Source organism: Pseudophryne corroboree, chromosome 8 (assembly GCF_028390025.1).
Source record: "Pseudophryne corroboree isolate aPseCor3 chromosome 8, aPseCor3.hap2, whole genome shotgun sequence".
NCBI lineage: Eukaryota > Metazoa > Chordata > Amphibia > Anura > Myobatrachidae > Pseudophryne > Pseudophryne corroboree.
Window position 1 is genome coordinate 333,883,913 of NC_086451.1, and position 243,793 is coordinate 334,127,705.

At 46.3% G+C, this 243,793-nt stretch overlaps 2 long non-coding RNA genes and 1 pseudogene across 3 annotated transcripts; all 3 read right to left on the bottom strand.

Moving 5' to 3' along the window:
* Positions 1-17,935: 17,935 nt before the first annotated feature.
* On the bottom strand, positions 17,936-232,767 carry LOC134947770 (uncharacterized). Of its 2 annotated transcripts, none has more exons than XR_010182763.1 (3): positions 232,493-232,767; positions 172,183-172,292; positions 17,936-18,383 (listed from the first exon to the last, which is right to left on the bottom strand). It is a non-coding gene; the product is annotated as an uncharacterized LOC134947770 (long non-coding RNA). The 2 variants fall into 2 exon arrangements; XR_010182762.1 differs by lacking the exon at positions 17,936-18,383 and adding an exon at positions 159,373-159,491.
* LOC134950091 (5S ribosomal RNA) lies at positions 48,180-48,299 on the bottom strand (annotated as a pseudogene).
* LOC134947769 (uncharacterized) lies at positions 199,739-200,590 on the bottom strand. The gene is made up of 3 exons (XR_010182761.1): positions 200,497-200,590; positions 199,933-200,029; positions 199,739-199,837 (listed from the first exon to the last, which is right to left on the bottom strand). It is a non-coding gene; the product is annotated as an uncharacterized LOC134947769 (long non-coding RNA).
* Positions 232,768-243,793: the final 11,026 nt, after the last annotated feature.

Consider the following 243,793-nt stretch of genomic DNA (forward strand, 5'->3'; position numbering starts at 1 on the left):
CCTGTCCGGCTGCAGTACTAGTGATATTATATAATTATATATATATATATATATTGATTTCATCTCATTATCATCCAGTCTATATTATCAGCAGACACAGTACGTTAGTCCACGGCTGTAGCTACCTCTGTGTCGGCACTCGGCAGTCCATCCATAATTGTATACCACCTACCCGTGGTTTTTTTTTTTCTTTCTTCTTTATACATACTACTATAGTAGCTTACTGTAGCAGTCTGCGGTGCTGCTGAGCTGACAGTGTCCAGCAGGTCCGTCATCAGTCATTACATAATAAATATATATACCTGTCCGGCTGCAGTACTAGTGATATTATATATACATATATATTGATTTCATCTCATTATCATCCAGTCTATATTATCAGCAGACACAGTACGTTAGTCCACGGCTGTAGCTACCTCTGTGTCGGCACTCGGCAGTCCATCCATAATTGTATACCACCTACCCGTGATTTTTTCTTTTTCTTTCTTCTTTATACATACTACTATAGTAGCTTACTGTAGCAGTCTGCGGTGCTGCTGAGCTGACAATGTCCAGCAGGTCCGTCATCAGTCATTACATAATAAATATATATACCTGTCCGGCTGCAGTACTAGTGATATTATATATACATATATATTGATTTCATCTCATTATCATCCAGTCTATATTATCAGCAGACACAGTACGGTAGTCCACGGCTGTAGCTACCTCTGTGTCGGCACTCGGCAGTCCATCCATAATTGTATACCACCTACCCGTGGTTTTTTTTTTTTCTTTCTTCTTTATACATACTACTATAGTAGCTTACTGTAGCAGTCTGCGGTGCTGCTGAGCTGACAGTGTCCAGCAGGTCCGTCATCAGTCATTACATAATAAATATATATACCTGTCCGGCTGCAGTACTAGTGATATTATATAATTATATATATATATATATATATTGATTTCATCTCATTATCATCCAGTCTATATTATCAGCAGACACAGTACGTTAGTCCACGGCTGTAGCTACCTCTGTGTCGGCACTCGGCAGTCCATCCATAATTGTATACCACCTACCCGTGGTTTTTTTTTTTCTTTCTTCTTTATACATACTACTATAGTAGCTTACTGTAGCAGTCTGCGGTGCTGCTGAGCTGACAGTGTCCAGCAGGTCCGTCATCAGTCATTACATAATAAATATATATACCTGTCCGGCTGCAGTACTAGTGATATTATATATACATATATATTGATTTCATCTCATTATCATCCAGTCTATATTATCAGCAGACACAGTACGTTAGTCCACGGCTGTAGCTACCTCTGTGTCGGCACTCGGCAGTCCATCCATAATTGTATACCACCTACCCGTGATTTTTTCTTTTTCTTTCTTCTTTATACATACTACTATAGTAGCTTACTGTAGCAGTCTGCGGTGCTGCTGAGCTGACAATGTCCAGCAGGTCCGTCATCAGTCATTACATAATAAATATATATACCTGTCCGGCTGCAGTACTAGTGATATTATATATACATATATATTGATTTCATCTCATTATCATCCAGTCTATATTATCAGCAGACACAGTACGGTAGTCCACGGCTGTAGCTACCTCTGTGTCGGCACTCGGCAGTCCATCCATAATTGTATACCACCTACCCGTGGTTTTTTTTTTTTCTTTCTTCTTTATACATACTACTATAGTAGCTTACTGTAGCAGTCTGCGGTGCTGCTGAGCTGACAGTGTCCAGCAGGTCCGTCATCAGTCATTACATAATAAATATATATACCTGTCCGGCTGCAGTACTAGTGATATTATATATACATATATATTGATTTCATCTCATTATCATCCAGTCTATATTAGCAGCAGACACAGTACGGTAGTCCACGGCTGTAGCTACCTCTGTGTCGGCACTCGGCAGTCCATCCATAATTGTATACCACCTACCCGTGGTTTTTTTTTTCTTTCTTCTTTATACATACTACTATAGTAGCTTACTGTAGCAGTCTGCGGTGCTGCTGAGCTGACAGTGTCCAGCAGGTCCGTCATCAGTCATTACATAATAAATATATATACCTGTCCGGCTGCAGTACTAGTGATATTATATATACATATATATTGATTTCATCTCATTATCATCCAGTCTATATTATCAGCAGACACAGTATGGTAGTCCACGGCTGTAGCTACCTCTGTGTCGGCACTCGGCAGTCCATCCATAAGTATACTAGTATCCATCCATCTCCATTGTTTACCTGAGGTGCCTTTTAGTTGTGCCTATTAAAATAAGGAGAACAAAAATGTTGAGGTTCCAAAATTAGGGAAAGATCAAGATCCACTTCCACCTCGTGCTGAAGCTGCTGCCACTAGTCATGGCCGAGACGATGAAATGCCAGCAACGTCGTCTGCCAAGGCCGATGCCCAATGTCATAGTACAGAGCATGTAAAATCCAAAACACCAAATATCAGTAAAAAAAGGACTCCAAAATCGAAAATAAAATTGTCGGAGGAGAAGCGTAAACTTGCCAATATGCCATTTACCACACGGAGTGGCAAGGAACGGCTGAGGCCCTGGCCTATGTTCATGGCTAGTGGTTCAGCTTCACATGAGGATGGAAGCACTCAGCCTCTTGCTAGAAAAATGAAAAGACTCAAGCTGGCAAAAGCACCGCAAAGAACTGTGCGTTCTTCGAAATCCCAAATCCACAAGGAGAGTCCAATTGTGTCGGTTGCGATGCCTGACCTTCCCAACACTGGACGTGAAGAGCATGCGCCTTCCACCATTTGCACGCCCCCTGCAAGTGCTGGAAGGAGCACCCGCAGTCCAGTTCCTGATAGTCAGATTGAAGATGTCAGTGTTGAAGTACACCAGTATGAGGAGGATATGGGTGTTGCTGGCGCTGGGGAGGAAATTGACAAGGAGGATTCTGATGGTGAGGTGGTTTGTTTAAGTCAGGCACCCGGGGAGACACCTGTTGTCCGTGGGAGGAATATGGCCGTTGACATGCCTGGTGAAAATACCAAAAAAATCAGCTCTTCGGTGTGGAAGTATTTCAACAGAAATGCGGACAACATTTGTCAAGCCGTGTGTTGCCTTTGTCAAGCTGTAATAAGTAGGGGTAAGGACGTTAACCACCTCGGAACATCCTCCCTTATATGTCACCTGCAGCGCATTCATAATAAGTCAGTGACAAGTTCAAAAACTTTGGGCGACAGCGGAAGCAGTCCACTGACCAGTAAATCCCTTCCTCTTGTAACCAAGCTCACGCAAACCACCCCACCAACTCCCTCAGTGTCAATTTCCTCCTTCCCCAGGAATGCATATAGTCCTGCAGGCCATGTCACTGGCAATTCTGACAAGTCCTCTCCTGCCTGGGATTCCTCCGATGCATCCATGCGTGTAACGCCTACTGCTGCTGGCGCTGCTGTTGTTGCTGCTGGGAGTCGATGGTCATCCCAGAGGGGAAGTCGTACTCGTAAGCCCACTTTTACTACTTCCACCAAGCAATTGACTGTCCAACAGTCCTTTGCGAGGAAGATGAAATATCACAGCAGTCATCCTGCTGCAAAGCGGATAACTGAGGCCTTGGCATCCTGGGTGGTGAGAAACGTGGTTCCGGTATCCATCATTACTGCAGAGCCAACTAGAGACTTGTTGGAGGTACTGTGTCCCTGGTACCAAATACCATCTAGGTTCCATTTCTCTAGGCAGGCGATACCGAAAATGTACACAGACCTCAGAAAAAGAGTCACCAGTGTCCTAAAAAATGCAGCTGTACCCAATGTCCACTTAACCACGGACATGTGGACAAGTGGAGCAGGGCAGGGTCAGGACTATATGACTGTGACAGCCCACTGGGTAGATGTATGGACTCCCGCCGCAAGAACAGCAGCGGCGGCACCAGTAGCAGCATCTCGCAAACGCCAACTCTTTCCTAGGCAGGCTACGCTTTGTATCACCGGTTTCCAGAATACGCACACAGCTGAAAACCTCTTATGGCAACTGAGGAAGATCATCGCGGAATGGCTTACCCCAATTGGACTCTCCTGTGGATTTGTGGCATCGGACAACGCCAGCAATATTGTGTGCGCATTAAATCTGGGCAAATTCCAGCACGTCCCATGTTTTGCACATACCTTGAATTTGGTGGTGCAGAATTTTTTAAAAAACGACAGGGGCGTGCAAGAGATGCTGTCGGTGGCCAGAAGAATTGCGGGACACTTTCGGCGTACAGGCACCACGTACAGAAGACTGGAGCAACACCAAAAACGCCTGAACCTGGCCTGCCATCATCTGAAGCAAGAAGTGGTAACGAGGTGGAATTCAACCCTATATATGCTTCAGAGGTTGGAGGAGCAGCAAAAGGCCATTCAAGCCTATACAATTCAGCACGATATAGGAGGTGGAATGCACCTGTCTCAAGCGCAGTGGAGAATGATTTCAACGTTGTGCAAGGTTCTGCTGCCCTTTGAACTTGCCACACGTGAAGTCAGTTCAGACACTGCCAGCCTGAGTCAGGTCATTCCCCTCATCAGGCTTTTGCAGAAGAAGCTGGAGACATTGAAGGAGGAGCTAACACGGAGCGATTCCGCTAGGCATGTGGGACTTGTGGATGGAGCCCTTAATTCGCTTAACAAGGATTCACGGGTGGTCAATCTGTTGAAATCAGAGCACTACATTTTGGCCACCGTGCTCGATCCTAGATTTAAAACCTACCTTGGATCTCTCTTTCCGGCAGACACAAGTCTGCTGGGGTTCAAAGACCTGCTGGTGAGAAAATTGTCAAGTCAAGCGGAACGCGACCTGTCAACATCTCCTCCTTCACATTCTCCCGCAACTGGGGGTGCGAGGAAAAGGCTCAGAATTCCGAGCCCACCCGCTGGCGGTGATGCAGGGCAGTCTGGAGCGACTGCTGATGCTGACATCTGGTCCGGACTGAAGGACCTGTCAACGATTACGGACATGTCGTCTACTGTCACTGCATATGATTCTCTCCCCATTGAAAGAATGGTGGAGGATTATATGAGTGACCGCATCCAAGTAGGCACGTCACACAGTCCGTACTTATACTGGCAGGAAAAAGAGGCAATTTGGAGGCCCTTGCACAAACTGGCTTTATTCTACCTAAGTTGCCCTCCCACAAGTGTGTACTCCGAAAGAGTGTTTAGTGCCGCCACTCACCTTGTCAGCAATCGGCGTACGAGGTTACTTCCAGAAAATGTGGAGAAGATGATGTTCATTAAAATGAATTATAATCAATTCCTCCGTGGAGACATTGACCAGCAGCAATTGCCTCCACAAAGTACACAGGGAGCTGAGATGGCGGATTCCAGTGGGGACGAATTGATAATCTGTGAGGAGGGGGATGTACACGGTGATATATCGGAGGATGATGATGAGGTGGACATCTTGCCTCTGTAGAGCCAGTTTGTGCAAGGAGAGATTAATTGCTTCTTTTTTGGTGGGGGTCCAAACCAACCCGTCATTTCAGTCACAGTCGTGTGGCAGACCCTGTCACTGAAATGATGGGTTGGTTAAAGTGTGCATGTCCTGTTTATACAACATAAGGGTGGGTGGGAGGGCCCAAGGACAATTCCATCTTGCACCTCTTTTTTCTTTAATTTTTCTTTGCGTCATGTGCTGTTTGGGGAGTGTTTTTTGGAAGGGCCATCCTGCGTGACACTGCAGTGCCACTCCTAGATGGGCCCGGTGTTTGTGTCGGCCACTAGGGTCGCTTATCTTACTCACACAGCTACCTCATTGCGCCTCTTTTTTTCTTTGCGTCATGTGCTGTTTGGGGAGTGTTTTTTGGAAGGGCCATCCTGCGTGACACTGCAGTGCCACTCCTAGATGGGCCCGGTGTTTGTGTCGGCCACTAGGGTCGCTTATCTTACTCACACAGCTACCTCATTGCGCCTCTTTTTTTCTTTGCGTCATGTGCTGTTTGGGGAGTGTTTTTTGGAAGGGCCATCCTGCGTGACACTGCAGTGCCACTCCTAGATGGGCCCGGTGTTTGTGTCGGCCACTAGGGTCGCTTATCTTACTCACACAGCTACCTCATTGCGCCTCTTTTTTTCTTTGCGTCATGTGCTGTTTGGGGAGTGTTTTTTGGAAGGGCCATCCTGCGTGACACTGCAGTGCCACTCCTAGATGGGCCAGGTGTTTGTGTCGGCCACTAGGGTCGCTTAGCTTAGTCATCCAGCGACCTCGGTGCAAATTTTAGGACTAAAAATAATATTGTGAGGTGTGAGGTATTCAGAATAGACTGAAAATGAGTGGAAATTATGGTTTTTGAGGTTAATAATACTTTGGGATCAAAATGACCCCCAAATTCTATGATTTAAGCTGTTTTTTAGTGTTTTTTGAAAAAAACACCCGAAACCAAAACACACCCGAATCCGACAAAAAAAATTCGGTGAGGTTTTGCCAAAACGCGGTCGAACCCAAAACACGGCCGCGGAACCGAGCCCAAAACCAAAACACAAAACCCGAAAAATTTCAAGTGCACATCTCTACAAAATATGAGCATATACGTACCAAATATAGGATGATATGCTCTCTTACTAATGACCAATAACCAGGAGCGGTCCTTGGTGCGGGCAAGCAGTGCCTGCGCCCGGGGCACTGCGGCCTGGGGGCGCAGCCACAGTCACCCCGCAGGCACCACCGCCTACCCGCACCCCGCTCCCCAGCTTCTGCAGACGCCGTGGGCTGTGTGGGCGTCCGCTGCAGCCGGCTCCAGTGACAGACACTAGAGGTCAGGATTGACCTCTAGTGTCTGTGCGGCGCTGCTATGGGAGAGATGTCATGACGTCTCTCCCATAGAGAGGAGCCGGCGGCCAGACGGAGCGGCAACAGCGGTAGCAGCGTCAGGAAGCAGGAGCGGGGTAGTGGTAAGTATTGTTTTTTTTTATTTTTGTGTGGGTGTGTTAACAGGGGGCACAGCAGCAGAGGGCACAACTATCGGGGGCACAGCAACAGGGGGCACAGCAGCAGAGGGCACAACAGGGAGCACAGCAGCAGAGGACACAACTATCGGGGGCACAGCAACAGGGGGCACAGCAGCAGAGGGCACAGCTATTGGGGGCACAGCAACAGGGGGCACAGCAGCAGAGGGCACAACAGGGGCCACAGCAGCAGAGAGCACAACTATTGGGGGTATAGCAACAGGGGGCATAGTAGCAGAGGGCACAACTATTGGGGGCACAGCTACAGGGGGCACAACAGGGGGCACAGCAGCAGAGGGCACAACTACTGGGGACACAGCAACAGGGGTCACAGCAACAGAGGGCACAGCTACAGGCGGCAAATCTACTGGGGGCAAATCAACTGGAGGGCACAACCACTTGGGGCAAATCTGGGGGCATAACTGTGGCCGCGCCCCTCCCCTATGAAGCCACACCCCTACTTTTTGAAACGCAGGGGGGGGCGCCAGTGGAAACTTTCGCACTGGGCGCCACAAGGTGTAGAACCGGCCCTGCCAATAACGACAGTAAAATAGTGAAATAAAATGCTTGCACCATAAAAAAAAAATAACAAAGATGATTTTTGTCGCTTTACAGAAAGTTTCCGTTATACATCAAATTACTGCTCATGATTCATATTTGATATCGTTAAGCTTAAATTACCTATGCACAATATTGATTACTGAATAACATTGGCCAGATGTACAGTATAGTTAACAATAATCTGTACAACTTTCATTATGCTGGAGCACACTAACATTCTTTCCATTTTACTAGAAAGTGTCAAGACAAAATACAGAAATATGAACGTATAAATATAAAAACAGACCAAGACTATGGTTTAATTGCAAACAAGTTGGACAAGTCCATAATACTTATAGGGCCAAATGTAATGATTTGGTAAGGTTTTGCAGGTTTTTTTTAAAAGTGGCAATCATTTGCACAGCAAGATCAACCTGGTTTTGCAGTGTAAATGATTGCCACTTTAAAAAACACTAAAAAACCTTACCAAATCTCTCACTTTCTGAAACTCTCACTCTATTACATTTGGCCCATAGACTCCAATGTGTGCATGTGCTGAGGTCACCAGTCAGACTAAAATGACTGGGATACCCTCCCAGGTTTAAAGGGTATGGGACTCAGGGTCGACATCCATTGGTTGACAGTGGCTAGATCGACACTAGAAATATGCCGACACAGTCATTAGGTCGACATAAACAAAGTCGACATGAAAACAGTTTGACGTGAGTTTTTTATGTTTTTGTGTGTCGTTTTCTCCGTCAAGTGACCTAGAACCCCAATTAGTGCACCGTGTCCCCTTGCATGGCGCGCTTCACTTGCCATGTTGTGGGCAAGCTGCCTCGCTCTGCTGCCGCTGCACTCGGCACAGGTTACTGTTACAAATCGTAGTCCACATGGATCGTAAAGTATGAAAAAGTCCCCCCCAAAAAAGTGAAAAACTCGTGTCGACCTTTTTTTATGTCGTCCTTGTTTATGGCGTCCTAATGGCCGTGTCGACCTATTTCTAGTGTCGACCTAGCCACTGTCGGCCAATGGGTGTCGACCTAATTGGTGTCGACCCAGAGTCCTGATACCGGTTTAAATACCCTTCTGGATGTGACATCACATCCTGAATCTCAGAAGAGTAATATATATAAAAAGATCCCCCCCAAAAATGATGATAATCCCTGGGAGGCACCTAGACTACCGTAACATTTGATTGGCAACGTATCAGTGACGTGCGGTGACGTCAATGGCTGGGGAGGCACTGGCAGTATTACCGCACCCAAGGGGGTGGGGAAATAATGCTGCGATCCGCGATTGTCAGAAATGAATACCGTACATATATGTATGTATTAAGGAAATTTAGTAATTTTGTAGTGTAAGAGGTGTCATACTGGGCTCTAAGTAAATACTGTAAATAATCATCCAGCGCTCCCTTAAGTTAATCAAGCAAATTCCAATCTAATTTGATAGACTACTATATAATAGAAGCAAGGGGCTAATTGTATGTAACGGTAATATAATAGTACAAGAACTTATGTTAAATGCAGTAATACTTTAAATTGCCAGACCTTCATGCACTGATAAAATGGTATAAAACCAAATAACATGTACATGCACAAACAAGCACACACAGGCATACTAAAAATATACAGTATAATGTAAATACAGTAGTTCCCTTTAGATGGAGTGCATGCGCCTCACAGTCACTGAGGGAAGATGGAATAGAGAACTCTTCCACGCTGTGAGTTTCTGCACAGCTCTAAAACACTGTTGGGACACCTCAGAAGATCTGTGGGAGCACCACGTCTAGACACCGACTCTGCATGTTAGAGAAAGTTAGGGTGAGTTGCGGAAGTCTTGGGGCCCATGGAGCCGCTCGTCAATACAACTCCACGGAGCAGCAGGTGGGGAGTGGAGGGGGTAAGGGTCAGATACAGAGAACACTAGAGATCACCGCCAGCGCCGAGTCACCAGAGCCCACTGCAGAAGGCTTTCAGAATCACGCGACTGTCGGACAGGCAGTATCATAGACCCTCATTCCGAGTTGATCGCTCGCTAGCTGCTTTTAGCAGCAGTGCAAATGCTAAGCCGCCACCCTCTGGGAGAGTATCTTTGCTTAGCAGAAGTGCGAACGAAAGGCTCGCAGTGCTGCTAAAAAAAAAAATTGTGCAGTTTCCGAGTAGCTGCAGACCTACTCCTAGCTTGCGATCACTACAGACTATTTAGTTCCTGTTTTGACGTCACAAACACGCCCTGCGTTCGGCCAGCCACTCCCCCGTTTCTCCAGCCACTCCTGCGTTTTTATCTGACATGCCTGCGTTTTTTCACACACTCCCCGAAAACGGTCAGTTACCACCCAGAAACACCCACTTCCTGTCAATCACTCAACGATCAGCAGTGCGACTGAAAAGCGCCGCTAGACCTTGTGTGAAACTGCATAGGCATTTGTGAAAGTATGTCGCGCGTGCGCAGTGCGCACCGTACGCATGCGCAGAAGTGCCGATTTTTCCCTGATCGCTGCGCTGCGAACAACGGCAGCTAGCGATCAACTAGGAATGACCCCCATAGTCCGAAAGCTCCACAGGGGTGCATGTAACCCCTGGAGCTGTACTAAGGGGAGATATTAGCTGAGCTCTAATGATGCATAGGGGCTGGTCCTGCCGGAGAACGAGGGGAGAATAGTGAGAGTCAGTGTAGCCAGGAATCCTTTGTCAGTTATCCAATCAGCAAAGACAGGAAGCGGTATGTTACACCCCTGGGTCCGTCTATGTTAATTATCAGCTATTACATCTTCCTGAGAGGGGTGTGCCTTGATGTGGACTCAAGGCACAGCCCTGTGATGAGGCAGATGTACAGCTGCCTTAACTCCAATGTTTTCTCAATGCACTTTTCCTGCCCGCAGCTGTGGCCCCGTCCCCCGCTTCAGATAGTTTGTAATTGTCTGCTGGAGGCAGCGCTCTCGCTGCCTCACATAAACATTTAGCTAGGTTTTCAGTAAAAAAATGAACAGATTAATACAAAAAAGTCAATATAACACAGAATCTGTGTTATAAATCTCTTCTTTGTATTATTCTAATTATCAGGCCAGAAAATGACAGGGGAGGCTCTGCCTCCCTTGACTGCACGTCTCTGCAATGTATATGACTTCAACGCTACCAACTGTGATTCTATAGTGTGATAAATGGTAAATTGGGTATTCTACACATAATTCACTAGGAATACTATCAAAGCACTTCCTTAATGCATTCCACCAGATCGGTGGAACGCACATGGATGTATGGGGGGTGTCACCCGCTTTACATTCCTCAGGTGCCTGCTATATCTACGGCCACTGGGTAATCCATTTACGCTGACTCGTATCTGCTTCCTACAGTGGGTCTCAGTGTGACTCCTCCATCACTTCCTGTATGTGTTCCCCTTGCTCTGCTGTGGAACACAAACCCGGAAGTGTGGTGTCCTTCACCGCTCTCAATGCGGGGTTGATGCTAGATTCAAGTGGGCTAAGGGACCTTTTCCTTCAGGGGGAGGAGTCACGACACAAGGGGGAGGAGCTTGGCCAGCGGGATAGTTCCTCTACTATCCACGCCACCAACTATTACCTTTAGTAATCAGGCGGCGAGCGAAGCGTGGAGAGCGAAGCGAACCCGCAATGGTACTTTTCGGGTACCTTGTTCGGCCGTAGCTCCTCCCCCTGGTGACGTGTCTCCTCCCCTAGGTACGCCAAAAGGTCCCTTCTTCCACTCCGATATAGAATCAACCCTCAATGCAGCGTGACGCTTATAGGTTGTGCTCCATTGTTATCTTTAAGGGGCACAATCACAGGGAAGCCAGTGTCCTTCTCAATATTGGCGCTATCTCTAAGGGAACTGATATTCCTATATGTATATTTATTAAAGTGAATGTAACATTTTAAATAGGATAAGGTTTTTGTATTCATGTATATATATATAAATATATATATATGTGCCTAGTGTATGAATTATCTATGGGATCTAATCAAATGTGTATGCATGAACTACTTAAGTGCCGTAATTGGGAATATACTTTCAGTCTTGTTACATGAATCAGTGGTGTAACTACAGTCCACACAGCCACTACGGAGGCTTGGAGGCGCAGGGCTGCGGGGGCGCCGCCACTGATTGCTGCAGTCTCAGATGCTGAGTCTGGTAAGGAGCCGGAGGGCACAGCGCGCGCCTCTCCTGTGTCCCTTTTGGCGGCGTGTCTGTTAAATGAAGTGCCGGTTCGTGAGCCAATCAGAGCTCGCGGTCCGGCAGCCACTCAGAAGCCACAGCTGTCGGTCCGCGAGCTCTGATTGGCTCACGAACCGGCACTTCGTTTGACAGACATGCCACCGGAGACACAGCAGAGGCTCGCGCTGTGCCCCCCCGGATCCTTCACGGACTGTACCACTATGCGGGGGGAGGGTATGTAGCTGGCAATGGGGGGCGGGCATATTTGGCACTGGGGGCATATGTGTAGCTGGCACTGGGGGAGCATATGGGCCACTGGGGGCATATGTGTATCTGCACTGGGGGGGCATATGTGGCACTGGGGGCATATGTGTTTCTGGAACTATGGGGGCATATTTTTATCTCACACTGTGGGGGGAATATCTGGCACTCGGGGCATATGTGGCACTGGGGGCACAGCCCTAGCAACAAACATTACCCCCTGGTAACAATCACGACACCCAGCTCATGAAATCCCTGGCAACAAGCATTACCCCCTAGCAACGAGCATGACACCCAGTGCATGAAACCCCTGGCAATGAATATTACCCCCTGGCAATGAGCTTGACACCCCGCACATGATACCCGTGGCAACAAGCATAACACCTAGCACATGAAACCCCTGGCAACGAGCATGACACCCTGAGCATGAAAACCCCTGGCACCGTGTATGGAACCAAGAGCATGCCCCTGGCACTGTGCATGGAACCAAGAGCATGAAACCCCAGCTTTAGTGATAGCTTCTTTGATTTTGTCCTGTTCATAACCTCTTGCTACGATAGTCTATCGTAGAGCTGTGAGTCTTAAACGTAAATTTTAAATTGAATTAATTTGTATGAATATGATCAATGAATTGATTGATACTCAAATCGTCACCACACCAAATAAGAATTAAATCATCAATATACCTGCGGTAAAACTGGATATGTTCCAATTCTTAAGGGGTACCGTAAATTAATTGAATTTCCCATTCCCCCATCAGTAGGTTCACATATGATGGGGCAAATTTTGTCCCCATCGCAGTCCCCTGCTGCTGGAGGAAAAAGGCGCCATCAAACTGAAAATAATTATGTTGTAAAATGTTTTGAATGCTACTGATAATGAAAGAAGTTTTGGGAGCGGACATATCGGAGTAAAGGACAACACTTTATGAACAGCCTTCAATCCATACTTATGAGGTATGGAAGAATAGAGTAGCTGGACATCTATTGCTAACCATTTTATCATCCATGGATCACACATAGTCTTGTAATTCCACTAACAGGCTTGATGAATCTCTCAAATAAGAACGTTGTTTTGATACATAAGGTTGAAGTTTTAAATCAATGTATACAGAGAGAGAGAATATATAGCATACTCCAGGGTTAACACTGATGAAAATTACATATAATTGAAACATCTATCTATCTATCTATCTATCTATCTATCTATCTATCTATCTATCAATCTATCAATCTATCTATCTATCTATCATATCTGTCTACATATATACAAAGTGGTGCTTGAAAATTTGTGAACCCTTCAGAATATTCTAGAAAACCATGATCACAAACCATGATACCACCACCACTGTGTTTCACAGATTGGTATTTATAAAGAATAAATTTGGAGCCAATGAGATGCCTCCCTGATGGTATTGCATGATTGGTAAGTACCTGCCCGTTTTCCCAGTATTTAGCACAAAGAAATGGGCAATATTGAGTACCATAGAGCAGTGGGCGGTCAAGGAAACTTAGTGCATCAGATAAAATACACATCATGCTTACTTCCCTTCAAAATCAGAAGATGTCAAGCAGTGCCGTCAGTTCAGAATGGTAGAAACCAGTGGGACCCAGGTACATCCATCTACTGTTCAGAGAAGTCTGGTCAGAAGTGGTCTTAGTGGAAGAACTGCGGTCAAAAAGCCATATGTCAGGTCTGTAACTGTGTCTGTACCTGGAGGGGGAACTAGTGGGTCAGTGGTGGTGTGGTGGAGGAAACGAGGAGGCTGTAGAAGATTCCTGCGCATGTGCGCAATGATATTTATTTAGCACACAGAGGTATGAACAGTCACTGAAGCAAAATAACAATACTGATGGTTTGAGTAAAGAAGCTGACAGGTATAACAACAGTCACAGGTGATGATCTGTAAACCAGTGAAATTAATAACAGTGATGACCGGCCTGGAAGCCGATGGCAAACATCGATGGTCAACTTAGAAGTCGATGGTAACAGGATCCAATATGCAGACGATAGTAATGCAGCTGATAACAGTGAACACAGGCAAAAGTAACTCCGGAGATTGGTCTGGAAACCAACAGCAATAGAGTCACACAGTCTGTATATATGCACAAGTCCACAGAGCCAAGCAAGGCCAAAGCAAGAGACAGTTTGTAAATTGCAAGCTGGTTGTTTTAAGTGCCAGATGGAATAGCACAGTGCTGAACGCAGATAAACAACACACAGGTGAGAATGGTAAGTAGCACTTGGAGAGAGTCTCTTACTGTATGCAGCAGTGGAATGCTGACCGTGGAAGGAGTTGTAGCAGAGCAGGATGGCTGGAGCCTGTAGTTTCATGGAGACACTGGAGCAAGGAAATCACTGGAGCCAGGAGACGCTGTACACTGGATGTGACACGTTGTGACTGAGCCGATGTTCTGGATTTATACCCCCTGGTCAGCAAGCATTGGATGCTTGAATCATGTATGCAGACACAGCGCGGGATTGGGTGTTTGCAGGTCAGATGACCGCAAGTGTCATGGCGGCACCCATGCTGCACAGATGGTGGGTACACACTAGATGGACTTCATGGGTACATAATGACAATGGGCAACGTGTCCGCGGACAGAGCATTCATGCAGCCGCAGACTGGGGCCATGACCTCCAGAGGCCTGCACACCAGTGGGCAGGTTAGTGAGATGCCACTGAACGCTGACTCCTGACACCATCCCTTCAATGTTGAAACAAGGTCAAGCGTTTCAACTATGCACAAAAATATAGGTACTGGGGTGCAGAAAAATGGCAGGAACTGATGAGTCAAAATGTGAAATATTTGGCTGTAACAGAAGGCAGTATGTTCACCTAAGGGCTGTAGAGTGGCACAATAATGAGTGTCTACAGGTAACAGTGAAGCATGGTGGAGGTTCCTACAAGTTTGGGGCTACAGTTCAGCAAATGGGGTCGCCCGTCCGTCCGTCCGTCCGTCCGTCCATCTAGCAGTGAGGTGGATGGCACTCCAGTAACAATCAACCATAGAAAAGGACCTTCTTTTCTATGGTTGATTGTTACTGGAGTGCCATCCAACTTACTGCTACACATCCTAAGTATTATAAATGCACACATAAATTCTTGAGAGGTATGCAAACCTTTTTTTACAATTAAAAAACAGACTGATCTGGTATTTTCTTTTTTTATCTTATGAAGTAAAACACCTAAGCAATGGCACTTCAGACTGTTTTAAAGCTTTAAAACATCTCCAAACAATAACATCTTTCAAGGTTATTGCAAGTTTTTATACGAAACTCTTGTTTTGAGGACTGCATCTCAGTAACACAGATATATGTATAATCTGGGAAGCTATCTATCCTTCTGTGCAGACATTCTGTATGAAACCTGTCAACACCTTCAACATTCACTTACGCATCACAACCCTCTAGGGTTCTTTCTGAAGGTTATGGGGACTGGAGAGCAAATGTCTCCTTTATAATATGAGAGTCAATTTAAGTAGAATAATTATAATATAATGCGTTCCAGTTGTCTGTATATCCCAAATGATACAGTTTTTCCAATAACATAGCAGTCGGATTTTAATTAAAAAAAATCCCAAAACTTGGAAAAATAATTTGAGGTGCAGCTCTTAAATAAGCTGTTACTTGAAGAATCTGAAGTATTTTTATGTAAATTTTACAGTATTACATTACTTAAACTACCAGAAAGGGAGTATTTAAAATGTACGTACTCACTTTCTTATTAACCCTATTTTATGATGTTTCTTGATTAGATTTTCAAATTTCTTTATCTTGTCTGTTGGATTCCCCTTTGATAGCATACAGGTCTTTGTATCTTTAAGTAATTTAAAAACTTGATGTTTATCATGCATAATGACTACAGTTCTGCCTGTACAATGATGTATTTTAAAGATTTGGAAATCTCTTGGTGGAAAACTTAAACATTACTGCACATCACCTTCACGTAATATTACGTTATGTTATCAATCATGTAAAATTAAATGGGCCCATTTGAGTGTGAATCACTCTGTTGTGTGCCTACTGTGAGGTTATGGATACAGTCCTGTTAACACTCCATTGGGGAGATGTATCAAACCTTAGAGAAAGATAAAGTGGAGAGAGGTAAGGTTCCAGCCAGTCAGATTCTATCTGCCATAGTACAGGCTGTGTTTGAAAAATGAGAGTTATGTACTATAGAGAAACAGTTCCTCTCTGGTTTGGATTTAGTTTGTTTCTTGCATATGCCTAAACACGATATTCTGTTGCCCTTACTAGACAATCCACTTTTGATGTCAACATGGTCTACATGGTACTCTGGGGGTAATTCTGAGTTGATCGCAGCAGCAAGTTTGTTAGCAATTGGGCAAAACCATGGCCCTCATTCCGAGTTGATCGGTCGCAAGGCGAATTTAGCAGAGTTACACACGCTAAGCCTACGCCTACTGGGAGTGTATCTTAGCTTCTTAAAATTGCGACCGATGTATTCGCAATATTGCGATTACACACTACTTTGCAGTTTCTGAGTAACTTCAACCTTACTCTGCCTGTGCGATCAGTTCAGTGCTTGTCGTTCCTGGTTTGACATCACAAACACACCCTGCGTTCGCTCAGACACTCCCCCGTTTCTCCAGCCACTCCTGCGTTTTTTCCGGAAACGGTAGCGTTTTCATCCACACGCCCATAAAACGCCGTGTTTCCGCCCAGTAACACCCATTTCCTGTCAATCACATTACGATCGCCGGAGCGATGAAAAAGCCGTGAGTAAAAATACTATCTTCATTGTTAAATTACTTGGCGCAGTCGCAGTGCGAATATTGCGCATGCGTACTAAGCGGATTTTCATTGCGATGCGATGAAAAATACCGAGCGAACGACTCGGAATGAGGGCCCATGTGCACTGCAGGGGGGGCAGATATAACATTTGCAGAGAAAGTTAGATTTGGGTTGGTTATTTTGTTTCTGCGCAGGGTAAATACTGGCTGCTTTATTTTTACACTGCAATTTAGATTTCAGTTTGAATACACCCCACCCAAATCTAACTCTCTCTGCACATGTTATATCTGTCTCCCCTGCAGTGCACATGGTTTTGCCCAACTGCTAACAAATTTGCTGCTGCGATCAACTCAGAATTAGGCCCTCTATGTACTCGTTACTTTGCTGGATAATAACTTCCAAAATGGATTGGCTACTAATCCTTTTCGAGCGTGGGAATCTTTGTATAATTAAACACTTTACTAATTCCTCGCTTAAACGTCCCTTAACATTTGAACAGGCACACACACAATATGACTTCCTACAATCCTGTGATTTAGGCACAACATTATACCAGTAAGGTCTTGACTTTTCTGTCTCCCAGAGATTGGGAGAATCAGTTGGATGCTGCTTTCGTATCAGAGGGATATGAATATAGGGCCATTGCACTTTTCCATCAAATACTAAGAAATCCCTACTTTTCAGGTTCATTCACTATAGGTATTAATAAATGTGCACTCTTTAATATTCTTTACAAACACTTACTGCCTCCACTTATAGAAAAAATCTTTTACAGATTTTCTCTCCCCCAACTAATTCCATCTTGTGGGCTTAACAGATTCCTCAGCATGTCCAGAATTTGCCCAGACAGAAGCCTCTCTATACCACTGTCTGTGGGACTGTAATGTTATTAAAAACATTTCTGGATTGAAGTCAAGAGTTTTGCATTAATGAATCTTGTTAATTACCTTCCACTGACTCCTGAATGGGCAATATTGGGATGTCTCCCGGGAGTACTAGCATTCTAAAAGGTGTAAGAAATTATTACTGATTCATTCAGCTGTGGCTAAAAATGTTTTTCTTCAACAGTGGATTCACCCCAATCCCCCTTCGTTAGCTTTGTTTAAAGAAAAAATATTTTAGATTTTCAAAATGGATTGGGTAGAATCTTCCCTTTATAAAGGAAAAAATAAAAAAAATTCTAAATTTGGGAAAGTTTTATTGATATCCAAAACATTGAAATCAAAAGACAAAAACAACACTGTTTCAAATTTACACAATGGTACGAAACTAGAATGCTTTTACAAGACCCTCCAATTGTTTGTTCTTGAGAAGGTGGAGGTGCTGTGCATAGGTGCACATGGCTTCTCTTTCCCTCCCCCCTTTTTCCCCTTCCCTCCGTCATTCTTTTTCCTTTTTCCTTCCTTTGTGTAACTTCTGACTCATCTTTTATTCTTATTCTTGAAGCCGATTTATATTTTATTGATATACTGGGTGGAAACCTCGAAAACGAGGGATGCAGATTTTGTTTGAATACCACACAGTACAGTTACAGTTGCACTATACGATGACTTTCACAGACTATGATGAAAGAAAGTTCTATGCATTCACCATTTATTATTTCTTGAAAGTATGATTGTATCTCTTTGCCTTCTACATAGTTCATAGACTTGTAACCCTTCTGCATCTGTATTGTACTTTTGTTATTCTTCCTCTTGACTTCAGTTAAAACATTTCTGAAAAAAAGGACAAATGACAGTTATGAGCTTATTGGTTAGTACTTAGGGGGTCATTCCGACCCGATCGCAGCGTGCTTTCATTCGCACAGCTGCAACCGGATTACTACTGCGCATGCGCGGGGGCTGTAATGCGCATGCGCGTCATTGTCTGGCGACAGCCGTTGCCGGGCAACGACACTGACAGCGGAAAAAGCGGTCGCAGCGGCGATCGCAAGAAGATTGACTGCAGGAAGGCATTCCGGGGCGTCAACTGACCACTGGAGACCGTTTTCGGGGAGTGGTAAGAAAAAATGCAGGCGTGTCCAGGCGAACGGAGGGAGGATGTCTGACGTCAAAGCCAAGCCCATCATCGCTGGATCCATCGCACAAGGTAAGTATGTCCAGGTCTGGTCTTGTTTTACAGGAAACGTTTTTAGCATAGCAGGGCTGTACAAGCGATCGCAGACCTGCTATGCTAAAATACACTCCCCCATAGGTGGAGATTAGTTGATCGTACCAGCAGCAAAAAGTTGCATGCTGTGATCAACTCGGAATGAGGGCCTTTATCTCTCTCTAACATTTGAGAAACTTTGAGCTGTCTCAGTTGTCACAATTCTGTATTTTTTCCTGGAAGAATTTCCAACAGATTTCCAAATCACAGCGAGATAGATTTCATGATTTGTATTCTTTGGAAAGCCAGTGGTTGTGGAACCTAAAGCCCTGTGGAAAATTTGGTGGTTTATAAATCACCAGAAAATCTCTGGAAAAAACAGTGGCTTAATGAAATCCCTTGAGGCTGTATAAATCTCTCTGCACATGTTACATGTTTAGGGATACATGTATAAAATGTTTAGAGCAAGCGTTCCATGAAGGACAGAAAGTGGACCTTGGAATGTTACACAATCTATTTAGACATTCTATTCTGTCCTCTATATTCTAAACACTGTATTTTGAGCGTTGCATGATTGATGAAACAGATTAAGGAGATCTGAATCTGCTCTGTATAATGAATGGAAAGAAAACTTTTCTGTTTGTGATTAGTTTATGAGCGGCATACCACAAGAGCATTGCTCTTATCTAGTGCATTAATTATCATTCACAGTTTAAGAACCGGTTCAGCCAGCCATCCTAAGTTCATGTTTCAATACAGAGTCTTTCCTCCAGAAGTCGTCTGCTATCACAAAACACACACACTGTTTATCCTCATCATTTTCAGCATTCATATTATAGTAAATGGCAAACCTACTCTCAGCTGAATATAATTTTGTATATGTTGTGGCTCTAAAGACCTTTTTCCCCCTTATTCTAAGTCTTGGTATTTTCATCTGAAAAAATAAAGCAGAAAGTTGACTTCTTTAGCGTATCTTTTTTCTTTTCCTGTTGATTTGGTTTAATTGGGATTTTACATTTTGAGGAATGAAAAAAGGCTGTGTTTTACAATATATACCCCCTTACTCATGAGTCACAAGAGGAGCCAATTAGTAGATAAAAAGGGTTGGTTGTGCGTGACCGGCAGTCTCAGCATACCTTTGCCGGTATCCCGGCAGCAGAATGCCGGCTGGGTGGGGGCGAGCGCAATAAGCACCTTGTGGGATCGGTGGTGACCTGTGGTTGCCACAGGTTCTATTCCCACTCTATGGGTGTCCGGGACACCTACAAGTGGGAATAGTCCCTGCTAGTCGGCATGCCAGCTGTCAGGATTCTCAGGGGGCGGGATGTAGGGGGAGGTGTTGTGACCAGCGGTCTCCTGACCGCCGGTCACATAACTACATCCCGATAAAAATGTTTAATGGACAGTCCATTATTTACTGTCATACAGTCATGGGCGGATTGGGATGTCGGGCACGAGCCCTCTCGGCCGGTCCCGTTGTTCCCTCAGCGGCCATCCATCACCCACCCTCCGTGTCAGCAGCCACCATCGGAGCTCAGCTCTAATCGGCCAGCGTCAACTGACAGCCAAATAAAAATGGCCACCAGGGGAGCTATTTGGCCTCTAGTGGCTTGCATTGCGGTATGTGGAATGCATGCCGCTGCTCATACGCTGGTTGCCGCATTTCCTCAGGCACATCTTTATGGTGCAGTACATGGAAGCTTCCTCCAATAAGCTGTTCAGATGCAGTTACACACATGCAGATAAAACAATGGGCCCAATTCAGACCTGATCGCTCCTCTGCAAATTTGCAGAGGTTTGCGATCATATAGTTGCTGCCCAAACAGAGTGAACACTCGCCCCGTGCAAGTCTGCGTACGCCTTATGAAAAGCTCTGCATACGCCGGTGAGCTGCAAATCTGTTTGCAACTCACTCACCATCTAATGTTTCTTCCAGTCTGTGCAGTCTGTGCGTCGCCAAGGACCTACTCCTACAGTGCAATAGAAACAGGCTGTTCGGTGCCGGAGCTGACGTCACACACCCTCCCATAAAACGCTTGGGAACGCCTGCATTTTTCCTGACACACCCAGAAAATGGCCAGTTACCAGCCCCAAATATCCTCTTCCTGTCAATCAACTTGCATACGCCTTGTGATCAAAAAGACGCTGGATTGTTTTGCAGTTTGGCCTCGCGCGTGCACATTATGATCCGTACGCATGCACAGACGATCGATAATCGGCCACCCTGTGAAAATGCACAACAGCGATCAGGTCTGAATCGGACCCAGTAGCAGCAATGGAAGCAGGGACCGTCTGAGGGGTCTCTAGGGTGCCTGCCTTCTGCAGGTAAGCTAAGCTGCTATTACTACAGCGTGGGGTTAGATAACACTAACTTTTCATTTTTGCAATTTATAAGATAACTTCTAATTGGTTGCTAAGATTAACCCCTGCATCCTGAGCAAACACATTCTGGGGGATCTGCAAGTTGCTATTGCGAGAAGGACTCCAGTTTATGGATAGATGAAGGTAGGGTGGTTTAAAACAGGGCAGCGTATGGAAGGGTGGTATAAGACAGGGCAGCATAGGGCAGGGTGGCATAAGACACTGCAGCATATGAGACAGAGCAGTGTAGGGTAGGGCTGTATAAGACAGGGCAGCGTAGGGCAGAGGGGTATAAGACAGGGCAGTGCAGAGGTAAAAGAAGTGTGAATAAAAGATACAGTACTGTGCAAAAGTTTTAACACCTAATTCAGATCTGATCGCAGCAGCAAATTTGTTAGCTAATGGACAAAACCATGTGCACTGCAGGGGGGGGCAGATGTAACATGTGCAGAGAGAGTTAGATTAGCTAACAAATTTGCTGCTGCGATCAGATCTGAATTAGGCAGGTGTTAGGGGCGTAGTCAGAACTTTGTGGGCCCCATAGCAACATTTTGAAGGGGCCCCTGTTGCAATACCTTTCTGCAGCAGTTGTTACTTGCATGCCCCATAATATCACCCTAGTTTATTTTCTGAACCATAGTAGTGCCTTGGTTAAAGTTATGCCCCATAGTAAAGCCCTAGTTCATATTTTGTCACATTGTAGGGCTGCCAGTACACATTATGCAACACAGTACTCCCAATTCACATTATGACATACAGTGTCCCCACTTCATATTGTGCCACATTACAGTGCCCCAGTTAATAACATATAATGTAGCATTATAATGCTAAGCAGTTAATTTTATATCACATTACAATGAGCAGGTCCAGGGGCATACCTAGATGTTTTGTAGACCACACGGCAAAGGTTTGTAAGGGTCCCTATGTACCACTCAATGAGGAAAATGTATATAACACACAGTTTTGCCAGGGAAGGTATGCTCCTCTCAGCTCTGGGCCCCATAGCAACTGCACCCCTGCACCTATGGAAGTTATGCCCTTGGCAGGTGTGGATGAAATGCTGCAAAGAATGAATGCTTTCAAAAATAGATATGTTAATAGTTTATTTTTTATCAATTAACAAAATGCTAAGTTAAGGAACAGAAAATAAATGTAAAACAAATTTGGTGTGAACACCCTTTGCCTTCAAAGCAGCATCAATTCTTCTAGGTACACTTACACTTTGAAGGAACTCGTCAAGAAGTTTGTTCCAAACATCTTGGAGAACCACCCACAGATGTTCTTTTGTTGTAGGTTTGCTCAAATCCTTGTGTCTCTTCACAATCAGAATCAGAATCAGTTTATTGGCAAGTATATCAGTACATAATACACAAGGAATTTGTTTCTGATAGCTGCCGCTCCCAGACAGTATATAACATACAACAAAAAAACATACAGGAAAGAAGAGCACATGACGGATAGCTTGAGTACATAGCTTGAGTACATGGGTTGAGTCTCCTAGACAGACTTGATAATATTGAGATCATTGCTCTGTGGGAGCCATATCATTGTTGCTCTTCTTTGCGCTGAATATTGTTTTTAGAGACATTGGATAGTTTTTAATGACATATATATGAAACAAAGTGGCGGCACTCATGGATTTCATCATTTCAAGTAAGGGTCAGCAGACCAACTTAGCAATTATTATAGGAGTTAAAATGTTTTGCTCCAGAACTTTCTAAACTATATCTGTACTCTTCTTTTACAGTATGTCTTTTTACGTTATTCCTGGAGAAGGATTGTTTGTTAGTAGGTTGCCTGGTTACGTTATCCCGAGGTCTGACGTCCCTTCTGCATCCATGTTCGTTGGAGTTGACACTGGCTACAGACAGGACACCAGGGACGTGCAGTCAGGGGAGGCAGGGGAGGCAGTGCCTCCCCTGTGATTAATTATTAAAATCATACAAAGAAGATACTTATGACACATAGTCTGTGTCATAAGTAACTTCTTTATTTAATTCTAAAAATTTGATGCATTTAAATGACTTTGGGAGGCACTGATAGCAGTGCCTCCCGTGGATAATGGGAACGGGGCAGAGCGGGGGGCGGGGCCAAACACTGGGCTGTAAAAGCCCATTGAAACAAAGCAGGAAAGCGGCACTGAAACAAGTGCCTCGCTGACAGGGACACCACCCCCATATCAGCGAGGCACCTGTGATTGGGCAGCGGATCCAGTGCTGGATCCGCTGTACAATCACCAACACGACGCTGGAGGGGTAAGAGGCGGCGGGACCCGGCGGCTGTGACTGGCGTTGGAGCGACGAGCCTGAAGCAGGAGTGAGGGGTGAGTTCTATGTTTGTATGTTTGTGTTGTCTTGTCCCCGTAGTGCTCACCTCTCCTCCTGGCCCTCCGCCTCCAGCCGCTGCCGCCTCCTTCCTGCCTGCGGCACTGTGACTTGTGTTGCCAGGCGCGTCCCGTTGCTAAGCAACGGGCCGGGAGCTGACCGGGACTTCTCTCTCTCTCTCTCTCTCTCTCTCTCTCTCCTGTAAGTATTTATTTCTATTCTTGTTCCAGGTGCCTGGTTCCAATATGGATTCTACTGGACAAGTGGACGTGACCGGCGTGGGATGTAGGTAAGTAATCTCTCTCTTATTTTTACAGGAACCACCTATTGGATTCTACTGGACAAGTGGACGTGACCGGCGTGGGATGTAGGTAAGTATGTGTGAGTGTGTAAGTGTGTTTTTAATAAACTTTTACTGTCACGGTGTGCGAGTTGTGTTTTTATTTGGGTATTTTTGTTGTTGTAGAACTACAGGTACCAGCTGGCCCGTTATTTCCCCGCATGCTGGTACTTGAGGTTCTCCAAGTACCAGCAAGCGGGGGAGGCTTGCTGGGCCTTGTAGTTCCACAACAAAAAACAATACTCTTTTTTTTACACACTTATGGCTATCAGCCTGGCACCCACCGCCTAGGGGTGCTGCGGACAGCCTCGGGCTTCACCCCTGGCCGTTGGGTGCCTGGAGGGGGGGACCCCTTCATTTAAGGGGTCCCCACACCTCCAGGGAACCCCGGCCAGGGGTGACTAATTGGGGGGGTAATGCCACGGCCGCAGGGACCTACGTAAATGTGTCCCCTGGCTGTGGCATTATGTCCCTGGCTAGTGGAGCCCGGTGCTGGTTTCAAAAATACGGGGGACCCCTACGTCTTTTGTCCCCCGTATTTTTTGGAACCAGGACCGGACTAAGAGCCCGGTGCTGGTTGTCTAAATACGGGGAACCCCTGTCCAATTTTTCCCCAGTATTTAAACAACCAGGACCGGCTCAAAGAGCCCGAGGCTGGTTACACTTAGGAGGGGGGACCTCACGCATTTTTTTTTTAACCCATTCAGACCCTTTTCCATTAAGTTATTGGAAGCCCTGGACAACAAAATTGCATTCATGTCCTCCTCCCACTCCCTTCCCAGTCCCAAACACTATTTTTTTTTCTATAAAAATGTACAATATATCACAAGTATGATGAGCAGGCAGGCAGCGGGCATTGGCGGCATCGGACTGAGATGCAAATTAGTGGCGGAGGGCTGGGTCAGTTGATGGTGGGTGAGTTTGTAAGCCATTGGCGGTGGCACAGGGCATCGACTCAGGGTCAGTAGCGGGCATTTACTCGGCGGTGGTAGGGGTCATCGGCAGATTCGGTGGACATTATGGCTGTAGTGCCTCACCAGCCACTGACCTCACCGCACGCCACTGCAGGACACACTAGTCTTTGGTTAGATTTGAGGAATGGTTGTTATATAAGGTAAGCTATTGTTTTATGTCTTTTGTTCCTGACGAAGGTTGCATTAAACCGAAACTGAAAAGTTGGTCTGCTGACCCTTGTTTGAAGTCCGTGAGTGGCACCACCTGTTCCTTATATATATAACATAGTAACATAGTTTTTTAGGTTGAAAAAAGACAAATTGTCCTTTGACTTCAACCTGTTAGCCTTAAAAATATTACAGTAGGAGATCACTAATTGTAACTTTGGTGAATGTTTAACCAGTATGTCGATTCCTCTTATTGAATTATTTTTTATTTTATTATTATTATTTTATTTTATTAGTGTAGTGCATGATTTACCCAACATAACCCTATATATTCTTATCCATTAGGAATTTATCTAGCCCATTCTTAAAAGTAATAACCGAGTCCACCGTTACTACTGTCTCAGGCAAGGAATTCCAAGTACGTATACAATTAGCAGCATATGTTCATAGAAAAAATATTTTCACAGCTGATAAACATGATACTTATTACATCCACACAGGGGGGCTTGATGTAGAACCATAACCCCCATTAGCCCAACAGCCTTTTTGGTGGCTCCCACCTTCCTCAAGGACATCCATAACACAATGCATCTTGCTACTGTATAAATGGTATAGTGGGAGTTCCTTATGTCAACAAACAAACTCACCTCCAAGAAAGAGCACTCCACTACTACTTTGAAATCGCTGTAGTGCACTTAGCAAGTAATAAACAGTTATCCACAGAGAAGCCACTCATTGGACTTCACAAAGGACAAACACAATATTTCATGACAGATCAAAATTAATCTAAAATGCTGGAAAAGCAGAATTGCTTGTGTTTATCTTTTATGAAGTCAGATGACCGTTTCTGTAGATAACTTTTGCTATTAGAGATGAGCGGGTTCGGTTTTACTCGGATTTACTTGGGTATTTCGCGTTTTGCTTATTGGCTATCCAAAACGCGTGACATCCGTGATCCAATAAGATGCCGTTTCGAGCCCTGAGTAAATCCGAGTAAAACCGAACCCGCACAACTCTAGTTGCTATATATGATGTGTATTGTGCACTACCACAATGTGGGCATAATGTGTAAGTGGCGCTACTGCTGTGTGGGCATAACTTGTAAGGGGCACTACTACTGTGTGGGCATAATGTGTTAGGGGCACTACTGATGTGTGGCATAATGTGCAAGGGGCACTACTAATGTGTGGCATAATGTGTAAGGAGCACTACTAATGTGTGGCATAATGTGTATAAGGGGTAATACTGTGTAGTGTAATGTAAATAGGGGGCTCTAGTGTGTGGTGTTACAAGTTTAAGGGATACTACTGTGTGGGAATAATGTGTAAGGGGCACTACTACTGTGTGAGCATATGTTACGACTCTGTGGGCATAATGTGTAAGGAGCACTACTTATGTATGGCGTAATGTGTAAGGAGCAATATAATGTAATGTGCCAGTTTACAGCAGTCATTGATTTGGCGTGTATCGCATCATCGGACCCCCCACCAGACAGCGCCAAATGCAGGGGACTTCCTGGGACTCATGTTGGGGGGGTCCATCCGGGAGACTTGCCCACTTTTCTGGAAGAGTAGGCAAGTATGCGGCTGTAAATTCAAAGAAAATGTACAGCCCTCATGTGTCTTCTTGGGGGGGGGGGGGTTACTGCCTCTGCCTCTCTCCCCAGTGCAGCCCACAATTAGCGTGTGTGCTGGCCAGGAGAGAGGGGCTACTGCAGAAGCTGTCACTCCTCTCTATCACCGCACCCAAGCACCGTGCAGGTGCTTTCTACAATGGTGGTGGGCAGCAGGATGAGAATCTGGACACGTGCCCTCCCTGGTCCCTCCAACAGGCCTTTATAAAGTACCTCGTGGGCCGGTTTTCACTCCCTCCCTCCCTCTCTCCCTCTCTCCCCTATGAAAGTCACTGGCGCCAGCTATGGGGCATTTCCTGAGCACCATTAACATTGTGGAAGAGGAAACTGGGTCAGAGAAGCCAACTGTGGAGGAGGCAGGTAGTAGCAGGCAGCTAAAAGTGATGGACACACCATTATAGCCCCCTACCCAGATCCAGGGCCCCTGCACCACCCCAGCCATCATACCCACACAGCTGCGGTTCTCAGACCCTGCCCTGGTGAACAGCTCCAACCGGGATCCCAGCAGCGGAGAAAGTTTGCTGAAAGTTGTTGGGAGCCAGCATTTGACAGGAGGCTTTCAGCATCTGGACTGCCCTACACTCAGCCAGCACCCAGCAGTAAAGACCCACGGCTAAATCACCCAGCCCCTACACCATGCAGCCAGCGGAGACTCCCATGCCCCAGAGAATTCAGCCTCCTGTGCTGCTGCTCACCCTGCTCCTGCTGCTGGTGGATGCCACCCGGGTGGCAATGGACAAGTTCACGGCAAATGGGTGGCAGCAGCGCTGCATGCCCGAGTTCATAAACGCTGCCATCAACGTGACCGTGGTATGCACAACACCTGCGGCTTCACCCCAGAAGAGTACTGCATGCAGACCGGCATCACCAAGTTGTTCCCCACCTGCAACATGACACGAGTGCCTCACTAACTACAACAATCAGGCGGACACCACCTAGTAGAGATGGCTACTGAGTTGCTGTCTCAACAAAATGACTCGAACCATTTAGAAGTTCGAATGATTCAAGTCACTCACAATTTGGTGTGTAGAGACAGCCCCCCGTAGCCCCTATCACTCAGTCACAGTGATTGGGTGGCAGCACTCCTGGGTGACACCCACTGGGAGGGAGCAGTGTGATGGTGCTCAGTGTCAGGGCTGCTGCTGTGCCTGACTTCCTGTGAGACTGAGTTGAGACAGTGCACAGTCAGTGGAGACGGATCAGATTCATAAATTATTCAGTGCAGCTGAATAGCTGACCTACTCCCAGATGTCTGAGTCAGGTGTGGATCAATGGATCAACCCTGTCTAGGTCAACAGTCACTAGGTTGACCACTGAAGGTCGACAGTGAGTAGGTCAACACTGACTGAAGGTCAACACATGACTAGGTCGACAGGTATGCAAGGTTGACATGGTCATTAGGTCGATGCAGTTTTGGGGAGAGTTTTGGGGGTTTCTTGACCCAAATTTCCATCTGGGACCACCGACAGTTGAAATGCATTCGCTCACCACGCTTCAGGCACAGTGGCTCACTACGTTCGCCACCTATTGACCATGTCGACCTTGCATACCTGTCGACCTAGTCATGTGTCGACCTTCAGTCGGTGTCGACATTCAGTGATCGACCTAATTACTGTCGACCTAGAAAGGGTAGGCCTAAAGACCGGACACCATCTGAGTCCCAGCACTGCCAGCAGTCTCTGCACTCACTGCATGTGCACAGTCTGCAATTCATTACAAAAGAGTCATGTACGAGACACTGTCTCGAGACACTCCACTGAGTTGAGTCATGTGTCTCACCTCAGTTCAAGGTATCTCTTTGCCCATGCCTACCACCTAGTGGCAGAGCCAGAACATGCTGACTTTGATCCAGTACCCGCATTCCATCAACCTGACCCTGCACCTGGGTGAGTGCCAACTCCTGTGCCCAGTGCATGCACACCCTCTCCTCCTCTGCACCCCGCTGTGTGTGGTCAGCAGGGTCTGCATGGCACTAGGTGGTTGTGGTGGTTTCACACTGAGCCTGGGCACACTTCCTTGTCCTGTCCCTGGGAGATGTAATCAGCTTTGTCCATAGTCTGTGGCTGTGTGACTCTGTGTTGTGACACCAGACAAAACACAGCACCTTCGTCCATGTAGAAAGTGCTTTACAGTTTTTTCAATCTACCTTTTATTTATTTTACCTTATACTTGTATTTCCTGTTATTCCCAGCAAGAAATAATGGCAGTGGACATGTTGGATACGCACAGGCACACCCTAATTTAGAGAGCCACACTTATACAGGTGAGTACGCTTACCAGTGAACGGAGAGGGGAGAGGGGTTGGTGCTGAGAGACACAGGGCCTAATTCAGAGTTGATCGCAGGAGCAAATTTGTTAGCAGTTGGGCAAAACCATGTGCACTGCAGGGGGGACAGATATAACATGTGCAGAGAGAGTTAGATTTGGGTGGGATGTATTCAAACTGAAATCTAAATTGCAGTGTAAAAATAAAGCAGCCAGTATGTACCCCACACAGAAACTAAATAACCCACCCAAATCTAACTCTCTCTGCAAATGTTATATCTGCCACACCTGCAATGTAACATGGTTTTGCCCAAATTCTAACAAATTTGCCGCTGTGATCAACTCTGAATTACCCCCACAGAACGAAGGGAGCTGAAAGACTTAGAGTGAATGGGGAGGCTGTGAGACAAGGGAGGTGAATGCTGAGAGACACAGAGGGAAGGGGCACAGGCCAAGAGGCACAGAGTGAAGGGTGTAAAACATGATACGATTAAGTGCGCTGTCAGCAGCAGCTGGTATAGGGGTTGGTCAACTCCCCCAATATTATATATAAAAAGAGAAACTCCTATTAGCAGCAATAATAATACCCCGGCTAGGACTCTTCTCTGGAATCATATCCACATTGGGTCATCAGAGGCCATTTGTATAGACCGATTGAGTCTTATTTTGTCCCCAGTCTTCAGCACAGCAGTCCGACGTAGCAATAAATGTAGAGGTGGCTCTTGTTCCTGTGTATATAGCAGCAAGTCCAAAGAAGATGTGCAGTACAATTATATACCAGGGCAGAAAAGTAGTGGGAGTCCAAATGACAATAGCTGTGTCATCCAAACTCAACGCGTTTCGCTGGTACAAGCAACTCAGCTCCAAATGACCTCTGACGACCCAATGTGGATATGATTTCAGAGAAAAGTCCTAGCCGGGATGTGATTATTGCTGCTAATAGGAGTCAAATGAATGCGTCATTTATATAATGAGTCCGTTTTGACAATAGCACTGTGACATCTTTTTATTTAATAGTTTTTATGTATTATATTGATTCCGTTTATTAAATCTATTTTATTACCAATTTTGTAACCAACCGTCCTAGAAATTATTTATTAATTTTCTAATATAATAATTTTACTATACATCCAGCACTGGTACACATCTTTTTCACAGAGTGAAGGGTTCCTGCTGAGAGACACAGAGTGAAGCGGGGGCAAGCTGAGAGACACAGAGTCAAGGGTGGGAGGCTAAGAGGCACAGAATGAAGAGGGAGCAGGCTGAGAGACACAGAATGAAGGAGTCCAGGCTGAGAAACACAGAGTGAAGGGTTGGAAGCTGAGAGACAGAGTGAAGGGTGGGAGGCCAAGAGCCACAGAGTGAAGGGGGAGCAGGTTGAGAGACACAGAGTGAAGGAGGAGCAGGCTGAGAGGCACAGAGTGAAGGAGGAGCAGGCTGTGAGGCACAGAGTGAACAGGGGGATACTGAGAGGACAGAGTGAAGGTGGAGACTGAGAGGCACAGAGTGAAGGGGGAGGCTGAGAGGCACAGGGTGAAGAGTGGAGGCTTAGAGACACAAAGTGAGAGGGATGGTAAGAGGTGCAGATGGGAGAGGATGGCGTGGATGAGAGACAACGCAGGTGGAAGATGATGGTGTGAATGAGAGAATGCAGGTAGGAGATGATGGTGTGGCTGAGAGATGCGGGAAGAGATGATGGTGTGGATGAGAGATGCAGGGGTGAAATGATGGTGTGGATTAGAGACGCAGGGGGAGATGATGGCATGGCTGAGTGACGCAGGCGGATGATGATGGTGTGACTGAGAGACGTGGGGAGGAAATGATGGTGTGGCTGAGAGATGCGGTGGGGAGATGATGGTGTGGATGAGAGACACAGGGGGTGTCACAGCCCTGACTAAATTTCTTATGTTTTATGTATTACCTCTGCCATCACTCCTGCAGTTCAACACAAAAGCTGCAGTCTGTGTTTCCTGCTGCTACCTCTTGATTAGTCACCTGCATGAGAATTCCTCTGTGAGAGTAATTTGCAGGATTCTGTGTTCAGCAGCTGGTCTCTCTGCTCATTGTGCTTAGTTCTCAATGAAGTCAATACATGCTGCCTTTGTTCAGCGCTCTCAGTTTTCCGTGTGTAATCCTCAGTGTGATAATCTATAGTGCCTCGCTTCCTGGTGTTTAGGCCTAAACCAAAGTTCCCCCCAAAGTCATGGTCATGGACGTTGCTATCTTAGTTCCAGTCAGCTGACTCACTTCTGTCCAATCCTGTCCAGGTTGATGTTTAGCTGACACTTCCAGCCAATCCAGAATAACCCAGGGGTATAAAGCTTTCTGCTTTTTCTGGGCAAAGGTTGCCAGATCCATAAGTCACACTGCTCAGTGTGTGAGCCTTGTAACTGCGTTCTCCAGTGTTCACAGGTATTGCCTTAGAGAACCTGTATCTCTGTACCTATCTACTCCAGTCCAGTTCTATTCCAGTTCAGAACCAGGTTATGCAAGAAGTGTCATCATTCCGCTGACCATCTGGTCAGCACCCCAGTCTGGTTCCAGTCCGGTTCTACTCCAGTAACTTCCAGTTCATCCTCATTGTTGATAAATCAAAGAAAGAATATTGTCTTGTATAATATATATTGCATTAGTACAAATGTTTACAAGTTACTTGTGTACTGGATCATTTCAGATGCTACCTCAAAAATAATTAGACGCTGCTCTGAAAGAAGTATGTAACTAATTAGGTGGTTCAGTACAGAGGCGTCACTCACCTCCTTAACACCCAGTGCGGCGGCGGAAAAAGGGGTGGGACTTCATGGGAATGGGCGGTGCTTAGAGGGCCTGGGCGTCACGGGTGGCACCTGTTTTTAGCCCATTGAGGGGCGGGGCTTTGTGGGAAGGGGCGGGGCTTCACGTCCCGACACCCAATTTTTTTGTCACTTGGGGGGTGTGGGAGGTGAGGTCTGACTCCCGGGGAGTGCTGTCCCTGCAGTGCTGGCTCCTACACAGTGACAGGAGCCGAGTGCTGCACATAATATAATAGTGCAGCATTCGGCTCCTGTCACTGTTCAGGAGCCAGCATTTTGGTGTCACCCCTCGGCGGGTGACACCCGGGAGCGGCCCGCACCCCCCTTGTGATGCCACTGGTTCAGTAACAGAAGAAACGTATGTGTAAGATCTTCCTGGCAATGCCACAAATGCTTGAGAGAGATTTTACAATACTGTACCTTCTCTTGTATTATGCATTTAAGAAGGGATTTACTTTTATGTACATATTAACCTGTTACATAGCGTACAACATTTACTTGTGTAAATATACCAAGATAATGATTCTCTCAAATTATGTCCTAACTCTTCAATGCTATGCCAGTATTCAATAACATTTTCATTACTCTTCAGACATATCACAGTACCATACCTGCTTGTCAAACTCAACGTTCAGTTTATGGATCTCTGTCATCTCACACCTCCTCATTAATTGCTTTCCAGAACACTCCTGTCAGTCTTATTCATATGTAATAATGCTATCACATTAGTATGATTATGCTATTAATGGGACAGGACTTGACAGCAAAAGGTCCAAAGATAGAACAAAGAACAAGCAACAAGGTGGCAGAAACAATACTATATGTTTTATAAAGGAATAACATAAAACTATGTATAAAACATACTCCTCCAATTAATAGGCACAATGGGGCAATTCAAATGTTTTAATGGGAGCCATCGGAGCAATTCAGTTACTGCTCCGATCAGGTTCCCATAACTTTAACCGTGCCCAAATAGACAGGGTTTAGCTGAGAATAGTGGCTAAACCATCTAAAGTCTGGTTAGGGCATTCAAACTTTTCACACATTTCAGCTCACCCACCTCAGGGGGCTGCAAGCTAAAATGTTGTTGCCGGCTGCATGCACAATTGTAGTTCTTCGCTGGGCGCCATCAAGTGGTAGCCGGAGGGAAGGGGCAACGACAATGTAATTTAATTTGTTTCCCCCTGGCTGCCAATAGACAGTGCCCCAATATGTTAATAAGAATGGGTTGGGTTTGAATGCCTGGCAGTCAAAATACCGATCCCGACCGGATCCCATAAGAACTGTTATTTTATTTATTATTTATTACCAGTTATTTATATAGCGCACACATATTCTGCAGCGCTTTACAGAGACTCTTTTGGCCATTTACATCAGTCCTTGCCCCAGTTGAGCATGCAGTCTAAAAACCCTACCACATGCAAACTTATACACTAGGGTTAATTTTGTTGGGAGCCAATAAACCTATCAGTTAAAGCCAGACTGCCCATCTGGCCTCCGGCTCTCTGGTTTGACTGCCCCCTGTATTTCCAAGAAAATGGGGTTGGCATGCAGGTCTTTGTGCAGGGCTGTTTCTAGACAAATTGGGTCCCTGTGCGAGCACAAAAAAATCTGCGCCCCCCCCCCCCATAATAATGGGAGGTGTGGTCTAGCAGAAAATGGGCTTGGCCTTGCTGCAATTGGCGTGGTCTTGCAAGAAATTACTACCTTAAACCATATCATAGCTCAATGCACCTAGCACCGTATTATGCCCCACACAGTAATGCCCATAGCACCAAATTGTGCCCCACACAGCAATACCCCTTGCACCTTATTATGCACCATACAGTACTACCCTTAGCATCACATTATGCCCCACACAGTAATGCCCCTTGCACCATATTAAGCCCCACACAATAATGCCTCTTGCACCTTATTATGCCCCACACAGTAATACCCCTAGCACCATATTATGCTCCCACACAGTAATGCCTCTTGCACCTTATTATGCCCCACACAGTAATGTCCTTTGTTATGCCCCACACAGTATGCCCCTTGCACCATGCCTAACTTAATAATAATTCCCCTTAAAATTGGCACTGTACCTGCTCGTTGTCAGGGGTTGTTTCATGCTACTGCTAGCCTGCTCCCTCCGCTGCTGCTGCCAACTGCTGTGCTGCTATCTGCCTCCTCCCTGCAGGCTGTCTATTAAGTGTCCCTCCCAAAATGTCCGCCACCTCCTCTAGCATCCTTCAAAACTGTCCTCTCTTATGCGGAGACCATTTTAGGTGGGAAGTTTTCACAGTATTCTATGCGGCCGGCCAGACCGCATTGAATGCTGCACAGTATGCACACAATGGCCGCGGGACCAGCACCCCGTGTTATTGCATGGCTGGCGCGGCCCTAGAAACTTTCCTGATTTTGTGGTTAGCTTCTTTCCAAGAAGCATCACCAGGTGTCTGACATTCAGCAAGAGCTTTAGTGATTTTTAGCTAACTTGAGTCAATCCAAAAAACGCAATTTTAGATAATCTGAGAAATTCTAGAAGTTGTGACGTATAAGATAGGAACTATTTTCTTAGCCAATAAACTTGCAGCTTATCTCAGGAAATTACCTTATGATATGTAAACCAGAGTGCTTTATAACGGGCTGTAAGTGAAAATAAAGTCTCTTCTCTCACGTCTCATACTTTTTACATAGGGGTGATTTGAACACAGGTGCTGTCTCGTGTCAGTTTCATTCATCACAGCTGTGAATGTTTGTAAGCCTCAATGACTGATTGTGCATCGTGAACATAGGACCTGGGGGGTCCTCTGAAGCCTCCTGTAGGCTCTATAAGTAATGGTCCCATCCTTTCAATGGTGTGACTTTTGTACCTGTCACAGGTTTCTACTTCAAGACCAACTTACCACATTAGAAATTAGAAAGCCCACTGATAAAACATATATTCACCTATATGATTATCTGTTTTTGCAGCATACTTATATCATAAATTTGCAGCATGCTCACTGTAACTTTGAAACATGCTTCAAGCTACCCACAGTCAGCTATATATGATGGCGTGATTACCACTTCTATTTAAGATGGCTTCTGGCAAGCTAACATGGTACAACTGAGCCCAGCTCCTCTGTTCCTGGTTTCCTGTTCTTGATTCATGGCTTCTGATCTAAGTCCCGGATGTGACCCTGGCCTATTGCCTATAGGTATGATTTGTATAGAATACAGGTCTCTCTTTTGCCCTTTTTTCCTGTTCCATGACGATATCTTTGGGCTTTCCTTCCTTTCATATATTCCCTGCTACTATTACGCACTGTAGCCACTGCAATCCATCTTGCGTGATGCTTTCAGGAAAGTCACTAATATATAACTCTTAGGTGGTCAATACAATTAGCCACAAGGGGGGAGAGTTTCCACTGCAGTGGCAAAAACAGAACCGCAATGACACCTCATCTCACCCAATCACGATCTTGCCCAGACTTGCTTGCCCAGATCTTGCACACCAATAACCAGGTCAGACCCAGGTTATTTGTGCACAAGGGGTATAATTGATCCCCAATCAAAAACTGTAGTTGCTGTACAGTAAGTGTGGCATACAACTGCACTTATTCTCTGGAGCAAGAAAATTGTGATGATTCCTGAGGGGGAAGTGTATCTTTCTAAACAGTGGAGAACTGGACAAGTGGAGAAGTTGCCTATTGTAAGTAACCAATCCTAGCAACCAATCAGCTTATAGTTAGTATTTACCATGTACAGTCTATAGAATGATAGGCAGAAGCCGATTTGATTTATCTCGCCCGTGCTAGTATAAATAAATCTTATTTGTGTACAAGCCCAAGCGGCAACAGCATCTGTTGATCATAGCTTGATTTAAATTCCTGTCCCATTGTTTGCCCACACTCATAAACATTTAAGACCTATAGTGATATAAAAGTCTAAATTACAAGGGTGTCGATCTGAAGGGGTAGTACAAATGACTGATGTATCTTTCAGTGGGAGACTTCAATTCATCCCTAAAAGTTTGTAGGTGAGTACGTTTTCATACCTCCCAACATCTTGTCCCCATAAAGAAGGACTCTTCCATGCGCTGTAGGCACGCGCATCTGAAAAATGGGCGTGGCCTCGGGAAAAGGGTGTGGCTTCGCAGGAATGCTGCGATCAAAAACCATGCCCCCGTTTTAATCACTGTGGCAGCATGGCCAGTGCCTGTTGTCCATGCCTCCTGTCCCTCTCTCGGAAAAAGGGTGTGTGGCTTCACAAGAATGCAGCGATCGCGTGCCCCGCCCCCGTTTTCAGCACTGCGGGAGCATGGGCAGTGCCTGCTGTCCCTCTCTCTCGGTGAATAGATGCATGCACACAGCGTCTATCCACTGCTGCTCTGCTAAGCAGAGCAGCAAGTGAGAGTTGGTCTCCCAACTGACAACCCACACCCACCCCCAACGTGGGACACTGTGGCATGCACAAAAATTGGGACAGTTGGGAGGTATGCGTTATTTATCATTATGTTATTAAAACTTTTCATTGCACTAAGAGCCTAATTCATGTTTGTAGGGAAAGCAAAAAAAACAAGTAACTTTGTATCTGGAACAAACCATGGACCTAATTCAGACCAGTTCGCAGCAGCAAATTTGTTCTCTAATGGGCAAAACCATGGGCCTAATGCAGACCTGATAGTAGAGATGAGCGCCTGAAATTTTTCGGGTTTTGTGTTTTGGTTTTGGGTTCGGTTCCGCGGCCGTGTTTTGGGTTCGAACGCGTTTTGGCAAAACCTCACCGAATTTTTTTTGTCGGATTTGGGTGTGTTTTGGATTCGGGTGTTTTTTTCAAAAAACACTAAAAAACAGCTTAAATCATAGAATTTGGGGGTCATTTTGATCCCAAAGTATTATTAACCTCAAAAACCATAATTTACACTCATTTTCAGTCTATTCTGAATACCTCACACCTCACAATATTATTTTTAGTCCTAAAATTTGCACCGAGGTCGCTGTGTGAGTAAGATAAGCGACCCTAGTGGCCGACACAAACACCGGGCCCATCTAGGAGTGGCACTGCAGTGTCACGCAGGATGTCCCTTCCAAAAAACCCTCCCCAAACAGCACATGACGCAAAGAAAAAAAGAGGCGCAATGAGGTAGCTGTGTGAGTAAGATTAGCGACCCTAGTGGCCGACACAAACACCGGGCCCATCTAGGAGTGGCACTGCAGTGTCACGCAGGATGGCCCTTCCAAAAAACCCTCCCCAAACAGCACATGACGCAAAGAAAAAAAGAGGCGCAATGAGGTAGCTGTGTGAGTAAGATTAGCGACCCTAGTGGCCGACACAAACACCGGGCCCATCTAGGAGTGGCACTGCAGTGTCACGCAGGATGTCCCTTCCAAAAAACCCTCCCCAAACAGCACATGACGCAAAGAAAAAAAGAGGCGCAATGAGGTAGCTGTGTGAGTAAGATTAGCGACCCTAGTGGCCGACACAAACACCGGGCCCATCTAGGAGTGGCACTGCAGTGTCACGCAGGATGTCCCTTCCAAAAAACCCTCCCCAAACAGCACATGACGCAAAGAAAAAAAGAGGCGCAATGAGGTAGCTGACTGTGTGAGTAAGATTAGCGACCCTAGTGGCCGACACAAACACCGGGCCCATCTAGGAGTGGCACTGCAGTGTCACGCAGGATGTCCCTTCCAAAAAACCCTCCCCAATCAGCACATGATGCAAAGAAAAAGAAAAGAAAAAAGAGGTGCAAGATGGAATTGTCCTTGGGCCCTCCCACCCACCCTTATGTTGTATAAACAAAACAGGACATGCACACTTTAACCAACCCATCATTTCAGTGACAGGGTCTGCCACACGACTGTGACTGATATGACGGGTTGGTTTGGACCCCCCCCAAAAAAGAAGCAATTAATCTCTCCTTGCACAAACTGGCTCTACAGAGGCAAGATGTCCACCTCATCTTCACCCTCCGATATATCACCGTGTACATCCCCCTCCTCACAGATTATCAATTCGTCCCCACTGGAATCCACCATCTCAGCTCCCTGTGTACTTTGTGGAGGCAATTGCTGCTGGTCAATGTCTCCGCGGAGGAATTGATTATAATTCATTTTAATGAACATCATCTTCTCCACATTTTCTGGATGTAACCTCGTACGCCGATTGCTGACAAGGTGAGCGGCGGCACTAAACACTCTTTCGGAGTACACACTTGTGGGAGGGAAACTTAGGTAGAATAAAGCCAGTTTGTGCAAGGGCCTCCAAATTGCCTCTTTTTCCTGCCAGTATAAGTACGGACTGTGTGACGTGCCTACTTGGATGCGGTCACTCATATAATCCTCCACCATTCTATCAATGTTGAGAGAATCATATGCAGTGACAGTAGACGACATGTCCGTAATCGTTGTCAGGTCCTTCAGTCCGGACCAGATGTCAGCATCAGCAGTCGCTCCAGACTGCCCTGCATCACCGCCAGCGGGTGGGCTCGGAATTCTGAGCCTTTTCCTCGCACCCCCAGTTGCGGGAGAATGTGAAGGAGGAGATGTTGACAGGTCGCGTTCCGCTTGACTTGACAAATTTGTCACCAGCAGGTCTTTCAACCCCAGCAGACTTGTGTCTGCCGGAAAGAGAGATCCAAGGTAGGCTTTAAATCTAGGATCGAGCACGGTGGCCAAAATGTAGTGCTCTGATTTCAACAGATTGACCACCCGTGAATCCTTGTTAAGCGAATTAAGGGCTGCATCCACAAGTCCCACATGCCTAGCGGAATCGCTCCCTTTTAGCTCCTTCTTCAATGCCTCCAGCTTCTTCTGCAAAAGCCTGATGAGGGGAATGACCTGACTCAGGCTGGCAGTGTCTGAACTGACTTCACGTGTGGCAAGTTCAAAGGGCATCAGAACCTTGCACAACGTTGAAATCATTCTCCACTGCACTTGAGACAGGTGCATTCCACCTCCTATATCGTGCTCAATTGTATAGGCTTGAATGGCCTTTTGCTGCTCCTCCAACCTCTGAAGCATATAGAGGGTTGAATTCCACCTCGTTACCACTTCTTGCTTCAGATGATGGCAGGGCAGGTTCAGTAGTTTTTGGTGGTGCTCCAGTCTTCTGTACGTGGTGCCTGTACGCCGAAAGTGTCCCGCAATTCTTCTGGCCACCGACAGCATCTCTTGCACGCCCCTGTCGTTTTTTAAAAAATTCTGCACCACCAAATTCAAGGTATGTGCAAAACATGGGACGTGCTGGAATTTGCCCATATTTAATGCACACACAATATTGCTGGCGTTGTCCGATGCCACAAATCCACAGGAGAGTCCAATTGGGGTAAGCCATTCCGCGATGATCTTCCTCAGTTGCCGTAAGAGGTTTTCAGCTGTGTGCGTATTCTGGAAAGCGGTGATACAAAGCGTAGCCTGCCTAGGAAAGAGTTGGCGTTTGCGAGATGCTGCTACTGGTGCCGCCGCTGCTGTTCTTGCGGCGGGAGTCCATACATCTACCCAGTGGGCTGTCACAGTCATATAGTCCTGACCCTGCCCTGCTCCACTTGTCCACATGTCCGTGGTTAAGTGGACATTGGGTTCAACTGCATTTTTTAGGACACTGGTGAGTCTTTTTCTGACGTCCGTGTACATTCTCGGTATCGCCTGCCTAGAGAAGTGGAACCTAGATGGTATTTGGTAACGGGGGCACACTGCCTCAATAAATTGTCTAGTTCCCTGTGAACTAACGGCGGATACCGGACGCACGTCTAACACCAACATAGTTGTCAAGGCCTCAGTTATCCGCTTTGCAGTAGGATGACTGCTGTGATATTTCATCTTCCTCGCAAAGGACTGTTGAACAGTCAATTGCTTACTGGAAGTAGTACAAGTGGGCTTACGACTTCCCCTCTGGGATGACCATCGACTCCCAGCGGCAACAACAGCAGCGCCAGCAGCAGTAGGCGTTACACGCAAGGATGCATCGGAGGAATCCCAGGCAGGAGAGGACTCGTCAGAATTGCCAGTGACATGGCCTGCAGGACTATTGGCATTCCTGGGGAAGGAGGAAATTGACACTGAGGGAGTTGGTGGGGTGGTTTGCGTGAGCTTGGTTACAAGAGGAAGGGATTTACTGGTCAGTGGACTGCTTCCGCTGTCACCCAAAGTTTTTGAACTTGTCACTGACTTATTATGAATGCGCTGCAGGTGACGTATAAGGGAGGATGTTCCGAGGTGGTTAACGTCCTTACCCCTACTTATTACAGCTTGACAAAGGGAACACACGGCTTGACACCTGTTGTCCGCATTTCTGGTGAAATACCTCCACACCGAAGAGCTGATTTTTTTGGTATTTTCACCTGGCATGTCAACGGCCATATTCCTCCCACGGACAACAGGTGTCTCCCCGGGTGCCTGACTTAAACAAACCACCTCACCATCAGAATCCTCCTGGTCAATTTCCTCCCCAGCGCCAGCAACACCCATATCCTCCTCATCCTGGTGTACTTCAACACTGACATCTTCAATCTGACTATCAGGAACTGGACTGCGGGTGCTCCTTCCAGCACTTGCAGGGGGCGTGCAAATGGTGGAAGGCGCATGCTCTTCACGTCCAGTGTTGGGAAGGTCAGGCATCGCAACCGACACAATTGGACTCTCCTTGTGGATTTGGGATTTCGAAGAATGCACAGTTCTTTGCTGTGCTGCTTTTGCCAGCTTGAGTCTTTTCATTTTTCTAGCGAGAGGCTGAGTGCTTCCATCCTCATGTGAAGCTGAACCACTAGCCATGAACATAGGCCAGGGCCTCAGCCGTTCCTTGCCACTCCGTGTGGTAAATGGCATATTGGCAAGTTTACGCTTCTCCTCCGACAATTTTATTTTAGGTTTTGGAGTCCTTTTTTTTCTGATATTTGGTGTTTTGGATTTGACATGCTCTGTACTATGACATTGGGCATCGGCCTTGGCAGACGACGTTGCTGGCATTTCATCGTCTCGGCCATGACTAGTGGCAGCAGCTTCAGCACGAGGTGGAAGTGGATCTTGATCTTTCCCTAATTTTGGAACCTCAACATTTTTGTTCTCCATATTTTAATAGGCACAACTAAAAGGCACCTCAGGTAAACAATGGAGATGGATACTAGTATACAATTATGGACTGCCTGCCGACTGCAGACACAGAGGTAGCCACAGCCGTGAACTACCGTACTGTACTGTGTCTGCAGCTAATATAGACTGGTTGATAAAGAGAAGATGTCTATGTAACTATGTATGTATAAAGAAGACTGAAAAAAATCCACGGTTAGGTGGTATACAATTATGGACGGACTGCCTTCCGAGTGCAGACACAGAGGTAGCCACAGCCGTGAACTACCGTACTGTACTGTGTCTGCAGCTAATATAGACTGGTTGATAAAGAGAAGATGTCTATGTAACTATGTATGTATAAAGAAGAATGAAAAAAAACCACGGTTAGGTGGTATACAATTATGGACGGACTGCCTGCCGAGTGCAGACACAGAGGTAGCCACAGCCGTGAACTACCGTACTGTACTGTGTCTGCAGCTAATATAGACTGGTTGATAAAGAGAAGATGTCTATGTAACTATGTATGTATAAAGAAGAATGAAAAAAATCCACGGTTAGGTGGTATTACAATTATGGACGGACTGCCTGCCGAGTGCAGAGACACAGAGGTAGCCACAGCCGTGAACTACCGTACTGTGTCTGCTGCGACTGGATGATAAATGATATAAAAAATATATATATATCACTACTGCAGCCGGACAGGTATATATTATATATTATATAATGACGGACCTGCTGGACACTGTCTGTCAGCAGAATGAGTTTTATTTTTATAGAATAAAAAAAAACAAAACACACAAGTGAAGTCACACGACGAGTGTTTAACTTTTTCAGGCAATCACAATATAAGTATACTACTAACTATACTGGTGGTCAGTGTGGTCAGGTCACTGGTCAGTCACACTGGCAGTGGCACTCCTGCAGCAAAAGTGTGCACTGTTTAATTTTAATATAATATGTACTCCTTGCTCCTGCTATAACCTATAACTGGCACTGCAGTAGTGCTCCCCAGTCTCCCCCACAATTATAAGCTGTGTGAGCTGAGCAGTCAGACAGATATATAATATATATAGATGATGCAGCACACTGGCCTGAGCCTGAGCAGTGCACACAGATATGGTATGTGACTGACTGAGTCACTGTGTGTATCGCTTTTTTCAGGCAGAGAACGGATATATTAAATAAACTGCACTGTGTGTCTGGTGGTCACTCACTATATAATATATTATGTACTCCTGGCTCCTGCTATAACCTATAACTGGCACTGCAGTAGTGCTCCCCAGTCTCCCCCACAATTATAAGCTGTGTGAGCTGAGCAGTCAGACAGATATATAATATATATAGATGATGCAGCACACTGGCCTGAGCCTGAGCAGTGCACACAGATATGGTATGTGACTGACTGAGTCACTGTGTGTATCGCTTTTTTCAGGCAGAGAACGGATATATTAAATAAACTGCACTGTGTGTCTGGTGGTCACTCACTATATAATATATTATGTACTCCTGGCTCCTGCTATAACCTATAACTGGCACTGCAGTAGTGCTCCCCAGTCTCCCCCACAATTATAAGCTGTGTGAGCTGAGCAGTCAGACAGATATATAATATATATAGATGATGCAGCACACTGGCCTGAGCCTGAGCAGTGCACACAGATATGGTATGTGACTGACTGAGTCACTGTGTGTATCGCTTTTTTCAGGCAGAGAACGGATATATTAAATAAACTGCACTGTGTGTCTGGTGGTCACTCACTATATAATATATTATGTACTCCTGGCTCCTGCTATAACCTATAACTGGCACTGCAGTAGTGCTCCCCAGTCTCCCCCACAATTATAAGCTGTGTGAGCTGAGCAGTCAGACAGATATATATAATATTATATATAGATAATAGATGATGCAGCACACTGGCCTGAGCCTGAGCAGTGCACACAGATATGGTATGTGACTGAGTCACTGTGTGCTGTGTATCGCTTTTTTCAGGCAGAGAACGGATTATAAAGTAAACTGCACTGTCCTCACTAGTAAACTCTCTCCACTCAGTCTCTACACTTCTACAGTAACAGTACTCCTCCTAGTCAGCTCCAGTAAATCTCTCTCAGTCTCTTATAATCTAAATGGAGAGGACGCCAGCCACGTCCTCTCCCTATCAATCTCAATGCACGTGTGAAAATGGCGGCGACGCGCGGCTCCTTATATAGAATCCGAGTCTCGCGATAGAATCCGAGCCTCGCGAGAATCCGACAGCGTCATGATGACGTTCGGGCGCGCTCGGGTTAACCGAGCAAGGCGGGAAGATCCGAGTCGCTCGGACCCGTGAAAAAAAACATGAAGTTCTGGCGGGTTCGGATTCAGAGAAACCGAACCCGCTCATCTCTACCTGATAGTAGATGTGCTAAGTTTAGCACATCTACGATCAGCTTCCCTGACATCAGGGGGGACGCCCAGCACAGGGCTAGTCCGCCCCGCATGTCATCCCCTACACCAGCCGCACAGGTACAAAAGCATGGTACGGCAGCAATGCTTCTGTACTTGAAGAGTAGCTCCCCACCAGCGCAACTCCAGCGCACTGGCAGGGAGCTATCCGTCGATGTGAGGGTCGCAGCCCCCGCTGCCCGCCCTCCGCACGGTCTGGGCACGCCTGCGTTTCCCAGACCACGCCTCTAAAATGGCGGCCAGTCGCAGTCGGCCCGCTCAGCAAAAGCCTCTGCCTGTCATGCGCAGTTCAGACCTGATCGCTACTGTGCGAAAACGCACAGCAGCGATAAGGTCTGAATTAAGCCCCATGTGCACTGCAGGGGGGCAGATATAACATGTGCAGAGAGAGTTAGATTTTGGTGGGTTATATTGTTTCTGTGCAGGGTAAATACTGGAGTTTAAATTTCAGTTTGAACACACCCCACCCAAATCTAACTCTCTCTGCACATGTTATATCTGCTTTTAGCAGCTTTGCACACGCTAAGCCGCCGCCTACTGGGAGTGAATCTTAGCTTCTTAAAATTGCGAACAAAAGATTTGCAATATTGCGATAAGACATCTCTGTGCAGTTTCTGAGTAACTCGAGACTTACTCGGCATCTGCGATCAGTTCAGTGCTTGTCGTTCCTGGTTTGACGTCACAAACACACCCAGCGTTCGCCCAGACACTCCTCCGTTTCTCCAGCCACTCCCGCGTTTTTCCCAGAAACGGTAGCGTTTTTTCACACACACCCATAAAACGGCCAGTTTCCGCCCAGAAACACCCACTTCCTGTCAATCACATTACGATCACCAGAACGAGGAAAAAACCGTGAGTAAAATTCCTAACTGCATAGCAAATTTACTTGGCGCAGTCGCAGTGCGGACATTGCGCATGCGCACTAAGCGGAAAATCGCTGCGATGCGAAGAAATTTACAGAGCGAACAACTCGGAATGACCCCCATGGTTTTGCCCATTAGAGAACAAATTTGCTGCTGCGATCAGGTCTGAATTAGGCCCTGTGTTGCAATGCAAGGGGAGCAAATACATTTGTTTTTTTTCTGTGCAGGGCAAATACTGGCTGCTTTTGCATGTAGCCCGCAAAAGCTGTATTTTTACACTGCAGTTTAGATTTCATTTTGAACACACCCCTCCCAAATCTAAATCTGAATGTGCCTCACTTGCTCAGTTGCTTGCTTTTTTGCTTTACTTACAAACATGAATCAGGTCCTAATTTGGAGTCCAGAGGAAACACCTACTAGTCTCAGGGCCGTCTTTTCGTATGGGCTCAATGGGCTCTTGCCCAAGGGCCCCAGGAGTATAAGGGCACTAGGCTGATAGCTGAGGGTCCCCTTTTTCCAGGGGTACCAGATTTTTTAAAATCGGTCCTAGGGAACCAGAGATATCCGACTTCAAAGCAGTGGTCCCCATCCAAGCCTGTTAATTGCTCTTCCCAGCCAGATATCTCGGGCTCTGTATGATTTAGAGGTTTTCTGAAAGTACATTTCAAAAGCTGGGATTCTCCACGTTCGATGGACACTAGCAGCTTGTCTCTACTATGCCCAGATCCAGAGATATCAGCCTTCAAGCAGTTGGTCCCTGCTCAAGCTCCACATGCCTAATATGCAGTTTTATATATTTGTTGGTGGATTGCTCTGGCTCCTGAACTCTGATCCCCAAGTCCCCAGTACCTTCTGAAGGTGAGACACTCTAATTTTTTATCCCATTCAAAGCTAAGAAATCTTGTCTCTACTATGCCCAGCCAGAACCAGAGATATCCGCCTTCAAGCAGCTGGTCCCTGCTCAAGCTCCACATGCCTAATATGCAGTTTTATATATTTGTTGGTGGATTGCTCTGGCTCCTGAAGTCTGATCCCCAAGTCCTCAGTACCTCCTGAAGGTGAGACACTCTAATTTTTTATCCCATTCAAAGCTAAGAAATCTTTTTGCAGGAACTTGAGATATCTGCAGTCAAGCAAGCTGCTCTGTCACCAGAAAATTATGAAAATTAAGCCCACTCCACTATCGGCCCCTCCCTTACGTATTAAACACCCTATACCACCCTGAAAGTCATGTACTGGGGCCCTTCATTCAGCCAAATGCCACCTTTTACAGTTAGTGTTCTCTCTCCCTGTGAAGTAAAGGAGTAATTAGCAGAAATTACTGCTCCAGGTCCTACATGCTGAGCGGAAGATAGAACACTCCTATCGCCTGTGGGACATCAAAGCTGCCGCTGATAGCACCCCCACTCATGGAGGATGGGTAGGGGCCCCAGTGTATTGCTGTGCCCAAGGGCCCACACTGCTGTTAAGACAGCCCTGACTAGTCTATGGGCCTAATTCAGACCTGATCGCTGCTGTGCGTTTTCGCACAGCAGCCGATCAGGTCTGAACTGCGCATAGGGGACGGGCCGGCGGTGTTTGGTAGCCATTTTAGGGGCGCGGTCTGGTCAATGCAGGCGTGCCCGGACCGTGCGGGGGGTGGGCCGCGGCAGCTGTGTGACGTCACACGCAGCCGCTGCGACCCGGACAGCGACGAGTAGCTCCCTGCCACCGCGCAGGAGCTGCGCTGGTAGGGAGTTACTCGTCAAGTACAAAAGCATCGCCACTGTGTGATGCTTTTGTACTTGTGCAGCGGGGCAGTGCCAGACATGCGGGGCGGACGCCGTTCCCCCACATGTCTGAGTAACTGATCGTAGCCGTGCAAAATTTTGCATGGCTACGTTCAAGTCTGAATTAGGCCCTATTTTTTTTTAGGTGGTTTTGAAGTCACATGTAGAGATTGTGACCTCCAAGCTGCAGGATTTTCTTTGCAGTGGTTTGCAGGGTAAAATTCTAAAAATAATAAATAGGGTGGACCCATCAAATAAAGAAATACTTAAATAAATAAATAATATTGACACTGCAGTACATTTTCTGTAGTGTAGCCAGATTATAATATACTTATCTGGAATCTTCTTCTGTTCGTTGACAGACATCATTCATATGGCTAAATGATCCTACTTGAAATGGGTTAAAGACCGTTAAGCCAGCCTACTTAATAGGCAGACACCCATTCAGGAGCAGTCTCTCATCTGTCTCATCATTAAAATCAAGTGGCTTTTGTGGTGCTGAGGATAAAAAAGTAAATAGTAAAATGAATTGCAAATGTAATTTGCGAAAATGTGGCATACTTTACAGTAATACATTGCAATTGCAATGGTATTTCCAGTTGTGGATCTTGTGAGTAGTGGGCCCAGGTGCAAAAATATAATTTGGGCCCCTTCTCCACCCCAACACAAGTTCATAAATTGCCACACAGCAGTGGGTGACAGAGAGAGGCAGAGGGCGACAGTGTACAGCAGGAGGAAGCAGAGGTTGACATAGAGAGTCATAGGGTAACATCAGAGGGCAAGGGGATGCAGACGGTGACAGTGGTAGGCAGGGGGAGGTAGAGGATGACGGGGGAGACAATGGGTGACAGGGATAGGCAGTGGGTGACAGGTTTACAAACACAATATCCTGCGCGGTGCGCAGAGGCAGAACTCTGGGAGGCAACGGAGTCATCTGCCGCCGGGCTCCTGCTCTGAAGGGGGGCACCTATCCTCCCATTCTGTGACACCACTGAATTAAGTTAATTGATAGCTTCCGCTATCTTTTCAGTGGCCAACTTCCTCACTGGTCCCTGCACCTTACAAATTCCACTCTTTTTATTACACTGTAGATACACAGTTTACAAGTATCACACCCAGGATTAGAAACCACAACCTATTACACTGGAAGCTGATACCTTACTGAGGAAGCTGTTTGCTCCTGTATAGGAAATATGAGAATTTTAACTATATGAAGATACTACTCTGACAATTACACGTAACTTCATATAGTTAAAATTATCATGCTTCTTGTACAGGAGCAAATAACTCCATCAGTAAAGTGTCTGCTGTTAGTGTAACAGGTCTTGGGTTCTAATCCTGGGTATGACTGCTAAGAAATGTGTGATTTAAAATAAACAAAACAATTAAATGTATAAATACAGTATATAATTTTTTTCAGAACACTCCACACACACACACACACACACACACACACACACACACACACACACACACACACACACACACACACATACACACGCACACATGCATACATATATTTATCTTAATATAGGAAATAGGGGGGCACCAATATTTATCTTGCCTCCGGGCAACTGTGATGAACTTACGCCACTGGTGGTGCGGAGAACAGGGGCAATGTACCTTGGTGGGGCCAGAAAAACAGCGCCTTTGGTCTGTCTGTGACATGGACCCCCACCCCTTGTGCTTTCCTCAGTTTGGTACAGTACCAGTTACACTGGTTGTAAGCTGCTGTTAATTGACAGACAGCAGTGAATCAGAAAAACATGTACAGCATCTGTTATTTAGAGGCAGTATGTGACTGTGATCATCAGCGCTGATAGGTGGTAGGACTCCTGTATCAATCTGGCATGCATAAGGTCAGCCCTGCCTACCTAATGTAAGGAAAAAAGAGAGGGTTTTTGATCCTGCACCAACCTTGGATTCAAAATACGTTATTAATCACATAGTAGCCAGAAATGGACATAGTTTGTGGAAATTCCTATCTGTCCGTATGGCGGTGCGCCCAGAGTCAAAAAAAGGAGACAATTGTATATGCACAAGAAAAGAAGTATGACTCTTGTTTGGGCGCACTCTTGTATTAGTATCTAAATGTTAATAGGTAACTGATAACCAAAAAATAGGAAGGTAGTCTTTGTTTCTGCTCTTAGGGATACAAAGGGACTCGGTATGCCCTATAGGACATATGTATGAAAAAATAATGAAATGTTCAGATCTTAGTTATGCCTGGATAACCGCATATTGGAAGGTAGCTACATATTAAACTGCTTCCGTCTGCCAAAGATCTGTACAAACTGTGTTTGTATTAATGCACCCTTTGTTGGGTTGTGTGAGTGGGTGGGAAAACCCACAGTATAAGAAAAAACTGATAGTCAACCACTGTTATAGATAGTTCATGACGATTGAGGATACAAAGGTATAGAAATAAAGTATAAGTGGTGATGCTGCTGTTGGTGTTCTTCTAACAAGGAAGAAAAAACCTCCTACTCCACTGGGTATTCCCTAGAGGTCGCCCATCTAGGTACTGACCCAGCCCGCCTTCGTTTAGCTTCCAAGATCGGACGAGATCGGGCGTGAGCGCATGGGGTATGGTCGTAGAAAGATTTGACCCTGTGCCACCAATGAGAGTGCACCGAAACGGAAGGATAACGTACTCTTCAGAAAAGAGTTAGGGATAAGATTGGGTGGTAGCTGCATTATTTTTTCATACATATGTCCTATAGGGCATACCGAGTCCCTTTGTATCCCTAAGAGCAGAAACAAAGACTACCTTCCTATTTTTTGGTTATCAGTTACCTATTAACATTTAGATACTAATACAAGAGTGCGCCCAAACAAGAGTCATACTTCTTTTCTTGTGCATATACAATTACCTAATGCAGGCCTGGCCAACCTGTGGCTCTCCAGATGTTGTGAAACTACACATCCCAGCATGCCCTGCCACAGTTTTAGCCTTCCCTAATAGCAAAACTGTAGCAAAGCATGATGGGACTTGTAGTTTTACAACAGCTGGAGAGCCACAGGTTGGCCAGGCCTGACCTAATGTAAGGGCCAGGTTCCTCAGCAGTGGGGCCCACAAAGCTCTCTGCACTGGGCCATTCATCTGACATTGCTCAAAATGGTCTGTAGGGGGAACCAGGAGATAACTCATTGCTGGTCTGGGCATCAGTGGGCCCCTTAGTCTCAGGGGCCTCAATACAGTGCACCTGCTACACCAATGGTAGTTCCGCCCCTGGGTATTTCTAATGAAATAAGGTACAGGACCTTTACGACCATGCAGGACCCACTCTACTTATAAATAAACAATATTAAAAGCATTCTAATGATCACAAAATATATCACACAGCCCACTTATGACCTTTACATGTGATACTGAGCCAACTGGTGACCACTAGACAACGCAGCTGCCTATGTGATCACTATATAATCACTATATAAAATAAACCTTATGCTTTGGATACCACTATACAATGGCCCTCATTCCGAGTTGATCGCTAAGTTTTTCGGTCGCACAACATATTCGCAAAGTTGCGTTAATGTAGTAAATATGCGAACCTCCGCCCCCAACGTATTTTTGCACATTCGTACGCAGTATTACACAAAGTGGGCGTACGCCAAATGACATCGCAGTAATGCGAAACCATCGCAGCATTGTGAAATCATCGCAATAACACATACTTAATCGTAAAAATACTAAGTTTGAGTATATTTACAAAGTTTTGCGTAAAAGTGCACACTTTTAAGGTAAAACGCACAAAAATGTTTTTTTGGCCTATTAAGTGCAATGACACCTTTCCTTTTAAAGACCACAAGCCCTTTTCAATTACGAACCCAATTAGTGTAATGATTGATAATGTTCCAAAACAATTAAGTGTGAGAATAAAAAAAAATTAACACTTTGTTGCCATAATTGGCCATCAACATGTCAAAGTGTAAATTTTTTTTTTTTTTTTTTCACTTTTTTAATTTTTAAAGGTGTTGTTTGTGAATGAAGGTGTTTACATGTTTCTTAACACAATAATCTCCTTTTTTTTTTGGTAAAAATGTAACGTTAGATGTGTGTAATTTTTTGAACAAAACAAATTCTGCCTGCCAATCTGCTGATCCTTTTTTGCATTAATAAACACAACACCCGGTTAACTTTAATCAACTTTTTTATTTTTGTATTTGTTAATATTTTTTTTTTTTTACAAATCAAATAATACAAGTCAAGCAAATTTTTGCAAATGGTCCACACAATCCATCATTCCTTGCAGGTGTTGGCGCATGGTGTAAAGTATCCCTGAAAAGCTTGTGGGATCTCCAACTGCAACATCTGAAATTAAGATGCAACACAAACATTAATAACTTAATTACATTACTTATTAGCCAAGCAAGGCGCAAAGCACACTTAAATGCTGGCATGTCCAAGCTGCTGGACTCCAGCTGTTGTGAAACTACATATACCAGCATGCCTTTACACAGTTTTGTGGTCAGGGAATGGCAAAGCTGTGTCAGGGCATGCTGGGATGTGTAGTTTCTCAACAGTTGGAGTGCCGCAGTTTGGACAGGCCTGCTTTAATGGCAAAGTTACTACATCCTGCCTGTTTTATGGTACAATCATTAGCAGAACACACAAGCCTGCTCAGCCTTTTTATCAGATTTTAAAGTGTTCCAGACCATGTGTTACATTTACTACTATGTGAGTTATATTTAAGATGGAACGTTGCCCATAGCAATCAAGCAAAAATATGATTATTATATTGTAGAAGTGGATCCCAATTTTTTAAGTATAATCTTATTGATTGCTATGTCCGAGATCCCATGTTAAAGATAACTACCATCTTCGTCAGTGTGACACCATGTTGGCATTCATTCCCATTTGTTGTTTTATTTGTTTTGTATTTTTAGTGGGTTGGTCCTGCATCATCACACTGCATATCCACATCTTCAGAAGGCCAACATATCATAGCATTCCCACACTCCATGAAAGCTGCCCTTACTAAATAAGTGCAAACATGTTTGACTTGAACACTTATTAATTTTGAGAATGTAACTTTCACACAAAAAAACAGTGTGTCATTCGGCTGCATAACAAAGTGAAGCATGTGATTTTTAAGTGTAAATATTCAGACTACACAGGCCCAAGTGTAAAAGGCAAACATACTAAACTCCACTCAGGTCTAACTGTTTCCCAGAAAAAGTAACACATATAAACCCTGTTCTCCTGGCAACCCTGGCTACCTAATGAGTGTCAACCTAGAGTGGACACACAAAACATTGCACACATACACACTGTACATATAATGACACTCACAAATATGTAAAGGCAACATGTACACCATGATTAAATTTTTATATATTTTTCCAGGGTCCAAGAATTCAAACAGTACAACACTGCATGTTTTGGCATTGTAAGTGTAAGTGGGTAATCATTTTTAAAAAAAATTAAAATATACTTACTTTCCACGGCAACATCCAGACTCCCGGAACGTTCGGCAGGGGCTTCCTCTGCCCATTCACTTGGTGGGGATGTTGGCTGGATGGGGGAAGGCGGCTGGATGGGGGAAGGAGGAGGGATTGGGGAAGGAGGAGGGATTGGGGAAGGAGGAGGGATTGGGGAAGGAGGCTGGATGGGGGAAGGAGGCTGGATTTGGTCCGCAATTTCAGAGGGGGGGTCTGATTGAGAGGGCGAGGGGGGCGGAGAAAAAGTTAAAGCAATAGAGGGTGAGGGTGGTTCAGATTGTGATGTTGATTTTGAAGGAGAAGGGGTATGGGAAGGAGAAGGGGTCCCAGAAAGAGATGGAGAGGTGTGGTGAGAAGGGGAATGTAAAGTGGAGTGGGCCAGGGAAGCTGATGGGGCCTGGGAAGATGAGGGGGACTGGGAAGCTGAGGGGGAGTGAGAAGGGGAGGGGGAGTGAGAAGGGGAGGGGGAGTGAGAAGGGGAGGGGGAGTGAGAAGGGGAGGGGGTGTGAGAAGGGGAGGGGGAGTGAGAAGGGGAAGGGGGTGGGGAGTTTTGCCGTTGTTGTTGTCCTAGAATGATAATATTGTTCAAATTGTTCAAACATGATAAATTACATAGTAATCAATTTGTTTTATCAATGTTCTGTTCATTGTTAAATTATTTGTTTTGTTCCAAAGAAAAGCAAACATGTTAAGATCCTCTTCATGTTGGCCACAGCAAACAAAATGAGTCTAAAATTTAACTTTGAAGCTCATTCCTTAATCTAGGCAATTGAGTCATAGTGATTGGTCTCAGCAACATCACCAGATTACTATTCAAGGCACCTTATTATATAGCCTGCACTGATCAAGTATTGTGGATTAATTTCCTGCCTGCTTCTTATTTTTTGTAAACATGCACTTGTTTGGTGTTACTTTGCTACAGTCAGTACTGTTTTACCTAACCACACACAGTGTCCTAATTTCCATAAAAGGGCATTGCAGGTTGCAATTAGCCTACCACTTACTGTAAAATGTCTGCAAATCCAAGGGGTTTACAGCAGGTATTGAGTAGGCAATTGGCCAAAAGCATGTGCAGTGCAGGGGTGGCAGATATAACATGTCCCGAGAGAGTGTGTTTTTTTAAAAAAATTTAAAATTATGGCCAGGGTAAATACATGCAGCTTTATTTTAGCCTTGCAAATTTTTGCACCTGATTTAACACACCCCAACCAAAACTTACTCTCTCTGCACATGTTACATATGCTTCCCCTGCAGTGCTCATTGTATTTAACAATTGTTACTTAAATTACGGAAGGCCAAAAATTGGAAAATAACACATTAGCACAATTTAGTGCAAAAAACTTATGTAAGGTAACTTACTTCGTGTATGCAGCGCACGGATTTGATGGCGGATCTCCGCCAACAAATCTGGAGTCCGCCTACGGAGATCACTCCACCTCCTTTCGAGCTGGATGATTGTCCGCCTGCTGCGGACTCGCGTCCGCAGCAGGCGGCGGACCTCCGCGTAGGCCTCGCGCTTCACCCGATTGGGGATGAAGCGCCCAACGCGGCCTACGCGGCGGTCCATCACCGCAACCAGCACGCGGAGCTCCCGCCTGGTGAACGGTGCTGCACGCATCATGGCAATGGCGTTTTCCTTATTTGGGCATATATTTATAGTGTCTGTTAGCATGTGATTGGTCAAAAATCTATGTTGTCATTTCTATTAACTTTATTGATCTTTGCAATGCTGTGAAAAGCAGAGTGTTATTTGGCACGAGCGTAAAAACGCAATAGCAGAAGCGAAAATGTTTGGTACACAAATTTAAGCAAACAAAACACACACAGAGACACAGACTTTAGTTACAAATACTAAACATATCTGTGTACTCACCACAGTTCGTGTGATAATTCAGCTGGACAGTCACAAAGTGTGAAACATTGAGTATCATTTGTTTGTGTGTTTGGTTACATAATCAGGATTTGATGATATAAAACAAATAAGGACACTATTTAGCAACATTACAGTATTTAAATTTCAAAATAAACATTGTAAGCTTAACGTGTTTTTGTATTTTGAACCAAAAACAATTACACATTCCAACACCACAAAATCCGTACCCAATCACTTTACAAGATCATACAAATTGAAATCATGGTTTATAAAACAGAAGCATACTGTGTTGTATTATTTTGGCAAATATAAAATATATAAACACTATACCTGAAATATTCTGCTACAATTCTTGCCCTCACTTGGCTCCCCCTCCGTGTCACACTCCCCCCACCGAAGCGTGGCACAACCCCTGGCTCCTCATCAGGCAATTCCTCTGCCTGAGGAAGCTCTACACTACTCCTTACCGCGATATTATGGAGTATTGCGCACAGGACCACTATTTTACTTGCCATCTCCGGCGAATACATGATGTCGCCACCAGTGCGGTGGAGAACACGAAACCGCCCTTTCAGGACACCAATTGTGCGCTCCACCAGCTGCCTAGTGGCAGTAAGCGCGGAGTTAAATGCCATCTGTGGTCCTGGCCTGGGATTACGGTAAGGAGTCATGAGCCAGGGGGTGCAAGGATATCCACGGTCTCCTGTTGGAATAAAAGCAAAAATTTAGATATAAAAAATTTAATTTTTATTTTTTTTTTATTCAAAAAAATTTGAGCAACAACTCACCCAATAACCACATGTCTGGTGGTTGACTTGATCTTAATCTCTGCCATATCCCTGATTGTCTAATGACATACGCATCATGGGAACTTCCAGTAAACTTTGCGTTCAGGGAAAGGATCTGGAGGGATGGCCCACAAACAACCATTACATTCAGAGAATGAAACAGTTTCCTGTTTCTAAAAATTTCTTCATTATGTTTTGGTGGCTGAATAGCTACATGTGTGCCATCCACAACCCCAATAACATGTGGGAAGCGACTACCACCTTCCGCAAATTGCCGCTTCACCACATCTAGGGCACCAACATCCAAAGGCATAGCAATAAATTGCTTAACACGCTTGAGGAAAGCCTGGCAGACACGTCGCAGGACCTTACTGAACTGGCCCTGCGACATGCCAACCAGGTCTCCAACCACATGCTGGAATGATCCTGTGGCCAAAAAATGTAACACTGCAAGGAATTGTGTCAATGGTGGTATTGCTGTAGGATACCGAATTTCAGACTCCAGATCACTCTCTATTATGGAGAGAGTGTCTAGGATTAGATGTGGTGGCAGCCGGTATCTACGCACCACCACATCATCTGGCATCCCAAAAAGTCTGACACGGGTTCTGAAAATTGGTGGCCTAGCACGCCTCCGTTGCCTTGGTTGATGAGGAGCCGGCTGTGGTTGTGGGGCTGGCGGTTGGGGTGGGAGTGCTGGCGTGGGTTGGGGAGGTAGGGCTTCTGCCGCAATATGTATTGACATCACACACTTTTTGGAGAGAATGTTAAGAAATGTAAAAAAAAAATAATTCAAAGTTTTCCAAAATTTTACACAATAACTGTTTTTACAATTGTGGTGTCAACTTACTGCAGGAGCGTACATTTTTTCTGTGTTGAATTCATGTCCAAAATGCAAAAATAAAAAGCAAATAAAACTAAATTTAATATTTGGATATAAAAAACATATATTAATGCAAAAAAACTTTATTAAAAAAAAATACCAAAAAAATAAGAAATTTAGTACCTAGTCCAGGAAAGACAAACACTACTTTGCAGATTAATCCTGGAAAACCCAAACACTTTGTTTAGCAAACTTTAAAAAACAAATAAAAAAAAAAATTAACAAACACAAACAAGCACCAACACAGGCCAAGGACACTTACCTGCTCCTAAAGAAATAAAGTCTTGTTTTTGTGGACCACACCCAAAAATGAATACAAAATTGGTTTTTCTCACCAAAAAATAAACTCCTACAAGAGAACACAAATGACAGTCAAAAACAGCATACAGACACTTCCAACAAACAAGCTCCAACACAGGCCAAGGACACTTACCTGCTCCTAAAGAAATAAAGTCTTGTTTTTGTGGACCACACCCAAAAATGAATACAAAATTGGTTTTTCTCACCAAAAAATAAACTCCTACAAGAGAACACAAATGACAGTCAAAAACAGCATACAGACACTTCCAACAAACAAGCTCCAACACAGGCCAAGGACACTTACCTGCTCCTAAAGAAATAAAGTCTTGTTTTTGTGGACCACACCCAAAAATGAATACAAAATTGGTTTTTATCACCAAAAAATAAACTCCTACAAGAGAACACAAATGACAGTCAAAAACAGCATACAGACACTTCCAACAAACAAGCTCCAACACAGGCCAACGACACTTACCTGCTCCTAAAGAAATAAAGTCTTGTTTTTGTGGACCACACCCAAAATTGAAAAAAAATTTGCTTTTTCTCAACAAAAAGTAAATTCCTACAAGAGAACACTAATGACAGTCAAAACAAAGAAGCACGGGAATATTTTCACAAATGGACTTGCAAAATATATATGTGTTATAAAAATTAAAATATTAAAATGTATTAAAAAAACTTGCCAACACAAAAAAAAACAATACTCACAAACGAAAATACCCACAAAAAATGCCACTGTCTATATTCAAAACGCAAAGAAAAGGACAAAGGTATGCTTGACAATTACTCACTCTGCCAATTCCACTATCACCTTCCCGCACAAGCCAACAACTCAAACGCCAAACTACCAACACTTACAGCATGCACAGTAGGCCCTTAAATAAGCAGTGCAATCATTCAACAGAATAACAGTGTACACCTGTGTGAATTAACGAGTCGCACGTAGGTATATAAGCGCACACACCTCGGCGTACACACGTCATCACAAACATGGCTTCTCGTGAGCAAATCGCAGCAGAGATAGACCGCATTGCAGAGCAGCAGATGGCATTGCAGAAACAACGGATAGAGTGTCAAAGGCGCTTGTTAGAATACGCCTCTGCGGAGGTTAATGCAGGACCTAGTACTCTGCAAATTTCTGCTTCTGAACCTCAACAATTGAGTGTGGATACCCTGCCACACACACATAGTGAGCAAACTGAGGGAGAATTGACTTTAGCCACACAAACACAGCAGACAGAAGCTGCTAGTGAGGAGGAAGATGGAGATGACCAACCTGAAGAAACCTCACAGGCTACCTCCAGACGGAAAAAAAGACAGCCTGCATTCACTAAGAGGGAGTTGCGTGTCTTGGTCACGCAGGCCATGTCCAAAATACATAGGGGCCCCAAAAACATGGGGGCTGCTTCCAAAGAACGCATCTGGAGAGACATCACAAAATCTGTGAATGAAGTTGGCTCTGTCGTCAGAACATCACAGGAAGTGAGACGACGGTAAGTGCATCTTGACAATCCTTTTTCTGTGCTAAGTTGCATAAAAAATGTAGTTACATGTCATGTTATGTCTAGCAAACACAAGCAGAACATGTGTGCTATATATTTACTTTGAACAATAAGAAGACTCAACTTTTTCCCTCTTTCACAATATTTATGTAGGTGGGCCGACTTCAAATCCCGCCTGAAGGCAAAGAGGGCTGCGGAGTGGAATGCCTCAAGGGCAACAGGGGGGGGACCACCTGTCGCTGTGGAGTTTACTGACTTGGAGGAGATGGCGATGGCCTGTGTGAGTTATGAGGAGGGCCAAGGGGTGTCTCATATGGACACGGACCTGCCTGAGATTCTGACGGGACATGACTTGGAAGGTAAGTTTACACATGTATTTGTCTGAAATTTGAACTGTATTAATAATCTTAAACTAATTTTGACTCCAACTTTTCCCCCACACATTCTTCTATTTGCTTGCCACAAAACACAGCACAGGGGGGTGAACAGTTTGAGTCACAGGCCGGTTATGTGGTTGAGGCTGAGGTGGAGGGACCTAGTGGGTCTGCCAGTGTGGGCCAACAAAACCCACCTATGCAGGTTCCTACTGGCCCCCCCACCCAACCCTCTGCTATCCCGGAGATCCTGCTTGAAATTGCTAGGTATGGTGAGAGCCTAAACACATTTCAAGACGGGGTCATCCGGGAGGTAAGCCAGATAACTGTCCGGCTCACTGAGATCCGAACCTGTGTTGAGCAAGGTGTTGCTCAACTCTGCCAAAGTCTGGCAGAGATCAGGCAGGCCCAAGAACAACTGGCCTCCTCAAACCAAAGCCTTGCAACTAACATCTTGCAAGGGCTCCAGGCCATCGCTGTCTCCCTTGCCCACAGTGGCAGAGAGCCAACCACATCGGCTCCCTCCCCTGCCCCTGCCCAGGAAGAACAGGTCACTGGGCAGGCCCAACGAAGGTCACTCCGCAGACCAAGCAAAGAAGATCAGCCTCAGGCGGGGCGAAAAAGAAGAAAGTGATGTCTCTCCAGATGGGCAGCACCCATGTTTTTGTAGTTGCCTCTATGTTATTTTGGACTTGGCTTGTGTGGCCAGAATGGATCACTCCCTCTTAGTGAAATGACTTTTTTCTGTTTGGAGGAATTGTAGCCTGTGAGTTTCTTTTAAAAAACAACAGAGCCATCTTCCTCTCACTAGTGTGCTGTGTATTGTTGTGTTTGTGTGGTGGATACTAATTATTTCTCAGTTTGTGTCACATTTTTGTGTGGCAGGGTGTGAAATATGTTGAATTTATGAATTTATAAGATACTTTTGTCAGAAGCAGAAATTTGCAGAGTACTGAGTTCTGCAATATAATTTTTGTCAGTGCCATCTGCTTGGTGCTTGGTCTATCTCTGCCTGTGAGACTCATGTGGAGCCATGTTTAAATGTTGGATAATATTATTACTGTAATAAAAATAAAAATTAAAAAATGTGTGCAATTTCTTGAAGGTAATGCATTAGCAAAATCTTAGTTACCAAAAGATTAGGTCAACATATAGACACTTGGTGACCAATCTGCTAATTCTCCTTAAAATTAAACAAAAATGATAAAAAAGGTATGTTTTGCACCACACTTTAATGTCCATATTAATAAAACAGACACGACAACTTGATAAAATATCTTTGGACAACATGACATCATTGAAAACATTGACAGATGTTAAAAACATATATTATTGTGACTTTTAAAAATAAAACATAGTGTATGCGGCATTATGTGGGTGTTGGTTAATTAATCAGAATGTTGCAGAATTATATAACTTTAAATAAAAATGTAACTTGTTTGTATTTAGTAGTCTAACACACATTAAAACATTTCGTCACAATGCTTACACACCAAGTTAAACACAAATAACAACCTTATTTCACAGTGTGTGCGATTAATATGTGAGTAGAATAAACATGTAATGTGTGTTCAGTCAATTGCTGGTTGGTAACTTTCATGTGCTCAGTAATTAACAAGTAATTGAACATCAGATGAATGTGCTCTCCAATTAACTGCTAATTACTGCATACACACTTGTACCAGTACTTCGCAAATGTAGAGTAACTGCAGACCTACTCTGCTGCTGCGTGAATGTTGCTACGGTTTCCTATGTTAGTTTTAACAGCGACAAAGTTTATTTGCGAAAAACACGCCCATTGCAAGTTGCATACTCCCACACAGTACGCCCACTTTCACGCCCATGTCGGAGCATTGCGAAGTCTCGCCTCCGCCACGCCCACGCCACTCCTCGTTTTCGTTTGGCAGTTACGGCTTTTTTTTCCCAAAGTAATTTTGCACAGTTGTCGTACGTATGTCTTCGCGCATGCGTAATCACGCATTTGCGCATGCGCAGATACTTACATTTCGGACATTTGCGATGCGATGACTCTTAGCGATCAACTCGGAATGAGGGCCAATGTAAGGATGCAGTGTCACCTCCTTACACCGCCCACTCCCGAAGTACTTCCGTTACCACTTACCTGTCCAGGATTGTTTCATAATGGCTCACACATGTGACGCAGCCTGGCAACAGCTGCCTTTATTTCCATTATACCAGTAAGGCACAGATTGGCCTGATATATACCTATCTATTGTTGTCACCAAAACAACTGTGGGGCACATTCACCTGATTTAAAACTGAAAAAGTGCTCAATTTGGGGAGCTTGTGTTTCCATACCAGAGAATGGTGTTTAATATATTTATATAGGGTTGAATGTCCTGTAGATGTATGCAGTATGGTGGAAATTGCATCCCTGTCATGTCCTTGTTATAAAGGAAGTGTTTGTTACAGGAAGTGCTTCTGCTGCATAGTTTTTTGCATGATTGCACTGAGTAAAGATACACTTATGCAGTTCTCCAGAGTTATGTTGTGATTTCCATACATGTCTTATGTCCAATACACAGCAAAAAATGTTTATAGATTTGTATAGCTACAAAATGTGCAAATACTGTAATGTGTCCTGTGCTGTGTCCTCCTACCTTGCAGTTGTCCAGTGATCCCTAAACAGATTGGTGTTTTATAGTAAATGTAACAGCCCCTTCTTTTTACACCACTTGCTGAAATTATTGTCTATATGTGTAAAATGCATAAGTACAAGTCAGGCACTTGTAACTTGTACAAAGCAAATCTAATTGTTAATAGCCACTGTGGTTCAAATTTGCACCAAAATGCAGTGTCAGCAAATGAGCCGGTTTGTTCTCACTATCTTTCTGCTGCATAAAATAAGATTTTAAACCTACCGGTAAATCTTTTTCTCCTAGTCCGCAGAGGATGCTGGGGACTCCGTAAGGACCATGGGGTATAGACGGGCTCCGCAGGAGACATGGGCACTATAAAGAACTTTTAGTATGGGTGTGCACTGGCTCCTCCCTCTATGCCCCTCCTCCAGACCTCAGTTAGAGAACTGTGCCCAGAGGAGATGGACAATATGAGGAAAGGATTTTGTTAATCTAAGGCAGGGGTGGGCAATTATTTCAGCTGAGGGGCCACTTGACACTTTCTTGTCACTATCCATGGGCCACGCATAAAATAGAAGCCCCCCCACGTGCCAAAAATATAGGAACGTGGCTTCGTGCGGAAGGGGCATGGCCAAAAAATAATACAGATTCATATTAGGCTGCTCCATTATTCAAATTGCGCCACACAGTAGCGCCACTTACACACATTACACCAGGTAGAGCCCCTTTTACACACATTATGGCAGGTAGAGCCCCTTTTACACACATTATGGCAGGTAGAGCTCCCTTATACACAGTATGGATGGTAGAGCCCCCTTTTACACATTACAGCAGGTAGAGCCCCCTTTTACACATTAACATTTTATTTGGGATAATCATTGCGCAGCAAGCAAATTATCCAGTGTCTTATGGCCCCTGGGGAAAGGTGTGACACAGTGATAGAACTCGGGGGGTGACACAGTGACAGAACACGGGGGGGTGACACAGTGACAGAACACGGGGGGGAGGGGGGGTGACAGTGACAGAACACGGTGGGGGTGACAGTGACAGAACACGGTGGGGGTGACACGGTGACAGAACACTGGGGTGACACAGTGACAGAACACGGGGGTGTGACACAGTGACAGAACACGGGGGTGTGACACAGTGACAGAACACGGGGGTGTGACACAATGACAGAACACTGGGGTGACACGGTGACAGAACACGGTGGGGGTGACACAGTGACCGAACACGGGGGGTGACAGAACACTGGGGTGTGACACAGTGACAGAACACGGGGGTGTGACACAATGACAGAACACTGGGGTGACACAGTGACAGAACACGGTGGGGGTGACACAGTGACCGAACACGGGGGGTGACAGAACACTGGGGTGTGACACAGTGACAGAACACGGGGGTGTGACACAATGACAGAACACTGGGGTGTGACACAGTGACAGAACACTGGGGTGTGACACAGTGACAGAACACGGTGGGGGTGACACAGTGACAGAACACGGGCGGTGACAGAACACGGGGGGTGACACGGTGACAGAACACTGGGGTGACAGTGACAGAACACGGGGGGTGTCACTGTGACAGAACATGGGGGGGTGACATGGTGACAGAACACGGGAGGGGTTGGTACAGTGAGAGCTAAAGACCTCTACCCCCAACCTAAAAACAGTCTGACGCCACTGCCCGCACACACAAATATACGCACACTAACACACACACTTTATTTCTTTCACTCACTTTTTCCAGTAACTCACCGATCTGGCTGGTAGTGGCAGGAAGGATTGATCTGTAGTAGTCTGCTCTTGTCCCGTGTAGCCCCGCCCCCATTAGGCCCCGTGTGACCACGCCCCCTCGTCGGCCCGTAGCTCCGCCCCTTTTTCGGCTGAACACAGCCGTTGTCACTGGGGACTCTGAAGGCGCCGTGCAGCAGCAGCAGGGGAGACTGCTTTAAGGTACTGCAGAGCAATGACAAGCAGTCGGGCCGCTTGTCATTGCTCGCTGGTGGGAGGCAGTGGGCCGGGCAGGATCGGTTTGCGGGCCGCATCCGGCCCGCGGGCCGTATTTTGCCCACCCCTAATCTAAGGGCAAGATTCTTACCATATAACCTGGAATATACGCAACCAGTTAACAGTATGAACAAAAAACAGTATCAGTCAAAGACCGATTCCAACTGTAACATAACCCTTATGAAAGCAACAACTATATACAAGTCTTGCAGATGTAGTCTGCACTGGGATGGGCGCCCAGCATCCTCTACGGACTAGGAGAAAAAGATTTACCAGTAGGTTTAAAATCTTATTTTCTCTTACGTCCTAGAGGATGCTGGGGACTCCGTAAGGACCATGGGCTTTATACCAAAGCTCCCAACCGGGCGGGAGAGTGCGGATGACTCTGCAGCACCGACTGAGCAAATGCGAGGTCCTCATCAGCCAGGGTATCAAACTTGTAGAATTTTGCAAAAGTGTTTGAACCCGACCAAGTAGCTGCTCAGCAAAGCTGTAATGCCGAGACGCCTCGGGCAGCCGCCCAAGAAGAGCCCACCTTCCTAGTGGAATGGGCCTTTACCGAATTTGGTAACGTCAATCCAGCCATCGAATGAGCCTGCTGAATCGTGTTACAGATCCAGCGAGCAATAGTCTGCTTAGAAGCAGGAGCGCCAACTTTGTTGGCTGCATACAGGACAAACAGAGGCTCTGTTTTCCTAACCCTAGCCGTCCTGGCTACATAAATATTTAAGGCCCTGACTACATCCAGGGACTTGGAGTCCTCCCAGTCCCCCGTAGCCACAGGCACCACAATAGGTTGGTTCATATGAAATGAAGAAACCCACCTTAGGCAAAAATTGGGGAACGTGTCCTCAACTCTGCTCTATCCACATGGAAAATCAAATAGGGGCTCTTGTGGGACAAGGCTGCCAATTCGGACACCCGCCTTGCAGATGCCAAGGCCAATAACATGACCACCTTCCACGTGAGAAATTTTAATTCCACTGATTGAAGAGGTTCAAACCAGTGAGATTTCAGGAAACTTAACACCACGTTAAGGTCCCACGGTGCCACTGGGGGAACAAAGGGGGGCTGGATGTGCAGCACTCCCTTCACAAACGTCTGGACTTCTGGGAGAGAAGCCAATTCCCTCTGAAAGAATATAGACAGGGCCGAAATCTGTACCTTAATGGAGCCTAACTTCAGGCCCATATCCACTCCTGTCTGTAGAAAGTGGAGAAACTGGCCCAGATGGAAATCTTCCGTAGGAGCATTCTTGGCTTCACACCAAGATACATACTTCCTCCAGATACGGTGATAATGCTTTGCCGTCACCTCCTTCCTAGCCTTTATCAGAGTAGGGATAACTTCCTCCGGAATACCTTTCCAAGCTAGGATTCGGTGTTCAACTGCCATGCCGTCAAACGTAACCGCGGTAAGTCTTGGAACACACATGGCCCCTGCTGTAACAGGTCCTCCCTGAGAGGAAGAGGCCACGGATCTCCTGTGAGCATTTCCTGAAGATCTGAGTACCAGGCCCTTCGAGGCCAATCTGGGACAATGAGTATTGTCTCCACTCTTCTTTGTCTTATGATTCTCAATATTTTTGAGATGAGAGGAAGAGGAGGAAATACATAGACCGACTGAAACACCCATGGTGTCACTAGGGCGTCTACTGCTACTGCCTGAGGGTCCCGAGACCAGGCACAATACCTCCGAAGCTTTTTGTTGAGGCATGACGCCATCATGTCTATTTGAGGAATTCCCCAAAGACTTGTTATCTCTGCAAAAACTTCTTGATGAAGTCCCCACTCTCCCGGATGGAGATCGTGTCTGCTGAGGAAGTCTGCTTCCCAGTTGTCCAGTCCCGGAATGAAGACAGCTGACAGAGCGCTTACGTGATTTTCCGCCCAGCAAAGAATCCTGGCGGCTTCCGCCATCGCCACTCTGCTCCTTGTCCCGCCTTGGCGGTTTACATGAGCCACGGCTGTGATGTTGTCTGATTGAATCAGCACCGGTAGGTCGCGAAGAAGATTCTCCGCTAGTCGTAGGCCGTTGTATATGGCCCTCAATTCCAGTATGTTGATGTGTAGACAAGCCTCCTGGCTTGACCATAGCCCCTGAAAATGTCTTGCTTGTGTGACTGCTCCCCATCCTCGGAGGCTCGCGTCCGTGGTCACCAGAACCCAGTCTTGAATGCCGAACCTGCGACCCTCTAGAAGGTGAGCACTCTGCAGCCACCACAGGAGAGACACCCTGGCCCTGGGGACAGGGCTATTTTCTGATGTATTTGTAGATGGGACCCGGACCACTTGTCCACTGAAAAGTCCTCGCATGAAACCTGTCGAAGGGGATGGCCTCGTAGGCTGCCACCATTTTCCACAGAACTCGAGTGCATTGATGAACAGACACTCTTTTTGGTTTTAGCAGGTCTCTGACCATGTTCTGGAGATCCTGGGCTTTTTCCAATGGGAGAAAAACCCTCTTTTGTTCCGTGTCCAGAATCATGCCTAGGAATGATAGCCGAGTTGTTGGAACCAATTGTGACTTTGGCAGATTGAGAATCCAACCGTGCTGTTGCAGCACTTTCAGGGAGAGCGACACGCTCTTCAGCAATTGGTCTCTCGATCTCGCCTTTATCAGGAGATCGTCCAAGTATGGGATAATTGTGACTCCCTGCCTGCGCAGAAGCACCATCATCTCCGCCAATACCTTGGTGAAAATCCTCGGGGCCGTGGAAAGCCCAAACGGCAACGTCTGAAACTGGTAATGACAGTCCTGTACAGCGAATCTCAGGTACTCCTTATGAGGGAGGTATATGGGGACATGAAGGTATGCATCCTTTATGTCCAGTGACACCATCAAATCCCCCCCTTCCAGGCTGGATATTACAGCTTGGAGCGATTCCATCTTGAATTTGAACTTTTTCAAGTACAGGTTTAGGGATTTTAGATTTAAAATGGGTCTGACCGAACCATCCGGCTTCGGGACCACAAACAGGGTTGAATAATACCCTTTTCCCTGTTGGACCAGGTGAACCTTGACCACCACTTGCTGTGGACACAGCTTTTGAATTGCAGCTAACACTACTTCCCTCTCCGGGGACGAAGCTGGCAAGGCCGACTTGAAAAATCGGCGAGGGGGCACCTCTTCGAATTCCAGCTTGTAGCCTTGGGAAACAATTTCCCTCACCCAAGGATCCACGTCTGAAAGAATCCAGATCTGGCTGAAAAGTCGAAGGCGCGCCCCCACTGGTGCGGACTCCCTTAGGGGAGCCCCAGCGTCATGCGGTGGATTTTGTAGAAGCCGGGGAGGACTTCTGCTCCTGGGAACTAGCCGAAGCAGGTGTTCTCTTTCCTCTACCCTTACCTCTGGCAAGGAAGGAGGAGCCCCGACCTCTTCTGGATTTATGCGACCGAAAGGACTGCATCTGATACTGTGGAGTTTTCTTTTGCTGTTGGGGAACAAAAGGTAAAAAGGTAGATTTACCCGCGGTAGCTGTGGCAACCAGGTCCGCGAGCCCCTCCCCAAACAACACTTCACCCTTATAAGGTAAAACCTCCATATGCTTCTTTGAGTCTGCATCACCCGTCCATTGGCGGGTCCATAGAGCTCGTCTCGCAGAAATAGCCATGGCATTGGCTCTGGAACCCAGCAGCCCAACGTCTCTTTGTGCGTCCCTCATATATTAGACTGCATCTTTAATGTGGGCCAAGGTTAATAAAATGGTATCTGACAAGGTATCTGTCCATGCTGCAACTGCGCTACATACCCATGCCGATACTATTGCCAGTCTGAGCAAAGCACCCGTATGCACATAAATAGACTTTAAAGTAGTCTCCTGTCTGCGATCAAAAGGATCCTTGAGGGCTGCCGTGTCCGGAAACGGCAGTGCCACCTTCTTGGACAGGCGCGTTAAAGCCTTGTCCACTCTGGGAGAGGATTCCCAACGTACCCTGTCCTGTGCAGGGAAAGGATACGCCATAAGAACCCTTTTGGGAATCTGCAGTTTTTTATCTGGAGTTTCCCAAGCTTTTTCAAATAACTCGTTAAGCTCATGAGATGGGGGAAAGGTTACCTCAGGTTTCTTTTCCTTATACATGCGCACCCTCGTATCAGGGACAGAGGGGTCATCAGTGATATGCAAAACATCTTTTATTGCAATAATCATACACTGAATACTTTTTGCCACCCTTGGGTGTAATTTTGCATCATCGTAGTCGACACTGGAGTCAGAATCCGTGTCGGTACCAGTGTCCACTATTTGGGATAGGGGACGTTTTTGAGACCCAGAAGGGCCCTGTGACCCAGTCCAATCCGTGGATTGACTCCCTGCTTTCTCCCTGGACTCTGCTTTGTCCAGTCTCTTATGCAATGAGGCCACACTCGCAGTTAACATATGCCACATGTCCATCCAATCATGAGTCGGCATTGCCGACGGAGATACACCACACATCTGCTCCACCTCCTCCTTGGACGTGCCTCTTGCTTCAGACATGCCGACATGCACATACCGACACCCCCACACACAGGGATATATCTATAAGGGGACAATTCCCCAACAAGTCCCTTTGGGGAGACAGAGAGAGAGTATGCCAGCACACACCCAGCGCCAAACTGACACTGGAATAAAACCCAGATAGCGCTTTTTATATATATAATCAATGTTATACATTCACTGCGCCTTAAACATGCCACCCCCCCCTCTTTTCAGCCCTCTGTTACCGAGTTCAGCAGGGGAGAGTCCGGGGAGCCAGCTTCTCTGCAGCGTTCTGTGGAGAAAATGGCGCTGTTAGTGCTGAGGGATCAAGCTCCGCCCCCTCCAGCGGCGGGCTTCGGTCCCTCTTCAATATTCAAAAAATGGCGGGGGATCTCTTCATTTACTGCCTCCGCAGCCTAATATACCCTTATATGCCAGACCAGAGGTTTATTGCTGCCCAGGGTGCCCCCCCTGCGCCCTGCACCCATCAGTGCCCGTTCTGTGTGTGTAGCGTGTGGGAACAATGGCGCGCAGCGTTACCGCTGCGCGCTTACCTCAGTGAAGCTCTGAAGTCTTCTGCCGCCTTGAAGTCTTCTTTTCTTCTTATACTCACCCTGCTTCTATCTTCCGGCTCTGCGAGGAGGACGGCGGCGCGGCTCTGGGACGAACAGCAGGGTGAGACCTGCGTTCCGACTCCCTCTGGAGCTAATGGTGTCCAGTAGCCTAAGAAGCAGAGCCTATCATTTAAGTAGGTCTGCTTCTCTCTCCTCAGTCCCACGATGCAGGGAGCCTGTTGCCAGCAGTGCTCCCTGAAAATAAAAAACCTGACAAAATTATTTTTCAGAAAAACTCTGGAGAGCTCCCCTGTGATGCACCCTATCTCCTCTGGGCACAAAATCTAACTGAGGTCTGGAGGAGGGGCATAGAGGGAGGAGCCAGTGCACACCCATACTAAAAGTTCTTTATAGTGCCTATGTCTCCTGCGGAGCCCGTCTATACCCCATGGTCCTTACGGAGTCCCCAGCATCCTCTAAGACGTAAGAGAAAATACAATACGTTGACTTATGCAAGGTAACAAGTAGCTGACATTGGCAGCAAGTCTAAATGAGTTTAAATGATTTCTCCAATATTGTCTGTATGCCAAGACCCTCTAGCTGAGTAACACTTCAATATATTATAAAGGCAATGGACAAATAAGAAAAGAAAAACCACATAAATAAATAGTGAGTGAGTGACAGACGACATTATTATTCCTAAAAGGATATTGGACACTTTTATTAAAAAAAAAATCATAATAATGTTTAATTGCAAGCGGAAATTTGATAGTTTGTGGTGATGCAGTAAGACAAATGTTATTTAATTTTAGAATCTTTTCAAATTAATTTACAAGCTTCTTATATTCATTCCACGGAAATACCTAGGGAATCCCACTCAAGTACAGCAAATCGATATGTTCTCTCTGAGCTTTATAAGCTAAGAACAAATGCCAGCTGTAGAGAAAAGATTTGCACAGTTAAATTAACCTCTGCTAACCACACAAGGCATTTACTATATCAGAACAGAAAACTTAGGCAATCTTAGCCATTTATCCATGATTATAAATCCCCCGCAAATTGCATTGAGATTACCAACAAGCTTCTGCATTTAAGACAGTAAATAACTGTTAACTGAAGATATATAATATGACCCCCATTTTTGAGTTTCCCACTCTAGCTGCTTTGCTTGTCAGTGTAGGTCACTGTAATGTAAGTGAAGGCATATAAGTGAGTAGGGACTTAATTTAAGATGATAAAGACCAAAAGCAGAAAAAGTAGCATAGACTAACCAGAGGGCCACATTGAGGCTTCTTGCTAACCTCATTGCCTGAAGAAGCATACTGCAATATTCGAAATGCGTTGCTTTTGGACATCACACAGTAAATTATTATTGATTTTAAATATTATTTTTTTAACTTATTTTTTTGTTTTAAATCTATGACGGTGTAGCTAGACTACACAGACTTTGTTTTAAGTCAATGAGGGTGTGGCTACACTGCACAAACATAATAAGGCCTGTGCTGACTTGGCGGTTCTCGTGCCCTGGACTTGTATCTTAGTGTAGGGACCCACCTGATGATGAGGTCACCTGGACATAGCGGGTTGGCCCATATATTTTTGGCCAAAATGTATGCAAAGCACCTCATTTTTGCAGGACTTAATATTACTATTATTATTATTATTATTTTCTTCTTCAGAGCTTGGTGCCTATGGTGTGCATCTGCAATTTTTCTTCTTTCTGTTTTAAGTCTATGTTATCTTATTATTTAATTGCTATTTTTATTATTTTACTGTGAAGTTTTTAGTTTATGCTCTTTTGAAATCCTGATACTGATTATTTTCACTCTGAGTCCATTATAGGATTGCTCTACTCCAGGATTCACCAGTGTGCATATTTTACTATTTGTTCATTTTAAGCACAGTAGTTGTTACTGATACAATCTGTCCATAGTATATGGGGGTCATTCCGAGTTGATCGCTCGCTAGCTGTTTTTAGCAGCCGTGCAAATGCGCAGTCACCGCCCACAGGGGAGTGTATTTTAGCTGTGCAAGTGTGCAAACGCCTGTGCAGCCGAGCACTACAAAAACAGTTTGTGCAGTTTCTGAGTAGGTCTGAACTTACTCAGCCGCTGCTATCACTTCAGCCTGTCCGGTCCCGGAATTGACGTCAGACACCCGCCCTGCAAATGCTTGGACACGCCTGCGTTTTTCCAAACACTCCCAGAAATCGGTCAGTTGACACCCGTCAACGCCTTCTTCCTTGCAATCTCCTTGCCATCGGCTGTGCTGAATGGATTCTTCGTACAATCCATCGCCCAGCAACGATCCGCTTTGTACCCATGCAACGCGCCTGCATACGCATGTGCAGTAGTGACCTGATTACTGCACTGCGAAAAAAGGCAACGTGCGATCAGGTCGGAATGACCCCCTAAGCACTAAAGAACAAAGGATACTAAAATTTTACTCATTCAATAATTAACCTTTCAGCCATTACTTGCAATATTAAACAATTTTTTTTGCTATAGTTCATGATATTATGTGAGTAATATGATATTCCAGAGTTGGTTTGATATTTGCCATTTATTACCATTTTAGTCAGCTCCAGAAAAATGTATTTGCATATTCTTTTAGGTGTTATTCTGAGTGCTCCTTCTCTCCCTAAAGTCTGTAGCCTTATTTACACACATGTACCCTTAAGGCACAACCATATATTATGTGATCACAAGTGAAATAAGGACCCAAATCTGGTATGTGACAAAAAAAAAGAAAATTGCAAATTACATGCAAATTAACACACTGGTCCTGATTCTGAGTCAGACACAGTTGTGATCATCTTCGTGTCTTATGCCGCAGTCAAGCCTAAGACTTTATGGCTAATGCCATGACAAAACATTTCCCTGCTGTACAGCCATGCATCCAAATATACAAAGACTGAGACAGCCACTTGCAGTGTCTATAGACGCTGCATTACCGTCTACTGCATCTTTATATGCACCATCGGCCTCCCCATTGAAACTTGCATCAGCCATATGCAGGTGCAGTTTCTCCATCTGAGCATGGCCTGCTATGTGAGGGGCTGTGCGACACGTCCGTAAGATGCACATTTTAGTCACCCCCAACAAATACCTCCCAGTCACCGTCCAAGTATAGCCCTTACATTTCCACTATCGTGCATTTGCTCTGCAATGCATGCATGGTGCGACTCAGATGCATATGTAGGTGTAAAACATTGTTCCTCTCTATCTGACATTACCGCTGTATCCGACTCGGGTCCACTATAGCCACAGTGGAAACACACACCGAGCTTCAAATAATGCTGCTAATAAAAGGTAAACTGTAAATGAGCACTAACTAAATGCTAATAAAGTTAAACAAGTGAAAACTTTGCATGTTTTTTTTTTCATTGATTTATCTTTGTACTTTTTAAAGTTGTATCTATATATGTATCCTTAATTGGGTGGGTGAGAGTTTCAAACACACAATGATCCCCCTTATGCCTCCTTTTCCTGCATCTACCCATGACTCACTTTCTGCTGCCACTCATTGTCTTCTTCTGTCCCTCAGGTGTGAACCGGGGCTGAGTTTGCCCTCATTCCCCCACCCTGGTCCTGCATTGATAATTTCAGCTTTCATGCTCATTATTCTTAGGCCAACAGTGGGAGAACAGACGAACCAGCGGGCCACCCTGAGACCTCCAGACTGGTATTGTTGCAAAAATAGTCATAGCTTTTTTCAAAAATCAAGACTAAACACAGGAGGAAACAGTACAAAAGAATATTACACTGCAAGTAAGTGTGTTCATCCACCCTTGTAACGACTCCCCAGAACTTACGCTTGGCATGTATACACAATCCACTGCACGTGCCACTCCACCCGTGGAGGCACACTTCCTTGCTACAGTAAAACACTCTTCCTTGCTAAAACTTACACACAGTCTTCACCAACCTCAAAATCCTTCCAGAAGGACTGAAGCCCCACCCACTGCAACTATCAAAACTGCCATCTCCATCACGTCCTGTAGTGCATGGTTAGACAAGTCTAGCATGACATCAGACAGGTACAGTTCATTACTTGATAATAACTTTGTATTTAACACTAATATCACTATGCCATATACTATTTTGACCATTGGAACAAATTAAGTTGCTAAAGGTTAATTTTACTCCCTTTTGCAACCTAACCAATCCAAACTCACTCACTCACCACCAAGACAACAGTGAGATACAGTATTAATCAACCACACTAAGGAAATGGAGCTCTCTCATTCAGGTTACGTCGTACTGGATGCTCATCACTAAATACATTATAAATAATCTTTTCCAAAGCCATTCCACCCAGTGTTCCTTCCAACCACATTGGACTGGACTTACCTTCTTTCTGCTTATGAAAATTCTACACTTACCATACCCAGCCAAGTCACCTGCTACTCCACCTGGGGTATACCTAAGTGCAGCCCAGCTGCACTTCCCAATAGCTATAAGAATGATGATCTACACATGCTCCCATCCTTGTCTGACTGTGAAGAATAATCACAAGTATGAGCAACATGACAATTTGTTTTGTGGAGTTGTGTGTTAAGAATAGAAGGTGCCCAACTTGCCTCTCTCCAACATTACCAATTGCATTTGTTTCTTCAAGGCTACACTATAGGTTCTTCATATCTTTGCCACCAACTCACCTAGGATGCTTTGGCTCTCTAACAATGATTGGAGAGACATGTTAGGTCTATACTTGTGTGGTGCAGCTGCTCTAAACATCCCACTTCTATTATGAGAATGTGTCAGCTGTCCCATATGTATTCATCTGGGTGGTCTATTGCCCTGAAAATAAGGTTGTTGCACAGGCAACTAGCTTCCAATCCTTTTAACAATCTGATGACTTAAGGAGATGATGTTGGCCGATTGTTAATTTCCATTCCTTGGTTATCGCACCAATACCTGTTATGCTTGTTGTCCTGTGCCCCCCTCCCACCCCCCCTTCCCCACCATTGCCCAGATCTCCACTGCCACATTCATTCTGAGGAACTTCAAGATGGCTAGATTTCCATCCCCACTCTTTTATATGCATCTATGCCCAGAAACCCCTGCTGCTTTGTTGAAAACCCTCAACACTCATTTGACAGCTCTGCACTGGGCCATAGATGCATGCCATTGAATCGCTGGAGAAAATGATCCCACGTCAGTAGGTCATCTCAAAGCTCCCTTCTGATGCATACATATAACATGTTGATGCATTTCATCTCAATGTGCCTCTTAACCATTAACATAATTGACTAATATTTTTTCCAAAAATCGTCTAAAAATGATCGATTTTTTTATGATTGAATTCATATAAGAACATATATTTAAAACATATCTAACAGGATTTTATAAAAAACAACAACAATTTTTATTAGAAGCATCGGTGCAAACATTGGTGGCCAATATATCGGTCTACCAATGATTGAAACATTGCGACCATTGAGACTTTACATTTTCTTAGCAGTTGCTTCTCTTTGCAGTCACTGGATGTACCCAGGGAAGGTAAGGACTGCTTGGTTTACACCCCCCCAGCGGCTGCTAATCTTTGCAACCACGGGGTGGCTGGTGCCGCTGGGCTGCTGATCAGCAGGCACTGGGGAAGGAAACAGGATTGTAAACTGCCGGAAGATTATCTTCCAGCAGCCACACAGTGGGCGTTTCTTACTGGTCACATCAGATGTCAGAGAAAGCTCAGGCTGATGCGGTAGCACCTGATGTGACCACGCCAGGTAAGTTGGTTATACATCCATGTTATTGGAATTACTTAGCAGGCAAAAATCAACAACAATAAGCACTGATCACAACTGCAACTTGAGCACTGCCAACAAACTACTACACTGCATTTAATGTGCTGGGCCTGACAGCAGACACATTGACCAAGTAGTGAGCTACCTATTTAATACTGATACAGATCTTTAAGCCCCATCTCAGAAAAGAGAAAAATTCCACCAAATATTCCCCGGATATTGGACGAACCATGGGCACAAACTAGAGATGAGCGGGTTCGGTTTCTCTGAATCCGAACCCGCACGAACTTCATGTTTTTTTTCACGGGTCCGAGCGACTCGGATCTTCCCGCCTTGCTCGGTTAACCCGAGCGCGCCCGAACGTCATCATGACGCTGTCGGATTCTCGCGAGACTCGGATTCTATATAAGGAGCCGCGCGTCGCCGCCATTTTCACACGTGCATTGAGATTGATAGGGAGAGGACGTGGCTGGCGTCCTCTCCATTTAGATTAGGAGAGAGAGAGAGAGATTGACCTGAGGCTGATACTGTAGAAGAGAGTGCAGAGTTTAGTGACTGACCACAGTGACCACCAGCAGTGCAGTTGTTTTATTTAATATATCCGTTCTCTGCCTGAAAAAAACGGTACACACAGTGACTCAGTCACATACCATATCTGTGTGCACTGCTCAGCCCAGTGTGCTGCATGCCTGCATCATCTATGTATATATTATATATCTGACTGTGCTCAGCTCACACAGCTTATAATTGTGGGGGAGACTGGGGAGCACTGCAGTGCCAGTTATAGGTTATAGCAGGAGCCAGGAGTACAAGACAGTCACATACCATATCTGTGTGCACTGCTCAGCCCAGTGTGCTGCATCATCTATGTATATATTATATATCTGACTGTGCTCAGCTCACACAGCTTATAATTGTGGGGGAGACTGGGGAGCACTGCAGTGCCAGTTATAGGTTATAGCAGGAGCCAGGAGTACATATTATATTAAAATTAAACAGTGCACACTTTTGCTGCAGGAGTGCCACTGCCAGTGTGACTGACCAGTGACCTGACCACACTGACCACCAGTATAGTTAGTAGTATACTATATTGTGATTGCCTGAAAAAGTTAAACACTCGTCGTGTGACTTCACTTGTGTGGTGTTTTTTTTTTTATTCTATAAAAAACTCATTCTGCTGACAGACAGTGTCCAGCAGGTCCGTCATTATATAATATATATACCTGTCCGGCTGCAGTAGTGATATATATATATTTTTTATATCATTATTTATCATCCAGTCGCAGCAGACACAGTACGGTAGTTCACGGCTGTAGCTACCTCTGTGTCGGCACTCGGCAGTCCATCCATAATTGTATACCACCTACCCGTGTTTTTTTTTTCTTTCTTCTTTATACATACATACTACTACATCTCTTTATCAACCAGTCTATATTAGCAGCAGACACAGTACAGTACGGTAGTTCACGGCTGTGGCTACCTCTGTGTCGGCACTCGGCAGTCCGTCCATAATTGTATACCACCTAACCGTGTTTTTTTTTTCTTTCTTCTTTATACATACATACTACGACATCTCTTTATCAACCAGTCTATATTAGCAGCAGACACAGTACAGTACGGTAGTTCACGGCTGTGGCTACCTCTGTGTCGGCACTCGGCAGTCCGTCCATAATTGTATACCACCTAACCGTGGTTTTTTTTTCTTTCTTCTTCATACATACATACTACGACATCTCTTTATCAACCAGTCTATATTAGCAGCAGACACAGTACAGTACGGTAGTTCACGGCTGTGGCTACCTCTGTGTCGGCACTCAGCAGTCCGTCCATAATTGTATACCACCTAACCGTGGTTTTTTTTTCTTTCTTCTTCTTTATACATACATACTACGACATCTCTTTATCAACCAGTCTATATTAGCAGCAGACACAGTACAGTACGGTAGTTCACGGCTGTGGCTACCTCTGTGTCGGCACTCGGCAGTCCGTCCATAATTGTATACCACCTAACCGTGGTTTTTTTTCTTTCTTCTTCATACATACATACTACGACATCTCTTTATCAACCAGTCTGTATTAGCAGCAGACACAGTACAGTACGGTAGTTCACGGCTGTGGCTACCTCTGTGTCGGCACTCGGCAGTCCGTCCATAATTGTATACCACCTACCCGTGGTTTTTTTTTCTTTCTTCTTTATACATACATACTACTACATCTCTTTATCAACCAGTCTATATTAGCAGCAGACACAGTACAGTACGGTAGTTCACGGCTGTGGCTACCTCTGTGTCGGCACTCGGCAGTCCGTCCATAATTGTATACCACCTACCCGTGGTTTTTTTTTCTTTCTTCTTTATACATACATACTACTACATCTCTTTATCAACCAGTCTATATTAGCAGCAGACACAGTACAGTACGGTAGTTCACGGCTGTGGCTACCTCTGTGTCGGCACTCGGCAGTCCGTCCATAATTGTATACCACCTACCCGTGGTTTTTTTTTCTTTCTTCTTCATACATACATACTACGACATCTCTTTATCAACCAGTCTATATTAGCAGCAGACACAGTACAGTACGGTAGTTCACGGCTGTGGCTACCTCTGTGTCGGCACTCGGCAGTCCGTCCATAATTGTATACCACCTAACCGTGGTTTTTTTTTCTTTCTTCTTCATACATACATACTACGACATCTCTTTATCAACCAGTCTATATTAGCAGCAGACACAGTACGGTAGTTCACGGCTGTAGCTACCTCTGTGTCGGCACTCGGCAGTCCGTCCATAATTGTATACTAGTATCCATCCATCTCCATTGTTTACCTGAGGTGCCTTTTAGTTGTGCCTATTAAAATATGGAGAACAAAAATGTTGAGGTTCCAAAATTAGGGAAAGATCAAGATCCACTTCCACCTCGTGCTGAAGCTGCTGCCACTAGTCATGGCCGAGACGATGAAATGCCAGCAACGTCGTCTGCCAAGGCCGATGCCCAATGTCATAGTACAGAGCATGTCAAATCCAAAACACCAAATATCAGTAAAAAAAGGACTCCAAAACCTAAAATAAAATTGTCGGAGGAGAAGCGTAAACTTGCCAATATGCCATTTACCACACGGAGTGGCAAGGAACGGCTGAGGCCCTGGCCTATGTTCATGGCTAGTGGTTCAGCTTCACATGAGGATGGAGGCACTCAGCCTCTCGCTAGAAAAATGAAAAGACTCAAGCTGGCAAAAGCAGTAGCACCGCAAAGAACTGTGCGTTCTTCGAAATCCCAAATCCACAAGGAGAGTCCAATTGTGTCGGTTGCGATGCCTGACCTTCCCAACACTGGACGTGAAGAGCATGCACCTTCCACCATTTGCACGCCCCCTGCAAGTGCTGGAAGGAGCACCCGCAGTCCAGTTCCTGATAGTCAGATTGAAGATGTCAGTGTTGAAGTACACCAGGATGAGGAGGATATGGGTGTTGCTGGCGCTGGGGAGGAAATTGACCAGGAGGATTCTGATGGTGAGGTGGTTTGTTTAAGTCAGGCACCCGGGGAGACACCTGTTGTCCGTGGGAGGAATATGGCCGTTGACATGCCTGGTGAAAATACCAAAAAAATCAGCTCTTCGGTGTGGAACTATTTCAACAGAAATGCGGACAACAGGTGTCAAGCCGTGTGTTCCCTTTGTCAAGCTGTAATAAGTAGGGGTAAGGACGTTAACCACCTCGGAACATCCTCCCTTATACGTCACCTGCAGCGCATTCATAATAAGTCAGTGACAAGTTCAAAAACTTTGGGTGACAGCGGAAGCAGTCCACTGACCAGTAAATCCCTTCCTCTTGTAACCAAGCTCACGCAAACCACCCCACCAACTCCCTCAGTGTCAATTTCCTCCTTCCCCAGGAATGCCAATAGTCCTGCAGGCAATGTCACTGGCAATTCTGACGAGTCCTCTCCTGCCTGGGATTCCTCCGATGCATCCTTGCGTGTAACGCCTACTGCTGCTGGCGCTGCTGTTGTTGCTGCTGGGAGTCGATGGTCATCCCAGAGGGGAAGTCGTAAGCCCACTTGTACTACTTCCAGTAAGCAATTGACTGTTCAACAGTCCTTTGCGAGGAAGATGAAATATCACAGCAGTCATCCTGCTGCAAAGCGGATAACTGAGGCCTTGACAACTATGTTGGTGTTAGACGTGCGTCCGGTATCCGCCGTTAGTTCACAGGGAACTAGACAATTTATTGAGGCAGTGTGCCCCCGTTACCAAATACCATCTAGGTTCCACTTCTCTAGGCAGGCGATACCGAGAATGTACACGGACGTCAGAAAAAGACTCACCAGTGTCCTAAAAAATGCAGTTGTACCCAATGTCCACTTAACCACGGACATGTGGACAAGTGGAGCAGGGCAGGGTCAGGACTATATGACTGTGACAGCCCACTGGGTAGATGTATGGACTCCCGCCGCAAGAACAGCAGCGGCGGCACCAGTAGCAGCATCTCGCAAACGCCAACTCTTTCCTAGGCAGGCTACGCTTTGTATCACCGGTTTCCAGAATACGCACACAGCTGAAAACCTCTTACGGCAACTGAGGAAGATCATCGCGGAATGGCTTACCCCAATTGGACTCTCCTGTGGATTTGTGGCATCGGACAACGCCAGCAATATTGTGTGTGCATTAAATATGGGCAAATTCCAGCACGTCCCATGTTTTGCACATACCTTGAATTTGGTGGTGCAGAATTATTTAAAAAACGACAGGGGCGTGCAAGAGATGCTGTCGGTGGCCAGAAAAATTGCGGGACACTTTCGGCGTACAGGCACCACGTACAGAAGACTGGAGCACCACCAAAAACTACTGAACCTGCCCTGCCATCATCTGAAGCAAGAAGTGGTAACGAGGTGGAATTCAACCCTCTATATGCTTCAGAGGTTGGAGGAGCAGCAAAAGGCCATTCAAGCCTATACAATTGAGCACGATATAGGAGGTGGAATGCACCTGTCTCAAGCGCAGTGGAGAATGATTTCAACGTTGTGCAAGGTTCTGATGCCCTTTGAACTTGCCACACGTGAAGTCAGTTCAGACACTGCCAGCCTGAGTCAGGTCATTCCCCTCATCAGGCTTTTGCAGAAGAAGCTGGAGACATTGAAGGAGGAGCTAACACGGAGCGATTCCGCTAGGCATGTGGGACTTGTGGATGGAGCCCTTAATTCGCTTAACAAGGATTCACGGGTGGTCAATCTGTTGAAATCAGAGCACTACATTTTGGCCACCGTGCTCGATCCTAGATTTAAAGCCTACCTTGGATCTCTCTTTCCGGCAGACACAAGTCTGCTGGGGTTGAAAGACCTGCTGGTGAGAAAATTGTCAAGTCAAGCGGAACGCGACCTGTCAACATCTCCTCCTTCACATTCTCCCGCAACTGGGGGTGCGAGGAAAAGGCTCAGAATTCCGAGCCCACCCGCTGGCGGTGATGCAGGGCAGTCTGGAGCGACTGCTGATGCTGACATCTGGTCCGGACTGAAGGACCTGACAACGATTATGGACATGTCGTCTACTGTCACTGCATATGATTCTCTCACCATTGAAAGAATGGTGGAGGATTATATGAGTGACCGCATCCAAGTAGGCACGTCACACAGTCCATACTTATACTGGCAGGAAAAAGAGGCAATTTGGAGGCCATTGCACAAACTGGCTTTATTCTACCTAAGTTGCCCTCCCACAAGTGTGTACTCCGAAAGAGTGTTTAGTGCCGCCGCTCACCTTGTCAGCAATCGGCGTACGAGGTTACATCCAGAAAATGTGGAGAAGATGATGTTCATTAAAATGAATTATAATCAATTCCTCCGCGGAGACATTGACCAGCAGCAATTGCCTCCACAAAGTACACAGGGAGCTGAGATGGTGGATTCCAGTGGGGACGAATTGATAATCTGTGAGGAGGGGGATGTACACGGTGATATATCGGAGGGTGATGATGAGGTGGACATCTTGCCTCTGTAGAGCCAGTTTGTGCAAGGAGAGATTAATTGCTTCTTTTTTGGGGGGGGTCCAAACCAACCCGTCATATCAGTCACAGTCGTGTGGCAGACCCTGTCACTGAAATGATGGGTTGGTTAAAGTGTGCATGTCCTGTTTTGTTTATACAACATAAGGGTGGGTGGGAGGGCCCAAGGACAATTCCATCTTGCACCTCTTTTTTCTTTTCTTTTTCTTTGCGTCATGTGCTGTTTGGGGAGGGTTTTTTGGAAGGGACATCCTGCGTGACACTGCAGTGCCACTCCTAAATGGGCCCGGTGTTTGTGTCGGCCACTAGGGTCGCTAATCTTACTCACACAGTCAGCTACCTCATTGCGCCTCTTTTTTTCTTTGCGTCATGTGCTGATTGGGGAGGGTTTTTTGGAAGGGACATCCTGCGTGACACTGCAGTGCCACTCCTAAATGGGCCCGGTGTTTGTGTCGGCCACTAGGGTCGCTAATCTTACTCACACAGTCAGCTACATCATTGCGCCTCTTTTTTTCTTTGCGCCATGTGCTGATTGGGGAGGGTTTTTTGGAAGGGACATCCTGCGTGACACTGCAGTGCCACTCCTAAATGGGCCCGGTGTTTGTGTCGGCCTCTAGGGTCGCTAATCTTACTCACACAGTCAGCTACCTCATTGCGCCTCTTTTTTTCTTTGCGTCATGTGCTGATTGGGGAGGGTTTTTTGGAAGGGACATCCTGCGTGACACTGCAGTGCCACTCCTAAATGGGCCCGGTGTTTGTGTCGGCCACTAGGGTCGCTAATCTTACTCACACAGTCAGCTACCTCATTGCGCCTCTTTTTTTCTTTGCGTCATGTGCTGATTGGGGAGGGTTTTTTGGAAGGGACATCCTGCGTGACACTGCAGTGCCACTCCTAAATGGGCCCGGTGTTTGTGTCGGCCACTAGGGTCGCTAATCTTACTCACACAGTCAGCTACCAGATTGCGCCTCTTTTTTTCTTTGCGTCATGTGCTGATTGGGGAGGGTTTTTTGGAAGGGACATCCTGCGTGACACTGCAGTGCCACTCCTAAATGGGCCCGGTGTTTGTGTCGGCCACTAGGGTCGCTAATCTTACTCACACAGTCAGCTACCTCATTGCGCCTCTTTTTTTCTTTGCGTCATGTGCTGATTGGGGAGGGTTTTTTGGAAGGGACATCCTGCGTGACACTGCAGTGCCACTCCTAAATGGGCCCGGTGTTTGTGTCGGCCACTAGGGTCGCTTATCTTACTCACACAGTCAGCTACCTCATTGCGCCTCTTTTTTTCTTTGCGTCATGTGCTGATTGGGGAGGGTTTTTTGGAAGGGACATCCTGCGTGACACTGCAGTGCCACTCCTAGATGGGCCAGGTGTTTGTGTCGGCCACTAGTGTCGCTTAGCTTAGTCATCCAGCGACCTTGGTGCAAATTTTAGGACTAAAAATAATATTGTGAGGTGTGAGGTATTCAGAATAGACTGAAAATGAGTGGAAATTATGGTTTTTGAGGTTAATAATAATATGGGATCAAAATGACCCCAAAATTCTATGATTTAAGCTGTTTTTTAGTGTTTTTTTTAAAAAACACCCGAATCCAAAACACACCCGAATCCGACAAAAAAAATTCGGTGAGGTTTTGCCAAAACGCGGTCGAACCCAAAACACGGCCGCGGAACCGAACCCAAAACCAAAACACAAAACCCGAAAAATTTCAGGCGCTCATCTCTAGCACAAACTTATCAATGACAAATTCTAAAGTAATGTTGCAGCTGCAAATGCCAGAAGTCTGGCTCAATATCCAAGTTTACCATAAGGGCCTCTTTGTCATGCCTCTATTCATCCTACTCATAGTGTCAAATGACTGATACTGGACAAAACACTGCTCCTGCTAGGTTTATCACTAACTGATGCACTAAAGGACAGATGTTGAATTACTGTGAGATTTTTGGGAACCTACGTGGGCACATCAGGGGTAATTCAGACCTGATCTCTGCTGTGCATTTTCGCACAGCAGGTGACCAGGTCTGTACTGCGCATGCATATGCACCGCAATGCACCGGCGCGTCGGACGACTGCACTAGGTATCGGTGTATATCCGAAGGGATGGTACAAAAAAAGTGATCGCACGTGCGATCGCAAGGTGACTGACAAGAAGATGCCGTTTGTGGGTGGCAACTGGCTATTTTGTAGGAGTGTTCGGAAAAACGCAGGAGGGACCAGGCATTTGGAGGGAGGGTGTCTTACGTCAGCTCCAGCCCCGATCATTGCAGCAGCTGAGTAAGTCCTGGGCTGAGCAGAGACTGCACAAACTCATGTTTGTGCAGCTCTCCAACAAATGAGATTGCACACCTGCACCCAGCAAATACCCTCCCCCTGTAGGCGGCGACTACCTGATCGCAGGGAGGCAAAAAACGCACCCTAGCGATCAGGTCTGAATTACCCCCATAGTCCATGAGGAACACTACCAAATCCATTGTAGGGCCAGTGATTCTGTCCAACATCATGTTCATGATGATTTATTCCACCCACTTCATTTTGCTGCGCATTCATGGCTTTATAATATGCATTGCACTGGAGTGTGACAATACCTAGCCATTTGGTATCCGGACTCTGGGTCGATAGTGTCTAGGTCGACAGACATTAGGTCGACACCAATAGGTTGACAGTGAGTACTGTAGGTTGACATGGCCATTATGGCCGACATGAACAAGGTTGACATGGAAAAAGGTCGACACGAGTTTCTCACTTTTTTTGAACTTTTTCATGCTTTACGATCCACGTGGACTACAATTGGGAACGATAACCTGCCTGAAGCATGGCGAGTGAAGCGAGCCATGAGAGGGGACACGGTGAACTAATTGGGGTTCCCGGTCACTTTACGAAGAAAACGACACCAAAGAAACATAAAAACCTCATGTCAACCTTTTTCCGTATCGACCTTCATGTTGACCTAATGGCCGTGTCAACATATTTCCTGGTTTAACCTACTCACTGTCGACCTAATGTGTGTCGACCTAGACACTGTCGACCCTGAGTCCCAGATCCAGCCATTTACAACCTGGCCGGGTACAGTACGCTGGGCTTATTGCTGTTGCTATAAACACTCAATAAAGATTATGTAGTGCAGTATGGCTGCTCAGCTACTCTTCCACTCTAAGTGGGTGTAGTATGGTATGCTGGCAGCCGGGTTCCTGGCGGCATACCGACAGCTGGGCGAGCCCAGAATACCGACAGCTGGGCGAGCCCAAATGAGCCCCTTGCAGGCTCACTGCACTCGCTATGCACGCCACACTATTTATTCTCCCTCCAGGCGGGTTGTGGACCCCCAAGAGGGAGAATAGTTGTTGGTATGCCGGGTGTCAGGATTCCGGCGCCGGTATACCGAGCGCCGGGATCCCAACAGCCGGCACACTGAATGCCACCCCTCTGAGCATTCTGGTTTCCACCCCAGAATGTGCAGGCATGCCTGGACTTGCACTGCACTCTTTGAAGCCCAGCATTTAAGCTTTTCTTGTCTACAGTATGTGTGCAATCACCCTCTGCTCTCCATATGTTCCCTGTGATACCGCTATCAAACAAATGTCTATGTCCCTTTCCCAAAAATGAATAGGTCTTCACCTTCTGACTTTAACCTCAATGCCTCATTGTACCACCTCCAAAAGCACCCAGCATCCTTATGCCCTGAGGGGCTAATGCAGAGTTGTTAGCAAAATAACAAAATGGAATGGAAAAAATAAGAATTTACTTACCGATAATTCTATTTCTCGTAGTCCGTAGTGGATGCTGGGGACTCCGTAAGGACCATGGGGAATAGCGGCTCCGCAGGAGACTGGGCACAAAAGTAAAAGCTTTAGGACTACCTGGTGTGCACTGGCTCCTCCCCCTATGACCCTCCTCCAAGCCTCAGTTAGGATACTGTGCCCGGACGAGCGTACACAATAAGGAAGGATTTTGAATCCCGGGTAAGACTCATACCAGCCACACCAATCATACCGTACAACCTGTGATCTGAACCCAGTTAACAGCATGATAACAGAGGAGCCTCTGAAAAGATGGCTCACAACAATAATAACCCGATTTTTTTGGTAACAATAACTATGTACCAGTATTGCAGACAATCCGCACTTGGGATGGGCGCCCAGCATCCACTACGGACTACGAGAAATAGAATTATCGGTAAGTAAATTCTTATTTTCTCTAACGTCCTAAGTGGATGCTGGGGACTCCGTAAGGACCATGGGGATTATACCAAAGCTCCCAAACGGGCGGGAGAGTGCGGATGACTCTGCAGCACCAAATGAGAGAACTCCAGGTCCTCCTCAGCCAGGGTATCAAATTTGTAGAATTTTACAAACGTATTTGCTCCTGACCAAGTAGCTGCTCGGCAAAGTTGTAAAGCCGAGACCCCTCGGGCAGCCGCCCAAGATGAGCCCACCTTCCTTGTGGAATGGGCTTTTACAGATTTTGGCTGTGGCAGGCCTGCCACAGAATGTGCAAGCTGAATTGTACTACAAATTCAACGAGCAATAGTCTGCTTAGAAGCAGGAGCACCCAGCTTGTTGGGTGCATACAGAATAAACAACGAGTCAGATTTTCTGACTCCAGCCGTCCTGGAAACCTATATTTCCAGGGCTCTGACAACGTCCAGCAACTTGGAGTCCTCCAAGTCCCTAGTAGCCGCAGGCACCACAATAGGTTGATTCAGGTGAAACGCTGAAAACCACCTTAGGGAGAAACTGAGGACAAGTCCTCAATTCCGCCCTGTCCGAATGGAAAATCAGATGAGGGCTTTTACAGGATAAAGCCGCCAATTCTGACACGCACCTGGCCCAGGCCAGGGCCAACAGCATGACCACTTTCCATGTGAGATATTTTAACTCCACATATTTAAGTGGTTCAAACCAATGTGACTTTTGGAACCCCAAAACTACATTTAGATCCCAAGGTGCCACTGGAGGCACAAAAGGAGGCTGTATATACAGTACCCCTTTCACAAACGTCTGAACTTCAGGGACTGAAGCTAGTTCTTATTGGAAGAAAATTGACAGGGCCGAAATTTGAACCTTAATGGACCCCCATTTCAGGCCCATAGACACTCCTGTTTGCAGGAAATGTAGGAATCGACCTAGTTGAAAATTCCTACGTCGGGGCCTTACTGGCCTCGCACCACGCAACATATTTTCGCCAAATGCGGTGATAATGTTTTGCGGTTATATCTTTCCTGGCTTTGATCAGGATAGGGATGACTTCATCCGGAATGCCTTTTTCCTTCAGGATCCGGCGTTCAACCGCCCTGCCGTTAAACGCAGCCGCGGTAAGTCTTGGAACAGACAGGGTCCTTGCTGGAGCAGGTCCCTTCTTAGAGGTAGAGGCCACGGATCCTCCGTGAGCATCTCTTGAAGTTCTGGTTACCAAGTCCTTCTTGGCCAATCCGGAGCCACGAATATAGTGCTTACTCCTCTCCATCTTATAATTCTCAGTACCTTGGTTATGAGAGGCAGAGGAGGGAACACATACACTGACTGGTACACCCCCTGTGTTACCAGAGCGTCCACAGCTATTGGCTGCGGGTCCCTTGACCTGGCGCAATACTTGTCGAGTTTTATAAACATGTGGAAGACTTCTGAGTGAAGTCCCCACTCTCCCGGGTGGAGGTCGTCCACTCCCGGAATGAATACTGCTGACAGTGCTATCACATGATTTTCCGCCCAGCGAAGAATCCTTGCAGCTTCTGCCATTGCCCTTCTGCTTCTTGTGTCACCCTGTCTGTTTACGTGGGTGACTGCCGTGATGTTGTCCGAATGGATCAACTCCGGGTGACCTTGAAGCAGAGGTCTTGCTGAGCTTAGAGCATTGTAAATGGCCCTTAGCTTCAGGATATTTATGTGAAGTGATGTCTCCAGGCTTGACCATAAGCTCTGGAAATTCCTTCCCTGTGTGACTGCTCCCCAGCCTCGCAGGCTGGCATCCGTGGTCACCAGGAACCAGTCCTGAATGTGCGGCCCTCTAGAAGATGAGCACTCCGCAACCACCACAGGAGAGACACCCTTGTGCTTGGTGACAGGGTTATCCGCTGATGCATCTGAAGATGCGACCCGGACCATTTGTCCAGCAGGTCCCACTGGAAAGTTCTTGCGTGGAATCTGCCGCATGGGATTGCTTCATAGGAAGCCACCATTTTTCCCAGAACCATCTCATTGATGTACCGAGACTTAGCTCGGTTATAGGAGGTTCCCGACTAGCTCGGATAACTCCCTGACTTTCTCCTCCGGGAGAAACACCTTTTTCTGAACTGTGTCCAGGATCATCCCTAAGAACAGAAGACGAGTCGTCGGAATCAGCTGCGATTTTGGAATATTGAGAATTCAATCGTGCTGCCGCAACACTACCTGAGATAGTGCTACACCGACCTCCAATTGTTCCCTGGATCTTACCCTTATCAGGGAATCGTCCAAGTAAGGGATAACTAAAATTCCCTTCCTTCGAAGGAGTATCATCATTTCGGCCATTACCTTGGTAAAGACCCGGGGTGCCGTGGACCATCCATACGGCAGCGTCTGAAACTGATAGTGACAGTTCTGTACCATAAACCTGAGGTACCCTTGGCGAGAAGGGTAAATTTGGACATGAAGGTAAGCATCCTTGATGTCCCGAGACATCATGTAGTCCTCTTCTTCCAGGTTCGCAATCACTGCTCTGAGTGACTCATTCTTGAATTTGAACCTCTGTATGTAAGTGTTCAAAGATTTTAGATTTAGAATCGGTCTCACCGAGCCGTCCGGCTTCGGTACCACAACAGTGTGTAATAATACCCCGTTCCCTGTTGCAGGAGGGGTACCTTGATTATCACCTGCTGGGAATACAACTTGTGAATGGCTTCCAAAACTGTCTCCCTGTCAGAAGGAGACATCGGTAAAGCCGACTTTAGGAAACGGCGAGGGGGAGACGTCTCGAATTCCAATTTGTACCCCTGAGATATCACCTGAAGGATCCAGGGGTCTACTTGCGAGTGAGCCCACTGCGCGCTGAAATTCATTGAGACGGGCCCCCACCGTGCCTGATTCTGCTTGTAAAGCCCCAGCGTCATACTGAGGGCTTGGCAGAGGCGGGAGAGGGTTTCTGTTCCTGGGAACTGGCTGATTTCTGCAGCCTTTTTCCTCTCCCTCTGTCACGGGGCAGAAATGAGGAACCTTTTGCCCGCTTGCCCACGAAAAGACTGCGCCTGATAATACGGCGTCTTCTCATGTTGAGAGGCGACCTGGGGTACAAACGTGGATTTCCCAGCTGTTGCCGTGGCCACCAGGTCTGAAAGACCGACCCCAAATAACTCCTCCCCTTAATAAGGCAATACTTCCAAATGCCGTTTGGAATCCGCATCACCTGACCACTGTCGTGTCCATAACCCTCTACTGGTAGAAATGGACAACGTACTTAGATTTGATGCCAGTCGGCAAATATTCCGCTGTGCATCACGCATATATAGAAATGCATCTTTTAAATGCTCTATAGGCAATAATATACTGTCCCTATCTAGGGTATCAATATTTTCAGTCAGGGAATCCGACCACGCCAACCCAGCACTGCACATCCAGGCTGAGGCGATTGCTGGTCGCAGTATAACACCAGTATGTGTGTAAATACCTTTTAGGATGCCCTCCTGCTTTCTATCAGCAGGATCCTTAAGGGCGGCCATCTCAGGAGAGGGTAGAGCCCTTGTTCTTACAAGCGTGTGAGCGCTTTATCCACCCTAGGGGGTGTTTCCCAACGCACCCTAACCTCTGGCGGGAAAGGATATAATGCCAATAACATTTTAGAAATTATCAGTTGTTATCGGGGGAAAACCACGCATCATCACACACCTCATTTAATTTCTCAGATTCAGGAAAACTACAGGTAGTTTTTCCTCACCGAACATAATACCCCTTTTTGGTGGTACTCGTATTATCAGAAATGTGTAAAACATTTTTCATTGCCTCAATCATGTAACGTGTGGCCCTACTGGAAGTCACATTTGTCTCTTCACCGTCGACACTGGAGTCAGTATCCGTGTCGGCGTCTATATCTTTAGAGCCCCTGATGGCCTATGAGACGTCTGGACAGGCACAAGCTGAGTAGCCGGCTGTCTCATGTCAACCACTGTCTTTTATACAGAGCTGACACTGTTACGTAATTCCTTCCAACAGTTCATCCACTCAGGTGTCGACCCCCTAGGGGGTGACATCACTATTACAGGCAATCTGCTCCGTCTCCACATCATTTTTCTCCTCATACATGTCGACACAAACGTACCGACATACAGCACACACACAGGGAATGCTCTGATAGAGGACAGGACCCCACTAGCCCTTTGGGGAGACAGAGGGAGAGTTTGCCAGCACACACCAGAGCGCTATATATATAGGGATAACCTTATATAAGTGTTTTTCCCCTTATAGCTGCTGTATCTTTAATACTGCGCGTAATTAGTGCCCCCCCCTCTCTTTTTTAACCCTTTCTGTAGTGTAGTGACTGCAGGGGAGAGCCAGGGAGCTTCCCTCCAACGGAGCTGTGAGGGAAAATGGCGCCAGTGTGCTGAGGAGATAGGCTCCGCCCCCTTATCGGCGGCCTTATCTCCCGTTTTTCTATGTATTCTGGCAGGGGTTAAATTCATCCATATAGCCCAGGAGCTATATGTGATGCATTTTTTTGCCATCCAAGGTGTTTTATTGCGTCTCAGGGCGCCCCCCCCCAGCGCCCTGCACCCTCAGTGACCGGAGTGTGAAGTGTGCTGAGAGCAATGGCGCACAGCTGCAGTGCTGTGCGCTACCTTGTTGAAGACAGGACGTCTTCTGCCGCCGATTTTCCGGACCTCTTCTGTCTTCTGGCTCTGTAAGGGGGCCGGCGGCGCGGCTCTGGGACCCATCCATGGCTGGGCCTGTGATCGTCCCTCTGGAGCTAATGTCCAGTAGCCTAAGAAGCCCAATCCACTCTGCACGCAGGTGAGTTCGCTTCTTCTCCCCTTAGTCCCTCGATGCAGTGAGCCTGTTGCCAGCAGGTCTCACTGAAAATAAAAAACCTAAAACTAACTTTTCACTAAGCAGCTCAGGAGAGCCACCTAGTGTGCACCCTTCTCGTTCGGGCACAAAAATCTAAGTGAGGCTTGGAGGAGGGTCATAGGGGGAGGAGCCAGTGCACACCAGGTTGTCCTAAAGCTTTTACTTTTGTGCCCAGTCTCCTGCGGAGCCGCTATTCCCCATGGTCCTTACGGAGTCCCCAGCATCCACTTAGGACGTTAGAGAAAGAGTGGCTTCTTGTAAATAAGCCGAGTTGTACAAATCTTAATATACATACACTTCTGCATTGGCATTATATGCGCCTCGTATATGACAAGTCATCATCTTCGGTGTGTACTTGCACCTGCTCTGTAGATTGTCTTTTCCCAACACATTCTGCCTCTTTTTATAAGGTTTGATAGATGAAAAGTGCTAGCAGGTCTCCATAGGCACATAATGTAGCTGCTTACATTCACGTTCTTGCATTAGTACAGTATATCATAGTAAATAAAGGTTCCATGACTCCAAGCTAAAACAGTCACTTTGTCTGACACAATATCTGTATCTATCCGAAAGTATTTTGTTATTGTTGCTGCCTTCTATTAAATGATCTAAGGCTTCCTTATTGCTTCTGGATGATTTTTTTCCTCCTCATTTAGCAATATTTCTAGGATTTTTTTATTTTACAAGAATACAATATGTTACCAGTTTACTAAATTACACATCATCTGTACTTGCAATCTGTCTCTTTCCACCTTGGCTGGTTATAGGGATTGCTAACTGTTTTGCTGTTTTGTTATTTAACACCAATATTCCGGTGAGATGGTGAAACATAAGGATGCTAAAATGAATATATTTTAATCTGGCTTGACTGTATCCATTTAGAAAAATAGCAGAGGGGGATGACTGACTTGAAAGGGTCAATTCAATTAGATGTGACTTTGCAAAAGCAAAAGAGGATTTTAAACATACAGCATGTTGCAATTAATATAATATATGCATCAATGAAGAAATTACCGATCAGCTTCAACAGGGAATCTAATCAACCAATGAGAAGTGGCTAGCAGTAGCTAGTACTGGTCATCATCATCATCAGCAGGCATTTTCACCAGCCTTCAGGCACCCACAAGTTATGCATGCATTTTGGTGTACTTCTGCCTTAGTTACACAAACAACCCTTACTCAACTCAGGTTGTGATTTTGCATCCATCCTTCTCCCATGCCACCTGTCCATATGCAAGGAGGCGGTAGTACCTGTTGAAAGTGGAATGCCCTACTGCTCAGACTCCATGCTGCTACTCCTCCAGGAAAGCTTAATTCCCTGTAACAAGAATGCCACCAAGGCTACAATTGAGCATGCACAGCATCTTGAGGCTCTATGAGGCCATGGGAGACAGTAGTCTTCCACTTAGCTCCAGTATGACTGTACTTGATTTATTTTAATAAAACCCCTCCACTGGTTAAGTAACTGGGCTATGGGGGTAATTCCAAGTTGATCGCAGCAGGACATTTTTTAGCAGTTGGGCAAAACCATGTGCACTGCAGGGGGGGCAGATATAACATTTGCAGAGAGAGTTATATTTGGGTGGGTTATTTTGTTTCTGTGCAGGGTAAATATTGGCTGCTTTATTTTTACACTGCAATTTAGATTGCAGATTGAACACACCACACCCAAATCTATCTCTCTCTGCACATGTTATATCTGCCTCCCCTGCAGTGCACATGGTTTTGCCCAAATGCTAAAAAATTTCCTGCTGCGATCAACTTGGAATTACCCCCTATATGTACTTATAAGGCATCCACTGCTGTGTACAGAAACTTTGCTACATCCTCAAGCCTGCACACACATATTGCCAATAGTAACAAATCAGCCTTTGGACTTGTTTTTTTTTACGATAAGTCCCTCTAAATGCAATGACTTGTTACCCCATTGCTGGTATAGAACTCATCATCAAGGTCTAAAACAGACTGACTACTGTAATCTATGAGCAGTCTGTCTATTTACCACTGGTGGATTAGTGAAAGTGTGTTGTGTCAGTGTGTATCGCAGTGATACAGAATGCAGTTTGTCTCATATCTATCAATATGGGCCTCCTCTTCTCCATCTATCTATCCATCTATCTATCTATCTATGTAAAATAGTTTGTTTGTATGTACGGGGTAAACTTGGCCACCGCTGAACCGATTTTTGATGGGGTTTTCACTGAAATGTTCCTTGAGATCCTCAAAGTAACATAGGCTATAAATCATCTTGCTATCAATTTAATTGTCTGGTTACAGATGTGTCCTCTTAATCCTGGCTGCAGTCACGCTGAACAGCCCTTGAAGTCACGCTATGCCGTGGCAGGACTCAGTAGCGCCAAATGTCTTTTTTTGCATTTTTTTTTCTTTTTGGACACAAGGGGGTAAATTTACTAAAGTGGGAGATTTTTAGAACTGGTGATGTTGCCCATGGCAACCAATCACATTCTACCTACCATTTATCTAGCTGCTTCTAGCAGAAAATAGGTATAATCTGATTGGTTGCTATGGGCAACATCACCAGTTCTAAAAATCTCCCACCTTAGTAAATTTACCCCAAGATGTCCTCACACAGTTTATTTTTTTTTAAATTTTGTTTGCTACAGATGTGCCTATATTCTGCGTGTAATAGCAGCTCTACCTGCATCCAAAATGCCTTGTTACAGTGTTTTCCATGAATAGAATTTTGTATGTAAATACAGTCACAGCTACCCACAGAATAGCTGTTGTTGAACTACACATACCAGCATGCCTTGCTACAGTTTTGCTATTTGGCCATACTAAACCTGTTGCAGGGCATGCTGGGATGTGTAGTTCAACAACAGCTGGAGGGCCAAAGGTTCCCCATCCCTGAAGTAAGAGGACACATCTCTAGCAAACAAAATAAAAATAAAAATAAACTGTGTGAGGACATTTTGTGTCCAAAAAGTGTAATGCGATTAGGCTACAAATTAGCAACTGAGCGTTTTAATCAGCCACAGAACCTATGTAATTCATGAGTTTCCTAGTTTAAAGGGATAGTATGGTAAGCCTTCATACATACATACATACATACATGCACACACAAACCACGTACACACAATACACATATATAAATTATACACACGCGCACACACACACACACACACACACACACACACACACACACACACACACACACACACACACACACACCCTTTCTCCTCATAAGGATGCCATTACAGAGACAATTTACTGGGCTCCTGCAAGCAGCAGCTCCTTGTGTAATCTGGGGGGTGGATCTTGTGAATGACAGGCTCCGAAGAACCCCCGTGCAATGAGGCAATTTCATGAAATATTGATACAGCAAGCAAGAATGTGTGGATACAATGGTAAACATTGACAAAATTGTTCACTATCCAATCAAGTTCCTAATCTCACTTTAACTGTTAGGATTACCACCACCTGAATTGAATTTGAAAATTGCCATTCCAATAATAGTGTTAAAAAAATTTGAAGCCGTTCCTTTGCAATGGCACACACTTACAGATTACTGTAGATGTCTGTAGCCTAATGTCCTTGAGGTAATCATCTTGACACGGCCCATTGGGTGATACATAGAGGCGCTTACAAACTTTTGCCTTGAAGCCTACAATAAAAAAGTTTTGCCACCTGCAGGGCCAGTTCTAGACCCTGTGACGCCCGGGGTGAAAGTTTCCTTGGACACCCCCACCACCCGACAGGTAAAACAGGGTTAAAACGGGGGCGCATCACAAAATAGGGGTGTGGCTTGATGAGGAAGGGGCGTGGTCACAGTTATGCCCCATGTAGCTGTGCCCCCTGTAGAGGTGTGCAGAAGGCTGTGCCTCCAGTAGTTTTGCCCCCTGTAGCTGTGCCCCCAGTAGATTTGCCCCCAGTACTGGGCCCTCAGTAGTTGTGCCCCCTGTAGCTGTGCCCCCAGTAGTTGTGTCCCCTGTAGCTGTACCCCCAGTAGTTGTGCCTCCAGTAGTTTTGCCCCCAGTACTGTGTCCTTAGTAGTTGTGCCCCCAGTACTATTGCCCCAGTACTGTGCCCCCTGTAGCTGTGCCCACAGTAGTTGTGCCCCCTGTAGCTGTAACCCCAGTATTAATGCCCCTAGTAGCGCCACTTACCAAAACAAATAAATACTCACCAGCCCCACTCCTGCTTCCCAACCGCTGCTGTGCTCTGTCTCTGGCCGCCTGCACCGCTCCTCGGATCTATGGTAGAGACATCATCCCATAGCACCGCACAGACACTAGAGGTCAATTAGGACCTCTAGCATCTAAAGCCGCTCCCACAATGCCGTGCGGTGTGCCTGACGTCATCGCCCACCGAGCAACGCCAGTAGCGGATTTTGCCACAGCGGCGGCGGCGCCCCGGGCAAAAAGCCTGCTTGCCCGTGGCAAGATCCGCTACTGGCCACCTGATTATTGTGATGTGGTATAAAATAAACTGGATGGCACTATACTGTTACATAGTATGAAATTGGGCACAGTAATGCTGTTAGGCACGGCGGCTCGCGCCAGCGCCCGGCCGTTGCTAAGCAACGGTCCCGGCGCGTCACGTCTACCACGCCTTCTCCTGCTCCCCGCTCGGCGCCTGGCAACGGGGACGCCACAGGCGGACCGCATTCCCCGTTGCCATATAACTAATTGCACCTGTCAGTTTGGAGTCATGCAGCAGGTCAGCTGCATGACATAATTAATTAGGGTCTCTGTTGTGATTGGAGGAATTCCTTGTTATATTCTCCCTCACTACCTGACACAGACACCGGTGATAGCTTCTGTCTAGCTGCTTCCTGCCTTGAAGCGTTCCTGTCCAGGAGTCCTGTGGCTTTGCCTGTTCCTGATCCAGTATCCTGTTTCTTGGTGTCCACTGGTTTGTCATCGGAATTCTGCCTGTCCTCCGGTCCTGAAAGCCTGTGTCTGCTACTTTGGGGGTTCCTGTCCTTTTGCCAGTATTCATACCAGGTTTCGTGAGTAGCGGCTTTGCTGCGTCCCTCGGCCTAGGCTGTAGCTACTTGTTGTATTTGCTTTAGATTTTCTACAGAGGGTTCTGCGTATGCTGTCCTAGCCGGTACACAACGGTGTTGTGTCGGCGTGTGAACAGCACTGCCTTTGTTGTAGTTTTTATCTTTGCGGCTGCGCCGCACATACTTTATTTAAGTTCTGTAGCACCCCTAACTAGGTACTTCCTTCTTTAGTTAGAGGTTCCCCTTGTCATCGCCCCATCTCAGTTTACGCCTTGTCTCCAACTAAGACCGGGGGGCATCGGAGTTGGGCAGACAAAATCCGCCCTTCAAACGCGGCTGCCGTGGGCCCAAGAAACCGGAGTCACGCAGGCGTAGGCTGACAACGAGGGTGAGACAACGGAGTTATGGCTCCTTGGGGGTGCTGTCGAGCTCCGTTTATATTGCAGCTTGCGTTCCAGTGCTTGGGGCTTGTCCACCTTGAGTACCGAGTACTGCGAACGTAACATTATCACCGCCCCCCCCCCCCAAAAAAAAAAATATATCTAAATCTGATATTTTAACCAGGGTGGCCTTGAAATTCTGTCCTCGTGAATCCAGCAGTATTAGGACAGAATCCCAGTCAGCTTTTGGCCAATCAGATTCAGGAACTCACTCAGATGGTGCAGGATCTTACCCTTCGGGTAAGGTCGCAGGGAGATCTTTTGCGAGCCTCCCCGGGTATGATTCCTGAACCAAAAATGCACCTTCCTGACCGCTTTTCGGGTAACCAAAAAGATTTCTTTAATTCTAAGGAAGCCTGTAAACTTTACTTTCGTTTAAGGCCCCGGTCCTCAGGTACAGAGTCTCAGCGGGTGGGCATTGTGATTGGAAAAATAAGATTTTACTCACCGGTAAATCTATTTCTCGTAGTCCGTAGTGGATGCTGGGACTCCGTAAGGACCATGGGGAATAGCGGCTCCGCAGGAGACTGGGCACAACTAAGAAAGCTTTAGGACTAACTGGTGTGCACTGGCTCCTCCCACTATGACCCTCCTCCAGACCTCAGTTAGGATACTGTGCCCGGAAGAGCTGACACAATAAGGAAGGATTTTGAATCCCGGGTAAGACTCATACCAGCCACACCAATCACACCGTATAACTCGTGATATTATACCCAGTTAACAGTATGAACATAACAGAGCCTCTCAACAGATGGCTCAACAATAACCCTTTAGTTAACAATAACTATATACAAGCATTGCAGACAGTCCGCACTTGGGACGGGCGCCCAGCATCCACTACGGACTACGAGAAATAGATTTACCGGTGAGTAAAATCTTATTTTCTCTAACGTCCTAAGTGGATGCTGGGACTCCGTAAGGACCATGGGGATTATACCAAAGCTCCCAAACGGGCGGGAGAGTGCGGATGACTCTGCAGCACCGAATGAGAGAACTCAAGGTCCTCCTCAGCCAGGGTATCAAATTTGTAGAATTTTGCAAACGTGTTTGTCCCTGACCAAGTAGCAGCTCGGCAAAGTTGTAAAGCCGAGACCCCTCGGGCAGCCGCCCAAGAAGAGCCCACCTTCCTCGTGGAATGGGCTTTTACAGATTTAGGCTGCGGCAGGCCAGCCGCAGAATGCGCAAGCTGAATTGTGCTACAAATCCAGCGAGCAATAGTCTGCTTCGAAGCAGGAGCACCCAGTTTGTTGGGTGCATACAGGATAAATAGCGAGTCAGTCTTCCTGACTCCAGCCGTCCTGGAAACATAAATTTTCAAGGCCCTGACTACGTCCAGTAACTTGGAGTCCTCCAAGTCCCTAGTAGCCGCAGGCACAACAATAGGTTGGTTCAAGTGAAAAGCTGATACCACCTTAGGGAGAAACTGGGGACGAGTCCTCAATTCTGCCCTATCCATATGGAAAATCAGATAAGGGCTTTTATATGACAAAGCCGCCAATTCTGATACACGCCTGGCCGAAGCCAAGGCCAACAACATGACCACTTTCCACGTGAGATATTTCAAATCCACGGTCTTAAGTGGCTCAAACCAATGTGACTTTAGGAAATCCAACACCACGTTGAGATCCCAAGGTGCCACTGGAGGCACAAAAGGGGGCTGAATATGCAGCACTCCCTTAACAAAAGTTTGAACTTCAGGTAGTGAAGCCAGTTCTTTCTGGAAGAAAATCGATAGAGCCGAAATCTGGACCTTAATGGAACCCAATTTTAGGCCCATAGTCACCCCTGACTGTAGAAAGTGCAGGAAACGACCCAGCTGAAATTCTTCCATTGGGGCCTTCCTGGCCTCACACCACGCAACATATTTTCGCCATATGCGGTGATAATGGTTTGCGGTTACTTCTTTCCTAGCTTTAATCAGCGTAGGAATGACTTCCTCCGGAATGCCCTTTTCCTTCAGGATCCGGTGTTCAACCGCCATGCCGTCAAACGCAGCCGCGGTAAGTCTTGGAACAGACAGGGCCCCTGCTGCAGCAGGTCCTGTCTGAGCGGCAGAGGCCATGGGTCCTCTGAGATCATTTCTTGAAGTTCCGGGTACCAAGCTCTTCTTGGCCAATCCGGAACAATGAGTATAGTTCTTACTTCTCTTCTCCTTATTATCCTCAGTACCTTTGGTATGAGAGGAAGAGGAGGGAACACATAAACCGACCGGTACACCTACGGTGTCACTAGAGCGTCCACAGCTATCGCCTGCGGGTCTCTTGACCTGGCGCAAATCTTTTCTAGCTTTTTGTTTAGGCGGGACGCCATCATGTCCACCTGTGGCCTTTCCCAACGGTTTACAATCATTTGGAAGACTTCTGGATGAAGTCCCCACTCTCCCGGGTGGAGGTCGTGCCTGCTGAGGAAGTCTGCTTCCCAGTTGTCCACTCCCGGAATGAACACTGCTGACAGTGCTAACACATGATTTTCCGCCCATCGGAGAATCCTTGTGGCTTCTGCCATCGCCGTCCTGCTTCTCGTGCCACCCTGTCGGTTTACATGGGCGACCGCCGTGATGTTGTCTGACTGGATCAGTACCGGCTGGTTTTGAAGCAGGGGTTTTGCCTGACTTAGGGCATTGTAAATTGCCCTTAGTTCCAGAACATTTATGTGTAGGGAAGTCTCCTGACTTGACCATAGTCCTTGGAAGTTTCTTCCCTGTGTGACTGCCCCCCAGCCTCGAAGGCTGGCATCCGTGGTCACCAGGACCCAGTCCTGTATGCCGAATCTGCGGCCCTCTCTGAGATGAGCACTCTGCAGCCACCACAGCAGAGACACCCTGGTCCGTGGAGACAGGGTTATCAGCCGATGCATTTGAAGATGCAATCCGGACCATTGGTCCAACAGGTCCCACGGAAAGGTTCTGGCATGGAACCTGCCGAATGGAATTGCTTCGTAGGAAGCTACCATCTTTCCCAGGACTCGCGTGCAGTGATGCACCGACACCTGTTTTGGTTTCAGGAGGCCTCTGACTAGAGATGACAGCTCCTTGGCTTTTTCCTCTGGGAGAAACACTTTTTTCTGGACTGTGTCCAGAATCATCCCCAGGAACAGTAGACGTGTCGCAGGAACCAGCTGTGACTTTGGAATATTTAGAATCCAACCGTGCTGGTGTAGCACCTCCTGAGATAGTGCTACGCCGACCAACAACTGCTCCCTGGACCTCGCCTTTATAAGGTGATCGTCCAAGTATGGGATAATTAAAACTCCCTTTTTTCGAAGGAGTATCATCATTTCGGCCATTACCTTGGTAAATACCCTCGGTGCCGTGGACAGGCCGAACGGCAACGTCTGGAATTGGTAATGACATTCCTGTACCACAAATCTGAGGTACTCCTGGTGAGGATGGTAAATGGGGACATGCAGGTAAGCATCCTTGATGTCCAGTGATACCATGTAATCCCCCTCTTCCAGGCTTGCAATAACCGCCCTGAGCGATTCCATCTTGAACTTGAATTTTTTTTATATATGTGTTCAAGGATTTCAAATTTAAAATGGGTCTCACCGAACCGTCCGGTTTCGGTACCACAAACATTGTGGAATAGTAACCCCGTCCTTGTTGAAGTAGGGGCACCTTGACTATCACCTGCTGGGAATACAGCTTGTGAATTGCCTCTATCACAGCCTCCCTGCCTGAGGGAGTTGTTGGCAAGGCAGATTTGAGGAAACGGCGGGGGGGAAATGTGTCGAATTCCAGCCTGTACCCCTGAGATACCACTTGAAGGATCCAGGGATCTACTTGTGAGCGAGCCCACTGATTGCTGAAGATTTTGAGACGGGCCCCCACCGTACCTGGCTCCGCCTTTTGAGCCCCAGCGTCATGCGGCGGACTTAGGAGAAGAAGCGGGGGAGGACTTTTGTTCCTGGGAACTGGCTGTATGCTGCAGCTTTTTTCCCCTACCTCTGCCTCTGGGCAGAAAGGATGCGCCTCTACCCCGCCTGCTCTTTTGGGGACGAAAGGACTGTACCTGATAATACGGTACTTTCTTTGGTTGTGAGGGGACATGTGGTAAAAATGCTGACTTCCCAGCCGTTGCTGTGGACACTAGGTCTGAAAGACCATCCCCGAACAACTCCTCACCCTTATAAGGCAAAACTTCCATGTGCCTTTTAGAATCTGCATCACCTGTCCACTGCCGAGTCCATAACCCTCTCCTGGCAGAAATGGACAGTGCACTTATTTTAGATGCCAGCCGGCAAATATCCCTCTGTGCATCTCTCATGTATAAGACAGCGTCTTTAATATGCTCTATGTTTAGCAATATAGTGTCCCTGTCTAGGGTGTCAATGTTTTCTGACAGGGAATCTGACCACGCAGCTGCAGCACTGCACATCCATTCTGAAGCAATAGCTGGTCTCAGTTAGAGATGAGCGGGTTCGGTTCCTCGGAATCCGAACCCGCCCGAACTTCAGCTTTTTTTACACGGATCCGAGCGACTCGGATCTTCCCGCCTTGCTCGGTTAACCTGAGCGCGCCCGAACGTCATCATGACGCTGTCGGATTCTCGCGAGGCTCGGATTCTATCGCGAGACTCGGATTCTATATAAGGAGCCGCGCGTCGCCGCCATTTTACACGTGCATTGAGATTGATAGTGAGAGGACGTGGCTGGCGTCCTCTCCGTTTAGAGAAGAAATAGATAGGAGAGTGAGAGTGAGACAGTGACACTTCATTTACTGGAGCTTAGGAGGAGTACTCAGACAGAGAGTGCAGAATTTTGCTGATAGTATTAGTTAGTTATACTAGTGACAGAGTGAGACAGTGACACTTCATTTACTGGAGCTTAGGAGGAGTACTCAGACAGAGAGTGCAGAATTTTGCTGATAGTATTAGTTAGTTATACTAGTGACTGACCAGTGACCACCAGTGCAGTTTTATATTATTTAATATAATCCGTTCTCTGCCTGAAAAAACGATACACAGTGACTCAGTCACATACCATATCTGTGCTCAGCCCAGTGTGCTGCTGCATTATCTATGTATAATATCTGACTGTGCTCACACAGCTTAATTGTGGGGGAGACTGGGGAGCAGTTAGGTTATAGCAGGAGCCAGGAGTACATATTAAAATTAAACAGTGCACACTTTTTTTCTGCAGGAGTGCCACTGCCAGTGTGACTGACCAGTGACCTGACCACCAGTATATAGTATACTATATTGTATTGTGAAAGAATGTCTGCCTGTAAAAGTTAAACACACGTCGTGTGACTTGTGTGGTGTTTTTTTAATTCTATAAAATAAAAAACTCATTCTGCTGACAGACAGTGTCCAGCAGGTCCGTCATTATATAATATATACCTGTCCGGCTGCAGTAGTGATTTATATATATTTTTTATATCATTATTTATCATCCAGTCGCAGCAGACACAGTACGGTAGTTCACGGCTGTAGCTACCTCTGTGTCGGCACTCGGCAGTCCATCCATAATTGTATACCACCTACCCGTGGTTTTTTTTTTCTTTCTTCTTTATACATACTACATCTCATTATCATCCAGTCTATATTAGCAGCAGACACAGTACAGTACGGTAGTCCACGGCTGTAGCTACCTCTGTGTCGGCACTCGGCAGTCCGTCCATAATTGTATACCACCTACCCGTGGTTTTTTTTTTCTTTCTTCTTTATACATACTACATCTCATTATCAACCAGTCTATATTATCAGCAGACACAGTACGGTAGTCCATGGCTGTAGCTACCTCTGTGTCGGCACTCGGCAGTCCATCCATAATTGTATACCACCTACCCGTGGTTTTTTTTTCTTTCTTCTTTATACATACATACTACATCTCATTATCATCCAGTCTATATTAGCAGCAGACACAGTACAGTACGGTAGTCCACGGCTGTAGCTACCTCTGTGTCGGCACTCGGCAGTCCGTCCATAATTGTATACCACCTACCCGTGGTTTTTTTTTCTTTCTTCTTTATACATACTACATCTCATTATCAACCAGTCTATATTAGCAGCAGACACAGTACGGTAGTCCACGGCTGTAGCTACCTCTGTGTCGGCACTCGGCAGTCGACTCCTAGATGGGCCCGGTGTTTGTGTCGGCCACTAGGGTCGCTTATCTTACTCACACAGTCAGCTACCTCATTGCGCCTCTTTTTTTCTTTGCGTCATGTGCTATTTGGGGAGGGTTTTTTGGAAGGGCCATCCTGCGTGACACTGCAGTGCCACTCCTAGATGGGCCCGGTGTTTGTGTCGGCCACTAGGGTCGCTTATCTTACTCACACAGTCAGCTACCTCATTGCGCCTCTTTTTTTCTTTGCGTCATGTGCTGTTTGGGGAGGGTTTTTTGGAAGGGCCATCCTGCGTGACACTGCAGTGCCACTCCTAGATGGGCCCGGTGTTTGTGTCGGCCACTAGGGTCGCTTATCTTACTCACACAGTCAGCTACCTCATTGCGCCTCTTTTTTTCTTTGCGTCATGTGCTGTTTGGGGAGGGTTTTTTGGAAGGGCCATCCTGCGTGACACTGCAGTGCCACTCCTAGATGGGCCCGGTGTTTGTGTCGGCCACTAGGGTCGCTTATCTTACTCACACAGTCAGCTACCTCATTGCGCCTCTTTTTTTCTTTGCGTCATGTGCTGTTTGGGGAGGGTTTTTTGGAAGGGCCATCCTGCGTGACACTGCAGTGCCACTCCTAGATGGGCCCGGTGTTTGTGTCGGCCACTAGGGTCGCTTATCTTACTCACACAGTCAGCTACCTCATTGCGCCTCTTTTTTTCTTTGCGTCATGTGCTGTTTTGGGAGGGTTTTTTGGAAGGGACATCCTGCGTGACACTGCAGTGCCACTCCTAGATGGGCCCGGTGTTTGTGTCGGCCACTAGGGTCGCTTATCTTACTCACACAGCTACCTCGGTGCAAATTTTAGGACTAAAAATAATATTGTGAGGTGTGAGGTATTCAGAATAGACTGAAAATGAGTGTAAATTATGGTTTTTGAGGTTAATAATACTTTGGGATCAAAATGACCCCCAAATTCTATGATTTAAGCTGTTTTTTAGGGTTTTTTGAAAAAAACACCCGAATCCAAAACACACCCGAATCCGACAAAAAAAATTCGGTGAGGTTTTGCCAAAACGCGGTCGAACCCAAAACACGGCCGCGGAACCGAACCCAAAACCAAAACACAAAACCCGAAAAATTTCCGGCGCTCATCTCTAGTCTCAGTATAATACCAGTGTGTGTATATATAGCCTTCAGGAGAGCCTCCTGCTTTCTATCAGCAGGTTCCTTTAGGGCGGCCGTATCCGGAGACGGTAGTGCCACCTTTTTTGATAAGCGTGTAAGCGCTTTATCCACCTTAGGGGGTTTTCCCAACGTGACCTATACTCTGGCGGGAAAGGGTACGCCATTAGTAACTTTTTAGAAATTACCAATTTTTTATCTGGGCAAGCCCACGCTACTTCACACACTTCATTTAATTCTTCAGAAGGGGGAAAAACTACTGGGAGTTTTTTTCTCTCCAAACATAATACCCTTTTTTGTGGTACCTGGGGTCACATCAGAAATGTGTAAAACATTTTTCATTGCCTCAATCATGTAACGAGTGGCCCTATTGGACATTACATTAGTCTCTTCGTCGTCGACACTGGTATCAGTATCCGTGTCGACATCTGTGTCTGCCATCTGAGGTAGCGGGCGTTTTAGAGCCCCTGATGGCCTTTGAGACGTCTGGGCAGGCACGAGCTGAGAAGCCGGCTGTCCCGCATTTGGCATGTCATCAAATTTTTTATGTAAGGAGTCGACACTTTCACGTAATTCCTTCCACAAGTCCATCCACTCAGGTATCTGCCCCGCAGGGGGTGACAACACATTTACAGGCATTTGCTCCGCCTCCACATAAGCCTCCTCATCAAACATGTCGACACAGCCGTACCGACACACCGCACACACACAGGGAATGCTCTGACAGGAGACAGGACCCCACAAAGCCCTTTGGGGAGACAGAGAGAGAGTATGCCAGCACACACCAGAGCGCTATATAATACAGGGATTAACTAAATGATATCCCCTTATAGCTGCTATATATGCATATTGCGCCTAAATTTAGTGCCCCCCCCTCTCTTTTTTACCCTTCTGTAGTGTAGACTGCAGGGAAGAGCCAGGGAGCTTCCTTCCAGCGGAGCTGTGAGGGAGAAATGGCGCCAGTGTGCTGAGGGAGATAGCTCCGCCCCTTTTTCGGCTGACTTTTCTCCCGCTTTTTTATGGATTCTGGCAGGGTTATTTATCACATATATAGCCTCTGGGGCTATATATTGTGATGATTTTGCCAGGCAAGGTGTTTATATTGCTGCCCAGGGCGCCCCCCCTCCCCAGCGCCCTGCACCCATCAGTGACCGCAGTGTGAGGTGTGCAAGAGGAGCAATGGCGCACAGCTGCAGTGCTGTGCGCTACTTTGTTGAAGACAGGAGTCTTCTGCCGCCGATTTTCCGGATCACTTCTTGCTTCTGGCTCTGTAAGGGGGCCGGCGGCGCGGCTCCGGGACCGAACATCAATGGCCGGTTCCATGCGGTCGATCCCTCTGGAGCTAATGGTGTCCAGTAGCCTAAGAAGCCCAAGCTACCACCAGTTAGGTAGGTTCGCTTCTTCTCCCCTTAGTCCCTCGCTGCAGTGAGTCTGTTGCCAGCAGATCTCACTGTAAAATAAAAAACCTAAAATATACTTTCTCTCTAGGAGCTCAGGAGAGCCCCTAGTGTGCATCCAGCTCAGCCGGGCACAAGATTCTAACTGAGGTCTGGAGGAGGGTCATAGTGGGAGGAGCCAGTGCACACCAGTTAGTCCTAAAACTTTCTTAGTTGTGCCCAGTCTCCTGCGGAGCCGCTATTCCCCATGGTCCTTACGGAGTCCCAGCATCCACTTAGGACGTTAGAGAAAAAGATTTTTGTGGGAAGGGCGTGTCAAAGTGGCGCAAAGCAGCTCAGGTATTTAGGTTCAAAAAAATAAATGTCACCACATTTATATCAACAGTATAGACAGAACAATTATTGAACCTATATAACACACAGTGCGCTTAAAAGAAGAAAATAATTGTGATGTCTTTGCTCCAAGGCGTTCCACAAACCTGGGCTTTTGGGTTAAAATCCGATGATGCAGCCTTGCTAACAGTGGATGCCTTCTTTAAGTCATTAGGCCTTTTGTATGATGACCTAGATAGTGAAGCCACCTACGTGCACTTAAACAGGGAAAAAATCCTGCAGAGGTATATTGTTCAGAATTTCGCCGTTGGTCGAACGACTGTGGCTGGAATGATCCTGCCCTGCGCAGTCAGTTTCGTCTCGGTCTGTCTGAAGTAATCAAGGATAGTCTCCTTCAGTATCCAGCTCCGGAGACTTTAGATAAGCTCATGGAGCTCGCTATCAAGATAGACTGCCGTCTCCGAGAGCGGAGGGCTGAAAGAGGCGCTAGTTTCAGGGCTGGTCCATGTGTGTATGCTCTCCCTGAGGACGTCGAGGAGCCTAAGCAAGTGGGTCTTTCTTGATTATCTCCAGAAGAGAGAGCCATAAGGCTAAACTTTGGACTCTGTTTATATTGTAGTGGCAAGGGACATGTTGCACGCAGTTGCCCAAATAAACAGGGAAACGCTCTGACCAAGTGAATTGTGAGGGGGTTCACTTAGGTCAGCAGTTAGTCTCCTCACATGATTCTTTGCTAGTACCTGTTGAAATTTCTTCGGGGAGCCTTAGTTCTTTTGTGTCAGCCTTCATTGATAGTGGAGCTGCTGTGAATTTTATGGATCTAGCTTGGGCTCAGGCTCTGGGGGTTCCACAGCTTCAACTTGATAGACCAATTACTATGCACGGGATAGATGGCGGTCCGCTCTCTAATGGGGTAATTACCCATCGGACCCCACCAGTACAATTAACAGTGGGAGTGTTACATTCTGAAAAAAAATTAGTTTCTTCTCACTCGTTGTCCGGCCGTGCCTGTGGTATTAGGTCACCCCTGGCTCATCCTCCATAATCCAACCATTGATTGGCAGTCTGGGGAGATTTCTCGGTGGGGTTCTTTTTGTACCAAGGGATGTATGTCTTATCCGGTCCGGGTCGCTGTCGCCACTCCGGAACTCTTACCGTTGGTATATCAGGATTTTGCTGATGTTTTCTCTAAAGGTAATGCTAATGTGAAGGGGCTTGCCCCCTCCTCCCGTGCATCGCGGCGGGCGGCGGAGCGACGGGCTTTGGCGCGGCGGGCAGGCCCTAGCCTGGAGGGGCTTGCATCCGAAAGGATTCAAACCCCTCCAATCACGACGTCTTATTTTCAACGGCGCGCCAAGCACGAGCCAATCAGGGCTCGCGCCATGGCTGCCAATCAGGGCCCGCCGCGGCGAGCCAATCGGAGCTCGCCGCGTCATAGCTCCGCCCGCTCCCAGCGTCATATAAGAGACGCTGCGGAGCGGGAACGGGCAGTCGAGCGCCGGAAGAAGACTGAAGAGGATCTCCCACAGAAGAAAGAAGACCCTTCGCCGAAGACGGAAGATCGGGCGGCGGCGGCGGCAGCGGAGTCCACGGAGCCGGCGGCAAGGAGGAAGACGTCGGCGGAGGACGGCGGCCACCACCCGAGGTCCGGCGGAGAGTGCTGCAGCGCGTGGAGAGCAAAAGAGCTAACGAAGCTCCCCGCTGCAGCCTCTCCCACCGAGACAGGTAGGCGGCCTTGGGCCACCTCCACATATATATAGTCCACCCTAGGGCACCAGGGACAGGCACTAGGCCTGCGGGAAGAATCAGGCCCTGTCGGCCTGTGCACACAGTAGGCAGGCCTCCTGCATGTGCCCCAGATACCAGGCCTCCTGCCTGTGCCCCAGATACCAGGTCTCTGGCCTGCGCCCCAGCTACCAGGCCTCCTGCCTGCGCCCCAGCTACCAGGCCTCCTGCCTGCACCCCAGCTACCAGGCCTCCTGCCTGCGCCCCAGCTACCAGGCCTCCGGCCTGCGCCCCAGCTACCAGGCCTCCTGCCTGCACCCCAGCTACCAGGCCTCCTGCCTGCACCCCAGCTACCAGGCCTCCGGCCTGCACCCCAGCTACCAGGCCTCCTGCCTGCACCCCAGCTACCAGGCCTCCGGCCTGTGCCTAATAAACCAGGCCTCCTGCCTGTGCCCCAGATACCAGGCCTCCGGCCTGTGCCCATACCAGGCCCCTCGGCCTGTGCCTAATAAACCAGGTCTCCGGCCTGTGCCCAATCCAGGCTTCCGGCCTGTGCCCAGGGCCATTGCAGCATACGGGACCAGGGGCGACTTTGTGCGGGCCGGTCCGGATTGGCGGGAAGTGGGCTGTGCGGCAGCTTCCACGGGATCCGTGACCGGCGCTAGGAGCCGACCGGCCCCACGCGGTGTAGACTCCAGGGGAGTTGGTAGTGTGGAGTAACGTTCCCGTCCCACACGTCGCAAGATCCCGATCGTCTGGAGTGGTAGCCGCCTGCTCTGGACCCCCGTCCCGCCCCTGTTAAGAACGGAAGGCAGTGACCAGCATCTGGAAGGTAGGACTGGTTATTCAGGGTTAATCTGTTGGGCCGGGGAATTATTCCACTGACTTGCTGGGTAGTGAATGTGTTTAATTAGTCCGGTCTCCGCTTGTTTGTAATAGAACCAGTAGCCTCAGTTGTTTAAAGCAGTTTGCTTAGGCAGGCGTAGTTGGCTGTAATTGTTGTTAGCCGTAGTGTAGCCTGCAAGTAGGGAGGCTGCTCTTCTTGCCCCAACAGGAGCGGAGAGGTGCGACAATCAAGGTGACCCGCAAGTTGGAAGTGAGTATTACCCTGTGTCTGTCTGTCATCGCCCCTGTATACCGGTCGGGGGTTTGCTCACGGACGTGAGGACCCCCCTCACCACACAATGTGCGAGTGTGTGAGAACTGGGTAGCTGAGGCCTATTGGCCAGTGATGACCTTCTGCCCAGCCGGTGAAGGTCGCGGCTATCCCTGACGTGCCCCGTACTCCGGACGGAGGTCGAGGCGTACGTCTCACCCGGTATATTCCTTCCTTCCAGATTCCTCTTCGACCGCTGTGAGGTGGTATTGGCGCTGGTGAGTGGTCCGGAGAGCGGAGTCCCTGACGCCTCTGGGTATCGTCCGTGGCGGGAGTTGTACAGGTGGGTGGAGTGACGACACCTGCACGGCAGCAGGCATTACATCATTGTTTAGGCCTGTTACACTTGGCGTAGTCGGCAGGATGGACGAAGATCAGTCACTACCCGCAGCCGAGAAGGCGTGGGGAGATGAGCCAAAACGATCCGCTCGGAAAGGCTCGGACGCCAGTTCCACTCAGGTGGCCCGGAGGGGATCGGACGACGAGCGACGAAGGTCATCACGTCGACTCAACGTCGGATCAGCCCTCGCCCACCTACCCCGTTACGACGGGCGTAATATGACCTTAGAAGACTGGAAGGCCCGATTAGAGGCGACTATCCTCATCTACCGGGTGCCCGACGACCTGCAGGTGCCCCTCGCCCTGAATTCCCTGGAAGGCGAGGCTCGTCGGACGATCCTTTTATGACCCGAAGATGAACGCGAGGAACTGGAGGAGATCTACACTATCCTGGGAGATATCTACGGGGACACCTCCTCGGCTGGGACCCTCCGGCAGCGTCTGTTCGGCCGGTTCCAGAGGGAGGACGAGTCCATACCCCAGTACGCCAACGCACTCCAGGAGATGATGGGAGAAGTGCGTCGAAAGGATCCCGATGGGTTTGGGGCACTCACCAACACTAGTCAGATATTGCGGGATCAGTTCGCCATGGGACTCAGGAATGTGCCCCTGAGGCAGGTTATGCTGGATAAGATATCCCAGGATGACACCCTGACCTTCCATCAGGTGGAAATTGACGCCGTAGCCAGGGACCGCAATGCCAATTACGGACCCCACGCTGTATTTCCCCAATGGGTGCAACCGGTCTCCGCGCCAGTGGCTAGCAAGGAGACCAACCCATTGGAGACCTGTGTGCAAGATCTGAAAGAAATCTTCCTCCGGGAGACCAAGGAGATGAGGGAAGAGGTCGCCCAGCTGAGGGATGAGGTGTACCGGCGTGACCAACAGGGTACGGAGTCCCGGTCCCGAGAGAGGGACACCAGACGGCCCTGTGAACGAAGCACGGGACCCGATAGCTGTCCTGGAGAGGGCCGGGGCCCTCGTTGTTACCGCTGCCATCGGTACGGGCATATTGCCCGATCCTGTACCGAAGCGATCCCGGAGGCACAGTTAAACTGACCTCCCTCACGGTAACGGGACCACCCATGGGGGAGAGCGATGAGGGGAAGTCAGCCATTAACGAACAGGCTGAATTGGTAGGAGAGTGTCCCGTAGTAGTCAGCCGCCTTGGTGGGAAAGATCAGTCCTGCCTGTTGGATACCGGCTCTCAGGTATCCACCATTTCCGAGGCCTGTTTTTTTGAGCATTACGCTCATCTCAAGAGTGAGGTGTCCGAGAGCTTCATTACCCTCACGGCGGCTAATAACTTGCCCATCCCCGTGGTGGGGGTGGTGTGGATGGAAATGGTAGTTTGTGGCCAAGACCTGGGTAGGAAGGGGCTGCTGGTAGTCAGCAGCCCGGGGCTGAGCCATGGCCCGGTGATCCTCGGGATGAACGTACTCCGACATCTCTACCAGCTCTTGTTCCAGGAAAATGGACCATGATATTGGAAGAGTCTGGGAGTCCGGCGTCCTGTTCAGCAGGCTCTCCAACAGGTGGGACGACAGGGGGCCAGGGCCCTAGGGGCTATCGGTGAGAACCTGGGTCTTTTGAAGATTGGTCACCACCAGCGCCTGGAGTTGCCCCCTCGCCAAGAGGTCCTTATCCCTCTAGAGGTACGGACTCATCAGAGCCTAAATGGCATGGAGGTGATGGTGGAACCAACTGATGTGCTGGGGGTAGGGTCTGGAGTGATGGTGGCTCGCACCGTGTCGGTGGTGACCGGGGGGAAGGTCTCCGTCCGTCTTTGTAATCTCACCGACCAGCTTTGTCGAGTCCCGGCCGGGACAGTCATTGCTCAGGTGGTGGCGATTCACGAGGGTAGCATTCAGGGGATGCGAAAACTCTCCCTGCAGCCGGAGGCTTCCGAAGCATGGGCGTTGTCTGTTCGAGTGGAGGAGCAGGAGGGGGCCAGCCCCGAGTGGAACGGTACGATTATCCGAACACAGATGGACGTGTCGCTGGAAGAGTGCGCGGCCGGGGACATAGCCAAGCTGGACCAGATGCTCTGGAATCGGCAGAAAGTGTTCTCACGGGCATGAGGAAGATTTCGGATACACGGAGGACCTGCAGCATGAGATCCGCACCGGAGACGCCCCCCCTGTTCGAGAACGGTATCGGCCGATACCGCCCCGGTTGTATCAAGAAGTAAAGAACATGCTGCGTCAGATGCTGGACAACCACGTGATCCAGGAGAGTAAAAGTCCATGGGCTGCACCCATAGTCCTAGTCCGGAAGAAGGATGGAACCATCCGTTTCTGTGTGGACTATCGGAAGTTGAATAGTTGCACCGTCCGGGATGCTTACCCTCTCCCTAGGATTGAGGAGTCACTAGCCGCATTGGGCAATGCAAAATTCTTTTCGACCTTAGACCTGGCCAGTGGATACTGGCAAGTACCGGTGGCCCCACAGGATAGGGAGAAGACCGCGTTTGTTACTCCCATGGGATTGTTCGAATTTTGTCGCATGCCATTTGGGTTGAACAATGCGCCCGCCACGTTCCAGCGGATGATGGAAAGGTGTTTGGGAGATTTGAATTTTGAGGCCTTGCTGATTTACCTGGACGACATCATCGTGTTCGCCGCGACCTTGGAGGAGCACTTTGCTCGACTCGACATGGTTCTCCAGCGGTTGGAGGAGTATGGCCTGAAGCTCAAGCCACGGAAGTGCCATCTGTTGAAATCCAGTTTGGAGTACCTCGGGCATGTGGTGTCCCGCGATGGGGTGTACCCAACCCCCAGCAAGGTGGCGGCAGTTCAGGAGTGGAAGGTGCCCACCACTGTCACGGAACTGCGGGCATTCCTGGGTTTGGTGGGGTATTACCGACGCTTCATCAAAGATTTTGCCCGGATCGCGGAACCCCTACATGCCTTGCTTCGAGGGATTGCGACCACGAAGAAAGCTACCCTGGAGACTTGGGGAGAAGCGCAGAGCCTGGCCTTTAACCGACTGAAGGAAAGTCTCACGGAAGCTCCGGTGTTGGGGTACGCAGATTTTGAGAAGCCCTTCGTTTTATACACGGATGGAAGTCTGCAGGGGTTGGGCGCGGTCTTGGCTCAGGTTCAGGATGGGCAGGAGCGGGTGATTGCTTACGGCAGTCGTAGCCTGTGAGAGACCGAGAGGAACCCAGACAACTACAGTTCCTTCAAGCTGGAATTGCTGGCAGTGGTGGGGGCCGTAACCGAGAAATTTGCGGAATACTTGACCGCCGCTCACGTGGACATTTTTACGGACAACAACCCCTTGGCGTACCTGGAGACTGCCAAGTTGGGTGCCTTAGAGCAACGGTGGGTGGCCAGGTTGGCCAAGTTCTCCTACAAGATTCGTTATCATTCAGGGAAGAGTAATACCAACGCGGATGCCCTGTCTCGCTTCCCAGTGGAAACCCCAGAGCCTGGTGAGGAAGAAGACGTCTGTGGAGAAGAAATGCCGGATCTAACTCGTGTGCGGCAGCCCGTGGGCGGAGAGTTGTGTCGGCAGAACGCCCAGACTGCCTTACTCAGGTACACGGAAACGGACTGGGCACAGGAACAACAGGCTGACGAAGGTTTGGACCTCATTCGACAGTGGATACAGAGGGGTCATCTGCCATCTCGACGGGAGCAGGATGGGCTGACCGGATTCTGCAGGAAGGTGGTGCGTCGTTGGGACCAATTGCGGGTCTGCGCTGGTACCCTGCGGAGGCAATGCTATTTGGAGCAGGAAATGCGTACTGTTGAGCAGGTGGTGGTGCCGGAAGTCCGGGTGCGGTCATTGGTGGAAGAGGCGCACGAGCAGGGGGCCCATTTGGGACCCCATAAAACATACCATTGGTTGAGACGCCAATATTTCGTCCCCCGGCTGCAAGCGGTCGTGGACCAGGTGTGTCGCGAGTGCAGGAGGTGTGCGGTAGTTAAGCCACAGGAACAGCATGTCGGCCGTTGGAGATGCTGATGATTGACTACGTGTTGATCGGGTAATCAGTTAGTGGACACCAGTATGCGCTGGTAATGACTGACCACTTCACTAAGTTCACGGTAGTGGTCCCTACCCGAAACCAAACTGCGGAGTCAGCAACACGAGCGATCGTTGAGCATTTCATTCGGCAGTACGGTTGCCCCGAGCGGATCCATTCGGATCAAGGGGCCTGTTTCCAAGGGCAGCTTATGGAACGCCTCTGCCAGCTTTATGGCGTTCAAAAGTCCCGCACGACGCCTTACCACCCGCAGGGTAATGGAGCCTGCGAGAGATTTAACCGGACTCTGCTGCAGATGCTCCGCGTGTTGGAACGAGCTGAGAAGCAGCGATGGCCCGAACATGTACAGGAACTGGTCTGGACTTATAACAACAGAGTTCATCACACCACTGGATTTTCCCCTTTTTTTTTGTTGTTCGGTCGACCAGGGCGGGAGGCACACGACTTACAACTGTCCGGGACTGAAGAGGAAACGCCCCTAGCCCCTGCCAAATGGGTCGAGGAACACCGCCTACGGCTGAAGACGGCCCACGAGTTGGCTAGACGGCTTATCGCAGACCACCAACATCCACCTGTGAGGTCCCACGAACCTGGGCCGCTGGCCGTGGGCCAGCGAGTGTTGGTGCGAGAGGTCCGGCCGGGGGGGAAACTGTCAGAATGGTGGGAGGTTACCCCATACCTTGTTCGCCGTCGCTTAGCCCCGGGTGGTCCAGTATATCAAGTGGAGTCTACTGACGGGACGGGACGCCTGCGCACGTTACATCGGAGTAAACTGCGACCTTGTCCTTTCCTGGATCCGGTTAGTGAGGCTGAGTCCCCTGTAGAGGAGGATGGAGTTGGGGCCCCTGCCTGGGGAGCTCCTGCCCCCCTGCCAGACGAAGAATGGTGGTTGCCGGTCGAGGAGAATCAGCTGGAGGAGGCATCGGAGACTCAACCCCCAGCCGATGTAGTTACCTCCCCCTTACCAAGACGTTCTCAGCGTTCAAATAGGGGCGTCCCGGGCCCTCGGTACGCGGATCCAAACTTTGTGTGGTCGGACTCTTGTTTTGTGGGGACCACAAAAGACAAAGGGGGGGGAAATGTGAAGGGGGTTGCCCCCTCCTCCTGTGCATCGCGGTGGGCGGCGAAGCGACGGGCTTCGGCGCGGCGGGCAGGCCCTAGCCTGGAGGGACTTGCATCCGAATGGATTCAAGCCCCTCCAATCACGACGTCTTATTTTGAACGGCGCGCCAAGCACGAGCCAATCAGGGCTCGCGCCTTGGCCGCCAATCAGGGCCCGCCGCGGCGAGCCAATCGGAGCTCGCCGCGTCATAGCTCCGCCCACTCCCAGCGTCATATAAGAGACGCTGCGGAGCGGGAACGGGCAGTCGAGCGCCGGAAGAAGACTGAAGAGGATCTCCCACAGAAGAAAGAAGACCCTTCGCCGAAGACGGAAGATCGGGCGGCGGCAGCGGAGTCCACGGAGCCGGCGGCAAGGAGGAAGACGTCGGCGGAGGACGGCGGCCACTACCCGAGGTCCGGCGGAGAGTGCTGCAGCGCGTGGAGAGCAAAAGAGCTAACGAAGCTCCCCGCTGCAGCCTCTCCCACCGAGACAGGTAGGCGGCCTTGGGCCACCTCCACATATATATAGTCCACCCTAGGGCACCAGGGACAGGCACTAGGCCTGCGGGAAGAATCAGGCCCTGTCGGCCTGTGCGCACAGTAGGCAGGCATCCTGCCTGTGCTCCAGATACCAGGCCTCCTGCCTGTGCCCCAGATACCAGGTCTCCGGCCTGCGCCCCAGCTACCAGGCCTCCTGCCTGCACCCCAGCTACCAGGCCTCCTGCCTGCACCCCAGCTACCAGGCCTCCGGCCTGCGCCCCAGCTACCAGGCCTCCTGCCTGCACCCCAGCTACCAGGCCTCCTGCCTGCACCCCAGCTACCAGGCCTCCTGCCTGCACCCCAGCTACCAGGCCTCCGGCCTGTGCCTAATAAACCAGGCCTCCTGCCTGTGCCCCAGATACCAGGCCTCCGGCCTGTGCCCATACCAGGCCCCTCGGCCTGTGCCTAATAAACCAGGTCTCCGGCCTGTGCCCAATCCAGGCTTCCGGCCTGTGCCCATTCCAGGCCCCTCCGGCCTGTGGCCATTCCAGGCCTCCGGCCTGTACTCAGTCGGGCCTCTCAGCTCTGCGCTTCCCCCCAGGCGTACAGGGCCATTGCAGCATACGGGACCTGGGGCGACTTTGTGCGGGCCGGTCCGGATTGGCGGGAAGTGGGCTGTGCGGCAGCTTCCACGGGATCCGTGACCGGCGCTAGGAGCCGACCGGCCCCACGCGGTGTAGACTCCAGGGGAGTTGGTAGTGTGGAGTAACGTTCCCGTCCCACACGTCGCAAGATCCCGATCGTCTGGAGTGGTAGCCGCCTGCTCTGGACCCCCGTCCCGTCCCCTGTTAAGAACGGAAGGCAGTGACCAGCATCTGGAAGGTAGGACTGGTTATTCAGGGTTAATCTGTTGGGCCGGGGAATTATTCCACTGACTTGCTGGGTAGTGAATGTGTTTAATTAGTCCGGTCTCCGCTTGTTTGTAATAGAACCAGTAGCCTCAGTTGTTTAAAGCAGTTTGCTTAGGCAGGCGTAGTTGGCTGTAATTGTTGTTAGCCGTAGTGTAGCCTGCAAGTAGGGAGGCTGCTCTTCTTGCCCCAACAGGAGCGGAGAGGTGCGACAATCAAGGTGACCCCAAGTTGGAAGTGAGTATTACCCTGTGTCTGTCTGTCATCGCCCCTGTATACCGGTCGGGGGTTTGCTCACGGACGTGAGGACCCCCCTCACCACACAACGTGCGAGAGTGCGAGTGTGTGAGAACTGGGTAGCTGAGGCCTATTGGCCAGTGATGACCTTCCGCCCAGCCGGTGAAGGTCGCGGCTACCCCTGACGTGCCCCGTACTCCGGACGGAGGTCGAGGCGTACGTCTCACCCGGTATATTCCTTCCTTCCAGATTCCTCTTCGACCGCTGTGAGGTGGTGTTTGCGCTGGTGAGTGGTCCGGAGAGCGGAGTCCCTGACGCCTCTGGGTATCGTCCGTGGCGGGAGTTGTACAGGTGGGTGGAGTGACGACACCTGCACGGCAGCAGGCATTACATCATTGTTTAGGCCTGTTACACTGACATCTTGCCACCCCATCGGTCTTATGACTGCTCTATTGATATCGTTCCCGGTGCCACTCTGCCTAAAGGGAGACTTTATGCTTTATCCGGTCCCGAGACAAAGGCCATGGATGATTATGTGCAGGAAAGCCTGAAAAAAGGTTTTATTAGGCCCTCAAAGTCTCCATTAAGTGCTGGGTTTTTCTTTGTTGAGAAGAAAGACGGATCTCTAAGGCCGTGCATAGATAACCGGGCCTTGAATAAAATATCCATTAAGAACACCTACCCCTTACCTTTAATTTCGGTATTGTTTGACCAGCTCCGCACCGCAGTTATTTTCTCTAAGATCGACCTCAGAGGAGCATATAATCTTATCCGAATAAGATCTGGGGATGAGTGGAAGAAAGCCTTTAGTACTCAGTCCAGGCATTATGAATATCTCGTAATGCCGTTCGGTCTGTCCAACGCTCCTGCGGTGTTCCAGGATCTAATTAACGATGTCCTCCGTGACTTTCTAGGAAACTTCGTGGTCGTTTATTTGGATGATATTTTAATTTACTCAGAGTCTCCGGAACAGCATGTTGTCCATGTGCGGCAAGTGCTTCAAAGGTTAAGGGAGAACCATTTGTACGCTAAATAGGAGAAGTGTGATTTCCACATCACGGAGGTGTCCTTTTTAGGATATATTATCTCTCCAAAGGGGTTTTTCATGGAACCAAAGAAACTCCAGGCTGTCTTAAATTGGGCACAACCCACCAATTTAAAGGCTATCCAAAGATTTTTGGGGTTCGCAAATTATTATAGACGTTTTATTCATGCCTTTTCTGAATTGGTCGCTCCTATCGTGGCATTAACAAAAAAAGGAGTTGATCCTTCTAATTGGTCGCCTCAAGCTGAATCTGCCTTCCGGGCTCTGAAACAAGCCTTTGCTTCGGCTCCGGTCCTCAGACACCCCAACCCAGACCTTCCTTTTATCGTCGAGATGGACGCCTCAGAGGTTGGTGTGGGAGCCATCCTGTCTCAAGAGGACCCCGAGTCTCGGGAGTTACACCCTTGTGCCTTCATGTCCAGGAAATTCTCATCTGCTGAATCCAACTATGATGTTGGTTACCGGGAGTTGCTGGCAGTCAAATGGGCCTTTGAGGAATGGAGGCACTGGCTTGAAGGAGCAATACATACCATTACGGTGTTTACTGATCACAAGAATTTACAGTACATAGAATCTGCAAGGCGGCTTAATTCCCGACAGGTGCGTTGGGCACTATTCTTTACCTGGTTTAAGTTCATCATCACCTATAGACCCGGTTCTAAAAACACCAAAGCCGACGCCCTGTCACGCTGTTTTCTTCCGGCTCACCAGAACCATTCTTCCGCAACTCCCGTTATTCCAACATCTGTCATCCAGGCTGGCCTCACACAGGATTTATTCATACAGCTTGCCCAGGTTCAGCAGCAGGCTCCCAGTAATACGCCTGTTGATCGTCTCTTTGTTCCCGAGTTCTGCCGAGAAGCAGTGTCCTTGCAGAGTTTCATGATAATAAGGTTGCTGGCCATCCTGGTGTCACTAAAACCTTGGAATTGATCTCTCGCTCTGTGTGGTGGCCTAATCTTTCTAAGGATGTTAAGGAATTTGTTCTTTCTTGTCAAGATTGTGCTAAGCACAAAGTGTCCCGATCTTTGCCTGTCGGGCAGCTCATGCCTCTTGCAATTCCACTTAGGCCATGGTCACACATTTCTATGGATTTTGTGATAGATGTTCCTCTTTCTTCTGGGTTTCTGGTCATTTGGGTGGTCGTGGACCGTTTTAGCAATATGGCTCACTTCATTGCCTTACCCCGGTTACCGTCCGCTCAAGTTTTGGCAGTTCTGTTTCTCCGTCATGTTTTTAGGCTTCATGGATTACCCGTGGATATTGTCTCTGACCGAGGACCACAGTTTATTGCCCGTTTTTGGAAACATTTTTGTGCTTCATTAAACATGAAACTCTCCTTAACCTCTGGATACCATCCACAGTCTAACGGGCAGACTGTGTCAATCAATCCCTAAAACAATATTTACGTCTTTATACTGCCAAACTTCAGAACGACTGGTCAGATTATCTTCCTCTGGCCGAATCTGCTTACAATAATTCTTACCATTCAGCTACCAAGGTATCTCCGTTCTTTTCAGTTCTGGGGTTTCACCATAGAGCCAATTCTTTTTTCCCTCATTATCCAACTTCTTCTCTGGCTTTGACCGCCCGTCTCAGAAATATTTGGAAGAAGGTACACCTTGCTCTTAAGAAATCCGCCTTTCGGGGAAAAAATTTTTCGGATAGGTTCCGACGCCCATGCACCTTTAAGGTAGGAGATAAGGTGTGGTTGTCAACCCGCAACATCAAGCTCCGACAACCCTCGGCTAGATTGGACCCAGATTTATTGGACCGTTCCTTATTGTCAAAAAAGTCAATCCAGTGGCTTTTCGGCTACGGTTGCCTAAGTCACTTAAAATCGGCAACACTTTCCATTGTTCTCTTTTGAAGCTATATGTTCTTTCCAGGAGATTTCCTCAGAAAATTTTACAGGGTAGACCTCCGGTAGATGTTCAGGGTCAACAAGAATTCTTAGTGGAGAAGGTCTTAGATTCTAAACATTCTCGTGGTCGGCTCTATTTTTTTTTCATTGGAAAGGGTACGGACCAGAGGAAAGGTCTTGGGTCCTGGACAAGGATTTGCATGTCCCTAGGCTTAGGAGGTTGTTCTTTCAGGAATTTCCTCATAAACCCAGATATAGGAGTTCTTTAACCCCTCCTCAAGGGGGGGGGGGTACTGTTAGGCGCGGCGGCTCGCGACAATTCCCTGCTGTTGCTAAGCAATGGTCCCGGCACGTCACGTCTGCCGCACCTTCTCCTGCTCCCCGCTCGGCGCCTGGCAACACCAGGACACTGAGCGTGCTGAGCCGCTGGGTCCTTGGCAACGGGGACGCCACAGGCGGACCGCGTTCCCCGTTGCCATATAACTAATTGCACCTGTCAGTTTGGAGTCTTGCAGCAGGTCAGCTGCACGACATAATTAATTAGGGTCTCTGTTGTGATTGGAGGAATTCCTTGTTATATTCTCCCTCACTACCTGACACAGACGCCGGTGATAGCTTCTGTCTAGCTGCTTCCTGCCTTGAAGCGTTCCTGTCCAGGAGTCCTGTGGCTTTGTCTGTTCCTGATCCAGTATCCTGTTTCTTGGTGTCCACTGGTTTGTCATCGGAATTCTGCCTGTCCTCCGGTCCTGAGAGCGTGTGTCTGCTACTTTGGGGGTTCCTGTCCTTTTGCCAGTATTCATACCAGGTTTCGTGAGTAGCTGCTTTGCCGCATCCCTCGGCCTACGCTGTAGCTACTTGTTGTATTTGCTTTAGATTTTCTGCAGAGGGTTCTGCGTATACTGTCCTCGCCGATACACAACGGTGTTGTGTCGACGTGTGAACAGCACTGCCTTTGTTGTAGTTTTTGTCTTGGCGGCTGCACCGCACATACTTTATTTAAGTTCTGCAGCACCCCTAGTTAGAGGTTCCCCTTGTCATCGTCCTGTCTCAGTCTACGCCTTGTCTCCAAGACCGGGGGGCATCGGAGTTGGGCAGACATAATCCGCCCTTCAAACACGGCTGCCGTGGGCCCAAGAAACCGTAGTCCCGCAGGCGTAGGCTGACAACGAGGGTGAGACAACGGAGTTAGGGCTCCTTGGGGGTGCTGTCGAGCTCCGTTTATACTGCAGCTTGCGTTCCAGTGCTTGGGGCTTGTCCATCCTGAGTACCGAGTACTACGAACGTAACAAATGCGGCATAATGTGAAGTTAAGGCACTATAGTTTGGCATTATATTAAATGGGTGCACGGTAATGTGACATAATATGACCTAGAGACACATGGGATAATGTGAATTGTTACTGTGTTACATAATGTGAATTGCCAGCCCTACAATGTGACATAATGTGAACTGGGGCACTACCATGGGGCATAAAACAAACTAAGACACTACTATGGAGCATAAAATGAACAACTGCTGTGAAGAGGTGTCTCTAGAAGCACTGGGACAGGGCCCCTTGAAAATGTTGCTATGGGGCCCACAAGTACTGTACTGGCTATGCAACTGAGCATAATCCTAGTATCAACAATTAAGGCCAGATGTACTAAGCATTTAAAAGTTTAAAAGTGGAGAGTGATAAACAACCAACCAACCAGCAACCAACTGTCATTTTTAAAACACAGCCTGTAACATGGCAATAAGGAGCTGATTGGCTGGTACTTGAGCTCTCTTTACTTTATCACTCTCCAATGCTTAATACATCTCCCAATACTTATTAGTTATAGAAAATGTCCAAAAATTAGAAGCCTTGAAAAAAAAAAGATTAATATTGTAGAGTACTTAAAGAGACCATCATCCACACACAGAAAAATAATCAAACATTTACGTTTTTCCTACATTGTGGCCTGGATTTCACTTAATTTGAAAGATTTGTCAGAACTCTCACATCCCCCCCTCCCCATTCATCACAGTGGTGCTTGGTATACAGCCAAGTCTATTTATTAGTTTGTTTAAATTTATTTATATGGCACCAACATAATCCTGAGCAACCTGCTGTTGGGAACAAACACAGTTATACAAATGGAGCCACGCGTATCCGTCTCCGTTCACTTGAATGGAGAGCATCTCTGTCTGCGCTCCAGGACAGAGACGCTCTGCATGGGAGCATTTCTGTGCACTCCCGGTGTGACTAGGCGGACGGATCGCCTAGTCACTCCGGGAGTGCTCGTTTGCGATGGAGCCGCCTCAGATGAGCGTGGCTCCATCTATAAAACACAACTAGGTATTAAGTAAGGCCATTTTGGGGTTTTGTGTTTTGGTTTTGGATCTGAATCTCCTTCGTGTTTTGGATTTGGATTGGTTTTGCCAAAACCAACCTTGCAGGTTTTGATTTTAGTTTTGGATCTGTATTTTGTCGAAAAAAATCATCAAAACAGCTAAAATAACAGAATTTGGGGATGTTTTTGTTCCTACAGCATTATTAACCTCAATAACATTCATTTCCACTCATTTCCAGTCTATTCGGAACACCTCACAGCTCACAATATTGTTTTTAGGCCAAAAAGTTGCACGAGGTAGCTGTATGACTAAGCTAAGCGACAGAAGTGGGCGGCACTAACACGTGGCACATCTAGGAGTGGCACTGCAGTGGCAGACAGGATGGCAGACCCAAAAAATGCTCCAAAGAGCACATAATGCAAAAAAAGAGGTGTAAGATGGAATTGTCCTTGGTCCCTCCCACCCACTCTTATGTTGTATAAACATATTTTTTGCTCTGGATCACACACAGAGGATATATAGCAGTAGTGTACAGCAGCCACAGTACTAGTAGTCACTGAGTGACGCAACAATAGAAATACAGTAGTATCTTTTTTGCTATGAATCTGGATCACACACAGAGGATATATAGCAGTAGTGTATGGCAGTACTAGTAGTCACTGAGTGACGCACAAATAGAAATATGTATTTTGCACTGGATCACACAGAGGATATATAGCAGTAGTGTACTGCAGTACTAGTAGTCTGACGCACGACTGTACACACAGTCACACAGCCCCTTATAGACAGAGAACAACACCTGGTCCTATACACAGCCACAGTATGCTATATGCAGTGCACCATGCAGAGCCCAAACACAGCACACCTACACAAGCACCCCTAGTATCAAGTTCAACTCTCTCCTGCCTCCTGCAAAACAACCTCTCTGCTCTCTCCTGCCCCTCTTCCCTAACCTGCCTATCCATTTACAGCAACAGTACAGAGTGAAAATGGTGGCGATACGCGGCTCTGATATAGAATCCAAAACCTGCGAGATCCATAGGTGGGATGATGACGTTTTGCCTTGTTTTCAGAGTCAAGTCAAGCGCTCAAAACCGAGCCTGACTCGGATTCGGGCTTGGATCTTAAAGTTCGGGCGGGTTCGGTTCTCAGAGAACCGAACCAGCTCATCCCTAGTATTAACAGACAGACAAAGTGTCCTGTGTACTAATTTGTGCACAATCTATGGGAAAATTGGAACTTGATAAATGAGTCTAGGGGCCAAACACTCCAAATAGTTCCAGATTTCAATGGGAAATAGTACGTACTTAGGACCTTATGCAGAGATGGATGCAGATTGCTGCATATGCAGCCAGATCTGCATCCATCTCCTCACATGCTGGGGGTCGCCCAGCACAGGGCAAGACTGTCCAGCATGTGTGATGGGCCGCCCCCTGATGCATCTGCAATTACATTGTGGACGCATCGAATTGGGGTTGACCCCTGGCAGTGCAGCCTGGCTGCGGTGTCAGGCGGTCTGCTGACAATTTTTTTTAATAAGAGTGGATGTGTGTGATGTCACACAGCCACCCTGAAAATGCTCCCAGCCTGCCCCCGTTCAACCCACCAATCCCCCCCAAGTACCTCATCGCCGCCCCGTGAACGTCCGCCACTATCACTCATCTTGCGACTGCATCCTTCCTGAAAGCGGCAGCAAGGAGAAGGGTCGCGCAGGCTCACTGCGGCCAGTGCATGTGCGCAGGTCAGATGGCTGTGGCCACTGTGTACAGACGCGCGGCTGCGTCCATCTCTGAATCTGCCCCTTAGGGGGAGATGTACTAAGCAGTGAAAAGTGTGGAGAAGTGAGCCAGTGGACAAGTTGCCCATGGCAACCAATCAGCTGCTCTGTATAATTAGACAGTATGCAAAATATAAATGTTACTTCAGTGCTGACTGGCTCCCCCTTAGTGCGGAGATGCGACCCAGTCATAGTACTGTTGGTTTGGGGTAAAGATGGCTTTAACCACCGTGTCCACACTCCATAATGTATAACATTCTGGAGCTTGGTGAATATGCGAAAAGGGTTCAAATCTCTGAAAACTGTATTCATCGTATGTTTGACCGCAAAAAAAGCATTGATGCATCTAACGCTAAGAGAAGAAATCCGCCCAAAATAGGAAAAGTCTAGGAAATTCTGTACATTATAAGATTAAAAAAACAAAGAAAGGAAACTACTTCCAGGAAAAGGAGACTTGTAGTACCACATGATTATAAGTAAATCTTTCTTTACATATTAACACCAATTTCTACAGTCTACACGAGTCAGGGATGAGCCCAGTACTGTTTAACACAAGACTAGATTTCCTCTGGAGGAGTGTGTGTGCTATTCCATGTTAGGGTTGGCTCCAGGCCTACTGACACCCTGAGCAAGAAAATGTCAAAGTGCGCGTTCCTGGAAAAGTGGGTGTGGCCTCTGGAAAAGTGGGTGTGGTCTCTGGAAAAGTGGGCATGGCCTCGCAACGTCATATTATCACACTACAAATAAATATATTTTCACACACCCTCTACGCACACAATTAGCAGCCTTACACATAACATAGTAGTGTTCCTTACACACAATGGCCCTCATTCCGAGTTGTTCGCTCGCAAGGCGAATGTAGCAGAGTTACACACGCTAAGCCGCCGCCTACTGGGAGTGAATCTTAGCTTCTTAAAATTGCGACCGACGTACGCGCAATATTGCGATTACAAACGAGTTAGCAGTTTCAGAGTAGCTCCAGACTTACTCTGCCTGTGCGATCATTTCAGTGCTTGTCGTTCCTGGTTGACGTCACAAACACACCCAGCGTTCGCCCAGGCACTCCCACCGTTTCCCCGGCCACTCCTGCGTTTTTTCCGGAAACGGTAGCGTTTTCAGCCACACGCCCCTGAAACGCCGTGTATCCGCCCAGTAACACCCATTTCCTGTCAATCACATTACGATCGCCGGAGCGAAGAAAAAGCCGTGAGTAAAAATACTTTCTTCATAGTAAAGTTACTTGGCGCAGTCGCAGTGCGAACATTGCGCATGCGTACTAAGCGGATTTTCACTGCGATGCGATGAAAAATACCGAGCGAACAACTCGGAATGAGGGCCCATGTCTCAAGTATAGTGCCAGATTACACGTCTCCAGTATAGTGCCAGATACACATAATGTCTACAGTAGTGCAGTGCCAGCTACACATGACATGCACCGCAGCAGTGCCAGCTACACATGACATGCCCCGCAGCAGTGCCAGCTACACATGACATGCCCCGCAGCAGTGCCAACTACACATGACATGCCCTGCAGCAGTCTTCAAGGAAGAGAGAGGGGTCGCACAGACATTAATTTTAATAGATTATGTTCATGTATTATTTTACGTCCTTTCCCTTTATTCAATTATGCATATGTATGCCTTTTATTGGGAGGTGCTCCAGGGATATCATAACTGTAGGAAGTCAAAAAAAGAAAGAAAGAAAGAATTCCCTATATTGGGCACACTCGGACTGTTGTCCGAGTGTGCCCAATATAGGGAATTCTTTCTTTCTTTCTTTCTTTTTTTGATGCCCTGCAGCAGTGCCAGGTACACATGATATGCCCCCCCAGCAGTGCCAGCTACACCTGATATGCCCCCCAGCAGTGCCAGCTACACATGATATGCCCCGTCGCAGGCCCGGTGCACATGCCCCACAGTGCCAGATATGCCCCCAGTGCCAGATACACATGCTCCACAGTGTCAGATATGCCCCCCAGTGCCAGATATGCCCCTCAGTGCCAGATACACATGCCCCACAGTGCCAGATATGCCCCCAGTGCCAGATACACAAGCCCCACAGTGCCAGATACACATGCCCCACAGTGCCAGATACACATGCCCCACAGTGTCAGATATGCCCCCAGTGCCAGATACACCTGCCCCACAGTGCCAGATATGCCCCCAGTGTCAGATATGCCCCCCAGTGCCAGATATGCCACCCAGTGCCAGATACACATGCCCCACAGTGCCAAATACACATGTCCCTCAGTGCCAGATACACATGCCCCACAGTGCCAGATATGCCCCCAGTGCCAGATACACAAGCCCCACAGTGCCAGATACACATGCCCCACAGTGCCAGATACACATGCCCCACAGTGCCAGATATGCCCCCAGTGCCAGATACACATGCCCCACAGTGCCAGATACACATGCTCCCAGTGTCAGATATGCCCCCAGTGCCAGATATGCCCCCCAGTGCCAGATACACATGCCCCACAGTGCCAAATACACATGCCCCACAGTGCCAGATATGCCCCCAGTGCCAGATACACATGCCCCACAGTGTCAGATATGCCCCCAGTGCCAGACACACCTGCCCCACAGTGCCAGATATGCCCCCAGTGTCAGATATGCCCCCCAGAGCCAGATACACATGCCCCACAGTGCCAGATATGCCCCCAGTGCCAGATACAATGCCCCACAGTGCCAGATACACATGCCCCCCAGTGCCAGATATGCGCTGCTGCTGCCGATGGTCCTCTTGGGTGGGAAGGAGGCGGCTGTTGCTGCTACTCCTGCTGTGCGGACGGGGAGGAGTGCGCATCGTGCGCCTCTCCTTCCCCTCAGTCTCCGGCGGGTGGGCGGCTGGGCACACTAAACTAAACTCAGTGCGCGCTATGCGGCGCCAGCGGCGCGCAATGAGTAGTTTTGCATAGTCCTGCCCCCAGCACAGAGTCAGTCACTGACTGCTGGCTGGGAGTGGGACTCGGAGGCGGGCCGGGGACGGACGGATGCTGCTGGAGCCACACACAGATACAGGACCAGGCTCCAAGCTCCAATATGGCGGTGCCAGCGTGCGGCGCCCATTAAGGGTGGCGCCCTGCGCGGCCACTCTATTGGAACATGCCTGGAGCTGGCCCTGTTCCATGTAAACCAATTGACTTGACACACAGGTGCTTTGATCATTTGCATATTTCAACCCCAAACCACTCACTAACATACAGTACACTCTTTATATGCACATAGGAAACAGTGTGGGCACAGAGTTCCTGTTATAGTAAGGCTTAGAAGAAAATCAGCCCCTTTGGGACAAGCAGCCAATCCAAAATACCCCAGTTATCTTTATCTAATACTAAACCATGGAGGGTTCTTCTAATGCTTGGGAAATTAAACCAATTTTCGAATGAGAGATTATGAGAATACCCCAGGTGATCTTTTTCTGAGAGACTGGCTTTGGAGTAACGACTACCACCAGTCCAGCTGTGCTTAGTTGTTGGTGTTTGCTCCTTTATATACTGATACATAATTAAATGTGTTTTTTTGTGATAATGTGTTACTACAGGTATATTATATTGTTCATCACTTTGATATAAAGACACAGTTGTATCTTCCCTTTATGCTCTGCCTGTATCATACCTCCCAACATGACCCTCTCCAGGAGGGACAGAATGCTCTGCTCCTGGACTTCCCTCTTAATTTATGATTGCCATTACCTGTGCTGAAACACCTTTCCTATCCATTAACCTGTTAAAAACAGGTGCCAGCAATCATAAATTAAGCGAAAAGTCCATAAGCAGAACATTCTGTCCCTCCTGGAGAGGGTCATGTTGGGAGGTATGCTGTATAATCTATGGACCCCAGGGACCAGGATTATCCCATTAGCCCTTGCTCTTTTATCCCTGTGTACTGACATACTGCATTTTAATAACACATATATAATTATAATCCTTTTGCAAGATTTAGTTCCTAGGAAGTTGTTCGAGTTTGCAGAGCTTAGCATCATACTTGCCTACCTGACCCTCTCCATGAGGGAGAAAATGCTCTGTTCCTGGACTTTCCTGGTAATGTATGATTGCCATCACCTGTGGTGAGCTAGTTAATTGATAAGAAAGGTGTTTCACCACAGGTGATGGCAATCATACATTACCAGGAAAGTCCAGGAACAGAGCATTTTCTCCCTCATGGAGAGGGTCAGGTAGGCAAGTATGCTTAGCATGTACGTATACCTCCCAACATGACCCTCTCCAGGAGGGACACAATGCTCTGCTCCTGGACGTCCCTCTTAATTTATGATTGCGATCACCTGTGCTGAAACACCTTTCTTATCTATTACCCTGTTCAAAACAGGTGCCAGCAATAATAAATTAAGAGAAAAGTCCAGGAGCAGAGCATTGCGTCCCTCCTGAAGAGGGTCATGTTGGGAGGTATGTGTACATGACACTCAGTGATATTAGTCCTTTATCTCTCAGGTCATACTTATTCCTATGTAATTATATTCTGAAGATCTTTGGAGCATGATCTAAATATTAGTAGCAGACTTTACATCAGGTGTAGATGGCAGAAATGGCAGGGAGGATAGTCACTACACCATAAATTAGCACATACCCTGAATAGACAGATAATAAAGTTATCCATAATGTGGTACCCCAAATATATTTACAGATGGGTCCACGGTTATCTTGGCTAGTTTGCTGAGCCAAGGCACACCATGGTTTATTAACATAAACCCTTCATCTATTGTTCTCAGCTGAAATACAATACAGAGAACAATACATCAGGGTATTAAGTCATTACAGCAGGGGATTAAGTCCGACTGCCCTGGCTCAGTTAATCTTATTAAAGGCCAAGATAAAGGTGGACCCACCTGTATATATGTTACAATATATGGATAAAATGTTACCTTGGTTATGACAGGATATGTGAGATTGACTTCTTGCTCTGGTACCAATGTTCAGCAGCACAGTTACTTCTGCCCTTCTTCACAGCACAACAGAGAGACAAGGACTCCCACCCCCAGATACAGTAAATGTACAGCAGAGTTTTAAAGGAGGCTGATGGAGATCCTGGCCCTGGCAGTCCCCCAAAATGGCAGCAGACTGTCAATAACTGACAATCTGCAGCTGATCTGTGTCCAATATCACAGACCCATACTGCGCATGCATATTTAACATCAGTACTTTGTGGCATGCACCGCAGATCCAACGGGACCTGAATCAGGCACCTGACCCCTTGAAACGGGAAGCAGTCAGGATCCCGGCTGGCGGGAACCCGGCAGTCAGAATACTGATGCCGGGATCCCGACACTAGTCTGAATGCATTCAGAAAGGAAGCAGCATACTGGCATCAGACTCCTGACAACCGGGATCCCGAACGAGGAGACACCGCTGCAGAGGTAAGCCGATGGGGGGAGGTTAGGTTTAGGCTGCGTCCCGGGGGCTTAGGGATAGGCTGCGTCCCAGGGGGTTAGGCTGCGTGGAGGAATGGGGGGTTAGGGTTAAGCACCCCCCGGATGAGGGTTTTGGATAGGCTATGGGGCAGGAGGCTTAGGTTTAGGCAGCGGGGTTGAGGCGGGGGTTAGGTTTAGGCGCCTCCTGGGGGTGGTTAGGGTTAGGCACAATGGGGGAAGGTTAGGATTAGGCTGCACGTAGGGAGAGTTAGGGGGGTGGGTAGACGGTAGAACATCCTAACTCACCCCTGTAGGTATTTTACACGCCAGGTTACCATACACTGGGATCTCATACTGATCCCCTTGAAACTGATGTTTTTCTTATAACTGGAATCCTTGTCTGTGCCCCTGATTCGATGTATAAAGAACACGAAGCTGTACAAATTGTGTTTTGTTTATTAAGTACATTAAACTGAAATCATGTATAAATGTAAAAAAAAAAATAATAATACACGCTTTCCTCCAAGTACTGTAATTTTACATTCTCTCATTATAGTACTATCAAGCTAAAAACTTGTCCTAGGTATGTAGAGCTGATAATAAAACAAACAGTTATGCTACAAAAGAATTTGCAAGGGATTAATTAGCAAACTTCACAATCGAATCCACCATCTGTCAGTTTGGTTGTTAGCTGACACTTGTCACCTGCGTCAGGATAGAACACTTTTCCTGGCAACATATTGGGCTACAATATCAATAAAACATGCCAGGCAGGGGAATAATGAATAAACTGAGACTGTAGAAGTGTGCTCCACATGGTGGGGAAATGTACAATGGCATGATTACTAACCTGTGAATGATCCGGGTTTTTTTGGTTCTTTTTAAATATAGGTTATTATTTTGAATGCAAAAAAAGAACATGGTGTAGGACTCTATGTAACTGTAATTATGATTGCAATCAGGCAGTATGCCACTTACATTTATACAGTACATATAATACCACAACAACATCAGCAAGCCATTATTAAACATATGCATAACAGGAGAATAGGTGTGTGTTACTCATAGATCTCAGATTTTAATGAATGTTAAGAACTTAAAAATACTTTGCTAACTGTACGTGACTTTACAAACCCACGTTCTCATCTTGTTCATTACAGCGCATTGTGTCATAAAAAGAATGCACAGATGATGCACACCTCACATCACATAGGAAACTATAAAGGCAAATGTTTTAAGAGTTTAAATGATTGATAACAGATAATAATAGCATATAGTCTATACTAGTGATGTGCACCGGACATTTTCAGGTTTTGTGTTTTGGTTTATATTCGGTTCCGCGGCCGTGTTTTGGATTCGGACGCGTTTTGGCAAAACTAGAGATGAGCGCCTGAAATTTTTCGGGTTTTGTGTTTTGGTTTTGGGTTCGGTTCCGCGGCCGTGTTTTGGGTTCGAACGCGTTTTGGCAAAACCTCACCGAATTTTTTTTGTCGGATTCGGGTGTGTTTTGGATTCGGGTGTTTTTTTCAAAAAACACTAAAAAACAGCTTAAATCATAGAATTTGGGGGTCATTTTGATCCCAAAGTATTATTAACCTCAAAAACCATAATTTACACTCATTTTCAGTCTATTCTGAATACCTCACACCTCACAATATTATTTTTAGTCCTAAAATTTGCACCGAGGTCGCTGTGTGAGTAAGATAAGCGACCCTAGTGGCCGACACAAACACCGGGCCCATCTAGGAGTGGCACTGCAGTGTCACGCAGGATGTCCCTTCCAAAAAACCCTCCCCAAACAGCACATGACGCAAAGAAAAAAAGAGGCGCAATGAGGTAGCTGTGTGAGTAAGATTAGCGACCCTAGTGGCCGACACAAACACCGGGCCCATCTAGGAGTGGCACTGCAGTGTCACGCAGGATGTCCCTTCCAAAAAACCCTCCCCAAACAGCACATGACGCAAAGAAAAAAAGAGGCGCAATGAGGTAGCTGTGTGAGTAAGATTAGCGACCCTAGTGGCCGACACAAACACCGGGCCCATCTAGGAGTGGCACTGCAGTGTCACGCAGGATGTCCCTTCCAAAAAACCCTCCCCAAACAGCACATGACGCAAAGAAAAAAAGAGGCGCAATGAGGTAGCTGTGTGAGTAAGATTAGCGACCCTAGTGGCCGACACAAACACCGGGCCCATCTAGGAGTGGCACTGCAGTGTCACGCAGGATGTCCCTTCCAAAAAACCCTCCCCAAACAGCACATGACGCAAAGAAAAAAAGAGGCGCAATGAGGTAGCTGACTGTGTGAGTAAGATTAGCGACCCTAGTGGCCGACACAAACACCGGGCCCATTTAGGAGTGGCACTGCAGTGTCACGCAGGATGTCCCTTCCAAAAAACCCTCCCCAATCAGCACATGATGCAAAGAAAAAGAAAAGAAAAAAGAGGTGCAAGATGGAATTGTCCTTGGGCCCTCCCACCCACCCTTATGTTGTATAAACAAAACAGGACATGCACACTTTAACCAACCCATCATTTCAGTGACAGGGTCTGCCACACGACTGTGACTGATATGACGGGTTGGTTTGGACCCCCCCCCAAAAAAGAAGCAATTAATCTCTCCTTGCACAAACTGGCTCTACAGAGGCAAGATGTCCACCTCATCATCACCCTCCGATATATCACCGTGTACATCCCCCTCCTCACAGATTATCAATTCGTCCCCACTGGAATCCACCATCTCAGCTCCCTGTGTACTTTGTGGAGGCAATTGCTGCTGGTCAATGTCTCCGCGGAGGAATTGATTATAATTCATTTTAATGAACATCATCTTCTCCACATTTTCTGGATGTAACCTCGTACGCCGATTGCTGACAAGGTGAGCGGCGGCACTAAACACTCTTTCGGAGTACACACTTGTGGGAGGGCAACTTAGGTAGAATAAAGCCAGTTTGTGCAAGGGCCTCCAAATTGCCTCTTTTTCCTGCCAGTATAAGTACGGACTGTGTGACGTGCCTACTTGGATGCGGTCACTCATATAATCCTCCACCATTCTATCAATGTTGAGAGAATCATATGCAGTGACAGTAGACGACATGTCCGTAATTGTTGTCAGGTCCTTCAGTCCGGACCAGATGTCAGCATCAGCAGTCGCTCCAGACTGCCCTGCATCACCGCCAGCGGGTGGGCTCGGAATTCTGAGCCTTTTCCTCGCACCCCCAGTTGCGGGAGAATGTGAAGGAGGAGATGTTGACAGGTCGCGTTCCGCTTGACTTGACAATTTTGTCACCAGCAGGTCTTTCAACCCCAGCAGACTTGTGTCTGCCGGAAAGAGAGATCCAAGGTAGGCTTTAAATCTAGGATCGAGCACGGTGGCCAAAATGTAGTGCTCTGATTTCAACAGATTGACCACCCGTGAATCCTTGTTAAGCGAATTAAGGGCTCCATCCACAAGTCCCACATGCCTAGCGGAATCGCTCCGTGTTAGCTCCTCCTTCAATGTCTCCAGCTTCTTCTGCAAAAGCCTGATGAGGGGAATGACCTGACTCAGGCTGGCAGTGTCTGAACTGACTTCACGTGTGGCAAGTTCAAAGGGCATCAGAACCTTGCACAACGTTGAAATCATTCTCCACTGCGCCTGAGACAGGTGCATTCCACCTACTATATCGTGCTCAATTGTATAGGCTTGAATGGCCTTTTGCTGCTCCTCCAACCTCTGAAGCATATAGAGGGTTGAATTCCACCTCGTTACCACTTCTTGCTTCAGATGATGGCAGGGCAGGTTCAGTAGTTTTTGGTGGTGCTCCAGTCTTCTGTACGTGGTGCCTGTACGCCGAAAGTGTCCCGCAATTCTTCTGGCCACCGACAGCATCTCTTGCACGCCCCTGTCGATTTTTAAAAAATTCTGCACCACCAAATTCAAGGTATGTGCAAAACATGGGACGTGCTGGAATTTGCCCATATTTAATGCACACACAATATTGCTGGCGTTGTCCGATGCCACAAATCCACAGGAGAGTTCAATTGGGGTAAGCCATTCCGCGATGATCTTCCTCAGTTGCCGTAAGAGGTTTTCAGCTGTGTGCGTATTCTGGAAAGCGGTGATACAAAGCGTAGCCTGCCTAGGAAAGAGTTGGCGTTTGCGAGATGCTGCTACTGGTGCCGCCGCTGCTGTTCTTGCGGCGGGAGTCCATACATCTACCCAGTGGGCTGTCACAGTCATATAGTCCTGACCCTGCCCTGCTCCACTTGTCCACATGTCCGTGGTTAAGTGGACATTGGGTACAACTGCATTTTTTAGGACACTGGTGAGTCTTTTTCTGACGTCCGTGTACATTCTCGGTATCGCCTGCCTAGAGAAGTGGAACCTAGATGGTATTTGGTAACGGGGGCACACTGCCTCAATAAATTGTCTAGTTCCCTGTGAACTAACGGCGGATACCGGACGCACGTCTAACACCAACATAGTTGTCAAGGCCTCAGTTATCCGCTTTGCAGCAGGATGACTGCTGTGATATTTCATCTTCCTCGCAAAGGACTGTTGAACAGTCAATTGCTTACTGGAAGTAGTACAAGTGGGCTTACGACTTCCCCTCTGGGATGACCATCGACTCCCAGCAGCAACAACAGCAGCGCCAGCAGCAGTAGGCGTTACACGCAAGGATGCATCGGAGGAATCCCAGGCAGGAGAGGAATCGTCAGAATTGCCAGTGACATGGCCTGCAGGACTATTGGCATTCCTGGGGAAGGAGGAAATTGACACTGAGGGAGTTGGTGGGGTGGTTTGCGTGAGCTTGGTTACAAGAGGAAGGGATTTACTGGTCAGTGGACTGCTTCCGCTGTCACCCAAAGTTTTTGAACTTGTCACTGACTTATTATGAATGCGCTGCAGGTGACGTATAAGGGAGGATGTTCCGAGGTGGTTAACGTCCTTACCCCTACTTATTACAGCTTGACAAAGGGAACACACGGCTTGACACCTGTTGTCCGCATTTCTGGTGAAATACCTCCACACCGAAGAGCTGATTTTTTTGGTATTTTCACCTGGCATGTCAACGGCCATATTCCTCCCACGGACAACAGGTGTCTCCCCGGGTGCCTGACTTAAACAAACCACCTCACCATCAGAATCCTCCTGGTCAATTTCCTCCCCAGCGCCAGCAACACCCATATCCTCCTCATCCTGGTGTACTTCAACACTGACATCTTCAATCTGACTATCAGGAACTGGACTGCGGGTGCTCCTTCCAGCACTTGCAGGGGGCGTGCAAATGGTGGAAGGTGCATGCTCTTCACGTCCAGTGTTGGATAGGTCAGGCATCGCAACCGACACAATTGGACTCTCCTTGTGGATTTGGGATTTCGAAGAATGCACAGTTCTTTGCTGTGCTGCTTTTGCCAGCTTGAGTCTTTTCATTTTTCTAGCGAGAGGCTGAGTGCTTCCATCCTCATGTGAAGCTGAACCACTAGCCATGAACATAGGCCAGGGCCTCAGCCGTTCCTTGCCACTCCGTGTCGTAAATGGCATATTGGCAAGTTTACGCTTCTCCTCCGACAATTTTATTTTAGGTTTTGGAGTCCTTTTTTTTCTGATATTTGGTGTTTTGGATTTGACATGCTCTGTACTATGACATTGGGCATCGGCCTTGGCAGACGACGTTGCTGGCATTTCATCGTCTCGGCCATGACTAGTGGCAGCAGCTTCAGCACAAGGTGGAAGTGGATCTTGATCTTTCCCTAATTTTGGAACCTCAACATTTTTGTTCTCCATATTTTAATAGGCACAACTAAAAGGCACCTCAGGTAAACAATGGAGATGGATACTAGTATACAATTATGGACTGCCTGCCGAGTGCAGACACAGAGGTAGCCACAGCCGTGAACTACCGCACTGTACTGTGTCTGCTGCTAATATAGACTGGTTGATAAAGAGATAGTATACTCGTAACTAGTATGACTATAAAGAAAGAAAGAAAAACCACGGTTAGGTGGTATATACAATTATGGACGGGCTGCCGAGTGCCGACACAGAGGTAGCCACAGCCGTGAACTACCGCACTGTACTGTGTCTGCTGCTAATATAGACTGGTTGATAAAGAGATAGTATACTCGTAACTAGTATGACTATAAAGAAAGAAAAAAAAAACACGGTTAGGTGGTATATACAATTATGGACGGGCTGCCGAGTGCCGACACAGAGGTAGCCACAGCCGTGAACTACCGCACTGTACTGTGTCTGCTGCTAATATAGACTGGTTGATAAAGAGATAGTATACTCGTAACTAGTATGACTATTGTAACACTGTAGGGGTGCAAGGCGCCTTTTCCTGGGGAATATGGCCGCACGCAGCAGCTGAGGAACAACACAAGTCCAGTTTCTGGTACAACTGACCCCGGCCAGTTTTATTGAAACAGAAAATAAAACAAACCCCAAAATAAAAATACCTTGCCTGTCCGGCACTAACTAAACATAAGATATTCCTAACTGTCACTAAACAAAACACAGAGTTCTTCAGTACATACTGTATAGCTTACTTGCATCAGAAAGCGTGTCTCTCACACACAGATCCTGCAGCCTTCCCAGGCAGTCTGCCCATACTAATCAGGTTAGAAGCACTATAACACTCTTACACAGCTGAAACCCTGATTAGCCCTCTGTGAGGCCAAAGACCCGAACTGGGCCCAATGTCTAGAACTCGCCTTATCTCTCTCTCAGAGCCTTTACCCAGCTTTTACAGCAAACTGAAAAGGTTCAGACAAAACAAAAAGCATTTTTCCTAGAAGTTAACATTTTCTAAAACATGTAAGACAAGAACCTGGGACAAATATACCTGCCCTCAAACACTATCCCAGTGTTCTTGTCACATATCCCCCTCCCCTGTTTCGACCTAGGGGCCGGAACACTTGTAGCCCCCAAACAGAAGATGCGAGACAATGCATCTGCGTTGGCCAATTGTGTTCCCGGTCTATGTTCAACAGTAAACTTAAAATCCTGCAACGCTAGAAACCATCTAGTTACCCGAGCATTCTTGCCTCTATTTACATACATCCATTTTAAAGGGGCATGATCCGTCACTAGTCTGAATTGTCTACCCAAGAGGTAATATCTCAAGGTATCTAGTGCCCACTTAATGGCCAAAGCCTCCTTTTCCACAATGGCATACCTTTTTTCATGCTCATTGAGTTTCCTACTCAAATAAATGATAGGGTGTTCGTCCCCATCTCTGGTTTGGGACAGCACAGCACCTATCCCTACCTCTGAGGCATCTGTCTGTACCACAAATTCTTTTGAAAAATCTGGTGTTATCAACACCGGTTGTGAACACAAAGCCACTTTTAACGCTTGGAACGCCTTTTCTGCATCAGGGTTCCATTTCACCACATTTGACTGCTTCCCTTTGGTAAGGTCTGACAACGGCACCGCTGTGGTCGCAAAATTGGGAATAAACCGTCTATAGTACCCAGTAATTCCCAAAAAAGCCCTTACCTGTTTTTTATTCACTGGACGAGGCCAGTTTTGAATAGCATCAACTTTATTCAATTGGGGCCTAATCAGACCTCTGCCTATGGTGAAGCCCAAGTATTTGACCTCCTCCATTGCGAGGCAGCACTTCTTTGGGTTAGCAGTTAACCCTGCCTCTCTGATTGAGTCCAGTACTGCTTGTACTTTAACCAAATGGGACCCCCAGTCTTTACTGTGAATTACCACATCATCCAAATAGGCAGCTGCATATTTTCTATGGGGCCTCAAAATTTTATCCATCGCCCGTTGAAAGGTTGCTGGAGCCCCATGCAACCCAAAGGGTAACATCTTATACTGGTACAGCCCCTCCGGAACCGAAAAGGCTGTTTTTTCTTTGGCGCTATCAGATAAAGGTATTTGCCAGTAACCTTTGGTCAGGTCCAATGTGGTGAGAAACCTGGCTGTTCCCAGCCTTTCTACAAGCTCATCCACACGGGGCATGGGGTATGCGTCAAACTTGGACACCTCATTTAACTTACGAAAGTCATTACAGAAGCGTATGCTACCGTCGGGCTTCGGGATGAGCACTATGGGACTGGACCACTCACTGTTAGACTCCTCTATGACTCCAAGTTCTAACATGGTTTTAACTTCTTTAGAAATAGCTTCTCGCTGAGCTTCAGGAATCCTATATGGCTTTAAATGAACCCTGACCCCTGGTTCTGTGACAATGTCATGTTTTATTATGGTCGTTCGGCCAGGCAGCTCTGAAAATACCTCCCTATTTTGGATGAGAAATTCTTTAACCTGATTGTTCTGATCAGCTGATAATGTCTCTGACACCTTCACTGCGGGAAGCAACCGGGGTGAAGACACCGAAGGGCAAGGCTCCGCTGACAGAGACAACCTATCTTTCCAGGGTTTGATTAAGTTAACATGGTAGATCTGTTCGGGTTTTCTCTTTCCCGGCTGGTATACTTTGTAATTAACCTCATTCACTTTTTCCCTAATCTCAAATGGACCCTGCCATTTAGCCAGGAATTTGCTTTCCACAGTGGGTACCAAAACAAGAACTCTATCTCCAGGAGCAAATTCCCGTATCTTGGCACTCCGGTTATAGACCCTCTGTTGAGCACTTTGGGCCTGTTCCATGTGCTCTCTGACAACAGGTACCACGGCTGCAATCCTATCCTGCATTTGTGTTACATGCTCAATAACGCTTCTATAAGGAGTGGGCTGTCCTTCCCACGTCTCTTTGGCAATATCCAACAGCCCTCTGGGGTGTCTACCATACAACAAATCAAATGGAGAAAACCCCGTAGAGGACTGAGGAACTTCTCTGATGGCCATTAACAAGTAGGGCAACAAACAATCCCAGTTTTTCCCATCTCTCTCAACAACCTTTTTTAACATACTTTTTAATGTTTTATTAAACCTTTCCACCAACCCGTCAGTTTGGGGATGGTAGATGGACGTCCTGAGGTGAGTGACCTTAAATAACTTGCACAATTCTTTCATGATCCTTGACATAAATGGAGTACCTTGGTCAGTCAAAATTTCTTTTGGTATTCCCACTCTACTAAATACCTGCACCAGCTCCCTAGCTATCGCCTTGGTTGTGATAGTGCGTAAAGGGACAGCCTCAGGATATCGAGTGGCATAGTCCATAATTACCAGGATATGCTGATGGCCCCGAGCAGACTTTAACAAGGGCCCCACGAGATCCATGGCTATTCTGTCAAACGGGACCTCTATAATAGGCATGGGAACTAGTGGGCTCCTGAAATGGGGTCTAGGGGCATGATACTGGCATTCAGGACAGGAAGAACAATATTCAGACACTTCTTTATAAACCCCTGGCCAAAAGAACCTTTGTAAAACTCTTTCAGTGGTTTTTTCTGCCCCTAAATGTCCTGCGGTAACGTGACTATGAGCTAAATCTAGTACCATTCTCCGATAAGGCTGGGGAACTACCAACTGTTCCACCACATCCTCACCCCTTTTGACAATGTGGTACAAGAGCTCATTACAGATGGCCATGTGGGGATACGTAACCCTGTCACCTGGTACCACAGGTTCCCCATTAACAATCTTAACATTCTCTCTAGCCTTTATTAAGGTAGGATCCTTTAACTGTTCAGACGCAAACAGATCCTTCTTTACCTCCAGGTCAGGCACGCTTTCAGTTCTAACTACTATGTCTCTGTTCCCAGCAAGAGGGTCCTCACTGGACTCCCCATCTGTCACTTCCCCAGCCAAACTAGCAAAAGGCAAAGGGCCAGAAAGTTCCGAAGACCCACGTACATCCATAAAATCACCGGTATTATCAACTGGCTTTTTACTTCTCACATCTGTAGATAACCGTGATTCCCACAGTTTCCAAAAATGAGGAAAATCCCTCCCTATTATGGCCTCATGCACCAAGGTAGGGACCAGTCCCACTTTAACTATTGCTGACCCACAACAAGTTTCTATATTCACCTCAGCAGTGGCATAATGTTGGGTATCCCCATGTATGCAAGTTACCCCAATAGGTATTTGCTGGACCTTTAAGGGGTTCACTAACCCAGCTTTCACGAGGGTAACTAAACTTCCTGAATCTAGCAAGGCCTCTACCCGGTTACCCTCTAAGAACACATCACACATTTGTTTTTCCAGCTCAGGTGAAGGTACCACAGTACAGGCTAACCTAGCAAAGAAAGACATTCTGCGACATTCAAAGGCAGCATCACATTGCATGGGTTCTTGCGTGACTGGGCAATTGGCAATAACATGACCTGGCATACCACACCTAAAACATTTAATCACACGATTATCAACCCGTTTGGGCAGCATAGACCGTTCTAGCCCCATTGGCCTGTTTCCAGGGCCAGTGTTTACAGTCTCTCCAGCCTTGCGTTCTCTTAACCGCCCAGCAACGTTTTCCCACGGAACAGTCTTACCAGTCTTTACTGAAGGGCGCTGTCGAGGATCTATGGGTTGCTGGGTGGTCATCAGTAGTTCCTCTGCTGCCAAATACCTCTCTACCATGTCCACTAATTGGTCAGCAGTACCCGGGTTTCCATGGCTCACCCACTTGCGCAGGACCATGGGCAAAGATCTCAAGTAGCGGTCCATGACGACTCTTTCCACCATCTGGGGACCAGTTAATGTCTCTGGCTGTAGCCATTTTTTTGTTAGCTGAATAAGGTCGTGCATCTGGGAGCGCGGAGGCTTCTCCATGGCGTACAGCCAACGGTGCACCCGTTGTGCTCGTACTGACAGCGTGACTCCCAGGCGGGTCAGGATCTCAGTCTTTAGTTTATCATAGTCCCGAGCCTCAGCAGGGTTTAAATCAAAGTAAGCTTTTTGGGGCTCACCTGACAGGAAAGGTGCCAGCAGACTGGCCCACTGTGCTTTCGGCCAGTTCTCACGCTCGGCAGTCCTTTCAAACGTGGTCAGATAGGCCTCCACATCATCAGCCTCTGTCATTTTCTGCAGGAAGTGACTGGCCCGTATAGAACTAGAGCTGGTTGGAGCACTGACGGCCACATCTCCAACCCGAGCTGCAAGTCTCTGCACCACTTCTGCTAAGGCCTCTCTATCCTGACGCTGTTGCCTGTAAAGTTCATCAACAACTGCCTGCTGTTGTCTCTTATTTTCCTCCATTGCCACCTGCTGCTGTCTGCTGGCCTCCTGCTGTAGTCTCCAATTTTCCTCCATTGCCACCTGCTGTTGTCTCCTATTTTCCTCCATTGCCACCTGCTGCTGTCGGTTGGCCTCCTGCTGAGCCGCTGTAGCTTGCAGCAAGGCTTTAAGCAGATCCTCCATGTCGACAGATTTTTCAGGCGGCTTTGTAGCTGCTTTCACCCAGGACATATATCAAACCCTCAGGGGTGAGTCTCAGTAACTTCACACTGGGCTGTATCTGCATAAACCACCGTTTTCTGCAGGCCTCACAAAGCTGCTGCTTTCACTTATGCGCAGAACGGTGTGCTCGCATTCTCCACCAAGTTGTAACACTGTAGGGGTGCAAGGCGCCTTTTCCTGGGGAATATGGCCGCACGCAGCAGCTGAGGAACAACACAAGTCCAGTTTCTGGTACAACTGACCCCGGCCAGTTTTATTGAAACAGAAAATAAAACAAACCCCAAAATAAAAATACCTTGCCTGTCCGGCACTAACTAAACATAAGATATTCCTAACTGTCACTAAACAAAACACAGAGTTCTTCAGTACATACTGTATAGCTTACTTGCATCAGAAAGCGTGTCTCTCACACACAGATCCTGCAGCCTTCCCAGGCAGTCTGCCCATACTAATCAGGTTAGAAGCACTATAACACTCTTACACAGCTGAAACCCTGATTAGCCCTCTGTGAGGCCAAAGACCCGAACTGGGCCCAATGTCTAGAACTCGCCTTATCTCTCTCTCAGAGCCTTTACCCAGCTTTTACAGCAAACTGAAAAGGTTCAGACAAAACAAAAAGCATTTTTCCTAGAAGTTAACATTTTCTAAAACATGTAAGACAAGAACCTGGGACAAATATACCTGCCCTCAAACACTATCCCAGTGTTCTTGTCACACTATAAAGAAAGAAAAAAAAACCACGGTTAGGTGGTATATACAATTATGGACGGGCTGCCGAGTGCCGACACAGAGGTAGCCACAGCCGTGAACTACCGCACTGTACTGTGTCTGCTGCTAATATATAGACTGGTTGATAAAGAGATAGTATACTCGTAACTAGTATGTATGTATAAAGAAAGAAAAAAAAAACACGGTTAGGTGGTATATACAATTATGGACGGGCTGCCGAGTGCCGACACAGAGGTAGCCACAGCCGTGAACTACCGCACTGTACTGTGTCTGCTGCTAATATAGACTGGTTGATAAAGAGATAGTATACTCGTAACTAGTATGTATGTATAAAGAAAAAAAAAAAACCACGGTTAGGTGGTATATACAATTATGGACGGGCTGCCGAGTGCCGACACAGAGGTAGCCACAGCCGTGAACTACCGCACTGTACTGTGTCTGCTGCTAATATATAGACTGGTTGATAAAGAGATAGTATACTCGTAACTAGTATGTATGTATAAAGAAAGAAAAAAAAACCACGGTTAGGTGGTATATACAATTATGGATGGGCTGCCGAGTGCCGACACAAAGGTAGCCACAGCCGTGAACTACTGCACTGTACTGTGTCTGCTGCTAATATATAGACTGGTTGATAAAGAGATAGTATACTCGTAACTAGTATGTATGTATAAAGAAAGAAAAAAAAACCACGGTTAGGTGGTATATACAATTATGGACGGGCTGCCGAGTGCCGACACAGAGGTAGCCACAGCCGTGAACTACCGCACTGTACTGTGTCTGCTGCTAATATAGACTGGTTGATAAAGAGATAGTATACTCGTAACTAGTATGTATGTATAAAGAAAGAAAAAAAAAAACACGGTTAGGTGGTATATACAATTATGGACGGGCTGCCGAGTGCCGACACAGAGGTAGCCACAGCCGTGAACTACCGCACTGTACTGTGTCTGCTGCTAATATATAGACTGGTTGATAAAGAGATAGTATACTCGTAACTAGTATGTATGTATAAAGAAAGAAAAAAAAACCACGGTTAGGTGGTATATACAATTATGGACGGGCTGCCGAGTGCCGACACAGAGGTAGCCACAGCCGTGAACTACCGCACTGTACTGTGTCTGCTGCTAATATATAGACTGGTTGATAAAGAGATAGTATACTCGTAACTAGTATGTATGTATAAAGAAAGAAAAAAAAACCACGGTTAGGTGGTATATACAATTATGGACGGGCTGCCGAGTGCCGACACAGAGGTAGCCACAGCCGTGAACTACCGCACTGTACTGTGTCTGCTGCTAATATAGACTGGTTGATAAAGAGATAGTATACTCGTAACTAGTATGTATGTATAAAGAAAGAAAAAAAAACCACGGTTAGGTGGTATATACAATTATGGACGGGCTGCCGAGTGCCGACACAGAGGTAGCCACAGCCGTGAACTACCGCACTGTACTGTGTCTGCTGCTAATATAGACTGGTTGATAAAGAGATAGTATACTCGTAACTAGTATGACTATAAAGAAAGAAAAAAAAACCACGGTTAGGTGGTATATACAATTATGGACGGGCTGCCGAGTGCCGACACAGAGGTAGCCACAGCCGTGAACTACCGCACTGTACTGTGTCTGCTGCTAATATAGACTGGTTGATAAAGAGATAGTATACTACTAATATTATATATACTGGTGGTCAGGTCACTGGTCACTAGTCACACTGGCAGTGGCACTCCTGCAGCAAAAGTGTGCACTGTTTAATTTTAATATAATATTATGTACTCCTGGCTCCTGCTATAACCTATAACTGGCACTGCAGTGCTCCCCAGTCTCCCCCACAATTATAAGCTGTGTGAGCTGAGCACAGTCAGATATATATATACATTGATGCAGCACACTGGGCTGAGCAGTGCACACAGATATGGTATGTGACTGAGTCACTGTGTGTATCGTTTTTTTCAGGCAGAGAACAGATATATTAAATAAAACAAACAACTGCACTGTCTGGTGGTCACTGTGGTCGTCAGTCACTAAACTCTGCACTCTCTTCTACAGTATCACAGCCTCAGGTCAATCTCTCTCTCTCTCTCTCAACCCTAATCTAAATGGAGAGGACGCCAGCCACGTCCTCTCCCTATCAATCTCAATGCACGTGTGAAAATGGCGGCGACGCGCGGCTCCTTATATAGAATCCGAGTCTCGCGAGAATCCGACAGCGTCATGATGACGTTCGGGCGCGCTCGGGTTAACCGAGCAAGGCGGGAGGATCCGAGTCTGCTCGGACCCGTGAAAAAAACATGAAGTTCGTGCGGGTTCGGATTCAGAGAAACCGAACCCGCTCATCTCTAGGCAAAACCTCCCTGAAAAATGTTTGTCGGATTCGGGTGTGTTTTGGATTCGGGTGTTTTTTTACAAAACCCCCTCAAAAACAGCTTAAATCATAGAATTTGGGGGTCATTTTGATCCCATAGTATTATTAACCTCAATAACCATAATTTCCACTCATTTCCAGTCTATTCTAAACACCTCACACCTCACATTATTATCTTTAGTACTAAAATTTGCACCGAGGTCGCTGGATGACTAAGCTAAGCGACCCAAGTGGCTGACACAAACACCTGGCCCATCTAGGAGTGGCACTGCAGTGTCAGACAGGATGGCACTTCAAAAAATAGTCCCCAAACAGCACATGATGCAAAGAAAAAAAAAAGGAGCAATGAGGTAGCTGTGTGACTAAGCCAAGCGACCCAAGTGGCCGACACAAACACCTGGCCCATCTAGGAGTGGCACTGCAGTGTCAGAAAGGATGGCAGATTAAAAAAATTGTCCTTAAACAGCACATGATGCAAAGAAAAAAAGAGGCGCAATGAAGTAGCTGTGTGACTAAGCTAAGCGACCCAAGTGGCCGACACAAACACCTGGCCCATCTAGGAGTGGCACTGCAGTGTCAGACAGGATGGCAGATTAAAAAAATTGTCCCCAGCCAGCACATGATGCAAAGAAAAAAAGAAGCGCAATGAGGTAGCTGTGTGACTAAGCTAAGCGACCCAAGTGGCCGACACAAACACCTGGCCGATCTAGGAGTGGCACTGCAGTGTCAGACAGGATGGCAGATTAAAAAAATAGCCCACAAACAGCACATGATGAAAAGAAAAAAAGAGGCGCAATGAGGTAGCTCTGTGACTAAGCTAAGCGACCCAAGTGGCCGACACAAACACCTGGCCCATCTAGGAGTAGCACTGCAGTGTCAGACAGGATGGCACTTCAAAAAATTGTCCCCAAACAGCACATGATGCAAAGAAAAATGAAAGAAAAAAGAGGTGCAAGATGGAATTGTCCTTGAGCCTTCCCACCCACCCTTATGTTGTATAAACAGGACATGCACACTTTAACAAACCCATCATTTCAGCGACAGGGTCTGCCACACGACTGTGGCTGAAATGACTGGTTGGTTTGGGCCCCCACCAAAAAAGAAGCAATCAATCTCTCCTTGCACAAACTGGCTCTACAGAGGCAAGATGTCCACCTCCTCCTCATCGTCCGATTCCTAACCCCTTTCACTGTGTACATCCCCCTCCTCACAGATTATTAATTCGTCCCCACTGGAATCCACCATCTCAGGTCCCTGTGTATTTTCTGCAGGCAATTGCTGGTGAATGTCTCCACGGAGGAATTGATAATAATTCATTTTGTTGAAACATCATCTTCTCCACATTTTCTGGAAGTAACCTCGTACGCCGATTGCTGACAAGGTGAGCGGCTGCACTAAACACTCTTTCGGAGTACATTTCTTTCTTCAGATGATGGCAGGGCAGGTTCAGGAGTGTTTGCTGGTGCCCCAGTATTCGGCACGCGGTGGCTGAATGTCGAAAGTGGCCCGCAATTCTTTGGGCCACCGACAGCATCTCTTGCACGCCCCTCTCGTTTTTTAAATAATTCTGCACCACCAAATTCAATGTATGTGCAAAACATGGGACGTGCTGGAATTTGCCCACATGTAATGCACGCACAATATTGGTGGCATTGTCCGATGTCACAAATCCCCAGGAGAGTCCAATTGGGGTAAGCCATTCTGCAATGATGTTCCTCAGTTTCCGTAAGAGGTTGTCAGCTGTGTGCCTCTTATGGAAAGCGGTGATACAAAGCGTAGCCTGCCTAGAAACGAGTTGGCGTTTGCGAGATGCTGCTACTGGTGCCGCCGCTGCTGTTCTTGCTGCGGGAGGCATTACATCTACCCAGTGGGCTGTCACAGTCATATAGTCCTGAGTCTGCCCTGCTCCACTTGTCCACATGTCCGTGGTTAAGTGGACATTGGATACAACTGCATTTTTTAGGACACTGGTGACTCTTTTTCTGACGTCTGTGTACATTTCCGGTATCGCCTGCCTAGAGAAATGGAACCTAGATAGTATTTGGAACCGGGGACACAGTACCTCAATCAATGCTCTAGTTCCCTGTGAATTAACGGTGGATACCGGAAACACGTTTTTCACCACCCAGGCTGCCAAGGCCTGAGTTATCCGCTTTGCAGCAGGATAACTGCTGTGATATTTCATCTTCCTCGCATAGGACTGTTGGACAGTCAATTGCTTACTGGAAGTAGTACAAGTGGTCTACCGACTTCCCCTCTGGGATGACGATCGACTCCCAGCAGCAACAACATCAGCGCCATCAGCAGTAGGCATTACACTCAAGGATGCATCAGAGGAATCCCAGGCAGGAGAGGACTCAAGAGACTTTACAGTGACATGGCCTGCAGGACTATTGGCTTTCCTGTCTGAGGAGGAAATTGACACTGAGGGAGTTGGTGGTGTGGTTTGCAGGAGTTTGGTTACACGAGGAAGGGATTTAGTTGGCAGTGGACTGCTTCCGCTGTCACCCAAAGTTTTTGAACTTGTCAATGACTTCTGATGAATGCGCTCCAGGTGACGTATAAGGGAGGATGTTCCTAGGTGGTTAACGTCCTTACCCCTACTTATTACAGCTTGACAAAGGCAACACACGGCTTGACCCCAGTTGTCCGCATTTCTGTTGAAATAATTCCACACCGAAGAGGTGATTTTTTTTTGTAATTTGACAAGGCATGTCAATGGCCATATTCGTCCCACAGACTACAGGTGTCTCCCCGGGTGCCTGACTTAAACAAACCACCTCACCATCAGAATCTTCCTTGTCAATTTCCTCCCCAGCACCAGCAACACCCATATCCTCATCCTGGTGTACTTCAACAGTGACATCTTTAATTTTACTATCATGAACTAAACTGCGGGTGCTCCTTCCAGCACGTGCAGGGGCCGTGCAAATGGTGGAAGGCGCCACCTCTTCCCGTCCAGTGTTGGGAAGGTTAGGCATCGCAACCGACACAATTGGACTCTCCTTGGGGATTTGTGATTTAGAAGAACGCACAGTTCTTTGCTGTGCTTTTGCCAGCTTGTCTTTTCATTTTTCTAGCGAGAGGATGAGTGCTTCCATCCTCATGTGAAGCTGACCCACTAGTCATGAGGAACATAGGAGAGGTCCTCAGTTGTTCCTTGCCACTCCGTGTCGTAAATGGCATATTGACAAGTTTACGCTTCTCCTCAGACGCTTTTAATTTAGATTTTTGGGTCATTTTACTGAAGTTTTGTTTTTTGGATTTTACATGCTCTCTACTATGACATTGGGCATCGGCCTTGGCAGACGACGTTGATGGCATTTCATTGTCTCGGCCATGACTAGTGGCAGCAGCTTCAGCATGAGGTGGAAGTGGATCTTGATCTTTCCCTATTTTACCCTCCACATTTTTGTTCTTCATTTTTTAATGTGTGGAATTATATGCCAGTAATATATCAATAGCAATGGCCTACTGTACCATACTGCTATATATTATATACTGGTGGTCAGCAAAATTATGCTATTTCCTCCTACTGCTGCGCACAACAACTAAAATGCACCACAGGTATGGATGGATAGTATACTTGACGACACAGAGGTAGGTAGAGCAGTGGACTACTGTACCGTACTGCTATATATTATATACTGGTGGTCAGCAAAATTATGCACTTTCCTCCTACTACTGCGCACAACAACTAAAATGCACCACAGGTATGGATGGATAGTATACTTGACGACACAGAGGTAGGTAGAGCAGTGGACTACTGTACCGTACTGCTATATATTATATACTGGTGGTCAGCAAAATTATGCACTGTCCTCCTACTACTGCGCACAACAACTAAAATGCACCACAGGTATGGATGGATAGTATACTTGACGACACAGAGGTAGGTAGAGCAGTGGACTACTGTACCGAACTGCTATATATTATATACTGGTTTTCAGCAAAATTATGCACTGTCCTCCTACTACTGCGCACAACAACTTAAATGCACCACAGGTATGGATGGATAGTATACTTGACGACACAGAGGTAGGTAGAGCAGTGGCCTACTGTACCGTACTGCTATATATTATATACTGGTGGTCAGCAAAATTCTGCACTGTCCTACTACTATATATATATTGCACACAAAAACTTAAATGCACCACAGGTATGGATGGATAGTATACTTGACGACACAGAGGTAGGTAGAGCAGTGGCCTACTGTACCGTACTGCTATATATTATATACTGGTGGTCAGCAAAATTATGCACTGTCCTACTACTATATATATACTGCGCACAAAAACTTAAATGCACCACAGATATTGATGGATAGTATACTTGACGACACAGAAGTAGGTAGAGCAGTGGCAACTGTACCGTACTGCTATATATTATATACTGGTGGTCAGCAAAATTATGCACTGTCCTTCTACTACTGCGCACAACAACTAAAATGCACCACAGGTATGGATGGATAGTATACTTGACGACATAGAGGTAGATAGAGCAGTGGACTACTGTACCGTACTGCTATATATTATATACTGGTGGCCAGCAAAATTATGCACTGTCCTCCTACTACTGCGCACAACAACTAAAATGTACCACAGGTATGGATGGATAGTATACTTGACAACACAGAGGTAGGTAGAGCAGTGGACTACTGTACCATACTGCTATATATTATATACTGGTGGTCAGCAAAATTATGCACTGTCCTCTTACTACTGCGCATAACTAAAATGCACCACAGGTATGGATGGATAGTATACTTGACGACACAGAGGTAGATAGAGCAGTGGCCTACTGTACCATACTGCTATATATTATATACTGGTGGTCAGCAAAATTATGCACTGTCCTACTACTATATATATACTGCGCACAAAAACTTAAATGCATCACAGGTATGGATGGATAGTATACTTGATGACACAGAGGTAGGTAGAGCAGTGGCCTACTGTACCGTACTGCTATATATTATATACTGGTGGTCAGCAAAATTATGCACTTTCCTACTACTATATATATACTGCGCACAAAAACTAAAATGCACCACAGGTATGGATGGATAGTATACTTGACGACACAGAGGTAGGTAGAGCAGTGGCCTACTGTACCGTACTGCTATATATTATATACTGGTGGTCAGCAAAATAATGCACTGTCCTCCTACTTCTGCGCACAACAACTAAAATGCACCATAGGCATGGATGGATAGTATACTTGACGACACAGAGGTAGGTAGAGCAGTGGACTACTGTACCGTACTGCTATATATTATATACTGGTGGTCAGCAAAATTATGCACTGTCCTACTACTATATATATGCTGCGCACAAAAACTTAAATGCACTACAGGTATGGATGGATAGCATACTTGACGACACAGAGGTAGGTAGAGCAGTGGCCTACTGTGCCGTAATGCTATATATTATATACTGGTGGTCAGCAAAATTATGCACTGTCCTACTACTATATATGTACTGCGCACAAAAACTTAAATGCACCACAGGTATGGATGGATAGTATACTTGACGACACAGAGGTAGGTAGAGCAGTGGACTACTGTACCGTACTGCTATATATTATATACTGGTGGTCAGCAAAATTATGCACTATCCTCCTACTACTGCGCACAACAACTAAAATGCATCACAGGTATGGATGGATAGTATACTTGACGACACAGAGGTAGGTAGAGCAGTGGCCTACTGTACCGTACTGCTATATATTATATACTGGTGGTCTGCAAAATTATGCACTGTCCTACTACTATATATATATATACTGCGCACAACAACTAAAATGCATCACAGGTATGGATGGATAGTATACTTGACGACAAAGAGGTAGGTAGAGCAGTCGCCTATTGTACCGTACAGCTATATATTATATACTGGTGGTCAGCAAAATTATGCACTGTGCTACTACTTTATATATACTGCGCACAAAAACTTAAATGCACCACAGGTATGGATGGATAGTATACTTGATGACACAGAGGTAGGTAGAGCAGTGGCCTACTGTACCGTACTGCTATATATTATATACTGGTGGTCAGCAAAATTATGCACTGTCCTCCTATTACTGCGCACAACAATTAAAATGCACCACAGGTATGGATGGATAGTATACTTGACGACACAGAGGTAGGTAGAGCAGTCGCCTATTGTACCGTACTGCTATATATTATATACTGGTGGTCAGCAAAATTATGCACTGTGCTACTACTATATATATACTGCGCACAAAAACTTAAATGCACCACAGGTATGGATGGATAGTATACTTGACGACACAGAGGTAGGTAGAGCAGTGGCCTACTGTACCGTACTGCTATATATTATATACTGGTGGTCTGCAAAATTATGCACTGTCCTACTACTATATATATATATACTGCGCACAACAACTAAAATGCATCACAGGTATGGATGGATAGTATACTTGACGACAAAGAGGTAGGTAGAGCAGTCGCCTATTGTACCGTACAGCTATATATTATATACTGGTGGTCAGCAAAATTATGCACTGTGCTACTACTTTATATATACTGCGCACAAAAACTTAAATGCACCACAGGTATGGATGGATAGTATACTTGATGACACAGAGGTAGGTAGAGCAGTGGCCTACTGTACCGTACTGCTATATATTATATACTGGTGGTCAGCAAAATTATGCACTGTCCTCCTATTACTGCGCACAACAATTAAAATGCACCACAGGTATGGATGGATAGTATACTTGACGACACAGAGGTAGGTAGAGCAGTCGCCTATTGTACCGTACTGCTATATATTATATACTGGTGGTCAGCAAAATTATGCACTGTGCTACTACTATATATATACTGCGCACAAAAACTTAAATGCACCACAGGTATGGATGGATAGTATACTTGATGACACAGAGGTAGGTAGAGCAGTGGCCTACTGTACCGTACTGTTATATATTATATATTGGTGGTCTGCAAAATTATGCACTGTCCTACTACTATATATATACTGCGCACAAAAACTTAAATACACCACAGGTATGGATGGATAGTATACATGACGACACAGAGGTAGGTAGAGCAGTGGCCTACTGTACCGTACTGCTATATATTATATACTGGTGGTCAGCAAAATTATGCTCTGTCCTCCTACTGCTGCGCACAACAACTAAAATGCACCACAGGTATGGATGGATAGTATACTTGACGACACAGAGGTAGGTAGAGCAGTCGCCTATTGTACCGTACTGCTATATATTATATACTGGTGGTCAGCAAAATTATGCACTGTGCTACTACTATATATATACTGCGCACAAAAACTTAAATGCACCACAGGTATGGATGGATAGTATACTTGATGACACAGAGGTAGGTAGAGCAGTGGCCTACTGTACCGTACTGTTATATATTATATATTGGTGGTCTGCAAAATTATGCACTGTCCTACTACTATATATATACTGCGCACAAAAACTTAAATACACCACAGGTATGGATGGATAGTATACTTGACGACACAGAGGTAGGTAGAGCAGTGGACTACTGTACCGTACTGCTATATATTATATACTGGTGGTCAGCAAAATTATGCACTGTCCTACTACTGCTGCGCACAACAACTAAAATGCACCACAGGTATGGATGGATAGTATACTTGACGACACAGAGGTAGGTAGAGCAGTGGACTACTGTACCGTACTGCTATATATTATATACTGGTGGTCAGCAAAATTATGCACTGTCCTACTACTATATATATACTGCGCACAAAAACTTAAATGCACCACAGGTATGGATGGATAGTATACTTGACGACACAGAGGTAGGTAGAGCAGTGGCCTACTGTACTGCTATATATTATATACTGGTGGTCAGCAAAATTATGCACTGTCCTCCTACTACTGCGCACAACAACTAAAATGCACCACAGGTATGGATGGATAGTATACTTGATGACACAGAGGTAGGTAGAGCAGTGGACTACTGTACCGTACTGCTATATATTATATACTGGTTTTCAGCAAAATTATGCACTGCCCTCCTACTACTGCGCACAACATCTTAAATGCACCACAGGTATGGATGGATAGTATACTTGGCGACACAGAGGTAGGTAGAGCAGTGGACTACTGTACCGTACTGCTATATATTATATACTGGTGGTCAGCAAAATTATGCACTGTCCTACTACTATATATATATTGCACACAAAAACTTAAATGCACCACAGGTATGGATGGATAGTATACTTGACGACACAGAGGTAGGTAGAGCAGTGGCCTACTAAACCGAACTGCTATATATTATATACTGGTGGTCAGCAAAATTATGCACTGTCCTACTACTATATATATACTGCGCACAAAAACTTAAATGCACCACAGGTATTGATGGATAGTATACTTGACGACACAGAGGTAGGTAGAGCAGTGGCAACTGTACCGTACTGCTATATATTATATACTGGTGGACAGCAAAATTATGCACTGTCCTTCTACTACTGCGCACAACAACTAAAATGCACCACAGGTATGGATGGATAGTATACTTGACGACACAGAGGTAGATAGAGCAGTGGACTACTGTACCGTACTGCTATATATTATATACTGGTGGCCAGCAAAATTATGCACTGTCCTCCTACTACTGCGCACAACAACTAAAATGTACCACAGGTATGGATGGATAGTATACTTGACGACACAGAGGTAGGTAGAGCAGTGGACTACTGTACCGTACTGCTATATAGTATATACTGATGGTCAGCAAAATTATGCACTGTCCTCCTACTACTGCGCACAACTAAAATGCACCACAGGTATGGATGGATAGTATACTTGATGACACAGAGGTAGGTAGAGCAGTGGCCTACTGTACCGTACTGCTATATATTATATACTGGTGGTCAGCAAAATTATGCACTTTCCTACTACTATATATATACTGCGCACAACAACTTAAATGCACCACAGGTATGGATGGATAGTATACTTGACGACACAGAGGTAGGTAGAGCAGTGGCCTACTGTACCGTACTGCTATATATTATATACTGGTGGTCAGCAAAATAATGCACTGTCCTCCTACTACTGCGCACAACAACTAAAATGCACCACAGGTATGGATGGATAGTATACTTGACGACACAGAGGTAGGTAGAGCAGTGGACTACTGTACCGTACTGCTATATATTATATACTGGTGGTCAGCAAAATTATGCACTGTCCTCCTACTACTGCGCACAACAATTAAAATGCACCACAGGTATGTATGGATAGTATACTTGACGACACAGAGGTAGGTAGAGCAGTGGACTACTGTACCGTACTGCTATATAATATATACTGGTGGTCAGCAAAATTATGCACTGTCCTACTACTACTGCGCACAACAACTAAAATGCACCACAGGTATGGATGGATAGTATACTTGACGACACAGAGGTAGGTAGAGCAGTGGCCTACTGTACCGTACTGCTATATATTATATACTGGTGGTCAGCAAAATAATGCACTGTCCTACTATATATATATATATATATATATACTGCGCACAAAAACTTAAATGCACCACAGGTATGGATGGATAGTATACTTGACGACACAGAGGTAGGTAGAGCAGTCGCCTATTGTACCGTACTGCTATATATTATATACTGGTGGTCAGCAAAATTATGCACTGTGCTACTACTATATATATACTGCACACAAAAACTTAAATGCACCACAGGTATGGATGGATAGTATACTTGACGACACAGATGTAGGTAGAGCAGTGGCCTACTGTACCGTACTGCTATATATTATATACTGGTGGTCAGCAAAATTATGCACTGTCCTCCTACTACTGCGCACAACAATTAAAATGCACCACAGGTATGGATGGATAGTATACTTGACGACACAGAGGTAGGTAGAGCAGTCGCCTATTGTACCGTACAGCTATATATTATATACTGGTGGTCAGCAAAATTATGCACTGTGCTACTACTATATATATACTGCGTACAAAAACTTAAATGCACCACAGGTGTGGATGGATAGTATACTTGATGACACAGAGGAAGGTAGAGCAGTGGCCTACTGTACCGTACTGCTATATATTATATATTGGTGGTCAGCAAAATTATGCACTGTCCTACTACTATATATATACTGCGCACAAAAACTTAAATACACCACAGGTATGGATGGATAGTATACTTGACGACACAGAGGTAGGTAGAGCAGTGGCCTACTGTACCGTACTGCTATATATTATATACTGGTGGTCAGCAAAATTATGCACTGTCCTACTACTATATATATACTGCGCACAAAAACTTAAATGCACCACAGGTATGGATGGATAGTATACTTGACGATACAGAGGTAGGTAGAGCAGTGGACTACTGTACCGTACTGATATAATTCTGGTGGTCACTGGTCAGCAAAATTCTGCACTGTCCTCCTACTATATACTACAATGCAGCACAGATATGGAGCGTTTTTCAGGCAGAGAACGTATAATACTGGTGGTCACTGGTCACAAAACTCTGCACTGTCCTCCTACTATATAATACTGGTGGTCTCCAGTCCCCACAATAAAGCACACTGAGCACAAATATTTGCAGCACACTGAGCACAGATATGGAGCGTTTTTCAGGCAGAGAACGTAGATATTTGCAGCACACTGAGCACAGATATTTGCAGCACACTGAGCACAGATATTTGCAGCACACTGAACACAGAAACTGAGAGAATGCCAGCCACGTCCTTTCACTATCATCTCCAATGCACGAGTGAAAAATGGCGGCGACGCGCGGCTCCTTATATAGAATATGAATCTCGCGAGAATCCGACAGTGGGATGATGACGTTCGGGCGCGCTCGGGTTAACCAAACAAGGCGGGAGGATCCGAGGCTGCTCGGAACCGTGCAAAAATGGGTGAAGTTCGGGGGGGTTTGGATCCCGAGGAACCGAACCCGCTCATCACTAGTCTATAAATAACAAATAGCATGTCAAGCTATAAATGTATTATGTTGCACTTGCTTAAATGGAGTGTTGAACTACAGTAAACAGAGGACATTCCATTGACCCCAGTGCATTCGCTAAGTACTGTAAATACATAAGTAACTTGCTTAAATAAATAGATCTAGCTTCATTCAAAGAACTGATGACAAGCACAATTGCAAGTGGGTATATGAGGTCACTTGAACCAATGAGTTCCCTTCCCATATCTTAATAGACATGATTTGTTTGCCAATGAGTAAGATGCTCTAGAGGAAATATAATGCTTACTCTTTACATGTTTATGTCTTCTACCAGTATTCATATACTAGAAACATTTCTCTTTATCATTGATACTTGGATGAGATTTCAGTCAAGAGTGTAGGTGACATACTGTAAAGTACCAGTATACCCAGCAAGAACCACTCCCCCCTCCCCGACACACACACACACACACACACACACACACACACACACACACACACACACACACACACACACACACACACACCTTAATATACTACTAATTCTCCCCACCCATCATCCCCACAGACCATGCGTCATTCATGCAGAATACCTGCTTTACAAATGCCTACTCTATATTTGTCTGCACAGTTTGAGCTCATGTGTGTAATTTGCCACAGGGACGGTGGACGTCATCCCATTGGGCTTCAAGACTCTTGACAATTCTTCATTAACATAAGAGCAGCTGTACATTTTCATAACTGTTGTAAGGATAATGGGGAAGGTTTGGTTTACTGGTCTTGTACATTGTGGTTAACACTAATATCGCCTTATGTCGAATGACTGGTTTAATAACATGGATATAGTCAGATCTGTACATCGATAAAGCCAATTCACATCCAGATGTTTGAGTTTTATATTAGATGTCATCATTGCAAGCTAAAGAACAATGGCTTCTTCATAATGACATATATGGTTTAAATGATCCAATTATCAGTGCTGCAAGTATGGCGGTACGGGGCAGTACTGTGTACCGGTAAGACATTGCCAGCCGATGCACTGTATTGCTGGCCCAACCGCCATGTTTGCAACTGCTACTGTGTATGAGGGGAGGAGAGCGCAGCGCACGCCTCTCCTGCCCCTCAGTGCTCAATCCAGTCATATGTGAGGCATATGTGTATCTGGCACTTTGGGGACATGTGTATACCTGGCACTGTGAGGGCATATGTGTATCTGGCACTTTGGGGACATGTGTATACCTGGCACTGTGGGGGAGGGGGGCATATGTCTATCTGGCACAGGGGAGGCATATGTGTATCTGGCACTGTGGTGACATGTGTATACCTGGCACTGTGGGGACATATCTGGCACTGTGGGGGCATATGTGTATCTGCCACTTTGAGGACATGTGTATACCTGGCACTGTGGGGGCATATGTCTATCTGGCACTGGGGAGGCATATGTCTATCTGGCACTGAGGAGGCATATGTGTATCTGGCACTGTGGGGACATGTGTATACCTGGCACTGTGGGGGCATATGTGTATCTGGCACTTTGGGGACATGTGTATACCTAGCACTGTGGGGAGCATATGTCTATATGGCACCGGGGAGGCATATGTGTATCTGGCACTTTGGGAACATGTGTATACCTGGCACTGTGGAGGAATATGTCTATCTGGCACTGGGGAGGCATATGTGTATCTGGCACTGTGGGGACATGTGTATACCTGGCACTGTGGGGACATATCTGGCACTGTGTTGGCATATGTCTATCTGTCACTGGGGGGGCATATGTGTAGCTGGCACTATGAGGACCTATGTATACCTGGTACTGTGGGGACATATCTGGCACTGTAGGGGCATATGTGTATCTGGCACTGTGGTGACATGTGTATACATGGCACTGTGGGGACATATCTGGCACTGGGGGGGCATATGTGTGTCTGCCAATTTGGGGACATGTGTATACCTGGCACTGTGGAGGAATATGTATATCTGGCACTGGGGAGGCATATGTGTACCTGGTGCTGTGGAGACATGTGTATACCTGGCACTGTGGGGGCATATCTGACACTGTGGGGGCATTTGTGTAGCTGGCACAATGAGGACATATGTATACCTGGTACTGTGGGGACATATCTGGCACTGTGGGGGCATATGTCTGTCTGGCACTATTGGGGGATATGTGGCACTGCACTACTGGGGGCATATGTGTATCTGGCACTGTGGGGGCATACCTGTATCTGGCACTGTGGGGGCATATGTGTATCTGGCACTGTAGGGACATATCTTGCATTGTGGGGGCATATGTGTATCTGGCACTGCAGTACTTTGGGCATATGTGTATTTGGCAGTGTTAGGGGCAAATCTGTATCTGGCACTGCACTGTTGGGGTCATATGTGTATCTGGCCCCCCTTATGTGTATCACGCCCCTATTTCCATTGGCCACGCCCCATGTGGCATGTGGCCACACCCATTTTTTGGCGCAGAGTACCACTAAGACTTTTTTCTACTTGCACCACTGCAAATAATATAACTGAACACCTAATAAGATACAGATTCTATAAAAGCTGAATAGTCCAATCAGGTGGCAATAGCACTAGGATGTCTCATCATCTGTTTAATTTAGCTGTGCTTCCAGTGCTATAAAGCGCAATGGAATAAGTCAAATTTAGGGTGTGTGAAATAGTGGAATAGCCTTTAACCTCCTCTCACTTTGTGGAAGCAGTATCTGCTTTTAATTAACACCCCTCCAAGGCTGTCGCACCACCTTTTGTCCTTACCCCTATCACACAAGTCACATTTCCTATCTCAAGCATAAAATGAGTGTTAGTTATCTACACACTGCTTCTCAAATATTGATTTCCTTTTTTCATCTTCTGTGAATGAAATCTTAGGAAGCCTCCAATCTCACTCGCTATATTGATTTTTTTCTAACAATTACAGTTCATCATTAGAATATGTCCCAATGGAATGATCTGTATTAATTTTACTGTAGTGATTACAGCAAATCTGTAACAAATTATTATATGAATATATCTGAACAATATTTTAACGTACAGGAAAATATCTTGTTTTTTCTTGGTTTTCTTTGGCAAATCAAGCAGCATACAACATACAAAGAGGAAACATTACTGGAATCATCCATCCATCCATCCATCCATCCATCCATCCATCCATCCATCCATCCATCCATCCATCCATCCATCCATATAAAAGCATAGATATTTCAGCTCTGTCAGTGTTCTACAGATGGAAACATAGGGCCTAATTCAGACCTGATTGCTCCTCTGTAAATTCAGATAGTCGCCGCCCATAGAAAGTGAAAACCCGTCCCGTGCAAGTGTTCAAATGCATTCGTAGGCTTGATAGCAGACAGCTGCAAATCCATTGGCAACTCACTCACCATCTAATGATTTTTCCAGTCTGTACAGTCTGGACTTCCTCCTGCAGTGCGATAGAAATAGGCTGTTCAGGACTGGAGCTGACGTCACACACCCTCCCAGAAAACACTTGGGAACACCTGCGTTTTTCCTGACACTCCCAGAAAACAGCCAGTTACCACCCCTAAACATCCGCTTCTTGTCAATCACCTTGCATATGCCTAGCAATGAAAATGTTTGCACCATTCTGTCGCTGTATGGCATTGCGCCAGTGCATTGCATACGCATGCACAGCCGTTCGATCATTGGCCGCTGTGCGATTTCGCGCAACAGCGATCAGGTCTGAATCGGCCCCATAATATGAATAATAATGCTAACAATGGCAGGATGAGGATAGAACTAGAGATGAGCGGGTTCGGTTTCTCTGAATCCGAACCCGCACGAACTTCATGTTTTTTTTCACGGGTCCGAGCGACTCGGATCTTCCCGCCTTGCTCGGTTAACCCGAGCGCGCCCGAACGTCATCATGACGCTGTCGGATTCTCGCGAGACTCGGATTCTATATAAGGAGCCGCGCGTCGCCGCCATTTTCACACGTGCATTGAGATTGATAGGGAGAGGACGTGGCTGGCGTCCTCTCCATTTAGATTATGGTTGAGAGAGAGAGAGAGAGATTGACCTGAGGCTGTGATACTGTAGAAGAGAGTGCAGAGTTTAGTGACTGACGACCACAGTGACCACCAGACAGTGCAGTTGTTTGTTTTATTTAATATATCCGTTCTCTGCCTGAAAAAAACGATACACACAGTGACTCAGTCACATACCATATCTGTGTGCACTGCTCAGCCCAGTGTGCTGCATCAATGTATATATATATCTGACTGTGCTCAGCTCACACAGCTTATAATTGTGGGGGAGACTGGGGAGCACGGCAGTGCCAGTTATAGGTTATAGCAGGAGCCAGGAGTACATAATATTATATTAAAATTAAACAGTGCACACTTTTGCTGCAGGAGTGCCACTGCCAGTGTGACTAGTGACCAGTGACCTGACCACCAGTATATATAATATTAGTAGTATACTATCTCTTTATCAACCAGTCTATATTAGCAGCAGACACAGTACAGTGCGGTAGTTCACGGCTGTGGCTACCTCTGTGTCGGCACTCGGCAGCCCGTCCATAATTGTATATACCACCTAACCGTGGTTTTTTTTTCTTTCTTTATAGTCATACTAGTTACGAGTATACTATCTCTTTATCAACCAGTCTATATTAGCAGCAGACACAGTACAGTGCGGTAGTTCACGGCTGTGGCTACCTCTGTGTCGGCACTCGGCAGCCCGTCCATAATTGTATATACCACCTAACCGTGGTTTTTTTTTCTTTCTTTATACATACATACTAGTTACGAGTATACTATCTCTTTATCAACCAGTCTATATTAGCAGCAGACACAGTACAGTGCGGTAGTTCACGGCTGTGGCTACCTCTGTGTCGGCACTCGGCAGCCCGTCCATAATTGTATATACCACCTAACCGTGGTTTTTTTTTCTTTCTTTATACATACATACTAGTTACGAGTATACTATCTCTTTATCAACCAGTCTATATATTAGCAGCAGACACAGTACAGTGCGGTAGTTCACGGCTGTGGCTACCTCTGTGTCGGCACTCGGCAGCCCGTCCATAATTGTATATACCACCTAACCGTGGTTTTTCTTTCTTTCTTTATACATACATACTAGTTACGAGTATACTATCTCTTTATCAACCAGTCTATATATTAGCAGCAGACACAGTACAGTGCGGTAGTTCACGGCTGTGGCTACCTCTGTGTCGGCACTCGGCAGCCCGTCCATAATTGTATATACCACCTAACCGTGGTTTTTCTTTCTTTCTTTATACATACATACTAGTTACGAGTATACTATCTCTTTATCAACCAGTCTATATTAGCAGCAGACACAGTACAGTACGGTAGTTCACGGCTGTGGCTACCTCTGTGTCTGCACTCGGCAGGCAGTCCATAATTGTATACTAGTATCCATCTCCATTGTTTACCTGAGGTGCCTTTTAGTTGTGCCTATTAAAATATGGAGAACAAAAATGTTGAGGTTCCAAAATTAGGGAAAGATCAAGATCCACTTCCACCTCGTGCTGAAGCTGCTGCCACTAGTCATGGCCGAGACGATGAAATGCCAGCAACGTCGTCTGCCAAGGCCGATGCCCAATGTCATAGTACAGAGCATGTCAAATCCAAAACACCAAATATCAGAAAAAAAAGGACTCCAAAACCTAAAATAAAATTGTCGGAGGAGAAGCGTAAACTTGCCAATATGCCATTTACGACACGGAGTGGCAAGGAACGGCTGAGGCCCTGGCCTATGTTCATGGCTAGTGGTTCAGCTTCACATGAGGATGGAAGCACTCAGCCTCTCGCTAGAAAAATGAAAAGACTCAAGCTGGCAAAAGCAGCACAGCAAAGAACTGTGCATTCTTCGAAATCCCAAATCCACAAGGAGAGTCCAATTGTGTCGGTTGCGATGCCTGACCTTCCCAACACTGGACGTGAAGAGCATGCGCCTTCCACCATTTGCACGCCCCCTGCAAGTGCTGGAAGGAGCACCCGCAGTCCAGTTCCTGATAGTCAGATTGAAGATGTCAGTGTTGAAGTACACCAGGATGAGGAGGATATGGGTGTTGCTGGCGCTGGGGAGAAATTGACCAGGAGGATTCTGATGGTGAGGTGGTTTGTTTAAGTCAGGCACCCGGGGAGACACCTGTTGTCCGTGGGAGGAATATGGCCGTTGACATGCCAGGTGAAAATACCAAAAAAATCAGCTCTTCGGTGTGGAGGTATTTCACCAGAAATGCGGACAACAGGTGTCAAGCCGTGTGTTCCCTTTGTCAAGCTGTAATAAGTAGGGGTAAGGACGTTAACCACCTCGGAACATCCTCCCTTATACGTCACCTGCAGCGCATTCATAATAAGTCAGTGACAAGTTCAAAAACTTTGGGTGACAGCGGAAGCAGTCCACTGACCAGTAAATCCCTTCCTCTTGTAACCAAGCTCACGCAAACCACCCCACCAACTCCCTCAGTGTCAATTTCCTCCTTCCCCAGGAATGCCAATAGTCCTGCAGGCCATGTCACTGGCAATTCTGACGAGTCCTCTCCTGCCTGGGATTCCTCCGATGCATCCTTGCGTGTAACGCCTACTGCTGCTGGCGCTGCTGTTGTTGCCGCTGGGAGTCGATGGTCATCCCAGAGGGGAAGTCGTAAGCCCACTTGTACTACTTCCAGTAAGCAATTGACTGTTCAACAGTCCTTTGCGAGGAAGATGAAATATCACAGCAGTCATCCTACTGCAAAGCGGATAACTGAGGCCTTGACAACTATGTTGGTGTTAGACGTGCGTCCGGTATCCGCCGTTAGTTCACAGGGAACTAGACAATTTATTGAGGCAGTGTGCCCCCGTTACCAAATACCATCTAGGTTCCACTTCTCTAGGCAGGCGATACCGAGAATGTACACGGACGTCAGAAAAAGACTCACCAGTGTCCTAAAAAATGCAGTTGTACCCAATGTCCACTTAACCACGGACATGTGGACAAGTGGAGCAGGGCAGGGTCAGGACTATATGACTGTGACAGCCCACTGGGTAGATGTATGGACTCCCGCCGCAAGAACAGCAGCGGCGGCACCAGTAGCAGCATCTCGCAAACGCCAACTCTTTCCTAGGCAGGCTACGCTTTGTATCACCGCTTTCCAGAATACGCACACAGCTGAAAACCTCTTACGGCAACTGAGGAAGATCATCGCGGAATGGCTTACCCCAATTGGACTCTCCTGTGGATTTGTGGCATCGGACAACGCCAGCAATATTGTGTGTGCATTAAATATGGGCAAATTCCAGCACGTCCCATGTTTTGCACATACCTTGAATTTGGTGGTGCAGAATTTTTTAAAAAACGACAGGGGCGTGCAAGAGATGCTGTCGGTGGCCAGAAGAATTGCGGGACACTTTCGGCGTACAGGCACCACGTACAGAAGACTGGAGCACCACCAAAAACTACTGAACCTGCCCTACCATCATCTGAAGCAAGAAGTGGTAACGAGGTGGAATTCAACCCTCTATATGCTTCAGAGGTTGGAGGAGCAGCAAAAGGCCATTCAAGCCTATACAATTGAGCACGATATAGTAGGTGGAATGCACCTGTCTCAAGCGCAGTGGAGAATGATTTCAACGTTGTGCAAGGTTCTGATGCCCTTTGAACTTGCCACACGTGAAGTCAGTTCAGACACTGCCAGCCTGAGTCAGGTCATTCCCCTCATCAGGCTTTTGCAGAAGAAGCTGGAGACATTGAAGGAGGAGCTAACACGGAGCGATTCCGCTAGGCATGTGGGACTTGTGGATGGAGCCCTTAATTCGCTTAACAAGGATTCACGGGTGGTCAATCTGTTGAAATCAGAGCACTACATTTTGGCCACCGTGCTCGATCCTAGATTTAAAGCCTACCTTGGATCTCTCTTTCCGGCAGACACAAGTCTGCTGGGGTTGAAAGACCTGCTGGTGACAAAATTGTCAAGTCAAGCGGAACGCGACCTGTCAACATCTCCTCCTTCACATTCTCCCGCAACTGGGGGTGCGAGGAAAAGGCTCAGAATTCCGAGCCCACCCGCTGGCGGTGATGCAGGGCAGTCTGGAGCGACTGCTGATGCTGACATCTGGTCCGGACTGAAGGACCTGACAACGATTACGGACATGTCGTCTACTGTCACTGCATATGATTCTCTCAACATTGATAGAATGGTGGAGGATTATATGAGTGACCGCATCCAAGTAGGCACGTCACACAGTCCGTACTTATACTGGCAGGAAAAAGAGGCAATTTGGAGACCCTTGCACAAACTGGCTTTATTCTACCTAAGTTGCCCTCCCACAAGTGTGTACTCCGAAAGAGTGTTTAGTGCCGCCGCTCACCTTGTCAGCAATCGGCGTACGAGGTTACATCCAGAAAATGTGGAGAAGATGATGTTCATTAAAATGAATTATAATCAATTCCTCCGCGGAGACATTGACCAGCAGCAATTGCCTCCACAAAGTACACAGGGAGCTGAGATGGTGGATTCCAGTGGGGACGAATTGATAATCTGTGAGGAGGGGGATGTACACGGTGATATATCGGAGGGTGATGATGAGGTGGACATCTTGCCTCTGTAGAGCCAGTTTGTGCAAGGAGAGATTAATTGCTTCTTTTTTGGGGGGGTCCAAACCAACCCGTCATATCAGTCACAGTCGTGTGGCAGACCCTGTCACTGAAATGATGGGTTGGTTAAAGTGTGCATGTCCTGTTTTGTTTATACAACATAAGGGTGGGTGGGAGGGCCCAAGGACAATTCCATCTTGCACCTCTTTTTTCTTTTCTTTTTCTTTGCATCATGTGCTGATTGGGGAGGGTTTTTTGGAAGGGACATCCTGCGTGACACTGCAGTGCCACTCCTAAATGGGCCCGGTGTTTGTGTCGGCCACTAGGGTCGCTAATCTTACTCACACAGTCAGCTACCTCATTGCGCCTCTTTTTTTCTTTGCGTCATGTGCTGTTTGGGGAGGGTTTTTTGGAAGGGACATCCTGCGTGACACTGCAGTGCCACTCCTAGATGGGCCCGGTGTTTGTGTCGGCCACTAGGGTCGCTAATCTTACTCACACAGCTACCTCATTGCGCCTCTTTTTTTCTTTTCTTCATGTGCTGTTTGGGGAGGGTTTTTTGGAAGGGACATCCTGCGTGACACTGCAGTGCCACTCCTAGATGGGCCCGGTGTTTGTGTCGGCCACTAGGGTCGCTAATCTTACTCACACAGCTACCTCATTGCGCCTCTTTTTTTCTTTGCGTCATGTGCTGTTTGGGGAGGGTTTTTTGGAAGGGCCATCCTGCGTGACACTGCAGTGCCACTCCTAGATGGGCCCGGTGTTTGTGTCGGCCACTAGGGTCGCTAATCTTACTCACACAGCTACCTCATTGCGCCTCTTTTTTTCTTTGCGTCATGTGCTGTTTGGGGAGGGTTTTTTGGAAGGGACATCCTGCGTGACACTGCAGTGCCACTCCTAGATGGGCCCGGTGTTTGTGTCGGCCACTAGGGTCGCTTATCTTACTCACACAGCGACCTCGGTGCAAATTTTAGGACTAAAAATAATATTGTGAGGTGTGAGGTATTCAGAATAGACTGAAAATGAGTGTAAATTATGGTTTTTGAGGTTAATAATACTTTGGGATCAAAATGACCCCCAAATTCTATGATTTAAGCTGTTTTTTAGTGTTTTTTGAAAAAAACACCCGAATCCAAAACACACCCGAATCCGACAAAAAAAATTCGGTGAGGTTTTGCCAAAACGCGTTCGAACCCAAAACACGGCCGCGGAACCGAACCCAAAACCAAAACACAAAACCCGAAAAATTTCAGGCGCTCATCTCTAGATAGAACATATGGAAGGAACTGATTTCGCTCATGTGTGACCCGGCATTGTATTAACTGTCAGGTGTAGATTCTAGGGGGGGAAAACGGAAATAATAATTTGCCCAAAAAAAGTTTACAAATTATTATATGTATATTCTACAATAAAAAGAACAAGGGAGCCCAACTACATCCCGCCCAAATAGTTTATTATATCAATATATAATGCACACAACGATTAGCTAAATTAACTTTTAACAGGAATTAATTTGCCTTCAAATGTTCTTTACCATCCATCCAGTGTCACAAGTAAAAGCTTCATCTGAGGTATTAACTGCTGTCCAATGGAACTTCTAGGAAAACAAAATTATACACGTCTCTCAGATGCATTACCACTCATAAAATGTAAAAACTTTAGTAAAAAGCTTTGTAATTTCTGCTCACATTTAAAGGAAATCAAACCGCTTATCTGATGGAAACAGCAATTTGCAAGCCCAGAGATTCCTCCTGCCGGATACAGTTTGCTTCCAAGGAACACTAAATATCAGCAGGCCGTATCACGACAGTAAGGAGACCGACAACAGGGTCCCGATGGATCCCAGCAGTGTTTTCTTCATCCACAGCCTAACCTTAATTGCTCCCGCTTGCAGGCTAACCCTAACCATCCCCTTCTCAGAGCCAGGGCCGTAACTACGCGTGTGCCAGGTGTGCCTGGCACACAGCGCAGTCGCCCCGAGGGCGCAACTGGCTGCATTGTAATGAGTCAAATTGACTCATTACAAGATGCCTGAGAGGAGCAGCAGCTCCGGGAGCAGGGGACAAGGAGGGGGATGGAGGGGGACTCGGGAGCAGCAGCAGCACACTGTAGTTGGTTACGGCGCTGCTGCAGCTGTCCCTCTCCTTCCACATAGGCTGGCCGCTGCCGCTGTGAATGCTGGGATGCGCTTTCATCGTCCCAGCATTTCCAGCGGTGGCAGCCAGCCAATGTGGAAGGAGAGGGACAGCTGCAGCGGACCCGCCACCAATTACAGTGCGCTGCTGCAGCTCCCAAGGCCCCCTCTCTCCTCCTCCTTCTCCCCTGCCCTGGATCTGCCAGCAGCTGCTGCACATCTATTCTTCCTGTCATAATGTGTAAAAAGGGGATACTGTCTGCCGCAATGTGTAAAAAATGGGACGCTGTCTGTCGTAATGTGTAAAAAGGGGACTCTGTCTGCCGTAATGCGTAAAAAGGGGACTCTGCCTGTCATAATGTGTAAAAATGGGACGCTGTCTGCTGTAATGTGTAAAAGGTGGACGCTGTCTGCCGTAATGTGTAAAAAGGGGACTCTGCCTATCGTAATGTGTAAAAAGGGGATGCTGTCTGCCGTAATGTGTAAAAGGTGGACTCTGTCTGCTGTAATGTGTAAAAAGGGGACTCTGCCTGTCGTAATGTGTCAAAAGGGGACACTGTGTGCCATAATGTGTAAAAAGGGGACTCTGCCTGTCGTAATGTGTAAAATGGGGACTCTGTCCGCCGTAATGTGTAAAAAACAGGGCGCTGTCTGCCGTAATGTGTAAAAAGGGGACTCTGTCTGCCATAATGTGTAAAAAGGGGAATCTGTCCACCATAATGTGTAAAAATGGGACTGTGTCTGCCGTAATGTGTAAAAAGGGGGCTCTGTCTGCCGTAATGTGTAAAAAGGGGGCTCTACCTGGTGTAGTGGTGCTACTGTGCAGTGTAATTTGAATAATGGAGCGTACTGTGCACCGTAATATGAATTGGTATTATTTTGTGGCCACACCCCTTCCCCATGAAGCCACGCTCCTATATTTTTGACGCGCGCCTGCGGCGCCCACTGTCCCTGCTTTACATAAGGAGGGGTGGGGGCACCGATGCCGTTTCTTGCACACAGCGCTAAAATGTCTAGCTACGGCCTTGCTCACAGCATAATCCTAACGTCCCCCACCCCACAGCCTAGCCCTACCTTCAGGATGTATCGGGATTCTAACCGCCGGGATCCCGTTGTCTTCTGACTGCCAGTATTTTGACTGTATCCCCTCTGCGGTATATATATTGCACCCTATGTCTTCATTTGGATAAATTAAATTTAAAAACACACTATTTAGTTCAGCAACTAAAGACACCTAGAAAATTATAGTTAATGTTTTATTTGGTAAATTAGTTTTGCATGAGCCCACTGAAATTAACACCAGCAGGAATGTATACATCACCTCCACCACAGTAGGGAAATTGGCATAAATATGCTGTTTGTGCTTATTCGAAATAAATATCTTTCCCATAAAAAGGACAGTTACCTCTATTCTTGAGGACAGATGGAGTAAAAAGACAAGAAACTAAAAACTAATCCTGACACATTATTTTTCCACTGATGTTTGCTGCCTCAAAAATTAGAAAAACGACCCTGTTTTTCTCCAGCTCACCCCCTTCATCCACTCCTAGTTAATGCTGCGTTCCTGTCTATAGACAAACAGTTAAAAGATAGGCAGTCATTAGTTAGATACTATATGGTCGACAGTCAAAAGTCAGACAGGGTCAAAAGTCAGTCAGTCAAAAGTCAGACATTCAAAAGACCGACAGGGTCAAAAGTCAGACAGGGTCATAAGTCAGACACACAAAAAAAAGTTTTTTGTTTTTCTGTGTTTTTTACAACTTTTGCCTCATTTACTATCCATGTCACCAACTATTACCCTTTAGTAAAGTTGTGGCGAGTGAAGCCGAGCGTAGTGAGACACCGAGCCCGAAGCGTGGCGAGCGAAGGAATTTCACCAAATTTGGGTTAAAAATGTTTAAACACAAAAAAAAACGTTTTTTTTTGTGTCTGACTTATTACCCTGTCTGACTTTTGACTGTCTGACTTTTGACCCTGTCGGTCTTTTGAATGTCTGACTTTTGACTGTCTGACTTTTGACCCTGTCTAACTTTTGACTGTCAACCATATAGTGTCTAACTAATGACTGTCTTTTAACTGTCTATGAGCTATACCACAGCAGTTAATGGTTCTCTGCAGCACAGTTCTATTACTAACCTTAAGGCTCCATCCTATATGCTGTGTTGAGGTCCTGATGGCACCTTCCAATTCCTCTACATTGAGATTGATAATGGCCAACTCTCAAATGTGTTTCAGCATTGTCGCTGAACTGGTGCACCCATGTAGACTGACTCTTCAGGCTCAAGTGCACAAGCGGCAAAGATATCAAAATGCACTATAGAAGACAAAGCAGATTCATCAAAGTTTGGAGAGAAATAAAATGGAGAGAGATAAAGTACCAACCAATCAAGTAATTTTTCATACACAGCCTGCTAAAATGTCAGGAGCTGATTGGTTGGTACTTTGGTGCCTATTCATCATCACTTGAATGGCCTGTTATACATACGGAAAGGCTAATTTTCACATATTTCATGTAACGGGCCATTCATCATTAGGGGTCCGATAGGGCCGCCTAATATTCAGCAAACTCTTAAGATAGTGCTCATTCTCGGAACTCCTATGGAGTTCCGGGGATGCAAAGAGAGACCCAAGAATATTCTTCTGCCTCCTCATCTCTGTCTGACCAGCAGCTCTACGCATACATGACCTGCGCAGTAGCCAGCAATGGGTGTGAAGAGTATCGCTGCTATTGTAGTAGCAGTGTTACTGATCGCAGGAAAAGTATCCACGACGCAACTCTTGGATACTTAATCGTCGGCCCCCAAATATGAATAAGCCCCTTTATCTCTCTCCACTTTTATCTCTCTCCAAGCTTTGATAAATCTGCCCCAATGATACATAATATAAAGGATTACTATGAAATCAGGCCTCCAATCAATAGGGTGATATATTTACACTCTGGAAGACACTCAGAGGATATAATTACACTATGGGGTCAATCCTGTTACCTGGGAAGGGTGCAAGTTGCTGTTGGAGCAGCACTGAATCTCCGGCAATGGCACCAAATCTCTCACACCTCACGGCCCACTTTCAGCCCAAATTCACACATTTCTGCTTCAGTAAAGTGCAGCAGTTGTTGTGCTAACTCACAACTGCAAATACATTATGGGTAGTTTGATTGACCATGACATGTATTAGCTCGTACACTGCTCACTAACTGGAACCTGCTAATATCAGTCCTATCTGCGTTATTGATACCTTTGTGGTCAGCTTGTCATATCAAAGCAGCCCCAAACTACAACTCATGTCATTCATCTGCTCGGCTCTTGTCCTTACCTTGCCGGGTATTCACTTCTTAGAAGACAGCAGTGCACATATGGGCGTATATTTACTAAAAATTTGATTTTGAGATTACTTTTATGAATCTACAAAATCAACTGAAATCGATTCTATTTGATTTTCTAAATCCCTGAAAAAAAAATCGAATTTACTAAACATCGATTTTGCATTCGATTTTCAAATGGAATTCAATTTTGGTTCATGTTTAGAAGGGATTTTAGGTAGAGATTTTGAAATTCCCTCCAAAATCGGACCTCAAATCCCCATTAAAATTCCCAGCAAAATCGAATGCAAAATTGAACAGAACTTCCTCATTGCTTCCTATTGGTCCAAATGTATCACATGCACACTAATTAAAGGGAAAGCTCTCTTTTCAAACTGTTTTATACATGAAAACCTAACTGATGTTTAAAATGTTTTGTGTTTTTTTTTATATTTGCAGCTGAAATAGTTGGCAATAAACTTAGCACTAATCTGCCTTCCTGCCTGCCTTCCACTTTCTGTGCTCACATAGTCGGTCATAGCACGAACCAGGATAGCCAGTTACAATATTCATGAATTTAAGTTTCATTATTTTACCCAACAAAAGTGCCAGATATTGTGCTACACTGCTATCTATTGCACATTGATGGACTAGATATGATGCCCATTGGTATTAAAATGTACAGCATTCAACTCATGAAACTGCTGATGTTGCTCTGATTATTGCTCCTGGGGTCTCTCAATCAGGTTGTAATTTGCATACTGCAGGTAGGTGTACAGCATACCATAAACTTGGACAGCTACTATTCCTACAGCCACACTGCTTCACATGCATTTGGGTACTTAAAAAGTAATCACAATCAATTTCCTAGCAATAGAATGGTGTTTTGAAGGTCAAATCGTATGTCTAACTTCATTCTATTAATTTGGGGATTTCAAGTTTGATTTTTATTTAGAGTTTGATTTCAAATCAAACTTTAATAAATCAGCATATTCTATATTGGACTATGAAAAAACAATGTTTTTTAGAAATTCTATTTTGAGTGGGATTTGAATTCAATTTGGTGATAGAATCGATTTGTCATTCGATTTTAACTTTAGTAAATCTGTTCAATCAAAATCGAATGGAAATAGAATGCCAAAATACCTTCTAAATGAAAATCGGACTATAGTAAATTTTGCCCCTAAGCTGTGAGATTGAACAAAGAATATACTAACACTAATACCTTACCCCAGAGGTACCCAAATGCAGTCCTCAGGGCACCCTAGTGGTCCAGTTATAAAGATATCCATGGCTAAGCACAGATTGTTAATTAAAATTAACTGAGATCCTAATTAAGTCACCTGTGGCCAAGCATGGATATACTTAAACCCTGGACTGTTAGGGTGCCTTGAGGGCTATGTTTGGGAACCTCTGTCTTAACCCTAATACCCTAACTGTAATACCTTAACCCTGCAGGGCAGACTGAATGAGCCATTTGGTTTTTATCTGCCAGCAGATTCTATGTTTCTATGTTAATACTGAACACCGTGTAAGTGGAATGGATAGCTATATGGGCTCCTGGGAATCCCAGCGACCATGTTTTTACACAATATATTGTAACATCAGTGTCCCACCCTCCCCTAGACACTGATCATAATGCCCCTAGTAGGACTTACCGCCCTACATGCTCGTTGCCAGGGGTTTCTTGCTCATTGCCAGGTGTTACATGCTTATTGCTAGGGGTTTCTTACTCATTGCCAGATGTTAAATGCTCATTGCCGGGAGATACATGCTTCTTGCCAGGGGTTACATGCTCATTGCCAGTGGATACATGCTTGTTGACAGGGGTTACATGCTCCTTGCCAGACGTTTCTATGCTCCTTTCCAGATGTTTCTATGCTCGTTGCCCAGGGGTTACATGCTTGTTGTCCAGGGGTTACTTGCTCATTGCCAAGGGGGTTACATACTCCTTGCTAAAGGGCAGGTGCACAGTGCGCCAGCACTTCTGGAATCTGCAGTTACGAGTAGCACTGGGTGCGCTGCGATCTCCTGACAGACACTAGAGGTGAAATAGTACCTCTAGCATCTGTCTCTTCCAAGGCAGTGGCCATTTTTGGAGGGGCATAGGGTCTCTGTCCATGTGGATAGAGACCCTGTGGTGCTGGCGGTGGGCTGGTGGTACGCTGTACCGGCACCATATTTCTTAATGGTACATCATGCCACCCAGTACCACCCTACTTTCAGGACTGGCATCTACTTGTAATAGATGCCTTCTGCTGCATTTACATACTGAGCTACTCCGACCACATCTGAATTAGCCTTCAAGTGCATAGTTCCAAACTGCTCGAATTTCCAGGGACTGTCTCAGGATGTATAGATTTATCCCTGGAAATCTACGCCCCTGGAAATATCCGTATTGATGAATACTGACCAACTGTACCGTAACAATCCTCATTGTCTGTATTGCAGATGTAATTCTTATTAGTGTTTCCAGCCATATGTGTTGGCTATAGAAATCAGTATTTACAGTAGTTAAAAAAACCATAAGGAGCACTTCAGTACATGATGGGCAATAGGAGGTAGAGCTGCTCGGCCAGCCACTGTCTCCAAGTGCCGAGAAGAGCTCTGGGGGGCCAGCCCGCCTCTCTGTGTGGCCAGACTGGCTCATCAGGCCATAGGCCTTTCTGGCATTTGCCAGAAGTGCCAGATGGCCAGTCTATCCCTGAAAGTTGTAGTGTACCAGGGTGCCATGAGACATTATGTACCATGAAGCATGTAGATGCAGCAGCTCAGCAGCGAAGTGTCCCTGATAATGGTTTTAAAATGGGAGCAACTGTGTATATGCTATAAGGCACAGAGACTATACCGAGTCATCCTGGTGTCAGTGCTGCCTATATAATGACCATTTACCTTGTTAATGTATTTTATTATCTGAAGTGCAGGGGCTAAATAAGCTTTTACCTTCTCATAACATATTGATCATTCCATCTGTGTTTGTGTCAAAGATAAATCATGAGAGTGAGTAGGCCTGTTAGGCCTGTATATACTCCCACTGAGCCATAAGCATGCACCGGAAGCACGCAACCTTGCCCTCCCCCGACCAGAGACGTGCAGTGAGCTAAATCGCTCAGGAGGCACTGGCTAGCACCAGAGCCAGATTTACATGCAATATATGAGCCAAAGCATACATATGGGCATTATACACAGGAGCAGTAGTATAAACTCCTGGAAATTTTGTGAGTTTTGATTAGAGATGTGCGGAAAAGTTAGCCAGGTGAGGCACTGCCTCACCTGCCATAGACTTTTTACTCCAGAGTTTTGGCTATAAAAAATATTAGAATAATGCAAAAAAATGTATTTCAAATATATTCTTTGTATTTTTCATATACTTTATATAGTCAAAACTCTGGCACAAACGTTAGTATGACAGGAAAGGCTCTGCCTCACCTGCCTCACCTCACCCCACGTCACTGCCCCCGACAGCTCCCTTGCCCTGGCAACATGTGGTAAGTATAGAAGAGAGGAAGCGGGGTGTCGCAGGAAGGGGCAATAATGGGTGGAGCAGGGTGAAGTGACCATGCATATGCAGGGTCCATTAACTAGTCTGATTTATATCATAATGGAGAATTACATGTACTGAGACTGACAGGCTTACTAAGTGATGGAACTCTCAGTCAGTAACTGTAACGTCCTCAAATACAGTATCATTTGTAGAGATGTTTCCCCCGGCCCATTTTTGCTAGTTTTGGTTCTATTGCGTTGTCCGGTTTTGATTTAGCGAAAACCACGTTACTAGTTTTGGTTGGAATCAGTATGATATGTCAGTGACAACATGGCAGGATGAGGATAGAACATATGAGAAATGACAAAGGGCCCATAACAGGTTTTACTGCTATGTTACTGCTTAGTACATCCCACCCTAATTCATGTTTGTACACTATGGCCAATGTTCATGAAAGTAAGCGAATATCGGCAAACTGTGCATTTTCTGCGATTGCAATGTGTGTGTGGGTCAATGTGCCGCTGCGATCCCACTCACAATGAGGATTTCGTGGGAAAGTGACAAGTAGACACCGCAGGCGTGTCATTACCATTTTTGGGGCATGTATCTACCGTCAGCTTATACATACAAACACATGGCGTCTGCATCGCTACTACTGTCATGACCATAGGCCAACCATTAGACCCGATGTTCATCGTCTTTGCATATAGGCTGCAAATGTGTACGTAACTGCAAATGAGTTTGCGACCGGGACGTGCAGTCAGGGGAGGCAGGGGAGGCAGTGCCTTCCCTGTCATTAACGATTAAAATAATACAAAGAAGATACTTATGACACATATTCTGTGTCATAAGTATCTGTTTTATCCTTTATATTATTCTAATAGTTTTTACCTTTGTAAAAATAGGTTGTAATAGTGTTTTGGAGGCACCGCTCACGGTGCCTCCAGCTGTCAATGCTAAACGAGTGGAAGCGGGGGCGGTGCCAAACATCGGGCAGTAGAAGCCCATTCAAAAAATCACTGAAAGCGGCACTAGTATGAGTGCCTCTTTCACAGGGGCGTGCTTTCAGCCCAAATGAAAGCACGCCCCTGTAACTGTGGAAGTTGTGATTGGGCGGGGGCGGCTTGGGGGGGGGGGGGGAGCGCCAAGGCATGCGTCCGGCCTGTCATCTTGGATTTTTATTTTTGGCTGTGGAATCACTTTGGTAACCCTAGCTAATCCGACCGCCCCACCGCCGCCCCGCCGCCCCCCCCCGCCCCGTCTCCTCTACCGTCCCGTACTGCCTACAGCGCTCGGCGCCCCACTCCATACTACGCTGTGCCCGCACACCTCACCTGTTTTGTCCCTGCCATGTACACTAGTGTACATCCGCAAGGAGCTGGGGGAGCGCAGGGTAACGTCCCACACCTGGAAGTGCCGCCGGGATGAGGGAGATGTCGGTGCCGCTGCTGGCAGCGCTGCTGCTCTCCGTGTTCCTGCTCCGGCCCACTCTGCGCAATATAACCGGGGACGTGCTAGGCGCCAAGGCTGGGGTGCGCTCTCTGTATAGTAGTGTGCGCAACTTGTCAGTGTAAAGGTCAGTTTGTTGTGTAGTGTGTGGTGTGTGAAAGGTTATTCTGTAGTGTAGTGAGTAAAGGGTCAGTCTGGGTGTAGTACAGTCTGCATGGTCAGTATGTGATGTAGTGCAGTATATATAGGGTCAGTCTGGGTGTAGTACAGTCTGCATGGTCAGTATGTGATGTAGTGCAGTATATATAGGGTCAGTCTGGGTGTAGTACAGTCTGCATGGTCAGTATGTGATGTAGTGCAGTATATATAGGGTCAGTCTGGGTGTAGTACAGTCTGCATGGTCAGTATGTGATGTAGTGCAGTATATATAGGGTCAGTCTGGGTGTAGTACAGTGTGCAGGGTCAGTCTGGGTGTAGTGCAGTATATATAGGGTCAGTATGTGATGTAGTGCAGTATATATAGGGTCAGTCTGGGTGTAGTACAGTCTGCATGGTCAGTATGTGATGTAGTGCAGTATATATAGGGTCAGTCTGGGTGTAGTACAGTCTGCATGGTCAGTATGTGATGTAGTGCAGTATATATAGGGTCAGTCTGGGTGTAGTACAGTGTGCATGGTCAGTATGTGATGTAGTGCAGTATATATAGGGTCAGTCTGGGTGTAGTACAGTCTGCATGGTCAGTATGTGATGTAGTGCAGTATATATAGGGTCAGTCTGGGTGTAGTACAGTGTGCAGGGTCAGTATGTGATGTAGTGCAGTATATATAGGGTCAGTCTGGGTGTAGTACAGTCTGCATGGTCAGTATGTGATGTAGTGCAGTATATATAGGGTCAGTCTGGGTGTAGTACAGTCTGCATGGTCAGTATGTGGTGTAGTGCAGTATATATAGGGTCAGTCTGGGTGTAGTACAGTCTGCATGGTCAGTATGTGATGTAGTGCAGTATATATAGGGTCAGTCTGGGTGTAGTACAGTCTGCATGGTCAGTATGTGATGTAGTGCAGTATATATAGGGTCAGTCTGGGTGTAGTACAGTGTGCATGGTCAGTATGTGATGTAGTGCAGTATATATAGGGTCAGTCTGGGTGTAGTACAGTGTGCATGGTCAGTATGTGATGTAGTGCAGTATATATAGGGTCAGTCTGGGTGTAGTACAGTCTGCATGGTCAGTATGTGATGTAGTGCAGTATATATAGGGTCAGTCTGGGTGTAGTACAGTCTGCATGGTCAGTATGTGATGTAGTGCAGTATATATAGGGTCAGTCTGGGTGTAGTACAGTCTGCATGGTCAGAATGTGATGTAGTGCAGTATATATAGGGTCAGTCTGGGTGTAGTACAGTGTGCATGGTCAGTATGTGATGTAGTGCAGTATATATAGGGTCAGTCTGGGTGTAGTACAGTGTGCATGGTCAGTATGTGATGTAGTACAGTATATATAGGGTCAGTCTGGGTGTAGTACAGTGTGCATGGTCAGTATGTGATGTAGTTCAGTATATATAGGGTCAGTCTGGGTGTAGTACAGTCTGCATGGTCAGTATGTGATGTAGTGCAGTATATATAGGGTCAGTCTGGGTGTAGTACAGTGTGCATGGTCAGTATGTGATTTAGTGCAGTATATATAGGGTCAGTCTGGGTGTAGTACAGTGTGCATGGTCAGTATGTGATTTAGTGCAGTATATATAGGGTCAGTCTGGGTGTAGTACAGTCTGCATGGTCAGTATGTGATGTAGTGCAGTATATATAGGGTCAGTCTGGGTGTAGTACAGTGTGCATGGTCAGTATGTGATGTAGTGCAGTATATATAGGGTCAATCTGGGTGTAGTACAGTCTGCATGGTCAGTATGTGATGTAGTGCAGTATATATAGGGTCAGTCTGGGTGTAGTACAGTGTGCATGGTCAGTATGTGATGTAGTGCAGTATATATAGGGTCAGTCTGGGTGTAGTACAGTCTGCATGGTCAGTATGTGATGTAGTGCAGTCTATCTCTGTATATATATATATATATATATATTTGTATGATATATAGATCAGTACACACACACACATATATATTCAGCAGTGTGGGTGGCACTCTCAGGACTGGCATTCAATTCAAATAACTGGGCAAAAGAGTTTCCTTCACGATCAACATTTTGGTATTATTAGCCTTCGCCAGGATCCTGACAACGGTTAATAATACCGAAACGTTGATTGTGAAGGAGACTCTTGTGTCCAGTTATTTGAATTGAATGCCATATACCATATATAGCTATATATTAGTCCTTAGGGGCCCCCCATGTCTTAAGTACCCCGGGCCCCCTGGAGCCTTAATCCAGCTCTGCCCGTGCACCGTGGCAGAAGGGGGTGCCGCTGGCCAGGGAAGTGGTTGCCGAGAAACTTCCCTGTGTGCGGCGCAGCCAGAGAGCCCCCAGTCCCGTAACTTGCGCCCACCTCCACCTCACTTTCACTGCCCGTCTCTGGCCTACTCTGCCACTAACTAAAATCATGAGCTGCAGCTGTCACTGAGTACAGTCCGGCCAGAGGAGGGAGGAGAGGCACGATCCCCGCTCATCCCCATCTTCTCTCACTCTACCTCCGAACCTGGATTCCTGCTTGCAATTTCCACCGGCGATCCCCGGAGTTAACATCAAAGGAAGAGTCACGCTGCAGTTCTAGGCCCTGGACCAGGTAAGTAAATAGCAGTATAATTGTTACTCACTGCCTGTCCCCATTACCCTTTCCTTCTCTCTGTCACAGTCTTACGCACTGCTACTGCTGTTAGGCTTTCCCTGGCATCACCCACTGCTGTCACCCTCTCCCTGTCACCCTCTATCTGGTATCACCCACTGCTGTCACCCTCTACCTGGCGTCACCCTCTTCCTGTCACCCACTGCTGTCACCCTCTCCCTGTCACCCACTGCTGTCACCCTCTGGTGTCACCCTCTCCCTAGCATTACCCTCTCCCACCCATGGCGCTATTAAGTTAAGGGAAGCACTGTATAACAAAATTGCATCTATGTCCTCCTTCCACTCCCTCTCCAGTCCCAAAGACAAGTTCTTTTTTTTTTTTTTTATAAAAATGTACAATATATTAGCCACCTGCTCATCACAAGTTTGATGAGCAGACAGGCTGCAGGCATTGGCGGCGGTGGCATCGGACTGATATGCGAATTAGTGGCGGGGGGGCCGGGGCAGTTGATGGTGGGTGATTTTGTAAGCCATTGGTGGGGGTGGTGGCCATTAGTGGCAGGGGTAGCGGGCATCAGGGACGGTGGCAGTAGCAGACATCGGCTCAGTGGCAGTAGCAGGCATTGGCTCGGCGGCAGTAGGGATCATCGGCGGGACTCGGCGGACATTATGGCTGCAGTGCCTCACCAGCTACTGACCTCACCGCACGCCACTGGTTTGCGATTACTCCAGATGGCGTCTTTATTCATTCCAGGGTGGCAGCTTCTCTTGCTAATATCAGCAGCTGCAAAGCCGAGAAAATCACACATGCTAAAGCATGTGCATACAAACGTGAATTAAGCCCAAACAGCATGGATTCTCACTGATCAGCCAGCACTGGGCTGTACCAGACAAGGCTGGTAGCACTATAGCAAGCTGGACACTCAATAGGGAAGTAGGCAATAAAATGCGTCCTCCTTCCCCCTATGAATACCCATCCCTGTGCTGATAGCAGTATAACCCTGATGTGGTGCTGTGTTGTGGGGTTAATAAATAAACAATAGATAGCAATATAATTAATATTCTTCCTGCGCTACAGGTCTCAGATAACTCAGTTATGGCGAACTTTAAGGATACCATGACACGCCGGCAAATAGGGAACACGACTGCAAATGGGGTAAATAAATAGTACAAAAAAGTTTCACACACTGACCTGAAATTAATTAATTCCCCTTCCTCCCGAGAGACCCCTTCTTTCACTGATATGTTAATTACAAATCCATTGAGAAAGGTCCTCTTCAGTCCAAAGTAGGGAACCTCACACTAGGTAAACAACAAAACAAAAATGTAAGAGGAGACTGTCACAAATTACACGTTAGAACATTGGAAATGACCAATCAGAGCACTCCCTTTACAACATGAAATTAAACTTGTTGATCCAGGTCTTGAGAACTACAGTAGGTCTTGAGATTGTGGTTGTTTCAGAATTTAAATAACTATAAATATTCTATGTGTAAGTGTCCAAAAGGTGCACTGTACTTGCAGCATGGAGAATGGAGTCTGTATGAGGCATACATATGTTGGCTTACTACTGAACAGTAAGTGTGCATTCTTTCTTGCAAATGAGGAAGGATGGAGTATGGACATCAAAAAGGCAATCCTGAATCATTTGCAGATTCTTGACCGTTGTGCAAAGTGTTTGTCTTGATCCCTCTCACTGATGTTAATATTGGTGTGGCTGCTCTGATATATTCATATTACTTAACTGAGTTTTGGAATCGATCGGCTCAAGAAAGCTAATTCCCATATGATTTTGAAAGGAGAAAACAATATATGCTTGTATTTAATTTGACTTAATTAGTACTATACTTTTATTTAGTTAATTATGTAGAGAGATACAAGTAAAAACCAATCAGCTCTAACTCACATTTTACAAATTCTACTAGATAAATGTCAGAAGCTGATTGATTAGTATTTCATCTCTCTCAAATTTGTCTCTCTCAAAGATTTGATAACTCTCCCCAGAATGTCTTATGTATATAACTGGTGCAAATTGTATAGTTCAAAGCTGGACAAATCTTAAGATATGTCCAGCTCTGCAACCTGTGCATTTACACCCATGTTTTTGCCACAATTCTACACAGTCCCCTAAACACATATTTACTAACCCACAGTTCTTACTGTAAAAGATGTAGATGATCAGCAGCTTTGAAAAAATGTGGGTTAATAAATTTACCCCTTAGCTTCTAGAACTTCTTCAGGGGCCCACTCATCATTAGTAACGCAAGCTTCTGCATGTTTTAAGTAACAAGCCCTTTAATTAATAGAGGTCCGATGAGGTTGCCTGGTATTCAGCAGACTCCAAAAGCTGAAGGTCTAAGTTTGCCTGTGGGAACCAACCATCTTCCTATGGGAAAGAGGTTCAGGGTGGCAAAGAGTGATTCATTTTTATCCTTCCGCTCCTGATTGAATCACTCTGTAGGATGTTGGGATCTTTGTGTGCATGTCTGAACCCAAGTTCACACGTGCAATAAGGCTGGGTACATATCAGGACAATGTGTATCCCAGCCAACTCATGAACTGATAGAACGATATATCGTGCAGCCGCACACACACCACGATCTGGTGTACGGCCATGCGATATACCATTATCCACCGCATTCTCCTGCATTCCCCCGTCAGCGGGATTGGGTCATCTGACATGCAGTATATCAGATGGGACAATGGGGGTAATTCCAAGTTGATCGCAGCAGGAAATTTTTTAGCAGTTGGGCAAAACCATGTGCACTGCAGGGGGGGCAGATATAACATGTGCAGAGAGAGTTAAATTTGGGTGTGGTGAGTTCAATCTGCAATCTAAATTGCAGTGTAAAAATAAAGCAGCCAGTATTTACCCTGCACAGAAACAATATAACCCACCGAAATCTAACTCTCTCTGCAAATGTTATATCTGCCTCCCCTGCAGTGCACATGGTTTTGCCCAACTGCTAAAAAATTTCCTGCTGCAATCAACTTGGAATTACCCCCAATAACCGGTAGCGCACTATCGCAGGTACACATGGATTGATATGGACAACATATTGTTCCGATCCACGTCAGATTAATATATTGTCCAATATATCCTGTTGTGTACCCATCCTAAGACTGCCAGGTCAGAGTCGGCTAATTATCACTGCTACAGAAGGAGCAGTGATACAGATTGCGGGGGACAGCTGATTTTTGGATCAGCACCAGAGCATTATTGCAGCGATACATAATGATGAACAGGCCCTTCAGTGTGAAACAAAGTCATTTAAATAACATTCAAATAAAATGAACAGTAAAAAAGACATGCAGTGAAGTTGTACAGAGACAAAGATATTATTAAAGCTGGAGTAATCCTGTAGTTAACACTTTGTTTAATTCCTAGGGATTTAAGTTGTTAAATTGCTCATTTAACACAGCAGTCATATTCACATAAATAATTTCTAACTTGGCAACATCTTTAGCATTAAAAAGTTGAAATCACTTGTCTCCACTTAATGAACGCTTTTGTGATTAGCAGAAGAAATACTACAAAATGAGCACTAATCAGCATTGTAGCTAAAGAAACGGAACTATATTTTTTTCAAGCTGGTTTGTTCAGAATGAGATTTCAAAGTGTTCTTTCATTAATGCCTTTCTATAATAAGATTTGTTACGCTTACAGTATAGTGGATTCAGGCTTTATAGTTGGTACTGGCAGATGGTATCATTCATCATCTCTCTGAAACGGGGGGGGGGGGGGCGTGAGGGATTTGCTTCATCAGGTTTATAATATTGCAGGTTTTCAAAAAGTTGAAAAAAAAGGATGAGTTACGCTATGTTTGTTATATATGTACTTTATGTATACATCACCATACAGAGCGGGTAGCCTCATACATGAAGAGTTCAGAGATTTATGAAACTGATAATGAGGGCCGATGGAATGATATATATTTCTGCAGCGGGGTACACTGGTATTCCACGGGGAATAACATCGGGGTGTAGAGTAGGATCTTTATCCGAGGCACCAACAAGCTAAAAGCTTTGACTGTTCCCAAGATGCTCAGCGCCGCCTCCTCTATAACCCCGCCTCTGTGCACGGGAGCTCAGTTTGTAAGTTGGTGCCTGCAGTGCAGGCAGCTAATAGGCAGGGCTGCTCCAGCAGCCCTAAGAAGAGCTATTTTAAAGAAGATAGAAGACTTCAAGGGCTGCAGCAGAGGCACTCTAGTGCTAGATATCATTCTGATATCTTCTGCAGCAGCTCCATCACCTCCCCCAGCGGCGTTGTATACTCCCGCGTCCCTGGTTGCCGGGTACTTACAGCGGAGGCTCCGGTTCTTCACCCAGGGAACACACACTAACCGAAGTTCACCAGGATCGTGTGGCCACACTCAGGGAGGAGGTAAGAGGGTCCCCCAGGCAGGACCCGCTGGAAATCGCCACCCGGCGCGGCCATTAGGAGGCAGGCCGCACGCACTGGCGTGGACACTGTGGCCGTACAGGGACCCCACTAAACCACCAGGACAAGGGCACAGGTCGGATTAGGCTATAATCCATTTTATTAAGGCCCGCAGCACCCGGTGGTAAGGTCCAGCAAGGGGATAAGGCTCTGGCCTGTAGCCCCTCCCCCAGCCCCTGGGTGCCATTTAGAGTAAATGTTCGCACCCTGGAGCTGCATCTCCCTGTCTCCCTCACTCAGAAGGGATGGAAACCCCGAATAGGTGCGAGAGGAAGGTGATGACCTCTTGCCATATTGCAGAGATCCGAGGATAGGCCCACCATATATGTAAGAAGGTGCCTTCTTCTGAGCAACCTCTCCAACACCTATCCGAGGCTACCGGAAACATGGCCTTCAACCTGGAGGGTACATAGTACTATCGGTATAAAAGCTTATAGGTATTTTCTTTAATTGTGACGCAGATGGAACTGGAAGCAGCATTATCCCATATGTCTGACCATTCCTCAGAATCTAAGTTGGTTCCCAAATCCGCCTCCCATGCCAACTCATGGGAATCCCGTGTAGGGGACTCATCTTCAATTAACAATGTATATATCTTAGAGATAAGTCCTCTGGTTGAAGATCGCCCCCAGCACAGTTTCTCTGTGTTTTTCAGTCACATTTTACGTCAGAAATAATCTGTTTGTGCTGTCACACTGCACAGCGGGTTTGTGTTAGGTATTCTATCTCCTGACAAAACAAAATATGTATGGTCACCAATGCGCTAATCACACATGTTCTTTAACAAGGTCAAAATATCTTACATCAAACGATATATCAGAAATAATCAGTCTCTATTCCAATGTTCCTCCCAGAATGGTCAGGGCACCGTGTGGAAGAGGACCTTGATTTAGAAAATATCCTCTTATCCTCACATATGTAGCTCCACCAGGGGATAGATGTTACCTTTAAATTTTCAAAGATAAACACAAATAGTGCAAGTATAGTCGAATGCAAAGTTAAATTGATGTTTTAATAAATTGCACTCACAATAAACAAATTGATAAAAAACATGTAACCACTATTGTGGGTTAGGGCATTTGCCAGGCATTCGTGAAGTTACCCTCCCAGGTCTCAAATTGGATGATGTGGATCAGTGGTCCGGATACACTGAACCCACTTGCAGGAAACTGTCACCGCCGGGGATAGTCCAAAAGACACCAGTCACCACGCCTAAAGCTTTTCGGACCTCAGTCCTTCATCAGAGGCATGGTGGCTGGTTAAAGTGTCCCTCTTAAATACCCTCACTTGATCATCTCATAAGTGTCAGCTGTGGCGTACAATCCCGCCACAGTGATTCTCGATCTCATTTTCCGGCGGAAATGACGTTCGCGGTGCTTCCGGCCGGAACCGGAAGTGACTATTATGCGTTCCACAATGCGTTTCACTCGTTCTTCCACCGGAAATTAGCCTCTTGCGCTCCACGGAGCGCTCCAAATAGCTGAATTAATCCATATATATAGGTCCATCCTCTTAGGTTCCATACAGTATTCTTCAGAATGTCCATTAATCAGAATAAAGTGTCCAAGTCTTAAAATAGAGTCCATAAAGTGCATGACGACAAGTACCCATAAAACAAAAAATATTAAAACCAATTAAAACAAACTCATACATTTATAAAAACCATTTAAGCTCAAAATCCGAATTAAGACCATTAGGGATTAAAGAATTTAATTTAAAAATCCATTTCATCTCGGATTTCGCTAAATTATTCTCTACATCACGATTTCTCCAATTTGGGGTAATAGCCTGGATACCAATAAACATTTTAAGGTGCTTAGGGTTACACTGATGCGTTGTTTTAAAGTGCATAGATACTGTATGTGTTTCCAACCCCTTTCTAATATTGTACGTATGTTCGGCAAGACGAGTCTTGAGATTTCTACTCGTCTTGCTGACATAAAAAAGATCACAAGTGCAGGATAAAATGTAAACCACGTTTTTAGTGTTGCACGTTATAAAATTAGAGATAGTGAATTTTTCCCCATTAGCTTCAAAGTCCTTTTGTTTACTCGGACCTTTGACCAAACGACACATAGTACACATCCCACATCTATGGAATCCGTGGCTCCTGGTACTTGTGCGTTTGGTCACATTAAGCGCACTCTGTACCAGTTTGTCTTTTAAACTCTTGGCCCTACGATAAGTAAAACAGGGTCTATCGGGTATTTCCTTTCCTGGAACCGGGTCCTCTTTTAATATTTTCCAGTGTTTTCTGAAAATGGATTCGATTTCTTTATGTTGAACCCCATAATTACTTATAAAATTCCACTTTTGTAGTTGACTCCCAGTACCCTTGTCCTTTCTATTGTTCCCTTTTAACAACTGTTGTCTATCGATAGATTCCACACGTGTTTTAGAGGCTATAATGTCCTCCTTCTTATAACCTTTATCAAGGAACCTTTCACTCATCTCAGTAATTTGCTGGTCACATACGCTTGTTTCTGTGCAATTACGTTTCACCCTTAGAAATTGTCCATATGGTATTCCGTCTAACCAATTTTTGTGGTGTAGGCTACTTCTCTCTATAAAACTATTTGAGTCTGTATCTTTTCTGTATAATTTAGTGAGAAGGGTGTTATCTTTCACATAAATACACAAGTCTAAAAATGTAATGGTCATTTTACTGATTGAAAACGTGAGCTTAACATTAAAATCATTGGTATTAAGATTGTTACAAAATTCTTCTAGTTCTTCAGCCGTTCCGTTCCATATAAATAAAATATCATCTATAAAACGGCGCCAGGACACCAGACCCGCCCCCAGCTGACCATGATGCCATACCTTCATGGTTTCCCAATATGCCATGAATAAATTGGCATAACTGGGGGCGAATCTGGTGCCCATGGCGGTGCCAACCACTTGTATATAATAAAAACCATCAAAATAAAAGTAATTATTGATTAAAATGAATCTTATACTTTTTAAAACAAATGTCTTTATCTCCTCTGAGAGTTCAGACTTATCAAGAAAATAGGAGACTGCTTCCAAACCCTTATTCATCTCTATTATCGTATATAATGTAGAGACGTCTGCACTTATCAAAATAAAATTCTCTCCCCATTGTATTTCCTCAAGTACCTGCAAAACATCATTGGTATCTTTAAGGAAAGAATTTGTCAGTCTCACTAAAGGTTGAAGAAATGAGTCAACAACCGCCGACAGGTTAGAAGTAATACTATTTGTCCCTGCCACTATAGGCCATCCCGGTGGATTCTGGGGATCCTTGTGGATCTTCGGTAGGGTATAGAAAAGATACAGACTCAAATAGTTTTATAGAGAGAAGTAGCCTACACCACAAAAATTGGTTAGACGGAATACCATATGGACAATTTCTAAGGGTGAAACGTAATTGCACAGAAACAAGCGTATGTGACCAGCAAATTACTGAGATGAGTGAAAGGTTCCTTGATAAAGGTTATAAGAAGGAGGACATTATAGCCTCTAAAACATGTGTGGAATCTATCGATAGACAACAGTTGTTAAAAAGGAACAATAGAAAGGACAAGGGTACTGGGAGTCAACTACAAAAGTGGAATTTTATAAGTAATTATGGGGTTCAACATAAAGAAATCGAATCCATTTTCAGAAAACACTGGGAAATATTAAAAGAGGACCCGGTTCTAGGAAAGGAAATACCCGATAGACCCTGTTTTACTTATCGTAGGGCCAAGAGTTTAAAAGACAAACTGGTACACAGTGCGCTTAATGTGACCAAACGCACAAGTACCAGGAGCCACGGATTCCATAGATGTGGGATGTGTACTATGTGTCGTTTGGTCAAAGGTCCGAGTAAACAAAAGGACTTTGAAGCTAATGGGGAAAAATTCACTATCTCTAATTTTATAACGTGCAACACTAAAAACGTGGTTTACATTTTATCCTGCACTTGTGATCTTTTTTATGTCGGCAAGACGAGTAGAAATCTCAAGACTCGTCTTGCCGAACATACGTACAATATTAGAAAGGGGTTGGAAACACATACAGTATCTATGCACTTTAAAACAACGCATCAGTGTAACCCTAAGCACCTTAAAATGTTTATTGGTATCCAGGCTATTACCCCAAATTGGAGAAATCGTGATGTAGAGAATAATTTAGCGAAATCCGAGATGAAATGGATTTTTAAATTAAATTCTTTAGTCCCTAATGGTCTTAATTCGGATTTTGAGCTTAAATGGTTTTTATAAATGTATGAGTTTGTTTTAATTGGTTTTAATATTTTTTGTTTTTTGGGTACCTGTCGTCATGCACTTTATGGACTCTATTTTAAGACTTGGACACTTTATTCTGATTAATGGACATTCTGAAGAATACTGTATGGAACCTAAGAGGATGGACCTATATATATGGATTAATTCAGCTATTTGGAGCGCTCCGTGGAGCGCAAGAGGCTAATTTCCGGTGGAAGAACGAGTGAAACGCATTGTGGAACGCATAATAGACACTTCCGGTTCTGGCCGGAAGCACCGCGAACGTCATTTCCGCCGGAAAATGAGATCGAGAATCACTGTGGCGGGATTGTACGCCACAGCTGACACTTATGAGATGATCAAGTGAGGGTATTTAAGAGGGACACTTTAACCAGCCACCATGCCTCTGATGAAGGACTGAGGTCCGAAAAGCTTTAGGCGTGGTGACTGGTGTCTTTTGGACTATCCCCGGCGGTGACAGTTTCCTGCAAGTGGGTTCAGTGTATCCGGACCACTGATCCACATCATCCCATTTGAGACCTGGGAGGGTAACTTCACGAATGGCTGGCAAATGCCCTAACCCACAATAGTGGTTACATGTTTTTTTATCAATTTGTTTATTGTGAGTGCAATTTATTAAAACATCAATTTAACTTTGCATTCGACTGTACTTGCACTATTTGTGTTTATCTTTGAAAATTTAAAGGTAACATCTATCCCCTGGTGGAGCTACATATGTGAGGATAAGAGGATATTTTCTAAATCAAGGTCCTCTTCCGCACGGTGCCCTGACCATTCTGGGAGGAACATTGGAATAGAGACTGATTATTTCTGATACATCGTTTGATGTAAGATATTTTGACCTTGTTAAAGAACATGTGTGATTAGCGCATTGGTGACCATACATATTTTGTTTTGTCTACTGTTTGGGGACCTGTGAGGAGTCCTTTCTGGTGCACTAAAGCTGCTGTTCACAGTTGGCGCGATATACAGAAACATTTCTTTTTTAAGTTATTCTATCTCCTGACATTGGGGGTCATTCCAAGTTGATCGCTCGCTGCCGATTTTCGTAGCGCAGCAATCAGGTACATTGTACGGGCACAAAGAGCATCGCTGCTGTGCACTGGATCTAGCGAAGATTCCATTTGTACAGCCGATCGCAAGGAGATTGACAGGAAGAGGGCGTTTATGGGTGTCAACTGACCATTTTCTGGGAGTGTTTGAGAAAACGCAGGCATGGCTGGGTGTTTGCTGGGTGGGTATCTGATGTCATTACCATGTCATTCGTCGCAGCAATCATCGCACAGAATAAGTAACTACAGGAACACAAAAACAATTGTGGTACTGCGCTTATAGAGAAGGAAAGGGTTATTCCTGTCAGTGCTGCTGAAGGGAGTGGAGCTACTACCCTGCTCCACCAAAATCGGAAACACAGAAACACAAAGTTTTCCCCAGCGCACTTGGACAGGATGTGGTAATAACTAAAACACTAAAACCAATGATTAGACTTTTAAAATGTATTTTATTGAAACCATCAAGGATGATAAGTATTACAATTTAAAAACACATGAGGGTATATATGTGACTACCTATTACCGGTAAACATGAACATGACAAAAACAAAAACTCCCGGACAAACCACGTATAATTTATAGGAGAGCACCAACTCTAAAATCTGCTTTAGTTAGAAGTCATTTAAAACCTGGAACAAAATTTAAGGAGGGAGGCAAAGTGGGTTTCTCTAGATGTGGTGTCTGCACAGCGTGTCAAAAAACAAGAATGAATTCAGTGAGGATTGTAGATACAGTTGCGTCTTTTTCCAATGGTACAGAATTTAAAATCAGGGAACGCATAAATTGTAATAGCACTGGTGTCATTTACTTGTTATTTTGTCCTTGTGGGCTACAATATATAGGCCAGACTAAGCGGAAGTTGCACATAAGGATACAGGAACATCTGTGCAACATAAAAAATAGGAAAAAGGACCATAGTGTGCCTGCCCATTTCCTAGAAAAACATCAAGGTGATCCGCATGTGTTGCAGTTCGTAGGTTTGAAGAGGGTGGTTGTGCCATGGAGAGGAGGTCATATGGAAGAATGTTTGATCAGAGAAGAAACGAAACTAATATACCAATTTGGTACCCTTATGCCAAGGGGACTAAATATAGATTTTGATCTGATACCGTTCTTATGATCAATAACTTAAGCGTTACTGAAGTAGGGACTGTGCACATATATATATATATATATATATATGGTTTATATAGAGTTTACAATATAAGGCCCCCCCCTCTTTTCCCCCCCTTTTTCCCCCTCATTCTCGACCCTCCCTTTCCCCTCTTCTCGTGAAGGAAAGTATAGATTTAAATATAAAATAAATATATTTATCGATTTATTTATTTATTTATTCTTAATTTTTAAATATATATATTTTTAGGGTATAGATAAAAAATTCTCTAATGTTGTGTAATATTATAGTAACCTGTTTTTAACAAAAAGGTATTAAAAATAGTATAGGTAAATTGTTTCTTATAAACACTGTGTAATGTTGGTGATTTATGTGGTGGTGGTGGTGCTAGTTTGCCCCTCTCCAAAGGGATTCTATATAGGTAGTGAAAGGGACTAGATAGGAATATCTCTTGGGACCAGGAAGTGCACAATGGAACGCAAAAAATCCCTTTGTGGAACGCATGCAGGAAAAGGAAACCACAACCGAAGGCTCTATTTAACTGGTGAAGGAAGACGGAGCGAGTATTCTGCTATCCTGACGAAGCCTGTTCAGGCGAAACGCGTAGATCGCAGATAACATCGATCCCGAGCAACGCCGTGTAGCGCTACAGGCAGCGTGCACGGGATTTCCGCCGGCGGACTCCGGACCCCGCTCATCAGTACGGAGACCTGCAAAATCAGGGTGCCTTCCCGCATGCAGGATACTTTTGGATGTCTTTGGAGGTAATCCCATGTACAGGACATTCTTTTGGACGTCTTTGAAGGTAGTATCTTTTGGAAGAGAAATCTCTCTAAGTGCCTGATTAGTGACTATTCAAATGCACTTGACTGCAAGATTACTCCTGGAAAGTTACCAGCAGTGACCTAATAAATTTTTATAGAGAGAGTAAGTCGCTAATTAGCGTGTCTCATCTATTCTGATTTTTTACTCTACCTATGTACTGGAGACTACTGAAGTACTGTGGGGCATAATTATCAATTTACAGTTACCCCTTGAATTTTTTATCTCACACTACATGTTTTATGTTTGTTTTTGTCATGTCCATGTTTACCGGTAATAGGTAGTCACATATAAACCCTCATGTGTTTTTAAATTGTAATACTTATCATCCTTGATGGTTTCAATAAAATACATTTTAAAAGTCTAATCATTGGTTTTAGTGTTTTAGTTATTACCACATCCTGTCCAAGTGCGCTGGGGAAAACTTTGTGTTTCTAAGTAACTACAGGGCTGGTCTAGTTTTGCACATAATGTGTTTGCTGCCCCTCTGCTGCACAGGCGTTCACACTCCTGCAAAGTGAAAATACACTCCCCCGTGGGTGGCGACTATGCATTTGCACGGCTGCTAAAAGTAGCTAGCGAGCGATCAACTCGGAATGAGGGCCTTGTACTGTGTCGTCCGTGGTTTATGCTTTCATATCATGTCAGCTACAGGGGGCGATGGGTCTGGGGCTGACTCCGCTGTGCGCGGTTATGATGTCCCAGATGCATTTGAGGATAACATGGCTGCAGAGGGTTCAGGTTTTGGGGTTTCTGTACCCCCCAGTCAGTTTGTAACAACGGGGGCACATCAGGGCCCGCCTAGGTCTGCCTTTTCTAATTTACTGACTACGCTGGTAAATAGACTTGCGCCCCCTATGGGACCTCCTGTGCCTTATCAGCCTTATATGGTCCCTGCGGTTAACCCGCCATGGATAGATACTCTGTCCACTCAGTTACAGCACTTGAATAACTCTTTGGATAAATGTATTCCTGACCATGTCCCGCATAAGACTAAACCTAAGAAGTCCTCTAAGCGGGCTGTTACTTCCTCTCAATCGACGCATGTTCCGGATACCTCTTCCGATGAAGATGGCGTGTATACTGACCCCACAGACTCTGTTCATGATGTTTCTGATGGGGAATCTGTTTTACAGGTGGATGTTCCTGATCTCTTAGAGGCTATCAGGCTCATTCTTCATATTGATGATGATCCTGAAACTGCTACTACATCTAAAATACCGGACAGGTTCAAACGTCAGAAGGTTACTAAATTGGTTTTACCTCATTCTGACCACTTGGTTGACATACGTCAGGAATCCTGGGAGAACCCAGGAAAGAAATTCACCCCGCACAAGAAGATGCTAGCCCACTATCCCCTTGCGGCAGAATTGAGTAAAAATTGGGAAACGCCACTGCCGGTGGACTCGCAAATTGCTCGGCTGGTTGTATCATCTGCTCTGCCTGTCACTACCGTCACTTCTCTCAAGAAGCTGACGGATAAGCGTGTGGAGGGCTGCTTAAAAGCTATCTATACCCTTGCAGGGGATGCACATAGGCCCACCATTGCGGCTACTTGGGCCGCAGAAGCAGGAAATGGAGGCTGAGTTTCCGTCCGATTTTCCTGAACATGCCAGACAATGTCTTTCTTATATTGTCACGGCATCTCATTACATTAAAGAAGCAGCTTCAGATGCCGGTGTTCTGGCAGCCAAGGCTGCTACGACATCCATTTTGGCTCACCGTATTCTCTGGTTACGGTCCTGGTCGGTGGACTTGGACTCTAAGAAAACCCTGGAGGTGCTCCCGTTTAAAGGAAACATCCTCTTTGGTGAGAATCTCAACAAGATTGTCGCTGACTTGGCATCTGCTAAGACTGCATGTCTACCTAGTACTATTCCTTCAGCCCCGAAGGCTAAGACTACTTCCTTTCGTTCCTTTCGCCCTCTGGGTAAAGCAAAGGGTCACGTGTACCCGAAACAGTCTCGCACTTTCAAAACCACCAAGCCCAAGTCTAGATGTGCCTGGGCTGCCCCGTCAGCCTGCTTACAAATCTGACAAGCCTGCGGCATGACGGGGCGGGCCTCCCCCTGGGGGATCCCAGGGTGGGAGGCCGACTTCTACAGTTCGCCCAGGTAAGGTTGAAGACCACTTCAGATGCTTGGGTACGGGAAGTCGTCACTCACGGATACGCTATATCCTTCAAGACATGTCCCCCTCCTCGCTGTTGCCTGACGGACATCCCTTCAGATCAGGTGAGGGCAACAACTCTCCATTTAGTGGTACAATCCCTCCTGGACACCAGAGTGGCAGTGCCGGTGCCCCTGGCTCAGAGAGGCAGGGGTACTATTCAACACTGTTCCTAGTCCCCAAACCGAATAGTTCCTCCCGGCCAATTCTCAACCTCAAATCTTTGAACAAGTTTGTGAGGGTCTCCAAGTTTCGTATGGAGACCCTTCGCTCTATTGTCCTGGCTTTGGAACCAGGAGACTATATGGTATCCCTGGATATACAGGATGCTTACCTGCATATCCCTCAATTTCATTCCTGCCCTTTGCAGAAACTGATTCTTGCCCAGTGGGACGGCCTGCCTCACCGGATCAAGTCTAAAATTATCTCCTTGTCTCCGGAGGTCCGTCTGTCACTGACCTGGTGGCTGCAGGACCAACGATTGAGCAGGGGTCGTCCCTTCTGGATCTCCAACTGAGTCCTTTTGACGACGGATGCCAGTCTGAGGGGTTGGGGTGCGGTGTTTGAGCAACACTCTCTTCAGCGTCGGTGGACCAGGGAGGAGTCTCTCCTCCCTATAAACATTCTGGAATTGCGGGCAGTGTTCAATGCTCTGAAACTGGCCCAGCATCTGGTACTGAACATGCCTGTTCAAGTACAGTCAGGCAATACCACCACGGTGGCATACATAAATAATCAAGGCGGCATTCGAAGCTGCATGGCAATGACGGAAGTGTCAAAGATTCTTCAATGGGCAGAACGCCATCTGCCAGCCATATCGGCAGTGTTCATTCCGGAGGTTCTCAACTGGGAAGCGGACTTCCTCAGTTGTCAGGACATACACGCCGGAGAGTGGAGCCTTCATCCAGAAGTATTTCAACTCCTAGTGGACAAGTGGGGCCTACCAGATGTAGACCTGATGGCGTCTTGACACAATCACACGGTTTCAGTCTTCGGAGCAAGAACAAGGGATCCTCAAGCGGCGTTCGTAGATGCACTGGCAAATCCATGGAACTTTCGGCTGCTGTACGTGTTACCTCCGGTGTCACTCCTATCCAGAGTAGTGAGGAAGTTCAAGCAAGAAGGAGGAATCCTTCTTCTAATAGCTCCAGCGTGGCCCAGATTGCATTGGTTCTCAGACCTACAGGGTCTCTCGCTAGAGCGTCATCTTCTGCTTCCGCAATGACCAGACCTCCTTGTTTAGGGCCCTTGTGTTTACCAGGATTTGGCCCGACTGGCTTTGACTAGGTGGCTCTTGAAGCTTCCGTACTGAGGGCTAAAAGGATTTTCTGAGGCGGTCATTCAAACTATGTTGAAGGGCCGTAAGCCGACTTCTGCTCGGATTTACCATAGGGTCTGGAATTCTTACTTTGCTTGGTGCGCATCTAATAAAAGGAAATGATGTATCTGCACACACACAATTTATTCAATAGGAAATTGGAACAAAAGTTCCAAAAAGAACCCCTATAGGTTGTTGGTAATTACCATTCTTGACGGGGGTGCTACCAACTACAGCTGTAGTAAGTACAAAGGAAGAGAGAAAAAAGGGCTGTATTATCGGTGCACATGAAGAGGAGTGATCCAGTTATCACATCCACTTAAAACTTAACTTTTATTATTGTTTCCATAAAAAATAATATGAGTTGACATACATAAACTACGAGCTTAGGCGAAACATAGAGGTTAAAATTGTTGACATAGACAAAACATAGAGTGCAATGAAAGTTAATAAATGTGATTAAAGATTAAAATTGTGTGTCCACGTGTTTATTCTAATGTCCAAATACATATAGTATTTTTCATGCGTTAGGCCAGTAGTCCCTTATTATTTCAACCACAATTTGTCCCCCGACGTTAATCTAAGTATTCAATAATAGATAATAATTTTATGGGGACTTAGACTTGTGTCTTGTACATTCCAGTGGGACATTCACACATTATTCATGTATGTGAACATTGTAATAGTATAGTGGAAAAGCAATATCTTGGAGAGTGGCAGTATAATACTAGATATAGATTAGATTTAGACCAGATATGATGAGACAGTTGCTGCGGGGGTGGGGGGTGGGGGACTGGGGTTAGGTTTAAGCTGCTGGGATGGGGGGTTAGGGTTAGGCTGCAGGATGGGGGGTTAGGGTTAGGCTGCGGGGGGAGGGTTAGTTTTAGGCTACAGCAAGGGAGGGTTAGGGTTAGGTGGTAAGGGGGTGAGGGGTAACATGCGTCCCAACCCCTGTCGGGATTCTAAACAGCAGGATGCCGCAGCCAGTATTCTGAACGCCGGCATCCTGCCCCACCGGCATTTCAGGCCCAACTCATAATATATACATAAAATTTTGAAAATTAATCATTATATAGATTGCTAAACAGCGTAGAATAATGAATCAATATATACATTGCTGAAACTGCATATTGGAACTTATGAAAATATTACATCATACTATTCCAATGTATTTTATCATTCAGACCAAAAGATTTGGTTGTACCTAAACGAATGATCCATTGGGAATCTTTCAGAAGTACATTTTTACCCCGATCGCCCCTACGAAGGGACTCGGGCACATGATCAATCATGTAATATTTCAACTCTTCAAGGGAATGTCCAGCCTCTTTGAAATGTCGAGATACTGGCTGGTCAATGTTCTTGCCCTTAAGGGTCATGCTAATAGCCGACCTATGGGCATTCATCCGTTCCTTGAATTTACGGGTAGTTTGGCAAATATAATGTAAGCCACATGGGCATACAATGATATAAATTACATGTGTAGTATTACATGTTAGGACAAATCTAATGTTGTATGCTTTATCACCATGCGGGTGTTTACATTTTTGACAGGCTATCATGAAGTTGCAAGTAGTGCAATTATTTCACCTGTAACAACCTGGCGGTTTAGTATACACATTAAATTGTCTACTAGCACCCATATCGGAAATATCAGCATGAACAAGTCTATCCCAAAGATTGCTACCCCGTTTAAATGCTGCTAGTGGTTTTTATTGCTAAAAATAGGGAGTTCTTTGTCTGAACTGACAATCGGCCAAAGAGACGATGTAGCCCTTTGAATAATAGGACTTGCTGTAGTGAAGTCACTCACCCAAGGGATAACACTATCTTGCTTACGCTTAACTGGGTTGAGTAGATTGACCCTGTCCATGGCTAGAACTTTCTTCTTCTGTTCATTAAGAATAAGACTGTATCCTCTTTGTATTAACTTAGCAATAAGACCATCGAGTGCATCAGGGAGCAAAGTGGGGTCGCTGATGATGCGTGCAAAGCGCATCATTTGCGACAATGGGAGGCCTTTTTTTAAGGCCAGAGGGTGACTAGAAGCCTTCAAGAAATTATTCCTGTCAGTGCTTTTAGAAAAGACCCCTGTCCCAATTTTGCCATCGGTCACCATAACCTGTACATTCAAGAAATTGGCACTACTCGTGCTCTAACTATAGGTAAACTTAATAGGTGAATCCAAACCATTAATATTAGACATCAATTGCAAAAAGCTTTCTCTCCCCCCTGATCCATAATAGGAACACGTCATCTTGGTACCAGGAAAAGAACATGATATATCCTTTACCCACCCTTGACTCTGAACTGTCCTTTGTTCCACACATTCAATCTGTCTCTAAATCATGTTACATGCAACTTAAAAACATATCCAAAATACGCCCTTATCTTACACAAGACACTTCAAATACTCTAATCCATGCACTCATCATCTCCCGCATTGATTATTGTATTAGTCTCCTTACTGGTCTTCCCAAACATAGGCTCTCACCACTACAATCCATTTTAAATGCATCTGCGAGGCTTATCTTCCTCGCCAGACGTTCTTCGTCTGCTGATCTGCTCTGTCAGTCCCTCCATTGGTTACCGGTATTCTACCGTGTTAAACATAAAAGCAGGATTTTTATACCTACCGGTAAATCCTTTTCTCCTAGTCTGTAGAGGAGGCTGGGGTCCACTTTAGTACCATGGGGTATAGACGGTTCCGCAGGAGCCATGGGCACTTTAAGACTTTTTCAGAGTGTGAACTGGCTCCTCCCTCTATGACCCTCCTCCAGACCTCAGTATAGGAACTGCTCCCAGGGAGACGGACAATTCGAGAAAAGGATTTACTTTTAAGTTAATGGTGAGATTCACACCAGCTCACACTTCAACCATGCTGCATACCATGGCATTCAACCTAACACATGCTAACCAGCATAAACATTACAGCAACGAGCTGAAAATTATTTTAACACAAGACCTGTGTAAAACTTATAACAAAATAACTACTGCAGGTAAAGTACGCACTGGGTTGGGTGCCCAGCATCCTCTACGGACTAGGAGAAAAGGATTTACCGGTAGGTATAAAAATCCTGTTTCCTCATACGTCCTAGAGCAGAGGTTCTCAAACTCGGTCCTCGGGGGCCCACACAGTGCATATTTTGCAGGTCTCCTCACAGAATCGCAAGTGAAATAATTAGCTCCACCTGTGGACCTTTTAAAATGTGTCAGTGAGTAATTAATACACCTGTGCACCTGCTGGGTTACCTGCAAAACATGCACTGTGTGGGCTCCCGAGGACCGAGTTTGAGAACCTCTGTCCTAGAGGATGCTGGGGTCCACTTTAGTACCATGGGGTTATACCAAAGCTCCAGTACGGGCGAGAGAGTGCGGATGTCCCTGCAGGACGGATTGACCAAACTTTAGGTCATCAGCGGCCAAGGTGTCAAACTTAGCAAACGTGTTTGTCCCTGACCAAGTAGCTGCTCTGCAAAGTTGTAATGCCGAGACCCCCCGGGCAGCCGCCCAGGATGAGCCCACCTTTCTAGTAGAATGGGCATTCACCGAATCCGGCATCGGCAATCCTGCCGTGGAATGAGCGTGCTGAATCGTACCTCTGATCCAACGAGCAATAGTCTGCTTAGAAGCAGGACACCCAATCTTGTTGGGAGCATACAGGACAAACAGTGCCTCTGTTTTCCGTATCCGAGCTGTTCTTGCAACATAAATTCTCAAAGCTCTGACCACATCCAGAGACTTCGAACCAGCAAAAGTGTCAGTAGCCACTGGCACCACAATAGGTTGGTTTACATGGAAAGAAGAAACCACCTTTGGAAGAAAACGAGTTCTTAGCTCAGCCCTATCTTAATGGAATATCAAGTAAGGGCTCTTGCGAGACAAGACAAGGCCCCTAACTCAGACACCCTCCTTGTGGATGCCAAGGCCAACAGCATGACCACTTTCCAAGTGAGAAACTTCAACTCTACCTCCTGGAGAGGTTCAAACCAATCTGATTGAAGGAACTGCAATACCACGTTAAAATCCCACGGTGCCATAGGAGGCACAAATGGAGGTTGGATGTGCAGAACCCCTTTCATGAACTTCTGAACTTCTGGAAAGGAGGCCAATTGTTTCTGAAAGAAAATGGACAAGGCCGAAATCTGGACCTTGATTGAACCCAATCGTAGACCAGCATCCACACCTGCCTGAAGAAAATGGAGAAAACGTCCTAACTGAAACTCTTCCGTTGGAGCCTTCTTGGTTTCACACCAAAACACATATTTTCTCCAAATACGGTGGTAATGTTTAGACGTTACTCCTTTCCTGGTCTGAAGAGTGGGAATGACTTCTTTGGGAATACCCATTCGGGCTAAGATCCGGCGCTCAACAGCCATGCCGTCAAATGTAGCCGTGGTAAGTCTTGATACACGCACGGCCCCTGCTGCAGCAGGTCCTCGCGAAGAGGAAGAGGCCGAGGATCTTCTATGAGTAACTCCTGAAGATCTGTATACCAAGTCCTTCTTGGCCAATCTGGGACAATGAGGATCGCTCAAACCCCTGTTCTTCCTATGATTTTGAGAACTTTTGGTATCAGTGGAAGTGGAGGGAAGACATACACCGACCGAAACACCCACTGGGTCACTAGTGCATCCACTGCTATTGCTTGAGGGTCTCTCAACCTGGAACAATATCTCTGAAGCTTCTTCTTGAGACGAGATGCCATCATGTCTACTTGAGGAACTCCCCAAAGACCTGTCACCTCCGCGAAGACTTCTTGGTGGAGGCCCCATTCTCCTGGATGGAGATCGTGTCTGCTGAGGAAGTCCGCTTCCCAGTTGTCCACTCCTGGAATGAAAATTGCCGACAGAGCTCTAGCATGTCTTTCTGTCCAGAGGAGGATCTTTGTCACCTCTGCCATTGCCGCTCTGCTTTTCATTCTGCCCTGACGGTTTATGTACGCTACTGCTGTTACATTGTCCGACTGGATCTGTATGGGTTGATCTTGAAGAAGATGCACCGCTTGTAGAAGGCCGTTGTAAATGGCTCTCAACTCCAGAACGTTTATGTGAAGACAGGCTTCTTGACTTGACCATCTTCCTTGGAAGCTTTCCCCCTGTGTGACTGCTCCCCAGCATCGGAGACTTGCATCCGTGGTTACTAGGACCCAGTCCTGAATCCCGAACCTGCGTCCTTCCAGGAGGTCAGAACTGTGCAGCCACCACAGGAGCAAAATTCTGGCTTTGGATGACAGGATTATCCTCTGATGCATGTGTAGATGGGATCCGGACTACTTGTCCAATAGGTCCCACTGGAATACTCTGGCATGGAGTTGGCCAAACTGTATGGCCTCGTAGGCCGCTACCATCCTCCCAAACAACCGAATGCATTGATGAATCGACACTCTGGTTGGTTTCAGAATTTGTTTGACCATTCTCTGGATTTCCAGAGCCTTTTCTACTGGAAGAAATACCCTCTGTACTTCTGTGTCCAGTATCATCCTCAGAAACGATAATCTTGTCGTCGGTTCCAACTGACTTTGGAAAATTTATGATCCAACCGTGTTGGTGAAGTACTGTCAGGGAGAGTGCAATGTTCCCTGGACCTCGCTTTTATCAGGAGATCGTCCAGGTAAGGAATTATATTGACTCCTTGCTGTCGAAGGAGGACCATCATCTTTGCCATCACCTTGGTGAACACCCTCGGTGCCGTGGAGAGTCCGAACGGCAACGTCTGAAACTGGTAATGACAATCCTGCACTGCAAATCTCAGATAAGCTTGATGTGGAGGATAGATAGGAACATGTAAGTAGGCATCTTTTATGTCCACTGACACCATGAAGTCCCTTTCCTCCAGACTGGAAATCACTGCCCTCAGAGATTCCATCTTGAATTTGAACCTTTGCAGGTAGAGATTTAGTGTTTTCAGATTTAGAATCGGTCTGACCGAGCCGTTCGGTTTCGGAACTACGAAAAGGCTTGAATAAAACCCTTCTCCTTGTTGCGACAAGGGAACCAGGACAATCACTTGATCCTGACACAATTTTTGTATTGCTGCTGATACCACTACCCTGTCTGGGATAGAAGCTGGTAAGGCCGATTTGAAAAATCGGCATGGGGGAATGTTTTGAAACTCCAGCTTGTACCCGTGGGACACTATATGTAAGACTACGGGTCCAGGCCAGATTGAACCCAAATCTGACTGAAGAGTTTCAGACATGCCCCCACTTGAGCGGACCGGACGCAAGGGAGCCCCAGCGTCATGTTGAAGATTTGGCAGAAGCAGAGGTTGATTTCTGCTCCTGTGATCCAAGAGAGGCTGTGGATTTTTTTCCTTTTCCCCTTCCTTTACCTGCAAAGAAAGGGGAACCGTTACCCTTTTTTTATTTATTGGGCCAAAAGGACTGCATCTGAGAGTGATGTGTCTTTTTCGCCGGCGCAGGAGCATTAGGAAAAAATGTCGATTTACCTGCGGTAGCCGCAGAAGCTAAGGCATCCAGCCCATCTCCAAACAAGTCCTCGCCTTTATACGGGAGAGCTTCCATAGTCCTTTTGGAATCTGCATCAGCATTCCATTGGGGAATCCACAACGCCCTACGTGCTGAGATCGCCATGGTAGCGGCTCTTGATCCCAAGAGACCAATATCTTTCATGGCTTCCAGCATGTATGCAGCAGCGTCTTTGATATGACCTAACGTTAGCAGTATCTCTTCTCTATCTATTGTGTCAATGTCTGATGACAAGTTTTCTGACCCCTTTTCAATAGCAATACTCACCAACGCACAGGCAATGGTAGGCCTGAGTAGCGTCCCATTGGTCACATAAATAGATTTCAACGTAGTCTCTGACCGAGCCGTCCGGTTTCGGAACTATGAAAAGGCTTGAATAAAACCCTTCTCCTTGTTGCGACAAGGGAACCAGGACAATCACTTGATCCTGACACAATTTTTGTATTGCTGCTGATACCACTTCCCTGTCTGGGATAGAAGCTGGTAAGGCCGATTTGAAAAATCGGCATGGGGGAATGTTTTGAAACTCCAGCTTGCACACGTGGGACACTATATGTAAGACCCACGGGTCCAGGCCAGATTGAACCCAAATCTGACTGAAGAGTTTTAGACATGCCCCCACTTGAGCGGACTTACGCAAGGGAGCCCCAGCGTCATGTTGAAGATTTGGCAGAAGCAGAGGTTGATTTCTTCTCCTGTGATCCAAGAGAGGCTGTGGATTTCTTTCCTTTTCCCCTTCCTTTACCCGCAAAGAAAGGGGAACCGTTACCCTTTTTTTATTTATTGGGCCAAAAGGACTGCATCTGAGAGTGATGTGTCTTTTTCGCCGGCGCAGGAGCATTAGGCAAAAATTTCGATTTACCTGCAGTAGCCGCAGAGACTAAGGCATCCAGCCCATCTCCAAACAAGGCCTCGCCTTTATACGGGAGAGCCCCCATAGTCCTTTTGGAATCTGCATCAGCATTCCACTGGCGAATCCACAACGCCCTACGTGCTGAGATCGCCATGGTAGCGGCTCTTGATCCCAAGAGACCAATATCTTTCATGGCTTCCAGCATGTATGCAGCAGCGTCTTTGATATGGCCACTTTTCAATAGCACTACTCACCCACGCACAGACAATGGTAGGCCTGAGTAGTGTCCCATTGGTCACATAAATAGATTTCAACGTAGTCTCTAACTTGCGGTCTGCCGGCTCCTTTAGTGAAGCCGTCCCAGGCGCAGGGAGAAACACCTTTTTTGTTAACCGTGACAGGTCACTGTCTAACATGGGGGTTGACTCCCACCTTTTCCTGTCCTCTGCAGGGAAAGGGTAAGCTGCCTGAATTCTTTTGGGAATCTGAAATTTCTTTTCAGGGTTTGTCCAGACTCCCTCAAAGAGACTGTTCAGTTCATGAGATGGAAGGAAAGTTACATTAATTTTCTTCTCTTTATTAAAGTAAGCCTTCTCCTGTGGTAAAGGAGGGGGCTTCATAACTTCTAAAACCTCCTTTATAGCAACAATCATGTATTGAATGTTTTTTGCTAACTTTGGATCTATTCCCCTGGAATCACTAGTGTTGACACAGGAATCAGAGTCTGTGTCGGTATCAGTTTGTACTACTTGTGCAAAAGATCTTTTTTGTGAACCTGAGGGGTCCCCTGTGGATGAAAAGGCAGAACTATTAAAAATCACATCTTCCATGGATTTTCTCCAGTTTTCTGCATGAGACTCAGACTTATCCAATCTCTTACTGATATGATTCACGCTATCACGTAATTCTTTCACCCATTCAGGCTCGTGGTGCGACGGCAGTGCCACCACATTACGACTCTGTGTCCCAAAAATGGCTCCCTCAGGGGAAGAGCTCCCTGCCTCAGGCATGCCAGACACGTGCACAATCACACCACAGACACTCCGGGGCTTATTGGGGACAGACCCACAGTAAAATCTGTCAAAAGGACACAGAACAGGATTTGCCAGCTCACAACTCAGCGCCAAGGAAAAAATCCCTTTGTCATGTACCTTGTACACAGAGACCTTAAGCGCATATATAATGCCAATAATATGACTGAGCACCCAAATTACACTCTCCCCCCCCCCTTTTTTTCCCCATGATACTTGATTCAGAAGTGGAGGGGAGGATCAGCGGTTCTTCCCCTGCAGCAGGTGGGAGAAAATGGCGCTGAACAGTGTGCTGGCTGCCTGAGGAAGAAGCTCCGCCAAATGGCGCGTTTCCCCTCAAAGCTAATTTCTAATCTTTATACTGGCGGGGGTGTAGGACTGTGCCACAACATCATATGCTACCTTTTGCCAGTGAGAGTAGATTTCATGCTGCCCAGCCCCCCCCCACGCCCTGCTGGGCTCTGTGTTATGGATAGCATGCTCGCGCAGCGTTCCCGCTCGCTGCATGGTACCTTAAACCGTCACGATGACCGGAGGTCCCTCTCTGCAGATCTCCGGTAACACTACTCACCAGTCTTCTGACTTCTGGCTCTGCTAGGGGGGTGACGGCGTGCTGTGGGAGTGAGCGCATAGCCGCAGCTAGTGTTCAGTACCCTTTAGGAGCTTATGGTGTCCTGTCAGCAGAAGCAGAGCCATGAAGCTATTTAGGAAGTTGGTTCCTACTTCTTCCCCCTAAGTCCTACGAAGCAGGGAGACTGTTGCCAGCAGTCTCCCTGTAAAATAAAAAACCTAAATAAAGTCTTTTAGTAGAGCTCAGTAGAGCTCCACTAGAGTGCGACCAGTCTGCCTGGGCATATTTTCTAAACTGAGGTCTGGAGGAGGGGCATAGAGGGAGGAGCCAGTTCACACTCTGAAAAAGTCTTAAAGTGCCCATGGCTCGTGCGGAACTGTCTATACCACATGGTCCTAAAGTGGACCCCAGCATCCTCTAGGACGTATGAGAAATACTTTTACTTACATACAAGGCTATTAACCAAACTGCACCATCATACATCTCCTCACTTATCTCAAAATATCTCCCTACCAGACCCCTCCGCTCTGCACAAGATCTGCGTCTCTCATCCACATGTATTACCTGTTCCCACTCAAAATTACAGGACTTTACCCGGGCTTCACCTACTCTGTGGAATGCCCTCCCACACACAATAAGACTCTCCTCTAGTCTCCAAACCTTTAAACATTCCATTAAAACTCATCTCTTCAGACAAGCCTACCAAATTCCAGACCCACCCACATAACCTTCAATGCTTCCCTATCCAGTTACATCCTCTCTGTACAGTCCACATAACCTCAAATTTATGCTTCCGACATTGCTGGGTGATCATATCATACAATTAATTAAGAACCTAGCAATCTGGGGGACCATTATGTAACAGGTAGCATCTATCCTTGTGTATCAATGCCTATTTCCCTATAGATTGTAAGCTTGCGAGCAGGGCCTTCCTACCTCTATGTCTGTCTTTGCCCAGTTTTGTTCTATAACTGTTGTTCTAATTGTAAAGCGCAACGGAATATGTTGCGCTATAGAAGAAACTGCTAATAAATAAATTAATAAATAAATACGTCGACTAACATTTGGATCACTAAAAAACATATCTGCCTCCTGGAAGAACATGTACACATTCGCATAAGAGGGGGCCACAGGAGACCCCATGGCACACCCTCTAAGCTGCAGAAAAAAAACTACCATCAAATAAAAAATAAAAAATCATTTCTTCTCAACATAAGTTCCAATAGAGTCAGAAACAGCACATGATCAAAGCTAGATGTGGAAAGATGTTGTTCAAGGAATCGTCTCATCGCTACCATCCCACCATCATGTGGGATTGAAGTATAAAGGCTGCACAAATCTAAGCAGCATAGCAATGTTCCAGATGGTACATTCCCAATGTCCAATAATTTATTCAAAAAAGTTGTCGTATCTTTGAGAAAGGTATGTTGTTTACCCAATAATGGCTGGAGGATGCTGTCCAATAGTTGAGATGTAGGCTGCAAGAGAGAATCTTGCTGATATAATCGGCCTACCGGGTGACTCCGACATGTTCTTATGTATTTTTGGCAGTGTATACAACACCGGCACCTTGGGATGCTGTACACACAAAGCCTTAACAACCTTTTGGGGAATTTTGTTCTCACTCTGCGCCCTCTCCAAAATGTCAAAAAGTTATTTCTGTTATAGTGTGGTACAGTCTCTCCCTAATTTCATTTACACCTTCCAATCTTCCTGCTGACCGACTATTTCCGATCTGTATTTATCCAGGTCCTGGATTACTATGACCCCGCCTTTATCGGCGGGCCTGATGACTATGTCCTGATAGGATTCTAGATCTTTCAGGGCCAGATATTCTGCTTTGGACAGATTGGGGCGTACCTGGCATGGGGTGGCGATGTATCTATTGACCGACTCGTCCAGTAGTCTATTAAAAGATTTTAATGATGTATTAGTCGAAATAGGATCATAGTTAGACCTGGAGGCAGATTTCAAGAAAGTACTGAAAATACTGTCATCACTTTGTAACGTATTATGTTGGAAATGCTCTTTAAGTCTCAGCTGTCTCGAAAATTAATAAATTAAAGATCAAGTCTTCCTTTTGTTGACCAAAGTGACTTTTCTTGGTTCTCTTGTTCTGACCACCCCGACAGGTGGGAGTGATTCGTGTGGATTTATCACCTCCTTCTCTTATTGATCTAAATGGACCAGAGTCTGTCCACCATTATCTTCCGAATCAGAGATCCTAAAATCACTGTCACTACTTGATTTATGGCGGTCCATTCGTCCTCCTTGTGTTCTCTTTTGCCAGGGTCTATGCTTTCTGCCACCACTTGTATTAAATTGGGGAGTATCTCCACCATATAACCATTTGTATACACGGTTTTCTTCATAGTCTGCATCAACTGCAAATTTCTTGTACCTTTTAAAGTTAAGTAAATCGGTGCGATAACGGTCGCACTGGGTCTCCAATTTATGCAACCAATTTTGACAAGAATCATCCTCCAATCTTTTCTTATTCTCCTTCTCAAAGGCAACGGTTGTTACAGGTGTAATAATTGCACTACTTGCAACTTCATGATAGCCTGTAAAAAATTTAAACACTCGCATGGTGATAAAGTATACGACATTAGATTTGTCCTAACATGTAATACCACAAATGTAATTTATATCATTATATGCCCTTGTGGCTTACATTATATTGGCCAAACTACACGTAAATTCAAGGAACGGATGAATGCCCATAGGTCGGCTATTAGCATGACCATTAAGGGCAAGAACATTGACCAGCCAGTATCTCGACATTTCAAAGAGGCTGGACATTCCCTTGAAGATTTGAAACATTACATGATTGATCATGTGCCCGACTCTCTTCATAGGGGCGATCGGGGTAAAAAATTACTTCTGAAAGAATCCCAATGGATCATTCGTTTAGATACAACCAAACCTTTTGGTCTGAATGATAAAATAAATTGGAATAGTTTGATGTAATATTTTCATAAGTTCCAATATGCAGTTTCAGCAATGTATATATTGATTCATTATTCTACGCTGTTTAGCAATTTATATAATGATTCATTATTCTAGGTTGTTCTGTATCATTAGTTAACCCTGTGTCTCCTTATGGTTTTAAACTGTATGTTTCTACATTATTTTTGTCCCCCTTCTGCAGCTCTGGGATCCCTTTCACGGCGAGACCCCCTGTTGGCTGTGTGGAACGCAGGAAGTCGGCCAGTGGAACGCATACAGAGCGGTTCCTATGGCGACGGCGGCCGTGCACCAGGAAGTGCGGCTAGGGATGCTTCCGGCGGGCTGGGCGCCTGAGCGCGGTACTGAGCGGGAACTGGGTGTCTGGTGATGGTATTTAGGTAAGTGAACTTGTTTGTCTTCTTGCTGTAGGTATTGTATTGTCCTGAGGATGGGGCTGATGCCTCGAAAACGTTAGACAAACTTTCAATACACGTCTTTTTGCTTAGAAAACAGACTCTGAGTGCCACCTTTTTTGTCATTATATATATATATATATATATTAAATCCAAACACTGATACATAGAACATATACATATATCACCTACGTACATTTTTTATATAAATCTATAACTATGGAATACATTACTATATATATATATATATATATATATATATACATACAATTGGTGGTCCGGCTCTCCCGTCAGTGGTATTTGTGCGCCGGGTGCCCGAACGAGGAAGTGACAGCAGCAGTAAATGGATGGTACGGCACTCCAAGCGTCTTAAATAAATCAGTCTTATACCAGCATGAGGAACGACAACGTTTCAGTGCTTTTATTGTAGCACTTTCGTCAGGTCAGCATGTAGACAAGTGAACAAAAACATACCTTTATAGCAGCCATAGATCCCCCAGTGACTGGCGTCTTCCGGGAGGCGGATCACCCGCCCGCTCCGGCCGGCGCTCTGACGATGACGTGCACCTAGGCTCCGTCATCATTGTGCTCCCCATCACCAAGGTAACGGAATATATATATGACAAGAATTACTCTCCCACTGCGCTATTTTGAATAAAACACTACAATTAATTATATGGCTGCCTGTATCCTCTAAGTTCCCTGTTAGGAGAAACTAAATATGTGAGAATATGAAACGAAATAGAGGAAATGGCGCCAAGGGAGTTATATCAACGCCCTACCTTAAAACGGACCCTTATAGTACTCTCCAGATAAATTACGTCAGATAACAAATACTAACATAAAAATTTATTAAAACAACATATAAACCCAACACCAATGTTCATAAGTATACAGAGTTGATACATTTACATTTGTAGCACAATTTGAACAATCAGTTTGTGGTGATGAGGAAAAAGCGTAGATATATCACTACGATTTCCTCCTTCTCCTTATTGTAGATTCGGAGGTAACATCAGATAATAGATAGATAAATAAACCAACGCGTTTCGTCTTGTTCCAAGACTTCATCAGGGGTAAAATCTACAATTGTAGAACAATAAGTCAAAACAAATATATAGCAATAAGCATCTTACACTCACATATAACATGACATATTGTTATCAGAAGAACATGACATAGCAACATGAGGAGGAAACCAGAATAAATAACATGAAGAAAGAGGAAAAAAGAGAACCAAAAAGCACAGGTTGTGAAAAACATACCTCTTCATTTCAGAACATATTGTCTGCACATAAAAGGTCATTCAAAGATGTATGAACAACGTTTCAATATTTCAATGGAACTTGATTGATACAGCGAGGACCATACCTAATTAACAAACGTTTAATAACCTTTATTAATTAAAGGACACTTCTTGTTCAATTAGGCAGACATTGGGATTAATCCGATGGAACGGCACATACCTCATATATCATCAGCTTGAGTCTGACATTCAGATATTCGAATATGGGGAAGATTCATATGTGTATAGAATCTAACTTGTTCACAAGCATAAGGAACCTAATAAATTGATTAATTGGGTATTAATTATAAGAACACCTATGAGTTCATAAATAGACCCCTATCTTATTTTGACAACCATAATTATAAAAATTCTGGTATCATTAATGTCTGATCACTAATGGACAGATCACATGACTAACCCGTATGATTTCTATATATGATACAGAACAATGCCACAGAATTGGCTACAACAACCACCAATGTTAACACTATACATCAAACCTCTACTAAATGATCTGATTATAACCAACCATTTATTCATATTTGGAAAACCCGGGACTAATTATATTAACCATCAGTACAGTAAACCCACATGATATCTTTATTAGGAAAACCCATACTTTATGGACGGTATCACTAATCTATGATTGAATGATTCAAACAAATTACTCAAAGTGCTACCCATAAAGGGTGTAGTTCATTAGTGACAATCATTAAAGAAATCTCTATAATATAGCACATACCTCATCGGTCAACAGCTTGAACCTGACACTCAGAGACTCAGGAGTGAAGGCAATTCAAATAGGTATAATGTCTAACCAATTTAGAACACGTAGTAGACCTGGTAAATTAATTGGGTTGATATCAATTAAATCATCCATTAAAGTACCAGTAAGTACAAAGAATTCCCACCCCATGGAGAAACAAATACTCCTTTCACTTAGTACAGGGAAGATCTATTAACTATAAAAATTATATAAGTGAGTGTATAACTCATACAACTTAGTTTCATATTCATGAATAAATCCGTCATATTTATATAGTGAATATATATAATTAGTGCATATCATATACCCATTAATAAATTACATTTATAAATAATTAGTGGTTAACCAGTCAATTAAATACATATAGTTGGTACAAAATGTATACTAATAAATGGGACCACTTTCAAAGTTGATGTTTCAGCAGATAATATACTATTGTAAAAACAAAACCTTACCCTCCAGTAGTGCAGTGCTGACAGCCAAGTCTCTGTATAATGAGGCATTGGACCTGATAACAACCCTTTATAAAGGGAAAAAGTGATTACATCACTTCCCTTGCAATGTGATTGGTGCTCTAAATATATGCTCCATTTACTATATTAGAATGGAGATTACTTAACCAAAAGTGCATAGATTTATAATTTTCAAATAATCAAACTAAGTGTATTAACGGTATTATTATGAGAATTACTCCTTAGGAGGGAATACCTAATTGATTAATATTACCCATAATGCTTTTCACTGTCTCTATGGTTACGATTTACTAGATAAGGCAAAAATGAAACCAACCCTGGCTAAATGCCAGGAATGATGTTAGACATACCCCATCTCATTTAACTCAGTTTCAATCTGTCCTAAATATTGGACTGATCCCCTGTAGGTGATTCCCCTTGATCGTATTGCATGACGCTGGAGCGAGACCGTTTGCGTTCCAGCGCCATGTCAATTGCGTTCCACAGACCCAAACTCATATCTACAGGCTGAATCGGGTCACGTGTTCCTGACACGTGATAGGGACATCTGTATCTTATTCTGGTCCGGTGACGTGGAACGCTTGTATTCCAGCTCCACGCTGGTCTGCGTTCCACGAACCCGGAAGTGCCGTCTACTGGTCTCTTCCGATCACGTGATCATAAGCACGTGATCGGAGCTACGACCCGCTGTTAACAGGCCGGGACTGCTGACTTACTGATGTTTCCTGATCATCAGTTGGATGATATTAAAACACTATTTACGTGTCAATAAGGGTGCCTTCTATCTGACAATAAATAAAAGTACTATGGACACAAAGACATCACCGCGCTGCTATATACTCTGATCATTTATGAACAAATAATATTAGTGGACAAAGAATATATATAATATATATGAAATATACACACATCTGGTGTATATAAACATAGATATAGATAAGTGTAATGTTGAACCGGTATATGCAAATAATATTTTAAATATTTGATGAAAATGCACCAAACTAAATTGAAAAATAAATAAATAATAAATAATAAAAAATAATAAATAAATAAATAATAAATAAAATATAAAACATAAAGATAAAAAAATAATAAATATAAAAATAAATAAATAAATAAATATAAATAAAATTAAAAATAAAAATAAAAATAATGATGAATAAAAATAATAATAAATAATAAACATGTAAATAAAATTAATAATAAAAATAATTATAAACAAATATGAATGATCTTTATATAAATAAATTAAGTACTTATATAGTTAAACATGTACATGAGTGTATATATACTGGAAACGTGATGTATGTACTGTATGAAAAAAATGAATGAGATGAAGAGTTATCAACTTGAAAATGGCCCCACTTGTACACGTCTATATGTCAAGTGGTAAAATTTAATAACCAAAGATAAATACATCAGGGAAATCTTATGATTTTTAAAGATCATCTGACATTCAATTCCTCTACGTACACATGATATATAATGAAACTACGTCACATTAGTAGGAAAATTATGTGCTGGCCATTAACTACCCTGATAATATCTCCATCTTTACATACTAGATACACTTTATCTACTTCAAAGGAACGCTATCATATCGATATTCTCATTCAGCCTTTTTGGTATAAGTGTATTTAAAGTATAAATCCAGAAAGATTCCCTTCGAGCTAGCTGGAGGTCCCTATCTCCTCCCCTCTTATCTTCGAGTACATGTTCTACCACATTAAATGTTAAGCCCTGAATTTCGGACCTATGTTTTTCCTGGAAGTGCCTGGGGAGGCTATAGTTCTGGACCTTATTCTTGATGTTTCGTAAGTGTTCCTGTATTCTAATTTTGAGACACCTCTTTGTTTTACCAGTATAAGAGAGTTTGCAACTGCAATCTATCTTATAGATGACGTAATTGGTGTTGCACGTAACAATGGACTTTAGTCTGAAAACCCTTTTAGTCTCATCTTTCCAGCAGAAACTCTTTTTGTCGATGAAGCGGCAACAATTGCACTTATTGCAGGGAAACAACCCTGCTCTCTTCATGAGTGGGTGTTGGTTGGAATTATCTTCTTTTTTCCGATGTTCTGTCTGTAATTGACTAGGAGCAAGGATACTTTTAAGGTTCTTGGATCTCATGAAGACAATACTTGGTCTACTGGGTAGATGAGGCCCTAAAACTGGATCTTTAAGTAATAGGTGCCAGTGTTTATTCATAATACATTTGATAGTTCTGTTTTTTTGATTGAACTGTGTTACAAATGGTCTCTCTCCCCGGTGTCCATCCTGTATACGATCTCTCATCATAAAGAGGCTGTTCCTGTCAATTTCGGAAGCACGGGCTTGGTCTATTCGTAGAGTCTTTTCACTGTAACCCCTATCTACGAACTGAAGAACTAATGAAGATGACTATATATATACTGTGTATTTAATTAGTCAAAAAATTCAGTCAGCGGCACCGCAGGACACTGACACCCCTTACCCTTCTGATCAGCTGCAGCTTGTTCCTGATCATCAGTAGCATCAGCAGCAACAAGCAAGGCAGCCTTTGCGGAGCTGAGCCCCGCTACATGCAGCAATTATACACGGTGGTGGGGCGGCGCTTACAGTACATAAAAGCTGGAGTTCCCGCCACTGCGCGGTAACGCTGGAGAGGTAGAAACTGTGCGGCACAGTCGGGGCTTGTAAAGCCTTCCGCTGAGCCGGCGTTAGCAAAATTATGTCCGGTTTTTCCACCACCGACAGGAAAGTGAGAAAGGGGGGTTTGCTGTCTGCACTGGATGTAACAGGAAAGAAAAAAAATTCTGTTTACAGTAGCAAAGCAGATCTGATGGGCCTATTTTGATTGGGAGGCCTGGAGCTGCAGCTACATCCGCCCCATTGTTAATCTGGCCCTGGCAAGGAGCCCCTTGCGGGCTCGGTGGCGACCGACACCCACGAGTGGGAATAGTCTCTGTTGGTCGGCATGCCGACCATCGGAATTTTCAGGGGTCGGGAAGTAGGGGGAGCCTACAGCCTAGCTGCGAAGGCAGACAGCTACACAACATGGTTTTGGCTGCAGCAGCTGTGTGTGATGTCACAAAGCTGCCGCGTCCTGCCCCAGCAACGGACTGGACCCGTCTCCATTATCCGAACCATGCCCCCCCCCCAACACTGCCGCAACACCGATCCCAATGCCGGCGACAAGCCCCCAATCAGGCAATCAGGCAGAGGCAATCACACAAGTGAGATGCCGTTGCATGTCACTGTGTGCGCACGCACAGTGCGGATTCTTCGTGTGCGCACACTGCACTGGCCTTCAGCCTGCGCATGCTGCTGCTGCAGTGACCAGGCCTGAATTTGGCCCTAAGAGCAATGCAATGCTGATGTGCACGTAATGTGCAGCATGGACAAGACTTGTAAATATGGTAGCTGCAATTCATATATGTTCATATGAACTAGAGATGAGCGCCGGAAATTTTTCGGGTTTTGTGTTTTGGTTTCGGTTCCGCGGCCGTGTTTTGGGTTCGACCGCGTTTTGGCAAAACCTAACCGAATTTTTTTTGTCGGATTCGGGTGTGTTTTGGATTCGGGTGTTTTTTTCAAAAAACCCTAAAAAACAGCTTAAATCATAGAATTTGGGGGTCATTTTGATCCCAAAGTATTATTAACCTCAAAAACCATAATTTACACTCATTTTCAGTCTATTCTGAATACCTCACACCTCACAATATTATTTTTAGTCCTAAAATTTGCACCGAGGTCGCTGTGTGAGTAAGATAAGCGACCCTAGTGGCCGACACAAACACCGGGCCCATCTAGGAGTGGCACTGCAGTGTCACGCAGGATGTCCCTTCCAAAAAACCCTCCCCAAACAGCACATGACGCAAAGAAAAAAAGAGGCGCAATGAGGTAGCTGTGTGAGTAAGATAAGCGACCCTAGTGGCCGACACAAACACCGGGCCCATCTAGGAGTGGCACTGCAGTGTCACGCAGGATGTCCCTTCCAAAAAACCCTCCCCAAACAGCACATGACGCAAAGAAAAAAAGAGGCGCAATGAGGTAGCTGACTGTGTGAGTAAGATAAGCGACCCTAGTGGCCGACACAAACACCGGGCCCATCTAGGAGTGGCACTGCAGTGTCACGCAGGATGGCCCTTCCAAAAAACCCTCCCCAAACAGCACATGACGCAAAGAAAAAAAGAGGCGCCATGAGGTAGCTGACTGTGTGAGTAAGATAAGCGACCCTAGTGGCCGACACAAACACCGGGCCCATCTAGGAGTGGCACTGCAGTGTCACGCAGGATGGCCCTTCCAAAAAACCCTCCCCAAACAGCACATGACGCAAAGAAAAAAAGAGGCGCAATGAGGTAGCTGACTGTGTGAGTAAGATAAGCGACCCTAGTGGCCGACACAAACACCGGGCCCATCTAGGAGTGGCACTGCAGTGTCACGCAGGATGGCCCTTCCAAAAAACCCTCCCCAAACAGCACATGACGCAAAGAAAAAAAGAGGCGCAATGAGGTAGCTGACTGTGTGAGTAAGATAAGCGACCCTAGTGGCCGACACAAACACCGGGCCCATCTAGGAGTGGCACTGCAGTGTCACGCAGGATGGCCCTTCCAAAAAACCCTCCCCAAACAGCACATGACGCAAAGAAAAATAAAAGAAAAAAGAGGTGCAAGATGGAATTGTCCTTGGGCCCTCCCACCCACCCTTATGTTGTATAAACAGGACATGCACACTTTAACCAACCCATCATTTCAGTGACAGGGTCTGCCACATGACTGTGACTGATATGACGGGTTGGTTTGGACCCCCCCCCAAAAAAGAAGCAATTAATCTCTCCTTGCACAAACTGGCTCTACAGAGGCAAGATGTCCACCTCATCATCATCCTCCGATATATCACCGTGTACATCCCCCTCCTCACAGATTATCAATTCGTCCCCACTGGAATCCACCATCTCAGCTCCCTGTGTACTTTGTGGAGGCAATTGCTGCTGGTCAATGTCTCCGCGGAGGAATTGATTATAATTCATTTTAATGAACATCATCTTCTCCACATTTTCTGGATGTAACCTCGTACGCCGATTGCTGACAAGGTGAGCGGCGGCACTAAACACTCTTTCGGAGTACACACTTGTGGGAGGGCAACTTAGGTAGAATAAAGCCAGTTTGTGCAAGGGCCTCCAAATTGCCTCTTTTTCCTGCCAGTATAAGTACGGACTGTGTGACGTGCCTACTTGGATGCGGTCACTCATATAATCCTCCACCATTCTTTCAATGTTGAGAGAATCATATGCAGTGACAGTAGACGACATGTCCGTAATCGTTGTCAGGTCCTTCAGTCCGGACCAGATGTCAGCATCAGCAGTCGCTCCAGACTGCCCTGCATCACCGCCAGCGGGTGGGCTCGGAATTCTGAGCCTTTTCCTCGCACCCCCAGTTGTGGGAGAATGTGAAGGAGGAGATGTTGACAGGTCGCGTTCCGCTTGACTTGACAATTTTCTCACCAGCAGGTCTTTCAACCCCAGCAGACTTGTGTCTGCCGGAAAGAGAGATCCAAGGTAGGTTTTAAATCTAGGATCGAGCACGGTGGCCAAAATGTAGTGCTCTGATTTCAACAGATTGACCACCCGTGAATCCTTGTTAAGCGAATTAAGGGCTCCATCCACAAGTCCCACATGCCTAGCGGAATCGCTCCGTGTTAGCTCCTCCTTCAATGTCTCCAGCTTCTTCTGCAAAAGCCTGATGAGGGGAATGACCTGACTCAGGCTGGCAGTGTCTGAACTGACTTCACGTGTGGCAAGTTCAAAGGGCATCAGAACCTTGCACAACGTTGAAATCATTCTCCACTGCACTTGAGACAGGTGCATTCCACCTACTATATCGTGCTCAATTGTATAGGCTTGAATGGCCTTTTGCTGCTCCTCCAACCTCTGAAGCATATAGAGGGTTGAATTCCACCTCGTTACCACTTCTTGCTTCAGATGATGGCAGGGCAGGTTCAGTAGTTTTTGGTGGTGCTCCAGTCTTCTGTACGTGGTGCCTGTACGCCGAAAGTGTCCCGCAATTCTTCTGGCCACCGACAGCATCTCTTGCACGCCCCTGTCGTTTTTTAAAAAATTCTGCACCACCAAATTCAAGGTATGTGCAAAACATGGGACGTGCTGGAATTTGCCCAGATTTAATGCACACACAATATTGCTGGCGTTGTCCGATGCCACAAATCCACAGGAGAGTCCAATTGGGGTAAGCCATTCTGCGATGATCTTCCTCAGTTGCCGTAAGAGGTTTTTAGCTGTGTGCGTATTCTGGAAAGCGGTGATACAAAGCGTAGCCTGCCTAGGAAAGAGTTGGCGTTTGCGAGATGCTGCTACTGGTGCCGCCGCTGCTGTTCTTGCGGCGGGAGTCCATACATCTACCCAGTGGGCTGTCACAGTCATATAGTCCTGACCCTGCCCTGCTCCACTTGTCCACATGTCCGTGGTTAAGTGGACATTGGGTACAACTGCATTTTTTAGGACACTGGTGAGTCTTTTTCTGACGTCCGTGTACATTCTCGGTATCGCCTGCCTAGAGAAGTGGAACCTAGATGGTATTTGGTAACGGGGGCACACTGCCTCAATAAATTGTCTAGTTCCCTGTGAACTAACGGCGGATACCGGACGCACGTCTAACACCAACATAGTTGTCAAGGCCTCAGTTATCCGCTTTGCAGCAGGATGACTGCTGTGATATTTCATCTTCCTCGCAAAGGACTGTTGGACAGTCAATTGCTTACTGGAAGTAGTACAAGTGGGCTTACGACTTCCCCTCTGGGATGACCATCGACTCCCAGCAGCAACAACAGCAGCGCCAGCAGCAGTAGGCGTTACACGCAAGGATGCATCGGAGGAATCCCAGGCAGGAGAGGACTCGTCAGAATTGCCAGTGACATGGCCTGCAGGACTATTGGCATTCCTGGGGAAGGAGGAAATTGACACTGAGGGAGTTGGTGGGGTGGTTTGCGTGAGCTTGGTTACAAGAGGAAGGGATTTACTGGTCAGTGGACTGCTTCCGCTGTCGCCCAAAGTTTTTGAACTTGTCACTGACTTATTATGAATGCGCTGCAGGTGACGTATAAGGGAGGATGTTCCGAGGTGGTTAACATCCTTACCCCTACTTATTACAGCTTGACAAAGGGAACACACGGCTTGACAAATGTTGTCCGCATTTCTGGTGAAATACTTCCACACCGAAGAGCTGATTTTTTTGGTATTTTCACCAGGCATGTCAACGGCCATATTCCTCCCACGGACAACAGGTGTCTCCCCGGGTGCCTGACTTAAACAAACCACCTCACCATCAGAATCCTCCTGGTCAATTTCCTCCCCAGCGCCAGCAACACCCATATCCTCCTCATCCTGGTGTACTTCAACACTGACATCTTCAATCTGACTATCAGGAACTGGACTGCGGGTGCTCCTTCCAGCACTTGCAGGGGGCGTGCAAATGGTGGAAGGCGCATGCTCTTCACGTCCAGTGTTGGGAAGGTCAGGCATCGCAACCGACACAATTGGACTCTCCTTGTGGATTTGGGATTTCGAAGAACGCACAGTTCTTTGCGGTGCTACTGCTTTTGCCAGCTTGAGTCTTTTCATTTTTCTAGCGAGAGGCTGAGTGCCTCCATCCTCATGTGAAGCTGAACCACTAGCCATGAACATAGGCCAGGGCCTCAGCCGTTCCTTGCCACTCCGTGTGGTAAATGGCATATTGGCAAGTTTACGCTTCTCCTCCGACAATTTTATTTTAGGTTTTGGAGTCCTTTTTTTACTGATATTTGGTGTTTTGGATTTGACATGCTCTGTACTATGACATTGGGCATCGGCCTTGGCAGACGACGTTGCTGGCATTTCATCGTCTCGGCCATGACTAGTGGCAGCAGCTTCAGCACGAGGTGGAAGTGGATCTTGATCTTTCCCTAATTTTGGAACCTCAACATTTTTGTTCTCCATATTTTAATAGGCACAACTAAAAGGCACCTCAGGTAAACAATGGAGATGGATGGATACTAGTATACAATTATGGATGGACTGCCGAGTGCCGACACAGAGGTAGCTACAGCCGTGGACTATTGTACTGTACTGTGTCTGCTGCTAATATAGACTGGATGATAATGAGATGTAGTATGTATGTATAAAGAAGAAAGAAAAAAAAACACGGGTAGGTGGTATACAATTATGGACGGACTGCCGAGTGCCGACACAGAGGTAGCTACAGCCGTGGACTACCGTACTGTACTGTGTCTGCTGCTAATATAGACTGGATGATAATGAGATGTAGTATGTATAAAGAAGAAAGAAAAAAAAACCACGGGTAGGTGGTATACAATTATGGATGGACTGCCGAGTGCCGACACAGAGGTAGCTACAGCCGTGGACTACCGTACTGTACTGTGTCTGCTGCTAATATAGACTGGATGATAATGAGATGTAGTATGTATAAAGAAGAAAGAAAAAAAAAACCACGGGTAGGTGGTATACAATTATGGACGGACTGCCGAGTGCCGACACAGAGGTAGCTACAGCCGTGGACTACCGTACTGTGTCTGCTGCTAATATAGACTGGTTGATAATGAGATGTAGTATGTATAAAGAAGAAAGAAAAAAAAAACCACGGGTAGGTGGTATACAATTATGGACGGACTGCCGAGTGCCGACACAGAGGTAGCTACAGCCGTGGACTACCGTACTGTACTGTGTCTGCTGCTAATATAGACTGGATGATAATGAGATGTAGTATGTATAAAGAAGAAAGAAAAAAAAACCACGGGTAGGTGGTATACAATTATGGACGGACTGCCGAGTGCCGACACAGTGGTAGCTACAGCCGTGGACTACCGTACTGTACTGTGTCTGCTGCTAATATAGACTGGATGATAATGAGATGTAGTATGTATAAAGAAGAAAGAAAAAAAAACCACGGGTAGGTGGTATACAATTATGGATGGACTGCCGAGTGCCGACACAGAGGTAGCTACAGCCGTGGACTACCGTACTGTGTCTGCTGCTAATATAGACTGGTTGATAATGAGATGTAGTATGTATAAAGAAGAAAGAAAAAAAAAACCACGGGTAGGTGGTATACAATTATGGACTGACTGCCGAGTGCCGACACAGAGGTAGCTACAGCCGTGGACTACCGTACTGTACTGTGTCTGCTGCTAATAAAGACTGGATGATAATGAGATGTAGTATGTATAAAGAAGAAAGAAAAAAAAAACCACGGGTAGGTGGTATACAATTATGGATGGACTGCCGAGTGCCGACACAGAGGTAGCTACAGCCGTGAACTACCGTACTGTGTCTGCTGCGACTGGATGATAAATAATGATATAAAAAATATATATATATCACTACTGCAGCCGGACAGGTATATATTATATAATGACGGACCTGCTGGACACTGTCTGTCAGCAGAATGAGTTTTTTATTTTATAGAATAAAAAAACACCACACAAGTCACACGACGTGTGTTTAACTTTTACAGGCAGACATTCACAATACAATATAGTATACTATATACTGGTGGTCAGGTCACTGGTCAGTCACACTGGCAGTGGCACTCCTGCAGAAAAAAAGTGTGCACTGTTTAATTTTAATATGTACTCCTGGCTCCTGCTATAACCTAACTGCTCCCCAGTCTCCCCCACAATTAAGCTGTGTGAGCACAGTCAGATATTATACATAGATGATGCAGCAGCACACTGGGCTGAGCACAGATATGGTATGTGACTGAGTCACTGTGTATCGTTTTTTCAGGCAGAGAACGGATTATATTAAATAATATAAAACTGCACTGGTGGTCACTGGTCAGTCACTACTAGTATTACTAACTAATACTATCAGCAAAATTCTGCACTCTCTGTCTGAGTACTCCTCCTAAGCTCCAGTAAATGAAGTGTCACTGTCTCACTCTGTCACTAGTATAACTAACTAATACAACTATCAGCAAAATTCTGCACTCTCTGTCTGAGTACTCCTCCTAAGCTCCAGTAAATGAAGTGTCACTGTCTCACTCTCACTCTCCTATCTATTTCTTCTCTAAACGGAGAGGACGCCAGCCACGTCCTCTCACTATCAATCTCAATGCACGTGTAAAATGGCGGCGACGTGCGGCTCCTTATATAGAATCCGAGTCTCGCGATAGAATCCGAGCCTCGCGAGAATCCGACAGCGTCATGATGACGTTCGGGCGCGCTCGGGTTAACCGAGCAAGGCGGGAAGATCCGAGTCGCTCGGATCCGTGTAAAAAAAGCTGAAGTTCGGGCGGGTTCGGATTCCGAGGAACCGAACCCGCTCATCTCTAATATGAACCCAAGGTCGGTGCTACCATAGGTGCAGGCAGTGCACCTGCTATGGGGCCCAGAGCTGACAGGGCCCACCGTCCCTCTCATAGTTACATGCGTTATATACATTTTTCACCTTTTGGTAGTACGGTACATAGGGGCCCTTTCTAACTTTTGCCTTGGGACCAGCAATAAATCTATATTACGCCCCTGGATCTGCTCATTGTACTGTGGTATATGGAGGTCATTATAATGTTACATAATAGGATCTGGGGCACTGTATAGCATACAGTAATGTGAATTGGGGGTACTGTGTGGCATAATGTATACTGGCAGCCATACAACAAGACATAACTTGAACTAGGGCACTATTATGGTTCATAAAATGAACAACTGATGCGGAGAGGTGTCTCTAGAAGCATTGGGAGAGGGGCCCCATCAAAATGCTGGTGGGGCCCACAAAGGTCTGGTTACAGCCCTGTATGAACTCCTTTCTCTGACGTCCTAGTGGATGCTGAGAACTCCGTAAGGACCATGGGGAATAGCGGGCTCCGAAGGAGACTGGGCACTCTAAGAAAAAATTAATACTACCTGGTGTGCACTGGCTCCTCCCTCTATGCCCCTCCTCCAGACCTCAGTTAGAATCTGTGCCCGGCTCGAGCTGGATGCACACTAGGGGCTCTCCTGAGCTTCTAGAAAAGAAAGTATATTTAGGTTTTTTATTTTCAGTGAGATCTGCTGGCAACAGACTCACTGCTACGAGGGACTTAGGGGAGAGAAGCGAACCTACCTGCTTGCAGCTAGCTTGGGCTTCTAGGCTACTGGACACCATTAGCTCCAGAGGGATCGAACACAGGCCCAGCCTCGGTCGTCCGGTCCCGGAGCCGCGCCGCCGTCCCCCTTGCAGAGCCAGAAGCAAGAAGATCGTCCAGGAAATCGGCGGCTGAAGACTCCGGTCTTCATTAAGGTAGCGCACAGCACTGCAACTGTGCGCCATTGCTCCCCATGCCCACCTCACACTCCGGTCACTGATGGGTGCAGGGCGCTGGGGGGGGGGCGCCCTGGGCTGCAATAAGATTACCTTACATTGGCAAAAAATACACAGAATATAGTCATTAAGACTATATATGTGTAAAATCCCCTGCCATATATCCATAAAAAAAGCGGGAGAAGTCCGCCGTGAAGGGGGCGGGGCTATCTCCCTCAGCACACTGGCGCCATTTCCTCTCACAGCTCCGCTGGAAGGACGCTCCCCAGGCTCTCCCCTGCAATTTCCAGGCTCAATAGGGTAAAAAAGAGAGGGGGGGCACTAAATTTAGGCGCAAATACTATATATATAGCTGCTATAGGGTAAAATCACTCATTATAGTGTACATCCCTGTGATTTATAGCGCTGTGGTGTGTGCTGGCATACTCTCTCTCTGTCTCCCCAAAGGACTTTGTGGGGTCCTGTCCTCAGTCAGAGCATTCCCTGTGTGTGTGCGGTGTGTCGGTACGGCTGTGTCGACATGTTTGATGAGGAGGCTTATGTGGAGGCGGAGCAGGTGCCGATAAATGTGATGTCACCCCCTGCGGGGTCGACACCTGAGTGGATGGATATGTGGAAGGAATTACGTGACAGTGTCAACTCCTTACATAAGAGGTTTGATGACATAGCAGATGTGGGACAGCCGGCTTCTCAGTCCGTGCCTGCCCAGGCGTCTCAAAAGCCATCAGGGGCTCAAAAACGCCCGCTACCTCAGATGGCAGACACAGATGTCGACACGGATACTGACTCCAGTGTCGACGACGATGAGACTAGTGTACATTCCAATAGGGCCATCCGTTACATGATTACGGCAATGAAAAATGTGTTGCACATTTCTGACATTAACCCTGGTACCACAAAAAAGGGTATTATGTTTGGGGAGAAAAAGCAACCTGTGGTTTTTCCCCCTTCTGAAGAATTAAATGAAGTGTGTGATGAAGCGTGGGTTTCCCCCGATAAGAAACTGGTAATTTCCAAAAAGTTACTAAGGGCGTACCCTTTCCCGCCAGAGGATAGGATACGTTGGGAGACATCCCCTAGGGTGGATAAAGCGCTCACACGCTTGTCAAAGAAGGTGGCACTACCGTCTCCGGATACGGCCGCCCTAAAGGAGCCTGCGGATAGAAAGCAGGAGGCTATCCTGAAGTCTGTATATACACACTCAGGTATTATACTGAGACCGGCTATTGCTTCAGCATGGATGTGCAGTGCTGCAGCTGCGTGGTCAGATTCCCTGTCTGATAACATTGATACCCTTGACAGGGACACTATATTGCTAACTGTAGAGCATATTAAAGACGTAGTCTTATACATGAGAGATGCACAGAGGGATATTTGCCAACTGGCATCTAGAATAAATGCAATGTCCATTTCTGCCAGGAGAGTATTATGGACTCGGCAGTGGACAGGTGATGCGGATTCTAAAAGGCACATGGAGGTTTTGCCTTACAAGGGTGAGGAATTGTTTGGGGATGGTCTCTCGGACCTCATTTCCACAGCGACGGCTGGGAAGTCGACATTTTTACCCCATGTTCCCTCACAGCCAAAGAAAGCACCGTATTATCAGGTACAGTCCTTTCGGCCCCAGAAAGGCAAGCGGGTTAAAGGCGCGTCCTTTCTGCCCAGAGGCAGAGGTAGGGGGAAAAAGATGCACCAAACAGCAAGTTCCTAGGAACAAAAGTCCTCTCCCGCTTCCTCTAAGTCCACCGCATGACGCTGGGGCTCCACAGGTGGAGCCAGGTGCGGTGGGGGCCCGTCTCTGGAACTTCAGCGACTAGTGGGTTCGCTCACGGGTGGATCCCTGGATTCTACAAGTGGTATCTCAGGGGTACAAGCTGGAATTCGAGACGTCTCCCCCTCGCCATTTCCTCAAATCAGCCTTGCCAACTACTCCCCCAGACAGGGAGGCGGTGCTGGAGGCGATTCACAAGCTGTACTCCCAGCAGGTGATAACCAAAGTACCCCTCCTTCAACAGGGACGGGGTTACTATTCCACAATGTTTGTGGTACCGAAACCGGACGGTTCGGTGAGACCCATTTTAAATTTGAAATCCTTGAACACTTATATAAGAAGGTTCAAGTTCAAAATGGAATCGCTCAGGGCGGTTATTGCAAGCCTGGACAAAGGGGATTACATGGTATCACTGGACATCAAGGATGCTTACCTGCATGTCCCCGTTTACCCTCCTCACCAGGAGTACCTCACATTTGTGGTACAGGACTGTCATTACCAATTCCAGACGTTGCCGTTTGGTCTGTCCACGGCACCGAGGGTATTTACCAAGGTAATGGCCGAAATGATGATACTTCTTCGAAAAAAGGGAGTTATAATTATCCTGTACTTGGACGATCTCCTTATAAAGGCGAGGTCCAGGGAACAGTTGTTGATCGGAGTAGCACTAGCTCGGGAAGTGCTACAACAGCACGGCTGGATCCTGAATATTCCAAAGTCGCAGCTGGTTCCTACAACGCGTCTACTGTTCCTGGGGATGGTTCTGGACACAGAACAGAAAAAGGTGTTTCTCCCGGAGGAGAAGGCCAAGGAATTGTCATCTCTAGTCAGAGACCTCCTAAAACCAAAACAAGATGGTAGCTTCTTACGAAGCAATTCCATTCGGAAGGTTCCATGCAAGGATCTTTCAGTGGGATCTGTTGGACAAGTGGTCCGGATCGCATCTTCAGATGCATCGGCTGATAACCCTGTCTCCAAGGACCAGGGTGTCGCTGTTGTGGTGGCTGCAGAGTGCTCATCTTCTAGAGGGCCGCAGATTCGGCATACAGGACTGGGTCCTGGTGACCACGGATGCCAGCCTTCGAGGCTGGGGGGCAGTCACACAGGGAAGAAACTTCCAAGGACTATGGTCAAGCCAGGAGACTTCCCTACACATAAATATTCTGGAACTAAGGGCCATTTACAATGCCCTAAGTCAGGCAAGACCCTGCTTCAACACCAGCCGGTGCTGATCCAGTCAGACAACATCACGGCGGTCGCCCATGTAAACCGTCAGGGCGGCACAAGAAGCAGGATGGCGATGGCAGAAGCCACAAGGATTCTCCGATGGGCGGAAAATCATGTGTTAGCACTGTCAGCAGTGTTCATTCCGGGAGTGGACAACTGGAAAGCAGACTTCCTCAGCAGGCACGACCTCCACCCGGGAGAGTGGGGACTTCATCCAGAAGTCTTCCAAATGATTGTACACCGTTGGGAAAGGCCACAGGTGGACATGATGGCGTCCCGCCTCAACAAAAAGCTAAAAAGATATTGCGCCAGGTCAAGGGACCCTCAGGCGATAGCTGTGGACACTCTAGTGACACCGTGGGTGTACCAGTCGGTTTATGTGTTCCCTCCTCTGCCTCTCATACCCAAGGTACTGAGAATGATAAGAAGGAGAGGAGTAAGAACTATACTTGTGGTTCCGGATTGGCCAAGAAGAGCTTGGTACCCAGAACTTCAAGAAATGATCTCAGAGGACCCATGGCCTCTGCCGCTCAGACAGGACCAGCTGCAGCAGGGGCCCTGTCTGTTCCAAGACTTACCGTGGCTGCGTTTGACGGCATGGCGGTTGAACACCGGATCCTAAAAGAAAAGGGCATTCCGGAGGAAGTCATTCCTACGCTGATTAAAGCTTAGAAAGATGTGACCGTAAGACATTATCACCGCATATGGCGAAAATATGTTGCTTGGTGTGAGGCCAGGAAGGCCCCAACGGAGGAATTTCAGCTCGGTCGATTTCTGCACTTCCTACAGTCAGGAGTGACTATGGGCCTAAAATTGGGTTCCATTAAGGTCCAGATCTCGGCTCTGTCGATTTTCTTCCAAAAAGAACTGGCTTCACTGCCTGAAGTTCAGACTTTTGTAAAAGGAGTGCTGCATATTCAGCCCCCTTTTGTGCCTCCAGTGGCACCGTGGGATCTCAACGTGGTGTTGGATTTCCTAAAGTCGCATTGGTTTGAGCCACTTAAAACCATGGAGCTAAAATACCTCACGTGGAAAGTGGTCATGCTGTTGGCCTTGGCGTCGGCCAGGCGTGTATCAGAATTGGCGGCTTTGTCTTGTAAAAGCCCTTATCTGATTTTTCATATGGATAGGGCGGAATTGAGGACTCGTTCCCAATTCTTTCCTAAGGTGGTTTCAGCTTTTCATGTGAACCAACCTATTGTGGTGCCTGCGGCTACTCGGGACTTGGAGGATTCCAAGTTACTGGACGTAGTCAGGGCCCTGAAAATATATGTTTCCAGGACGGCTGGAGTCAGGAAAACTGACTCGCTATTTATCCTGTATGCACCCAACAAGCTGGGTGCTCCTGCTTCTAAGCAGACTATTGCTCGCTGGATCTGTAGCACGATTCAACTTGCACATTCTGCGGCTGGACTGCCGCATCCTAAATCTGTAAAAGCCCATTCCACGAGGAAAGTGGGCTCTTCTTGGGCGGCTGCCCGAGGGGTCTCGGCTTTACAACTTTGCCGAGCTGCTACTTGGTCGGGTTCAAACACCTTTGCAAAATTCTACAAGTTTGATACCCAGGCTGAGGAGGACCTTGAGTTTGCTCATTCAGTGCTGCAGAGTCATCCGCACTCTCCCGCCCGTTTGGGAGCTTTGGTATAATCCCCATGGTCCTTACGGAGTTCCCAGCATCCACTAGGACGTCAGAGAAAATAAGAATTTACTCACCGGTAATTCTATTTCTCGTAGTCCGTAGTGGATGCTGGGCGCCCATCCCAAGTGCGGATTGTCTGCAATACTTGTATATAGTTATTGCCTAACTAAAGGGTTATTGTTATGAGCCATCTGTTCGTGAGGCTCAGTTGTTGTTCATACTGTTAACTGGATATAGTATCACGAGTTGTACGGTGTGATTGGTGTGGCTGGAATGAGTCTTACCCGGGATTCCAAATCCCTTCCTTATTGTGTCAGCTCTTCCGGGCACAGTTTCCCTAACTGAGGTCTGTAGGAGGGGCATAGAGGGAGGAGCCAGTGCACACCAGGTAGTCCTAATTCTTTCTTAGAGTGCCCAGTCTCCTTCGGAGCCCGCTATTCCCCATGGTCCTTACGGAATTCCCAGCATCCACTACGGACTACGAGAAATAGAATTACCGGTTAGTAAATTCTTATTATCTGGCTGCAACAAAAATGTGATATTTAGGAAAATTGCTGGCCATTGATATTGCTAATAATATTGGAAGTTAGCACATTTTCAAAGAATGTTTGGCCTAAAAATATGAGCAATACCTCAAAAATGACACAGCTGAAATTCAAATGATCAATATTGGTCATGCGTTAAAATGGGGTTGGCAGATGACTGTGTGCAATCATTTCTCAGCGATGCCAACAGACCTTCAAGTGATCACCCGAGTGTGTTCCCTGTCTCTTTTGAATTTCTATTTAAAAAAAAAAAAAGTTTTGGAAGTTGTATTTCCAAAAGTGAGTTTTTTCTTGTTTTGTTATTATCAGCATTATTTTTTTTATAAACCCAAAAAAACTTTTCATGAAAAGGACTTTTCTTCTTTAGCATTCACTATACACAGTGGTTTAATAGCAAATGTTCCTTCACTGTAGTTTTGCAGCATGGAATATATCTCAGTTTTCTAATGAAAGGTAGCTATGAATTACATAATAAAGTCCACAGGTTCATTTCTAGCTGGGAGTGAGAAACCCAGTAACTCATAACGTTTCACAGCATGGTCTGACAGATAAAATAGATTTATTGAAGAACAAACCAGCACACCTAGCATGTTCGTTTTCTAAATGAGAGGTTCCTATTGTCACAGGCTTGATGTCTCTCTGTCACTTTTTAAGGTAGTTAAAATATTGTATCTTTCACCCTCCTTTTTACTGTAATTCAAAAAAATATTTTTCTGCAACTACAGAAAACCACTCTGTGCTGGTTGAAACAGCTATCTGGCTGCAGCTGTCAGTCTATATGCAATGGAATCTTTACGAAGAATAAATAATCTTTTTTTTTATCATCTCTAAAAGTGAGTGCTGGTATATTCTTTTTTCATTACCTGGGAAAAGTGAGTGTCAGGATATTGACAGCCGGCATCCCGTCCGCCGGGATGACGTATCACACCCTCTGGGATTGCTGTCCCAAGGTATCCTCTCCCCACCCCAATTTCCTACCTGCTCTCCCAATTCCCAGTACCTGGCTGCAGTGATCTGGCTTAGAGTCCACTGACCAGGAGGAGGAGGAGTGCTTCAGGCTGACACCTGCTGAAGCTCTGCTGAGCAGCCTATGTCTCGCAAGGCGGTCCGCATCATGCAATGGGATATTCTCTGTGATAGGTGCCGGTGGGCTGACTGCAAGTGCATCACATATATATTCACAAACCTATGCACATACAGTACATAAATTTATATAGTCACACATACAGTTGCACACATACATACATATAGTCCCATACATATGTACAGTCAATCACCTACAGTACATGCAGCAACACACATACAGCCACACACTTACACATATATACATATGGTCACATACAGTATACAATACACATATATACATACAGCCACACACTTATACAAATATATACATACCGCCACACACTTATACACACAGCCACACACTTATACACATATATACACATAGCCACACACTCCACACACTTATACACTAGGGTTGTCACCTCACCCTTTAATTGTGGACACATTAATTACACAGGTTCTGTGGCTGATTAAAACCAGGTGAAATGGAGTCGTGAAGTCAGCCAGCCAGCCACAGAACCTGTGGAATTAATATGTGTCCAGAATTAAAGGGATGAGGTGGCTACCCTATTATACACATATATACACACATACATATAGCAGCACACTCTAACACATACACACTTATAGATGGTGCCCCTCTTACCTTTACACTTTACATGGCAGCAGACTGTAGTGCATACAGGCAGCTCTGATCCTCCCTTCATTTCCCCACATGGCACAGCAGGCAGTGACTGCCAGTGACGTGCGGTGAGGTCAATGACTGGGAAGGCACTGGCTAACAAATCTGGATTTACACCAACATACAACTTGGGGTGAGTAGGGGGTGTTCTCCCCTCTCCCCAACCACCTAACCCTCCCTACCCGTAGCCTAACCCTAACCTCCCCCTATGATGCCTAACCCTAACATTCCTACGGCATTGCCTAAACCTAACCCCCCCTCCCCGCAGCCTAATCCTAACCCTCCCCATGGATGCCTAACTCCCCCTCCCTGCAACCTAACCTAATCTATCAACTACCCTTCTGATCTTGTTAAATTGGTGCATTGAGAACTAGGGTGACTGCAGTATTCTAAGTTACTTGGCTGTATGGATACAGTATGATATCTCGGCAGGATGCCGGCAATCAGTTTCCCGACGCTGGCATCCCGATCACGACAATCTCGACAGGGGCAAGGTAAGTATCCTAGTCCCCCTCCTCTACCCTCTAACCCTAACCACAGCCTAAACCTAACCTCCCCCGGTGGTGCCTAAACCTATCTCCCCCTCCCCGCAGCCTAACCCTAACCCTCCCTCACCCCTGCAGCCTATCCCTAACCCTCTTCGGACTGCGCCTAAACCTAACCCTTTCGTTAATGCTTACCTTTGGGATTTGGCTGTCGGGATTCCGTTGCCGGTGTTTTGACGGCTGTCGGGATTACAGTGTCGGTAGGTATTACGGCTGCTGGAATCACGACAGCCAGACTTCTGAATGTATACCAGCCTGGTATCACCTGCTTCAGGCTTTTCCTACATGACCCTATTTCTACTTAGCTCTAAGCTTGATAAATACACACACACACACACACACACACACACACACACACACACACACACACACACACACTGTGGGCCTCATTCAGACCCGATCGCACGCTAGCAGTCTTTTGCAGCGCTGCAGTCGGGTCTGAACTGCGCATGCATATGCTCTGCATTGTGCAGGCGCGTCGCTGCCCGGCGACGGGGTTCACCGGACAGCAACAGAACTACCGAAAAAAGCGATCGCAGCAGCGATCGCAAGAAGATTGACAGGAAGAAGGCGTTTGTGGGTGGCAACTGATCATTTTCTGGGAGTGGATGGAAAAACGCAGGCGTGTCCAGGTGTTTGCAGGGCGGGTGTCTGACATCAGTTCCGGGCCCGGACAGGCTGAAGTGATCGCACCGGCTAAGTAAGTCCTGAGCTACTCAGAAACTGCACAAAGTTTTGTTGTACAGCTCAGCTACACATGCGATCGCACACTTGCACAGCAAGAATACACTCCCCTATAGGCGGCGCCTATCTGATCGCAGCGCTGCAAAAAACTGCTAGCGAGCGATCAGGTCTGAATGAGGGCCTGTACACACACACACTGTGCCCCCATACATATTATACACACACTGTGTCCCTACACACACACACACACACACACACACACACACACACACACACACACACACACTGTGCTCCCATACATAGATACACATTGTGTCCCTATACACACAAACACACTGTGCTACCATGCATACAGTATACACACACACACACACACACACACACACACACTGTGCCCCCATACATATACACACACACTGTGCCCCCGTACATATACACACACACTGTGCTCCCATGCATACAGTATACATACTAGAGATGTGCACCGGAAATTTTTCGGGTTTTGTGTTTTAGTTTTGGATTCGGTTCCGCGGCCGTGTTTTGGATTCGGACACGTTTTGGCAAAACCTCCCTGAAAATGTTTTGTCGGATTCTGGTGTGTTTTGGATTTGGGTGTTTTTAAAAACAAACAAACTCAAAAACAGCTTAAATCATAGAATTTGGGGCTAATTTTGATCCTATAGTATTATTAACCTCAATAACCACAATTTCCACTCATTTCCAGTCTATTCTGAACACCTCACACCTCACAATACTATTTTTAGTCCTAAAATTTGCACCGAGGTCGCTGGATGACTAAGCAAAGCGACCCAAGTGGCCGACACAAACACCTGGCCCATCTAGGAGTGGCACTGCAGTGTCAGACAGGATGGCACTTCAAAAAATTGGCCCCAAACAGCACATGATGCAAAGAAAAGAGAAAAAGAGGTGCACTGTGGTCGCTGGACGGCTAAGCTAAGCTACACAAACACCTCAATATCACAGGAATTATTTGTTCTAATCAATGGTATTATTGGTCCAAATCACTGGAAGAAAATGACAAAATCACAGGAATTATTCGTTCTAATCAATGGTATTATTGGTCCAAATCACTGGAAGAAAATGACAAAATCACTGGAATTATTTGTTCTAATCAATGGTATTATTGATCCAAATCACTGGAAGAAAATGACAAAATCACTGGAATTATTCGTAAATATTTGTAGAAAGTCGCTGCTTTCTGATTACAGAAATGCTCAGATATTCCTGCGAATCCACAATCCCTTCCCAGAGGAAAAAGAAATTGAGAAACCGTAGTTTGAGAACGTTTGTTCTCTTTCCCTTAAAAAAGGAACAAACCACTTTCCAAGAAGACTGACGTTTTTGGGATTATGGAGACATAATGTTTTTGAATATAAATCCTAAAGCAGGTGGTGTATTAGAGCAAAAGAGTGCAAGAGACCAGCCATGGAGTTTCTGAAATATTATGACAAAATGTTACTGTATTTCATAAGCACTCATAACTAACTCTGCTAAGTACTGTTTGGTATACTGTATCTGGCTTCCATGAGGTAGTTGTCCATTATTTCAGCTTCCACTGACCTTTTTGAAAGCGGTAGAAGTTATCGTTTCTTTTTCTTTTCTTTCCCCCCCCCCTATTTTTAATTTTCTCCTGCATAGCCCAGTAAAATGTTGCAATGTTAAGTATTGACTTGTGCCTTCTGGGGGTCCACTTCTTCACCAAACCCAGCCAAATCTCATCCTAACCCTCTGTTCCACGTTCTCTATGTACCCCATCTGTGTCACCCATGTCTGTCTACCCCTCCCCTTTAGATTGTAAACTCTCACGAGCAGGGCCCTCTTCCCTCATGTGCTTATCCTTTGTCTTACTTTAATAATCTTCAGTTGTACCACATCCAGCAGTCTTCAGCCACCTGATACTTATTCCAGTGTCATCTGTTGATGTAACTAACTATGTGTGTTTACCCTGTACTTGTCCTATAATGTCATCAACTGTAAGTTGCTGTTTTCCTGTTTGATTATTTATGTACTCTGTAATTGGGCGCTGCAGAACCCTTGTGGTGCCATATAAATAAAGGATAATAACAATAATAATATAGGGTGTATAATCCCCAGGTGTATCTCACACATCACACAGTACAGTATATAGGGTGTATAATCCCCAGGTGTATCTCACACATCGCTCAGTACAGATTACAGGATGCATAATCACCAGGTGTATAACACACGTCGCACAGTACAGTATACATACTGCTCACAAAAATGCAGCACAGATATGGAATGGATACTTGCAGTGACACAGAGCTGCAAGATACAGCAATGGCCTACTGTACTGTACAACTATATACTGTTGGTCACCAAAATGCTGCACTGTAATACTATGTATACTGCTCACTAGAGATGAGCGGGTTCGGTTTCTTTGAATCCGAACCCGCACGAACTTCACTTTTTTTTCCACGGGTCCGAGCGACTCGGATCTTCCCGCCTTGCTCGGTTAACCCGAGCGCGCCCGAACGTCATCATGACGCTGTCGGATTCTCGCGAGGCTCGGATTCTATCGCGAGACTCGGATTCTATATAAGGAGCCGCGCGTCGCCGCCATTTTCACTCGTGCATTGAGATTGATAGGGAGAGGACGTGTCTGGCGTCCTCTCCATTAGAATAGAGATAGATAGATTAGATAGAGAGAGATTGTGCAGAGTCGCAGACAGAGTTAGTTTACCACAGTCAGTGACCAGTGCAGCAGCTAGTTAACTTTTATTTAATATAATATATCCGTTCACTTCTCTCTGCTATATCCGTTCTCTGCCTGAAAAAAAAAACGATACACAGCACAGTCAGTCACACAGTGTGACTCAGTCTGTGTGCACTCAGCTCAGCCCAGTGTGCTGCACAGTCATCAATGTATAAATTAAAAGCTTATAATTAATTGTGGGGGAGACTGGGGAGCACTGCAGGTTGTTAGCAGGAGCCAGGAGTACAATTATATTAATTAACAGTGCACACTTTTGCTGCAGGAGTGGTGACCAGTGCCTGACCACCAGTATAGTATTGTTGTATACTACTAATATCTCTTTAAATATCAACCAGTCTATATTAGCAGCAGACACAGTACAGTGCGGTAGTTCACGGCTGTGGCTACCTCTGTGTCGGCACACGGCAGGCAGTCCGTCCGACCAGAATTGTATTATTTATTATTATATACCTACCACCTAACCGTGGTTTTTTTTTCATTCTTTATACCGTCATAGTGTCATCCTAATTGTTACGAGTATACTACTATCTCTTTATCAACCAGTGTACAGTGCGGTAGTTCACGGCTGTGGCTACCTCTGTGTCGGCACACGGCAGGCAGTCCGTCCGACCAGAATTGTATTATTTATTATTATATACCTACCACCTAACCGTGGTTTTTTTTTCATTCTTTATACCGTCATAGTGTCATCCTAATTGTTACGAGTATACTACTATCTCTTTATCAACCAGTGTACAGTGCGGTAGTTCACGGCTGTGGCTACCTCTGTGTCGGCACACGGCAGGCAGTCCGTCCGACCAGAATTGTATTATTTATTATTATATACCTACCACCTAACCGTGGTTTTTTTTTCATTCTTTATACCGTCATAGTGTCATCCTAATTGTTACGAGTATACTACTATCTCTTTATCAACCAGTGTACAGTGCGGTAGTTCACGGCTGTGGCTACCTCTGTGTCGGCACACGGCAGGCAGTCCGTCCGACCAGAATTGTATTATTTATTATTATATACCTACCACCTAACCGTGGTTTTTTTTTCATTCTTTATACCGTCATAGTGTCATCCTAATTGTTACGAGTATACTACTATCTCTTTATCAACCAGTGTACAGTGCGGTAGTTCACGGCTGTGGCTACCTCTGTGTCGGCACACGGCAGGCAGTCCGTCCGACCAGAATTGTATTATTTATTATTATATACCTACCACCTAACCGTGGTTTTTTTTTCATTCTTTATACCGTCATAGTGTCATCCTAATTGTTACGAGTATACTACTATCTCTTTATCAACCAGTGTACAGTGCGGTAGTTCACGGCTGTGGCTACCTCTGTGTCGGCAGTCGGCAGGCAGTCCGTCCATCCATAATTGTATTATTATTATAATATATACCACCTAACCGTGTTTTTTTTTTCATTCTTTATACCGTCATAGTGTCATACTAGTTGTTACGAGTATACTACTATCTCTTTATCAACCAGTGTACAGTGCGGTAGTTCACGGCTGTGGCTACCTCTGTGTCGGCAGTCGGCAGGCAGTCCGTCCATCCATAATTGTATTATTATTATAATATATACCACCTAACCGTGGTTTTTTTTTCATTCTTTATACCGTCGTCATAGTGTCATACTAGTTGTTACGAGTATACTACTATCTCTTTATCAACCAGTGTACAGTGCGGTAGTTCACGGCTGTGGCTACCTCTGTGTCGGCAGTCGGCAGGCAGTCCGTCCATCCATAATTGTATTATTATTATAATATATACCACCTAACCGTGGTTTTTTTTTCATTCTTTATACCGTCGTCATAGTGTCATACTAGTTGTTACGAGTATACTACTATCTCTTTATCAACCAGTGTACAGTGCGGTAGTTCACGGCTGTGGCTACCTCTGTGTCGGCAGTCGGCAGGCAGTCCGTCCATCCATAATTGTATTATTATTATAATATATACCACCTAACCGTGGTTTTTTTTTCATTCTTTATACCGTCGTCATAGTGTCATACTAGTTGTTACGAGTATACTACTATCTCTTTATCAACCAGTGTACAGTGCGGTAGTTCACGGCTGTGGCTACCTCTGTGTCGGCAGTCGGCAGGCAGTCCGTCCATCCATAATTGTATTATTATTATAATATATACCACCTAACCGTGGTTTTTTTTTCATTCTTTATACCGTCGTCATAGTGTCATACTAGTTGTTACGAGTATACTACTATCTCTTTATCAACCAGTGTACAGTGCGGTAGTTCACGGCTGTGGCTACCTCTGTGTCGGCAGTCGGCAGGCAGTCCGTCCATCCATAATTGTATTATTATTATAATATATACCACCTAACCGTGGGTTTTTTTTCATTCTTTATACCGTCGTCATAGTGTCATACTAGTTGTTACGAGTATACTACTATCTCTTTATCAACCAGTGTACAGTGTGGTAGTTCACGGCTGTGGCTACCTCTGTGTCGGCAGTCGGCAGGCAGTCCGTCCATCCATAATTGTATTATTATTATAATATATACCACCTAACCGTGGTTTTTTTTTCATTCTTTATACCGTCGTCATAGTGTCATACTAGTTGTTACGAGTATACTACTATCTCTTTATCAACCAGTGTACAGTGCGGTAGTTCACGGCTGTGGCTACCTCTGTGTCGGCAGTCGGCAGGCAGTCCGTCCATCCATAATTGTATTATTATTATAATATATACCACCTAACCGTGGTTTTTTTATACCACCTAACCGTGGCAGTCCGTCCATAATTGTATACTAGTATCCAATCCATCCATCTCCATTGTTTACCTGAGGTGCCTTTTAGTTCTGCCTATAAAATATGGAGAACAAAAAAGTTGAGGTTCCAAAATTAGGGAAAGATCAAGATCCACTTCCACCTCGTGCTGAAGCTGCTGCCACTAGTCATGGCCGAGACGATGAAATGCCAGCAACGTCGTCTGCCAAGGCCGATGCCCAATGTCATAGTACAGAGCATGTCAAATCCAAAACACCAAATATCAGAAAAAAAAGGACTCCAAAACCTAAAATAAAATTGTCGGAGGAGAAGCGTAAACTTGCCAATATGCCATTTACCACACGGAGTGGCAAGGAACGGCTGAGGCCCTGGCCTATGTTCATGGCTAGTGGTTCAGCTTCACATGAGGATGGAAGCACTCAGCCTCTCGCTAGAAAACTGAAAAGACTCAAGCTGGCAAAAGCACCGCAAAGAACTGTGCGTTCTTTGAAATCCCAAATCCACAAGGAGAGTCCAATTGTGTCGTTTGCGATGCCTGACCTTCCCAACACTGGACGTGAAGAGCATGCGCCTTCCACTATTTGCATGCCCCCTGCAAGTGCTGGAAGGAGCACCCGCAGTCCAGTTCCTGATAGTCAGATTGAAGATGTCAGTGTTGAAGTACACCAGGATGAGGAGGATATGGGTGTTGCTGGCGCTGGGGAGGAAATTGACCAGGAGGATTCTGATGGTGAGGTGGTTTGTTTAAGTCAGGCACCCGGGGAGACACCTGTTGTCCGTGGGAGGAATATGGCCGTTGACATGCCAGGTGAAAATACCAAAAAAATCAGCTCTTCGGTGTGGAGGTATTTCACCAGAAATGCGGACAACAGGTGTCAAGCCGTGTGTTCCCTTTGTCAAGCTGTAATAAGTAGGGGTAAGGACGTTAACCACCTCGGAACATCCTCCCTTATACGTCACCTGCAGCGCATTCATAATAAGTCAGTGACAAGTTCAAAAACTTTGGGTGACAGCGGAAGCAGTCCACTGACCAGTAAATCCCTTCCTCTTGTAACCAAGCTCACGCAAACCACCCCACCAACTCCCTCAGTGTCAATTTCCTCCTTCCCCAGGAATGCCAATAGTCCTGCAGGCCATGTCACTGGCAAGTCTGACGAGTCCTCTCCTGCCTGGGATTCCTCCGATGCATCCTTGCGTGTAACGCCTACTGCTGCTGGCGCTGCTGTTGTTGCCGCTGGGAGTCGATGGTCATCCCAGAGGGGAAGTCGTAAGCCCACTTGTACTACTTCCAGTAAGCAATTGACTGTTCAACAGTCCTTTGCGAGGAAGATGAAATATCACAGCAGTCATCCTACTGCAAAGCGGATAACTGAGGCCTTGGCATCCTGGGTGGTGAGAAACGTGGTTCCGGTATCCATCATTACTGCAGAGCCAACTAGAGACTTGTTGGAGGTACTGTGTCCCCGGTACCAAATACCATCTAGGTTCCATTTCTCTAGGCAGGCGATACCGAAAATGTACACAGACCTCAGAAAAAGAGTCACCAGTGTCCTAAAAAATGCAGCTGTACCCAATGTCCACTTAACCACGGACATGTGGACAAGTGGAGCAGGGCAGGGTCAGGACTATATGACTGTGACAGCCCACTGGGTAGATGTATGGACTCCCGCCGCAAGAACAGCAGCGGCGGCACCAGTAGCAGCATCTCGCAAACGCCAACTCTTTCCTAGGCAGGCTACGCTTTGTATCACCGCTTTCCAGAATACGCACACAGCTGAAAACCTCTTACGGCAACTGAGGAAGATCATCGCGGAATGGCTTACCCCAATTGGACTCTCCTGTGGATTTGTGGCATCGGACAACGCCAGCAATATTGTGTGTGCATTAAATCTGGGCCAATTCCAGCACGTCCCATGTTTTGCACATACCTTGAATTTGGTGGTGCAGAATTTTTTAAAAAACGACAGGGGCGTGCAAGAGATGCTGTCGGTGGCCAGAAGAATTGCGGGACACTTTCGGCGTACAGGCACCACGTACAGAAAACTGGAGCACCACCAAAAACTACTGAACCTGCCCTGCCATCATCTGAAGCAAGAAGTGGTAACGAGGTGGAATTCAACCCTCTATATGCTTCAGAGGTTGGAGGAGCAGCAAAAGGCCATTCAAGCCTATACAATTGAGCACGATATAGTAGGTGGAATGCACCTGTCTCAAGTGCAGTGGAGAATGATTTCAACGTTGTGCAAGGTTCTGATGCCCTTTGAACTTGCCACACGTGAAGTCAGTTCAGACACTGCCAGCCTGAGTCAGGTCATTCCCCTCATCAGGCTTTTGCAGAAGAAGCTGGAGGCATTGAAGAAGGAGCTAACACGGAGCGATTCCGCTAGGCATGTGGGACTTGTGGATGCAGCCCTTAATTCGCTTAACAAGGATTCACGGGTGGTCAATCTGTTGAAATCAGAGCACTACATTTTGGCCACCGTGCTCGATCCTAGATTTAAAGCCTACCTTGGATCTCTCTTTCCGGCAGACACAGGTCTGCTGGGGTTGAAAGACCTGCTGGTGACAAAATTGTCAAGTCAAGCGGAACGCGACCTGTCAACATCTCCTCCTTCACATTCTCCCGCAACTGGGGGTGCGAGGAAAAGGCTCAGAATTCCGAGCCCACCCGCTGGCGGTGATGCAGGGCAGTCTGGAGCGACTGCTGATGCTGACATCTGGTCCGGACTGAAGGACCTGACAACGATTACGGACATGTCGTCTACTGTCACTGCATATGATTCTCTCAACATTGATAGAATGGTGGAGGATTATATGAGTGACCGCATCCAAGTAGGCACGTCACACAGTCCGTACTTATACTGGCAGGAAAAAGAGGCAATTTGGAGGCCCTTGCACAAACTGGCTTTATTCTACCTAAGTTGCCCTCCCACAAGTGTGTACTCCGAAAGAGTGTTTAGTGCCGCCGCTCACCTTGTCAGCAATCGGCGTACGAGGTTACATCCAGAAAATGTGGAGAAGATGATGTTCATTAAAATGAATTATAATCAATTCCTCCGCGGAGACATTGACCAGCAGCAATTGCCTCCACAAAGTACACAGGGAGCTGAGATGGTGGATTCCAGTGGGGACGAATTGATAATCTGTGAGGAGGGGGATGTACACGGTGATATATCGGAGGGTGAAGATGAGGTGGACATCTTGCCTCTGTAGAGCCAGTTTGTGCAAGGAGAGATTAATTGCTTCTTTTTTGGGGGGGGTCCAAACCAACCCGTCATATCAGTCACAGTCGTGTGGCAGACCCTGTCACTGAAATGATGGGTTGGTTAAAGTGTGCATGTCCTGTTTTGTTTATACAACATAAGGGTGGGTGGGAGGGCCCAAGGATAATTCCATCTTGCACCTCTTTTTTCTTTTCTTTTTCTTTGCATCATGTGCTGATTGGGGAGGGTTTTTTGGAAGGGACATCCTGCGTGACACTGCAGTGCCACTCCTAGATGGGCCCGGTGTTTGTGTCGGCCACTAGGGTCGCTAATCTTACTCACACAGCTACCTCATTGCGCCTCTTTTTTTCTTTGCGTCATGTGCTGTTTGGGGAGGGTTTTTTGGAAGGGACATCCTGCGTGACACTGCAGTGCCACTCCTAGATGTGCCCGGTGTTTGTGTCGGCCACTAGGGTCGCTAATCTTACTCACACAGTCAGCTACCTCATTGCGCCTCTTTTTTTCTTTGCGTCATGTGCTGTTTGGGGAGGGTTTTTTGGAAGGGCCATCCTGCGTGACACTGCAGTGCCACTCCTAGATGGGCCCGGTGTTTGTGTCGGCCACTAGGGTCGCTTATCTTACTCACACAGCGACCTCGGTGCAAATTTTAGGACTAAAAATAATATTGTGAGGTGTGATGTGTTCAGAATAGGCTGAAAATGAGTGTAAATTATGTTTTTTGAGGTTAATAATACTTTGGGATCAAAATTACCCCCAAATTCTATGATTTAAGCTGTTTTTTAGGGTTTTTTTAAAAAAACACCCGAATCCAAAACACACCCGAATCCGACAAAAAAAATTCGGTGAGGTTTTGCCAAAACGCGGTCGAACCCAAAACACGGCCGCGGAACCGAACCCAAAACCAAAACACAAAACCCGAAAAATTTCCGGCGCTCATCTCTACTGCTCACAAAAATGCAGCACAGATATGGAATGGATACTTGCAGTGACACAGAGCTGCAAGATACAGCAATGGCCTACTGTACTGTACAACTATATACTGTTGGCCACCAAAATGCTGCACTGTAATACTATATATACTGCTCACAAAAATGCAGCACAGATATGGAATGGATACTTGCAGTGACATTGAGCTGCAAGATACAACAATGGCCTACTGTACTGTACAACTGTATACTGTTGGTCACCAAAATGCTGCACTGTAATACCATATATACTGCTCCCAAAAATGCAGCACAGATATGGAACGGATACTTGCAGTGACACAGAGCTGCAAGATACAGCAATGGCCTACTGTACTATATATGTATACTGCTGGTCACCAAAATGCTGCACTGTCCTACTATATACTGCTCACAATAATGCAGCACAGATATGGAATGGATACTTGCAGTGACACAGAGCTGCAAGATACTACAGCAATGGCCTAATGTACTGTACAACTATATACTGTTGGTCACCAAAATGCTGCACTGTCCTACTATATACTGCTCACAATAATGCAGCAGATATGGAATGGATACTTGCAGTGACACAGAGCTACAAGATACAGCAATGGCCTACTGTACAACTATATACTGTTGGTCACCAAAATGCTGCACTGTAATACTATATATACTGCTCACAAAAATGCAAGACAGATATGGAATGGATACTTGCAGTGACACAGAGCTGCAAGATGCAGCAATGGCCTACTGTACTGTACTACTATTATACTGGTGATCCCCAGTCCCCACAATAAAGCACACTGAGCACAGATATTTGCAGCACACTGAGCACAGATATTTGCAGCACACTGAGCACAGATTACGGAGCTTTTCAGGGAGAGAACACAGCCACGTCCTCTCCGTTCAATCTCCAATGCACGAGTGAAAATTTCGGCGACGCGCGGCTCTTTATATAGAATACGAATCTCGCGAAAATCTGACAGCGGGATGATGACGTTCGGGCGTGTTTGGGTTAACCGAGCAAGGCTGGAAGACCTGAGGCTGCCTCGGAACCGTGTAAAATAGGTAAAGTTCAGGGGAGTTTGGGTCTCGGAGAACCGAACCCGCTCATCTCTAATACATACACACACAGTGCCCCCCAAAACACACACACACACACACACACACACACACACACACACACACACACTGTGTTCCCATACGTTCAGACACACACATACACACACACACACACACACACACACACACTTCTTCCGTATATTTTCACACTGTTCTCCCATTCACATACATCCACTGTGCCGCCACACACACACACACACACACACACACACACACACACTGTGCTCTCATACACATACTTTGTTCCCATACACACTCACTGTGCCCCCATACACACACATATAATGTGCTCCCATATACTGTACTCACTAAGGGGGTCATTCCGAGTTGATCGCTAGCTGCCGTTGTTCGCAGCACTGCGATCAGGCTAAAAATCGGCATTTCTGCGCAAGCGTATGGGGCGCAGTGCGCATGTGCGACGTACTTTCACAAAAAACTATGCAGTTTCACACAAGGCCGAGCGACTCTTTTCAGTCGCTCTGTTGATCGGTGAGTGATTGACAGGAATGGGGCGTTTCTGGAAGGTAACTGACCGTTTTCCAGGAGTGTGCTAAAAAATGCAGGCGTGTCAGTTAAAAACGCAGACGTGCCTGGAGAAACGGGGGAGTGGCTGGCATCAAAACAGGAACTAAATAGACTGAAGTGATCGTAAGGAAGGAGTAGGTCTGGAGCTACTCAGAAACTGCATGAAAAAATGTCAGCACTGTTCTGCTAACCTTTCGTTCACACTTCTGCTAAGCTAAGATACACTCCCAGTGGGCGGCGGCTTAGCGTTTGCACTGCTGCTAAAAGCAGCTAGCGAGCGATCAACTCGGAATGAGGGCCTATGTTCCAATACACACACACTGCGCCTCCATACACACTGAGCTCACACACACACTGAGCTCACACACACACTGTGCCCTCATACACACTGAGCTCACACACACACTGTGCCCCCATACACATTGAGCTCACACACACACACACACACACACACACACACACACACACACACACACACACACACTGTGACCCCCCTACAGTACACACTGAGCTCACACTCACACACTGTGGCCCTATACACACACATATATATTGTGCTCCCATATACTCACTATGTTCCCATACACACACACTATGCCCCCTGAGGTCTCACACACACTGAGCTCACACACACACACACACACACACTGTGCCCCCATACACACTGAGCTCCAACACACACACACACACACACACACACACACACACACTGAGCCCGCATATAGACAGCTGGACTCACCATCTCTGTAGAGCTGAGACTTCCTGGTTACATGACTGCTCAGCACCAGTCATGTGACCTGTATACGGGAGACACACACAGCATCAGCTTCCTGAGACTCCGGGATCACTTCTGTTACTGGAGCGGAGACATACTGCAGGTCCGTGGCAGAATTCACCAGTGGGAGGAAGGAGGGGGAGGAGGGCAGCAGCGCACACGAACACCAGCAGAGTAGCAGAGCAGGGAGAGTGCCTCCCTGCTTTGCAGAATCTGCTGCACCTAGCGAGGGAGAGAGACATCCGCACTCTGCAGTGACAGTGACAGCAGGAAACAGTCACTGCTCAGTGCTGGACGCGCTGACCAATCAAATCTGCCTCACTGACAGGGGCGGGCTCTGAAGTGGGATGCAGGCACGCCCCTGTCACTGAGGCAGATCTGCTGGTGCCTCTACACCAGTGATGGCTAACCTTGACACTCCAGGTGTTGTTGAACTACACATCCCAGCATGCCCTGCATCAGTTTTAGCAAGGCCAAATAGCAATACTGTAGCAGGGCATGCTGGGATGTGTAGTTCAACAACAGCTGGAGTGTCAAGGTTAGCCATCACTGCTCAACACTGTGTTTTTTTAATGGGCTTTTTCTGCCCTCCGTTTGGCTCCTCCCCCTGCCGCCCCCCGCTCAGACACTTTAACATTGTCAGTGTGAGGCAGTGCTCTCAGCTGCCTCCCACCCACAGTTGGCTGTGTTTCCACTGCAAATAGGATTAGAAAAATGCAAAGAAGATAATTATGACACAGAACATGTTATAAATATCTTCTTTGCTTTTACTTCAGTCATTATGACAGGGAATGCACCAGAGGCAGAACTCTGGGAGGCAACAGAGTCATCTGCCGTCGGGCTCCTGCTCTGAAGGGGGGCACCTCTCCTCCCATTCTGTGACACCATTGAATTAAGTTAATTGATAGCTGTCGTCTTTTCAGTGGCCGACTTCCTCACTGATCCCTGCACCTTACAAATCACACCCTCTTTATTATACTGTAGATACACATTTTACAAGTGTCATACCCAGGATTAGAATAGAAACCACAACCTACTACACTGGAAGCTGACACCTTACTGATGAAGCTGTTTGCTCCTGTATAGGAAATATGAGAATTTTAACTATATGAAGTTACTTCTCTGACAATTACACGTAACTTCATATAGTTAGAATTCTCATGCTTCCTGCACAGGAGTAAATAGTTCCATCAGTAAAGTGTCTGCTGTTAGTGTAACAGGTCATGGGTTCTAATCCTGGGTATGACTGCTAAGAAATGTGTCCTTTAAAATAAAAGACAATTAAATGTATAAATATAGTATATACATATTTTTCAGAACACTCCATATACACACGCACGCACGCACGCACGCACGCACGCACACACACATACATACACATACATATATTTATCTTAATATAGGAAATAGGGGGGCACCAATATTTTTCTTGCCTCCGGGCAACTGTGACAAACTTAGGCCACTGGGAGGCACTACCTCCCCTGACTGCACGTCCTTGGTGACTGCACAGTGCCAGGGCTGGCTCTACCATTAGGCATCTTTATGCGGCTGCCTAGGGGCGCCGGCACTGGAGGGCACCACCGAACTCATCTAGCAAAACACTGAAGGATGTCTCTGTATGTGGGTTAGTAATGAACTTACAGATGAGGGGATGGAACACAATAAGGAGCATACAAATATATGTATGTCTGTGGATATATATGTATGTATACACATAAAATAAAAAGGATGTAGTTGGCATCCCAGCAGACGGGATGTTGTCATTCAGAATATGATGGCGCAATCCTGACATCCGGCATCCTCAATGTTAAAAGACAACCAACTGACTTTTCAAACAATTGAATATCCCCCAAAATGTCAGTATTGTGGTTGTTGGGATGCCACTGTCTGCATTCTGACTGGCGGCATTCTATACCCAACCCCAATTAAACATCTCCAGCAGACGTGTTTCCAATATCCTTTATTCCTTTAAAAATCCTTGAGTGTTGTCCCTTTTCTCTATATATGTATAATGATGCAATTTACCCCAGCCTATCTAGTGGCCACCTGTATCTCCCCTCCAGGAGGTGGTGGGGGCTTTGTAGATTAAGGGGCGCTAGGCTGAAGCTATTCCTAGGGTGCTGAGAGACCTTGCACCGGCCCTGACAGTGCACACAAACCTGTGTAGCCCCGTCCCCTACTCGGACTCCTCTCTCTTCAGTTTCACTTGACACTGTAGTAGTTGGTGCCCTGATGCCCCTTGGTTTTGCAAATGCCCTTGGTATTTGCCTATATTGCCTATAGGTAAGGCCGGCTCTGTATGTATGTATGTATATATATATATATATATATATATATATAGTATATATTTCTCTTACGTCCTAGGGAATACTGGGAATTCATTTAGTACCGTGTGCGGTGAGTTAAATGGCTCAGGAGGCACTGGTTAGCACCAGAGACAGATTTACATGCAATATATGAGCCAAAGGGTACATCTGGGCATTATACACAGGTGCAGCAGTATAAACTCCTGGGAAATTTGGTGAGTTTTGATCAGAGATGTGCGGAAAAGTTAACCAGGTGAGGCACTGCCTCACCTGACACAGACTTTTTACTCCAGATTTCTCTGACGTCCTAGTGGATGCTGGGAACTCCGTAAGGACCATGGGGAATAGACAGGCTCCGCAGGAGACTGGGCACTCTAAAAGAAAGATTAGGTACTATCTGGTGTGCACTGGCTCCTCCCTCTATGCCCCTCCTCCAGACCTCAGTTAGAATCTATGCCCGGCCAGAGCTGGATGCACCTAGTGGGCTCTCCTGAGCTTGCTAGAAAGAAAGTGTTTGTTAGGTTTTTTATTTTCAGTGAGATCTGCTGGCAACAGACTCACTGCTACGTGGGACTGAGGGGAGAGAAGCAAACCTACCTGCGTGCAGCTAGCTTGTGCTTCTTAGGCTACTGGACACCATTAGCTCCAGAGGGTTCGAACACAGGGCCTGACCTCGATCGTCCGTTCCCGGAGCCGCGCCGCCGTCCCCCTTGCAGAGCCAGAAGACAGAAAAAGGAGATAAAATCGGCGGCAGAAGACTCCGGTCTTCATTAAGGTAGCGCACAGCACTGCAGCTGTGTGCCATTGCTCCCACTGCACACCACACACTCCGGTCACTGTAGGGTGCAGGGCGCTGGGGGGGGGGGGGGGGGCGCCCTGGGCAGCAATAAGTATACCTTTTGGCAATATATACACATAATACAGTCTGGAAAACTGTATATGTGTAAAACCCCCGCCATTTTTAGTCAGAAACAGGACAGAAGCCCGCCGCTGAGGGGGCCGGGCCTTCTTCCTCAGCACAGCAGCGCCATTTTCTCTTCACAGCTCCGCTGGAAGGAAGCTCCCCAGGCTCTCCCCGGCAGTATCCTGGTACACAAAGGGTGAAAAGAGAGGGGGGGCACATAAATTTAGGTGCAAAATTTGTATATACAGCAGCTACTGGGTAAACACTGAGTTGTAGTGTAATCCCTGGGTTATATAGCGCTGGGGTGTGTCCTGGCATACTCTCTCTCTGTCTCTCCAAAGGGCCTTGTGGGGGAACTGTCCTCAAATAGAGCATCCCCTGTGTGTGTGGTGTGTCGCTACGCGTGTGTCGACATGTCTGAGGTAAAAGGCTCCTCTAAGGAGGTGATAGAGCGGATATGTGTGTGAGAGGGTGTCTCCGTCGACAACGCCGACACCTGTTTGGATATGTGTAAGTGCTAAGGTGAATTTATTGCACAAAAGGTTAGGGAACAGACAGGAAATCTACCCATGTCTGTCCCTATGTCACAGAGACCTTCAGAGTCTCTCAATGCTCACTATCCATAATAACAAACACTGGTATCGACATGGAGTTTAACTCCACTGTCGACTATGATAATGCAAAGTTACAGCCAAGATGGCTATAAGGTATTCAATATATGATTATTGAAATAATAGATGATTTGCATATCACTGATGACTCATCTGTCCCTGACACGAGAGTACACATGTTTAAGGGGAAGAATGCTGAGGTAAATTTCCCTCCTCTCATGAGGAAAAAGAGCGGGAATCTCCAGACAAGAGACGGCAGCTTCCCACAAGAGAATTCTCAGGCTGTATCCTTTCCCCACTAGGGCCAGGATATGTTGAGAATCATCTTCTGGGGTGTCCTGTTTGCACAGACGGTAGCACTTGCTATTCTCAGGGATCCTGCAGATAGCGTGCACATTCTAGTATACTACCCAGACCGGCGATTGTGTCGGCATGGGTTTATAGGGCTGTGGCAGCGTGGACAGGTACCTTATCAGCAGAGATGAGACCCTAGTATGCAATATAAATATATCTTTAAGATGCTGTCTTAAGTGATAGATATATAGTTATAAAGCATGCCCAAAGAGACATGAGTATACTGGGTCCTAGAGTCAAAGCTATGTCGATCTCTGCTTGACGTGTCCTGTAGAATATGCATTGGACAGATGATGCCGACTTAAGAGGCATATGGAAGGCTGAGGATTGTGTGGAGAAGGGTTCTCGGGCCTGGTCTCCACAGCTATAGCTGGTAATTCTGCTAGTTTGCCTTATATTCCTGCACAGCCTAAGAAAGCACGACATTATTGGCAGCCTTTCGTATAAAGAAACAAGAAAGTCTGAGGGGCGTCCTTTCTTGTCAGAGCCGGGCAGCTAGTTCCCAGGAACAGAAGTCCTCCCCGGCCCCTACAAAAATCCACCAGTGTCGCTGGGGCTCCACAGGCGGAGCTAGGCCCGGTGGGGACACGCCTTCGTAAGTTCAGCCACAAGTGGGTTCACTCCCTGTTCAATCCATGGGCAATAGATATTGTGTCTCAGGGATACAAGCTGGACTGTGAGAAGATGCCCCCTCACCAACGGCCCTGCGGGCTTCCCCCCAAGAGAGGGAGCCAGTGTTGTCTGCAATTCACAAATTGTATCTTTAACAGGTGGTGGTCAAGGGTCCCCTCCTTCAACAAGAGGGTGTTATTATTAGACCATGTTGTAATCCCGAAACCAGACGGTTCGGTCAGACCCATATTGAATTAAAAATCCCTGAACATATACCTGAGAAGGTTCAAGTTCAAGATGGAATCGCTAAGAGCGGTCAGTGCAAGCCTAAAAAGGGGGAGACTTTATTGTGAATCGGGACATAAGGGATGCATACCTTCAGGTCCCCATTTATCCACCTCATTAGGCGTACCTCAGAATTGCGGTACGGGATTGTCATTACCAATTTCAGATATTGCCGTTTGGTCTCTCCACGGCCCCGAGAATATTCACCATGGTAATGGCGGATATGATTGTGCTCCTGCGGAAGCAAGGTGTCACTATTATCACGTACTTGGACGATCTCCTCATAAAAGCGAGATCAAGAGAGCAGTTGCTGAACAGCGTATCACTTTCTCTGGAAGTGTAACGGCAACACGGCTGGATTCTATATATTCCAAAGTCGCAGTTGGTTCCTACAGCTCATCTGCCTCTCCTAGGCACAATCCTAGACACAGACCAGAAAAGGGTTATCTCCCGATAGAGAGAGCTCAGGAGCTCATGACACTGGTCAGGAATCTATTAAAACCAAAACAGGTGTCAGTGCATCACTGCACTCGAGTCCTGGGAAGGATGGTGGCATCATACGAGGCCATCCCCTTAGGCAGGTTCCATGCGAGGACCTTCCAATGGGACTTACTGGACAAGTGGTCCGGATCACCTCTTCAGATGCATCGGTTAATCACCCTAGCCCCCAGGGCCAGGGTGTCTCTCCTGTGGTGGCTGCAGAGTGCTCACCTTCTCGAGGGCCGCAGATTCGGCATTCAGGACTGGATCCTGGTGACCACGGATGCAAGCCTCTGAGGGTGGGGGGCAGTTACACAGGGAAGAAATTTCCAAGGTCTGTGGTCAAGTCAACTGACTTGCCTTCACATCAATATCCTGGAACTAAGGGCCATATACAACGCCCTAAGTCAAGCGGAGATCCTGCTTCGCGACCAACCGGTTCTGATCCAGTCAGACCGCAGGGGTTCATGTAAACCGCTAAGGCGGCACAAGGAGCAGGGTGGCGATGGTAGAAGCCACCAGAATTCTTCGCTGGGCGGAGAATCAAGTAAGCGCACTGTCAGCAGTGTTCGTTCCGGGAGTGGACATCTGGGAAGCAGACTTCCTCAGCAGGCACGACCTCCACCCGGGAAAGTGGGGACTTCATCAGGAAGTCTTCACGCAGTTTGCAAATTGATGGGAACTGCCTAAGGTGGACTAGATGGCGTCCCACCTCAATAAAAAGCTAAAAAAGGCTTTACGCCGGGTCAAGGGACCCTCAGGTGATAGCTGTGGTCGCACTAGTAACACCGTGGGTGTTCCAGTCGGTCTCTGTATTCCCTCCTCTTCCTCTCATACCCAAGGGCTGAGAATTGTAATAAAAGGAGGAGTGAAAACAATATTCTTTGCTCCGAATTGGCCAAGAAGGACTCGGTACCCGGAGCTGCAGGAAATGCTCTCAGAGGACTCAGGGCTTCTGCCTCTCAGACAGGACATGTTGCAACAGGGGCCCTGTCTGTTCCAAAATTTACTGCGGCTGCATTTGACGGCATGGCGGTTGAACGCCGGATCCTAGCGGAAAAGGGCATTCCGAATGCAGTTATTCCTACGCTGATAAAGGCTAGGAAAGACGTGACAGCAAGACTTTTTCACTGTATATGGCGAAAATAGGTTGCTTGGTGTGAGGCCGGGAAGGCCCTACAGAGGAATTCCAGCGGGGTCGATTCCTGCACTTCCTACAGTCAGGAGTGACTATGGGCCTAAAATTAGGATCCATAAAGGTCAAGATTTCGGCCCTATACATTTTCTCTAAAGATGAACTGGCTTCACTGCCTGAAGTTCAGACGTTGTTCCGGGGGTGCTGCATATTCAGCCTCCTTTTGTGCCACCGGTGGCACCTTGGGATCTTAACGTTGTGTTGGATTTCCTGAAATCCCACTGGTTTGAGCCACTTAAGACCATGGAGCTAAAATATCTCACGTGGAAAGTGGTCATGCTATTGGCCTTAGCTTCGGCTAGGCGTGTGTCAGTATTGGCGGTTTTGTCATGTAAAAACCCTTATCTGATCTTCCATATGGACAGGGCAGAATTGAGGACTCGTCCCCAATTTCTTCCTAGGGTGGTATCATCGTTTCATTTGAACCAGCCTATTGTGGTGCCTGCGGCTACTAGGGACTTGGAGGATTCCAAGTTGCTGGACGTAGTCCGGGCTTTGAAAATTTATGTTTCCAGAAAGGCGGGAGTCAGAAAGTCTGACTCGCTGTTTATTCTGTATGCAGCCAACAAGGTTGGCGCTCCTGCTTCGAAGCAGACTATTGTTCGCTGGATCTATAGCACGATTCAGCTGGTTCACTCTGCGACTGGATTGCCGCATCCAAAATGGTGAAAGCCCATTCCACAAGGAAGGTGGGCTCTTCTTGGGCGGCTGCCCGAGGGGGTCAGCTTTGCCGAGCTGCTACTTGGTCGGGGTCAAACAGGTTTGCTAAGTTCTACATGTTTGATACCGTGGCTGAGGAGGACCTTGAGTTTGCTCATGCGGTGCTGCAGAGTCATCCGCACTCTCCCGCCCGTTTGGGAGCTTTGGTATAATCCCCATGGTCCTTACGGAGTTCCCAGCATCCACTAGGACGTCAGAGAAAATAAGAATTTACTCACCGGTAATTCTATTTCTCGTAGTCCGTAGTGGATGCTGGGCGCCCGTCCCAAGTGCGGACTCTCTGCAATACATGTATATAGTTATTGCTTAACTAAATGGTTATTGTTATGAGCCATCTGTTACTGAGGCTCAGTTGTTGTTCATACTGTTAACTGGGTATGGTTATCACAAGTTGTACGGTGTGATTGGTGTGGCTGGTATGAGTCTTACCCTGGATTCCAAATCCTTTCCTTGTTGTGTCAGCTCTTCCGGGCACAGTTTCCTTAACTGAGGTCTGGAGGAGGGGCATAGAGGGAGGAGCCAGTGCACACCAGATAGTACCTAATCTTTCTTTTAGAGTGCCCAGTCTCCTGCGGAGCCCGTCTATTCCCCATGGTCCTTACGGAGTTCCCAGCATCCACTACGGACTACGAGAAATAGAATTACCGGTGAGTAAATTCTTATTTTTTGGTTATAATTTTTTTTTAGAATAATGCAAATAAGATATTTCAAACATATTCTTTGTATTTTTTATATACTTTATACAGTCAAAACTCTGGCACAAATGTAGGTATGACAGGAAAAGCTCTGCCTCACCAACCTCACCCCACTGCACGTCACTGAGTACCATGGGGTATTAATGGGTCCACTAGGAGCCATGGGCACTATAGAAGTTTGATTAGGTGTGCTGGCTCCTCCCTCTATGCCCCTCCTACCAGACTCAGTTTAGAAAATGTGGCCGGAGGAGCCGGTCACGTCTCTGGAAGCTCTTGAAGAGTTTTCAGCATTTATTTTCTAAGTTTGTTATTTTCAGGGAGGACTGGATGGCACCAGCCTGCCTGCTTCGTGGGACTTAGGGGGTGGAATGGCCCAACCCCGCTAAGGGTTAATGGTCCTGTTCCCCGCTGACAGGATACTAGCTCCTGAGGGAACTATTTGCAAACCCCATCATGGCGAGCATACATTCCCACAGCACGCTGCCACCCCTAACAGAGCCAGAAGAAAGAAGAGTGGTGAGTACTAAGCCGGCGTCCCGGTTAGCGGGTCGCCGGCCATTATGGCGGCATGAGGGTACGGAGATGCACGGCTTCTACGTGGGGCGGACTGAGTCTCCAGACTAAGTACACTATTGTGTATGCAGTACCCAGACTAGCAACACAGCCATAAAAGTAGTCTGTCTCCATTTTATGCACCCAGACACACAAACCAGTATAAAGAAGAGCGGGAAGACCGTGTGCCATTGAAGGTGCAAGGCTTCACTATGAGCGGACCCACCAGCTCACAAGCGCCATTTTCCCTACTGCAGCTGACACAGACGCTGACAAGGACCCGCAACTCCTCCGGAAAGCCTCCAGTTTACATCAGCAGTACCAGGGGGATATAAAAGGGGGGGGAGCGATTACTAGTGTACTAAGTCCCTAATCTAGGTACTTAGGCCGTGACCCAGATAAGCTTGGCATTAGCGATAAGGGCGCCGTGTGCTGGTTCCACACTCTCTCTGTGTCTCTCTGGAAGTAATCTTTGTGGGTTAATTGAGCTCTTAACCTCTTCCTGTGTGTGTGCTGTCACTACTGCAGTATGTCAGGCAAAGAGTGCGTTTCATGTAAGGCACAGTGTTCCTCTTCTGCAGGGGGTTCACTAATGTGTACTCAGTGTTCTTATCCTTTCCCAGGCTAGTGGGGCAGAACCAGCATGGCTGGACTCCTTTAGGGGAATGATTTCCACCATTTCTACAAAATGATCTCGTAATGAGAAAGAGATGCAATACTTAAGGCAGTCTATGGATGAGTTTATTAAAAAGGACTTAGTACCCAGACCAGCGTCTCAGTCCTCTACCATTTGTCCGCAAAAACGTAACTTGGCCCTTATACTGCATTCTGACTCTGATGATGAAGGGTCAGAAATGGAGGAAGCTGAGGTGGGCACAGAGCTAGGGGAGAGTACTCAGTCACAGGGTGTAGAGGCTCTCATAGATGCTATCAGAGAAGTTCTAAATATCCCTGATAAGTGAGGAATCTTACTTTAATTATCAGAAAAAATCTTCAGCCACTTTTCCTGTGTCAAAGGAACTAAATACCCTGTATGAAGAACCGTGGGTTAATCCAGATAAGAAATTTCAAATTCCCAGGCGGTTGTTATAATCTTTTCCCTTTCCTAATGAGGATAGGAAAAAATGGGAAAATCCACCGATAGTGGATGCATCAGTCTCCAGGCTCTCACGTAAAATTGTACTACCTGTGCCTGGTGCAGCCTCACTAAAAGATGCAGCTGATCGCAAGATTGAGACTACACTCAAATCTTTGTATACTGCTGTCGGGGTGGCCCAGAGACCCACTTTAGCATGTGGGTGGATTACAAGAGCCATTGCTAAATGATCAGGTAATTTACTTGAGGGGTTAGACACCTTACCTCAAGAGGAAATTATTTTGCATAAACAAGACTCTATGGTGGAAGCCATAAAAGAAATAGGGTTGCTTAATACACGCACTACAGTTATGGCAGTGTTGGCACGCAGAGGATTATGGCTGATGTGGACTCCAGGAAAGGTGTGGAAGGCCTACCTTTCACAGGAGATGAACTCAACAAATGGATCTCCCGAGCTACTGTGGGTAAGTCCACATACCTACCTTCTACACCTCCGCCAGTAAGGAAGGCCTACTCAGGATCTAATCTACAGTCCTTTCGGACTGACAAATTTAGGGGAAGGGCAGAGGTTCTTCTACCACCGCCAGAGGTGCTAGAGGTAAACCACGCAAACCAGCGACTGCTGGTTCACAGGAACAGGGCTCAGGCTCTGCTTCCTCAAAACCTTCCGCATGATGATGGACCGCGATGCCCAGAAGACATGAAGGTGAGAGCCTGGCTAAAATTCTTCAGTTGCATCTGGATAGGTTCGTGCTAGGATACCTGGGTCATAGACCTTATATCCCGGGGCTACACACTGGAGTTCCAGGAGCTCCCACCTCACATATTCTTCAAATCAGGCTTACCAGTTTCACAAGAGGCGAGAGTAAACTTATATGACGCCATTCAAAAACTGTTACAGATCCAGGTCATTATTCCAGTTCCACCTCATCTACACAACAAGGGATACTATTCCAGCTTGTTTGAGGTACCGAAACCGTACAGTTCGGTAAGACCGATTCTGGACCTCAAGTCACTAAACCCGTACTTACGTGTGTTCAAATTCAAGATGGAGTTGTTGAGAGTGGTAATCTCAGGTTTGGAGGAGGGGGGGATTCCTAGCGTCTCTGGATGTCAAAGATGCGTACCTTCACATTCCGATCTGGCTGCCTCATCAGGCTTATCTACGGTTTGCACTGCAGGGCCGCCACTACCAGTTTCAGGCCTTGCTATTTGGTCTCTCCACGGCATCGAGGGTGTTCACCAAAGTGATGACGGAGATGATGATGTTGCTCCGCAGACAGGGAGTGAACATAGTTCCGTACTTGGATGATCTTCTGATAAAGGCACCGTCCAGGGAACAGCTGTTGGAGAACATTGCTCTCTCAACCAGACTACTCTTGGATCATGGGTGGATTCTGAACCTGCCAAAATCTCACCTAGAACCAACGCAGAGGCTTCAGTTCCTGGGAATGA